Raw genomic sequence first — 243,793 nt, 5'->3', positions numbered from 1 at the left:
AAACAGAGTATAAATATGCCCCCAAGATTGGAGAGGTGAGAGAAGAGATGGGCCTTGTGAGACAGGGCCTTAGAAATGCAGTGGGCCAAATTACAGAGGTGGAGAACCGCGTCTCCCGGACGGAGGATGACCTGGTCGACCTTAGAACCAAGGTGGCCCAACTACAAACTCGGACTGGGGAACTTCATCGCAGGGCTAAAGATGCTGAGAACCGCTCCAGGCGCAATAACCTGCGCTTCGTTGGCGTCCCGAATTTCTGGAGAAATGGATTAAGTCCTGGATGACGGAGAACTCTCTTTCACCATGGTTCGCGATAGAACAAGCGCACAGGGCCCTGGCCCCGCGGCCCCCGCCGGGCGGCCCCAAAACACCCATGATAGCGTGCTTTTTAAATTTTAAGGACCGTGATGCAATCCTCAGAGAAGCCAGGCGCTCCCCAGATCTCCTTTGGGACAATCAGAAAATTTAAATTTTCCCAGACTACACCCGCGAAGTCCAAACCAAGCGTCGATCATATGAACAAGTGAAACAGAAACTGAGAGCGATGCAACTTTCCTACATGCTCCTCTTCCCAGCACGCCTGAAGGTAATCCTCGCCCGCAAGGCACACTTCTTTGAGTCGCCCGAAGAGGCGTGGGATTGGCTGACAGAAGAAGGTATCGGGAACCGAAGGGGTCCAGCTGGTCCGTCTGAGGGATCCCGAGAAGTACGCCCAGACGCACGAGCGGACACGCGGAGAGGTCGGAAACGTACTAGATCGAGACGTGGAAGACTGAGGAGCTCCAATGCCCGAACAGATGAGGACACCCGCCCTGTCCTGGACCCCCCGATGGGGGAGGGACTGGTAGATCACCCCGGGGATCGAGCCTCGGGAGAAGAACAAAGAGACGATCGTCTGAGCCAGTGCCCCGAACTTGGTTGACATTGGCTTTACACGTACTGAACTCCAGTTCGCTGGGACACACCAACTGAACCAGGTGCCGTCCCACACAAATGGAGCAGGGTCACACCCACGACAGCGCTATGCTATGCACCCCAACGACTTTATTAAGGGCAAGGGTTTTTTGCTAGTTAATTGCAATTGATCCGACGCACAATCAATCAATCAATCAATCATAGTATTTATAAAGCGCGCTATGTACCCGTCAGGGTTTCGAGGCGCTGAGGGGGGGGGGGGAGGGGAGCGCTGCTGGTTTATCGGTCGAAGAGCCAGGTCTTGAGGAGCCTTCTGAATGCGAGGAGGTCCTGGGTCTGGCGAAGGGATGTGGGGAGAGAGTTCCAGGTCTTGGCGGCGAGGAAGGAGAAGGATCTGCCGCCAGATGTCTTGCGCTGGATTCGGGGTACGATGGCGACGGCGAGGTTGGCGGATCGGAGTTGACGTGTTGGGGTGTAGAAGTGAAGTCTGGTGTTGAGGTAGGAGGGTCCGGTGTTGTGAAGTGCCTTGTGAGCGTGGGTCAGGAGTTTGAAGGTGATCCTCTTGTCTACCGGGAGCCAGTGGAGTTTCTTTAGGTGAGGGGAGATGTGACTTCGGCGGGGTATGTTGAGGATCAGTCGGGCGGAGGCATTTTGGATACGTTGGAGGCGTTTGATGTCTTTGGTTGGGATGCCTGTGTAGAGTGCGTTGCCGTAGTCAAGTCTGCTGCTGACGAGGGCCTGGGTCACCGTCTTTCTGGTTTCTGTTGGAATCCACTTGAAAATTCTGCGGAGCATTCGGAGGGTGTTGAAACAGGAGGAGGAGACGGCGCTGACCTGTTTGGACATGGTGAGGGCGGAGTCCAGGATGAAGCCGAGGTTTCTTGCGTGGCTGGCAGGGGTGGGTGGGGGTCCGAGGACGGAGGGCCACCATGAGTCGTTCCAGGCCGAGGGAGTGCGTCCGAGGATGAGGACTTCCGTCTTGTCGGAGTTGAGTTTCAGGCGACTGTTGTTCATCCAATCGGCGATAGATTTTAGTCCCTCGTGGAGGTTTGTTTTGGCGGTGAGCGGGTCTTTGGTCAGGGAGAGGACGAGCTGGGTATCGTCGGCGTAGGAGATGATGCTGAGATGATGTTGGCGGGCCAGTTGAGCGAGGGGGGCCATGTAGACGTTGAACAACGTGGGGCTGAGGGAGGATCCTTGGGGGACGCCGCAGATGAGGTTGGTGGCTTTGGAGCGGAAAGGGGAGAGACGGACTCTCTGCGTTCTGTCGGAGAGGAAGGATGAGATCCAGTGGAGGGCTTTATCTTGGATGCCGGCTTCCTGGAGGCGGGTCAGTAGGGTGCGGTGGCAGACGGTGTCAAAAGCGGCTGATAGGTCGAGGAGGATGAGGGCTGAGGTTTCGCCGTTGTCCATTTGATGTCTGATGTCATCTGTGGCGGCGAGGAGGGCGGTCTCAGTGCTGTGGTTTCGTCTGAATCCGGATTGTGAGGGGTCCAGGATGGAATTGTCTTCGAGGAAGTGGGTGAGCTGAGTGTTGACGATCTTCTCGATGACTTTCGCTGGAAAAGGGAGGAGAGAGATCGGACGGAAGTTTTTGAGGTCGTTGGGGTCAGCCTTGGGTTTTTTGAGGAGGGGTTGGATTTCTGCGTGTTTCCAGCTGTCCGGGAAGGTGGCAGAAGTGAAGGAGAGGTTGATGATCTTGCGGAGTTCGGGGGCGATGGTGGCGTTTGCTGAGTTGAAAACATGGTGGGGGCAGGGGTCCGTGGGGGAGCCTGAGTGGATGGTGTTCATGGTTGCTATGGTTACTGCCTCGTCCACGTGGGTCCAGGCGGTGAGGCGGCAGTCGCGGGAGGAGACGTCGGGGGTGGGGTCTGGCGGTGGACCGGTGATGAAGCTGTCGTGGATGGTGGTGATTTTCTGGTGGAAGAAGGTGGAGAGGTCGTCGCAGAGTTTCTGGGAGGGCGGGATGTCGTTGGAGTTGGCTTTCGGATTGGAGAGTTCCTTCACGATGCCGAATAGTTCTTTGCAGTCGTGGGCGTTGTTGTTGATGCGTTCGGTGAAGTGGGCGCGCTTGGCGGTGCGGATCCGTTGGTGGTGTTCGCGGTTGGCGTTTTTGAGGGCGGCGAGGTTGTCGGGTGTGCGTTCTTGGATCCATTTCTTTTTGAGTTTCTGGCAGTTGCTTTTGTAGGTGGTGAGATCGTCTGTGAACCAGGCTGGTTTTCTCTTTCCTTGGGTGGTGGTGGGTTTCTTGAGAGGGGCAAGGGTGTTGGCGCAGTCGAGGATCCATTGATGGAGGTTGATGGCGGCTGTGCTCGGGTCGATTGCGTCGGGTGGAAGGTTGTTGACGAGGGTGTTGGTCAGTTGTTCTTGGGTGATTTTGCCCCAGCGGCGGTGGGGAGGTAGCTGGATGCGGTGTTGCTCTGTGGTTTTCTTATAGGTGAAATGGACACAGTGATGGTCAGTCCAGTGGAGTTCGGAGGTGTGGCTGAAGGAAATGTGGTTGCTAGAGGTGAAGAGGGGGTCAAAGGTGTGTCCGGCGATGTGGGTAGGTGTGTTGACTAGCTGGCGGAGACCGAGGTTGAGGAGGTTGGAGGTCAGTGACGCGGTGTTGACGTCGTTGGCATTTTCCAAGGAGGGGTCCACCACTCCACTCAATGGCAGTCTACACGGCTGTGTTGCCCCTGTTGGGCACTAGGGCGACAGATGCTTCAAGGTTAGAAGTATGGGGTGGGGGGAGGTTGGGGGGTTTAAAACTCACGTTAGGGCTTAGTGAAGTGGTTATGATCAGTTATCATTGCAATACCCACACCTGCCGTATAGATCCTTTTCAGTCAATATGTCCGTCTCTGGGTCCCTGGTCGAGTCCCCGATTTCCCACCGCGCAGTTATGGCACAAGCAGTTCCCTCACTGACACAGATTCTCTCATGGAATGTCAACGGCCTCCTGGATAAAATTAAAAGATCCGCAGTGTTTAACACTTTGCGCAGATATGCCCCTTCGGTGGTCCTCCTGCAGGAGACCCACTTACTCGGAACCAAATGCCCTATCCTAGCATGGGGGGGCTTTGACAAGGTTTTCCACGCAGGCTTCTCAAGGGGCTCCAGGGGGGTGGCCATCTTGTTCCATCGCTCATTACCCATAGTGGTCACCTCCACGCAATCAGACCCACAAGGTAGATTTGTAACGCTGACCGGTACATTACATGTGTCGCCGGTCAATTTCGTATGTGCATACGCTCCCCCAGCCGGCTTTGATGCCTTCTTATTAACTCTCCACCGGACGCTCATAGACCTCCTGCAGGGTCTCACGCTTATTGGTGGAGACTTTAACTCTGTCCTGGACACTAAACTAGATGTATCCGGACCTATTTCCTCCACCCGAACCGGGGGAGCAACCAATTTAAATGGATGGACAGCAGGCTTAGGGCTGTGTGAGGTGTGGAGGACATCGCACCCCAGATCACGCCAGTACACACACACCTCAGCAGCTCACCATTCTCAAGCAAGAATTGACCTTGTGTTCATGCCTGCACTAGACATCTCTAGAGTCACTGGCGCTGAGATATTACCTCGAGGAGCCTCAGACCATTCCCCAGTACGAATCCGACTAGGGGACACAGCCCCGAATCAACGTCATATGTGGCGCATGAATGCATGGTACCTACAGAATAATGATTACACCCTTGAAATAAGGGATCACCTTACCCAATACTTTGATCAAAATCTGGGGTCCGTACAATCCCCGGGCATAGTTTGGGCGGCATGTAAGGCCACACTTAGAGGCTACGCTAAGCACCACGTGCGCTCCCGCGAACGAGCGCGAGACCTGCAGGTGACAGCCCTCGAATCCAAAGTCTTAGCCCTGGAGCAGTCTGAGACCACTGCCACATCGGCATCCGCTTTGAGACGTCTAACGGTGATTAGAGAAGAAATAAAGCAGTTAGTGCTTGAGGCCGCAAAGCATACCTGGAGGGTGTCGGCGGCTCGCGTGTACGGATGGGGTGATAAAAATGGCAAACTCCTGCACTGGTTGGCCTCGCGCCCGCTAGCTGACAGAATTATCCCCGAAGTCGCGGACGAGACGGGCTCGGTCGCAAAGACTCCTAGTGAAATTGCTATGAGCTTTGCATCATACTACGATCAATTATACGCGGTGTGCCCCCGTCCACTAACTGAAAGGGAGTCCCCCCTTCTAGACGACATGGTCCTTCCCAAAATTCCGCAGGTGACCAGGGAGATCCTGGATGAAGCCATAACCCTGGCCGAAATCACAACAGCCATATCCGGACTAGCGTCAGGCAAAATACCTGGACCGGACGGTTTCCTGTCTGAGCTCTACAATAGATGCGGGGACATTTTAAGCCCCCACCTGCTCAACATGTTTGACGAAGCGAAGGGGATCGTCCGTTTCCCCGCCGGAATAGACCAAGCCACAATAGTGGTGATCCCGAAGACCCAACCACCCTTGCGTAACCGCTCGGCTTATAGACCTATCTCCCTGCTGAACGCCGAGATTAAGGTGCTATCAACCTTACTTGCTGCCAGGCTGAAGGTAGTGTTTCCCTCACTGGTACACCCAGATCAGTGCAGCTTCATGCCTTCTCGCAGCACCAGACACTGCATTAGGAGACTGCACGTCGCACTGGCTCAACGCAGCACCTTGACCGGTTCCCCCCTTGCCCTCCTTCTGATAGACTTTGAAAAAGCCTTTGATATTGTGGACTGGTCTTACCTAGAACAAGTTCTAAAAAAGAACGGATTTGGACCCAAATTCCAGGGCCTTGTAAAACTACTTTACTCCAACCCAACCGCTCGTAATCAGGCAAACGGGGTGGCTTCCGATCCATTCCCCATCCGTCGAGGGACCCACCAAGGATGCCCGTTGTCACCGTTGCTCTTTGCCCTCGCGATTGAACCATTGGCCAAACTGTTGAGAGAGGACCCACTTGTAGAAGGCTGGGCATGGCCCGTGGGCCCGGAAGACCGGATAGCACTGTATGCGGATGATGTCCTCCTTTACCTTTCTAACCCAGCAGTGAGTGGCCCTCGGGTCTTAGAACTCCTGGACCTCTTCTCACAGGCCTCGGGACTAACCCTGAACCCCAGTGAGTCCCTGCTGATCCCCCTACACCCCTCTAGAGACTGTGTAAGCTGGCAAAAAAACATCCCAATCCGCCGCAATAGTTTTAAATATCTGTGGGTTCACATAACTCTGCTCCCCGAACTAACATGGGAACTAAACATCACACCTCTCCTTAAGAAGTCCAAAAAAGATCTTCAACGCTGGCGGAATCTAGCACTCAAAACGCTGGGGAGAATAGCACTATACAAAATTATGATACTCCCCAGATTCCTATACCAGCTGCAGAACTTCCCACACCCAATCCCCCGGAAATGGTTAAATGAAATCGAGACGATGGCGCGCCAATTCCTGTGGTACGGTTCCCGCCCCAAATTATCCCTTGTTACATGTTAAAGGGACATTTACGAAGGGGGACTGGGAATGTCTAACATTTACTTTTATTATCTGGCTATGCGCCTACTGGTGATTAACGACTGGCTGTCGGGAGGCTGGACTGACCCCGCGTACAGATTGGAACTTCAGGCGATGGGCTATAGCGGGGTTTTCAATGCTCTATACGGAGGTGCGATCCCGGCTGGTTCTTACGGGATGGCGAGCGGCACAGAGGGTTACGGGGTGGTGGTCTCGTCTAACTCAACAGCCTCCTCTTTGGCAAGGGAAATGGCTGAGGGAAATCTCCACACTGGAGGGCTTCCGGAAATGGGACATTATTGGGCTATCTACACTTGGCGACATCTGGGGCGAATCAAAAATTCAGTCCTTTGAGGAGCTTCAGAAAATACACTCTTTAAATAACACCCAGATTCACAAATACCTACAGCTCAGGCATGCTCTACTAGTACACGTACGGCCAGGGTACAACATCCCAGAGTACAGTCCACTGCAAGCGAAGGTCATGATGGGATACCTAAACAAAGGGGGAACGTCCCAGGTCAACCGCTCTATCCTCGCTAAGACATCCCCCCACTCGAGGAACTTCGCCAGAAATGGGAGGGATGGGTGGGTTCCATAGATGACTTAGATTGGAGAGAAGCATTAATGGCCCCTCGAACACTGGCTATATCCACACAATTTCAGTTGCTACAAACCCTTTACCTACACGCAGCCTACCTTACCCCTAAGAGACTCCATCGGGCTAATCTTCGACCCACAGATGAATGTCCCCGTTGCTCTCAACCGGGAGCCGATTTCTTTCATATGGTCTGGGCCTGCCCAGTTATAGAGTCATATTGGAGGTCAATTATGGGGGAGATCTCTGAGGTACTACAGTCAACGGTAGAGATATCCCCGACACCACTTTTGCTGGGGGCCATGGGTGAGATGAGACTAAATAGAGCGAATCGAACATTCCTGGGAGTGGCCTGCCTGGTGGCAAAAAGAGACATCATGTCAGAATGGAAGGCCGTAAAAGCGCCGACCCTCACCAAATGGAGACGAGGAGTGGATTGGTGTGCAGGGTGCGAAAAACTGGTATACGAGGCGAGAGGGTGCCCAGACAAACACAATTGAGTGTGGGGGAATTGGGAGAGTTTACTGGCCACTTGACCAACCTAAGACAACAGAAAACTCCAAGCAACTCCCTTAAAGCAAAGATTCACCCAGGGGGAAGGGGCACTGCTGCCTGCAATCCTAGCTCTATAATGGTTGAGGGGCCAAACCCGTGCCACACGGGGTGAAGTTTATGCCAATCTCCCTCAGATACCGTAATAACAGGGGTTATTGATCCCGTGCTGTAGAGGTGGGATCAAGCTCTCATAGTTACTCCAGACTTCATGGAGCCCACAGGGACCAACAGGACGAGTAAGACGGAAGTGACAGATGATATATCTCGAAAAAGGTGTTAGGGTATTGGTATTTGTACTTACTGATACAATGTATCTCCATTGTGTTTTATTTTTGTTCTTCTCTAAAATAAATAAAAACTCTTTATAAAGACGCAATGTCGGCGTCTCTGTGTCCGTCTCGTTTCAAAATTATGGAGACGGACGCGATTCTTTATTCATTGGATTACCCTTTCAGGTGAGCCTGGTGGCTACAACTCTGCACCACCCTATTAAAATAAATGTGTATTCTAGCCCACTTTCGGGCTACTTTGTAATATTTCTTTAGTACGGGGCTCAAGTAATTAGATAAATAGGAGCCCCTTTGCCGTACATATTTTTCTTTAGTTACATTTAGTTTCTCTCCAATACAGCTTTTTTGTACTTGAAGGACACACCATTTTTTCATGTACATATACTTTTACTATTAACCCACCTAGGGAGCTACCATTTGACAATCGTATTGTACAGTTACTGTTCATGTTTTCTTTTGCTTTATACCTATAACAAATATCATATGTCGGTTGTATGTATCTCTTGCAGACTATGAAATACCCAATCATGTATATAACAACTGTTTGTCTTAATAGGCCGAATTTTTGAGTAATTTTAATTCGCACATTTTCTTTCACTCTCCCTTCTTTATTATAAATTATTACGCACAGGCACCATTAACCTTGTTCCTTTGACAATTTTTGACTGTTCACTATCTTTATACTCTTTGTTGCTTTTATCACGTCTATTCTTTGACTTTACTCATCTATTTAAATCATCATCATTATTTTAATAGCTCACTTGTAACACAAGCATTGGATCCCTCTTCGTTTTCTATTATTCACTCTTTTTAGCATTTTTCTCATGTTCCATCAATTTTTGGGACTAAGTGAATCTGAGAATCTAATCCTGTGCACGAATCCGGGTTTCCACCTCTCGGTGCTGCCTTCTCCTATTAATTTTTCTCTATATTATTAAATCAGTTTTTCTAGCTGGATGTTTGTTTCCTCTCTTTCAGCCTTGAGAAAGCCCTGGCGTACGCGCCTGTGGGGCGAAACACATGTTGGCTGACTCTTGTGTTCTCTTTCTGGATCTATTCTGATGCATCTCAATTGGGAGTCATTCGCTTTCTCTAAACATAATAAACAAGTCAAACTGGACTAACAACGACGTTCCTTGTAATCTTGTTCATCCGAATTTACTGAACTTATGGTACTTGGATTCTAAATAAAAACTTACTTCAGTAGGACTTTACCACCCTCTTCTTTCAGTTTAATTTTTCCTTGGAGGACTTGGGTCCATGTCCTCTGGTTAAGTTCCCACATCAACCTAATGAACCAGGCATTCTACACAGGAAGATAGTGCCCTTGGACCCTCTCCATCCTTTGGAGTATGTTTTGTAAATTATTCCATCAAGGGAAGAGAGTTCATTGCATTATGTATCCAGATGTTGTTGAAATGCATTTCAAGGCCTCAGAGAGACAAAGGCTGCAGAGCATTAAAAGGTGCCACCAGAATATTATTGTCAAAAATCGCTTGACATAAATATTTTGTCATAAACACCATTAATAAAAATAACACCCCAAGGAAATTAATAACACAACATCTGTGTCAAATGTGACAATATTTTTGTAAATGATATCTAGTACTAATTGAAAATGTCAGGCAATACTTCTGAAATATGTTAGCAATAAATATGGACATCTTTACCTGATCATACATCCTGAGAAAACACAACACTCTTGAAACACGTTTGCTGATTGTAATAAGTGTAAGTGTGTATTAATAAATAAACACCTCTTTATTTGTAGTTGTATGACTCCAAACTTCCTTTTATTCAAGGCAATCTTAATGGCTTTAGTGTCATGTGGTACATGATTTCTTTCATGAACAGTCTCCTATTTCTTTTCTTTTGAACTCCTGACTGTTGCTGATCTCCACACTCTTGTGTGGCTTGGCCTATACATCTGTCTGAAGAATTGTATGTTTGTCTTCCTACTCCTCAAGACAAAAATGTATCTTCCAAAATGCATTGAGGTCCCAAAGGAGGAAGAAATCTGGCTGAGGCAGCTATCACCTTCACCTGGCAGTTTAACAGTTCTCATTTTCATATAATCCACTGCTATTTACTTTACTTTTCCCAAGTACAGAGATGAAAAAGAATGTTGATTTTTAGATGTGTTCAAATAATGGAACACACCAATGCTTCAGTAGTATTTCTTATGGTCTCTTTTAAATGTATATTTTACCAGAATGTACAGGTTTTTATTATTCTGAGTATTGGAACACCTGCAAATCAGATGAAAAGGGTCGTAGAAAGCCTAAGGTGAAAACAAATACGTTTTTATTTTTTTGCTGGGTCTTACTAGTGTGATGCAACATCTAGGATCAGTTTCTTATGTGTTAATACTCAATTTTCATAGTACCAAAATGGGATTTACCAGTTAGGTGATGTCTGGTATTTTTGTCAGGTCTGGTTAGAATGATATAACACTTAGGAAAGAATATGCATCCGAGCAGTCCAGCACTGGAGCACAGGATTGCAAACACCTCCACGGCCACCATGTACTTTCCTCGTGTGCTCAGGTATGCCGGGATGAAGGAGATCCACACACTGACAAACACCAGCATACTGAAGGTGATCAGCTTGGCCTCGTTGAAGCTTCCAGGCAGATTCCTTGAGAGAAAGGCCACTATAAAACTGACTGTGGCCAGGAGGCCCAAGTATCCCAGCATGCAGTAGAAGAAGAAGGTGTCTCCTTCATTGCACTCAAAAATTATCTTCTCATTGTAAGACTTAATGTTCAGTTCTGGAAATGGAGGAGATATTACTAACCAAATTAAACAAACAATCACTTGTGACAGAGAGCAGACAAAAACTACACAATGTAGTGTCCTGGATCCCAGCCATTTCCTGAGAGAACTGTTGGGTTTTGTTGCTTTGAATGCAATGACAACACATAAAGTTTTTGCAAGAATGGAAGAAACACTGATGGAGAACACTACCCCGAAGATAGTCTGTCGCAGCATGCAGGTGAGGATCAGAGGACGTCCGATGAATATGAGGGAGCATAGGAAACAGGACATGAGGGAAATAAGAAGAAGGTAGCTGAGATCACGGTTGTTGGCTTTCACTATAGCAGTGTCTCGATACTTGTTAAAGATGCACAGGACAGAAGCAGTGAGGATTACAGATAGGGTTGCAGAGATGGCGAGTGTTTGACCCAGCGGTTCTTGATATGACAGGTACTCAATCACTTTTGGAATGCATTGATTATGTTTTTCATTGGGCCATTCATGACTTGGACACTTTAGGCATTCAAGAGTATCTAAAGTAAAAGGAAGGATTTACTCACATGATTTGTTACCAGTTACACAACCAGATATATAAAATTGAGCAATATATAATTAAATGTAAATTATTCTATATGATTTATTCAAAGCTTTTTTCTTCAGGCCACCTATCTTAACCAATACACACAGTTAACTCCAAGAATGAACAAAACAGCATCTACTTAAAGTGCAGGCATGAGCAGTATTTTCAATAATTTACTTCATATCTAAACATTTAACCACAATATTTTACTCAATTAATTTTCTGTCAACTATTGACTTTCACTTTGGGTCTCATTAGATTTTGCACAAATATTAATTATGCATGTCTTGTTGTATTTGTATCTTGTTGTTTGCTGAGCCTGGAAATTGGTTGACTGATATTAATGTGATATTAGTGGGTGCAACACAAATGTTAACCAATGCAATCAAATATAATATTTGGGCCAGGTTCATACATAACAGTGCTGCACATTTAAAAAAACAAAAAACAAATGTGTGACTGCATTTTGCTGGCTTACTCTTTAGATTTACTACTCCTGCCTGTGGCCAAGGAGCATGAGTCAGGCTACTACTGCAGCTCATGTGTAAACGTTGTCCAGTAGGCTAAAGCTCCACAATAGAGCAAGGGGAGCTAGATTGGCAGTTCACCCAGGACATCTGGTTAAATTCACCACAGATTACATTTCACAGTATTCACTTAATCACGTTATACTTCAATGGATAGGTATGGTATAGAATGTGGATAGTCATTATCATGATTATGTCCCTCTCTCTCTCCCTCTCTCTCTCTCTCTCTTTCTCTCTCTCCTATTTGCAGGGCCACAGATGATTGTCTGTGCCCAAGGCTCTTTACGACTCTCCACCTTTTCACTGTGGATTAGTTCCCTAGGCTCTGGGTAAAGATCCCTCTGGAGCCCCATGTTCTCTTATAGTTAGGTATTCAAGGGTTCTCAGCCTCTCTGTGCCTGACTGAGACCTGACAGGGTGAGTGCTAGAGAAGCCCCATGTTGGTTCCTCCGGAGTCACTTGTAGTTTACTGTAGGAAATTTCTATTAATGTGTTGATGATTATCAGCTAATTCCACTAAGAAAACCCTTCACAAATACAAGGAATTCTACAGCAAGATAAAAAGCCAGGCAATGTAAGAAACTGAATTAATAATTGGGATGAATGGTGGTCCACCACAAGCAATACCAGCAGGTCCAGACAAAGTTTTCAGTAATTTAAACCTCAATCCCTCAGAGTTATATCACAGTGGAGACATGCTTAACTTAAAAAAGATGTATAAAGCATTTAGAAGTATCAAAATGGTTAAAAAGTAAAAAACACAAAATAATATAAATTCCATTCTAGTTCATAAACATAGGGTCAAAATATAATAAACAAAAGGACACCAATATGACAAAAATCCAGAAAAAAGACCCAAGGATATGAACTTTAAAAAATTTAGAAGAAAAACAAAAGCGCCTTGAAAAAGTAAAGTGCTAATCAGGGGTGACTAGGACCAAGATGTAATTTCATGTCGGCCACCAGGCACCATGAGTCAGATACACTAAGCAGGTTCTTCCCCGTCAGAGGCTTTACTGTGGGACTTAGGGCCTGATTTCGAGTTTGGCAGATGGGTTACTCCTTCACAAATGTGACAGATATACTGTCCACCGTATTACGATTCCTATCGGGTACAATGGCATTGTAATATGGTAGACAGGATATCTATCACATTTGTGATGCAGTAACCCCATCCGCCAAACTCTAAATCAGGCCTTTAGTCTCTGAAATGGAAGTTAGAATCCTTCAGCTGGACAAGGCAGCATGCTGTATCTGATCAAGTCCCTTCTAAATCAGATGGGCTAAGTCTAGCCTGAAGCCATTGGTTTTGGAGTGAATCCTGAAAACTTCCTAGCCAATGAGGAAAGAGTTCCAGGGAGCAACCCTTCCCATTTGAACAGCACATCCTGTTTGCTTTACTGGAAACTGTCCCACAGACAGTAATTTGTCAAGCCGCAGAAAGTTACCTTTTTCGTCTGTCTGTCAGCCGTGACAGACCTTATTTCATTGAACTAGCAGGACTGTGTCCCCAAAACTCAGAATTCACTCAGAGGAGTTACCCTGATCCATCAGTCGGACAACCTGCGGACGAATCAGAGCGGAGTGTCTGAGTGGAGCGGAGCATCTGGACCCCAGTGCCGTCTGTGCCGTCAGTGCCGAGTGGCGCACGGCTGCGGAGCAGGGAATCACTGGGACACACCTGATATGCCACGCATGCCAGGTGAGGGAAGACGAGGAGTGAGGTGAGGTGCGGGAGAGCAAAGCCGGCCGCCCACCTCATGGCCTTTTTCCCGGCTGACTTGGAGCTGTGGGCCGCGAGCCAGGGCCGCAAGCCCGATTTGGCCCGCAGCCCAATGCTCTCGATTTGCCCGGCCAGAGCTGCTTTGGAGCTGCTTCGACTTGAATTGATTTAATTGGTCTGGTGCTACAGGCAACGGTAGGGGGGTTGCCCCCAACACACAGCCGGCACCTAGCCCATTGAGGAAATTTGAGGAGAGTTAATGGTGAGGCAGCTAGGGTTAGGGGGTGGAGAAGCGTGGTGTGTAGGTGCCCAAGCCCCAACTCAACCCCAGTTAGCTGCTGGTTACGTCCAGGCCCCGGCCAGTGGGACAGCAGCGTGGTGTTTGGAACGGGGCATCACGTGGTGCCAGCAGGAGAACAAGAGGGTAGGGAGGCCAACATTGAGACCCCAACTGTTAGGATGTGGCAGAGCTGTGACTGTGGTGCAGAGGCTTGTTTCCAGAGTGCCAGGCATACAGGAACTTCACCAGACCTCCTAGCCAGAAGTGGGTGAATTGAGCGCCATGCATCAAATCGCACCAGCACCAGCACAGCACCAGGCCCAACATGGACCACCCTGTGCAAGCATCAGTGTGCAACCCCAGAAAACCAAACCGTGCAGCCAAGTATATTTATTGAGGGTGCAAGCTACCTCAGGGCTATAGGCCGCAGTCACCTTTCTGCATGGAAGCAATCGGTGCTAGACCGGTGTGGCTTGTGCCCAAGGGGAAGCTGCCAAGGAAAGCTGCCAAGCACCTCATCTCCTCATCGCAGGCACTGGCACAGGCACTCAACCCTAGCCTGGTTGTCTAAACACCCACTACCAGCAAAAGGAGCAGAGGAGCAAGGATGACATTAACTCGGGGGAGGAGAAAAGCGGCAAAGAAGTTAAGGCAAAGTGCCCCGGGACCAACAAACTTAATGGTCCAACCAAATGACTCCACTGAATGGAAACCTTCCACTAACCCAACAGCAGCCAAGAAACCAGTGAACATCACAAGTAAATTAGCTGGACACCTTAAGAAAGAGGGATACAAAATCACTGACTTCCTGTTAACTAAGTCTGCAGACAAGTCCATCCCAGCTCTCAATGGCACACAGTTGGTCACACTGCAAACAGACGTTGTTACTGGGGCAACCTTTGCTGCAACAGAGAGGCCCCCTCTCGATAGGGAAAGCTTCCACAGCAGTACACCAAGCGCCCCAATAGTAATAATTAGGGCAGAAGTACACACCGGTAACCAACAGGACTCCTTCTCCATTTTAAATCTTAGCAATTGGAATAACTGGAGCCAGAACTCCCTTCCACAGTCTCCACAAGTATCGCAAGTACTGCTGTTACAGCAATCACCGCTAGGGGGGAGTATTAGCAATCACATAATGATGCACGATCCACCTCTAATTGATCTCTCTGACACTTGTGCCACTGTCTCTTTAACCAAGCTCGTGGACTGTGAGGGTCTCAAGAATGCGGCCTAATCATCTAACACCTACACTACGCAGGAGGGGAGAACCATATAGAAAATCGAACAGCTACTCTGAAACAGAGTACCACCAGTAGCAGCAGCTCATTGGCGGAAATGGAGGCACACCCCTCCTCCAACACCTGGCGCCCCTGTGCCCTAGTAAAGCAGGATCAGGCAACGGGCACTGTGTTGGGCTGTCTAGAGGAGGTAAAACTCCTGGTGGATCCTTCTTTGGAAGCTAAACTCAAGGAGGACCGGTCAGCTCCCGGGGAGGACAGGGCCACCTGGCAGACCCTCCTATCAACCATGGATGCAATGTCAGCAGCGATTTACTAGCAAGCAGATAAACAGGAAACTCAGGTGGATCTACTCAAAGTCTTACCAGTGCATATTGCAAGTATCGATAAGCTTCAAGGGTTGAACGACCTGATAAGAAGGGCCCAGACTCATTCTTACACTCATCAAGCATTATGTCAATGTGCTTCTACAGGAGACAATTCACCCAAGAACATCAAAATCTTAAACAACATCTTGACTGAGGTCAGGACCAAGGCCACCAGATCTCAGGTTGGGCTTTGTAGGAGGGAAGGGTCGGTGCTCGATAATCACCCTGAAAAGAATGGCACAGACAGTGAAAATATAAATCCACAGGTTATTTGCTCTTTCCAGCAGGAGCAAAACTTGAGTTCATCTGGGTGCTGCAAAAACTCCAGTACTCAACCAGTAAGTCCCGGCGAGGAAAATCTTAAAACACCTCAAAAGCAAACGAGGTCTCTCTTATTAAGAGGGAAAAGAAACGAAAAAGGAAAGCTCGGAAGAAGGCCAAGGTGACGCAGTAAAATAGTATCTGGAAGTCATTCGCAAAGTCCAATAGCACGCAGGGCAAAGACGCTGAGGGGAACGACAAGGGAGACTTAAAGGATAGCAGCACTCACTCCATGCAGCAGTCCACCACGCAAGAGCCTAACCACGATAATCTGATACAAGCTGTATCTGTATGCAGAAGTCACCCATCTCACTGAAACCAGTCACTTAAGGATATCAGATCATCGCCCAGCTGCCGGGGTGGAAACCCAGTTCAGCAGGAGATCACGACTAACAACCCTCCCACACTGGATCTTAACATCGGTCAGATCCCTGCCCAAGGGAGCCGATGGGACAATGCTGGGTGGGAAGCCTTCGTTCGTAGGGAAAACATCCAATCTCCTACAGCAATCGAGCATCATCAGGACTCACAAAAGCTTCCACAGGCAAACACCATGCCGAACACTGGTAAGAAACATTACACAAGGAATTATACCAACCTCAAATCGCTGACACCAATAAGCCTGCCAGGAGGTCAAACCTTACTATAAACTGAGGCTTTGAGTGACCACAAACTCCTCTTTATCCCCTAGTACAATTCAAAAGGGGCCTTTGATATCATCAAGCTCATAAATGAAATTCAACCCCTTGCTCATATCACTACAACTGAGCTGCAGACAGTGGAGTTTGTTCCGCACCCGAATCACAGAGACAAAGAGGCAACATGTACATCTTGGGCCTCTCCACCCATCGCCGCCCAAATCCTGGAATACCGGGAGATACCTTTAGTTCATGGGGCATTACGTTACAAAGCCAAGAACAATGTCGATATCCTAGCCCCATGCTACTAGACATTGTGAGGGGGTCCTCAGTGCTGAAAGGAGCAGTTGGAGCAGAGGCGAGTCCAAGCAGCCAAGAAAATCTAACTATAGTAAGGAATCAAAGCTCTCTTACTCAGGGGAGTAGCCATCAAGTATACATTGGCAGGCCTCCAATTAGGAATCAGGCAGAGCGGCATTCCATTATGGTCCACAGCAGCAATTGGTCCTGACCAAAGATCAAGATGGGAACCTATCATAGAGGATAGCCTCTACATATGCTCTTGGAATTGCCATGGTTTGAAGCAAATGGTATCAGATGCAGAGGCGTTGACGTTCCTACAGAAATTTGATATCATCATGCTTCAGGAAACCTGGTGTACGGAGCCTATCCAAATCTCAGGCTATGTCGGCTGGCATGTTCTCGCAGTCAATATCCAAAAATGTGGGCATCCCAAAGGTGGCCTCACTACATTATGTTCAACCAAAACCAATTGGGCTATCAAACAAATTGATCTCGGTATGGACTGGCTGCTGCCAATTAAGTTGGAGCCTCAGGAGTTAAATGACGTTAATACCCCATTGTTATTAACTAGTGTGTACATTCACCCGAACAAGGAGCAAAATAGAGAAAACATGGAAACACTGTAAAAACATCCTAAAATTGTTGATGAGGCAGTACAAGGAGGCCATCCACATTGTGTCCAGTGACTTTAATGTTGACTTGAGCAAAGGTTATACAAAACAGGGACAAAAACACCACGGCTTGCACCTGAACAACAGATTTGAAAATCTTGGCCTCCGTCGCTTGATGACCCACCAAGGGGGAGACTCTTATTCACCAGTAACATTTCCAAGTGGTTTAATGAAATCAACAATTGACTTCACATTAATAAATGAAGCAGCACTGCCACTTGTTGCCGCCTACAATATCCATGCACGCCTAGAGAGTGATCACTTTCCACAAGCCATACAGTTAAGAGGGGTATGGAAGCGACTTCCAACCTCAAAACTCATCATCGCCGCTCCGATGTCCTACAGCATAAAGCAGTTAAAATGGCAGGGGTGTGGCATTGAGAAAGTGTTGGAAGAAGTGCATCGCTGTGCAGGGTCACTTGAAAAGCTCAAGAGAGAATTTGAGTCTCAGGAACAACTTGCATTGTGTTTATGAGCACGCGTGAAGGCATGGAAACACCTACGACGACTCATTACTGAACAAATTTTCTAATAAAATCCCTATCTCAAGCTCAGTAGTTGCTGCAAACAAAAATCTGAAAGGGGTTACCGAAAAGCATACATGGTACAACAGATCTCTGCATAAATTAGAAAAAATCAAGTCTCACCTGAGGCCAGAAAAGTGGCAAAGGAGGCATGAATGAATAAGATCCATGACAAAACAAAGCTCCTTAAAATGAGGTCACAATATAAGAAAGACTGCTGGATGAAAAAAAAGCAGTACTATGAAGATTTGTGGTCAATGCTCCTGATGTCTCCTTGACCCCAGGGTAGGTCGCTCCCCCTGCCGCTGCAGCTCCTCCAGCTCCTCCAGGTTCCTGAGACCGCCCAGCTACCTCGCAGTAAGTACCCCTCACCTCCCAGCCCCTCGCCCTGCCCCGCGCTACTCACCCTCTCTCCTGCTCCTGCTTCTTTTCTTCCTCTCTGTTTCTTCCTCCTCGCTCCTCTTCTGTAATCTTCTTCTGTACTCTTCTTTTCCCCGTCTTCTCTCTTCATCTGTGTGCTTCTCAGCCTCTCCTGGCGCCTCTCTTCTTCTTCATCTTCTTCTGTGGTCTTCTGCCTTCTGTTCTTCGTCTTCTGTATCTTCTTTTGTGATCTTCTGTTCTTCTGTTCTTCTGTTCTTCTGTTCTTCTGTTCTTCTGTTCTTCTGTCTTCTGTTTTCCTCGTCCTCCGTCTTCTGTTCTTCCCGCGCCTGCCCTCCTGCTCCTGTCTCATCTCTCTCCCTCACTCGCCTCCCCCTATCTATCACCCCTATCTACCCCGTTCGCTATCTGCCTCCCTCACTCCTCCTATCTACCAATCTACCTATTTCTCAATCTCACTGTCTATCTCCCTCACTCACCACCTCCTCCTATCTACCTATTTCACTATCTCTCCACCTATTTCTCTACCTCTCCCCCTCCCGCCTCCCCCTCTGTTACCTATCTTCCTATCCTCTCACTCTACCTCTCACCCACCTCTACAACCCCCCTCCCCTATCTTCCCAACCCTACTCCTATCTCTCTCCCTAATCTCCTAAACTTCCTAACACTCACCCCCCTCCACCCTTAAACCCTCCTCCACCAGCTCTACTCTCTCTACCTGTCCCCCCTCCCTCCCGCTTTCCCGCCGCGACCTCCTGCACGCCCCCGCCCCCCAGCTCCCATTCGCCCCAGCTGACCCCTCCTCCCTCTAATGGCGGCCGCTGCGCGACAGTGGTAGCGACCCTTGACCCAAGGGTAGGTCGCTCCCCCTGCCGCTGCAGCTCCTCCAGCTCCTCCAGGTTCCTGAGACCGCCCAGCTACCTCGCAGTAAGTACCCCCCACCTCCCAGCCCCTCGCTCTGCCCCGCGCTACTCACCCTCTCTCCTGCTTCTTTTCTTCCTCTCTGTTTCTTCCTCCTCGCTCCTCTTCTGTAATCTTCTTCTGTACTCTTCTTTTCCCCGTCTTCTCTCTTCATCTGTGTGCTTCTCAGCCTCTCCTGTCGCCTCTCTTCTTCTTCATCTTCTTCTGTGGTCTTCTGCCTTCTGTTCTTCGTCTTCTGTATCTTCTTCTGTGATCTTCTGTTCTTCTGTTCTTCTGTTCTTCTGTCTTCTGTTTTCTTCGTCCTCCGTCTTCTGTTCTTCCCGCTCCTGCCCTCCTGCTCCTGTCTCATCTCTCTCCCTCACTCGCCTCCCCCTCTCTATCACCCCTATCTACCCCGTTCGCTATCTGCCTCCCTCACTCCTCCTATCTACCAATCTACCCATCTCTCAATCTCACTGTCTATCTCCCTCACTCACCACCTCCTCCTATCTACCTATTTCTCTATCTCTCCACCTATTTCTCTACCTCTCCCCCCCCTCCCGCCACCCCCTCAGTTACCTACCTTCCTATCCTCTCGCTCTACCTCTCACCCACCTCTACAACCCCCCCTCCCCTATCTTCCCAACCCTACTCCTATCTCTCTCCCTAATCTCCTAAACTTCCTAACACTCACCCCCTCCACCCTTAAACCCCCCACCCCCAGCTCTTCTCACTCTACCTGTCCCCCCCCCTCCCTCCCGCTTTCCCGCCACGACCTCCTGCACGCCCCCGCCCCCCAGCTCCCATTCGCCCCCAGCTGACCCCTCCCCCCCCCTCCCTCTTATGGCGGCCGCTGTGCGACCGCGCCGCTGGCGCGCCAGTGGCAAGCCCGTCTGCGCCCGTCCGCGCCTGGCCCGCGCCCATCGCCACGACCCCTGGTCCCCAGCTCTCCCAAACCCCACTGCTCCGCTACGACCCCACCACCCTCCACGCCCTCAACCCAGGGCGCTCCAACACCTGCGTCCAAGCTCACCCCAAACGCACCCATGGGGCCTTCGCCTGCAACTCCTGCAAACGCATCTTCCACCACGCAACTACCACGACCACCAGCCCACGCGCCATCAACCACCTCAAGTGCATCCTGATCAACCCTCGATCTGTCCACAAGCACGCCGTTGAACTCTGGGACCTCCTGGACTCCACAGCACCAGACGTCGCCTTCATCACGGAGACCTGGATGAACGCCTCTTCGGCCCCAGACATTGCCACCGCCATCCCCGAAGGCTACAAGATCTCCAGAAAAGACCGCACCAACCAAGTAGGAGGAGGTATCGCCATCGTCTTCAAAGACTCCATCAGCGTCACCACCTCCACCGAAGACACCCCTCTCGCCGCTGAACATCTGCATTTTCAGATTCGCACCGACCCCAGGACCACCCTCAGAGGATCCCTCGTCTACCGTCCCCCCGGACCACGTGCCCCTTTCAGCGACTCCATCGCCGACTTCGTCTCCCCACACGCCCTCGCCGGACTACATCCTCCTAGGCGACCTCAACTTACATCTGGAACAAAACAACAACCCCAACACCACCGCCCTGCTCGAAAACCTGCCAACCTCGGCCTCAAGCAACTGGTGAACACCGCCCCCCACATCGCCAGACACACGCTTGACCCTATCTTCTCCGCCAGCAAACACGTCTCCTTCAGCCACACCTCCGCTCTACACTGGACCGACCACAGCTGTGTCCATTTCACATTCCGACGCGGGACCCGCCACCTCCGCACTCAACCCATCCCTTGTCGACAGTGGAACAAAATCCCCGAAGAGCAACTCTTCTCTGCACTCGCCGTCAACCAACCTACCCTCACCACCGACCCCAATGACGCAGCCCTGAGCCTCTCGAACTGGATCTCCAACTGCGCAGACAACCTTGCTCCCCTCAGACGCACGCATCAACAGGCCATCACCAAAAAACCTCTCTGGTTCTCTGACACCCTCAAAGAATCGAAGAAAACATATCGCGCCCTCGAGAAGGCCTGGCGCAAGGACCACACCGCCGACAACATGACCGCCCTCAAAAACGCAACCCGCGAACACCACCACCTGATCCGCGCAGCCAAAAGGAACTTTTTCACCGACAGACTGGACAAAAACAGCCACAACAGCAGAGAACTTTTCAGCATCGTCAAAGAGTTCTCCAACCCCAACGCCAACGCCGTCACGCCCTCACAAGACTTGTGCAACTCCCTCGCCACATTCTTCCATCGCAAGATCAGCGACCTCCACGACAGCTTCGGACACCAGACCGTACCAAGCATCACCGAACCCACACCCCCGGCCATCACCCTCAACGCCTGGACCCACACTGAAGAAACCAAAACCACCATGAACTCGATCCACTCCGGCGCCCCATCGGACCCCTGCCCTCACTTCATCTTCAATAAAGCCGACGACATCATCGCCCCGCACCTCCAGGCCGTCATCAACTCTTCATTTTCTTCTGCTACCTTCCCCGAAAGCTGGAAACATGCCGAAGTCAACGCCCTACTAAAGAAACCTACGGCTGACCCTAGCGACCTGAAAAACTTCCGCCCCTTCTCGCTCCTCCCCTTCCCTGGCAAGGTAATAGAGAAGACTGTCAACAAACAGCTTACCACCTTCCTGGAAGACAACAACCTGCTCGACCCTTCACAAACCGGATTCCGAACCAACCACAGCACTGAAACCGCCCTCATCTCAGTCACAGACGACATCAGAACCCTGATGGACAACGGTGAAACAGTTGCCCTCATCCTCCTCGACCTCTCGGCTGCCTTCGACACCGTCTGTCACCGCACCCTAATAACCCGCCTCCGCTCCACCGGGATCCAAGGCCAGGCCCTGGACTGGATTGCCTCCTTCCTCTCAAACCGCTCTCAAAGAGTTTACCTCCCACCGTTTCGCTCAGACCCCACCGAGATCTTCTGCGGCGTACCTCAAGGCTCATCGCTCAGCCCGACACTCTTCAATGTCTACATGAGCCCCCTCGCCGACATCGTACGCAAGCACGACATCATCATCACCTCCTACGCCGACGGCACCCAACTTATACTCTCCCTCACTAAGGACCCCGCCAGCGCCAAGACCAACCTACAAGAGGGCATGAAGGACGTCGCAGATTGGATGAGGCTCAGCCGCCTAAAGCTGAACTCTGACAAAACGGAAGTCCTCTTCCTCAGCAACACCACGTCCGCTTGGGACGACTCCTGGTGGCCCACGGCCCCTGGCACAGCACCGACCCCCTCAGACCACGCCCGCAACCTCGGCTTCATCTTGGACCCTCTTCTCACCATGACCAAGCCAGTCAACGCCGTGTCCTCCGCCTGCTTCCTCACCCTCCGCATGTTCCGCAAGATCTTGCGCTGGATCCCCACCGACACTAGAAAAACCGTGACCCACGCCCTCGTCACGAGCCGCCTGGACTACGGCAACACCCTCTATGCTGGGACCACCGCTAAACTCCAAAAACGCCTGCAACGCATTCAAAACGCCTCGGCCCGCCTCATCCTCGACGTACCCCGCAACAGCCACATCTCCGCACACCTGAGACACCTGCATTGGCTCCCAGTCAGCAAAAGGATCACCTTCCGACTTCTCACCCACGCACACAAAGCCCTCCACGACAAGGGACCGGAATACCTCAACCGTCGCCTCAGCTTCTACGCCCCCACCCGTCTCCTCCGCTCCTCTGGCCTCGCGCTCGCTGCCGTCCCTCGCATCCGCCGCTCCACGGCGGGTGGGAGGTCCTTCTCCTTCCTGGCAGCCACGACCTGGAACACCCTCCCCACCAGCCTCAGGACCACCCAGGACCACTCCGCATTCCGGAGACTCCTCAAAACCTGGCTTTTCGAGCAGCAGTAACCCCCTTTCCCCCTAGCGCCTTGAGACCCGCACGGGTGAGTAGCGCGCTTTATAAATGTTAATGATTGATTGATTGATTGATGTCTAATAAACTGAAGAACAACAAAATATTCTGGTAACTGGTGAATGGGTTGGTACATGGGCAAAAACGTCATTACAATGCAGGTCTTGATGCAGCCTCCTGGGAAGCCCATGTCTTAGCGTTGTATTCATCCTCAGACCAAAAGGCGATGGAAGAGGTCCCTCTGCATTCAATTTGTAGTACCTCAACTTTGGTTTTTGAGTAAATTTGAAAATATACACCTCCCTTCCTGACTCTGATCAAGACAACGCTACCATAGACAATGAGCAGCTAATAGGCATTATAACCGAAGGAGCTGCAGGACAGAGTGGTATCCCTAATGCCCTATTTAAAGCTGATGCAACATTCTGGGCCTACCATCTGGTGCACCTTTTTAACGATCTTTACTACACCAAGCAGCTTCCAGGCGCCTGGAAAGGTAACATCTTCTATAAGACCGGCAACCCTGCCTCTCCACTTAATTACAGGTTAATAGCCTTGATTGATGTCAAAGCAAAGCTTTATGCATCCTGTCTGCTGTTGCAATTATCAGTTTGGGTAGATGAGAGACAACTCCTACCACGAAGTCAGACTGGCTTCAGAGTAGGCATGGGACTTCAACCAACTTAACAGCCTTGGCTTTGCTAGGCATAAAGTCCAGGCACAAGAAAAGCCAACTATTTGCCTGTTTTATTGATCTTAAGTCGGCCTTTGATTGACTCCCAAGAGCTCGCCTATGGGAAAAATTGAAAAGCTGGGGTCTCCACAGTAGCCTGTTGAACGCAACGACGGAACTATACTCTGCTACTTAGGCGCAAGTCAAAATTGGAGAAGGCGGCTAGGTTAATAATAAAATTCCAACTTTATATGGTCTAAAGCAAGGATGTGTCCTAGTCCCTATGCTTTACAATTTATATCTAGCAGACCTAGCCAATGCTCTTTTTCCGGTAAGTAATACTCTGCCCGTTTTGGCCTAGGAAGCAATTGCATGGCTACGGTATGCAGACAATATAGTTTTACTTAGTCAAACTCCAATTGGTATGCAGCACAGCATTGACACACTCTCTGGTTATATAGCCAAGCAAGGTTTGGAACTGAACTTGAACAAAACAAAAGTGGTCAGACTGGTGGCCTAAAAACTTAACTCTTTCTCATGGTTCATCAACGGAACCAAGGTGGAGGTCACTCCTGCTTACAAATACTTTGGTTTCATAGTGGACCAAAATCTGACCTTTTGACCTCAGTTTCTCCCTGCTCAAGCAAAGGCACAATCTTTGACTTATGGGTTTAAGATATTGAAACAAAAAATGAGTTGTCCATAATCTGCTCTCTGCAATGTCAGCACGGCTAATGCCAACAGTTACATATGGGACTGAAACTATGTTGGGCAAAGAAACAGCTGTTTTAAACCAAATACACACGAAGGCCTACAAATCAGTGTTCCAGATTCCAAAATCAGCTTCACCAGCCCAGGTACGCCTAGAATTTGGTTTAAAAAACTACAAATATCAGAGCAAAAACACGTACGTGAAACTCTGCTGGCGACTGCGAGCTGCAGAGACAGGATCTATAAGCAATCTATGTTGGCGTAAAACCGAGGAGCAACAGCGCTGCAAATCTATAGGCTCATGGGGAACCCATCTAAATAGCTCTATAAAGGAACATGGCCTGCAAAACATCTGGGGTCTGAGTCTGAGTAAAGCGGAGTTTTACCGGATGTCAAACACTGCAACTCAGTTACTGTCGCTCACAATGGACAAGAACATGCTCGCCAAAAGAAGACATACCTGGACCGTACTATCATCATATAAAGCACTCCGAGCACAGGAATATTTATCTGCATTTTTCATGCATTTGTTGAAACATCAGTTCATGCTTCTGCGCTTTGGGTCGATTGAAACTAAAGACAATGGCCCCTTCCTGGAACCAGCAGTCCAGGACTCAATCTTGTTGCCTCTGTGGGTACAAACAAGAGTCACTTGTTCATGTTTTTTGTGCATGCACGGCGTTAGCCGAACAAAGGAAACATACTTTAAATATATTTTTATGGCCCTAGGGATTCGCTCATGTAGGCCATCCGTCATTAGCTGGTTAAGTGGCTCTTCAATTCCTCTTGCATGTCGGGGGACCAAGCTTATGGTGCAGACTTTTAAAAAACTGTCAAATATTGCAGAAATGGTCAGCTGATGGCAACACATTAAAGTCGAACTGTAAGGTTAGTATCTACCATGTGTTGTAACCAATATTTTAGGATTGCCAATTAGATTGTACTGTAGTTGGATATACATGGTTAGAAGCGTGGTCTTGTATTTAAGACCCAGCCTTGGACCATTCTTAATGACAAGTTTTAAGCATTGTGATCACTAAGCGAGGCCAATCCACTAGGATAGTGTGTAGTCCAGTTGCGCTTCAACCAAATACTACCGGGGTCTGCTTTTACTGTTTATGTAATCGCCTGTTTTTATTACTAAAGTGTTTGTGGGCGCTTATTAGCCCGACAATGTGATGAGTTTTAAATTGGCGTTGGTTTTAATTAACTATGCTAATAAATGTACTTACTTACTTACTATCCCACATAGCACCATTCTTAGGGAAATCAAAGATGTCATGGGGCGTCTGCCCCAGAAGGGAGTCTGTGTGTAACCAGGGTATGATTAGGAAAATAGGATATATCCCACCCTCCTCAGTACACCGGAGTAGTTCTGGGACCGATTTCTCCCCTCCCTCCAGCAGGCTGCAGAGGACCTAATGAACAATGACTTTTTCTTACTCACGTCTCCCTGTACACTAAACTATTAATGGGCAGGCCTAACCTAAAGTTGTTTTTCCTAAATAATTATAACAAATCTATCTTCGCAATGGAACTGGATTTTTAATGAATATTAAAAATAGTGGTTGTACCAAATCTCTAGCTTGTCTCAAACCTGAGGTACCAAAATATATAGAATAATCTGGGAAAAAGATTTTCTCATAGGGAAAATAGAGCCTTGCACAGTTAAAATAGGATTTGGGAGCTTGTCACTGTAGGTAAATGGTAACATTACATTTCTACATGTCCCACTTTTAAATACTATGCACTGCCCCTTCCCCCGTTGTGGACTACTAGGCCTACTTATGGGTAACAATATTATTTTAAAGAAAAAAAAATTTCTCTGTCAAAATGTTGATGGTTAGACTGCATGTTTACAATGCAGCAGTCAAGCTATTTAGGAAGGTTAGAAAACATGTTTCCCTTGTCATAGTAGATGGCACAATAAGTCCTGCATTCCACAAGTGACATATAACTTAAACATACCATGGATTTTCTGTGTGTAACATATACTATAGCATTACTGGAAAGTTAAGTATGTCAATAAGGGATTAGCCAATTTTTAAATGATTAAGGGGTCATAGTGGATACACTGAGCACTGAACAGCAGCACCCCAGTATAGAGAGTCTAAAAAAATTGTAAGAAAATTCAGCAAAAAAAATTGGGTTTGACAGGGCAAAAAGGGTCACTTTCGCAGGTCCAAAAAAACACACTGAAGAAAAGAGATGTGAAACAATTTGAAGAAGTGAGTCTCACTATCCATAACAGTAAATTCAGATGTCACAGTGCCCTGTCCATATAGATTATCCAGAGAAAGGCATAGCTGCAAAGATGGACTAAAAATAGGGAAACTCTAGGGAAATTAGGATGAGGACTCCTACGAATCAATATTCTATTCCCTTGTTTCCATTTTTCTTTCATTGCTGAGTACTAGTTAGATCATAGTTGTCAGCCAGGTGCAATGGATTTGAAACATTTGCACGGTCTTTCACCACTTGTGCAGTCATTCAGGAGTTCAAACGGTTTTTACTGGTCTTAGAAGACAGATGCACTAAACGGTGTGCTTATTTATTTTTGTTTAGTTGAAGTTATTTTAATTAGTCTTCATTTTAGTTTTAAAGAAAACTAAAATACTTAACATTTTAATCCAAACATGCACATCATATACATCTAAAAAGGTTTAAAAAGCTTATAAACCTTAGAAAAAGCTCTGTAGACTATTAGGTCCACAGAGGTGTGCCTTAGGTGATACCAAAGGAAGACGAAGCTTCCTAAAACTCATTTCGGATTGTAGTGTCCATAGAACTATGAAGGTCACTCAGGGGAAGGTGGGAACAAACAAAGAGAGGGACATTTCCAACCAAAATGCAGAAAAGTAACATCATTACCCAGAGACAGTGTGCGCCACCATCATGGGGAGTTTGCTGAGTAGGTGGAAGAAGCAGAAACTACCAGGCTGTATAATTGACAGTATTAGAAATAAAAATGTGGGACTCAACATTAGTGCTATGTCAAGGAGTAATGATCCTTGACTGCACATTATGGGATGATAGCAGGGCAGGGACATCCAGTAAGGGATAGGGGAAAACAGGCAACAAACTAGGATACTAAGGCCTGATTTATACTTTTTTAGCGCCGCAGTTGCATCATTTTTTTACGCAAAAGCGGCGCAAACTTACAAAACTCAATTATATGTTGTAAGTTTGCGCCGGTTTTGCGTAAAAAAACTGCGCAAATGCAGCGCTAAAAAAGTATAAATCAGGCCCTTTGTTTCCTATGGTCACAATTTCCCAGGAGAAGGCACAAGGCGGAGAATGTATTAAAATTCTGATTTTACAAAATAATCCCAAATTCATTCAAAAGGATTGATAAATAATCCCAAATGCACACACACACATAAGCAAGTGGCAGATGACAGAGCAATCCCTAATTTATGATATATTGAAATAAACTGTTTTTGCAAGAATAAATACAAATACCTTTAGAAAGATTGCAAAAACTATTTGCAAGAAATTAAAAAGTGGTTACTAGGTTCATATCAAGCTACAGCCAGCAGCTTGATTTATTTCCTTAGGTCACAAATCAGTGACTAACTGGGTCACAACAAAACACATTTTTTAGAGCAACCTCAGCTGCAGCTATGTGGTGGCTGCTTGCAGGTATACATTGAAGTTCAAAGCAGGTAAAAAAGTGCTCCTTTTTTTTAATTCAAGACTAGGGAAAACAGGAAGGATCTGATACTAAGGAGTTTTATAGTTGTGAACATCCCGAAATAAAGTTCCAGTTTTTGAAAAATGAATTCAAAATACCTTCAAATGATTTACAAACGGCACCAAATTGGCATGGGACAGAATATACATTAATAGAAACCTGCTTTTGCAGGACTAAATCCAAATGCTCTTGTGAGATGATTCCTTGTGTTGGTAAGTCTCACTGGAGATTGTGATTTTATTTGCCATGCAAGGTGGAAAGCTTGAACCTAGCTTTTTGAAGTTGACCTGAATGAATTAGTCCTTCAATGAAATATATGGCAGCATGGAGGACTCTCTTCAGGGTGGTGGAGGGTTCTCAGATTCTGGGAAGTAGGACCATGCCTTGGTTGAGAAACTGCAAGTATGGCGGTTTCTGAAATATGAATGTGGTAGCAAAGCCTTCATTTTCCACTGTAAGAATAGTTTAGAGCAAAGAGATTTTGTCTTTTTCCAAATATGGATTTTAAAAGTAAAAGTAAAGCCTCCGAAGCCAATGCAGAAACCCATGACATTTGTGTTGTGACCCTGAATTGTGTGGCAAATCATGACAGTGACCCAGCCTTTCATTTGGTCTTGATTCGTATTGTTTGAGATGAGCACACATTGCATCCTCATGGAGTTGAGCAAGGGGTATATTGTTTACCTCCAGGTTGGATTCTGGTGATGTAATCCTTCATACAGCCAGTGTCATTTACACCAGTGCCTTTACTGTAGGATTGTGTATCATTCAAATTTTCTTTGTCAAGGAAGTCTGCAAGGGGCTTCCTGCGGATATTGGATGCTATGTATGACAGCGTGATATAGGGGTAAGTCCACAGTTTATAGTGAAGCACTCATGTCTGGAAGAGTTTATATGTGTTGCCACCATTGACATTGGCCAGAAGAATGTTACCACCACTAAATAGGTTACTTTCTCAGCGTTGTTCTGCAGCCTGTAAGATTGTTGGTATTCTTGCAGTAGGAACGTATTCTTGAACTCATGAGATTCAGTGTCAATTTGCTTCTCACTATCCTACCAAGGTGTGGTAGGTCAGTAATCAGAAGCTAGTTTTTAATGATTGCCAGAGCTAGGGTTGTCTTCTTCACAAGTTTTAGTTTCTGATCTGACCAGGATTGCAGGAACTATGGAACAATTTTTGGAAGAGAGATGCCTTAACTAGTAGGAAGGTGTCTTAGAGCTTTACCAGTGAGGTCAGTAACTGCTGCTACAGGGGTGCATACATTTTAAAATAACCCCTAGTCTTTCCATCACTGATTACATTAAGGCATGCTATAGTATAAACAGAAAGCAATAGGCTGATGAAATGGGAAGAATAACTCTTCTCAAACTTCCTTGAGTAAATAATATCAGGTTTATTGGGTCAGTTGTCTTCTCAAGATTTAGCAGAACTATGTTCAGAAGAACTGCAAACATTTATGCAAAATCAAATGCATCCAATGAGACATTTTACCTGGATAGTCTATTTGATCAACTCTGGTCGGAAGAGATGAACTGATGAGCAACTTTACAATGTCTGCATACCCAATTCTCATTGAAATTGTGTAGTACAATTATAGTCCAATATAATCTACATTTTTGAGTATTTTGCAAACTCTATAGGTTGTGTTTGATGTCCCTGGGGAAAAGACAGTAAGAGTGAATATCCATCTAGAATCTTGGCATTTCTGGCACAAATTATGTGGCAACAACTTCTCCAGGATCTTTAAACAACATTAATAAAATGTGTAATAAGTAAATTCTAATCATAATTAGTTATCATGAAAATAAGGTTTTTCATTGATGGGCAGAGTTAGGGCCTCTTACTATATATGTGGGCAACAGTGAAGAAAAATGCTGGATATTTCCCTTGAATTGGTGTGAGTTGTTTCTTATTTTGGATCTAAGATTTCCACTATCTAGTTTTGCATTTGCCTAACTCATTTTATTTATATTGCTATGATTAAAATTTTCTAAAGTCCAATCTACATCCTTTCCAGAAACAGGAATCTTGAAGGCATCCCAAATTATTTTTCGAAAAGGCGACCCCTCATGAACCTAGAAAGCTAAAAAAAATCAGCAAAGTGTCTGCTTCAGAGTAGATTTTTCTTAAGTAGGGAGAAACTTATCAAACTTTTAAAGGCAATCAAAGGCTTCCCAAACAGGTTACAGAACATACTCATACAAAATATGCAGAGTACCTCTTCTCCAAATCACGTCCTAAATGTTTGGCATCTCATTGGTTTCTATCAGAGGAAAGTGCACATATACTGGGATATTGATAGTCTGGTTAAAGTTGAGTAGGCATTGAATGCAGCATGGCTAGAAGCAAACCCACCTGTTCCATTGCTGATTTCTCCATGTGAACAGAGCACACAATCATAGCAGCACATGGGCTTTCCTTGTCTGGCAGCCTTTCGGTAACCAGGAGGACAGCTGTTGCTGCAGAGAGAGAGCGGTATCTATAATTCAATGTAGGATACAGTGGAAAAAATGAGAAAGACAGTATTAATGAAGTGTGGACAAGTATGAAGGACATAGAATAGGGACATGGTATCTTCTATTTTGAGGAGGCTAGAAGGTGCATTCAGTTGTTCTTCAGTACTTCCATCACTGTGCAATCTCACGTTCTTTCATCAACTTTCATGATGTCAAATGCATTAAAGATTCTAGTCATAAGTATAAAGGGTTGAGACAAATATGTAGATCGATTAGTATTTCCATACATGGATAATTAGGGGACGATTACGGGTTCGGTGAACGGGAAGACCCATCTGCCGAACTTCCGATGGGAAGGTTGACGCATTACTGGTGACCTCCCCACTGGCCCCATTACGACTTTCCTGCTGGACTGAGGGGCAGAAACCAAGGTTTCCACCTGTCAGCCCAGTGGGAAAGTGGCGGCAGCATTGTCACTGACTCGTAATGGACAAGGGCAGTGCAGGAACCCCCCTGTGGACCCTGGGTGAATCCACCATGAAAAGGCTAATGGAGAACCAGGTTGTAATCAGCAGGGCAGTGCTGCATGCAGTGCCACCCTGGCTGATTGCAACCTGCACCCGCCATCAGCCCGACTGGAATATTGTTCCCGGAGGAGACGGCAGTCATTTGGCAGTCCGACCACCAAACTCCTAATTTTAGGGTCAGATCACCAAACTGGCCGACAGGAGTCTGTTGACCGCCAGGCTCGTAATGAGGCCCTTAATCTTGAGGTCTGTTGTCTCTGGTGACCCCTCTGGACAACCCAATGATCTCTGTGATACTTCTTTACTTTTAGACTTTCCATTGATTGTTCAGTGTCTCACCAACAGTTTCCTGGAATATGTGACATGCATGACCTAGCGACAGCTGTTTTCAACTTCCATATTTGAAAGTGCTCCCAATGGAGACTCTAACGTGTTTCAAGCCTTCCTGGCGGGTGTTTTCCAATTGAATTGAATATTGAAATATTTTGGATTTCCACTTTCATACAGAGGTTTTAAAAGTTTATGCCTTTCACAAGCCCAGGCGCTGCTTTTGTAATACTAATTTTTCGAAAGCAAAGTAGCATATTTATACCAAACAAAGCAAGGCACTTCTGTGAGTAAAGTTCTATTTCCATACCATTTTCTCTTAAGTTACTTTCTGTGCCAGACAGCACAGACATCTATGTGAGGTGAAAAGAAAAATATTATTTTTTGACTCTCACTTTATCTCTACCCCGGTACACAGCTACACAAAATTTGACATGCTGAACCCAGCTTTAATACACTTTTTTCTCTGAATGCTTCATGCAGATTGTGATGCTATTAACAAGACAATATACCTTTTCAATTAAAACTTTGAGTTAACCAGAACTACACCTTGAGGGCCTCATTACGTGTCCGGAAGACCTCCAGTTCAGTATTCCGCCCTCTGGCTCTATTATGAGTTTCCCACTGGCCAGCGGGTGGAAACATTATGAGACGGCGGCAATCTTGCGGTGCGTCGGTTGCAACAGCACCCATCGTGCTTTTCACTGCCTGTAAATCAGGCAGTGAAAAGCGCAACAGGGCTGCCCATGGGGGCCCTTGCACTGTCCATTCCAAGTGGAACTGCCATGCAAAAGCTGGCGGACACAGGGGTTGTAATCCTGAGGATTGACCGCCGGCACCGCTGGACCATCGGCCGGCACAAATGTGGCAGTGCCGGCAGTCCAATCGTGGAGCTTTCGCCACAGTCATAATGTTGAGGCTGGACCGCCGCATTTGGCGGTGGTCCGACTGCAACCGCAAGTCTGGCGATCCTAGGACTGCCAGACTCGTAATGAGGGCCTGACTGTTACCAGTGTGTAATTGTGTAATATGGCAGCACTGTAAGGCTTCTTGCTGCAGTGCCCTGCATCAAAGAATTACATACAGTGCATTCCTGTCCTTTCTGCCTGTGCCAGCGCACAAATTGGTGCCTAGTGCCATAGCAGGCACCCTTGCACCATGGTGCAATGGTGTTTGCGTTGTTGCCACAATTGTTTTTGTGCAGAAAGGGACACCTTCCTGCACAAAAACAATCAATAGAGGCGTTTCCATCTTTCTGTGTGAGCTACAGAATGCAGCACACATAGAAAGAGGAAAAATTGAAGAGAAATAAAGGTATTTGTCCTTGTTACGCCTCCTCTGGAGAGGTGCCCAGTTTTGACGCATTCCCAGGTTTACAGATTCTTGTAAATCTGGGAATGTGTTAAAAGTCATGAGTGTTACATGGGAAACCCCAATAACACGTCCATGGAACGCTTCCTTGATGTTGAGTAAGGCAGCTCAGCACTTTGTGCTGCCTTGCCTTACCCCATATCCATGAGGCCATCCAAAGCTTTGGGTTGCCTCAAAGGTATGACTGAGAGGCCTGCGCCACCACAGCATCATAACAAGTGACACTCCGGCAGCACAGGCACCATGGTGCAAGGGTGCCCGCGTTACATGCAGGATTGTTTTGGTGCAGGGAGAGACACCTGCCTGCACAAACATTCCTGGGAGGCATTTCCCTTTTTTCTATGTGTGATGCGGAAGGTGTACGGTTTTGACACATTTCCAGGTTTACAGAGCCTTGTAAATAGGGAAATGCGTCAAAACCCATGGGTATAGCATGGCACAACCCACATCAAAGCCCATGGAATTACCCCCTGACGCAGAGTAAGGCAACGCAGTGACCTCTTTCTCACCTTACTCCATATCTATAAGATCATGAAAAGCGACACAAAAGTAGCTATTACTGGAAAATCAAGCCTGGAATTACAGATTACTTCATAATTGCTCATTGCTAATTGGACACTGAGGAACAAATTTATGAGAGGCTTGCTCTACCGTTGCATCACTTTTAGTGAGGCTCTGGTGGCACACACCTCTAAACCATATCTAAGAAGCGAAGCCACGCAAAGCCACTTTGAATGGCTTTTATAGCCTCATGGATATGGAGTAAGGAAAGACAGCGCAAATTGTTGCGTTGCCTTACTCTGCCCCTGCCAGGAATTCCATGGGCATTGTGATAGATTTTCCCAAGCAACACCCATAGATTTTCCCACATCCACAGGTTTGTGAGAGCTGCACCAAAACCTTACGCCTATCCAGGAGAGGCACAACGAGGAGAAATATCTTCGTGTTTCCTTGTTTTCGCCTCTTTCTGTGTGTTGCATCCTCCGAGGATTATTTTTGTGCAGGAAGGTGCCCCTTCCCGCACAAATAATAACACCGACAATGCAGACACCCTTGCACCATGCTATGCTGCCAAAATGGTGCAGGCACAGTTTTAAGGGACAGGAGGCACCCTATTGCATAGATTTGGTGCATTCTTGCGCATTCTTTTTGATGCAGGGCAGCGCAGCAAGGGGTTTTTCTGCACTGCCCTGTTCCAAAATTTCATAAGTGTGGCCCTAAGAATCCCATTTGTAATCCCTGTTCATTTTATTCCAGATGTACTGGCAATTGCGTTATCAGGGACTCAGAAGGAGTAAAAGCCTAATGGGAGAATTCTGAGGCTTTCTTCCAGAAGCGCGTTGTCACCCGCTGCAATCATCTGAGCCTCACCAGCGATGAGCCGTCACTCCACAAGATGGCGCTCATGTTGAGTACAACCTCTTTGCCGCTCATTGCCCTCGAGTTGATCTTCCCCACTTTCATAAGTTGGAATGTGTTATCCGGTGATATCTGCATGTTCAGGATGTCATAAGACGCGGGGACGTCTCCGTTGGCATCAAACATCACCCTGTTCCCGCTGCCAGTCTGGAACCGCGTGTGTTTCACATAGTGAAGGACCTGGATGTGGGGACACAACAGCAGATAATCACACATGGCTGTCTGGCATTGCAAACCAGCCTAAGACATGGGAATCTATTCCACATGTGTAATCAATCTGTTTAGGTGACAGAAACAACATATCACTTTTATGTGTGAAATCCCTGAAAAATCATTTGGACGTGAAAAATACCTTTTCAGATTAGTAAAACCAAAGAGGAAAAATCTAGATGTTAAAGACATATTATTAGTATTTGTAGAAAATGTTTGTTTTTTATACTCAGCAAATGCCCTTTAAAAATTATACGAAGAAAACTTTACCGAATCACTATTCACTCCACTGGTGCATCCCTTTTTTTATACACTTTGGCGGTGCAGACTGCAGACTCACATCTATGAGACCACGCATAGACTTGTATGGGCTTGTAGAAATGGAGAAAGGCAGGGCAACACAAGTCCCTGCATTGCCTTTCACTGCATCAAGGAGGCGTTCCATGGGTGCTGTGATGGGTTTATCCACATTCCCTGATTTACAAGACTCTATAAACCTGGAGCTGCACCAAAACCATACCCCTACCCAGGGGAGGTGTAACAAGTAGAAATATCTCTATTTCACCTCATTTTCTTTTTCTCCAAGTGTGCCGTAGAATGAAGCACACATAGAAAGAGAAAAACACTTCCTTGTATTATTTTTGGGCAGGAAGGTGTCCCTTACTGCACAAAAACAATCTTGCATGCAACCATGCAGCAAGCAAAAAGGGTGCCTGCGTTGGCACTAGACAGCCAAAAGAGCACTAGCACATGGGGCGAGGACAGAAATGCACCATATTTTGAAAATATGGCCTGTGTTTAATTTGTAAATAAAAACGTGCCATGCCGAGAGCTCTCCTTCGAAACATGTGGCTGCTGCAATTAAATGTGCCAGCACGGAATACTGAGGCAAAGTAATCCTGAAGCCATCTTGGGCCTCTTTAATCCATTTACAGCCACCCCTGCCTCTTCTGCTCACTCTTGCCGCTTTCTGCTTTCTCCCTTTGTGACGGTTTTTCATTTTTCTCTTCCTCCATCTTTCCCATATGTGTCTTTGGCTCACAGTAAATGCTTGAGGCAGAAAAATAAGTGCCGGGCCCTGCACCAGAAAACACCCGCTAAAATTTAGCACTGAGGGGCATATTTATACTTTTTGATGGAAAATTGCACTAACAAAGTTTTGCATCAAAAAGTTTAGCATCAGCTTGCACCATTCCTGAGCGCCAGCCGGGTGCCATATTTATGGAACAGCGCAAGCAGGAGACAATGGCTGGCTATCATAAAAAAAATGACGTTAGCCAGGTGGGGGTGGCGGTATGTTAGAAGGGGGTTTTGCACCAAAAAATGACATTAGGCTGATTAGAGTAAAAGAAATGCCTCTAACCAGCCTAGTGGCACTTTCTGGAAAGGCAGGAGTCATGCCCACCACCCCAATGTGCCATTCAAGGGGCCCCAAGTTGTGCCACCGATGGCACTTTAATTTAAAAAATAATAATACTTACCTATACTTACCCTACTTACCTAGGATGGGGTCCCCCATCCTCCGGTGTCCCTCTGGTGTGGGTGGGGGTGTTCCTGGGGCTTGGGGATTGGGGAGGGCACCTGTGGACCCATTCCATTGTGTTTACCCATGGAAATGGGTCCACAGGTCCCCTAACGCCTGGTCTGACCCAAGCGTTAAATAATGGTGCAAAGCCTCATTCAGCTAGTCACCAACCCCACGTAAATTACAGGACACACTCTCAACCCATCCTCATGGCCAGCAACAGAGTTAAGTACAGCCACACCACTGAGCTCACTGGACAGACCATGCTATCATCCACTTCACCATCACAGCAGTCCCCAACACTGCCATCAGGCAATCCAGCATCTTCCAGTTGGGTATGAGCCAATGTTACCATGTGTACAGGGAGATAGCATATGCACTTTAGCACTGGTTCGCAGTGGTAAAGTGTGCAGAGTCCTAAAATCAGCAAACACAGTGTCAAAAAGTGAAGGGAGGCAGGCAAAAAGTTGGAGGTGACCACCCTAAGGCTGTCAGGTCTAACAGGTCGATAGTTAGATAGATAGATAGATAGATAGATAGATAGATAGATAGATAGATAGATAGATAGATAGATAGATAGATAGATAGATAGATAGATAGATAGATAATGTGTGTGTATATATATATGTTTATATATATATATGTATATATTGGTAGTTATAGTTAGAACCATGTTTCCATAGAAAAAATGCTTTTTGGCTTGCCTATATCTTTGGCACCATTTGACAAACTTCACAACATTTTTTTTTTAAAAAGAGCAATGATGATTCTTTTTGTGCATGGAAAGTTTTGGGGTGATCCATCAAGCAGGGGGTGAGAAAAAGGGAGGATCAAAAAAGTTGTGTTTCCCATGTTAATTCCCGTAGGACCTTTAGACATGACTACATCCTGAACCGCTGGACGGAATTACACCAAATTTGGCAGATAGCTAAGTTTCGGTACGCAGATTCTGCTTTTGCTAGTTTGGTGTAAATTAATTCCGTAGTTTTTGAGAAATGAAAGGGAAAATAAATTTAGATATCTGTGACCATGAACATTTAGCAATGATTGCAGTAAATTTACAAATGCACGCGACACGAGGAATGCTGTGATTGGCTTGCTGCAACCTGAATAGAAAGTTGTGGCTGCCATTTTAGGGAAAAGTTATGAAAAATGGCATTAGGGATCAGGATGGAATGACCCTAACTACAGGGGTGTCCTGTAAGAGTGTTTGTAAGTCATAATAGGAACTTACAGTGTTTTTTTTTACACCGCTAGCGATATTCGTGAATACGTCGTAATGCAGCCCTTGTGTAACATCGCAACTTATTCACGAATATCAGCAACAATAAAAAAGCATTGAGAGGTTTAGTTATACAGTCATTCATTTAGACATGGTAGCACAGAGAAACTCATGCATCAAGTCACAGGTGTAATGATACACTAATGCACTCAGTTGTAGACCCAGTCAGACACTTATGCACCCACTCAGGGATCCAGTCACACCTTCATGCACCTATTCGCAGATCATAGTCACATCCTGATGTTACCCTTTGCAGACCTAGTTATAATGTGATCCACCTATTGAGAGACCTAGTCACATCCTAATGCACCCATTCATAGACCCACTCACACAGTGATGCACAGATGTGCAGAGCCAGTCACAAGCTTACATAACCATTTGGGAATTCTCTCATAGCCTGATGCACTCATTCATAGACTCATTCACATTCTCATGCTCTCATTCACAGTCCCACTCACACACTCATGCACCCATTCACAGATCCAGTTCCCGACTTACACACCCATTCGCATACCCAGTGACAACCTCACGTACCCATTCAGAAACCCACCCCCCTTCCTAATGCATCCATTTGCAGATCCATTCATACCCTGATACACCCATTTACAGATCCAGTCACACTCTGATGCACCCATTCATAGATCCTGTCACACGCTGACAGACCCACTCAGAGTTACTGACACTTTGATGCACCCATTCAGAGAACCAATCACACGCTGACATACCCATTTGCAGAACCAATCATACACTAATGCACCCATTCACATACCCAGTGACGACCTCAGACACCAATTTGTAGACCCACTCCGACTGTAATACATCCATTCACAGACCCACTCTCCCCTGATGCATCCATTCACAGATGCAGTAACGCCCTGATACACCCATTTGCAGATCCACTTGCACCTTGATGCACCCATTCACAGATCCACTCACCTCCTGATGCACCTATTTGGCAGATCCATTGACACCCTGATGTATCCATTCACAGACCCACTCAGCCCCTGATGCACCCATTCGCACATCCACTCATACCCTGATGTACCGATTCACAGATCCAGTCACACCCTGATGCACCCATTTGCATATCCAGTGACAACCTCAGACACCCATTCACAGATATACTCAGACTTTAATGCACCCATTCACAGATCCACTCACCCCCTCATCCACCTATTCCCAGATCCAATCACACGCTGATGCACCCATTCTCAAATCCACTCACCAAATCATGCATCTATTGGCAGATGCACTCACACCCTGATGCACCCATTCACATACTCACTCACACCCTGATGTACCCATTTGCAAACCCATTGACAACCTCATGCACCCATTGATAGATCCAATCACACTCTGATGCACTAATTCACAGACCCACTCACCATCTGATGCACCAGTTCAAAACCCAATCACACTGTGACACACCCATTTACAGATCCACTCAAAACCTGATGTACCGATTTACAGATCCAGTCACAGTCTGATGCACTAATTCACAGACCTACTCAACTCCTGATGCAGACATTTGCAAATCCAATGACACTCTGACGTACCCATTTGAAGATCCAATCATACCCTGATTCACCCATTCGCATACCCAGTGACAACCTCAGACACCCATGTGTAGATCCACTCAGACCGTAATGTACCCGTTCACAGTAATCCACCTATTCCCAGAGTAAGTCACACGCTGATGCAATCATTTGTAGATCCACTCACCCCTAATTTATCTAATTGCATATGCACTTACACCCTGATGCATTCATACACATTCCCACTCAGACCCTGATCCACCCATTTGCATACCCAGTGACAACCTCATGCATACATTGACAGATCCAGTCACACTATAATGAACCCATTCAAAGACCCACTCACCCCCTGATGCACCCATTCACAGACCCAATCATACTGTGATGCACCCATTTTCATGCCCAGTCACAACCGCATGCACCCATTTGGAGATCCACTCATATCCTGATGCACCTATTCAGAGAACCACTCACACTCTGATGCACCCATTCGCAGATCCAGTTGCACGCAGATGCACCCACTCACAGACTCACTGACATCCTGATGTACCTAATCACACCCTGATGCACCCATTTGCAGATCCTGTCACTCCCTTATGCAACAATTCACAGACCAAGACACAACCTCATGCATATATTTGCAGATACAGTCAGACCTTGATACACCCATTCGCAGATCCACTGACACCTTTATGCACCTATTCGCAGATCCACTCACACACTAAGGGCCAGATGTATCAAAGGGTTTTACCCATTCTGTGTCTATGGGAAAATGCTTTGGTACATATGGCCCTAATTCACCCATTTGCAGATCAAGTCACACTCTGACGCACCCATTTGCATACTTAGTTATAACCTCATGCACTAATTTTCAGACCCACTCACACCCTGATGCACCGATTCACATATCCATTAACACCATAACACACCCATTTGGAGACCCGTGGCATAGTCGCGAATATTATGACATGCTTGTGGTTATGTTAAAAAAAAAATTAAGTTTAGAGTAAAAAATTAACAAGAATTCTGGGCTATGGGGTGCTCTTCACAACAACCATTGTGTTAATTGTTAATATGTGATAGTAACATGTAAGGCTGGATGTAGAGCTTCAGGTATGAAAAAAAAACCTTGTTGTCTTTATCAGTAAAGTGCACAGCATCACTTCTATATGTCCCAGTCATATGTATTTTATTGTATACACAGCCCATGTTATGGTCCCTGAGAAATGCAGAAACAGTTTTATGAGCATGTTTCATGACTTTCCCAATCTGTGGGCTGAATTGGGTAGACCACTTCAATGTCTGCCTTTGGCATATGTTAGCGTACACCAAGACAGTGTGAGGGCAAATTCTCATCAGTTGTGCAAAGGTATCTTTCAGGATTTCCACTCCTACCTCAGTCAATGTGCCTAGGCCACCACAGTGCACAATCATGAGGTCAGGAGGTTGGCGATCTCTAATGCTTTCAACCAACCAAAGCAATTGATGGCACTTTAACCCTCTCCGGCCAATCCAATTAATGTCCACATTGGGCAAACCCAAGTACCTATTTATTGAACTCTTTCTAGCAGCCTCCCTAGCCCAAACGACATAGCTGTGCCCAACAATCCACACTCTGGCCATTTTGAAGTGTGGCAGGAGTAGTAGTAAGGAGAAGGCTGGATCTGAACGAGGCAGTGTTGGGAATGGGAGGCAGTTAAAATAGAGGTGTGGCCCTGCTTTAACAAGACATATTTATCACTGAGTACTGTGAATATGCAGGTGAGTGAAATTAGGATAAGTAAGTCGTTCTTTGACTGGGTGTAGTGAAAATAAAATTTGTACTGCTAACTTAGATATGGTGTTTTATCTGTGCTGTAAACCACACCTGCTGCAGCTCCATTTGTAACCAGTATGCCCCTTCTAAAATATGCTCTGAACTTGTGAACGACTGGTTCTAGTGGGTTGCTATGTAGACTGTGCTCAGAGTGTATTTGGGGAAGTCTGTTAAAGGGACAGTACTGTCTTTGTAAAAGTTAAACAGATTTCTAGTCAGCACTGTGTGACGAAAATTTACTTTCCAAGAGAGATATTGCTAATGATGTGTATTATACTGTTGTAATAAACCTATCAAAGAAAATGTGTTTTTGGACACCTGCATTTTTCACGAATTCATCGCAGGAATCACGATTAACCTGCATAACGAATAAAAAGCTTAACATACTGGGTGCGTCAGAAGAGTGCATGAAAGGGTTAATTAAAACTGACCATTCAGATTTGACCTTAAAAAAAGTAAAAAATGAAATGTATGTTTTTATTTGTTTGTATTGCCAATATCACACATTGCAAAGTTGAAAAAGATTCCATTTATGGTTGCTATGTGTGCTCACCCATTCTCATGCTTAGTTTTCACTATTCCTGAGAGTTCTGACTCTGGGGGTCATTCTAACCCTGGCGGTCGGTGATAAAGCAGCGGCCAACCCGCCAACAGGCTGGCGGTCCAAAAAATTGAATTCTGACCCTGGCGGGAACCGCCAACACAGGCCGCCACATTAACACTCCGACCGCCACGGCGGTACAAACAAACAGCGCGGCGGTCACCGCCAACAGGCAGGCGGCAGACAATGTACCGCCCACAGTATCATAACTCACCAATCCGCCACCTTTTCCGGGGCCGGAGCCTCGCCGATAAAAACACGGCGGAAACAGACTACGAAAGGGAAAACGCTCACCTCTACGCACTCCACGAGGAAGGAGGACAGCATGGAACCCGAATTGAACATCCTACCTGCTCTCGTCTACCTGCTCATCTACCACGAGTACGAACGCCGGCGCAGACGACAACGGTGAGTACTGCACCTACGACACACGGGAGGGGGGAGGAGGAAAGGTTACGGCACACACATATGCGACCCCCACCCCCCCCAATATGTACACACCAATGCAGAGCAACAAGTCAGAGTGACACCACCCAAACCCCCGTAAAAAATGCAATGACATAATTAAATTGTGAATAAAAATGTATGTACAAAATAGCCTCTGATTAGTATAGGTCAACTAGCAAAAATATTTATATTATAAAAATTCTATATACATTGCAGTGGATAACCGAGGCAATTAGTCCTGCACATCTTACGAAATTCAAAGTGTCCGTGGGCCAAAGTGCCTCAACACAAGGGCAAAGGGAGACCTGAGTCCTTTGGAGAGAACACTGCAGGGGCATCTGATGACAAAACTACAGGCACCTCAGGGGGAAGGGAAGGGGGGGCACCACAGCCACATGAGTCCACGACGCCTGATCCACGAAGGGGCCACCATGCCTACTGTGCCATCCTGGGGAGTGCAAAGCCACAGTCTCTCAAGTCTCTACAGTGGGTGGCTTGCCCACTCTGCCATCCTGGGGAGTGCAAAGCCACAGTCTCTCAAGTCTCTACAGTGGGTGGCTTGCCCACTGGACCATCCTGGGGAGTGCAAAGCCACAGTCTCTCAAGTCTCTACAGTGGGTGGCTTGCCCACTGGACCATCCTGGGGAGTGCAAAGCCACAGTCCATCAGGTGGATTGCAGTCTCCACTGGTCAAGGAGGAGGCATGGTGGGCACAGTGAACCGTGAACAGTGCTTGAGACGGCGGTGCCCAGCGGAGCGGTGCTTGAGATGAAGGGCCCAGCGGAGCGGTGCTTGAGACGGCGGTGCCCAGCGGAGCGGTGCTTGAGACGGCGGTGCCCAGCGGAGCGGTGCTTGAGATGAAGGGCCCAGCGGAGCGGTGCTTGAGACGGCGGTGCCCAGCGGAGCGGTGCTTGAGATGAAGGGCCCAGCGGAGCGGTGCTTGAGACGGCGGTGCCCAGCGGAGCGGTTCTTGAGATGAAGGGCCCAGCGGAGCGGTGCTTGAGACGGCGGTGCCCAGCGGAGCGGTGCTTGAGATGAAGGGCCCAGCGGAGCGGTGCTTGACAGGAAGGGCCCAGCGGAGCGGTGCTTGCCAGGAAGGGCCCAGCGGAGCGGTGCTTGACAGGAAGGGCCCAGCGGAGCGGTGCTTGAGATGAAGGGCCCAGCGGAGCGGTGCTTGACAGGAAGTGCCCAGCGGAGCGGTGCTTGACAGGAAGGGCCCAGCGGAGCGGTGCTTGACAGGAAGGGCCCAGCGGAGCGGTGCTTGAGATGAAGGGCCCAGCGGAGCGGTGCTTGAGATGAAGGGCCCAGCGGAGCGGTGCTTGAGAGGAAGGGCCCAGCGGAGCGGTGCTTGAGAGGAAGGGCCCAGCGGAGCGGTGCTTGAGACGGCGGTGCCCTGTTCAGCGGTGCTCTTCTGCACGGCGGGGCCCTGTTCAGCGGTGCCTGTCTTCACGGCGGGGCCCTGTTCAGCGGTGCCTGTCTTCACGGCGGGGCCCTGTTCAGCGGTGCCTGTCTTCACGGCGGGGCCCTGTTCAGCGGTGCTCTTCTGCACGGCAGGGCCCTGTTCAGCGGTGCCTGTCTTCACGGCGGGGCCCTGTTCAGCGGTGCCTGTCTTCACGGCGGGGCCCTGTTCAGCAGTGCCTGTCTTCACGGCGGGGCCCTGTTCAGCGGTGCTCTTCTGCACGGCGGGGCCCTGTTCAGCGGTGCTCTTCTGCACGGCGGGGCCCTGTTCAGCGGTGCTCTTCTGCACGGCGGGGCCCTGTTCAGCGGTGCCTGTCTTCACGGCGGGCCCTGTTCAGCAGTGCTCTTCTGCACGGCGGGGCCCTGTTCAGCGGTGCCTGTCTTCACGGCGGGGCCCTGTTCAGCGGTGCTCTTCTGCACGGCGGGGCCCTGTTCAGCGGTGCTCTTCTGCACGGCGGGGCCCTGTTCAGCGGTGCTCTTCTGCACGGCGGGGCCCTGTTCAGCGGTGCTCTTCTGCACGGCGGGGCCCTGTTCAGCAGTGCCTGTCTTCACGGCGGGGCCCTGTTCAGCAGTGCTCTTCTGCACGGCAGGGCCCTGTTCAGCGGTGCCTGTCTTCACGGCGGGGCCCTTTTCAGCGGTGCCTGTCTTCACGGCGGGGCCCTGTTCAGCGGTGCCTGTCTTCACGGTGGGGCCCTGTTCAGCGGTGCTCGTCCAGTAAGTCAAGGGAGCCAGACCTGGCATGGACTCCCTGCTCAGTCACCCTCCGACCGTGTTGTTGCTGGACCCTTCGGTGGCGGAGTCCTGGGCCCTTTGGTGTCCTCCCTTACAGCCGGGATGGGGCTTGTGGGGCCCTCCTGCTCCACGCTCCTGCTGGCTGACTTCTCCGCCCTGCTGCCCTTTCGCTCCTTAGATGGGGCTCTCGGGCCCTTGCCTCCCCTGGATGTTGTGGCAGGTGAAGTGGCCGAACTTTGCTCCTTGGGGGCATCCGTGTCAGTCCTCTCACGGTGGCCCTTTACTTTCCGGGTCCTCTTGCCTGGGGGGGGGGGCTGGCTGTCTCCTTGCTGCTGATTGAAGTGTCACTGCCACCAAAGGGTGGGCTCCAGAACCCATGTACCACAGTGACACTCGAAGCTGGGCTGGTGGTGGCTGAGGTGCTCTTGGAACTCTTAGCAGATGGAGGGGGTGGGTCAGGGGAGGGAAAGAGGTTAAGATTAGAGAGGTAAACTTTTTTAGGACCAAGGTAAAGGGTAGGAGTAGTGGTGATGGGAGTGGAGGAAGAGGATGTGGTTGTAGGAGAGTCAGGTGTGCTGTCCTTGGGTGCAGGTGATTGTGACGTAGGCTGTCGTGAGGTGGATGGCTGTTGTTTGGGTGTCTGCCTGCGTTTGTGTGTCTTGGAAGAGGGGGTGACAGACACAGTGGGAGAGGACACAGGGGACGTGTACATGGCAGTGGGGGTGGTGACTGCACGTGTGCGGACTGTAGTGGAGGGTGTGCTGGTGATGGAAGCACTGGCTGATGGTGGTGTGCATGCAGGTGTGAGTGTAGACGTCACAGGGAGGGAGGAGGGAGACGAGGAGGAGGGGGACACAGAGGTGATTGTGACTGTTGGAATGTCTGCATCTGGGTGTTGCTTGGGTGAGTGTTTGTGGTATCGGTGGTGCTTGTGTCTGGATGAGCTGCCCTTGGGTGTTGAGGTGTGTGCAGGCTGGTCTGATGGTGTGGATGGGATAGGCTGAGGAACAGGAGACAGAGACAGGGTAGAGGCAGTTAGAAGAGGGAGGCTGGAAACATGGATAATGGCTGCCGTCAGTGCTGAGGCCAGAGCATTGAACGATCGTTGATGGGCAGCCTGACCCGAATGAATGCCCTCCAGGTAGGCATTGCTCCGATGCACCTCCCTTTCCACCCCCTGGATGGCATTCAAAAGGGTAGTCTGCCCAACAATGATGGTCTGAAGGAGGTCAATGACCTCCTCACTGAGGGCAGCAGGGGTGACAGGGGCAGGGGCTGAGGTGCCTGGGGCGAAGGAGACGCCCGCCTTCCTGGGCGAGCGGGCACGGAGCGAAGGCTGAGGGGCTGCTGGGAGGGCGGTGCTGGTGCGCTGGGTGGCGGCTGTACCTGTAGAGGCGGGGGGCCCGGATGTTGCCGCCACCGCTAGGGAGCTCCCATCCGAGGACGTGTCGGTGTCGCTGGTGTCACCACCGGTCCCCGTTGTGGTGCTCCCCTCGCCCTCCGGATCACTGGTGCCCTCGGTGTCTGTTCCAGGGCCCACCGGGGCCTTGTGACTTGCAGCTCCCTCGTGCTCCGATGCCAAATCTCCTCCGCCTGATGATGCTAATTCACACATGGAAAAGTAGATAAAGAAAAAGGGTGGGGATAGACAAAAAAACTGGTTGAGTGCATGCATTGTCAACACCGTTGGCGGAGAGGACAGACACAGGAGCCTCATGCACTTAGCCGCGCTATCGGTGTACACTACTCAGTACTTGTGACCAGGCCTACAGATCTAGGGTCAACAAAAGCACACATGGGTGATGCAGGACCATGGATAGCTGTACTTGTCACCCTACAGAGGTGGCGGGCGGGGACACAGGGCCATGGCTAAAGGAGAGGACTACACTACAGAAAGCGCCCTGGCCTAATGTCACCCACAGCCCTCCTCCCCCACCCAGGAACCTCCACTGCGCATAAAAATGGCAGAATTAACTGGTACTCACCCCCTTGTGTCTGCTGTGATGCCCTCACGCGCCCATCCAAATCAGGGTAGGCCACCGCCAGGATCCGGGACATCAGGGGGGTCAGGGTACGACTGGCACCCCTCCTAGGTTGGGAGGCCATCCCCAGCAGTGACTCGGCGGTCTTCCTGGTTCCGCGGCGGATGTCCTCCCACCTCTTGCGGCAGTGGGTGCCCCGTCTGTTGTAGACCCCCACGGTCCGGACTTCCTTGGCGATGGCACGCCAAATATCGACTTTCTGATGGGCGCTGACCTATTTGACATGTACAGGGTGGGAAGGGAAATATCATCAATTTTCTGCTTGTTAGATGTGATTGGCCCCCCCTCCCCAACCTTGCCATGTGGCACATACTCTCATCTGTCATGCCTTGCACTCGTCATTCTCTCCCCCCCCCCAAACTTATATCCACCCCACTCCACACAGGCATAACCCATTCATTGTGCACTCAGTGTACTTACCTGTTGGTCTGGAGGACCGTACAGTAGCGCATACTGGGGGAGGACCCCATCCACGAGTTTCTCCAACTCTTCAGAACTGAAGGCAGGGGCCCTTTCCCCAGTCGCAGCAGCCATTGTCTCTTCCAGACCGAGGTCACAGCAGCACTTGCAGTATAGGTCCTCTCCTGTGGATGATCAGGTCTCGAGTGATTAAGCAGATAGAAAATGGCGGTCACGTCCGCGGCGGTGCGTACCGCGACCGCCGGCGCACATCGTCATTGGCTCATAAAACCCATAGGGATCATTGTTAACCAATGCGGCTTCGCACAGCGGTCTTCGGCCGCCTACCGCCACGGTGTGCCACGCCAGCGCAGTGACCTCACATCCCATTGTCCCACTTCACAGGTCAGGCAGCCGCCATTTCAAGGGCCCACATGGCTTAATTTCAACTGCGTCACACAGGCCTAGGCCTTGCATTGCCACACATACAAGCATTGCAATACATACATTATCGTCTACTGTGCAAGCTGTGGTAAACGTACCTGTGAGTTGATTGACTCTGTGCTCCATATTCTCCTTCCTAGGCACCGTCCGCTGGGACTTGCGATGAGAAGGATGAATCCTCGCGTGTACCGGCCGCTGGTGGACCTGTCGACAATGGAAGAACGCCATATTATACTCCAATACCGACTTGACCGAGCCACTATCCATGAACTGTGTGCCCAGCTGGAGCCAGCCCTGATGTCCCCCATCCGCCAACCCACAGGAATTCCCCCTCTAGTGCAGGTTCTGTCTGTCCTCCATTTTTTGGCAAGTGGCTCATTCCAGACAACAGTGGCCATGTCATCTGGAATGTCTCAGCCTATGTTTTCAAAGATTTTGTCCAGAGTGTTGTCTGCCCTGATGAAACTCATGCGGAGCTACATCATTTTCCCAGAGGAGGGTGATTTGCCTACAGTGAAGGCTGATTTCTATGCCCTTGGACATATCCCCAACATCATTGGTGCCATTGATGGGACCCATGTGGCTTTTGTACCCCCAAATGACGATGAGCAGGTGTACAGAAACAGGACAAATTACCATTCTATGAATGTCCAGGTGGTCTGTTTGGCAGACCAGTACATCTCCCATGTAAATGCCAAGTTCCCTGGGTCAGTGCATGACGCGTATATTATGCGTAATAGCAGCATCACCTATGTGATGGAACAGCTACAGAGACAGCGTGTGTGGCTAATAGGTGACTCTGGTTACCCCAACCTGCCTTGGCTATTGACCCCAGTGAGGAATCCCAGGACCAGGGCAGAGGAACGGTACAATGAGGCCCATGGGCGTACTAGGAGGGTGATCGAGCGGACCTTCGGCCTCCTGAAGGCCAGATTTAGGTGCCTGCATATGACAGGTGGATCCCTCATGTACTCACCAAAGAAGGTGTGCCATATCATCGTGGCCTGCTGTATGCTTCACAACCTGGCTTTGCAACGGCAGGTGCCTTTCCTGCAGGAGGATGGTCCAGATGGTGGTGTTGTAGAAGCCGTGGAGCCTGTGGAGAGTGAAGAGGAGGAAGACGACGGGGAGAACACAGACAACAGGGAAACTGTTATACAGCAGTATTTTCAGTAGCCCACAGGTAAGAATCACCCACGCCATTTCACATTTACTAAGAGCCTCCTGCATCTCTACTTTCTGTATTTCCCCCCAGTTCTTTTTAACTAATTTTTTATTTTCCCTTCTCTTCTCAGTGCTGTATGACTCTGGGCGTGACTTCTGCTTGGTTTGCACATGAACTACAGCGTATGTTGTCATCACTAATTGACCGAACATATATTGAACTGTAATGTGTAATACTTTTGTTAATAATACATCATGACTCCAAACTGATTTCTGTGCAATGAGTGATTTATTTTTAGTGCTAGATATTGGTACATGATAGTAAAACGGTGATGGGTGGGGGTGGAGTAATGTCCATGGCAGAGTCCAGTTCTCAGTCTCACAGGTGCATTGTCCATATGCCTGTGGAAGGATGGACAGGGGCAGTTCAAGGTTGGACAGGGTGGCAATGTGGGACAGTGGGATGACTTCAGGAGGTATCTCATGCTGGCGGGGGTCTTGGCATCCTACTCTGTCTTTTTTTTTTATCTCAGGCTCCTCTTGCGGGGTGGTTGTTCTTCAGCAGGAGGTGGGGTTCTGGTGGCCTGTCGTTGTGTGGGGGCCTCCTGTCCACTAGCGCCGGCGGAGGTGGTAGGCTGTTCCTGGTTCGGGCTAGTGACAGGGGCCCTGTGTGGTGCCACATGGTCCCGCAACGTGTCTTCTATCCGGTTGAGGGCCAGGACGATGGTCCCCATTGCGGTCCCGATGTTCCGTAGTTCGTCTCTGAACCCCATGTAGCGTTCCTCCTGCTGTGCCTGGATCTCCGTGAACCTGGCCAGTACCGTCGCCATCGTCTCTTGGGAGTGGTGGTACGCTCCCATGATGGTGGTGAGGGCCTCTTGGAGAGTGGGTTCCCTGGGCCTCTCCTCCCCCCCCTGTCGCACAGCAGCCCTCCGAGTTGCCCTGTTTCCCCGGGCCTCTGTCCCCTGGACGGTGTGCCCACTACCACTGCCCCCAGGTCCCTGTTGTGGGGTGGTGGGTCAGCCTGGGTGCCCTGTAGTGGCAGACACACCGCTGCTTGACCTGTCTTAGAGACAGAGGCATGGGCCCGCTTGGTGGGAGCTGTGCTGGTGTTCCCAGAGGGGGTTGGGTCTGCTGTGGCCTGTGTCTGTGTGTGGGGAACCCACTGCCCAGAGGTCTCCGATGGTCCGGGCTGGTCATCAGGTTCAAGGTCGACAGAGCTGCTGTCATCACTGGGGGCCTGTTCCGGGGGTGGGATGGACATTTCCGCCGCCAGTCTTCTGCTCCGCGATGTTGTGCCTTGACACCATCGAGCGCACCTTCCCCCGTAGGTCGTTCCAGCGTTTGCGGATGTCCTCCCGATTTCTGGGATGCTGTCCCACCGCGTTGACCCTGTCCACGATCCGCTGCCATAGCTCCGCCTTCCTGGCTATAGTGGTGGGCTGCACCTGTGAGCCGAAGAGCTGGGGTTCTACTCTTATAATTTCCTCCACCATGACCCTGAGTTCTTGGTCCGAAAACCGTGGGTGTCTTTGGGGTGCCATGGGGTGGTGTGGATGAGGTGTGGGGTGGTGTTTGTGGTGATGAGTGTGTTGGTGTGTGGTGCTTTGTGCTTATATGTGGTGTGGGTGATGGTGTAGTGTGCCTCTGTGTGATGTAGCTCTCTATTCTATGGTGTGTCTCTCTCTCCTTCGTCTCGGATCTTTGGTTGTAGGGGTTTGTGGGTGATGTGGGTGTGTGTTTTATAGTTGATTGGATATGTGGGAGTGGTGTGTGTATGTGTTTCAGGTGTGTGTATTTCAAATTGTCCAATGTGGCTGTGTTTTGGTGCTGGGTGTGTATTTTGACCGCGGCGGTGTGTACCGCCAATGGAATACCGCATTTGAAAGACCGCCGCGTGGATTCGTGGGTCGTAATGGCATGGGCGTATTTCTGTTGGCGTGGCGGTGGAGGTTTGGTCATCTCCAGTTTACCACTGCCCGCTGATGTGGCGGACTGCAGTGGAGGTCGGATTTTTGGAGGTTTGGCAGTTGTGGGTCAGAATGACCATGGCGGCTTACCGCGGCCGCGGCGGTCTTCTGACCGGCGGTAAGCGCCTTTTACCGCCGAGGTCAGAATGACCCCCTCTGTCTGATAAAGGCAAAAACAATAATATTTATGCCACATACTCAATTTCCAGGTATGTGAAGTTAATTTAATATTGAGTGAAGAAACTTTAAAATGCATATCTGTATGTCAGTTGAAACAGAGTATGATATACATAGTAATTGATTGAAAGAGGTGAGATTATCTATTAGGAGCAGTCTCAATAGTTTTATATATTTATTAATGGGTAACGTGCACTGTGTGTGAGGTAAACAGTAGCTTTTTTTACAAGTTCTTTCACCATATATTGCCAATGATATGTCAATACTAAATATGATATTTTATTGCATGCAGACAGTGTACGCTAAGGCCCTGATGTAAGAATAATGGTGCTGCACCCATAGCAGCCCAACTTTTCTTGTGTCCCTTAGCGCCCCCCTAACACCACCATGTATGCACCGTATCCAAGAAACGGCGCACCATGGCGGGATTTAGAGGAACTAGCGTCAGCATTTTTTATGTTAGTTTGGAGCTTTGCAGGATTAGCATAAACCATTTGATGCTAATTCAGCAAAGCCCATTGAGACCCATTGAAAACAATTGCCTGCATCCTTTTAATGCCTGCTCTTGGCAGGTGTTAAAAGTGGCGCAATAAATGACGCAAACAAATCTTTTAGATTTCTTTGTGCCATATTTTGGGCTCCCCCCCCCAAGGGGAGAACACCACCTTTACATACATTATACCTGGCGCAGGCATAATGTAGCACACAGAGTTACAAAGTGGCGCAAATGCATGCATTGCGTGACTTTGTAAATTTGGCCCTGCGTTTTTAGCTTTGTTGGGCCACATGAGTGTAAAGAAATGATGCTAATGTGGAGCATGGAGGTGCTAGTGGCTCTTACATCAGCCCCTAAGTGTTAAAGTCAAAATTGACAATATATTACAAGATATGATAGTTGTATAAGTCTATATATGAAATGCTACTTACAAAGAATAAACTGCTTGTAATTCTGGTATTTGTAGTCCTATTTATTCTGTTTGAAAAGAGGACTACAAAAATGAAAATTTAAAGTAAAATAAAAGTTACGACAGGTGCATGTGAAGCGTTGTTGTTCAATGTTCAGATAAATATATTACAATTCTGGTAGGATTAATGTTGGTAAGTTATACAGTATTTTTCTATGTGCTTGGATGGTAATATATATTTTAAATATTTTTTTAAATAACTTCAAAGGCAAATTTAGACACACTCACATAGGCCCTCATTACGACTTCAGCAGTCTAGTGCTGGCATCTTCTGACCGCCATATTACGACTACTGAAGGATTTCCGCCACAATTTGGGTGGCAATCCGTCAGCAGTTGTGCTGGCGGTGCAGAGGCGGTTCCACCACCACGCCAAAAGGACTCCGCCCTTGTGTTACCAGCAGTAATGTGGCGTGGTGGTGTCCTGATGGCGGGGGGCTCTGGGCGGCGGAAGCACTGTGTCCCATTCTTCGGCAGACAACCTCCTTGCCGGACAAGGCAAGTCAATTATCCAACAGAGGTGGGAGGCTGAGGGGTGTTGTGTGTGCGTGTGTGAGCGGGTGTATGTCGGCATGTGTGAATGTAAATGTGTATGCGTGTGTATGCATGTGTGTATGCATGTGTGAATGCGTGTGTGATTGTTGAAGTGAGTGCGTGTAGGTATGTGTAGAAAAGTACCCTCTTTTTGGCATGTTACTCCCAATTTCTGCTGATGTCAGTGTGTTTGACTGTGTCTCTGGGATCCTGCTAACCAGGACCCCAGCTTATGCTCTCTCTCCTCTCAATTTTGTCACTGCATAATGGTAACCCAGTATATCATCCCAAATTGGCATACTGGTCACCCCTTATGAGTCCCAACTATATGATACTTAGATACCCAGGGCATTGGGGCTCCCTATGGGCTGCAGCATTATTTTTGCCACCCATAGGGAACCCATGCAAAGGCTTCTGCAGAACTGCTATTGCAGCCTGCATGAAATGGGGCATGCACCATTTCACTGCCATTTACACTGCACCAGGTCACTTGTAAGTCACCTATAAGTGAGGCCTTCCAACCCTGAAGGCTAGGTGCACAGTACCTGGTTGTGAGGGCACCCCTGCAGTAGCAGAGGTACTCCCACGTCATCCAGGACCATTTTCCCAGACGTCGTGAGTGCGGGGATGCCATTTTACGCGTGCACTGGACATAGGTCAATACATATGTCCAGCTTCATAATGGTAACTCTGAATATGGCCATGTAAGGCGTCTAACATCTTGGAAGTATACCTCAATGCTGATTCTAGCATAGGTTGTATAATTCCATGCCCTCTGGTGGCTCCACAGTGGACCCCCAGTACTGCCATACCAGCAAATTGAGATTTTCCAGGCTGCCCCAGCTGCTGCCACCTCACAGACAGGTTTTGCCCTCCTGTTGCTCAAGCAGCTTGAGCCCAGGAAGGCAGAACAAAGCATTCCCTATGGGAGAGGGGTGTTACACTCTCTCCCTTTGGAAATAGGTGTTACAGGCCTGGGAGGGGTAACCTCTCAGAGCCTCTGGAAATGCTTGAAGGGCACAGATGGTGCCCTCCTTGCATAATCCAGTCTACACCGGTTCAGGGACCCCCAGTCCCTGCTCTGGGGTTAAACTGGACAAAGGAAAGGGGAGTGACCACTCCGCTGTCCATCACCACCCCAGGGGTGGTGCCCAGAGCTCCTCCAGAGTGTCCCTGGGTTTTGCCATCTTGGATTCCAAGGTGGTGGGGCACTCTGGGAGCATCTGAGTGGCCAGTGCCAACAGGTGACGTCAGCGCACTCCCCTGATATGGCTTACCTGTGTGGCTGATCAATCACCCTTTCAGGGCTATTTAGGGTCTCTCCTCTGGGTGTCTCCTCAGATTCAGATTACAAGACTCCAGCAGGAATCCTCTGCATCCTTTACTTCACCTTGTTACTGATGGAATTGCATCTAGACCCTTCAGTAACTCTCCAGAGTGAACTCTACAAACTGCAACAAAGAAGCAAAGACGACTTCTGCAATATTGTATCTTCAGCTCCTGACAGCAACTGACACTGTTTCCAGGTCGTGCATCCTCTGAGGACTGTCTGTCTTCAGCCTGCCCCAGAAAAATAAAGGAATCTCCTTTGAAGTGAAGGAGTCCCTTCCCTGTTTCAGCAGGCACCCCTCTGCCTTGACGACCGGTGGCTTGGGTACCCTTTTCTGAAGAAGTGCATGGATCCAGCAACATGGGGGGTAGACTGAAGTGGTCCCGATGGTCCCAAGGTCCAGCTGTCCAACTTTGGTGGAGGTAACAGTTTGCCTCCTGACGCAAGACATTACCCTCATGCATCGCGTGTTTTGCAGTTGCCAAAGCTTGTTGGCATCCTTCCACAAAATTCTTCATGGACCTTGCAGCTCAAGTCTGCAGCACACCTACCTGCGATGCACAGTATCCTGCATGGTTTTCTGGCGGTATGGGAGTCTTTTGTGTAGTGCTGCATGTGCCTCCTTTTGCACCTTGTTTGTCCCTGTGCTGTGGGACTTCTGTGCAGACTGCAATCATCCGTCCGGCGTGGGACATCATCTGCACCAACCAGGAACCCGCATCCATCTTCTTGGGTGCAGTACTGACTGTTCTTCTTCACCGGTGGTTCTTCTTTTGCACCTTCATCTGGGTTAGCAGGGGCTCCTGTTCTCCCTGGACTCTTCAGTGCTTCTTGGACTTGGTACCCTTCTGCCACAGGTCTTATGGTCCAGGAATCCACCATTGGTGTCTTGCAGTCTCTTCTGGTTCTTGCATAATCTTCTATTGCGTGTTCTTGTGTGTTCTAGGAAACTTGCTGTGATTTACTCCTGCTTTCCTGGGCTCTGGCGTGGGTTCTATTTCTTATCTTTGGTGTTTTCTTACACTCCCAGCACCCCTCTACACACTACACTCGCCTAGGAGGGAAACCAACTTTCGCATTCCACAATTTTAGTACATGGTTTGTGTTCCCCCTAGGCCCATTTCTAACAATTGTGATTTTCACTATTTGCACTGTTTTCAAACTGTTTTTACAGCTATTTCTGCATTCTAGTGTATATACTTTGGGCCATATTTATACTTTTCGACGCACAACTGCGCCAACGCAGTTGTGCGTCAAAAAAGTTAACGCCGGCTAACGCCATTCTGAAGCGCCATGCAGGTGGCGTATTTATTCAATGATGTTAGCCGGCGTTAGCGTAGGGGAAAATGGAGTTTGGGCGTCAAAAAATGGGGCAAGTCAGGCTGAGGCAAAATTATCGCCTCAACCCGATTTGCGCCATTTTTTTGGGGCGCCCAGATGCCATTGACATGACTCCTGTCTTAGCAAAGACAGGAGTCATGCCCCCTTGCCCAATGGCCATGCCCAGGGGACTTATGTCCCCTGGGCATGGTCATTGGGCATAGTGGCATGTAGGGGGGCACAAATCAGGCCCCCCTATGCCACAAAAAAATATTTAAAAAAATACTTCCATGAACTTACCTTAATGTCCCTGGGGTGGGTCCCTCCATCCTTGGGCGTCCTCCTGGGGTGGGCAAGGGTGGCAGGGGGTGTCCCTGGGGGCATGGGACGGCACCTGTGGGCTCATTCCGAGCCCACAGGTCCCTTAACGCCTGCCCTGAGCAGGCGTTAAAAAATGACGCTAACGTGGCTAGACGTCATTTTTTAAGGCCCGCCCACTCCCGTGCACCATTTTTGCACGGGAGTGTAAATACGGCGCACAGGCCTGGGAGTCATTTTTTAGATGGGAACGCCTACCTTGCATCTCATTAACGCAAGGTAGGTGTCCACGCTAAAAAATGACTCAAACTCCATGAACTTTGGCGCTAGACCCGTCTAACGCCAAAGTATAAATATGGAGTTAGATTTGCGTCGAATTTGCGTAAAAAAAAAGGACGCAAATTCGGCGCAAACAGAGTATAAATATGCCCCTTTGTGTTTTACATTCGTCGTAATGGAATAAAGTGTCTATGGTATTTTTGGCATTTGTGTCACCAAAATAAAGTACCTTTATTTTTGTAACACTGAGTATTTTCTTTCATGTGTGTGAGTACTGTGTGACTACAGTGGTTTTGCATGAGCTTTGCATGTCTCTGAGTTAGACCTTGGCTGCCCGCCCACACTACCACTAGACAGCCTGGCTTCTAGACACTGACTACATTTCACTAATAAGGGATAACTGGACCTTGTATAAGGTGTAAGTACCTTTGGTACCCACTACAAACCAGGCCAGCCTCCAACAGTATGTTTATGTGAATGCATGTCTGTTGGTGCGAGTGAATGAGTGTATGTATTTGTGTGATTCTATGCGTGTATGTAAGGGTTGGTGAATGCATGTGTGCGGGATGTGTGTGGGTGTGTGTGCCTGTATACGGGGAGGGTGGTGCTATCATGGAACGGAGCTGGGGGTCATGTCATTGAAAAGAGGGGGTTGGGGAAGTGAACTGACATCGCCAGGAAAGGACTTTTCTGTTGCCGGCCGCATTTCCACCAGGGTTTTCATGGCGGTGCTACCACCATAGAAACCCTGGCGGAAAGGCGATTTGTAATACCGCTGGCGGTCTTCCAACGGACAGCCAGCCCGGAGGTGCTGTCCTCCAGCCTGGCTTTTCTACCGCCCTGGCAGTGCCAGCAGAGATGTGCCGATTTGGCAGAGGCCAAACTGCCACATTTGTAATGTGGCGGTCTTCACTGCCAGCCCATCGGCGGTGAGACCGCCACCATGGCCCTAGTGGTCTTCGGACCACCAGGGTCGTAATGAGGGCCATAGTCCTGTATTCTATAACAAAGGTACTGACATAAATGATTAGCTGTTATTTAGAGACTTACAGACTAATATAAGTCATAAAAAAGGTAGTTACATACTGACAGATGCACAAAAATATTTGATAGCATTGCTAGTGGTAGATACCTGCGTTCACTCAGAAATAAACAGAGGTACTCACATGATCTACTCAGGTATGCCCAGAATTGGTGCTTCAATCATGGATGAGGCCTATTAGTCCAGAGTTTGTCTCTCATTTGTCACTGCTGACTGAAATTAGCTTAAAAACCCCTTTCTGAACCCTCAAACTCACATTTAAGTGCAAATATGTAATTTCTCTCAAATGTTGTAGGTATGCTATTAAGCACAGTGCATTGTGCTTCAGTAATTTACAAACATACTTTTCAGTTTTACAAGGTTAGTTGAACACTTTCAGACCACTAAGCAAGTACTACATATACTATCCTAATGACCAAGGATCAGACATTAATGTTTCCCCAGCACACATGGTATCATTCAGATAGTAAGAGAGAAACAGACACTGAAATACTCAGAAACCCCATGGACAGCCCCATCGTTCTTTTCACTGTATGATTAGCAGACAGTGAAAAACACAAAGGGTGTAGTTGCATCGTTCGCACCGCAACATTGTTGCCGGCTCGATTACAAGCCATCATCAATGTTGTGGGCTGTTTCCCGCTGGGCCAGCAAGTGGAAACTCTGTTTTGGACCGCTGACCCAGCGGGAAACTCATAATAGGGGCCAGAGGAAGGTCACCGCATTGGCAGTGACCTGACCGCAGGACTTCAGTGGACGACCTTTCCATCCGCCAAAGTCAAAATGAGGACCTTTGTCTCTCATTTAACACTGGTGACTGAAAGTGGCTTGTAAAACCTCTTTCTGAACTCTCAAACTCACATTAAAGTGGAAATATCTCACCTCTATCTTATGTTGTAGGTATGCCTTTAAACATAGGGTATTGTGCTTCAGTGATTTAGAAACATGCTTTTCAGGTTTACAAGGTTATTTCAAGACTTTGATACCACTAAACCAAACACAACATACACTATCCGAATGAGCAAAGATCTTGCATACATGTTTCCAAACCATGCATGGTATGACTGAGGCAGTAAAAGACAGAAACAGCTGTGCATTTAGTGTGATACTCAGAAACCATTTTGATATGTTGCAATATAAACCCAGATGGAGACACTCATGTACTCCTGTTTCTCTAACACAGGTACTAACATATATGATTAGCAGTTACGTAGCGATTTATAGAGTCATACTAGTCATAAAAGAGTTATTGAGATACAGGCAGCTGCACTAACATATCTGATAGCTCTAGTAAACCTACATACCTTTATATACTTAGAAATCTAGCTAACTTCTGACATGATCTATTCAGAAATTAAGAGCAATATTGCTTTTATGATGGATAAGGCCTATTAGTCTAGACTTTGTATGTGCTCTGTTACCAGTCACTACAATTGGCCTGTGAAACCCCTTTCTGAACTCTGAAACTCACATTTAAGTAGGAATATGTTACCTCTATGATATGTTGTGTGTATTCCATTAAGTGTGGTGCATTATGGTTTAGTGATATAGTTTTCATTTTAAAAAGTTTACTTAAGTGCTTTCAGGGCACTAAGCTGACCACTAGATTGAGTATGGTAATCAACAGAGAACTAATATTCATGTTTCGGAAGCATGCATGGTGTGTCTCAGCCAGAGAAAGATAAATAAAGACACTTCTGCATTTACTGATAAACCCAAAATGTATTTACTTATATATAATGTATCATGAATGAGGCCTCTTACTGTACAGTTTCTCTGGGCTCTCTCACTACTGAATGAAATTGGCCTGTAAAACAACTTTCTATCCTACCAATGTGCCGTTTAAATAGAAATATGTGTGCTCTCTGACATACTGTAGATATTCTATAAAGCATGGTCTATTGAGGTCCTCTGTAATATATTACTGCATTTCTGAAGTTGCTTTCGAAAACTTAGGGCCAGATTTAAGAGAAAATTATGGTTTGCATCACTGTGCCAAATTTGGCAGCGTCGCGCACCATCATTTTCACAACTCAGGGATGACCCATATTTAATAGTATACAATGCACCCCTGTGCTTCCCACTGCGCCAGAGCTGAATTTGCTGCCATGCGCCAACGCAGCAACCCTTGCACTATAGTGCAAGGATGGTGCATTGAGGGGGAGATTGTTTTTGTGCAGGAAGGAACAGCATCCTGCATACAAACAATCTTAAATGGCAATTTGCTCTTTCTATGTGTGCTGCAGAATGCAGCACACATAGAAAGAACAACAAAAAAGGAGAAATGAAAGCATTTGTCTGTGTTGCGCCATGCTAACGCCACCCCTGGGATGGCGTTAGATTTTGGCGCTGCCTCAGGTTTATGAAAACTCGTAAATCTGGGGCAGCGTAAAAATGCAATGGGTGTTGCTGTGGCACAGCTACAGCAACACCCCTTGCATGCCCCTTCATCGCAAAGTACTGCTTGTGAAGGGGCCGTATTTACAGGGTGACATTAAACCACAAAAAGTGACTTTACATCACCTTGTAAATAAGGTGCAGTGCATAGCGCCACAGGTGCATCACTAAAAGTGACTCTCCGGTGGTGCTAGGGGCTCTTTAATACGCCCCTTAGTTCTCAGGAAAAAGAGATAGAAGTATAAAGTTCATGATTAATAGAATAATGTTAGTCTAGACATATAATTCAAATGTATTTTATTTCTTTATTTTCAGGTATTAATTTCTTCTTAAGTGGACTACTTCACAACTGAGAAACAAAAGGGGCACAGTGGAAAGAAAGTACAGAAAGTAAAACAAGATGCTGCTAGTAAGAGAACAAAGACATTACTGAAAATGCTATGTAGTCAACTAGAGAAACAGCAAAATGAAGTGGAAAAGAAACAAACTTCGACATCAAATAAGAAAGAAGTAAAAGTACATAATGTTAGATGTAAAATAAAAACTACACTGAATTAGAAACTTTAACCAGAAAGCAATGTCAATTCAAGGAAATAAGAGTCAGAATGTTTTGTACGAGAGTAATCAACAATCTAATTAGAAGTATGAAAAAGTATAAAAGAAAAAGAGAATCTGTGAGACAAAAGGAGTATGTTGAGCTATAGATGATAAGGCATTTACTCTGAAAAGGAAGCTATTTATCTTGATTTTGAGTAGAATGGAAACACTTGATAAAATAGTGTTGATTATGAGAAAAAAAACTCAAAAGAAAAGACTTATAAACAGAATCAACTTTTGTAAAGTTTTTAGTGGAGAATGGATACATTCTTCTAGTACTGAGCCTTTCTTCAATGAAGAAAGCTAGTTGCAAGAAACAGACTAGATCAGGCAGCTGATTAATTTGGACACTGTAATGAGATAAAAGATGGTTCTCCTTTTGAGAAAGAGGTAATGGTACCTAGAAATGTAGAACAAGCCATAGCTGATGAGGTTCAGGGAAGGCGTATACAGGGCCAAGTGTATACGTGGAATTGTATTAGTATTTGTACTGTTCAACAGGAATCGATTGAAATACTAAGAAATGAACTATGAAACTTTCCATGCAAAAGTCTTAAACAGAAAATTGTACTGTTGCGAAGACTAGATCTAGGCAAAGTAAGAGAATATGCAAATCTACAGGGACATTCACTAGCATATTTATTGAAGAAAGTGTGAAAAAGCACCTTTCATCATTTTAGAATGTGAGCTGTACACCTCTCACAAATGTGTACTCTAGTTAGGAGGTTTTACCATGTGAAGAGTCCTGCACTATGTTTAGCGGATGTTCTTTTATATGGAACAGTGGCAGAGTTAGAAAAGATTGGTGATGATGTCTAGTTTCCTTACTTTGGACCTCAAGAACAGTGCACAGAAAATGAACAGTTGGAATCTGCAGCTGTAGCAGAACAGGAGATATCAACTACTGTTGATAACGTCCACGAAGAGATCGGAATGTTTACAACACTCTATTCAGAGAAACCAGACTGTCTTTGCATACGCTGTAGATGCACTCACTACAAAACTCAAACTCCTGATGTTATTGTGTCTTCAAAAACTGAAGAAGACAACAGTGATAAATGGCAAGATTTAGCAGCTTATTTATTTGTAGAACACCGATTTGTTTGTTGCAAATGACAAGTTATACTGTATGTCAGTACTCTAGTACTCTAGTCTAGTAGCATTTTAATAATTAAGATGAGAATAAAATGCCAGCTAGAGCAGTGTATAACAACTTAGAACTTGTTTCTATTCCACAAGAACTGCAAGAATTAAATGTTTATGAGTTTATACATATACAATGTGTACATCCATTCCAAGCAATAGTTTGCAAGGAACCAAAAACAGGAAAGTTATCTTGTTATCTCCGACTGAGCTAAAGAAGGCTTTAAAAGGTAGAGTTGTTAATTTCCCATTATATTTTAAGGACATTGGTTAACCTATTGGTCTGGAAAGAGATTTTGAAGAGGGACTTGTGATTCTAGTCAATGGTGTGCCTACTAAGAGTAAAAAGATATGGCTAGAGTTAGTAGAAGCTAGTAAAATGAGGACAACAACACCGCCAGGGTTAATTGTGGCTGTATCACTGCCAACAGGCCGGTGGTGTATACCGCCACATTATGAGATTGGCAGGTTGGCTGCAGCCAACCTGTCACTTCTCCACTCATCCCATCATGGCAGTATGAGCCACCGGGCGCCCGACATAGTACCACCCTTGTCATTATGAGCCGGCCTACCACCATGGTTTTCGTGGCGTTACAGATGACAGGAAATTCCTTCCCTGTCACAGGTAGTTGACTCCTTCACACCCCAAACCTCACCTAATGCCCCCCTCCGATCCACTCACTCACCCCCATACATGCAGACACCACACAACTGACCCTACCCCCCACAGCCACACACATCAACCCCTCACACCACACACCCCTCACCCGCATACACGCACATAGACACCCACATGTATCAGGCATACACCCATTCACTTAGACATACACACATTCATTCACACACTGACATACACGCCTTCATTCATGCATACTTCCAGACATACTCACACACATTCTAACACACAATCACACTGACATGCACTCACTTCACCATTCTTACACGCATTCACTCACACGCACACACCCATGCAAACAACACAACACACACAGACGCATTCACACAAATACTCAGACATTCATGCACACACTCAGACACACACTCACAATACCCGCCACCCAATCCAACCCCCCTCCCCTGTCGGAAGCTGAACTTTCCTTGGTCGAGGAAGTCTTCTGGCAGGGAACTGGAAGGGGTGCTGCTACCGCCAGTAACGCCTCGCCAGCAGAACACCGCCAGGCCATATTACTGGACATTATACGGCTGGCGGCATTCAACTGGTGTGGCGGTGCTGGTGGTAGCAGCGCCAGCTTACTACTGTCCACCACCATGAGAACTGTTGGATTTCCGCCCTTATTGTGGCGGACCTCAGGCAGTGCTCATATAATGGCGGACGGATGGTAGCCACGGTGGTGGTATTTTGACAGCCGTCACCCCGGCGGTAGGCGATAAGTACCGCCTATGTAATAATTAGGGCCTATATCTGGTACAAAATAACATTTACTACAAAAAATGTAATTCTCTTCAAGATATTTCACATATAGATGATGTTACAGAATTATCCAGAGGCCAAATTGAGAAGATTAATCAAACAAGAACAGAATACATTTATGAATAATATATTATTCATCCTCTACGTTCTAAAGAGATTAATGGAGATGCATGGAGCTATTGCAAATGAAAAAAGCAAAAGGTGCTCCATTAGGTGCGTGGGAAGCTTAGAAGATTGTTGTTATCCAAATCTCTTTCCTACTGGAATTGACGGTAGGTATTGTGACCGGACTGTACAAATACCAGCAATTGAGTACAGATCAGACTTTATTCAGAGGACCCCAGATTTTGCGAGAGCATACCTTATATATTTCACCTACTATTTGAGAGCGAACTCTCTCTTATCCTACGCAGTAAATCACATTCTAAAAAAAGGAGCAAACCTCCAGAATCTGACAGCAATGGAGTATGTTGATAAAGTTCATGAAAAAGACAAACACTTTAAATACAACTTAATCAACTTGATGGCATGTCAACGTGGTACTAATTAAAATTGTTATTGATGTCATGATGAATTGAAATGCATGTTAACGAATCTAGGGCCACCTACTTGGTTTGTGTGACTGCGTTGTGCTGAATATGCATGGGATGACCTTCTTTAATTTTTACGTGACACAAACTCAAACATAAAATTTTCCATTTAAAAACAACAGGACAACTCAAGCAATTACGGTTTTCATCTGTAACACAACTAACCTACCTCTTGCTGAAGTCATCGATTTCTTCTGGCGAGAGTACCAAGCTAGAGGTGCTCCACACATTCATGCATGGTATCAAACATAATGCTTGCTTTCATACATTTAAGGAGGCAGCAAGTTTTTAGAACAAACTATGATGTACAATGTGGAGGAAAACATGTAATAGTATTTTGGTGACCTACTCCAACTTACCCCTGCAAAAGGACAACCAATTTTCAAGACTCTTCTCCATAAAGAAACAAGAAATTTTCCAGGAAATATTGGCAACATAAAATTGGTTAAACTTTGAGTACAAAGAATTAGTAAAAAATATGCAACAAGCATCTGATAAGGAATACGGAAACATACTGGAAGACATAAGAGTAGGAGTTCTTACAAAACAGGGGAAGTGTGCTTTGCAAAGTCATCTAATCAAAACTCTCTTCTCATCTACCATAACAGCAGCAAAACAAGTGTTAAATTTCATCGAAGTAGAGAAATCTATAGTTTGTTTATTACAAACTCTTCAAGGGTGCTCAAACTTTAATGAAAAGTTACTTCAACTGGAGAAAGAAGAAATATTGGAAATTACAGATGTTGATAAAATTGAACATCAATGAGTCACAATATTACTGTCAGATAATCTACAGGCAAAGTTTGATTCCTTAGAAAAAATCAGTATCAAAAACAGCAGGACTAGAAAAGCGTTTCTGTATCCATAAAAACTGTTGAGTTATTTTACAACGCAATTTAAATGTTGAAGAAGGCTTAGTAAATGGTGTAATGGGTAAAGTTATTGATTTCATTAATTTTTCACATAGAGATGAGGTAGAACACTTGGTTAAAGATGTGATCAATTAGATGATGTTAGGAAGATTGACCGGTGTGTTGTACGCTTTTTGCTTGTAAAAGATTTGATCCATAAACTGCAAGGTCTAAGTCTAGTTGCAGCTTTGGTTAACATTGCAAGCTCTGTTTTCAAAGAAGAAATGTCATTTGTAGCATTGTCATAGATTAGAAGTTTGTCTGGCTTGTTTTTAATTGACCTTGATGAAAGTAAGGTTAGTGCTGACGTAAACTGTGTGCAAGAGTATAATTGGTTAAGAAATCTTTATACTCCTCATTTTGGGCAGTGCCCTGTTTATGAGCGACTTATACTGTGTCCTCAGCAGATTACAAAACAGTCCACAGACCTTCAAGAAAAGAAAGAACAAAAGGACAAGACAGACCCCACTAAGAAGAGAACATTTGAAAATGATAGTGAAATTGTTGGATACCAATTAGAAAACAGTCCAGGTGTCAACTGCTATGTCAATGTCGTTGTCAAAGTACTATTGTATTTGCCTTTCTGTAAAAGAATGTGTTCTGCTCTATATAGTTCGCTACAACGTCTAATGAATGACAGAACTGTAACACATTCTGTTTCAGGGATCTCGGATCTTTCAGATGTATGTACTGGATCTATAGTATTTACTTTCACCACTCAGCAAGATGCACAAGAATTTATTATGGTGATGCTTGGAGTCTTAGAACAAGGAGAAGTAAATATTGATGATCTTTTTGGACTCAGTTACAAATGGACCCATGGATGTGAAGGCTCCTCTCATACATGTACCTCTGACATTAACTCTGAACAATTTCTTTACTTGACATTACCAGATTGTAAAACTGTGTCATTCGAAAAACTGTGTAGAAAAGCTTACCAAAATATGATATACTAGACTCCAATACAGACTGCAGCTGAGGCCACCAGCACAATCCAGTAATAGTCAACTTAACTGGTCAAACCTTTGCAGGATTTCAGCCATCTGACACATGCAGTCACCTTCTTAGTCTTGGGTGCAAGTAGAAGCAGTCTACCCCTTCTGGTCTACACACAGATCACAGAGAAGAGGTTAAATCCGCTTTTGTTCTTTTGCTGGCCCAGATGTGTTCTCAGGTTCTAAGGTTGTTGTGTAGCCATTTTAGCTATATGCTTTAGCATACCAGGCCTGGCGCTGTGCACTTTAACCTAGAAATATTTTATTCAGCTTCGTTTTTATTATTTTAACAATAGCTACACTTGTGGTCTTGTTTTATTTCTCAATCTAGCTGTTCTTAGCCTAGGTCAGCACTGCGTTCTTAAACAAGACATTTCTTTCACTCTGTGCTTTTCTGAAGGCAGCAGTAAGGTAGGTTGCCGGCAAAAGTGGTACGCTTTGTCTCCAATGTTCACAGAAACATACACACTCGTAAGTGGGGATCCTTTCTTGGAACATCAGCTGTTTTATTATAAAAACTCTACTGTGACCTATGTACGTTAGAGGGAGATTCCAGCCAGATGACCACGACTGTGTGCTGATTGCTGAGTGCTTCGCTGCAGCTGCTTATGTAGACTACAGGCCTCTTGCTCAAGTGTGAGGGATGATGTCTTCCCAGGGGGAACCTGAAGGGCAGAATTAGAGCTTAACATGCTGTGCTCTAACATAGCCTAGGTAGGAATTATCCTTTACAATTGTATTGACACAATGGTAGCGCTATGTTTGTGTTTTACTCTCCTTGTCACAATTTTTATCTTGTTGTGCTTCATCGTCCTAGTTATTGCAATGCATGCTTTATTATCTAAGATGCAGTTACTTCAATAAAACCTTAGTTAACCTTACTCTGCCTCTGATTGTCCTTGCATATGTGAGACTAATATAACTGAGAGAAACGGATGAGATCTGAGTGACCACGATTCCCCTGAGGAGTCACTTATGTCATGCACCCAGTTGCCCAATCATCCCTGCTTTTTGGTGGAGATGAGGCACTGCTAGTTAGCCGGAACAAAACCCGGATTAGGCCGACAGGTGTCACCTAGTGTGGGATCAGACTCAGCTCCCCACAATACAAGTGATTCTGCCGCCCAAATTCATTAGTCTCATTGGGATAATAAGAACCTACGCAACAAGGTGAGGTGTCACTTCAGGAGAATTCACTAGTTAATGGGTGGCAGTGACTTCCTAACAAATGGGCAAAAAGCTCCCAAGAACAAAACTTCCCAGTTTTGCAGCACATGCTGTTTGCCTTACTGCAAGCCATCCCTCAGTGCAACATTCCCTGGGAAAATCAAGATGGCAGAAACATTTGGCTCTGGGCAGAGGCTGGTGGCCCATCCAGATGTGTGTCTAGGGAAATGGGCAGTTCCATACTCCTCAGCCACAGCACACTGGTTTTGGAATGATCTCCCACTGGACTAGAGCTGGGATGGCCTTGAGATCAATGAAGCCCTCTTACCCAGGTCTGAATATACAGATAAACATGACTCAGGAAGTCTCATTCTGGACTCCTTTTGAGTAAACAAACTTACTGAACACTCCCTAGCTTCATTTCCTGAGAGAGGATGAATCATCTAGATCTTCCTGGCAAAAGGCACAAGCCAGAGTCTCTGCTCTGGGTGCCATTTTCACCCCCATCAAGGGGGAAATAGCATCAGTGAGGAAGCTTCATCAAGCTAATGCTAATTAGTCTACTGAAGCTTCAGACAGGAAAAGTGTAACTTTAAAAAAGTTATTTTTCCTGTATATTTATCAGTAATATTTGCCACCCACTTGGCTGCCTGCATGCGGGGGGTAGGATGCCGCCAGGGGTTTGGGCACAGGTCCTGCTACCAATCCCCTGCCATGGAAGGCAGAAGGCTATGCACAGCTGGGGGTTGGCCACCTGCATGGGGTTTTGGGTAGGGATTGGTCACAGGCCAGGCCTACAGCCAACCCCCAAATGCTGTGTGTGACAGGAAGATCACCACCCGGGGAGTGGACAAAAGATGTGCACTGCAAGAATCTGTGATCAGTGTGGGAGTTGGCTGAAAATGATTTTTTTTAAACGGGCCAATGAAAAAAGCTAATGTTAAACTGACTGTAAAAAATAGGAATATTAGTTGAGGAGGGTAACTACCCACCTAGGAAATAATCACAATCCTTGCAGGGTGGACCAAAAAAGTCCTTAAATAAACCTGAGCTCAACCTCCTGGTAGCTATAGAACAGAGATCACAGGCTTAACTTAGAGACAATGCCTAAAGATTTGAAGTTGTATAAAAATAGTAATACAGTCAAAACACAACACATGAAAAATGTTAAGAAACAAAATGACATCAAAATGACAAAAAAATCCATTGAGGGTAACCATAGATAAGATTTTTTCAATTTTAAATTTAAAAAGTGCCATAAAGTATTAAGCGCCAACCATGGTCAGCTGGTCATGGTTGTCAGAAATGAAGATTCTGTACCTGTTGTTTCAGAAATTATGTTTTAAGCCTCATTTGTTATTTTTAGTTAATATAATGTCATTAATGATACTTTTCAGCAGGAGACTAAGGGCCTCATTACAAGTTTGGCAGTCAATGGACCACCATGGCGGTGTTGGCAGTCGAACCACCGGCAGCTTGGCGGTTAGACCACTGTATTATGAGTAATGCGAGCCTATGGAGCAAAGACTGCTGTAGTCCCTCTGGCACTGCAGGCAGCAGAGACTGCCACGGCTGCGAAGCAGCACAAACTGACCAGCGGAGACAGTGTTTCTGCCGGACACATTATGAGAATGTACATCACCAATGTGACCATAGCAGTCCGACCACCACGTCTCAGCAGGCAGGAATGAGCACTCTCAAGGGAGACACTCACCTGCAGACAGCCTTACACATCTGGTGCTGCCATGGAGTCCGTCACACATGGTCTGCCGCTGCTGCTGATCCTCAATGGTGGTCAAAATCCACACCGCCTTGACGCAACAATCCCGTAAGTACACACACTTACCTGTCTCATTATGCTCAAAAATACATCGCCGCACTGTCTGCCACAGCATATGGGGTGTCATAGTATGGGCACCAAGTACACGTCTCATTGTGTCCGAGTTGGAATCAGACACCAAGGACATTCACAGTCACAATACACCCGCTTTGAGCAGGTCACACACACTACACCGCAACACCACACAAAAACACGTCTGACCATCTCAGGTACAGGGATAGTAAAGTGTACACAACATTGTCTCACACAATACGAACAACACACCAACATGACATCTACAAATACAACTCACACACTCACATTCCTCAGAGGCCATCGACTGTCATCACATTCAACACATATATGAATCGATGTCACATGGAACATAAACACCACTCCCAGTAAACAGTCCAGCAATGGACACATATCACCCACATTGCAAATTAATGGAAGGACAATGGGATGCACAATAGACAGAGAGACAAATATACAAAGATCACCATACAACCAATACCTGCACAATAGGGATGAGGCAATCAGAAGTCTCAGGAAAGGAGGCTTCACTGGGACACATATCACTTTGAACATGACCCTAAACAATATTTGTACAGGAACTTGCCCTACATGTATTTCTGGGACAAACACTACTAGGCCCAAATTACATGCCTATCTGCACAATGTGGAAGTGCAAGTCAACAAAGCAAATACAACTCCAACAGCATGGGGCAGACATATACATGACATAGCTGCAAAATGGACACAGCTAAATGGACACAATCACAGTATAATGGAAACAAAGGTAGCACAAATCAACACACTCTAAATAAAGCTCAAGCTGCCACACATTAGATGAACTACAATCCATATCAGGGGCACAGGTCTAAAACCATATAAGCTCACATTGGACAACACAAGATGCAATACTTAACATACCAACCATGCATAATGCCATGACACCACCATTGCATTTACACCCACATATCCATACGGTCAACATACAGTATACCCTTGGCTTGGGGGACACCAGCACTGCCCACAAGGTTGGACACCGCAAACAACAGCAAATGGATCACCAAGCAGGCTGAAACACACACAACTGTAGGCAGGCAGCACAGGTTACTCAGTAACAACATGAAGGTAGAAAAGAAATTGCAGGACAAATGTATACCCAAAAAAAAAAACCTGTTTGGAATGATTAACTTCAAACCTTTTAAAGTCCATGGCCATTGGCTAATCCATTTGATTCTGCACAGACACATCACTTTGCTGACACCTGATCCCTAACTGCCAGGCATCAAGTGGGTAGGCAGGCACCTCAGGGATCATCTTTGGAGGGGCGGATTTGGGAGGGGTGGGTTTGGGGGAGGTGGACTACTTATTTCGAGGGGTGGGCTTCTTCATGGGGGTTGGGGTATGGGTGCTTCCGGGGGGGCAGGTGTGACAGGGAAGGACCTGGAGGTGGAAGGGATGGGCTGGGAGGTGGGTTGGGGCCTCCTGGATCTGGGACAGGAGTGGAGGGAACAGGGGAAAGGTCAAGGTCAAACAAAAAACTTTCTTAGGTACACAGGACTGAGCAGAAGGAGGTGGGGATTTGGAGGTCAAGGAAGTGGTTGTCTGCTCTGCTGGTGTGGATGTCATGTGTGTGTGTGTGTGTGGGAGGTATTCTTGTGTTTGGGTGGTGTCTTTTCTGTGAGTGAGTGTGTGCATTTGTATGTCTTCTGGGTTGGGAGGTGGAGGTGCTAGGGGATGGAGTGGTGGATGTGTGTGTGTCTGACTGGTTGGTGTCTGCCGGTATGGTGGTTTTGGTGGATGTCTGTGTGTCTGTTGGGATGGTGTCAATGTGTGTACTGGGTGTGGTGGGTGTGTCATTGACTGTTGGTGTGGTGCCTGTAGACATGCTTGATGTCGTGTGTTGGGCAGTGGGGGTGGTAGGGCTGTCTGGGGAAGTGGTGACTGATGGTGTGTGTGTGGGTGTCTGTTGTTTGCTTACGTGCCGATGTGTTTTGTGGTACTTGTCTGTGTGTGTGCTGCTCTTGTGTGTTGAGGTGAGTGTGTGCAGATCGTCTGTTTGCCTGGGTAGGCAGGGAACAGGGTTATTTAAAATGGGAAGAGGGAGGTGGAGCACAATGGATGTCTGACCCCTAGAGATACTCTTTGGGCGGTCAATAGCCTCTTCACTGAAGGCAGCAGGGCTAACAGGGGGTGGGCAGAGGTGCCTGTGGAAAAGGAGATGCCCACCCTCTTGGGTGATCGGGCACAGCCAACTGGGTGGGGAGCAACAGGGAGGGTGGTGATAGAATGGGGGTTGCAGACAAAGATGGAACAGGGTTATGCCCCAATGGGTCGGCCACCATAGGGAGTGTCTACTGGAGGAAGAATCCGATAATGAAGATGATTTTTCGGTTTCCCCCCATGGCACTCCCCTCACCCTCTGGGCCACTGGGCGCCTCTGTGTCTGTGGTGTCTAGGCCCTAAGTCCCATGGCCAGATGCACCTCCACTTATCTGTGCCCTGTTTCCTTTGCTTCCCTGGGCTGATGCTGCAAAGACAAAGAGAAATAGGGTCATCACATGTCCATGATCACACTTGAACAACAGCTCTGATTAGCAAACATTACCAAGATGTCAAGTAGGCTCCAGCAAAAAACTCCACCTAAGTGGCCTCTACATGTGCAATACCATATGCATGCATGCCATCTGAACTATCAACAGTTGCCCACAGGAAAATCAGGATCTCAGACAGCTACAATTGCATGGCTGAAGTTGTGCAAACACAGTAAACATTAACTAGTCGGAGACTTCATCACCCTCAGAGATTTTCCCCATGGAGCATACCTCTGTTACTTGTTGTCATACAATAGTAGGTCTGTGCCAACTCCAATCCAACAGATTCCATATACATCTATTTATCACATATATAATGACCTAACAATAGGAAATGATACTCAAAAATCATGCCATGTTGCTCATAAAAGTATGATAGCCTGGAGAAGGTGACATGGAAATATTCATGTCACAATGGAAGCAGTTCCACAATGCACACTTCACCAAGTGATAATTTTCCCAATGGAGTCATGGAGGTAGTACTAATGTTCCTCAGATAGGCCTCACATTTGGAATGGAAATAGACACTGTAGACATCAGGTGCAATATGTCAGTATGTCAATATGAGAGTACCAGAGTCCCCTGGGATTTGCAGTCACGTAACTACCTGTACTACACACACTAAACAAATGTTATTCTCCCAGGTGAATGAACTACAACTCAGAGTTAAGACATGGGGCATTTGGGCAAGAGAACACTGGTCTGGTGTGTGGGGTAACAGAAACAGTGCCTGCTGGGAGTTGTAGTCATGTCAGTCACTGTACTACACACTATACAAATGTCATCTCCCCAGGTGAATACATTTCAATTGGGAGCTGCCCAGGCCTTTGGACAAGTGAACATTGGACAAGTGAACATTGCAAAAGGTGAGCAGACATGGCATTACATTTTGTTGTCATTTTTAGTGTTGTGTCTTACCAGACTCCACTCCCCCAAGTATAGCTGTCAAACCCTCAGCATGCAGGATAGCCAAGACCTTCTCCTCCTAGAAAAAGAGTTGTAATGGGGCACTGGGAGGGCCACAGCCAGTCTTCTTTGCCTGCAGCTGGTGCCCAGAGCACAGGAAACTGACCTTGCCCCTGAGGGCGTTCCACCTCTTCCTGATGTCCTCCCTTGTGTGCAGGGTGATGACTAAAGCATTCACTCAGTCAATTATCCTGTCCCACATTTCCTTTTTCCTACAAAGAGGAGTGTGCTGGACTCATGATCCAAACAATTGTTGCTCTACTCTTATGATTTCATGCACCATGACTCTTAGCTCACCTTCAGAGAAACAGGGATCTTTAGAACATGACATGGTGGAACAGAAAAAACGGGTGACAACAACTTACTATACAGGGGAAGTGCAATAGTGTATGAATGGATAAAATTGTGTGCAGGATGTTCAATGGGATGGTGAACAAAGGGGTGCCTAATCTATGTACTCTACAAAAAAAGGTAGTCTGGCTGCGGTGTTTTGCATTGTAAACGCAATGGATTGTGGGATGTGAAAGGGTGTGTTTTATAGTGTGCTTTACAGGTGTGTCCAGTGTGGCAATGTGTGTCAGCTGTATTGTTTTCAAGTTCACGGAATGTGCTGTTGTGTATTGGTTTGCTGGCCACGGACCACCATGGTTTGGACCGCCATTGGCTGACCACTATAGGTGTCCGCCATGGCGACTCTGTGCTTGTAATAAGGTCAATAGTTGGTCATGGTTGGTCATGGTGCTGTCGACATTGGAGGTTGGACTGCCTAATTCCAGGCCTCCTGCCTTTTTTGGTTGGCAGTCGGAGGTCCTGCCTGTGTAACTCATAATAGGGCATTCTGACAGACTGCCTACATGGTGGTCTTTTTGGGACTGCCCCTAAGGGCCTCATTACAAGTTTGGTGGTTTTGAGACCGCCAAACTCGTGGTGACAGTCGGACCATTGCACTCCTGGCGGACTAACTGCCAGATTATGATCCTGGTGGTGGGACCGCCAGGAGACCGAGGTCACCACCAGGTTCAGGGATCCTGACGGGTTGGCAGCGATCAAAGTCGTGGTCAGCCATGGCTGTGCTGATTATGACTTCCCTTTCCACTAGCCTTTTCATGGCGGGTCTATGCCATGAAAAGGCTGGCAGAAAAGGCAGTGCTGGCAGCCACAGGGGGGCCACTGCACTGCCCACGACCATGTCTGCTATGGCAGAGAGTGAACATTCCGAAGGTGCTGGGGGCACCCTCTGTGCGACGGCATTGGACTTGGCTCCCTAAAGAAGCCAAGGCCAATGCAGCTACACAATTTCCATTGAGCTAACTGGTGGAATCCTCGTAATACGGAGGATTCCACAAGTCAGCCTGGTGCAAACATCGTAATAGGGCGGGGGGAGACCTCCAACTTCACGTCAGTCTCCTACCCGTGGGTTTGGCGAGCCGACTGTTGACCTGCTGAACTCGTAATCAAGCCCCAATCCTCAACTACCCCAACTACAGGAATCGCCTTCAGAGCAGTAGTCACAATTGAATCAAAAGGAATTGTAGCACTGTATTAGTGTTAAGCGCCTTTTCGGGACTGTGGTTTAGTCTTTGTTAGTGCAGTTGGGTGTTACCTTTAAGCCTTTTGGAAATGTGAACAAGCTTCCCAAGTTATCTAGTTATCTAAGATGTTTGTTTCAGTGCAAGCTGCTCTGCTGATGTTTACCTGAAGACATTAAGGAAAATTAATTTCATCTGCTTGACTTGAAGAGGTCTCAAAGTCCAGCCTTACAATTTGAACAGTGTTTATTTAGGTTTTTTTTTGGATTCAGAAACTTTCAGCTGCTTGACTTCAAAACTTCACAAAGGTCACCTGTGAAGATCTGGAACACAGTTTATATATTTTTCCTTTGAATCTATGAGCCTTTAACTGCATGACTTGAAGAGCTCTCAAGTTTAAAGATTTTGAACAGTTAGTTACAGCTGGTAAAGTAAAACAGATAAACAACTTTGAAAGATGTGTTTTCTTATCGGATATAAACCACAACTCAGGAATGTATGCTTTTGTTTAGACACTAGAAATGTATTTTTGTTGGACATAGAAATCATTCTTTCAGGATAAAGGTAAAGGAGGCAGGGGGAAATCTTTACTGTATACTTGCAACATTCTTAGCTTTGTTCTGAAAAAAATTATTTTGTTTTAACATATAGAGTGTTTGTTAGAAAGAATCTATGGGCCTCAATTATTTTTACACTCCGGTGGCGCAGCTGTCCCAGCCCATCTTTACAAGGCCACTCAAAGCCACCTTGTGTGGCTTTTCATGCCCTTGTAAATATGGACCCCTTTCACAAATAACACTGCGTGAAAGGGGCATTCCATGGGTGTTGCTTGTGGTGTTCCCACGCAACACCCTTGGAACCGGAAGGAATCTGACGCATTCCCAGAATTAAAAGTGTGTCCCTTCCTGCACAAAAACAATCATCCTCACAACGCAGGCACGCTTGCACCATGGTACAAGGGTACCTATGCTGGCTCTAGGCAGTAATTTGTGCACCAGTGCACGGGGAGGGGACAGAAATGTGCCTTATCTTGTAGATACAGTGCATTTCTGCTCTTTCTGGTGGCGAAGGGTGGTGCAGCAAGGCACTTGCTCCGCCCCCTGCGCCATGGGCCTTGTAAATGAGGCCCTATATATTGTAACTAAGTGTGGACAACCATGAAAATGTGGATGGCACTAAAGTTAGTGGAGAGCCTTTCTGTGGAAAAATCACATCCAGCACGATATCCGATGGAATCAACGTGTTTTCTGTTTCCTTAGCTATTCAACCATTGTATAGTGCTACAGTGAAGAGCTAGCCGCTGTATCTCTTCCCAAGCCTCATTTCCTCGTGGGCCTCCTTTACTCAAGTTTAGCACTTGGTAGGCATCTCAGAGGGACAAGAAGCAATATATTCTATGACAGTGAATGATGCTCTTGTGTTGGAGTTCAGATAATTATTTGAATTTGGCACAGAGGTAGACCTGGAAGTAACTGTGATTTGAGGCTGACTGCAATAGAGCAGAGGTCAGATACAGAACCAGATTTGACTCGGTCGTACGTTTTGCCTTTGGATTCTGAAATGGAAGTCCAAAATCTTTAGTGGGACAAGGCAGCAGATTGTGGTTTAGGATGGCTTCACAAGGTTGGATATCTATCAGAGAAGGCCCTGGTGAAGCAGCTGACTTTTGGCCGGAAACTTCAGAGCAGGAAAAGTTTGAATTTTGTGCCCAAGGATGGCTCCTGACCAACTGATCAATTGGTACTTAGTCACTCTTTTGGAACTCATATTCTTCCAGCAGGGCTATGATGCATACTGTAGCTGAATAGGGCTCCAGCAACCTGGGTACCTTCTTTGCAAGGTCCCACTTCAGAAAATCTCCAAGATGGAGAAACCTGCATCACTAGCACAGCGGCGACACATCCCTGGTGAATCTGCTTGGCAGGTCCTGTTCCTCTAGAGGTCTATTAGAGACAAAAGGTTTCTAAGTCCCAGTTTTCTCAGTATGTTAGGAGAAATACTCATTGACACAGCCCAGGGATTCAGGGCCTCATGAACAACACTTGGCGGTAAAGACGCACTCCAGCAGAAGCCAGTTGCAGAGTCCAGGACAGGTCCAGTTGGAACTAGTCAGCTAGTCAGTTTCAGGAAAGTTCTCTAGATGGTGGTTGTGTTCCTGTAGCTTAAACAGGAGGTCAGCCTCATGACCCATGCAGTTCACTTCTTTGTCCTGGGTACAAGAGGGAGATTTGTGCAGGCCTTCAGGAATGTTCTCAGGTCTCAGAAAACAGACTCTGCAGAGGGTACTGGGTATGTCACCTTCATGCCTGGCTCTAATTTCTAGGTAAGGGATGACTCCTTGCACTACGTAACCAGTGGGGTAAAAGTTCCCTGCGGTAACACTACTCAATTTTGAAGCACTTCCTGGATGTCCCACACCAAACAATCTCACAGTGCCACTCTCTTCCTAAACCAAGATGACAATGCCCCTATCCTCTTCAGTAGAGGCTGTGTACCCACCCCAGAGCTTTGTTTTTTCAGTTAATTTCTGAAGTTTGTTCAACATAAGCTAAGATCTTATTATCAGACCTAACTATAACATCATTTTAACCTTTGTTTTTCAGTGAATTGTAAATACTCCAAAAAGCAATTCACAAACCTCCATCTGGAGACCACCTGTGCCTCTCCTATGTTTTCTGTACTGTGATTTCTACCCCAGAGAAGGTGAGCTCCATATACACAGAGGATTTAGTAGTAAATGTGGCAGTGATAGGAAAAATGGTGGGGAAATGAGTAATAATTACCTCTAAATCGATGGAGAGAAGTTTATGGAGGGGCCTTCTATTGCAAAATGCAGAGCTGTATAGTAGTCAGACAATTGCATTTAACAAAATATACATTACAACACACATTTAAATGTACTATAGTAAAACTACTCACAAAACAGTATTAAATGTAGTCCAGCCCATTCTTGGAGAGTACGCCAAGCAGCAACATGGCTACACACTGCATCACACTCCGATAAAAATCAATGGAGGCATGCAGTAACACTCCCACATGGGGAAATACAAAGAAAAATCCTACAGAAGAAAATAAATAAATTTTAAATTTGTCAATATTATTCCAATGTGGAAAATAAAATTTTAATAGAAAATTGTAAATAACGTTTTTGAAAAAGTAAATGTGAATTATGAAAAACGTAATACATAACATACACCCAAGATTGTGATACATTCAATGCAAATGAGACTGTAAGAGATGGAGGAGGCAAATTAACATTTAATTTAATTTACCTTAAGAGAAATTAAATACCAATAACATTATTTAATTAGGTTAAACTTTGCTATTATCTTCAGTTTTAGTCCAAGTGTGTTGCCCCTCAATATTGTGGTAGCCCTAAGTGAGTAGGAGAAAAGTTTTTTTATATGTTTTAAATGAAATAAAATCTTTTTTTTTTTTTTTTTTTTTTTATTCTATAGGTAGATGGCCTCCCCATTGGTAGAGCTCTCCCAAAGCATGATGAAATGTACTAATAGTAACTGTATTGCCAGAAGTAACTTCAGTTGTTGGAGTCTCCACCCCTGATTTGACGGGTGGAAAATAATATGTTTACATCTAGGTGTAAAGTCACCCATAGACACAATGAATTTCATCCATGAAGAGATTTATGCTTAAGAATAGTAGTAGATCTACATAGAGGAGATCTAGACGTGTAAACTTACCTTTGCAAATATGGATCTCTGTCTCTTAAGACTCAACTACAAAGAGCATGTTCATTTGGATTTCAGTGTACAACTCTCAACAAAGAACATGGAAAATTTAAAGAACGGTGACAACCATACTGAATGTAGGACACTTAGCAATAAAAAATCACAATAACGATCTAATGGGTTCCTTTTCAGGCCTTTAAAAGGGAAGACCTATATGAAAATCTCCACACCTTGATCAGCAATCGTTTTGTTGTTTCTCCTGTATTAATTTTCTTGATTGGGATGATGTAACCGGACACATAGTTACTGTCTTTTCTTCACTCTTGTGAGAAAAGCTCCTTGTAAGCAGTCCGATTTGTATTACTAAGGCATAATGAAAGCCTTGCAGCCGGATTCAAACACAAGCATTGAAAGTGCAGAATAACCTGGTATGAGTAAGACATGGCCCATGCAAGTAGGAGAATTTCTCTTTGTCCTAGAGAATTTTCTAACACTAGAAAATACCCTGGGTGAAACTGCCACTCAACGCAAGTGAAAAATGTTCTGTGGCCCTTCTTCCACCTACAGTGGTCTCCATCCCAGGTGACCAGAGGCATGAGGGGTGTAAATACCACCTCTAAGGATGCCAGCACATACTGCTCTTTCTAAGGTTATTTCCTATTCATATGGGTGAACGAATGGATGACTAGCTGGACCCGTCATTTATTTGAACTATGGGTAATTATATAATTAGTTAGTTGGCTGAATGTGCAAGTGGTTTGGTTATTTAGTAGTTGATTTGGGGTAGTTGGATGGGTGACCAGGGGATTTAATTGGGTGAACAAGTAGATAGGTGAGTGGGCGGATAGATAAATGGGAGAAGGGGTGAATACGTCTGGTGTAAACAGGTGAATAGATTGGTGGGTTGGTACAAGAGGAGTGGTTAGGCAATCAGATTGATGGATTACTGGATAAAAACGAGGATGGAAGAGTGCGTTGGTGGGTTCTTAGCATACTTATATCAAACAATTAGATGAGTGAGTGCAAATGCGAAAGCATGGGTCAATGAGTAAGCCAATGGGCAACTTAGTGAGTGAATGGATGAATGAGTGAAAGGGTCGTTGGGTGACTATGTGGATAGATGGATGGATGAATGAGTGATTAAGAGATTATATGGGTGAATGATCATATAAGTGAAGGGATGACCAATGCCATCAGTGGTGTAATGGATAGAGAAATTAGTGCATGGTTAGTTAGGGAATGAGTGAGTTGTTGGACAGAGGACTAAGCGGATGTGTGAGCAAAACTAACATGAATGGAAGGATTGGTGATTGAGACAATTGTTTACTGGGTGCATTAATTGATGTGTCAGAGGATGGGTGAGGCAGCCAATGTGCACCTGATGAGTGAGAGGATGAGTGAGTGACGCAAAGTGTCCCTGTTGAACTGAGCACATGAGTGGATATGCGTGAGTCAATAGCTAATGAAGTGGTTACAGTATTGTTTGAATGAGTGTATTAGGTGGGTTAAATAGAAGGGATTAGATCATTGAGTGATTAGATGGTTAGATGATTGACTTTGTGAATGGGTATGTGACTGAGTAGGTGGGATACTGGATGACAGAATTAGTTAGTGAGTGGATGAGTGATTAAGTGAGAGGATAGTGGTGTGACTTAGAGGCTAGCTCAGTGATTTGATGAGTAAGTCGATGGATATGTGAGTCATTCAGTAGATACATGTGTGCCAGTAGTCAATTAGGTAAGGGGTGGTTATGTCAATGGCTCAAAGTATGAGTGAATGTATTGTTGAGTAAATGAGTGTTTGAATTAGTACGGGTCTATATTAATATGTGGAATTCTGAGATGGGGAATGAGTGAATGAATGATTGTATCCAGGATAAGATAGGTGAGCAGCTGATTAAACCAAAAGGTGATCGGGAGGCTGAGGGAGTGAAAAAGTCAATGAGTGAGTGGCTAGATAGAGGATGGAACAAGTGCAGTGTAGGAGGCAGCAAAGTAAACTTCACTTTGTTTCACTTACTAACACAAATCCAGACACACGTACATTCACACATGCACACAGATGCTTGCTGACACTCAATCAGCCTAAAGCAGCAGCAGCTCACAGTTCTGTGAAAGCCAGGAAGGCTGCTGTATGATAAGTTGTTGTGTAAGACTTGCACACAACCAACAGAGCATGGATTTAGTCACAGAGAAAGTCAGACTTCTGAATCCTTCATTGCCATGCTTTTCAGCAGCTGTGAGAGTATGTCTTATTGCACTTTGCTTGTTGTTACCTGCCACGGGTGCATGTGAGTGATGCCAGCACATGTCCCATTTCTAAAAGGACCTTGTCCTGGCTGGCATGATATCAGTGAATGGATTGCATGGGCAAAGGCGTAAAGCGCTAGATAACTGTGGTAGGTGTAGCTCAGGTCACTCAGTTCAAAGGTTGATAAATCCAGTTTATTCAGTGTCTCTTCTCCTGAACAGAGACTGTCTGATGTTCTTTGCTTCACTGTGGCCTCCCTGGCAGTTCCATTGCCCTCAGACCATCTGCAGCCAAATACCTGCTCCCAGAATATATTACTAAGGTTGTCCCCCTGACCTTGTGAAGGGTGCAGGTGCAGAAGATAGGCTTCAAACCCTGGCAGACTCTCACTGTAGGGAGCAAGCCCTATTGTCCCATTGAATATTTTCCAGGTATCCTTTGTATAAAGTCCAGGTGTTATAGCAAAGGAGGCAGAGAACACCCACACTCTGTCAGTCACATTCTCTGCATAAAGAGTTTCCAAAAACACCTTGCTGTGCACCTCAGGGCTGTGAACAATGATCACCTTCACAGACTGGCCCTGGATCATTTTCACAACTTGGAGGATCTTCTCCCTGGAGTACCGAAGGTGGATCCGCTCCATGAAAGCCACACATGCACAATTGTCCTCTATCGCATTTCTTAAGTTATGGCCTCCCTGTAAGCCAACCTCATCATCGGAGACAACCATTCCCACCCATGTCCAACCAAAGTGCCTCATCAACTGTGCAAGGGCAACGTTCTGTAGCGTGTTCCCAGGCACAGTACGTAGAAATGATGGGAACTGGAGTTTATCACTAAGGGTGGAGATAACAGATGAGTGGCTGATCTGTCAAAAAACATATTTAAGTATTAAAAGCAAGTGACATTATATATCATTAGAACATTTATATTACATGAATTATCATTTTAATATTTCTTAGTAGGCACAGCAAAATGTTATCCAACACCCACCTTGAAGCTACCAGTCCCTTTCATAAGATTATAAATAAATCGGTGAGACACTTCATCAATAACAATCCTGTCCACATCATGCTACATGTGTAAAAATGTAAAGATTTTAGTGAAATTGGTGAACAATGTTTACGAACATTGGTCAGTTGGTTATTACTGGAAAAAGTTCCCCTTGAACAAACATTTTCTTATATTAAGAGTAATATACTGGAAAAATATTTTTAAATAACAAGCTGTTACAGGAGAACATTTAAAAGTGACAAATAAAAGATTTTTGGAACTAAAAAGAGCAGTCAGTCACTTGAATATTACAATCTAAGTATATGAGGCTTGCTGCATGTTATATTTTAAGGAAATGTGCAAGAAAAAGCAATGAATGATCCTATCTTTTGTCTAGGAGGGTCTGAACTTCCCAATCTTGGGCCAGTTCTATGAAGCGGTTTTGCCAATTGCAAACGGCCCATTGGACCATTTGTGACTGGTAAAAGGCTTCTGGCCATCTACAATCCATATTTTGCAAATCAGTAACTTATTACCGACTCGCAAAGTAGGGATTGCGAGTCACTATTAGGAAGAGGCATGCCAAGGTTGTCCCTTTCTAAAAGCGAGCAGCAGGGCCATGTATGAATGTTTTGAGACTGTGAATGCGGTTGCAAAACATTCTCAGGTACCACCAACTTCAAGTTGGTAGTAACCCATTCGGCAAACAAGAAAGGGTTCCAGGGGACCCCTCGCACTTTGTGAATGGCAGTGAAAACATCGTTTAAGAGCAGGCAGTGGTCATCAGTGGACATCAATAATAATGGGGTGGATCATCTGAGACCCCATTGGGAATTGCTAAATGTGTCTGAGACCCATTTGTACATTTCTGTTTGCGAGTCGTAATTAGAGACTCACAAATAGAAACGGACATACATCTGGCCCCTTGTCTCTCCACTATGTTCTATTCGTTTATTTCCAAGCCAGGAATACTAGGCACAGCTGGAATTTGGTCAACTGTATAATAGATGCAGGAAGCAAAGACGATTACACTGACACACCTGTTTCCTCTCAACTCACACATATATTTTGCTACCCCAGAAACTGAGATGAACACATTTGAGCTGCTAGTAAAGGGAGAGAGTGCCCTAGTGCTGCAGCAAAGACCACAGACTTCAGTAAGGTGTGAGTCCTAAATGTTGTAGTAACAGTATCAACAGTACTTAATATCATGGACAGAATATCAACAATATCATAATATCAAAGTTATGTAATTGTTAAGGTTATCATTTATTGGCATAGCATAGTAATGTGGCAGTCTAGTATAAAGTAGTTTGGAATATCATAGTTGTTCATATTGTTTTTTTCTATTTTTTTGTTTGTAAGTGTATTGTTTATTTATTTAAAATGTGTACATTGGTTTTTTACTTGAGAAATATTATTTTTGAATTTTTAAAAAATGTTTTAACACTTTGACTTTGGATCATTTGTAGTAATTGATGTTTAAGGTAGGAGGAATTTAAAATATTAAAATTTTAAAGTAAATATCTAAATGCAGGGATATTAAATGAGCATTTGATTGTGGATTTTTAAAAATATCAGTTTATTAAGAAATTTTGAACAAGTTGTTAGGGGAGATAGGAGATTAAGGTAGTGAGTAATTTAAAATGTTATTAATTGAAAGATTTTTTAAAATTACATATATGATGATGAAAAACTAACATGTAGAGCATCAAGATGGCGGTCACATTCTAAGAGTGCTCTGGACCCCTCTGTCATCCACTCAAAATCCACTACCATCGGCCAACAACACAGCTATCCTATGTCTGCTGCCAAAACCTCCATGGCCGCCAGATTTAACAGAGGAGTGACGGAGCTGCCCCATCTACACCCCACTATCCGTGACACCACTGCTCCAAACGTGGCAGCTCATGGCGTCTGGAGGAGGCCACATTTTCATTGGCTTTAGGGATCCAACCCTGAGGAACTTTATCGAGGTGAGGCAGCCACCAGCTGCCTCCCACCCGGTGATGCCTGCCATTGCCTCCCTCTTGCCATCCTGCTACCTCCTTGGAACCTGTCTGTTCCGGCTAGCGGCCCTAAGACCTGCCAGGCTGACAAGGAGGTGGTGAAGGCGTTCTGGAGGCCCAACACCCCCCCACCTTTTAAGTATCACTGTGGCTCTGGGCGGCTCACAGCAACCACAGAACGTTCCCTGCTTTGGTCCCATGCCCCCACTTGGACTCCTGAGGTGGGGCCTCTTGTTGTCACTGCTGTGGCCCCTCTGCCCCTGTGTGATGGACTGAGCACACATAAGATCCCCTGAGAGCCCCTACCAACTGCTGGTGAATGGTACAACAGGTGACCAGCCTGCACTGCTGTTAGGATTGCCTCTTGGACTCATAACCCGGTGAGTGAAGTTTCCCTAGGGTATTGGGGCATGGTGAGGGAGGAGGTGTCCCTGGGTGCTGCTGTGGCCCCAAGCTCTTTCCCGTGGCCTGCACATGGGCATCCAGCCTGTGCTGGGGGAAGGCCTGACCCATGCCTCCAACCCGGAAGACATGGCCCCTGGCATGCAGACCAAGCTGCGTAGCCATTGGCGAGTGTTTGTCTCTGTGGTAATATCTAGACAACTGGCACCCAGTGAGGAGCTGTACAGGTAACTGGGCTGCACTGTGACTTGCCTTCCAGTCTTGAGGATCTAACCTCTCTGTGTCTCTGCCAGGCCTCGGAGACATCATCAGTCATCTGCACACTCCTGATGCTACATAGAGGATTGGTGCCTACGAGGGGTGCAACACCTGGGACCATCTTCTTGTACTGGGGGACCTCCACCTGCCATTATCCACATTGTGTGGCCCAATTCAGCAGACCACTGTTGGCCCTCATCTTCTCTTGCACCAATTTCCTTCCTCAGGCACATAATTTTCCTGGTGGTATTTTACTGGTGCCCCATCAAGATTGATCTACACAGCATAAGGCGTCAGCCCATCCTGGTCTTGAACCCCAGGAGATGCTTCTTGGGGCCTATAGGCCAACAGTTCGTGCTACCACAGGAATGTGGCAAGCAGGTTGTGTCTCCAGCATAAAAAGTGTTGTGCAATGGCCCTGACCAGATGCCAATGGTAAGGGCAAACCCACCGCCCACAGACCTCTCAAAAATGAATAGACCAATGCACCACGGCCACTGACAGAGCAGCCTGGGGGAGGAGGTAACCCCCAGAACCTCAACAAGCTGCTGACTTCCTTAAAGCCTGGATCAAATCATGGATTCTCTCGGACCAGTTGTCTTTGTGGTTCTCAATAGAAAGGGCCCACACGGCTCTAACCTCCAAACCTCTCCCAAGTGTGTCTCCTAGCCCAATGATTGCTCTCATCCTTAACTTTAGAGACAGAGATGCAATACTTAGGGAGGCTTGTTGGCAAGTAGACCTCCGCTGTGGAGGTGCCAAGGTCCTCATCTCCCTTGATTACACCTGAGACGTCCAGCAACAATGTTTCTCATATCTGGAGGTCAAGCAAAAACTTAGAGCGATGAGACTTTTTCTTTCCTGCCAGACTCTGCAAAATACATGGTTTTATGCATATTTCTTTGATACCCCAGAATCTGCTGGGTAGCGGCATACAGATGAACACTCACTCCATGCTCAGCCAGTGACCCCCTCGCGAGAGGCAGCAGCCATGGGACCTGGCTGAAATGCGACGATGCCTAAACTATGGAGGTTTCAAACTCGCTCACGGAAAAGGCACCACAGCAGTTGCTCCAAATACCCCTCCCAATTATCTCAAGCCCAAGGTCACTCTCCTTCCCTACCACACCCCTTCCGGGTCCTGGGAGCGGAGGTGAAATGCTCCAATGTCATATCTCGTAAACTGGGCCTCTTACATGCAAAAATTGCCTCCAGTCTCTGGAGGACACCAGACAGCTATGGTCTACCACGACAGCCAGAGTCTACTGGTGGGGGGGGTGGACAAAAATGGGAATTACTGTGCTGGCTAGCTTCTCGCCATCAGGTGACCAGAATTGTGCCTGAAATTATTGATGAACGTGGAAACACCTTACCTACCCTCCCTGAGATAACATAAGCAAATGCCCACTACTATAATCTCTTTTAAACAGTGGCTCCCAAAAAAGACATGGACTCACCTCCTGATTCCTTCATGAGATATATTGAGCCAAACCCTGCATTCTAGAAGAACCATTCATGGCCAAAGAGGTAAACACATTCGTGTCTACAGTAGCCTCTGGGAAAACTCCAAGACCTGATGGGTTTCCAGCAGACTACTACACTACATTTATATATTAGAAGATGACGGATCTCAAGCAAAACAACAGCCATCTGTTTGAGTTACTTCTTTCTTGGATATTACATTTTCTTGTGACTTGGCTGGCTATTGTTTCTTGTGATCCTTCCTTTCTGTTTGTGTCATTTTGTTCTTGGATATGATATATATATATATATATATATATATATATATATATATATATATATATATATATATATATATATATATTCAAAACAGTTAATAAAAACTGCAATACTGTACTCCAGGAGAAAAATTCTTTTTTCTCTTTTTCCTTTATTGCAGTCAAAAAAAGTCACCATCCATCACATTTGCTGCGTTTCGACCAAACTGGTCTTGATCACAGTAACTTAGGGGGTCATTCTGACCCGGGCGGAAGCCGCCCGCCTGGCGGGAACCGCCAAATGGCCGCTCCGCGGTCAGAAGACCGCGGAGGCCATTCTGACTTTCCCGCTGGGCGGCAGGCGCCCACCAAGGGAGCGCCCGCCGGACCAGCGGGAAAGGCCCTGCAACACAGAAGCCGGGTCCGAATGGAGCCGGCTGTGTTGCAGGGGTGCGACGGGTGCAGTTGCACCCGTCGCGATTTGCACTGTCTGCTATGCAGACAGTGAAAATCATGCTGGGGCCCTGTTAGGGGGCCCCACGACACCCGTTCCCGCCATCCTGTTCCTGGCGGTAAAAACCACCAGAAACAAGCTGGCGGGAAGGGGGTCGGAATCCCCATGGCGGCGCTGCTTGCAGCGCCGCCATGGAGGTTCAGCCCAGCCAGGGGAAATCCGGCAGGAAACCGCCGGATCCCCTTTTCTGACCGCGGCTTTACCGCCGCGGTCAGAATGGGCAATGAAGCACCGCCAGCCTGTTGGCGGTGCTTCCGTTGCCCGCGGCCCTGGTGGTCTAGGACCGCCAGGGTCGGAATGACCCCCTTAGTCTCATTTCAGTGTCCCTTAATTATAGTGTATCTCCTATTATCCCTACTAGTGCATTATGGAACATGTAGTCTCATCAAAAATAAAGTAGATTAATAAAGTTGCAAACTTTAAAAAACACTTAAACAAGATACCCATCCACAAGAGAACTACCAAATCATGCAAAATTAATTTACATTGTGTGTAGGAAATGTTGATCACGTTTGTTTCTAAATCAGTCACATAGGGAATCTTTTTCTTATGCCATAAAATTGTTACTCTCATTTCTATACTCCTACTTCCAAATCAATGAACGTGTATATTTACAGTTCCCTTTCTATAAGTTATCATGTTGTAACATGGATCTCCCTTATTATTCTATAGATTTTTCATTAGTACAGCACTGTAAATATAATAAACATTCACTTAATAATATTACGACAGACATCATTACTTATCACTTTATAGATGATAATGTAATTCTTCATCCCCATTGAGGCCCCTTGGACTTTTTGTTTTAAACTGTATTATAAAACGTGACTCCAACCGACTTGAGTTGTAACTCTCTGTTACCCACTCTTTCATTACTGTCCACACTTGCAATTCCAAAAAATCTCATGTCTGTCCATTTAGCTCCATCATGAGTCATTAGGTGTTTAGCAGTGGCATAGGTATATATATATATGTTTTTTTTCATTGTTGATGCATTGCACATTTCTGTCTGTGATTGTTTAACTGCTTTGATTATTCTTGTATCTACACATTTTATGTCATTTGAGTTAAATGCTTATTTTCATATATATTTGTCTGCTTTTATTTGATATCTGGGAAGTACCTTAATAAATTCATTACTCAGTATAAGAGTGCTACATTTTTTGGCATCATTTCATCTTAGTTCAGGCAAAAGCAATTCAGGGACCAGACAGAATTGCCCTCTGTCCCCACTGCTCTTCGCGCTAGCGATTGAGCTATTGGCATGCCTTATTCTCAGTGATGCCCAGCTACGCAGCTGGAGGTGGGGGTGAAGGTCATGAGGACCCTATAGCCCTATACGTGGACAACGTCTTTCTATATCTATATCTATAACACTTTCCCCAACAAAGCCAAGGTTGGAGTGGAAACAGTTAATCTAAACCCCTCAATGTCCAACACCTAACCTAACTTAGGTAAGATTGGAGTGTTAGTAGTAAATCTAAACCCCTCACTGCCATATACTTTCTCCAGCGTAATTTATATTTAATCTAAACAGCTCAATGTTCAAACCTTTCCCAAACACAGCTTAGGTTGGAGTAGGAATGGTAAATCTAATCCCATCATTGCCTAGCATTTTCCCAACTTTGGTTGCAGCATTGCAGCTGAGACCATCAAGACGGGGGGTAGTCTCACCTGTGTCGTAATATGAGGTTTAAACCAGGCTGACCAGAGGAAACTTTGTATGATGATGTTTTCACTGGTCAGCTCAGATGCAACTAGCACCATCACAATGCTCACTGTCTGCATGGCACTGGCTTTCCACTAGCCTTTACATGGTCGTGCAAAGTGAAGTTGTGATCAGCACGGCGGTACTGCCATGGGTACCGCCGTGTCTTATCACAACTTAGACCATCGCAAACCCGTCGGGATCTGTCATCCTGGCGGTGGCAGCGGTCCAACCTCCAGGATCATAATTTGGCAGTTGGACCTCTAGGAGTATGGGGATCCATTCTCCACCGTTAGTTTGGTGGGCCGTAGACCACAAACATGTAATGAGGCCCTATAATACTGTATAATATTTTTATATGATTAACAGTCCCCTGAAAAGCATTTTGATATTGTTTAAATGTTTATTTATAGTACGTTTGGCTTGTAAACATTTCTGTATTTTTAATATGCAGTTAGATATGGTTTAATATGTGAAGATGTATACGATTCTTTAAGTGAAATACATTTTCAATTGAATATTTTTAAATAATATTTGTAAACACATTTACACACTGTATATTTTTATTTTGTTTTATGAAACTTGTGATATGTTGAACATTTGTATCTTTTTCCACATTGTTCTACAATTGTTACTTTTTTAATAACATATATTTTTGATGTTTGTATTCATTTTTATACACAGCAAATAATCATAAAACCTATTTTACTTTTTTTGTACAACAATTTAGATATGATTCATTTTTATATGATAAAAATCATACCCATTTTCTAATTGTTTTCATTGGATGTGGTTAGTCTTTTATCTATTAACTTGTTATTTTAAACTTTATTGTTACAGTTTGGAGTTTCTAAATGGCTTGAAGTTTAAGTAATAGTACGTTGGCTTTAGGTAATGTTATATAGTATACTGTTTATAATATAATTGGTGATTGGTTTATGGTTATGTTGTAAGTGTATGTAAATTATAATGTTTTACAAGTGTTTTTAGGGTTTAATATATGTTTTAATATTTCATTTTTAATATGTCTATTATTATATTGGGTGCATATTTGTTTATATTTTCTGTGTTTTTTCAATTTTAATAATTGCTTTCTTGTGTTAGTGATGATGCTGTTATTTTTGTTTTGTTACTTTTGCATTTTTGGGGGTTTTCTTATACTGCACTTCTGCAACTGAAATGTAAGTATTTTGCTTTGTGGGTTGGGATGCTTTACATCTGTATCTGTTTGCTTTGAAATGTTATGTTTAAATGTGTTTTAAATAAAAAAAATGTAATGTATGTATTTTTATTTCATTTAATGTAAGGTATTTATTGAACTAAAAATTATTTGGGGAGTGCTTTACTTTTTAAAAGTAGTGTGTATTCTATCCAAGCTAAATACTCTAGGGGTGATAATTCTCTGTATAGGTTTACCTTTTTTATAAAGAATTTCATGCATGTGTTGGATGTGTTTGCTTAGTTTTGGTTTTAGTGCTTCAGGTAGGAATTGTTGGATTATAAAGGTTAGCAACTGTGTTTCTTTAGAGTAGTTCAATTAATTGATATATAATTGGAACTCATTTTAAAGCACATCACAAATCTGCAAAATGTGATGTGCTTTAAAATGAGTTTTGTCATCATCCTGCTCCAATGTTTGTCATAGATTCTTTCTTAAGGGTTCATAAGCATTCTAGTTACCAAATTCCAGTTAATCTGGCACCTGGCTTGATGTCTGTTTCTAGAGATGAGGAGGAAACCAAACCATGGGGCATATTAATGATAACCCTAGCAGCAACGTGCACCACTTTTGCGTCATCTTTTTTACGCAAATGTAGTGTTAAGATGGCATTTCCCACACGCCATATTTACAACGTGGTGCAATGCAAGCATTGTGCCACTTTGTAAACCCTTGCAACACATTAAACCTGCACCAGGCATTGTGTAAAAAGGGGGGGGGGGGGCGTTCAGATGCAGGGAGGGCCGAAAAATGGTGCAGTGAAATTTACTAGATTTCACTGCACACTTTTTAGCGTCATTATTAATGCCTGCCTAATGAAGGCGTTAAGATGATGCTCCCATTGAAAACAATGTGCCTTCCTGTGCTTTGCTGCATAAGCACCATCATTTATGGCGCTAATCCAGCAAAGCACCACATTAGCTCCATAAATATGATTCTATTGTGGACATGACTGCAAAGATGTGCTGCATTCTAAATACGGGGCACACATGGGGTCGTTCGGGGGACACAATGGAGTGCAAGAAAAGTGGTGCATCATGTATGATACGCCACGTTTCCATAAATGTGCCAGCATATGTTGTCAAAATAACCTAAAGGAGCAGATTGTTTATCTTCGCCTTCCTTCTAAAATTAGGATTCCTTTAACAGATTGTAATATTTGTAACTTCTTTTGGGGGCTAAAATGATAATGCGTTTTTTTTAGTTCATATTGGAAAGTGCTGTTTATGGAGTATCTGAGCTTAAAGTCGATTTTTGAGGTGGTATTTTCATGTCTCTGTTATAATCGAAGCGGCACCCTTGTCTTTGTGTGTTTTGGGTAGAGCTAGGATATTGTGAGCATCATAGCAAATTCAAAGACAATGATAATTTTATTTGTTGCATAGTGTGATCATTTCCTTTTCATTATATTAAGGCCCTCATTATGAACACGGCGGTGAAAACTGCTGTGTTCATGCTGGCGGTCTTCTCAGTGACCGGCAGCGGCCCCGGTACCCTGCCGGCCATATAATATACATTCCTCTGGGCCGGCGGGTGGAAACATTGTTGCTGCCCTGTCGGATAATGATGCTGTCCACCGCCAGGCTGCCTGACGGAGGCTTCATTATGTGGCGGTGTGGGCCGCCATGCCAGCTGGTGGGATGTTCATAATGACTGCCTAAATGTTTTGGAGTAGGAGTTTGATTGCTTGTTTGGAATTAAGGCAAATTAATCGTATGTTATTGCCATGCAGTTGTCTAGGAATGGTATACAGTTAGTAGGAAAAAGGTGGGCAGGGTTTAAAAGTGATATCCATTAATCATGTGGTGCATTGTTATTAGGGCTTCTGTTGAAAATATTAAAATCGACTTATCGTTACTTTCATTGTTTTATAGGATCAAATTCTGTTTCATGTATGTGAGGCATAGATTCTCAGGGATATCATCTCAGCAAAGGTGGTAGGGGGTGGGTTTGCAACTATGTCGGCGCATCTCTTTCTAGATATGCTTTTTTTAAAAGTTAGGCACAGTTGATAGTTGTGCTATGCAGTGGATTGAAATTGTATAGGCATATTCTTTGAGTACTGCTCCACTTGAAGCAATGGAGCTTGTGGAAGTTTCTTTGACTTCTTTCACTAAGGGCCTAATTACGAGTTTGGCGGTCTTGAGACCGACAGGTTGGTGGAGGTCGCAGTTGTGGTCAGCTGCTGTGGAGCTGAATCATGACTTCCCTTTCTGCCAGCCTTTTCATGGCAGAGGGGCCACCATGAAAAGGCTGGTAGAAACGCAGTGCTGGGGGCCACAAGGGGGCCCCTGCACTGCCTATGTCTTCGGCAGTGCAGAAGCTGCACATCAGTATGCATTCCAAGGGTGATGTGTGTGACGGCATTAGCCTCCTAAGGGAGCTGAGGCTAATGCTGCAGCACTGTTTCCCCCGGGCTACCCAGCAGTAAACATTTTTATACAATGACAGCCACCTCAATACCACCATATTGGTTGAACTGCCCAACTCCTAATTGGGCCCTATGTGTCTAACCTCTATTAAAGCTGTAATTGGCGGATAGTTCTGTATCAGTGATTTTATTCACTTCACATCATTTATTATGATTACCCTCCAGCAGCAACCTTTAAAATAGTATTTTGTATATTTCCAGTGGCTACATCCTTTGCTGCTATATTCTTTGTTGTAGTTGTATCCTAGGTATGTTAGCATGGGTTTTCTCGTCTGGGTATCGGTGCATTCTACTCCTTGTAGTGTGTGATTTTGGCCTAAACTCTTTAACAGTCCCTAGTTTCATCGTAATGTCATTGTGCTGACATTCCTAATAAGGCGATTCATTGCACCAATCTGCTCATGGCCCAATTACGTCTAAGCAGAAGCAGGTGTCTGTAGCACTCTTAATGCATGTGTAACTTTTCGCTCTGCTTAGTATGCTGTGTTTGACATGTACCCGTCAGTTTTCATTAATAGCAGGGATATGAGCCATTGGACCCTCTTCTGAAGAAGTTCCTGGTGTTTAGAGATGACACTGCAGTAATTCAGGTGTTTCAGAATGTATCTTCAAGGCCTATTGATCTGAAAACCAGTACAGCGGATGGTAAGTACCAACCACTGCGTTCCCCCCTCTTTTTTTTATAAATGATTGGACATAATTGACATGATAATTTGACAATTTCCTGTAGGTATATCTACCACAACGAAGTCCCTATACTAGTAAGGCTGCTCACCATTACGTGTTTTTTTAAATAAGCAGTACACTGGATCAGGTACCATGGACTGACAATCCGTGGCACACTGTCACTTACCTGCCTATTCCATTTGTTTTATTTCTTAGCATGTATCCCTTCCTTGTTGTCCTTAGGAACACCCAGTTCCAAAGAACATATGCGTCAAAAGATTGGCAATTAAATAAATTATGAGCTTAAAGTAGATTGACTGTTATGGGTCAAAAAAGGAGTTGACAAATTGCTTCCTTTTAACTAGCTTTCAACAAAACAGTTTACAGGTTTTTATTGGTGTAATATATATTGTGCATTCTTTTTTTGTGATCTCTCTTTCACAAGCACAGTGTTGATCTCACAGTTGTAGGACACCCATATATAATGTTGTTGTCTTACAATTCTTAAATATAGTGGGGCATATTTAAGAAAAGTTGCACCCCTCAGCACCCCCCTAATGACACCATGTGTGCACTGTATATAAAACAAGGCACACCATGGTGGTAGTTAGGGGACTAGCATCAGAATTTTTTACGCTAATCCAGAGCTTTGCTAGATTAGCATCAAAAATGTTGACGGTAATCCTGCAAAGCTCATTGAGGCCCATGGTAATCAATGGTGTGACTCCTTTTTCGCGTGCTTTGAGCAGACATTAAAAGTGCTGAAAAAAATGATGCATAGAAATCTGTTAGATTACTTTGCACCATTTTTTCGCTCCCCTAACAGGGAACATCCCCTTTGCATAAATTATGCCTGGTGCAGGCATGATGTAGCCCAAAGGTTTACAAAGTGGCACAATGCATGCATTGCGCCACTTTGTAGATATAGTGGGGATTTTGGCCTCATTGGGCTACATTAGCATACAAAAATCACATTAATGTGTAGCAAGGAGGAGTTAGGGGCTCTTAATTATGCCCCAGTGTATTTGGATAAATGGTGCATTGTTGTAGGTCACTACACAATCTCTTAAGGGGGATTCTTATAGATGATGTGTGAAAAACCTTATTTGTTACCTTACCGGAAGAATCGTGCTGAAGTTATATATGTAATAGACCGAGATTCTGAGCGCTAATGGGTCACCCCCAAGTATATTTAAACTTATATTGTGATTGAGCATTCATGGTGTGAGTTTGTAGTGCGGACTAAAAGTGTGTGGTCATTAACTTAATTAAACATTATGGGCAAAATCTGCACCAAACTACAATTCCACTAAATTTAGGCCTGCTGGGTCCAGCAAGGCATGAATGTTAGGGTAAATATTCATCCTGAGTGAAGAACTACAATTACTTTTGTCTTAACTACGTTCCTTGGAGCAGTTTGAGATTTGTCAAATTTTCTGGCTCAACTCATAATCAGATTCAAGGCCTTTGTTATCCTACTAGGCCAAGGTAATTACACTGCTGGCCAGCAGGAGGATCAAAACCCTTCCCACATACTAGAGCAATTAACAGCGCTTTACCCAGTTCCTAAAAAAGGGAGGGGTGGGGATGAAATATACCTCCGCTAGTTAACTCCTTACACTACACCTGAGCTGAAACAAAGGAGGAATGTAAAGCCTCTGGATCACAACAAAGGAATGGCTTCTATTTGAACTTTTTTTTATATTCACAAATTGCAGGAGTAACCTTCCATTTTGGGAATCGTTACCACTTCCTTTTAGATGTTGGTAAAATACTAATTTCTTGGGCCTGGATTGATTCACTCACAACATTTCCCTTCCAAATACTGAATCAGTATCTATTTTTAAACACACTTAGAGATTCAGAAACTCTCCAAAAGCATTTAGGCCCTGATTTATACTTTTTGACCCAAACCTATGTTAGCACAGGTTTGCGTCAAAATGTTTACCGCCAGATAGCACCATTCCTGGACACCAGCCAGGAGTCATATTAAAGGAATGATGCTAGCCGGCGGTAAGGTCCTATTAGCTAACCTGACTAGCGTAATTTTTTGATACACAACCCCCATGGACATGACTCCTGTCTTAGTAAAGACAGGAGTCATGCCCCCCTGCCCAATGGCCATGCCCAGGGGAACTATGTGCCCTGGTCATGGCCATTGGGCACAGTGCCATGTAGGGGGGCCCAAGTTAGGCCCCCCTATGGCACTTCAAAAAATAATAATTAATACTTACTTCTACTTACCTCTACTTACCAAGGATGGGGTCCCCCATCCTCTGCTGTCCCCTGGTGTGGGTGGGAATGTGCCCGGGGGCCTGGGGAGGGCACCTGTGGACTCCTTTCATGGAGTTCCACAATGGAAATGAGCCCACAGGTCCCCTAAAGCGTGTCCTGACCCAGGCTTAGCGCCATTGTTTAGGCCTGCCTCCCTCCTGTCCGTCATTTTTGCACGGGTGATAAATAAGGCGCAGGGCCTTAGAGTCATTTTTTGCCCGGGAACACCTACCTTGCATCTCATTGACGCAAGGTAGGTTTTCACTGTAAAAAAATTAAGCTAACTACATAACTTTGGCACTATACGGGTCTAGCGCCAAAGTATAAATATGGAGTTAGGTTGGCGAAGGATTTGCGTAAAACAAATGAAGCAAACCAGGTGCAAACAGAGTATGAATATGTCCCCTAGTACATAGAAAAAAGGGTTTTAGCATTTCCAATCCCTCCTATTTACTGATTCAGAGGGTTTGCAAATGCCACAACACTTTGAATATCTGGTCCTCAATTTGCCATCCGTGGATTGTGCTAACTTCCGACCATAACATATCAATCTGTATTGGCATGTATTCTAAAGGAAACTTTAGTACAACATCTCTAAGCCCTTCTTGGACCAAAGAACATTCTATCACCCATCCAATAAGGGCTTTGGCACTGATTTAAGAGGGCCTGGTGCCATTCCAACGCCACATTAACGTCATGTTTTTTACGCTAATGTGGCATTGGAAGACTAACAATGCTACGCCATGTTTACAAAGTGGCACAATGCTTTGCACCACTTTGTAACTCCTTGCGCCACATTATGCCTGCACCAAGCATAATGTATAAGATCTAAGACATTTCCTTGCACCATTTGTTTCACCACTTTTAACGCCTGCTCAGAGCAGGAGTTAAAAAGGGGGCATACTATTATTTTTAATGGGCTTCTATGTACTCTACAGGAGTACGTCAATAGCATAAAAAAATGAAGCTATTTCCCCCTACCCTGCACCATGGTGCGCTGTATTTTAAATACGTTGCACACATGGTGGCGGTAGGAGTGCACTAAGGGGTGCAAGGAAAGTGGCGCAGCACTGTGTGCAGCACCACTTTCCTTAAATCTCCCCCTGAGACTTCAACACAGAACTGACACAGCACTGCTTGTGTTCTGAGATCTTACTCAATGAGACAAGGATGAAGGGATGCTTCACTTGAGGCTATGTTTGACCTTTCTGCTGCTTTTGATAGAGTGAACCACTCAATATTATCAAACAATTGACCAAGAGTAACTGTTCATTTCCTCTCAGAGACAAGAGCTGTTAAAATGATATTGCCCAGAGACCTAATCCCTGCTGTTTGTTCCACGCATATTTGTAGCTATAATTTGATATTGCAAATAACCATCAGGTATTGGTACAATGTTACGTGAATGATACATAGATCTACATTACATTCTCACAATATCATCAGCCAAGCCTAGATCTGCATTGTCTCCTAAAAACCATCAAGATTGCATGAGGCCTAAGACCCCACAGCACAAGCAGTCTAAAACTGAGCTGGCTATTTTCATCCACAACGGTCGCTCTTCAATTCAAGAGTAGTGATCACTGACATTGGTAGCTGACAGACATGTCCATTTTATAATGTAAAGGATTTGGGCTTTGATGTGCACTCTGAAAGTCCCCTGGTTCCTCTAGTGATTGTGTCTCGTCCTTACAAATGCATAGGCTCAAATCTATGCTCCTTCATCAATTGAGCACAGGTTATGGCTTCTGTTGTCAGCGCTCTTATAGGTTATTATGATGCTCACATTCCATTGATGAAAAGTGTCACTAACTAATCAAGTGAATCCAAGACGCACCAGACTGAGACATTTATAGAATGCAGAGTTAAGGGTTATGAACAATGGATCAATGGCAGGTTTTTTCATATATATATTTACAATCAATAAAACTAAATGAAAATCAGGAGTGCTTTTCCGCAGTTCTCACTGAAAACACAGCGCTGGGATACTGCAGGAAGTACCTTTGCGCTTAATAAGTCTCATTTCCTTTCATTTCATTTCATTTGTATTCATCCTGAAACAACTGGACCTATGTTGAACACCCACCATCCATATGAACGAAGAGACAAGGAATTGTGCAAACAGCTATTAACCGCATGCCCCAAATTTAGTATGATTTTGCATCAGGGTTGCGTCACTTATGTGGGGCACTTTTGACACAAAGGCCCTCATTACAACCCTGGCGGTCTGTGTTAAAGCGGTGGTAAGACTGCCAACAGGCCGGCGGTAAAAGAAATGGAATCACGACCATGGCAGAAACTGCCAACATAGACAGCCACTTTAACACTCCGACCGCCACGGCGGTACAAACAAATAGCAACGCGGTGACCGCCGACAGGCGGAAGACAATGTACCGCCCACACTATTATGAGAGCCCAATCCGCCACTTTTACTGGGGTGGAACCAACACGAACAAAAACACGGCAGAAACAGGACTTGGAAGGGAAAACACTCACCTCTACACAACCCACTAGGAACCAGGACACCATGGAGCCAGAACTCCAAATCCTCCTCTACCAGGAGCACGAACGACGGCAGCGACGACCACGGTGAGTACTGCACCTACAACACAGGGGAGGGGGGAGGGAAAAGAGAGTGAAACACACACGCAACACCCCCACCCTCACCCACAACAACATACACACAAATACATGCTGCAACATTACATTTACACCCCCAACCCCCCTGGAAGAACGCAATGACAAAAGGAAATGATTGTAACATGTAATCAATAAAAATCAATTTGTCAAAACTTGAAATACAGTATAAACAATTATGTACACCAACTATACAAGCCCGGATAGTGCACCATTCATAGTCCGTGGACCACTGGGCCCAAAATGCATGGGTTAGGCCCACACTCGATACCAGACTCCAAACGGAGAGAACACTGCTGGGGCATCAGATAGAAATGAAACAATCACCTCAGGGGTAAGGGAGGGGGGGGCACCTCAGCCGGATGAGTGCACAACGCCAGCTCCACGAGGGAGCTCCATGCCCATTCATGTATCCTGGGGAGTGCAAAGCCACAGTCTCTCAAGTCTCTCCAGTGGGTGGGTTGCCCACTGCTTTATCTTGGGGAGTGTAAAGCCACAGTCTCTCAAGTCTCTCTAGTGGGTGGTTTGTCCACAGCTGCATCCTGGGGAGTGCAAAGCCACAGTCTCTCAAGTCTCTCCAGTGGGTGGTTTGCCCCCTGCTGCATCCTGCATCACACTGGTTCTGGAGGGGGCTTTGTGCCCAGAGTGCTTCATCCTCCCAAGGACTGAGGTAGTGGATGCATTTCTTTACCGGTTCTGGAGGGGGCTTTGTGCCCAGAGTGCTTCATTCTGCCAAGGACTGAGGTAGTGGATGCCTTTCTCCACTGGTTCTGGAGGGGGGCTTCTGCCTAGAGTGCTTCATCCTGCCAAGGACTGAGGTAGTGGATGTGATTCTCCACTGGTTCTGGAGGGAGCTTTGTGCTCAGAGTGCTTCATCCTGCCGAGGACTGAGGTAGTGGATGCCTTTCTCCTCTGGTTCTGGAGGGGGCTTTGTGCCCAGAGTGTATCATCCTGCAAAGGACCGAGGTAGTGGATGTGATTATCCACTGGTCTGGAGGGGGCTTTGTGCCCAGAGTGCTTCATCCTGCCAAGGACTGAGGTAGTGGATGTGATACTCCACTGGTTCTGGAGGGGGATTTGTGCTCAGAGTGCTTCATCCTGCCAAGGACTGAGGTAGTGGATGCCTTTCTCCACTGGTTCTGGATGGGGCCTTGTGCCCAGAGTGCTTCATCCTGCCAAGGACTGAGGTAGTGGATGTGATTCTCCACTGGCTCTGGAGGGTGCTTTGTGCCCAGAGTGCTTCATCCTGCCAAAGACTGAGGTAGTGGATGTGATTCTCCACTGGTTCTGGAGGGGGCTTTTTGCCCAGAGTGCTTTATCCTGCCAAGGACTGAGGTAGTGGATGTGATACTCCACTGATTCTGGAGGGGGCTTTGTGCCTAGAGTGCTTCATCCTGCCAAGGACTGAGGTAGTGGATGTGACACTCCACTGACGGTGGTGCAACATGCAAGCTGCCCAGGCTCCTGGAACTGACCACCAGGCTCGGACGACTGACCACTGGGGAAAGCAGCCATGTCTGCGGTGGTGCCACTGGTTCAGGATGTCGCGGGGCCGCTGGCGGTGCTGGCAGAGGTATCAGTCACGGTGGTGCTTGTGGCTGCCTCAGTGGCATCGGTGCTGGCGGCTGTGTCAGTAGCGGCAGTGCTTGCAGCAGACTCTGTGGCATCAGTGCTGGCGGCGGGCTCTGTGGCATCAGTGCTGGCGGCGGCCTCTGTGGAATCTGTGCTGGCGGCAGCCTCTGTGGAATCGGTTCTGGCGGCGGTCTTTGTGGCGGCGGTGCTGGTGGCGGCCTTTGTGGTGGCGGGCTCAGTGACTGCGGTGCTGGTGGCGGGCTCAGTGACTGCAGTGCTGGTGGCGGGCTCAGTGACTGTGGCTCTGGTGGCGGCCTCAGTGTCTGCGGTGCTGGTGGCGGTCTCTGTGGCGGCGGTGCAGGTGGCGGTGCTGGTGGCGGTCTAGTCCGCCATGCAGGTTGGTGTCGACGTGGACCAGCCCTTGATTTTCTGGCCCTCCCCCACCTTGGATGGTGGCGCAGCTGTCTTGCCACTTTCCACTTTTGTTTTGCCTGTGCCCTTGCTGGCAGGTGTTTTCGCCTTCTCCCTCCAGGATGTGGGCAACTTTTTGACTTTTGGAGGTGGCAGAATGTCCTTGCCCTCTCTCCGTGGGACACTGGCAGCCCTGTTGCTTGGCTCACTCCAAAATCCCGCTATTGCGGGCACCACTGTGCCCGGTGATGTGGTGGCTGAGGTGCTGTGTTGGGACCTGGAAATGCAGGCCCTAGGGGGCGGACGGGTGGGGGAGGTGTAGGGAAGAGGTCAACATTTGATAGGAAAACCTTTTTAGACACACTGGGACGGGTAGATGGAGGGGGTTTGGGAGTGGAGGAAGAGGTAGTGGATGTAGGAGGTGTACGTTTGCTGACTTTGGGTGAAGGTGCATGGGCTGGAGGCTGTTGTAAGGTGGATGGCTGTTGGGTGGGTGTGTGGTTGCGTTTGTGTACATTGGGAGGAGGGCTCACAGACACACTGGTAGAGGACACTGGGGATGTGTGAATGGTAGTGGGGGTGGTGAGTGCACGTGAGCGGTGTGTGGTGATGGGTGTGCTGGTGATGGAGTTAGTGGCTGAAGATGTAGTGCATGCAGGTGTGAGTGGAGATGAGACAAGGAGGGAGGAGGGAGACGTGGAGGAGGGGGACACAGTGGAGGCAGTGGACATTGGTATGTGTGCATGGGTATGAGGCTTGTGTGAGGGCCTGTGAGGGCCTGTGGGATGTGTGGTGCTTATGTTTGCCTGAGCCACCCTTGTGTGTTGATGTGTGTGCATGCTGGTCTGATGGTGTGCTTGGGATAGGCTGAGGTACGGGGATTGGGTCTGGGTGGAGGAAGTTTGAGGGGGAGGCTGGACACAGGGATAATGGCTGCCATCAGTGCAGAGGCACTGAAATGCTCGCTGTTGGGCTGCCTGGCCAGAATGAATGCTCTCCAGGTGTACATTTGTTTGTTGCAACTGCCTCTCTACACCCTGGATGGCATTCAGAATGGTAGACTGCCCAACAGTGAGGGATCTCAGGAGGTCAATAGCATCTTCACTGAGGGCAGCAGGGCTGACTGGGGCAGGGCCTGAGGTGCCTAAGGCGAAGGAGATGCCCACCCTCCTGGGTGAGCGGCCACGGGACACACGCTGAGAGGCTGCTGGGAGGGCGGTGCTGGTAGTGTGGCTGGCGGCTGTACCTGTTGATGCTGGGGGCACAGAGGGGCCCACCACCGCAAGGGAGCTCCCATCAGAGGAGGAGTCGCTGTTGCAGCTGTCACCTGTCCCTGCCGTGGAGCTCCCCTCACCCTCCGTCCCACTGGCGGCTTCAGACTCCGTTATCTCGCCCTCCAGGGCCATGTGGGAGGCAGCTCCCTCCTGCTCCGGTTGCACTGCTCCTCCGCCGGATGATGCTAATGCACACAAGAACAGGGAGACCACAAAAAGTGAGGGGGGATACAGAAGAAAGACATGTTCAGTGTATGCAATACCGCTACCGGTGGCGGACACCACAGACACAGCAGCCCTCTGCACTACGCCATGCACTTAGAGTTCCTTAATTAATCACAGGGACATGGGATACAAGGCCTATGTCCGATTGCTGCACACATGGAAGTCACAGGAGCCTGACTAGGTGTAGATGGCTCTTACCACTGGTGGGGTTGGGGTGCCCCATAGCCTGCCTCATGAAGGGACCTTGCCTATAAAAATCACCCTGGCCTAGAGGAACCCACAGCCCACCTCCCCCACCCAGACACCTTGTAATGCGCGCAGAGTCAGATGGATGTGAATGTACTTACCCCCTTGTGGCTGCTGTGATGCCCTCAAGCGCCCATCCAACTCTGGATAGGCCACCACCAGGATCCGGAACATCAGGGGGGTCATGGTGCGACAGGCACCCCTCCCACGTTGGGAGGCCATCCCCAGCTGAGCCTCTGCTGTCTTCTTACTCCAGCGACGAATGTCCTCCCATCTTTTCCAGCAGTGGGTGCTCCGACTGTGGTGGATCCCCAGGGTCCGGACGTCCTTGGCGATGGCACGCCAAATATCCTTCTTCTGGTGGGCACTAGAGGAATAGTACAGGAGAAAAGGATCATTTTTAACCCTCCGGACCATCACAGTCATTGACCCACGTTCCCAACCTTGCCCTGACGCACATACACTCACCGTCCGCTCATGCAGGCCTCAGTCCCCCCCGTATCTTCCATCCATCCACACCACTCCAAACAGGCATTGCCCATACAGCATGCTCACAGTGTACTCACCTGTTTGTCTGGAGGACCGTAGAGTAGCGTGTACTAGGGGAGGACCCCATCCACTAACTTCTCCAACTCCTCCGAAGTGAAGACAGGGGCCCTTTCCCAGACACATGAGCCATTGTCGCTTCCAGGCTGAGGTCACAGCAGCACTTGCAGTGTAGGTCCTCTCCTGTCGAAGGTCAGGTATCAAGTGAGTGAACAGAGAGAAAATGGCGGTCACATCAGCAGCGGTGCGTACCGTCACCGCCGGCGTACATCGTCATTGGCTCCTGGGACCCATAGGGTCCAATGTTAACCAATGCAGGATTGCGCCACTGTCTTCGACCGCCTACCGCGACGGTGTACAACGCCAGCGCAGTTATCTCATATCCCCTTGTCCCACATTACAGGTCAGGCAGCCGCCATTTCAGGGGGCCCCATGGCATTAATTTTAAATGCGTCACACCTATCTAGGCCTTGCATACACACAGTGACAGGCACATTGCGGATTGATGAATGTGTGCAATAAATTCTTTTTTTAATACCTCAATGTTGGCTGACTCTGTGCTCGCTGTTCTCGTCCATAGGGCATGTCCGCTGGGGCAGGTGAGGAGATGGCGGCATCCTCCGGTGTACAGACCGCTGGTGGACCTGTCGACAATGGAAGACAGACATATCATTATCACATACAGACTTGATCGTGCCACAATCCAGGAACTGTGTGCCCAGTTGGAGCCAGACCTGATTTCAGCTATCCGCCATCCCACAGGAATCCCCCCCTCTAGTACAGGTCCTGTCAGTACTCCATTCCCTGGCAAGTGGGTCTTTTCAAACAACAGCGGCTATTGCATCAGGGATGTCCCAGCCTATGTTCTCAAACATGTTGTCCAGAGTGTTGTCTGCCCTGCTGAAACACATGCGCAACTACATTGTTTTCCCTCAGGTGGAGGATTTGCCCACAGTGAAAGGTGACTTCTATGCCCTGGGACATATCCCCAACATCATAGGTGCCATTGATGGGACACATGTGGCATTGGTACTCCCCCACAAGAGTGAACAGGTGTACAGAAACAGGAAGAGCTACCATTCGATGAATGTGCAGATGGTGTGTTTGGCGGACCTGTACATCTCCCATGTGAATGCCAAGCTTCAAGGCTCGGTGCATGACGCTTACATTTTGAGGGATAGCAGCATCCCTTATGTGATGGGGCAACTCCAGAGTCACCATGTGTGGCTAATAGGTGAGGACAAGGACCCTATACCGTGTGAATGATTGTCTGGGTCTGGGGTTAGTGTGTGTCTAACAGTTGTCCCTAGACATTTGCAGGTGACTCTGGTTACCCCAACCTGTCATGGCTACTGACCCCAGTGAGAAATCCCAGGACAAGGGCAGAGGAATGCTACAATGAGACATATGGGCGAACTAGGAGAGTGATCGAAAGGACTTTCGGACTCCTGAAGGCCAGATTCCGTTGCCTCCATATGACAGGTGGTTCTCTCTACTATTCACCAAAGAAGGTGTGCCAGATCATCGTGGCCTGCTTTATGCTGCACAACCTGGTTTGGGGGAGACAGGTGCATTTTCTGCAGGAGGATGGTCCAGAAGCAGGTCTTGTGGCAGCTGTGGAGCCTGTGGACAGTGAAGAAGAGGAGGCAGAAGAAGAGGATATCGACAACAGAAATGTTATCCAGCAATACTTCCAGTGAGACACAGGTAAGAAGACATCACTGCCTCCTACATCTCATACAATTGTTAGACCTATCATATGTCAGTCACTTTCATACAGTGTATGGACCCTGACTTGTTACTTTGCATTTCCATTTCACAGATGTGAGTCCCACTGTGTGACCTCTGCTATATTACCTCATGGACTAGAGCTGTGTGAGATAGGTATGTTGACAATACAATGGACATTGCTATTTTCCTTAGTCATAGCAAATACACATTTGTGAAAGCACAGACTGGCTCCAGATTGTTTTGTGATTCAAGGGTGTTTATTTAAGTGCAAAATAGTAGAGGGGGTTGTAAAATGGTCAGGGGTGATGGTGGAGGATTGTCCATGGCAGAGTCCAGTTATTTGTCTCACAGGTGCATTATCCACAGGGGCATAGGAAGTGGAGCTAGGGCAGTTTAAGGATGGACAGGGTGACGAAATGGGACAGAAGGATGACATTCAGGGTGGTCTCATTTCTTGGTGGGGGTCTTAGCACGGTTCTCTGTCTTTGTCCTGGATCTCAGGGACCGTTTGCGGGTGGTTCTCCATCTGCAGGGGGTGGGGTGCTGGTGTCGTGCTCCTATAGCGGTACCTCCTGTCCACTAGCGCCAGCAGAGGTGGTGGGCTGTTCATCATCGAGGCTAGTGTCAGGGGCCCCTTGTTGTGCCACAGTGTCCCTCCTGGTGTTCACAAGGACCTTCAGCACCCCTACAATGGTGACCAGGGTGGTGTTGATGGACTTGAGTTCCTCCCTGATCCCCAAATACTGTTCCTGCTGCAGCCGCTGGGTCTCCTGAAACTTGGCCAGTACCGTTGCCATCGTCTCCTGGGAATGATGGTACGCTCCCATGATGTTGGAGAGGGCCTCGTGGAGAGTGGGTTCCCTGGGCCTGTCCTCCCCCGTCACACAGCAGTCCTCCCAGTTCCCCATTTTTCCTTTTCCTCTGTCCCCTGAACCGTGTGCCCACTGCCACTGCCCCCAGGTCCCTGATGTTCTTGGGTTGGTGGGTTTGCCTGGGTTCCCTGTAGTGGTGGACACACTGCTGCTTGTCTTGTCCTGGGGACAGATGTATAGGCCCGCTGGGTGGGTGCTCTGCTGGTGTTTCCTGAGGGGGAGGCCCTGTGGTGGCATGAGCCAGTGTGTGGGAAACCGACTGTCCCGAGGTCCCAGATGGGCCGGGCTGGTCATCTAGATCCATTTGGACAGAGCTGCTGTCATCACTGTGGGCCTCTTCTGTGGGGGTTGTGGACATGTCTGGAACCTCCTGTCCAGTGAAGTTGGGTAGTGGTCCTGCAGGGGTGTAAAGGCATAATTATTGCATCTGTGTGTGCCATCGTGTGCAATGGGTGGGTGACCCTGTACCCCAGTGCTTACATTCTTGTCTAGGACCTTGTGTGATATTTGGTTTGGGGATCTGTGTGGCTATCTGTAGTGGACATGCTTTGGTGATGGGTGTCCATGCTTTGGTGTTGCTTGCAGGGCTTGGTATTGGGATGTGTGGGTTGTGATAGTGGGACATATGTGAGGTGTTGGAGTGATGCGGGTGAGGGTGAAGGTGGGGTATGTGATAGCATGCAGGTAGGGTGGGGGATGTAATAGTTAAGATTTGACTTACCAGAGTCCATTCCTCCTGCTACTCCTCCGAGGCCTTCAGGATGCAGTATAGCCAAGGCCTGCTCCTCCCATGTTGTTAGTTGTGGGGGAGGAGGTGGGAGTCCGCCACCAGTCCTCTGAACTGCAATCTGGTGTCTTGAGACCACGGAACGCACCTTCCCCCTTAGGTCGTTCCACCTCCTCCTGATGTCATCCCTAGTTCTTGGATGCTGTCCCACTGCGTTGACCCTGTCTACAATTCTGCGCCATAGCTCCATCTCCCTAGCTATGGAGGTGTGCTGCACATGTGATCCAAATAGCTGTGGCTCTACCCGGACGATTTCCTCCACCATGACCCTGAGCTCCTCCTCAGAGAACCTGGGGAGTCTTTGCGGTGCCATGGTGTGGTGTGGGTGATGTGTGAGTTGGTGTGTGTTGTGATGTGTGAGGGGATGTGTTTGTGTGTGTTGTGTGAGGTACGTGGATGTTGTGTGAGTGATGGTGTGGTGTGCCTGTGGATGCTAGTTTGTTGATGATGGTGTCTCTCTCTGTGCTTTTGTCGTAGGGGTTTGTGGGTGATGTGGGTGTGTGTTTTATATTGTATTGGGTGTGTGGGAGTGGTGTGTGTATGTGTATCAGGTGTGTGTATTTCGAATTGTCCAATGTGGTTGTGTTTTGTAAATGTGTGTGTATTTTGAGCGCAGCGGAGCGTACCGCCAATGGAATACCGCGGTTGAAAGACCGCCACCTGGATTCATTTTTTATGACGCTATTGATGTACTCTGCTGGAGTAGTGCCAAAATATTGGCGCTACTCCTGCAGAGTACATAGGGGCCCATTCTAAACAATAGAAGCCCCCTTTTATTGCCTGCTATTGAGTGGGTGTTAAAAGTGCGGCAAAAAAATGACACAAGGAAATCTCATAGATTTCCTTGCATCGTTTTTTCACCCTCCTTCCCCCCAATGGGGGAACGCTCCCTTTGCATACATTGTGCCTGGTGCAGGCATTGCTCCACTCTGTAAATACGTCGTGGGGATTTCGACCTTGTTGAGCCACGTTAACTTCAATATTAATTACGTTAATGTGGTGCAAGCAACAATATTGACATAGTGCTCGTGTAGGGCCAATCTCATTCTTGTGCACATGTTAGATGGAATGGGAAACTTATTACCTTACTGAAGACTTATGAGGAATGTGTCAACGTGTTCCACTCACCTCCGCATCACTGCTGGAGATGGGATTTACAAAAACTGAAATAGGAGGATGAAAAAAGGACCGAGCCCTTACTTAAAAATGAGGCCATGTCAACAATCTAACTTAACACAACTGAGTGAGGCTACTGAGCGCTGTCAGGTGGGGTCCCTTGACAGGCAACTCTAGGGGTCACACAACTTGTAATACAAACTCATTCTGCCACATTATTCACATTTAGATAAGACTACTACTAGTTTTGACAGTTTCTGTGCACAGCAGGGGTTTGGCCACAGGCCAATCATAGTAACATCTTACCGTATGTTAATGAAAAGCAAACAAAATTGCCGAACTTTGAAATTCACTGAAAAGCTAAGTTTAAAGTGGAGTTATACCTAGGTCTTCTAATAATAAAAAAGTGTTCAAAACCTTTGAAAGCCACTGACATTCACCAGTTATACATAAATGACATAACTATAGTTTGCACTGCTGTGATGCAGGGCTCATGACATGCAGATATATGATACTTGTGGCTACAAATTAACATTTTAATTTCTAGCATAAGACAGGCTTTGGAAAATATCTCTTTGAGATGCAGGGCTAAAGCACCACAGTGTGGTGTTACCTGTGGATATTTGAAGACACCCATAATCCTGGCCATTGGGACGGTTAAAGAGGACATTGTTTCCCCAATGACTCCAGCCAATGGTGGGCGCTTCTCACAGCTATATCCAGGAATGGGTCCAGTCTTTCCTGTGAGCAGCTCCAAGACCCCCTGGATGGCTCGGCTCTCAGACATGCAGGAGTCAAAAATGCGGAAGCCCAGGGTGATATTTGGCAATATTTCTGGACTTTCATTGACTTCTTCAATGGCAAAACTCATAGCGAGAGCATCCCGGTAATAGCGTGTGTAGAACCTAGAGAAGAAAGCAGCGCTATCCTTTCAACAATGGCGGATAACTTTAAGAGAACTAACAAAAAGAGAGCACTGTATGAGTTGAGCGATAATGTGTATGTACTTAACATAAGATTTCAGTCACTGATTACATGTTGTAGACATATTGAAATCACCTTGAAATCTCCCCCTTTTATAGAATCAAGACATCTCAGAGTCAAGGGGAAAATATCCATGGGTATAGTGAATATGAGACCTGTCCTTGGAGACATTGGGGAGCAGGTGGTTGGTTACCACTGTGCCAAAATACCAGTTCACTTCAAATTACTGCCCTTAGTCAGTTAACTCTTTCAAGGTAGCAAGAACAAGTAGTCAATAACTACTTCGAACTTTGAAGGGGTTGATAAACTAAGGTCCAGATTTACAAGAAACTGGGGCAGCATGGCGCTGGGCCAAAATTTGCAGTGCAGCACCAGTTTTGAAATGCAGGGATGTACCGTATTTACAAGAATATGGCACATTCCTATGTTTCCTCCTGCACATGTGCTAAATTAAGCAGCCTGCGCCAGCACAGCTATCCTTGCACCATAGTGTGTTGAGGGCTGTTATTGTTTATGTGCAGGAAGGTGTCCCTTCCTGCACATAAACAATCATCCATGGCATTTTACTTCTTCTATGTTTGCTGCAGAATGCAGTACAGATAGAAAAAGCAAAAAAACGAGGAGGAATAAAAGTATTCCTCCTTGTGCCATTCTAACTCTACCCCTGGGGTGGCGTTAGATTTTGGTGCTGCCTCAGATTTATGCCTTCTTCTAAATCTGGGGCAGCGTCAAAAGCAATGGGTGTTGTGGTGGAATGCCCACAGCAACACCCATTGCAGGCCCCTCTGATACAGAAAAATGCTTTGCAGGGGTCCATATTTACAAGGAGGCGTAAAGCCACAAAAAGTGGCATTACACCTCCTTGTAAATATGGAGAAGTTGTTAGCACCACCAAAGTGTTGCAAAAAGCTATGCTCTGGTTGCGCTAGGGCCTTGTAAATCTGGCCCTAAATTTCATGGTTGCTAACTTTAATGTCCAGCTCATACTTTACTTTTTAAAAGAAAGAGGACTGTACTTACAAAGTAAGTACAGAGCTCAGCTTAAAACTACGGGCCGGGTTGTGGCACTGGAAAAAATACAAGGTGGAGATGAAGATAAATTGTTCATTAGTTGGAGCCATTTAAGCAGCTATATTTGCAACTACCACAAAATGCATCAATTGAACATTAAACAGTAATGGAATATGGGACACAGAATACAAGGAATGCATGCAGACACAAAGGCAATTAAGAAGAGAGGCATGTGGCAAACATAAATACGTACTATCACATACCTCTCACCTTTAATAATTCAAACACTAAGAAGAGTCACTGTTCTAGGACAGCATGTACACAACACGAATGACCAAAAATGCAAACGCAGGTGATGAAAAGCAAAAGACTAGATGCTAAAATGAGACGATATCAGAGAATTGACAAGAAAGAGATGAAGGAAAACAACAAAGACGAAAGAACAGACAGAGTGAAATAAACTGAGGGGCTTATTTACAAGCCCCTAGCGCCCACGGAGCGTCCCTTTTGGCGATATTCCGGTGGCGCTGTGCCTATTGCTCGATTTAGAAAGCAGTGCTAAGTGCTTTGCGTGGCTTAAGGCCGCCTTGTAACTATGCCCCTTGCGATGCAGTTTTTGCAGCAGAGAGGCATGCAATGGGTGTTGCTGTGGGCGTTTCCATGAAACACTCATTGCTTTTGACACCGCTCCAGATTCACGAGAAATCATAAACCTGAGGCAGCGCCAAGAATTAATGCCACCCCTGGGGTGGCGTTAGAGTGGCGCAATGGGGAGAAATGCGTTCACTTCTCGTTTTTGCTTGTTCTATGCAAAATGCCATGAGTGATTGGTTATGTGCTGGAAGGGACACCTTCCTGCACATTAACAATCATTCCTTGCAATGCACGCAGGCTTGCACTATGATGCAAGGGTGCCTGCGTTGTCACTGGGCAGCTAATTTCAGTGCCAGCGCTGGGGAGAGGACAGAAATGGGCAGTATCTGGTAGATACAGGGCATTTCTGCCCTTTCCTGGTTGCGGGACAGCAAGACACTTGCTGCGCCCCCCTGCACCACGGGTGCTTGGAAATAAGCCCCTAAGCCCCTTGGTGAGCTTCTAGTGGAGATCCATCTAGAGGGGGCAAAGCAAGTCTCATGGATGTCCCCAGACATCCATCTGAAGGTGGGTGCAGTTACTCACTGAGTAAAGGTAAAAAGGCCTAAATACCTTCATAATCAAGAACAACAACCTGTTGGCAGTGTTGACAAAGTCAGGAGAGAAGACAGTGCTCACCCCCACTGTCTTTGAGCTGAGATACACTCGGATGGACCTCCAGGCCAGCAATGCTTAAAGCTGTGCCATAGAACAAGGGAAAGCAGATTGTAGAACTTCAAATAGCTTTGACATGAAAATCCACTAGAGGGAAACTGCAGGATCAGCCGCACAGTCAGTCTAAAGCAGGATAGCACAGCTGTCTCCACAGTCTGCTCAAACCATGGTCCAAATCCTGATGCCTCAGTGCGAATCCATAATTATTTCCCGGGAAGATGTGGGTCTTGAAGGGTGAGATTGGAGGGGAAATATCTGACCTAGAGGTTCCATCCTCATGCTGTTTTTCCACTTTCCAGTCTATAACTGTCTTGGAAGTCATGGCTCAATGGACAAAAGCTTCCTCCTGTAAGGATCTGGGATTGACCCCATGGACGCAGGCATGGATGCAGGATGGCTACCCCACTCTGGATTTGATGGTTGTGCTAGTTACAATTCCCGTCCTCCCAGCTGCAACCTTACGTGACTGAATTCTGGGAAGATTCCCATGCTGAACACCATCCAACACGACTACTGACAACAGAAAGGACAAGATACCAAAAGGCTGCCTCAGAGTAATCTACACTGCCAGCAACAGCATTAGGAACATCACCTTTAGCTACTGCCAGCTACTTAAATGGACGCTCCCACCAACACCAAAGAAAACTGGCAAAAACTACACATCGTGATCCCCATGTAAGATAACATGACATGATATGAAATAGCCTGAGATGACACAACACAACATGACATGATATGACATAGCGTGAGATGACACAAGTTGACATGACATTACACGGTGTGTAAACTCATAACCCTCAAAGGAAAAAGTCGTTGAATTTGTACATATCTTGGAATAAGCCTCACACATGTGTCATAATCATATGCATACATTGAAGGAATACATGGTTCTTACCCTTCACAGATCACTGCCTGAGGCTTCTCTGTGAATGAGGGTTCATTGAATGTGAACTTTGAGTGAACGACAAACACTCCCCCGATGACAATATCTCCATTGTGTGAGTATCTGTCCTGCTTCCAGCTCTGGATTCTACATGCAGGGTCCACCGAGCCCTTTGTGACAGCGGAGAGAAAGACCAGCATGATGCCCAGTGCCATTGAATCCAGGAGCTGCAACCAGAGCCACAGTACAAACATGGCCCTAACCAAGCACCAGGAGCCCCACTGATGCCCAGTGCTTCTGAGCTACAGATCAAACTTGGCCCCTCATCAAGTACCTTAAGACAGACTGGTGTCTTTAATGTGTTAGGACTTGAGAGTAGAGTATAAGATTCATAACAATGACATTTAGTGAGTAGATGCCTCTAAGTCCAGCCAACCTCTACCTCTGAGAAGAGGGTGATCTTCAAAGTCTTGGATGCAGGTTTGTGGCACAAGCCGCATGGCCAGTCATGGATCACTGGCATTGGACAATGCTCCTTCACAGTGTCAAGGGCCATCTAAGTTAAGGAGATTTATACTGAGTCAATCTCAGGGGAAACCTGTGTTTAGAGGAACCTCTTATCTGACATCCTCATTGTATTATCTCACATCCCTGGAGCTATTTAAGTACCCAGCTGCTGTCTAATGCCTGTTTTTTGTGTAATAACAAGGTTAGGTGATTACAATGTGTAATATAATAACCAGGGCCGGAGCTGTTCGGCCCATCACCTAGGCAGCATTATGCAAGGTACTGCCTCTGGGAGCACTTAAGTATTCTCTTATCATTCTCCGAATCTGCCACTTTACCAGAGCTACAAAGGCAGCATATGTATGTTAAAAATCAGAGAATAATGTTCTCAAGATTTGCCTTTCCCATTGATTCCTATGACAGTTTGTTCAAATTCTTTTTCAAACTTCCTTTGAAATACTTTCTTTTTGAGCAGCTGCTCCAGATATTATGAAAGTTGCTGTCAAGTAGTTTCAACCCTTTAAACACAGAGCACACAATATTCCCCCTCACTGATCATCCATATTAACTCTGGACTGAGTTACCTGTTAAGGGAGGTTAAGGGAGGTTTCAGGTTTTCAGCTACTGAAATGCATATGCTGAGACCTGTGAAGACTTTGTAAGTCCCAGACGATGCATTTTGACCATAAAAGAACTGAAGTCCCAGATGTAATTGTTTTGGCCTTGCATCATGCAAGGAGACGTACTGCACTGAAAGCCCTTGAGTAAGATTTACTACGCCATGCAAAGTCACCTTGTGTGGCTCTCTGGGGCATTGCACATCCAGACTAACCCAAGGTAGCTCAAAATGATGTCTTGCTTTACTCTGCGTTGAGACGGTGTTTGATTGGTGGAGCATGGACATTCCAATGCATCTACCCATTAATTGTCATGCAGTCCAAGATTTATTAAGGTTAGGAAACCTGTAATTGCTTCACAATGGTATCCCTTCCAAATAGAAGGAGTAACAAGGAGAAACATCCTTTATTTCTCCTTGTTACTTTCTCTTTCTATGTGTCCAATTTGCCTCAAAGTATTGTTTTTGTGAAGGAAGGTGCCCTTTCTTGCATAAACTATCCTGCCTGTAACACAGGCCCCCTTGCACCATGGTACAAGGCCGCCTGTCTTTGCATTAGGAAGCACTCAGTGTACCAGCACAGGGAGAGAGCAGGGATTTATCATGTTTTAGAAGATGTGGTGCATTTCTGCCCTCTCTCCGCAATACAGTACAGTACATTGTCCTACAGTGTTGCGTGACTTTTTGATAAATTTGCGCCTGGGTCTCTAACAATGGTAGCCATGGTCGACGATTTACCAAAATGCTCAGGTTAGCAGAAATTACGTTAGACATCCTTTGGCCCTAATGATGCCACAGGAAATTACCTTTGACCCTTAATCTTCTCAGAAAGTGATTTCACATGACCTTAACCCTGATGATATCACAATAAATGACATCACTCAGGTTTCATAATAACTGTCTCATTAATTAAACAGCACAACACAAATGTCAATTTTAGCTATTACTTACATCAAGTAGCTGACATGACCATTGAAAGAGGTTAGATCCAATACTTTTGCAACAGAAAAGGATGATGGACCGAGTGCTGAAACTTTTCAAACACCTACCCCAGTCACAGTAGCCCGAACTACCAGGTCAGGTCCTCCCTGGACAAGAAACAAGCATCCTGGGACCAGTTTCAGGGTATCACTCTTCATCAGCCAAACTAGCTTAAAGTCAGTGGCACAGTGAGCACATGACCCACATCTGCACATACCCTTCCCACTTATGCAACTTTAAAAACACAAAAGGATGAAGAATGGAGTGCTGAATCTCTTCCAACACTCTCCCCCAGTCACAGATCTGGGTTTAATCCATTATTCTTTTGCTTATCATGCCCCCCTGTTTTGTATTCAACCATATGTAAATTAGTTGTGACCCCCTTTCCCATGGGAACAGTCCAGGCAGAACTGGCAGGTTGGGCCCTCCATGAATGGGAAACGAGTATCTTGGGACCAGTCTCAGGATACCATCTTTCATCAATCAAGCTAGTATGAATCCAGTGGCACAGTGAGCACAGGACCCATGTCTGGGCATACCCAACAGGCCGGCGGTCCAAAAAATGCAATTCTGACCCTGGCGGGAACCGCCAAAACAGGCCGCCGCTTTAACACTCCGACCGCCACGGCGGAACAAACAAACAGCGCGGCGGTCACCGCCAACAGGCAGGCGGCAGATAATGCACCGCCCACCCTATCACGACCCACCAATCCGCCACCTTTTCCGGGGCAGGAGCCCTGCCGATAAAAACACGGCGGAAACAGACATTTTCAATGGAAAACGCTCACCTCGAGACACTCCACGCGGAATCCGGACAGCATGGAACCCGAATTGAACATCATACCTGCTCTCGTCTACCTGCTCATCTACCACGAGTACGAACTCCGGCGCAGACGTCAACGGTGAGTACTGCACCTACGACACACAGGAGGGGGGAGGACCAAAGGTTACGGGCATACACATATGCGACCCCCCCACCCCCCCAATATGTACACACCAATGCAGAGCAGCAAGTCACAGTGACACCACACAAACACCCTTTAAAAATACAATGACACAACCAAATTTTGAATAAATATTTATGTACAAAAAAAGCACCTGGAAATAATTGAGCAACCGTGATAAATATTTACAAAAACCAAAAATATATACACATCAGTGTATCACTGAAGTAACAAGTCCTGCACATCCTACGAATCTAACATGTCCGTGGGCCAATGTTCTGCGAAACAAGGGCAAAGCCCACACACGAGACCTGAGTCCTTTGGAGAGAACACTGCAGGGGCATCTGATGTTAAAACTACAGGCACCTCAGGGGGAAGGGAAGGGGGGGCCACCACAGCCACATGAGTCCACGACGCCAGATCCACGAGGAGCCACCATGCCCACTGGACCATCCTGGGGAGTGCAAAGCCACAGTCTCTCAATGTCTCTACAGTGGGTGGGGTGCCCACTGCACCATCCTGGGGAGTGCAAAGCCACAGTCTCTCAATGTCTCTACAGTGGGTGGGGTGCCCACTGCACCATCCTGGGGAGTGCAAAGCCACAGTCTCTCAATGTCTCTACAGTGGGTGGGGTGCCCACTGCACCATCCTGGGGAGTGCAAAGCCACAGTCCATCCGGTGGATGACAGTCTCCACTGGTCAAGGAGGAGGCATGGTGGGCACAGTGAACCATAAACAGTGCCTGAGACGGCGGGACCCAGCGCAGCGGTGCATGACATGGTGATGTCCAGCGGAGCGGTGCTTGAGATGAAGGGCCCAGCGGAGCGGTGCTTGCAGGAAGGGCCCAGCGGAGCGGTGCTTGACAGGAAGGGCCCAGCGGAGCGGTGCTTGAGATGAAGGGCCCAGCGGAGCGGTGCTTGAGATGAAGGGCCCAGCGGAGCGGTGATTGAATGGAAGGGCCCAGCGGAGCGGTGCTTGAGATGAAGGGCCCAGCGGAGCGGTGCTTGAATGGAAGGGCCCAGCGGAGCGGTGCTTGAGATGAAGGGCCCAGCGGAGCAGTGCTTGAGATGAAGGGCCCAGCGGAGCGGTGCTTGAGATGAAGGGCCCAGCGGAGCGGTGCTTGAGAGGAAGGGCCCAGCGGAGCGGTGCTTGACAGGAAGGGCCCAGCGGAGCGGTGCTTGAGATGAAGGGCCCAGCGGAGCGGTGCTTGAGATGAAGGGCCCAGCGGAGCGGTGCTTGAGAGGAAGGGCCCAGCGGAGCGGTGCTTGAATGGAAGGGCCCAGCGGAGCGGTGCTTGAGACGGCGGGGCCCTGTTCAGCGGTGCTCTTCTGCACGGCGGGGCCCTGTTCAGCGGTACCTGTCTTCACGGCGGGGCCCTGTTCAGCGGTGCTCTTCTGCACGGCGGGGCCCTGTTCAGCGGTGCTCTTCTGCACGGCGGGGCCCTGTTCAGCGGTACCTGTCTTCACGGCGGGGCCCTGTTCAGCGGTGCTCTTCTGCACGGCGGGGCCCTGTTCAGCGGTACCTGTCTTCACGGCGGGGCCCTGTTCAGCGGTGCTCTTGCAGTATGTCAAGGGAGTCAGACCTGGCCTGGACACCCTGCTCACTCGCCCTCCGACCGTGCTGTGTCAGGCCCCTTCGGGGACGGAGTCCTGGGCCCTTTGGTGTCGGCCCTTGCAGCCGGGATGGGGCTTGTCGGGCCCTCCTGCTCCGCGTTCCTGGTGGTTGTCCTCTCCGCCCTGCTGTCCTTCCGCTCCTTAGATGGGGCTCTCAGGCCCTTGCCTCCCCTGGATGTTGTGGCAGGTGAAGTGGCCGAACTTTGCTCCTTGGGGGCATCCGTGTCAGTCCTCTCACGGCGGCCCTTTACTTTCCGGGTCCTCTTGCCTGGGGGGGGGGGGCTGGCTGTCTCCTTGCTGCTGATTGAAGTGTCACTGCCACCAAAGGGTGGGCTCCAGAACCCATGCACCACAGTGACACTCGAAGCTGGGCTGGTGGTGGCTGAGGTGCTCTTGGAACTCTTAGCAGATGGAGGGGGTGGGTCAGGGGAGGGAAAGAGGTTAAGATTAGAGAGGTAAACTTTTTTAGGACCAAGGTAAAGGGTAGGAGTAGTGGTGATGGGAGTGGAGGAAGAGGATGTGGTTGTCGGAGAGTCAGGTGTGCTGTCCTTGGGTGCAGGTGATTGTGACGTAGGCTGTCGTGAGGTGGATGGCTGTTGTTTGGGTGTCTGCCTGCGTTTGTGTGTCTTGGAAGAGGGGGTGACAGACACAGTGGGAGAGGACACAGGGGACGTGTACATGGCAGTGGGGGTGGTGTGCGGACTGTAGTGGAGGGTGTGCTGGTGATGGAAGCACTGGCTGATGGTGGTGTGCATGCAGGTGTGAGTGTAGACGTCACAGGGAGGGAGGAGGGAGACGAGGAGGAGGGGGACACAGAGGTGGTAGTGACTGTTGGAATGTCTGCATCTGGGTGTTGCTTGGGTGAGTGTTTGTGGGATCGGTGGTGCTTGTGTCTGGATGAGCTTCCCTTGGGTGTTGAGGTGTGTGCAGGCTGGTCTGATGGTGTGGATGGGATAGGCTGAGGAACAGGAGACAGAGACAGGGTGGAGGCAGGCTGGAAACAGGGATAATGGCTGCCGTCAGTGCTGAGGCCAGAGCATTGAACGATCGTTGATGGGCAGCCTGACCCGAATGAATGCCCTCCAGGTAGGCATTGCTTCGATGCACCTCCCTTTCCACCCCCTGGATGGCATTCAAAAGGGTAGTCTGCCCAACAATGATGGTCTGAAGGAGGTCAATGACCTCCTCACTGAGGGCAGCAGGGGTGACAGAGGCAGGGGCTGAGGTGCCTGGGGTGAAGGAGACGCGCGCCTTCCTGGCCGAGCGGCCACGGAGCGAAGACTGAGGGGCTGCTGGGAGGGCGGTGCTGGTGCGCTGGGTGGCGGCTGTACCTGTTGTTGCGGGGGGCACAGATGGTGCCGCCACCGCTGGGGAGCTCCCAAACGAGGACGTGTCCGTGTCGCTGGTGTCTCCACCGGCCCCCGTTGTGGTGCTCCCCTCGCCCTCCGGTTCACTGGTGCCCTCGGTGTCTGTGTCAGTGCCCACCGGGGCCTGGTGACCTGCAGCTCCCTCCTGCTCCGACGCCAAATCTCCTCCGCCTGATGATGCTAAAACACAAGAAGACAAAGATTTAGGGTGGGGGGAGAAATTAAACAAAGTTGAGTGCATGCCTTATCAATACCCTTGGCGGAGAGGACAGACACAGGTGCCTCGTGCACTAAGTCGCGAACTTGGGGTACACTACTCCGTACTTCTGACTAGGCAAAAAGGTCTAGGGACAACAGACGCGCACATGTGTGATGCTGGAGCATGGGTAGCTGCACTTGTCACCCTACAGAGGTGGGGGGCGGGGGCACAGGGCCATGCCTAAGGGAGAGGACTACACTACAGAGAGCGCCCTGGCCTAATGTCACCCACAGCCCTCCTCCCCCACCCAGACGCCTCCACTGCGCATACAGATAGGAGAATGTGCAGATACTCACCCCCTTGTGTCTGCTGTGCTGTCCTCAAGCGCCCATCCAAATTAGGGTAGGCCACCGCCAGGATCCGGGACATCAGGGGAGTCATGGTGCGACTGGCACCCCTCCTAGGTCGGGAGGCCATCCCCAGCAGTGTTTCAGCGGTCTTCCTCGTTCCGCGGCGGATGTCCTCCCACCTCTTGCGGCAGTGGGTGCCCCGTCTGTTGTAGACCCCCAAGTTCCGGACTTCCTTGGCGATGGCACACCAAATATCGATTTTCTGATGGGCGCTCACCTGTTTGACATGTACAGGGTGGGAAAGTGAAACCGTCACATATCTGCATGTTTGGAGTACATGCCCCCCCCTCCCCAACCTTGCCATGGTTCCCATTCTCTCATCTGTCGTGCGTTGCACTCCTCATTCCCTCCACACCCCACCAACTTACATCCCCCCCACTCCACACAGGCATAACCCATTCAATGTGCACTGAGTGTACTCACCTGTTGGTTTGGAGGACCGTAGAGTAGCGCATACTGGGGGAGGACCCCGTCCACGAGCTTCTCCAACTCTTCTGAACTGAAGGCGGGGGCCCTTTCACCAGTAGCAGCAGCCATTGTCACTTCCAGACCGAGTTCACAGCAGCACTTGCAGTATAGGTCCTCTCCTGTGGATGATCAGGTCTCGAGTGATTGAGCAGATAGAAAATGGCGGTCACGCACATCGTCATTGGCTCCTGAAACCCATAGGCTTCAATGTTAACCAATGCGTCTTCGCACAGCGGTCTTCGACCGCCTACCGCCACGGTGTGCCCCGCCAGCGCAGTGAACACACATCCCATTGTCCCACTTCACAGGTCAGGCATCGGCCATTTCAAGGGCCCACATGGCTTAATTTCTAATGCGTCACACAGGCCTAGGCCTTGCAATGGCACACATACAAACATATCAAACCATACATTTACGTGTACTGTGCAAGCTGTGTTGTACGTACCTGTGAGTGGATTGACTCTGTACTCCATATTCTCCTTCCTAGGCACCGTCCGCTGGGACTAGCGATGAGAAGGAGGAATCCTCGCGTGTACTGGCCGCTGGTGGACCTGTCGACAATGGAAGAACGCCATATAATACTACGATACCGACTTGACCGAGCCACCATCCATGAACTGTGTGCCCAGCTGGAGCCAGCCCTGATGTCCCCCATCCGCCAACCCACAGGAATTCCCCCTCTAGTGCAGGTTCTGTCTGTCCTCCATTTCTTTGCAAGTGGCTCATTCCAGACAACAGTGGCCATGTCATCTGGGATGTCTCAGCCTATGTTTTCCAAGATCTTATCCAGAGTGTTGTCTGCCCTGATGAAACTCATGCGGAGCTACATCATTTTCCCAGAGGAGGGTGATTTGCCTACAGTGAAAGCTAATTTCTATGCCCTTGGACACATCCCCAACATCATTGGTGCAATTGATGGGACCCATGTGGCTTTAGTCCCCCCCAAAGGACGATGAACAGGTGTACAGGAACAGGAAGAATTACCATTCAATGAATATCCAGGTGGTCTGTTTGGCTGACCAGTACATCTCCCATGTAAATGCCAAGTTCCCAGGGTCAGTGCATGACGCGTATGTTATGCGAAATAGCAGCATTCCCTATGTGATGGAACAGCTACAGAGACAGCGTGTGTGGCTAATAGGTGACTCTGGTTACCCCAACCTGCCATGGCTATTGACCCCAGTGAGGAATCCCAGGACCAGGGCAGAGGAACGGTACAATGAGGCCCATGGGCGTACTAGGAGGGTGATTGAGCGAACCTTTGGCCTCCTGAAGGCCAGATTTAGGTGCCTACATATGACTGGTGGATCCCTAATGTACTCACCAAAGAAGGTGTGCCATATCATCGTGGCGTGCTGTATGCTTCACAACCTGGCTTTGCGATGCCAGGTGCCTTTCCTGCAGGAGGATGGTCCAGATGGTGGTGTTGTAGAAGCCGTGGAGCCTGTGGAGAGTGAAGAGGAGGAAGACTCTGAGGACGACACAGACAATAGGGACAGAGTGATACAACAGTATTTCCAGTAACACACAGGTAAGAATCACCCACGCCATTTCACAATTGCTTATAGCCTCCTGCATCTGTACTTTCTGTAGTTCCCCCCAGATGTTTTTCATTAATTTTCGCCTTTCCCTTCCCTTCTCAGTGCTGTCTGACTCAGTACCTGACTTCTGCTTGGTTCGCCCATGAAATACAGCTTATTGACATTGGTATGTTGTCATGACTAATTGACAGAACAGATATTGAACAGTAATATGTAATACATTTGTTAATAATACAGCATGACTCAAAACAGATTTGTGTGCAAAATGTGATTTATTTACAGTGCTAGATATCGGTACATGTGATTCTAAGGGTGATGGGTGGGGGTGGAGGAATATCCATGGCAGAGTCCAGTTCTCAGTCTCACAGGTGCATTGTCCTTTTGCCTGTGGAAGGATGGAGCATAGGCAGTTCATGGTTGGACAGGGTGGCAATGTGGGACAGTGGGAAGACTTGAGGGGGTATGTCCTGCTGGCGGGGGTCTTGACATCCTACTCTGTCTTTCTTTTTGGTCTCAGGCTCCTCTTACGGGGTGGTTGTTCTTCAGCAGGAGGTGGGGTTCTGGGGGGCTGTCGAGGTGTTGGGACCTCCTGTCCACTAGCGCCGGCGGAGGTGGTAGGCTGTTCCTGGTCCGGGCTAGTGACAGGGGCCCTGTGTGGTGCACCATGGTCCCGCAACGCGTCCTCTATCCTGTTGAGGGCCAGGACGATGGTCCCCATTGCGGTCCCGATGATTCTCAGCTCCTCCCTGAACCCCATGTAGCGTTCCTCCTGCTGTGCCTGGATCTCAGTGAACCTGGCCAGTACCGTCGCCATCGTTTCTTGGGAGTGGTGGTAGGCCCCCATGAGGGTGGTGAGGGCCTCTTGGAGAGTGGGTTCCCTGGGCCTCTCCTCCCCCCCCTGTCGCACAGCAGCCCTCCGAGCTGCCCGGTTTCCCCCGGCCTCTGTCCCCTGGCCGGTGTGCCCGCTACCACTGCCCCCAGGTCCCTGTTGTTGTTGGGGTGTTGGGTTAGCCTGGGTGCCCTGTAGTGGCAGACACACCGCTGATTGAGCTGTCCTAGAGACAGAGGCATGGGCCCGCTGGGTGGGAGCTGTGCTGGTGTTGGCAGAGGGGGTCGGGTCTGGTGTGGCCTGTGGCTGCCTGAGGGGAACCGACTGCCCAGAGGTCCCCGATGGTCCGGGCTGGTCATCAGGTTCACTGTCGACAGAGCTGCTATCCTCAGTGTGGGCCTGTTCCGGTGGTGGGATGGACACTTCTGGACCCTCCTGGCTGGTGTGTTGTCGTTCGGGTCCTGCATGGGGTAAGAGAGTTTGGTTATTGTTTCTGTGTGTGCAATAGCGTGCGTGTTATGGGTGCCCTTGTCCCCCAGTGCAGGCATTCCCTTGAGGGAGGTGTTGTGAGGGTAGTTGGTGGGGGGGGGTAGTGCAGTGGTCATGCTTAGGTGATGGGTGTCCATGGTTTGTGTTGGCATGCAGGGTTTGGTGTTGGGATGGGTGGGTTGTGCTGGTGAGACATTGTCAGGGAGGATGTGTGCTGGGGGGTTGGGGGTGAGGGTGGGGGTGTGGGTTGGCATGCTGGTGGGGTGTGGGGGATATAGTAGTTGAGATTGGACTTACCAGAGTCCATTCCTCCGGCTACTCCAGCGAGGCCCTGAGGATGCAGGATGTTCAAGACCTCTTGCTCCCATGATGTAAATTCGGGAGGGGTGGGTGGGGGTCCGCCGCCAGTCTTCTGGACCGCGATGTTGTGCCTGGAGACCATCGATCGGACCTTCCCCCGTAGGTCGTTCCATCTTTTGCGGATGTCCTCCCTATTCCTGGGATGCTGTCCCACCGCGTTGACCCTGTCCACGATCCGCTGCCATAGCTCCGCCTTCCTACCTATACTGGTGTGCTGCACCTGCGAGCCGAAGAGCTGGGGTTCCACTCTTAGGATTTCCTCCACCATGACCCGGAGTTCTTGTTCAGAAAAGCGTGGGTGCCTTTGGGGTGCCATGGGGTGGTGTGGGTGAGGTGTGGGGTGGTGTATGTGATGATAAGTATGTTGGTTAGTGGTGCTTTGTGCTACTATGTGGTGTGTGTGATGGTGTAGTGTGCCTCAGTGTGTCTTGCTATGGGTTGTCTGCTGTGTCTCTCTCTCCTTCTCTCAGTAATTATGGTCGCAGGGGTTTGTGGGTGATGTGGGTGTGTGTTTTATAGTTGGTTGATTGTGTGGGAGTGGTGTGTGTATGTGTATCAGGTGTGTGTATTTCGAATTGTCCAATGTGGCTGTGTTTTGGTGCTGTGTGTGTATTCTGACCGCGGCGGTGTGTAGCGCCAATGGAATACCGCGTTTGAATGACCGCCACGTGGATTCGTGGGTCGTAATGGCATGGGCGTATTTCTGTTGGCGTGACGGTGGAGGTTTGGTCATCTCCAGTTTATCGCTGCCCGCTGATGTGGCGGGCTGCAGTGGAGGTCGGATTTTTGGAGGTTTGGCCGTTGTGGGTCAGAATGACCGTGGCGGTTAACCGCGGCCGCGGCGGTGTTATGGCGGTCTTCTGACCGGCGGTAAGGGCCTTTTACCGCCGAGGTCAGAATGACCCCCCTATGTGCCCAGGGCATGGGGTACTATGAGTAGGCCCCTGAGGGCAGCAGCACTGATTGTGTCCCACTCTAGGGCTATGCATCCAGATGCACCAAGCACTGCCATAGCAGGCTGAGTGTTCTGGGGCAAACCTAAAATACAACTTTGACATCGCACACTGCCAGTGTGCCTGTCCACCATACACTGCATTTATTATAGGTAAGACACCCCTCTGGCAGGCCTTACAGCCCTAAGGCAGGGTGTTCCATATTAAATGTGAGGGCACCGTTGCATGAGCAATATGTCCCACTGTGTCCTTGCTAAGCCTGGGACATAGTGAGTGAACAGAGCAGCTCTTTCAGTACGTGTGCTGGACACTGGTCAACACGAGTTTCCCAGCCACATGATGGCCACTCTGAACCCTGGGTTGTTTGGTATTAAACAACTCAGAGTGATAAATCCAAACTGGTGCCAGTATTGGATTTATCTCCAAATATACCCAGGGGCCACCTTGCAAAAGCTAACTATCCTAGCATGGTTGCTGACTGGTCGTATCCACCTGCCATCTCCAGACAGCCAACATACAAACCTTGGGGGAGAACTCTGCCTCTCCGGTTTGTAAGACAATGCCCTTCCTGGGTGGAGAAGCTAACACCCTCTCCCTCAGGAATGTGCACTGTCCTGGCGGTGAGCTTCAAAGGGCTAACCACCCTTGAAACTCAACCCCCCAACACTTTTCCTCCATCTTGCATGAAGAGAAAATAGCCAATGAGGTTTAGGGAAGTGACCCTTTCCACAGGAAGTTGTCACTATAGTATTTATAGCCACCGAAAGGTAAGTGTCCCATTGGACACTACCAGGTTCCCCCTAAAACGCTCACTACATTCAATAACTAATGGGCACCCCTAGATCAAGATTTTAGTTTTAAAATGACAAAGAAGACCAGCACCAAAGAAGATCCAAAGCACCATGGACCTGCTTCATCAGAAAAAGACGCCAAACCCTGCCTGCTGCACCCAAGACCCGACAATCGTCGCTGCGGAGGAGATGGGCACTGAACAGGCCTCAAGAAATCCAGAGGACCTCCAGGCTTCAATAATCACACAAGATCTCCCTTCTGAGTGGAGTTACCACTCTGCAAACCAACAAAGACCAACAACCCAGTGAGGATCACTTCACTGACTGGCCAAAATCTCCCGATCCGGAAGTTACAGCCAGACCCAACAACCCACAATGACCAACACCTCCGGTGGCCGAGTCGTGCCAATACCCCAGGTACTAGACAGTGGACGTTGGACACCAAGAAAACCAGCTCCCCCAGAGTTTAAAAAGGACCAGGAGGAAGCACCAGTGAAGGGACTTCAGGAACACCCTGGACCTCCCACCAGAGGGCCCCTGTTGTCCTGTAAGACACCCTCCAAATGACTCACCTCCAGCTCCAAGGGACTCTATTGCGCACAGCTCCTGGATTAGCAACTCGCTCTGCACTTGGCTGCCCAATGCCCTACAACGAGGAACCAGCTGTGCCTACAGGGTCTCATACCCCTTGCAACCTCGACACTCCAAGAGGACCCCAAGCCACTACCTTTAAATCTGCAAGAACCACCCTTTTTCAAGTGGTCCCCCTAAGTGGCCCTGTATGTGCTCCAAGTGATTTTCCAATGCTGCTGCCGCCGGAACCGGAAGCCGTCTGAGCCTCTCCAGTTGGCACAGTGTGCCCACGGACGGCCTCAACCAACCTGCAAAAGCGAAACCTGGTAACATAACTGTGCAATTTTATATGTATTTTTAAAAGTGACTGCCTATTGATTCCTATGGTGTGTAATTACGCACAGAAAGACTGCATTTAATAAAACTTCAAAAATTCATATGTTAAAAAGTACTTAACCAATTTTGATAATCTTGGACTTAAAACTTATATAAACATCTGAAATATTTATAACTTGGTCTTGAGCTATTCCTTTGAGGGTGTGAGTCACATGATTGATGCTGTGAATACAGCCAATGCTTTACACTTCTCCAAGAATAGCCTAACTGCTCGACAAAGCTTCCTAAAAAAGTAGAGCATTAGGTGATCTAGTTTTTGCCACTGGAAACCAACTTGTGGTTGCCTGGACCCCCTACACAGTGTTCTTTATTTTGTACACTACATAGAGGGCCAGACCCCTACAAAGGGTCAAGACAGATTTTAATATGGCTGGGTAAAACTGGGGTGACACGGCAAGCAAAATAACAATGGATTAAACCCAGATTTGGGACTGGGGATGAGTGTTTGAAAGGTTTCAACACTGTCCATCATTTCTTTTGTGTTGTGATGTTGCCTTGTGTGCCCTAAGTAGCTCACTCACTGGCATTTAACCCTGCATTCTCCCTCACACTATTGCACTTACTCTCACTCTCACTATCACTCATTCATGATCATTATTACTCTATTACACCTTCTCACTCTTACTCCATCACTCATTCTAAATAATTTGTCAATCAATCTGATTCACTCATTGTCACTCAGTTATATTCACTCACTCTTTCTCACACTGCCTCACTCTCATTCATTCTCACTCACCCATTCTCACTCACTCTTACTGTCACTGACTTACTCAAACTCATACATTCTCACTCATTAACTGAAACTATCACTCACTCACACATGCACACATGGTCATAGAGCTCCCTTACATACAAAATCACTTTCGCCCATAAGCATGTATACAACATGCATTTAATAGCCTTTTTACTAACCTCAGCTGCCAGTGAGGTCCCATTCTAGATCCTGGTTTTAATTTATTATCCAGTATTAAAACAATGAAAATTGGACAAGAGTCAATTGCATAAGCATTTCAATAATAATATGTTTATGCTGTTTGGTTAGTCTCATTTTAATTTGAAATCTGTTAACAGCAATGTTACTGTTACCCAACTCAATGGCCTACAGCATATTGACCTTCGGAGGATGAAAGACTATACTGGCACTTTCTGAAGTGGAGCTCATGACCTTTGACTCATACCATATATTACCAGTGAATATTTATTTAATTCATTGTACGATCTTGCGGGCTCTGCGTATGACTGTAGTATAGGGCCACATACTGCGTCACCTGCTCAATACATTGTTGATTTTGTTAAACCGCAAAATATGTTCCTAGCTCTAATGGATGAAACTGTGGCAAACACAATCTTGGCTGGCCTCCTTTTATTTGTTCATGGCTGTTATCTTGCATTTAAAGAGCTGACACATTGGCTCAGGTGGCCTTCCCACTCCTCTTTTGCTGAAATAATTTTTGTTGGCCTTAGGACTCTGAGCACTTTACCACTGCTGACCAGTGCTAAAGTGCATATGCTCTCTCCCTAAACATGGTACCATTGGTGTAAACACAATTGGCATATATAGTTTACTTGTGAGGCACTTGTAAAGTGGTATACAATATACCCAGGGCCTCCAAATTAAATGCTACTAGTGGGCCTGAAGCACTTACTGTGCCACCCATTTAAGTAGCCTCTTAAACATGTCTCATGCCTGCCACTGCGGAGCCTGTGTGTGCAGTTCTACTTTCACCTCGACTTGGTATTTAAAATCCCTTGCCAAGCCTTAACCTCCCCTTTTATTACATATATGTCACCCCTAAGGTAGGCCCTAGGTATCCCATAGGGCAGGGTATGGTATAAGTAAAAGGTAGGACATGAATTTTTTATTTTTCAATGTCCTGGTAGTGAAAAACACCTGAATTTATTGTTCACTACTGTGAGGCCTACTCCTCTCGTCAATATTAGGAATTCCTTTATACACTTTTAAATTGTAATTCCTGATTAGAAAGGAGTAGCTGTGTCATGTTTCATTTCTCTGGAATGGTAATTATAAATCCTTTTTATTGGTAAGGTCAGATTTAACATCACTATTTTAAAAATGCCACTTGTAGAAAGTTTCAATGTCTCTTCTCTTAAAGCTCTGTGTTCCTGTAGTCTGCCTCAATAAACATTTGGGATGGGTGACAGCTACCCTTTGTGCATTCCCTCAAAACAGCCACAAACACAGGAAAGTTAGGTGTGTCTGAGTGCTCATCTGCATTCATCTGCATTCTGATGGCTCTTCCTGGGCAGGAAGGGTGGGAGAGGATGACACACCTGGATAGGCAGGGCCTGTCCCTACAGATAGACCTGATTAACCCCTACTGATAATCTGGAGCCAGGGCTGAAAAAGAAAGGATGCTTGTGTACTTTAAATACCCTTCTTTGAAGTCACCCCCTCTTCAAAGACACATCTAGGTATAAGTGCTGTCTCTCTGACCCCCACCAAATCTGCCACTTCTGGGCCTAAAATTAGACTCTGTCAGAAGAAATGCTGTATTGCATCAAGGACTGTCACTCTGCTTGACTGCTGACCTGGAAGGACTGCTTTTCTGCTGTGCTGCCCTGCTGACTGCTGCTCTCTGGCCTACCTGAGGGAGAGCCGGACTCTGCCTTGCACCCCAAAGTGATCTCCACGTGCTTGTTGGCTGGCCTCCTGTTGCCAGAGACTCAGGGATACCAGTATCTACCTCTACTCTTGTGTCTGGTTCACTTGAAGTTGACCCAGGCACTTGCATCAGCAAAATCAACTCATTTCCTGCATGCTGGAGGAAGCAAATGACGTTTCAACCCTGTTTAAGGAGCAGAACTGGTGCATCGCATTCAGAACCAGGGCTTTGCAATTGTATTGTTGCTGCATTGGAACCATCACATCACTGCCACTGATGAAGGAAGATTGGCGCATCTCTTCACTGCATGGAGAAGCCCAGCATATCGGCCTCAGAACCAATGCATCAACACCGCATTGGAACCACCTCACTGCCACTCCTGTAAGAAGATCAATGCATCCCTTTACTGCGTGGAGAAACCTGGTGCATTGGCTTCTCAACCTCATCAACAGCTCTTCGTGAACAGACTTGGCACCTTGTGTTTGTGACCAGGATCAAGGTACTCTGTTCCCCATGCCTGCATGGCTGCTGTACCCGGTCCTCGTTCTATTGCAGTCAGCTTGAACTGTTGACTTTGTAATGGTCCAGTACGACCCCTAAACGTAACCCCTAAAGAGCTCTTTGCTTATAAGTGCTAGACCTTTTTTCATTCTTCTAAAATTCATAACTCAACCTCTACTTATTGGATTTTTGTTGTGTTGGCCTTGATTTATTCATAAAATTATTGTCTATTTTTCAAACATGTGTGAAGTCTTTTTGAGGTGTTTTCATTGTGTTGCTGTGTGTGTGTGTGAGTTACATTGCCTGACTGGTCTGTGCCGAGCTACCAGAGGGTGAGCACAGATTTTCTTTTTAGTGTGCATTTCACTTACCCTGACTAGAGTAGTGGTCCCTACCTGAACTGGGTGCATACTCCTGCAAACCTGAAACTAAGGGGCATATATACGGGCCCCTTGCACCACCCTTACTTAACATTTTGTGACACAATGGCAGCACAAACCTCAAAATCATTTTTATGATACTTTGTGTAGCTTGAAATATGCTTGTAGATATGGAGTAAGGCAAGGCAGCCCAAATCACATTAGAAAGGTGTGCCATGGGTTTTTTAGTGGGTGCATACCCAGATTTACAAGACTTTGGAAACCTGGGGATGCTCTGAAACCTTACGCATCCCTAAGTGAGATGCAACGAGCAGAAATATTTGTATTTCTTGTAGTTTTTTCCTTTTTCGATGTATGCTGCAGTCTGCAGCCTACATAGAAAGAGGAAAATGCCTCCCAGGGCTGTTTTTGTGCAGGAAGGTGTTTCTTCCTGCAAAAAAATAATCATGCATGCAACGCAGGTAACTTTGCACCATGGTGCAAGGGTGCCTGCATTGGAGGTAGGCTACCTAAAGGGCACCAGCACAGGACAAAGTACAGAAATGTACTGTAATCCTTTGAAATACTGTACATTCCTGCCCTTTCCCTGTGACTCAGGGCAGTACAGCCAGGTGCTATATGTATGGGCCTGAGTCCCCACTGAACCTTTAGTTTTTGCTCCCAATATTTCTGCTGACTAAACCTAGGAGAGCTAGATTGTTGACACTGCACAGGTATAGTAGTGAATAAATAGCATCACTACTATTTGTGCCAGGTTTCTGGCAAGAAAAAGTAATGGAAACCCAGACAAAAGTCTTTGTAAATCTCAGCCTTAATGTACAACTCCACAAATGGTCTGCAAAACCATTGTTGTGCTATTTCTTGGACAACATGGTACTTGGTGGAAGATTCCACTGATGTGACATGAGCAGGAAACACACAGTGAAGGCTGTGAAACTGTTGTACTAGCAGAAACACCATTTATTAGCCACCTCAGACTTAAAAATTAATCAATCAAACATTCATAGTGTGCGGCAAACCATCCGTGGGGGTTTTGAGACCCTGCTTTCATTTATAGAGAGGGTCTTGAGCAGCAACTCCATTGCATCATAAATGCAGCTACTCAACTTATTTGCTGAACACTGAATTGTTCACATCTTGCACGTTTATGGCTACAGCTTCATTGGCTTCCTGTGGAAGAAGGTCACTGAGCCCTTGGGTAGGACATTTTTATTTTGATTCCTCAGTCAACCCATATTTTTCCTTGTTATGCCTCACCTGACAAGGTGTATCTCTTTGGCACATTCCCCGGTTTGCAGGTTTTATAAACCTGGGAATGCATTAAAATCCATGGATGTTGCATGGGAACACCCACGCAACACCCATGGAAATGCCTGCATCACAATACTCAAGATTTATGAAGCCACGCAGGTCTGACAAGGTGGCCTTGTGCGAGTTCATAAAACTCACTTAAGGTTTGCACGCTTTGTGGGGCAAGAATGACACCAGGTCATGAATATGGCCCCAAAGCTTCAACAGGTCTCCTGACTAGGCCTTTCTGCCCTATATTACAGCCACAGCTGGGGTACAGTTAAAGAGGACTTCAGTGCATGGCAGGATGGGACTGGCAGTTTAAGGAAGCCAACAGGTCAGATTTATTAAAAGTAATCCAAACTGGCACAAAATATTTGGTTGGGATTTACTTTCAGGGGCAATTCTTTACATTGCTTTGCAATGAAATATGGAGTTTGGTGCCCCTGAACTCAAAATTTAAAAATATATTTTTTGGTAAAGTTGGTTTTTAGTTTGTCAGTTTGAAAATGCCACTTTTAGAAAGTGAGCATTTTCTTGCTTAAACCATTCTGTGACTCTGCATGTTTGTGGATTCCCTGTCTGAGTCAGACTGATGGTTGGGCTGTACGTGAATCCCCTGTAGACAGTGCGACAAACGGTGCTGGGGAGCAGCCAGCATATCCTGATGGGCCATCTGTACTAGAGTGGAGGAAGGAGTGGTCACTTACACTTGAATGGGCTGTGCCTGCCCTCTCACAATGCAGTTTCCAACTCCCTGGTGTGTGTCTGGGGCCTTCCGTGGGCAAGGCAGGATCTTGTGTACTACGGAGACTTTCCTTTGAAGTTTACATACCTCAAAGCCAGAAATGGGTATAAGTAGTGGTCCCAAAACCCCATACTTTAGATTTCTTCAAGATCACTCCTGGATTCAAGAGGAACCTCTGCCAAGGAGAAGAGCTGAAGAGAAGTGCTGCCCCTGCCTGTGACTGTGCTTTGTTGGGCTATCCTGCAGTTGCTGCTTCTGCATGTGAAAGGGGACAAAGAATGGACTTTGTAGTGTATTCCTGCTTGTGAAGAATCGCCAAGGGCTTGAACTGAGCTTGCCTCCTGTTTTGAAGTTTCAGGGCCATCAAAGACTTCCTTTGTCAAAAACTGGACTCTCAACTGAGACTCCTGCCCTGCCGAGTGGTGTCCTATTCAGTCACTGGGCCATTGAAAGGTGAAGGTGGTAGAACAAGGATGGAAATCCACACTCAGGGAACCGTGTGGGAAAAATTTCAACGCACCACCTGCAACGCAGCTAAACAAATAAGCGCCACCTGCCTCATGGCTGAGAGAAATGACTCAACACCCACTTGCAGCTTCTGAAAATGATGCAAACCGCATACAGCACAGTTTTCCATCTCCGTGGAACCAGGATTTCTCTTACATCGTCGCTGGGCATCAAAGTCATTGTTAACCTGCGCGTATCCGAGGTGCCCTGTCCGGATTCAATGCATCGCTCTCTAGTAGGGGAAAAAAACAACACATCGCCTACCCAAAGGGAAAAGAAACAATTCGCAGCCTCACTAGTGAGTAAGGAATCCACGCATTGCTTACTTTTACGAAGCACGCTCACCCGCGCAGCTTTCTTTTTTACATAAACCACGTACTTTGTGGAAAATCAATGTTTCCATTGTTTTCTATGGAGTAAGACTCTTTTTACTATGAAAATTAATATCGTGACTTGTGTATGTTCGATTTTTGTTGTTTTGGTCTTGTTTGATTTAGATCAATATTCCCTATTTTTCTAAAATGGTGTGGTGTCCATTTTGTAGTGTTTTCACTATATTACTGTGTGAGCTAGTACAAATACTTTACACATTGCCTTTGAGATAGCCTGACTGCTTGTGCCAAACTATCAAGGAGGTGAGCAGGGATTATCAAAGTCTGTTCCTCCACTACCCTGACTAGAGTGACGGTTCCTGCTTGGACAGAGTGCAAGCTGACTACCAACCTGAGACCCCATTTCTAACATCCACAGATTAATTTTTGGACACTTCTCAGTCTGTTATAATAGAACAATATTTTAATTTTAGCCAAACAACCCATTTGTGTATTTTAGTAAACATTGGTTGATTACTGCAGCTAAGCAAACGGTTATTCTTGATTTAAGACATGCTGGGTTATTGCCTTCTGGGCATTAGCACCATACTAAGAAAGAGTAATAAGCCATTTATCCATGATAGTTGACATTTCTATGAACTACTGATTGTCCAATCCAACATGGAGTTAACATTTGTACAGAACTGGTTAAACAATTAATGCGCTTGATAGATGTCCCTATTTTCCACTGCCAGCTGCAGCAGAGAGCCTATACTCTGAATACCTAACACCTTCTTCTCTGCTGCTTCTAGGAATTTAACCATTCAGGAACTCAGCATTGGATCATTTGGCTTAAGACATGCTATTACTGCTTGTCGACATGTTCATATGCCTGTTAGTTAAAAAGAGATTTTAACGAGAATCTTCTTTCTTGTGCTAGGGCAGGACAAATACATAGGAAGTGTGTAGATTCCTCTTCCATCCTTACATAACCTACAGCTCTCCGTCAAGGTCTCCCTTCTCTTAAGGTCTTACTTGTTTCACCGGCAGCTTTTTCAAGAGGAAATAAAAATAGCCTCTTTTTAAAACTGACGACATCCAGCTTCACAATACACTTGGTATCAGAGGAACTTCTAATCATTCAACATCCCTATGCATGTGATCTTTTTGATAATAATTCTTTATCTTCCTACAAAGAGAGCCTCTTCATACGACTGTTTACTACTCGCCTAAAACTTGCTAAAGATGTAGCACTTTCTCAAATGTCATTCAAATCCAAACCCAAATCATTTATTACCAGCTCCAGGTAAAGGGACGCGGGAGTCCCGCTGCTTCTTTGAAGTTCTTGCCACAGCGCCTGGCACAGTTCGTTCTTCTTACTCATTCTTATTCTGTACCAAGTCTACGCATAGACCCCTTTCCTGGCTATTATCTGGTTGACTTGCCCAAACTTCGATCACATTAGTGCTGAGGATGCATCGTGCCGAAGGCAGAATAGCTGCCTGTACACTTGTATTATTATTGTATTTAAGCATGCTGCATCTTGTCCACGCATCGCTTCACTACCATAAGTTAAGTTGGGTACCAACTTGGCGGATATCACCTTTGAAAATGGTGAAGTGCTAGGGCCAGTAAAAGATCTTTTTAGGGTAGAACAAGTTAAGCCCAATGGCGTGCCTTTTCTTCTAAGCTCTTTCTTGTGTTGCATAAAACATCCACGTTCATCAAACAATACTCCCAAATATCTATAAACTCAAACTTGCTCCACCTGCTCTCCGTTTAAATACCATCCATGGTGTTATTTATACTGCGACTGCACTCCATTACCTTTGTCTTATTTAAATTAATTGTCAGACCAGTTTTTTGTGAATATTCTGATAACTTACCCATAAGTCTTTGTAACCCAATCTTTGTTTGGCTAATAAGAATAACATCATCTCTGTGAAGCAGATTGGAAATATACATGAATCTTAGCCTGGGTGCATGTGCGTTAACTGCATTAAATGAGTGTAAATTTTCCTTGACAATACAGTTCGATCCCTAACTCATATTCTCATCCAGGTATTCGTGTAAACAAGTTGTGTTGCTTTGAGAAGACCACGTGGAATGACCAGTAATGTAAATTTTTCCAGAGCAAAATCAGAGAATCGAAAGACATTTACAAAGACAAGGTCAATATATTAGTCTCAGTTCCAAATCCTTGTATGAAACCTGTTTGATTTAATGGTACCATTTTATTTCCATCTGCCCACCCGCGTAATTCACATAGTCATAAGCTTGCTAAATATTTAGCTTCAATATCGTGAAGAGTAATCAACCAATAGTTTTGCGGTTGGTGTCTATTACCTTTCTTAAATGTAGGATTCATTATTGACTCCCCATGAATCAGGCACAATCTGCTGCTGTGACACACAGGTGTAAACTGAAGTTAACCTGTTTGGACCTGGGGCACATTTTTGCCTGGAACTTTGCAATATTTTCTTTATCTGGTTCTCCGAAAAACTTTCTAGAGCAGAATATCTAGCCATCCCTTTCTGCTATTATAATATATCCAATCTTGTTCTTCCATCCCAGTTGATGATATTTTAAATAGCTCTTTAACATAAGTGACCCATGTCTGTTCTGCTATGTTGGAGCTGACTGCAGAGGCTGGGGTACAGTTTAACTTATTTATAAACTTCCAAAACTGCCTTGAATTATTTTGTTTTGACAAATACAACGACTTGGCTCAAGAAATGTAATTTACTTTCCTTTTTTCTTCCCATGCCGATCTTTGGATGCATCTATTCACTTTAACAAGAGCACAGCATAGGTCTCTATTAGATGGATATTTCTAATCCTCTTTTACAGTTGCTTTCCCTCTTAACGCAAAAGAGGAGATGGTCAGTTTTATTCTACAATTGCACTAGCCTTCCTTGACCGATCTTTAGGGACCTATTTTCTACTTCTTATGCCATTATATTTCTCAGGCATATCGTCCAAGGCTTGACTTGGTTACTAGGTCTGACAGAAAAAACCTTATTTTAAAACATTTTCGGCCATAGCACTGGTTAGCAGTGGTAAAGTGCTCCGAGTTCAAAAGCCAACAGCAACAGGTCCGAATAAATAGGAGGCAGGAGGCAAAAAGTTTGCGGATGACCCTGCATAAGCAAAAAAGTCCAACATCCCCAAACAAGTGGGGCTAATTGGTGATGCTGTACTCGCCCTAAGAGCACAATCCTTTGCTGCCCATGATCACCACTTTTCGTTTTCTAATATTAAAAGATATTACCCGACCCAGGAGTGTAAGCGTAACTGCCGTATAATCTACAATGGAGCATGTGGTAGTCGAGTAATAAGTCCACTCGATTGTGCTATCTGATTGATACCTTCCATTTAATACTCACATACCTAAGGACACCAGGTTGGTCATTACAACCCTGGCGGACGGTGTGAAAGCTGCGGTAATACTGCAAACAGGCCGGCGGACAAAAAAAGGGAATTATGACCCTGGCGGAAACCGCCAACATAGACAGCCACTTTAACACGGCGGTACAGACAAGCAGCGCAGCAGTCACCGCCAACAGACAGGCGGGAGACAATGTACCGCCCACAGTATTACAACAGGCCAATCCACCACCTTTTCCAGGGCGGATTCACCGTGGATAAAAACACGGCGGAAACAGCTTTTGCTATGGGAAAACGCTCATCTCTACACATCCCACGAGGAAGGAGGATACCATGGAGCCGGAATTACAAATACTCCCTTCCCTTGTCTTTCTACTCCTCTACGACCAACAGCTACGTAGGCGCCAAAGACACTGGTGAGTACTGCACCTACGACACGGGGGAGGCAAAAGTTAGGGGGACACCCACCAAACACCCCCACCCTCGCATATCACAACATACACACCAATGCATTCACAAAAATCACAGTAACAACCCACAATCCCCCCGGAAGAATGCAAAGACAAAGCGAAATTCGGTCAAACATTGTAATGTGCCAATATACATGTCATACAGAAATATACTGATATATATTTGAAAATCACTCATAATTATATATACAATACGAGAAGTAGTGCAGATATGTACACAACAATGTCCGTGCACCAACAGTCCAAAAATGCATGGGCGAGGCCCACAAACAATACCTGACCACAATCGGAGAGAACACTGCCGGGGCATCAGATAGAAATACGACATGCACCTCAGGGGGAAGAGAAGGGGGGGCACCTCAGCCGGCTGAATGCAAAGCCAGATCCACGACTGGGCTACATGCCCATTGATGTATCCTGGGGAGTGCAAAGCCACAGTCTCTCAAGTCTCTACAGTGGGTGGTTTGCCCACTGTGCCATCCTGGGGAGTGCAAAGCCACAGTCTCTCAAGTCTCTACAGTGGGTGGCGTGCCCACTGTGCCATCCTGGGGAGTGCAAAGCCACAGTCTCTCAAGTCTCTACAGTGGGTGGCTTGCCCACTGTGCCATCCTGGGGAGTGCAAAGCCACAGTCTCTCAAGTCAATACAGTGGGTGGTTTGCCCACTGTGCCATCCTGGGGAGTGCAAAGCCACAGTCTCTCAAGTCTATACAGTGGGTGGGTTGCCCACTGTACCATCCTGGGGAGTGCAAAGCCACAGTCTCTCAAGTAGAAGTAGCTCTCTACTGGTACTGGGGGGGCTGGTGCCCAGACTGGATGAGTCTCCCCGTGAAAGTTCCAGTCCTGTCACTGTCCCAGCTGCACATGGGATAAGGATGCCTGATGTGGCGGTCTATTCATTCCTACCCGGTGCTTGCCCTGTTCAACGGTCTTCGCCATGGCGGTCTTGGCCCTGTTCAGCGGTCTTCACCATGGAGGTCTTGGCCCTGTTCAGCGGTGCTTTGACATGGCAGTCTTTGCCCTGTTCAGCGGTCTTCACCATGGCGGTCTTGGCCCTGTTCAGCGATGCTTTGACATGGCAGTCTTTGCCCTGTTCAGCAGTCTTCACCATGGCGGTCTTGGCCCTGTTCAGCGGTGCTTTGACATGGCGGTCTTGGCCCTGTTCAGCGGTGCTTTGACATGGCAGTCTTTGCCCTGTTCAGCGGTCTTCACCTTGGCGGTCTTGGCCCTGTACAGCGGTGCTTTGCCATGACGGTCTTGGCCCTGTTCAGTGGTGCTTTGACATGGCGGTCTTTGCCCTGTTCAGTGGTCTTCACCATGGTGGTCTTGGCCCTGTTCAGCGGTGCTTTGACATGGCAGTCTTTGCCCTGTTCAGCGGTCTTCACCATGGTGGTCTTGGCCCTGTTCAGCGGTGCTTTACCATGGCGGTCTTGGCCCTGTTCAGCGGTGCTTTGACATGGCAGTCTTTGCCCTGTTCAGCGGTCTTCACCATGGCGGTCTTGGCCCTGTTCAGCGGTGCTTTGACATGGCAGTCTTTGCCCTGTTCAGCGGTGCTTTGACATGGCAGTCTTTGCCCTGTTCAACGGTCTTCACCATGGCGGTCTTGGCCCTGTTCAGCGGTGCTTTGACATGGCAGTCTTTGCCCTGTTCAGCGGTTTTCACTATGGCGGTCTTGGCCCTGTTCAGCGGTGCTTTGCCATGGCGGTCTTGGCCCTGTTCAGCGGTGCTTTGACATGGCAGTCTGACGTGAAGCTCCCCTCACCCTCCGTCCCACTGGTGCATTCAGAGTCCGTGGCTGTGGCCCTCCATGGCCATGTGGGATGCAGCTCCCTCGTGCTCTGGTGCCACTGTACCTCCGCCTGTTGATGCTGATGTACAAAAGGACAGGGAGAGCAGGAAAAGGGTGAGGGAGACAGAAGAAAGAGAGTTTTAGTGCATGGCATTCCGCTACCGTTGGCGGACAAGACAGACGCAGCAGCCCCCTGCACTACGCCGTGCTTGAAGAACCAGAACCTTATGGGCCTGGCGGCGCAGGGTACGCCTAAAATCTCCTTGGATTCACCTGCCTCAACTAACAGAGACACGGGACACTCTGTCAGGCGTAAAAGATCAGATTTTATTAGCTGCAGCTAGTACAGTTGTCCAAGAAGTACACAAGGTATGTTCTCAGGAGACTGCCACTTTACTTTGTGGCGCACAATCTTATATACCGTATAAAAACATTTATTAACTACATACACTCCCAGAACACATAGAAAGGAGCCAGTAAGAATAATGTAAAGATAGAACAGAGCCAATAGAAATGTCGGAAAACAAGACAGCACCAACAGAAGGAATCGGAAAACAAAGTATCAAGTGACTTAAGGTTGCCTCCCCTCCAGCTGTGTTTGTCACCCCTCCCTTGAACTAATTCATTAACCGATCCACAACGAAGTTGCATGTGGTGCGATAAGTTTGTGTGCGTTTGGAGGACAGTTGTGAAATGAGAGAATACTAGCAAAGGACAGCGAAGGCCAGACGATAAGATAAGATCGGCGGAGAATAGTGTGAGCCTACAGATAGTTGAAACAAGGATTAGAAAACCAGACAGGGATTAGTGTACTCGGTCAGACCTTAATACCAGCCTTGTAAAGATAGAGGCAGAAGGCTGTTTTGAACACCATGTTGCAGAATAAGCAGAAAAGGCAGAATGGACTTCGTTCGCTGTGCTGCCTGAGTGAAGGCAACATAAAATGGCGGCGGGCCACAAAATGGCGGGTCGATACGATCGTATTAAAAATCGAATTTCCTCAGACCCTCCTTTTGCCAGAACTCAGGCAAGATACACAAACTCATGTTAATCTGAGTCGATGTCTATGGCCATGAGGTCATCAAGCTGTTGCTGTACCATCATTTTGATATTCTCTGCTCTTTGTGACTTGGGTTTGGGAATACATGCAGTAGCACATAGGTTACAGATGGCAGGACCGCAGTGCATACAAAGACAACAAGAGAATATAAAAGCTAAAATTACTCCAAAGAATGTCAATACCTTCCAACCCCATTTGGACAGTAATCCCCAAAACCACTCTGAAAAGGACCAATCTCCTTCGTCCTGATGAATCGACTCGGAGATTATGTGTAACTTAGAGATAGCTTGGTATACTGTCGGAGCGTCATTAGGTATGAAAATACAGCAACTTGATCCGATCAATTTGCATACTCCACCACGGTCCGCAAGAACAAAGTCTAAGGCAACACGGTTCTGCAAGGTCATAAGACGATCAGCCTGTAGTTCAGCTGTAATGTTACTTAAAGCTCCTACAGTGATGTCTATGGTGGTTTCTACGACACGAACCAATTGCCTTATATTTCTGCTGTTGGCCATTGGACCCCAGAAGGGAAGAAATCCTTTGAGGAAATCTCCTCCCTCTGGTCCTGCTGTGTCTTTCGAATCCACAATCCCTCTGCCATATCTATTTTTATGATGGTTCACAGGAGCGGTGTATGTAGGGGGAAGAAGAAAGGCTATATAACAAGTACCAGATAAATCAGCTGGCAACCATGTATAAGCCCTATCGTGGCAAACGAAGTATGTACCTTGAGATGGTACTAACGGCAGTGAATTCAGGGCTGAATAAACATATGTATGGGAACATAAACTTTCTCTTTGTCCGGTGTTTGGAGTTCTACCATTTATTTGCAGACAGAAATTTCCTTGTTGGGGTATGACCCGTATCGGAGGAGATTTTCCTTGCTTAACCTTATCATTGAGGCTGGAAATGTAATCAGTTATGTTCCAATTGGTATATGCTTTTCTTTCATCTATGGAAGCTTCACTTTTTTCCATGATTTTAGCCATAGCTACCATTCCCTTTATCAATAAACTATGACTGAAATCTGAACCAACACTATGTGAACTGACAGGTTGTTTAATTTTACTTTGATATGCATTATTGAAAATGACAAAATAAGCCCAAGCGGAACCTTCATAGGAGAATGGAAGAACTAAATATGGCATTCCTTTTTCTACCGTATGTGGTATGAGTCCACACACCCAACAGTCAGTTGTATTGATCACTAACTGATGTTGATGTAACAACTGGACGAAGGAATTGTTAAAGTATTCAGTTCTTCTGATGAGTTCATGCTGGGGAAGAGTGTGAAATAGGTGCGGAGAGATAGTAGAAGAAGATGTAGAGGTAGGAGAAGAGACAACTTTTTGCTGCAGAGTAATAATGATCCAGTTTACAGATGCCAAAAGAATACACGACAATATAATGACGCATAGAGCAATACTACAACGACTATATATTTCTTTACAATTATTCTTTACATTTTTACTTTCTCTTTTATCTAATGTAGCCTCCATCTTTCTAAGTGGATGCTCACGGCAATCTTCCTCAATCACTGTAGTCACGATTATCTACCGTCCTATGACACTGTGAGGTCCTGCAGGCCTATTGCCACTTACTCAGGTCGTAACTAAGACTCCTACCGTGACCCTGCAACCGGGATAGAGTACTACATAGGAGAGAAATTTACAAGTTCTTTGGTCTTGGTCTCAAATTATAGCGTTCCTGTCCAGAGGCAGTCTGGTTTTGAAACAATGTTCCTGGATTTGTCGTGTTCAAGCGACGATGCGATGGTATTGCTTCTTGAAGGATGTCGTCGTCCTCTTTCTCAGAAAGTGTTCCAATTAGACGCGCATCACTGAATGGTACAAATTGCGGAACTTTCTCACTTTCAGAGTCACTGATGCCTCTACGGACCCACTGATCGAAAGGCAAGGGCAAAGGCACTTTCTTGCAGTGCACGGCATGCACCCAGTTTTTCTTTCCTTCGACTTTAACTGCTGTTCTTGTGGTCAAAAGAACCAGGCGTGGCTCTCTCCATCTGGGCTCCAAATTTCTCTGTCGTTGGAAATTTTTTGTGCAGACCCAGTCACCTGGTCGGATGGAATGACCTGGGTCTGTGGAAGCCTCTGGTAGAGCATTCTGAACCTGTTGATGAAGAACACGCAATTTAGTTGTAAGGTCATGCAAGTAGTCAATCAACATCGGGTATGGCAAGTCTGAGTATTTCTTAGGGCGAGGAACTCCCCATACATTAGCTGGGCGACCAAATATCACTTCGTAAGGGCTAAGCCCCAAACGAGAGTGTACTGCTGTTCTGGTGGACAGAAGAGCCAATGGTAAAGCATCAGGCCAATTAAGTCCTGTGCTAGCTTGCACCTTAGCAATTTTAAGCTTCAAGGTTCCATTGTAGCATTCTACTAAACCAGCCGACTGTGGGTGATTCGCCGCGTGGAACTTCTGTTTTATGCCAAGACCTGCACAAACTTTTTGCATGACTTGACCCACAAATTCGCTCCCATTGTCACTCCAGACAATGCGCGGCAAACCAAACCTAGGGAAGAATTCTTTCAAAAGTATTTTGGCAGTTGATAAAGCAGTATTGTCCTTCAGAGGGTAGGCTTCTACCCATCTAGAAAAAGCACATACTACCACCAGAACATATTTGAGGTTGTTGCATCGTTCCATGTGAATATAATCGATCTGCAACACCTCAAATGGATATGTTGGAGGAGCAAAATGACCTGCTGGAGTTGGGGTTCCCTTTCCCGGATTGTACATCAAGCAAACAATGCAATGTTTTACTACATTATTTGCACACTTTGGGATCCCCTCATTTTGCCACACTGGAGCCAGAAGTTTACATATTCCTTTTGCACTTAGGTGAGCTGGACCATGTGCCATAGTAACTACAGGTAGTACATAAGCATCTGGTAACAGCCAACGTTGATGTTCTGATAATTCAACCCAACATCCCATCTCATCTAACATTCCTGTACTTTCCTTCCACTTTCTCAACTCATTCTCCGTAGCCTCTCCTTGAATTGATTTCACACTCTCTACTGTATCTTCACACATTCCCTTTTCTCTTACGCAGTTTGCGGGACCTGCAACATACATTCGACTTGTGTTGTCTCTGGCTGTCTTTTTCGCTACCTCATCTGCAAATGCATTTCCTCGACCAACATCGTCCACAATCTTTTTGTGTGCACTACACTTCACGATCGCTATCTGAGTAGGCATTGTAAGTGACTCAAGAAGTTCAGTCACTAATTGACCATGTTGTATCTTAGTACCATGGGAAGTAAAGAATCCTCTTTCCTTCCATAAACGCCCAAAGTTAAACGCTACACCAAAAGCGTATTGGCTATCAGTGTACACGTTTACTCTTTTTCCTTTGGATAACACACACGCTCTAGTTAAGGCTATCAATTCAGCTGCCTGAGCTGAATTATATCTAATGCGTGCTGTCTCCACAATCGTATGCAAAGTAGTAATAGCGTAGGCTGAAACTGTATCTCCATTCGGGAGCTTGAAACAAGAACCATCTACCCATAGTGTTCCATCTGGATTCACTAATGGCGTGTCTTTTAGGTCAATTCTACCCTTAGTCTCTTCTTCAGTACGGAGAAAACAATCATGCTGTTCAGAGACATCTCTCTCTTCTGGAAGAGGCAACAAAGTAGCTGGATTCAGGGTATTACATCGTTTGATGTGTATGTGACTAGCCAAAAGCGTCAGCTCATATCCGGACAACCGAGCACTCGTAAGATGCTGCGTTTTTGTCCTATTTAGTAAAGTATCCACTGCATGTGGCACCATAACAATGAGAGTATTATCTAGCACTACTCCAGCAGACTGTCGAATAGAAATTGCTGCTGCCGCTGTCGCCTTAAGACAACTAGGCAATGCTTTAGCTACCGGATCTAACGTAGCTGAGAAATATGCGCATGGTCGCTGTTGATCTCCAAAACGCTTTGTTAAGACTGACAATGCACAACCCTCTCTTTCGTGGACATAGAGCGTAAAGGGCTTACTGTAATCAGGAGTACCCAATACAGGAGCAGAACACAAAGCAATACGCAAATCAGTAAAACTCTTCTGACATTCGTCAGTCCACGGAAGAGGCTGAGGCGTATCTTTTAAAGTTAGCGCCAACAGCGGTTTAGCCAATAAAGAGAAACTCGGAATCCACTGTCTACAATAAGAAGTAATGCCCAAAAAGGCACGTACCTCTCTTTGTGTGGATGGCACTGACATTTGTGCAATTGCCTGAATTCGTTCGGGGGTCAATCGTCGTCCCTCCTTTGACAAGAGATGACCCAAATAAGTCACCTCGCGACAGACATATTGTAATTTAGAAGGAGAAACCTTGTGATTTAGATCAAACAAATGACGCAACAGTGCAACGGTCACGTTTTTGCAAATCTCCTCTGAATCAGCGGCAACTAATAAGTCATCCATGTACTGAATGAGAGCGGCACCGGACGGTAAGGAAAAGGCATCAAGATGACATTTTAGAGCTTGACTGTAAATAGAGGGACTTTCACAATAACCTTGAGGTGCGCGTTTAAACCGGAAGCTTCGGCCTCCGAGGGAAAAACCAAAAATATCTCTACTCTCTTCGGCGATGGGAATACTAAAGAAAGCATTCTTTAAATCAATAACTGAAAACCAAGTCGCTGTAGAAGGTATCATCGTCAACAGAGCAGTGATATCTGGGACTACAGGAAACTGCGGTACGACAATCTTGTTTACCTCCCGAAGATCAATTACAAAACGATAAACAGGAGGCTGAGAAGGATCAGTGCGTTTAAGAACCGGAAGAACAGGACTGTTACATGTATTTCCTCTCGTTTCCTCAACCACACCCTTCTGAATCAAATCATGGACAATTTCCAGAAGTGCTTTCTCACCTTCAGTAGAGATTCTGTATTGTGGAATACGTGGCATTTCAGCATTGGGCTTAAGAGTAACAACATAAGGTGGGATCTCAAGACAACCAACGTCATTCGGACCCGTAGCCCAAAGCGTTTCGGGAAGAGAAAGCAATTCAGGTGGGAATTGATCTTTTGATAAGTACATTGGACTAGTCATTTTCTGTCCTAGAGTGAGGTATACACCAGAAGGTGAACAATATATCGTAGCATGCATTCTTTTTAATAGATCTAAACCCAACAGATTTTCACCACAACCATTCGTCAGAAGAAGCGGAGCTTCTAAATCATAAGGGCCTATTGAAACAGGCAAAGGGCAAGAAACTGGATTGCGAACAGGGGCGCCAGAAAATCCTACAGATACATTCGTTAAGCCAGACAAAGGTGCGCCAGGGAGTTTAGAATGAATGATAGAGCTTCTCATGGCACCAGTATCTAAAAGAAATGGCTCTGAAACACCCATTGTAGTGACATTAACATAAGGTCCATTCTGATCCACTGGAATTGACGTAACCCCCTTACTTTGTCCATGGCTGTCCTATTCAAAATGAAGACTTTCATTCCCTCCTTCAATATACTGATCCTCACTGTAATACTGTGTAGACCTAACATTTTGCTGGTCAAAGTAATTTCCGGAATTTGGAGGAACAAAACAACGCTGCTCTTGGGTTAACACACCTCGACCTCTACCTCTATTTGCTGACTGAGGACCACCACGACCTCGTGAAGCAGATGTTGCTCCATTACGCTGCAACAATGCCGGACAATTGTTCTTTAAATGACCTTCCTCCCTACAATAAGCACATTGATTGGGACCTAGCAAAGGTCTTGGAATGAATGGTTCAGGCTTTTGATACAACCTCTGAAACTGCGGAGGCTGTTGAAACTGAGGCTGAACATAACGAGGAGGATAAGCCTGTTGCAAGAGAACTTTAGTTTTTAATTCTTTCGTCTTTTTCTCTTGTTTTTCCCTTTCTTCTTTGTCTCTATTTTCATAATATTGTGCAGTAGCCAATATCTGGGCGGAAGAAGAAACTGCCCATGAACTCTCGGAGTCTTTTAGCTTGTGTGATAGTTCAGGAAGCAAGTTATATACGAACTTATCCACAAATAATCGCTGTCCCCCTTCTGTAGCCATATCTTGACCACTGTGATCAATGAATGTCTCCTCGAATCGGGTAAAGAAATCGGAAACACTTTCATCTTTCTTTTGTTTACATACTGCTAGCTTATCCCAATTAACTCTCAAAGCAGGCATCATTGTTTTCATTAATGTAATAATCCTACCAGGGAGTTCTGAGATCAAAGCGTCGGGCTTTGCACCACCTACTTGACCTCTATCTGCGGCAATAATAGCGTTCCAATCGCCGCCTAATTCTTGAGCGTGATCCTCTCTACGAATTTTAGCCCATATTGTCTGTGGAACTACATTTCCCATCAACATGTCAATATCTGCTAGATTCATAGTACATGCATCAACTGTTTGCGACAACTCTTTATAGTAACCAGCAGGATTTTTGCGTGGATCTGGTAGTGACTGTTTAAGTGCTAAAACTTCAGACCTTTTCCAGGGGACATGTATCCATATGCGCTGAAAATGCGCAGGAATAGCTGGATTAGCACCTGCTGCTGCAACTTCTTCCTTCCATATTGGAGAAACCTCTCTCATGGGATAGTTTTTCAGTGCTGTCCTAACTGAAGGATCAGAATCAGGAAAAGTCTGTGAGAACAATAGGGATCTGAAAGAAATAAGTGTTCTGACAGCGTTTTCAACCTTAGGACCCACAATAAGTCCTTTGTCAAAGTCAGCCTGAACATCTAACAGATCCTGTGGGACCGAACCCAAATTCATATCCTCCCATTCTTTAGCGAGAGTATCGCACATAACTTTAAAAACATATCTCTGCGTAGGTGCATTCCATTGCAGAAAGGTGGACATAATATCAGACGTACTATATTGGGGACCCTTCTTGATCCATCTACAAGCAAGTGAGTCCAATTTTTCTCGCTCTTCGGAGTCTGGGAATTGACTACGAGACTGTCTTCGAGAAAAAGCTGGAGACACGTTTAAAGCTTCAAAGAAAGGTGATAAGAGACCAGAGACAGTATCTGCAAATTGCTTACGCATAGATGGAGAATTTGACATAAGGATAGGGGACAAGGTATTAGGTGAATTAACTAAAGGAGCATTAGGAATTGCCAAAGGAGCAGAAGGCAAAGGAGTTAAAGGCAAAGCTGGCATAGGCAATACTTGAGGAGGCAATTGTGGAAAAGCTGGAGCAGGCGGAAGCACAACTGGCGGCTGAACAGGCTGTAACATCGGGGGTGCATTAGCACCTTGTACATAGGGCGGAGGCAATTTCAATAAGTGGGACATTAAGGAATCTTCCTCAAAATCTTTTCTCTTATCAAGGGAAGAGATAGGCAACGTCGGATAGCATTTATCTATTGCCATTCGATGCTGTCTGTCTGAAATTTCCATTGCATTATCTATTTCATCATCTTTGAATTGCTGAGCAGCCTGTATAATCGTCATTCCCTGTGTTTTCCTATCTCGTTTCGCTTGTTTAATTTCTCTCTGTTTGGCTTCCTTACGCCAAAGGCGAAAAGAGTCAAACATTGCCGGCCGGGCTTTTCTTTTAAATAACGTTGCTTCTAAATTTTTCTAGCACATCAGTTTCGAAACTACCATTTTCTGGCCATTTTAAAACACCATCTTTCTTTGTATATCGGGTCCATGTCTTATTAAAGGCAATAGGACCAACACCATGTTTAGAATAGAGCTCATATGTGGGAGTTCCAACCGAAGGAATCGGACAGGAGTCCTCAAGCTGGGAGTCCCTATTACAACCAAAGCAACAAAGTTTTCCAAACTTAGTCAGACCAGACATCTCACGACTTTTACTGGCTGTTCACAAACATCAAGGGGGTAAAACTTTCAGTTTACACAGCACAAATGCACTTACCCCTCGGCTTTGGCCACTGCAATGGCCAAATCTAAGGACCTAAGGACAAAACAAAGACCAAAATTTGTGGGCGCGACCCACCAAATACTTAACTAAGGATGTCTTCTTACACCAACAGAGGCCCGTCTATCGTCTCGCTTTACCATACATCATCAAAGAAAGGGCCAAGGCAGGGCGGCAGTCAGGGCAGCAGTCGTCAGTAGCCGTCAGGAAGGAGTAACCGCGCTGAAAAAGACCTTCGGACCACTTCGACATACAGGGGTCGCTTGACGTGGCTCGCGATTCCTCCAGAATTTTCTTGCGGGGTTCCTCACGACCTTCAGGCAGAACCGGTACCGCTGAAGCCGCCCCACGTTGGGCGCCAGTTGAAGAACCAGAACCTTATGGGCCTGGCGGCGCAGGGTACGCCTAAAATCTCCTTGGATTCACCTGCCTCAACTAACAGAGACACGGGACACTCTGTCAGGCGTAAAAGATCAGATTTTATTAGCTGCAGCTAGTACAGTTGTCCAAGAAGTACACAAGGTATGTTCTCAGGAGACTGCCACTTTACTTTGTGGCGCACAATCTTATATACCGTATAAAAACATTTATTAACTACATACACTCCCAGAACACATAGAAAGGAGCCAGTAAGAATAATGTAAAGATAGAACAGAGCCAATAGAAATGTCGGAAAACAAGACAGCACCAATAGAAGGAATCGGAAAACAAAGTATCAAGTGACTTAAGGTTGCCTCCCCTCCAGCTGTGTTTGTCACCCCTCCCTTGAACTAATTCATTAACCGATCCACAACGAAGTTGCATGTGGTGCGATAAGTTTGTGTGCGTTTGGAGGACAGTTGTGAAATGAGAGAATACTAGCAAAGGACAGCGAAGGCCAGACGATAAGATAAGATCGGCGGAGAATAGTGTGAGCCTACAGATAGTTGAAACAAGGATTAGAAAACCAGACAGGGATTAGTGTACTCGGTCAGACCTTAATACCAGCCTTGTAAAGATAGAGGCAGAAGGCTGTTTTGAACACCATGTTGCAGAATAAGCAGAAAAGGCAGAATGGACTTCGTTCGCTGTGCTGCCTGAGTGAAGGCAACATAAAATGGCGGCGTGCCACAAAATGGCGGGTCGATACGATCGTATTAAAAATCGAATTTCCTCATGCTCCTGCACTCTGCACACGCAATTTCTGGGATATGGCCTACATGGCAATGGTGGACATCTGCGCACATGGATGCCACAGGGGTTACTATATCTCGACTTGCCACTCTGCAGAGGTGGGGTAGAGTGCCACATGGCCTACATTACAGAGGAGCCTTGCCTACCTAACTCGCCCTGGCCTAGGGACACCCACAGCCCACCTCCCCCACCCAGACCCCTCCACTGCACGCAAAGTCCGCAGAATGAGGTTGTACTCACCCCCTTGTGTCTGCTGTGATGTCCTCAAGCGCCCATCCAACTCCGGGTAGGCCACCGGCAGGATCCGGAACATCAGGGGGGTCATGGTGCGACGGGCACCCCTCCCACGTTGGGAGGCCATCCCCAGCTGAGCCTCTGCTGTCTTCTTGCTGCAGCGGCGAATATCCTCCCATCTCTTCCACCAGTGGGTGCCCCGTCTCTGGTGGGCCCCCAGGGTTCGGACCTCCTTGGCGATGGCATGCCAGATGTCCCTCTTCTGGTGGGCGCTGACCTACATGACATGCACAAGGGAAGAGGAACAGTCATTAACAACTGCACCGTCAATGTGAGTGGCCCCCTCCCTACTCTGGCCATGTGGCCCATTCATTCCCATGCATTAATGTTCTATGAACTCAGCCGTGTTGGGTGTGTGGGAGTGGTGTTTGTATGTGTGTCAGGTGTGTCTATTTTGAATTGTCCAATGTGGCAGTGTTTTGGAGATGTGTGTGCATTTTGAGCGCGGCGGTGTGTACCGCCAATGGTATACCGCGTTGAATGACCGCCGCGTGGATTCGTGGGTCGTAATAGCAAGGGCGTGTTTCTGTTGGCGTGGAGGTGGAGGTGGAGGATTTGTTTCCGCCAGTTTATCTCTGACCTTTGGTGTGGCGGTGTTGTGTGGGTGTCTGAATTTTGGCGGATTCCGAGATGTGTGTCATAATAGCTGTGGCGGTATACCGCCGCAGCGGCAGTGTATTGGCGGTCTTCTGCACGGCGGTAAGCGCCTTTTACCGCCAATGTTGTAATGACCCCCCAGGTCTTTTACTGAAGTGTTTGCGCTTTTTTCAGATGTTCTTCTAAAGAGTCCCTTTTTACATGTGGGGGCCCTGACCACCTATACTCTTGCTGAACAATCTGATCTTCGTGATCAAATGGGTGCATCAAATCCATATTAAAATCCCCTGTTATTAATATATTGGGTAAATGTGGTTCCTGTAATAGTGTCATTATCACATTAAGAAGTTCCTAAACTATTAAGCACTTACATTTTGACTTTGGGGTGTATATAGACATTTATTATACAGTGGTGTGTTAATATTCTTTATCCAACTACTCAGCTTAATTACTAGGCTATTGTTATTTTCTAAATCCACCTGAGCCACTTCGATTGTCAATGCTATTTCAACAAAAATTGCTAGCCCTCCTTTTGGACGCCCATGATTTCTCGTTTTGACTGCTGGTCTAAAATATCCCCCATACCCTGTTAAGCCAAAATCTTCAAGAGCCCATGGGGCAAATTTAAGAAAAGTGGTGCTGCACAGAGTGCCGCACCACTTTTCTTGCACCCCTTAGTATGCCCTTAACGCCACCATGCGTGCGCCATATTTAAAATATAGTGCTCCATGGGGTTAGGAAGGGGACTACCGCCAGGATTTTTTACGCTAGCCTGATGCTTTGCAGGATTAACATCAAAAAGTTTGCTGCTAATCCTGCAAAGCTCATTGTAAGCAATGGAAGCATCCTTTTAACACCTGTTCTGAGCAGGCATTAAAAGTGCAAAAAACATTGCCTCAAGGAAAAGTGCACCATTTTTTGCCCCCCCCCCCAAACCAGGGATGCCCCATTTTCATACATTATACCTGGCGCAGGCATAATGTAGCGCAAAGGGTTACAAAGTGGTGCAATGCATGCATTGCATTGCACCACTTTGTAAATATGGCCTTCTAACGCCACATTTGCGTAAAAAAATGTTGCTAATGTGGGGTTGGAATGGCGCATGGGGTTCTTAAATCTGACCCATGTTTCTTGGAGGCATATTATCGGAATTCCTTCTAACACATGAGCAATATTTTTTTTTTAGATTTCTTTTCTACTCCATTAATATTCCATGAACGAATAGTTAGCAAATCATGCTGCACATTTATGAATTCGCTCCTATTAGGTCATGTCCTATGCTTACCATGTAATGCATCAGTTAGCCATCCTATGTTTACTTGGATGCCCCATTTATTCTCCTGTAAACTTAATGGATGGTAAAACTCAGCTAATTTCTCTATCCTAGCACTTGTGGATCTCAGTATTGAATGTGTCTGACCCACCCACACGTTATATGAGGTCACAGTTGAATTTACTTCTGCCAGTACAAATGGTAAAGGATGCATCCTTTGGGGGTAGGGTTAACTCTATTCCCCAGGCTGCCATGATATCCTTTAATCTCATTCCTAATTGTATCAATAGATTTTTTTGGAATGAAACCAAGGAGGTAGCTTCTTGCGCCCTACCCTACAATGGACGAAGAAACTCAATTGACAAAATATCACTCCAGGTCAATTTTGATAGCGATGGTATTGCATGCAGTAAGTTCAATATATTCCCCTGGTTCGGAATGTCATGTGAGCCTCTCAACTTATATGTGGGGGTAAAAATTATTTTACTTGACTAAGTCAGCGGTTGAGTAACAAAATCTTCCTGCAGTGTCTCGCAGATCTCCATCCTCAGCATAATCCAATGCTTGACATATAACATATTTTTTACTTATGCTATATACCTCTGGAGTACATTTAATTGTATCTGGTGGTTGCACTCTCACTTCCTTAATGTTTCCGGCACAAATCTTCTGCCGATTTTGTGGCATCTCACAACATTTTTCCTCCTTCTGCCGCTCATTGAGAATTTCAAGCCTTGCTAGACTTATTTGTTGCTTATATCTAGCCTTTCACAGTTTTTTTCTGTTTCTGCCATTGCATGATGATCTGGTGAGTGTATTTCAGAGACAAGAGCTTTTTTCTGTACATCCACTCGGGATTCACTTTTACTGTTCCCACTAAATTTCATGTCATCACATATTGTTTCTCAATTAGAATTGTGAAATTCATCTTCTTTCTTATCTTTTTTATACTTACTACATCTGTGGGGTTGTAGACCCTCCTGCATAAGAAAACTATGTTGCTCTGCTTCTCCTTGTGATTTTGAATTTGCCACAACATAGTTCACTTTCAAATCATCTATTATAGAAGTTTGGACCTCCGGCGATAGGGGCACACATACACTCAAAGTTTGATGATGATGCAATTGTTTGTGCACGAATGATCAGACTATTTAAATCAGCAGCTTTTGATCAAAACCTGACTGAGAAGTTGCCATTATATTCAATAAATCTATTTGAACATCCATTTTATTTGATTAGTATGTTAAAGCCTCAGCGATGTTCTAAACATAACTTCCACCATGGTTCCTATATCACATGCTGGCAATAGTTCCTTCTTTTGATCTATCATCTCTCGCTGAGTGTCACGTACGGCATGCATCTCCTGTCCACTTTGTTTTATTCATGAGGTATTTTGGGGCACTTCAGGGTTATTTGTGCTTGTTCAGCACCATCTAATCTCTTTCAATTGTGTCAGTTGAATCTGTTATAGCCAAGGATCTTTATTTTCCCTATCTTGTCTCCAAAATAACTTCTGCTGGCGTTGGAGAACCATTCTTCAATTGAGTGACTATATACTCAATTTTAGTGTTTTGTTGGGGAGGAGACTCAGGCATTACTTGCATGAGATCAATATCACTGACTGGTCCCCACCCTCACATCACACTGTCTTCCTTCTTATCCTTATTTTTCTCTTCCTGATTTTGAAGACTATTTTTAAAACCATATTCCAACAAATCCTCTCCCAACTCTTTCCTTAGATTGTTGGTGTGCACAGGGCTAGATTCTACTGGTGTAATGGGTGCTGCAAGTAGATTTGATTACCTCGGGTAGAGAAAATTATTTCCACCAGATCCTTCAGAAAGTCAAATAATTCTGGTACTTTCAGTGCCTTCTCAAACATTTGTGTCACAGGTGATATTAGAGATACATTTTCCCGTATAGAGTTTGCCTTTGCTGTTTTTACTGTTTGCCCCATCTGCAACCCTCTCCTCTGATATGTTCATGTATGTACTTGTCTTACTCGGCCCAACCTCTTTCTAGGGCTAAGTAGCCACTCACTTGGAGCTGCAAAATTTTTCATCTTTCACTCTACCACCTAAGCTTCTCCTGAACTTCTTCGCCCTTTTTTATCTTTGTCTTTTGTCTTTGTCTGCCTTAAACACCTTGCAGAGCCCACTCTGTGACCTACTGTGTGGCTGGATTCACAGCTGCAGACGCACATGCCCACAAAATGAAACCTCTTCTCTTCACAGTTAAACCGGCATTCCAAAGTTCCAATTTATATTGGTGTATTATTGGCATAAAATTAGACAATTAAACATTATTGTCAGTAGTTCAGGAGTTCCAGAGGTTTTATCACATCAAGCATTTTGAATGGTTATGGGTTGTAGAATGAAAAAACTGGTCGCAACTACAATCGCAGTGCAAGATCCGAGTGGGACGTACTGCTGACACCTGCAAGCTGCACCCAGCTCTAACCTGCCCGCTTCCACTGGGTCCGTAGGGCTCACTCTCTGCAGTAGCCAGCTGTGGCTATTGCGCTCTCACCTTCTTACGCAGTAAAAAAAAAGCCCTTAGAATGCCTTGCCACTGCGGGTAGAACTATGTCTGCTGATGGAAAAACTACTATGCCTCACTGTGCCTTAATTGTAGGAGGCTGGCCTGGTTTGTAGTGGGTACCTAAAGTACTTACACCTTATACCAGGTCCAGTTATCCCTTATTAGCAAAATGTAGTCAGTGTCTACAAGCAAGGCTCTCTAGGGGTAGTGTGAATGAGCAGCCAAGGCCTAACTAGGATACATGCAAAGCTCATGCAATGCCACTGTAGTCACAGAGTACCCACACACATGAAAGAAAAACTCACTGTTTCAAAAATAAAAGTACATTATTTTGGTGACACAAATGCCAAAAATACCATAGAGACTATACCCCCTTAGGAGTATGTAATACACAAATTATATACACTGGTATGCAGAAATAGCTGTAAAAACTGTTAGAAAAGAGAGCAAATAGTGAAAATCACAATAGTTAAAAATGGGTCTGGGGGAACACGACCATATACTAAGAAAGAGGAATGTGAAAGTCAGTTTCCCACCTAGGCGAGTGTTTGTGTGTAGAGGGGCACTGGAGAATTAGAAAATACCAATGGTAAGTTATAGAACCCACCCCAGAGCCCCGGAAAGCAGGAGTAAATCATAGTAACTTTCCTAGAACGCACAAGAACACGAGAAAGAAGATATTGCAAGAACCAGAAGATACTGCAAGACACCAATGATGGATTCCCGGACCTGAAGACCTGTGGAAGAAGGGGACCAAGTCCAAGAAGCACTGATGAGTCCAGGGAGAACAGGGGCCCCTGCTAAACTGGATAAAGGTTCAAAAGAAGAACCACCGGTGAAGAACAACAGTGAGAACTGCACCCAAGAAGACAGATGTGGGTTCCTGGTTGGTGCGGAAGATGTCCTACGCATGATGGATGATTGCAGTCTGGTTTTCGTGGCTAGATTCTGCCAACAAGCCTTGGCACACGCAAATTGTGCTTCCTGGGAAGGGGGACTCAGAGGGGGCTCTCAGCAACCCAGAGAGCCCTCAGAAGACCAGGCAGCAGGCACAGGAGTCCCACAGCATGGGGACAAAGAAGGTGCCAAGGGAGGTCCATGCAGCACTACACAAAGGTATCCCACACCACCGGAGAACCACTCAGGAAACTGTTCATCAGAGGAAGGAGTGCTGGGGGCTGGAGCTGCACAGTGCATGAAGAACTTCTTGGGAGGATGCCAACAAGCCTTGGCAACTGCAAAACACACGGGGCATGGGGTTACTGTCTTGCATGGAAAGGCAAGCTCTTACCTTCACCAAAGTTGGACAGTTGGAAGTCAGGACCATCAAGACCACTTCAGTCCACCACCCGTGTTGCTGGATCCATTCACTTTGTCAGGAGAGGGACATGCGCCACCAGTCGTCGCTGCAGAGGGGTGCCTGATGAAGCAAGGGAGCGACTCCTTCACTCCAAGGGAGATTCCTTTGTTCTTCTGGTGCAGGCTGAAGACAGGCGGCACTCTGAGGATGCATGACCTGGAAACAGTTGCAGTTGCTGGCAGGAGCTGAAGACACAATGTTGCAGAAGTCGTCTTTGCTTCTTTGTTGCAGTTCGTAGAGTTCCTGGAGGGTCCAGTTGCAGTTTCTTCAGTAGGAAGTTGAAGTAAAGGATGCAGAGGATTCCTGCTGGAGTCTTGTAATCCGAGTCTGAAGAACTACCCAAGAGAGAGACCCTAAATATCCCTGAAAAGGGGATTGGTCAGATAAACAGGTGAGCACTTATCAGGAGAGGGCTCTAACATCACGTGCTGGAACTGACCACTCAGATGCTCCCAGAGTGCCCTGCTAACTTAGAATCCAAGATGGCAAAACCCAGGGACCCTCTGGAGGAGCTCTGAGCACCACTTCTGGGTTGGTAATGGACAGGGGAGTGGTCACACCCCTTTCCTTTGTCCAGTTTGCCGCCAGAGCAGGGACTGGGGGTCCCTGAACCCATGTAGACTGGATTATGCAAGGAGGGCACCACCTGTGCCCTTTAAAGCATTTCCAGAGGTTCGGGGAGTAACACCTATTTTGAAAGGGAGACCCCTCTCCCAAAGGAAATCCTTTGTTTTGCCTTCCTAGGCTTGAGCTGCTCAAGCAACAGGAGGGCAGAAACTTGTCTGAGAGGTGGCAGCAGCTGGGGCTGTCTGGAAAACCTCAGAACGCTGCAATGATAATACTGGGGGTCCTCTAAGGAGCCCCCAGAATGCATATAATCATACAACCAATGCTTGAAAAAACATTGGGATATGACTCCAACATGTTTGATACCAAACATGGACATATTGGGAGTTACCATTGTGAGGCTGGACATAGGTAGTGACCTATGTCCAGTACACGTGTAAAATGGCGTCCCTACACTCACAAAGTCAGGGAAAATGGTCCTGGATGTCATGGGGCACCTCTGCTAGTGCCGGGGTGCCCTCACACATGGGTACTCTGCACCTGCCCTCAGGGATGAAGGGTCTGCTATAGGGGTGACATATAAGTGACCTAGTACAGTGTAAATGGCAGTGAAAGGGTGAATGCACCTTTTCACACAGGCTGCAATGGGAGTCCTGTAGAAGCCTATGCATGGGCTCCCTATGGGTGTCAAAAGAAATGCTGCAGCCCATAGGTATCCCCTGGAGCCCCAATGCCCTGTGTACCTAGGTACCATATACTAGGGACTTATAAGGGGGCACCAGTATGGCAATTGTGGATGAAATACTGGGTTACCAATATGCAGTGACAAGATTTAGAGGAGAGAGAGCATAATCACTTGGGTCCAGGATAGCAGGATCCCAGTTAACACAGTCAAACATGCTGACATCAGGTAGAAAATAGGGGTAACCATGTCAAAAAGAGGGTACTTTCCGACATTAATGCACATCAATCTATGCTCTACACTGCCTCCAAAAACCAGACTACCCCAGGCCCTGTCCCTGGCCCCTTCTCACCACCTCACTGCTTTGCAGCTTCCGTGTTGCAGTGATGTGTCCACTAAATGTGTCTTCTAACCAGTGCCTACTGGTAGGTGGAACGTGCTTCAACCCCTAACCCCTCCCCAGCCTCTGGATTCATAGGGCACGCTGGGGCTGGGCTAGGCTTGGCTGGGAAGCCAGGAGTACTGAGGTACTGGAGCGCCAAAGCAACAAGGAGCTAGGGTTACTGGGCTGGGTACTGGGCTGGATTGGGATGAGCTGGTGTGTCTCTAAGCTGGACTAATGCGGAGCTGCCTCAAAACATATTGAAGCAAGTTGAATCATCTTGTGAGGTTCCGCAACTCCATAGCTCCGCATCACCATAGTTCACCAACAGCCTGTTCGTGCACCACTCGTAAGCTCCTCCTCCTCTGCGTCGTGCCAGAGAAGTAACTCCATCACGTGTGGGTAACAAAGCAGATTGGTTAAGGCCTTCTCAGGGGAGGTTAAATGGGCTAATACAATACATTATAGTCCAGTCAGTGCCTTTTCTTTAAAAAAAGGAAGATTACATTCATTATAAACACTCTACTAAATACTATGCATTAAATTATAAATGTTTACATTGAAGTAGATTGGTGTTCCTTTGGTGACACCCCCATATCATATTAAGGGGGTCATTACAACATTGGGGGTAAAAGACGCTTACCGCCGTGCAGAAGACCGCCAACACATCGCCGCGCCCGCGGAAATCCGCCACAGCTATTATGACACACAGCACGGAATCCGCCAAAATTCAGACACCCACACAAGTCCGCCACACCAAGGGTCAGTGATAAACTGGCGATAACAAAATCGACACCGTCACGCCAACAGAAATACGCACACAGTATCACGACACAGGAATCCATGCGGCGGTCTTTCCATTGGCAGTACACACCGCTGCGCACAAAATACACACACACATACAAAACACAGCCACATTGGACAATTCAAAATACACACCTGATACACATACACACACCACTCCCACACACCCAATACAATATAAAACACACACCCACATCACCCACAACCCCCTACGACCACAACAGAGAAAGAAGCACAGAGAGAGACACCACCATCAGCAATACTAGCATCCACAGGCACACAACACCATCACCCACATAACTTCCACGCACCTCACACAACACCCCACTACATATCAGCACACTTATCACCACACACACCACCCCACACATCACCCACACCACCCCATGGCACGGCAAAGACATCCCAGGTTCTCGGAGGATGAGCTCAGGGTCATGGTGGAGGAAATCGTCCGGGTAGAACCACAGCTATTCGGATCACAGGTGCAGCACACCTCCATTGCAAGGAAGATGGAGCTATGGCGAAGAATAGTGGACAGGATCAACGCAGTGGGACAGCACCCAAGAAATCGGGATGACATCAGGAAGAGGTGGAACGACCTACGGGGGAAGGTGCGTTCCGTGGTTTCAAGACACCACCTTGCGGTTCAGCGGACTGGCCGCGGACCCCCACCTCCTCCCCCACAACTAACAACATGGGAGGAGCAGGTCTTGGCGATTCTGCATCCTGAGGGCCTCGCAGGAGTAGATGGCGGAATGGACTCTGGTAAGTCAAATCTTAACTATTACATCCCCCACCCTACCTGCATGCCATCACATACCCCAACCCTCACTCCGATCACTCCAACTCCTCACAAATGTCCCAACATCACAAACCACACATCCCAACACCAAGCCCTGCATGCAACACCAAAGCATGGACACCCATCACCAAAGCATGGCCACTGCACAAACCCATACACCCCCCTAAACCATCAACACAGAAGGTCCCACACAGGAATGCAAGCACTGGGGTACACGGTCACCCACCCATTGCACACCATGGCACACGCAGATGTAATAAACATCCTTTTATATGCCTGCAGGACCCCTACCAAACGTCAGCGGACAGGAGGGTCCACACATGTCCACACCACCAACAGAAGAGGCCCACAGTGATGACAGCAGCTCTGTCCAACTGGATCTAGATGACCAGCCCGGCCCATCGGGGACCTCGGGACAGTCGGTTCCCATCACACAGTCACAGGCCACTACAGAGCTTCACCCCTCTGGAAACACCAGCACAGCACCCACCCAGCGGGCCCATACCTCTGTCCCCAGGACACGTCAAGCAGCAGTGTGTCCACCACTACAGGGAACCCAGGCTAACCCACCACCCCAACAGCAACAGGGACCTGGGAGCAGTGGCAGTGGGCACACGGTCCAGGGGACGGAGGCCCAGGAACACAGGGGAACTGGGAGGGCCGCTGTGCGATGGGGGAGGACAGGCCAAGGGAACCCCCTCTCCACGAGGCCCTCCCCAACATCATGGGAGCCTACTACCACTCCCAGGAGACGATGGCAACGGTACTGGCCAAGTTTCAGGAGACCCAGTGCCTGCCGGAGGAACAGTATTTGGGCTTCAGGGAGGAACTCAGAGCCATCAATTCCACCCTGGGCACCATCGTAGGGGTGCTGACGGAAGTACTCAACACCAGGAGGGACACTGTGGCACTACAAGGGGCCCCTAACACTAGCCTGGACGATGAACTGCCCACCACCTCTGCCGGCGCTAGTGTACAGGAGACACCGCCACAGGACCACCACACCAGCACCCCACCCCCTGCAGAGGGAGAACCACACCGCAAACCGTCCCTGAGATCCAGGACAAGGACAGAGAATGATGCCAAGACCCCCGCCAAGAAATTAGACCACCCTGAATGTCATCCTTCTGTCCCACTTTGTCACCCTGTCCATCCTTAAACTGCCCCAGCTCCACTTCCTATACCCATTTGGGCAATGCTCCTGTGAGACTAACAGACTGGACTCTGCCATGTACATACCTCCACCATCACCCCTCACCATTTTGCAACCCCCTCCAATATTGAGCACTTAAATAAACACCCTTGAAGCACAAAACAATCTGGAGTCAGTCTGTGATTTCGAAATAGTGTATTAGCAATTACTGTGGCAAAAAGCTCTTTCAATTGTGATGTCAACATACCTATGTCACACAGCTCTAGTCCATGAAGAATCAAAGCAGATGTCACACAGTGAGACGCACATCTGTGAAATCGTAATGGAAAGTGACAACTCAGTGACCATACACTGGGTGAAAACGACAGACAGTAGAGAGGTAGTAGTGTTAAAGTACATGTAGTAGGCAGGTTTGTATTCTTACCTGTGTCTCACTGGAAATATTGCAGGATCACCGAGTCCTTGTTGTTGATGTCCTCTTCTTCTGCTTCCTCGTCTTCACTGTCCACAGCCTCCACAGCTGCAACAACACCGCCATCTGGACCATCCTCCTGCAGAAAAGGCACCTGTCGTCGCAAAGTTAAGTTGTGAAGCATACAGCAGGCCACGATGATCTGGCACACCTTCTTTGATGAGTAAAATAGGGATCCATCTGTCATATGGAGGCACCTGAACCTGGCCATCAGGAGGCCGAAGGTCCACTTGATTATCCACCGTGTTCGCCCATGGGCCTCATTGTAGCATTCCTTTGCCCTTGTCCTGGGATTCCTCACTGGGGTCAGTAGCCATGACAGGTTGGGGTAACCAGAGTCACCTGCAAATGGCGAGGGACAACTGTTAGACACACACTAACTTGTAGGGATAAACCCAGACCCACACAACCATTCCCACTGTCTTGCCTCCAGGTGCTCACCTAATAGCCACACACGGTGCCTCTGGAGTTGCCCCATCACACAAGGGATGCTGCTATTCCGCCGGATGTAGGCGTCATGCACTGAGCCAGGGAACTTGGCATAAACATGGGAGATGTACTGGTCTGCCAAACATACCATCTGCACGTTCATTGAATGAAAACTCTTCCGGTTTCTGTACACCTGTTCACTCCTGCGGGGGGGACCAAAGCCACATGTGTCCCATCAATGGCACCTATGATGTTGGGGATATGTCCCAGGGCATAGAAATCACCTTTCACTGTAGGCAAATCCTCCACCTGATGGAAAACGATGAAGCTCCGCATGTGTTTCACCAGGGCAGACAACACTCTGGACAACACGTTGGAAAACATAGGCTGGGACCTCCCTGATGCTATGGCCACTGTTGTTTGAAATGACCCACTTGCTAGGAAATGGAGTACTGACAGCACCTGCACTTGAGGGGGGATTCCTGTGGGATGGCGGATAGCTGACATCAGGTCTGGCTCCAGCTGGGTACACAGTTCCTGGATTGTGGCACGGTCAAGCCTGTATGTTATGATCACATGTCTTTCCTCCATTGTCGACAGGTCCACCAGCGGTCTGTACATCGGAGGATGCCGCCATCTCCTCACATGTCCCAGCGTACGGTGCCTATGAAGGACAACAGCGAGCACAGAGTCAACCAACTCAGAGGTACGTACCCACAGCTTACACGGAACACGAATCATAATCCGAAAAGTGGCCTGTATGTGTGTTGAGTCTAGGCCTAGGTATGTGTGACGCAGTTAAAAATGAAGCCATGTGGGCCCCTGAAATGGCGGCTGCCTGACCTCTTAAGTGGGACAATGGGATGTGAGGTAACTGCGCTGGCATTGTACACCGTCGCAGTAGGCGGTCGAAGACCGCGGCGCAATGCTGCATTGGTTAACATTGGACCCTATGGGTCCCAGGAGCCAATGACGATGTACGCCAGCGGTGACGGTACACACCGCCACGGACGTGACAGCCATTTTCTATCTGTTCAATCACTCGATACCTGATCTTTGATAGGAGAGGACCTAAACTGCAAGTGCTGCTGTGACCTCGATCTGGGAGAGACAATGGCTCAAGTGTCTGGGGAAAGGGCCCCTGCCTTCACATTGGAGGAGTTGGAGAAACTCATGGATGGGGTCCTCCCCCAGTACACGCTACTCTACGGTCCTCCAGACAAACAGGTAAGTACACTGGGAGCATGCTGTATGGGCTATACCTGTGTGGAGTGGGGTGGATGTAAGAAGGGGGGGAGTGCGGAGTGCATGAAACGACGGTAAGTGCATGTGCCACATGGCATGGGTAGGGATGGGGCCAATGATTGTGACGGTGCAGTTGGTAATACGTTTCTCTTCCCCCTGTACAATTCATGTAGGTCAGCGCCCACCAGAAAAAAGATATTTAGCGTGCCATCGCCAAGGACGTCCGGACCTTGGGGGTCTACCACAGATGGAGCACCCACTGCTGGAAAAGATGGGAGGACATTCGCCGCTGGAGCAAGAAGACGGCGGAGGCTCAGCTGGGGATGGCCTCCCAACGTGGGAGGGATGCCCGTCGCACCATGACCACCCTGATGTTCAGGATCCTGGCGGTGGCGTACCCGGAGTTGGATGGGCGCTTGAGGGCATCACAGCAGCCACAAGGGGGTGAGTACACTCTCATCCTGCTGATTTTGCGCGCAGTGGAGGGGTCTGGGTGGGGGAGGTGGGCTGTGGGTTTCCCTAGGCCAGGGCAAGTTTAGTAGGAAAGGTCCCTCCGTAAGGCAGGCCATGTGGCACCCCACCCCACCTCTGTAGAGTGCCAAGTACACCTAGTCATGTCCCTGTGTCATCCATGTGTGCAGATGTCGCCCATAGCCTAGTAGACCATTTCCCAGGGATTCAACAGTGGAGCCCAAGAGTGCTGCGTAGTGCAGGGGGCTTCTGTGTCTGTCGTGTCTGCCAACGGTAGCAGTAATGCATGCACTGAACATGTCTTTCTTCTGTCGTCCCCCCTTTTTGTAGTCTCCCTGTTCTTGTGTGCATTAGCATCATCAGGTGGAGGAGCAGTGGCACCGGAGCACGAGGGAACTGCATCCCACACGTCCATGGAGGGCGAGACTACAGACTCGTAGTTCACCAGTGGGACAGAGGGCGAGGGGAGCTCCACGGCGGGGGCAGAAGCTGACACTAGCGACACAGACTCGTCCTCTGATGCGAGCTCCCTTGTGGTGGCGGCAACATCTGTGCCCCCGCATCTACAGGTACAGCTGCCACCCCCCCACCAGCACCGCCCTCCCAGCAGCCCCTCATCCTTTGCCCCGTGCCACCTCACCCAGGAGGGGGGGCATCACCTTCGCCCAACGCACCTCAGCCCCTGCCCCTGTCACCCTTGCTGCCCTCAGTGAGGAGCCAATTGACCTCCTCAGTTCTCTCACTGTTGGGCAGTCTACCATTTTGAATGTCATCCAGGGTGTCGAAAGGCAGTTGCAACAAACCAATGCATTCCTGGAGGGCATTCATTCTGGTCAGGCGGCCCTTCAGCAAGCTTTTCAGACTCTGGCCTCAGCACTGATGGCAGCCATTGTCCCTGTCTCTAGCCTCCCCCTCTGTGAGAAAACAGGGCTGATTGCAGAGGCCCCATAACTTTTTGCCCCCATTTTCCTCTTTTTGCAGGTGTTTTCCTGACTTTGATGGTGCCCTGGGTACTGCTAACCAGTCCCAGGGCCTGTGCTCTGTGTAAAATGGATATGCAAATTAGGCTAATTATAATTGGCTAAGTTAACCTACCTATAAGTCCCTAGTATATGGTAGGGCATGTAGGTTTAGGGACCACAGCATAGGTGGTGCACACCTAGGTGCACTGCTGAGGTGCCCAGTGTCATTTTAAAAGCAAGCCTGCCTTGCTGGCTGCTTTTAAATTAAAGTTATATGCAAATTCGACTTTGGAATTAAAAGTACTTCCAAAGTCTTAAACTACCTTATTTTTACATATAAGTCACCCCTAAGGTGTGCCCTATGTGCCCCTAGGGCTGGGTGCCATGTAACTATAAGCAGGGACTTTATAAAAATAGATTTATAAGCCCTGGTGAGGTAAACACAGCCAAATTCGTTTTTTCCTCATTGAAGTAAATGGCCTTCATAGGCTAGAATGGGCAGACTTTATTTTAAATTTTAAAGTCTCCTTAAATGTTACATACCAAGAATTTGGTATCAAATTGATTGTTGTAATAAATCCCACAACTTCCAGTTGTTGGATTTAATATAACTTGTCCAGGTAAAAAGTTTAGACTTTACCTAAAAAGTTGCCAATTTCAGCTCTGCATTGTTTTTGCTGCTGTGCTCTGATTGGCCAGCCTGCAGCAGCTTCTGCCAGGCTGCCTTGATTAGGTGTGAAGTGGCCTGGCTTCACACAAAGGAATGTGCTTGGGGGAGAGAATCTCCCCTCAGCAGATGGTGAGGCAGGAAGGGGGAGGTCTGCCAAACTGGTCTTCAAAGGCAGAGAAGGACATTTGCAGCACCCAGCAACACCCCCACATCCTGCAACGCCAGACAATTAGGTGCCCCCTTGATTAGATTAGGAGAGGGCAGGAGACGGGTGTGTTTATGATTTTTAGCCACACCAGTGGGTGGGCTCAGCCAGATGTAACCTCCAAAAATCAGATTCATCCATGTTGGATTTTTAGAGACTGTTGCCTTCTGGGATGGATTTTTGCCACACTTCCCAGGAAATGGTCATCACAGGGGGACGACCCTGTCCCTGATTGGAGAACCAGGGCCCCCCTGCTTTTCACCCAGGAGCAAGGATAAAACTGGCAGACCTGCACCCACGCCTCAGATCCCCTCCAGAATTCAACAAGAAAGGAACTAAAGAAGAAGAAGGACTGCCCTGCTGGACCCCTGGCCTGCACCTGGAACCTGCACTCAGAAGGACTGCACCAGCTGCACACTTGGGCTTCACCACAAGAAGGACTTTGCCTGGCTTCAACTGGTTCAAGGAGGGACTCCCTGTTTGCTACAGGTGAAAAATTGCTAACCAGAGTCCCCTGCACCAACTCCTGAAGAAAGCGACCAGCTGACCACTGTCCAGTGGCCAAAAAGGAGTTTGCGCCAGGTGCATTCTGGGAGTTGAAGTCTGCACCCCCCAAGGACCATCACAGAACTTCTGGACCCTTGGGGTGAGCTGTGGACCCCAAAAGAACCTTAAAAGAACATCTGGGTGAAGCCACAGAAGTTTGGAAAAGATTTGAGAATTTTTGGAAAAAAGCTCCAGAGAGGGACCGACCCGCCGCGGAAATTCTAGCCGGCTTGCCTCAACCGCGACCCGGCCTGACTTCGTGGTTCGTCCCGGTAAAGAAAAACATCCAAAAAAGAGACTAAGTCCGAACGTAAAAAGTTGACCGGGACCTCCCAGCCATCGTATCCGAGAAGGGCTCCATGGACGTCGGATCAAGAACCAGGTTTACCCCGGTCGAAGGATTTTCATCTCGAAAAAACGACTAAGTCCAAAGGTAAAAGTCTCCACCGAGGAAACCCACATCGCGTATCCGGACAAGGGCTCCAGGAGGTCGGATTCAACTGGCAGGTTCGTCCCGGTGAAGAAAAACTTCAAAATAAAGACTAAGTCAGAAGGTAACTTTTTAACCGAGGCCTCCCGCGACCTGTAGCCGAGCAGGGCTCCATCGCGGTCGGCCTGAAAGTTTGACTTTGCCCCGGTCGAGGTGCAACCAGATGACCCGATTGGCGCTTTTTGTTTCTAAGCGCTAGAAAAGTAATAATTCTTTAAAAAATCATATCTCCGGTTCCCCTGAACCGATTTTAATCGTTTTTGTGTCATTTTAAAGATAAAAATATAAACAATTTTATAAATTGGTTTTGGATTTTTAAACTGTTTCCTGTGTTTTATTTAACTACTGTTTTGTGATATTTGAATGCTTTACACTTTGTCTCCTAAGTTAAGCCTTGACGCTCGTTGCCAAGCTACCAAGGGTTGAGCTGGGATTAATTTACTGAGACCTAACTGTACCTATGTGGAGGTTAGTGGCTTGTTGCTAGGTGTAGGTACCTACCTGCCCTACCAATAACCCATTTTCCAACAACTTCCTCCACCCAGACCCAATCCCCTGTACCCCAGCCTATCCCAAGCACACCCTCAGACCAGCATGCACACACCTCAACACACAAGGGAAGCTCTGGCAAACATAAGCACCACACATCCCACAGGCACTCACGCAAGCATCACACACTTGCAGACACACCAACATCCACTACCTCCACTGTGTCCCCCTCCTCCTCGTCTCCCTCCTCCCTCCCAGTCTCATCTACACTCACACCTGCATGCACTACATCTACAGCCACTACTGCCATCACCAGCACACCCACAACCACACCCCGCTCACGTGCAGTCACCACCCCCACTACCATTCACACATCCCCTGTGTCCTCTCCCAGTGTGTCTGTGACACCTTCTCCCAAGATACACAAACGCAGGCACACACCCACCCAACAGCCATCCACCTCACGACAGCCTCCAGCGGATGCACCTTCACCCAAACTCACCAAACGAACACCTCCTACAACCACAACCTCTTCCTCCACTCCCAAACCCCCTCCAACTACCCGTCCCAGTGTTTCCCAAAAACTTTTCCTGTCCAACCTTGTCCTCTTTCCCACACCTCCCCCACCCCGTCCGTCTCCTAGGGCCTGACTCTCCAGGTCCCAACCTAGCACCTCAGCCACAACATCTCCAGGGCCAGTGGTGCCTGTAGTCACCGGAATCTGGAGTGCACCGGCCACCAGGGCAACCAGTGTGGCACGGAGCCACAGCACCGACAGTCCCCCACCTTTCAAGCATCAGAAGTGAGCCAGTTCCCGGCGGGAGAGGGGGAAGACTCCAGCTACCAAAGCCACTCCCAGGGGTCCCGGTGGGAGTGTGGAGTCAGCTACGACACCTTCCAAGGTGGGTAGGGGCCACAAGAAACCAGGAAAGTCTGGGAAGAGCAGCACGGCGGAGGAGACCGTCATCATCCCCGCTGCCCAGAAGGACACCCCCATCATCCCCGCTGCCCAGGAGGCCACCGCATCATCCCCGCTGGGACAGAGAGTACCGCCAGCACAAGCCCCTCTGGGACAGAGAGGACCGCCAGCACAAGCCCCGCTGGGACAGAGAGGACCGCCAGCACAAGCCAAGCTGGGCCAGAGAGGACCGCCAGCAGCTGAGTCACTGCAAAGGAACCCGCCGCCTCAAGCACCGCTTAACAGGGCACCGCCGCTCCAAGCACCGCTGAACAGGGCACCGCCGCTCCAAGCACCGCTGAACAGGGAACCGCCGCTCCAAGCACCGCTGAACAGGGCACCGCCGCTCCAAGCACCGCTGAACAGGGCACCGCCGCTCCAAGCACCGCTGAACAGGGTACCGCCGCTCCAAGCACCGCTGAACAGGGCACCGCCGCTTCAAGCACCGCTGAACAGGGCACCACCCTCCAAGCACCGCTGAACAGGGCACCGCCGCTCAAAGCACCACTGAACAGGGTACCGCCGCTCCAAGCACTGCTGAACAGGGTACCGCCGCTCCAAGCACCGCTGAACAGGGCACCACTGACTCAAGCACCGCTGAACAGGGCACCGCCCCTCCAAGCACCACTGAACAGGGCACCACCGCTCCAAGCACCCCTGAACAGGGCACCACCGCTCCAAGCACCGCTGAACAGGGCACCGCTGCTCCAAGCACCCCTGAACAGGGCACCGCCACTCCAAGCACCGCTGAACAGGGCACCGCCCCCTCAAGCACCGCTGAATAGGGCACCGCCACCTCAAGCACCGCTGAACAGGGCACCGCTGAACAGGGCACTGCCACCTCAAGCACCGCTGAACAGGGCACTGGCGCCTCAAGCACCGCTGAACAGGGCACCGCCACTCCAAGCAATGCTGAACAGGGCACCGCCGCTCCAAGCACCACTGAACAGGGCACCGCCGCTCCAAGCACCGCTGAATAGGGCACCGCCGCCACAAGCACCGCTGGCCCATGAGCACCAAGAGCACTGACGCTACTGAGTCCGTCACTAGCAGGATGAAGCACTCTGGGCCCCATGCCCCCTCCAGAAACAGTGGAGAGATCCATCCACTACCTCTGTCCTTAGCAGGATGAAGCACTCTGGGCACCAGCCCCCCTCCCGAACCAGTGGAGAGATACATCCACTACCTCTGTCCTTAGCAGGATGAAGCACTCTGGGCCCCATGCCCCCTCCAGAACCGGTGGAGAGATACATCAACTACCTCTGTCCTTAGCAGGATGAAGCACTCTGGGCACAAGGCCCCCTCCAGAACCGGTGGAGAGATACATCCACTACCTCTGTCCTTAGCAGGATGAAGCACTCTGGGCACCATGCCCCCTCCAGAACCGGTGGACAGATACATCCACTACCTCTGTCCTTAGCAGGATGAAGCACTCTGGGCACAAGGCCCCCTCCAGAACCGGTGGAGAAAGGCATCCACTTGAGAGACTGTGGCTTTGCACTCCCCAGGATGGTACAGTGGGCAACCCACCCACTGTAGAGACTTGAGAGACTGTGGCTTTGCACTCCCTAGGATGGAACAGTGGGCAACCCACCCACTGTAGAGACTTGAGATACTGTGGCTTTGCACTCCCCAGGATGGAACAGTGGGCAACCCACCCACTGTAGAGACTTGAGAGACTGTGGCTTTGCACTCCCCAGGATGGAACAGTGGGCAACCCACCCACTGTAGAGACTTGAGAGACTGTGGCTTTGCACTCCCCAGGATGGAACAGTGGGCATGTGGCCCCCTCGTGGATTTGGCGTTGTGCACTCAACCGGCTGAGGTGCCCCCCTTTCCCTCCCCCTGAGGTGCCTGTTTTCTTGCTCTCTGATTCCCCTGCAGTGTTCTCTCCGTCATGGTCGGGGATCTTGTGTGGGCCTCGCCCATGCCGTGTGGGCCCAGTGTTCCACGGACTTCATTGGAGCACTACCTGGACTACTAAGCTTGCTGTATATTTTGTTTATGGTGTATATATATATATATATTTGCGTACTTGATTTTAATATATTACAATGGTTACACTCATTTCCTTTTGTCTTTGCATTCTTCCGGGGGGGTTGGGGGGTGTAACTATAATGTATAAATATGTATTAGTGTGTGTGTTGTAGTGGGTGAGGTTGGGGGTGGGGGTGTTTCGTGTGTGTGTCCCTGTTTTTTTCCCTCCCCCTCCCCTGTGTCGTAGGTGCAGTACTCACCGTTGTCTTCGCCGCCGGCGTTCGTGCTCCTGGTAGAGGAGCAAGAAGATGAGGGCTGGCTGGATATGCAGCTCATGTTCCATGACGCCCGGATTCCTCGTGGGGTGTGTAGAGGTGAGCGGTTTCCCTTCGAAGTCCTGTTTCCGCCGTGTTTTTGTCCGCGGTGAATCCGCCCCGGAAAAGGTGGCGGATTGGCAGCTGTTTACAAACCATTGTATCGCTCACAGAATTCTCACATTCACTACCACTAAGAAAGACCTCTTTCATGCCATTGAAACATTTGTACGAGAAAAGAAATTCCCACACTTCACGTATGTAACTATCCCCCAGCCTTTCATATCTGCCCACTGGAATGTGTTTTAAACAGGATGTGAATTGAAGTGTTGAAATGGGCAGATTTATGACCCCATGTATTAGCCATTCAGCAGATGGCATTTCAGCCACAGTAAAAGGCAACTTTTCTAACTTTTCAATATTCAACATGACATATATTGCTTCCTTCTTAGCCATTATTTATTGTTGTCGCGTTAAATTAAATGTGGGAAAAAATCTCCCTTGAGCTTACGTGTTGCCAGGGAACGCAACCTGTTTCAATGTTTGTAGTGTCCAACCTATCTGCACCGTGGATCTTAGCTGACTTTGTCTATGCAAAAATGTTACATCACTCCGTACTATATCTATTGCAGAGGATACCATGTTATTTAAGGTGTATATTCGGTCGGACAGGGTGTTAATCCAATTATCTACAACAGCTAATGCTTTCTGTAAGTTTTCCTGATCTATTTGCCTCAACTGGGCAGCTGCTTCCTGTTGGGAAAGCTTCCATATTTCATTATATGCAGCATATAAGAAGAGTTTTCTGCATGGTGTCCTGGGGCATAACAGGAAATCCTGTAAATCTGTGTTATTGGACAGGAGACTTAGATGTTCTTTGACACCATCTACTGGGGAGACCTTCATCCACTACTGGCATAGTTTCCCTACACTATATGTTGTCACTATACCCAATTGTTCTGAGGACACAAAGCAAGGGTCCAGCCTATTCATTCCCCTGAGGAGGTAACAAAACACGTATGGCACCCATTGCTGAGCAAAAGAGCTTGTTTGGTGTACTGTTTCATTTAAAAATATAGTTTGAACAGGAATCATACATGCTCTAAATAAAGCTGCTCTTCCTCCTATTTGCCAGTTTTGTGTACCCCACACACTTTTTAAGTCAATTGACTTCAACCAGTACTCGTAGCCTTCTATAGCCAATCAGGAAACAAAGGAAACAGAGTAAATCAATTTTGTATCTGTCAATAAAACATGTTGACTTTCTATTTCTGGCAATTTCAAATAATATGACTCAGCTTTCTTGATATTGTGCCCAGACAAATATGCACATTTCTCATTGTATGTTTTTGAACTGCCTACTGGTGGAGTCGGGCAGTGTTCCCATTGTGTATATATAATATTTAACAATAGTCTTTGGTATACTTGCTCTGTGAATGTAATAATGTCTATAATAATTATAATGGAACATGTCTCCATAATTTCCTTTAAAATGGTACACATTTTCAAATACTGTATAATACGTTAAATCAGACATCATAGCATCAACAGTTTTCACATTCCAATCATCAGAAACCTCTCCGGGTGTGATCACATCTGTCATGGAGAGTTTAAATACATATGGTATTTGAATGACCTCAGTAGGCCCATGTATATCGAATAATACTTTGCCCCAAACAATCCCATCAGGATTTGGTATGGCTGTAATGTTCACCAGACACAACTCTCTGCGAATTTTGTGCGATGAAAAATGTGCTTTTAAAACCTCATCCACCAGTACTACTGTAGAGCGTTCAGAAAGAAAATGACCATGCATCAGGTGAAAGAAGACAATGACAAACCCAATCCAAAGGAGAATGGCAAGCACAATCAATATAAGCCATAGATAAATTCATGGACGAATGAAATAGTGCATTTTACCCCAGGGCATCAGCTTACGTGCTCTTGACAGTTCAGTTGAAGCAGAGGCAGATGAGTCTCTGAAAGTGTTGTTAACATCGACAACATACCCAGAATCTGTTCGGGAAAAAACTGGAGCTGTATTTTGAAGAGGAGAACTACTTAAGGGCTCCCTTAGTGGTTCATAGTAAATTACGACAACTGTTTGTGTGGAATTGATAAGAAATTGCTCATTATTTTCACTACCGATTGTAAAAGTAGTTGTAAGTGGAACTAATGAAAGCTCATTTACCACCCTACTGAAGCTTGGAGAGGTATCAACGTTGCTGTTGAAGACTTGTAGGGGAACATCCTGGTCTGTAGAGGGAGGGATCCAGGCAGGCATGACTCAGGAGTCCTCTGGGTCTTCTGTACAGGAACGACCACATGGTGTAGCTTGACATTGTCGATGGAGACAAGGCGATTTTCTTTTCGAGCCAGCCACCGGTGGTAGAATCACAGTTCTGGTACCATGTATTCCCAGGACTGGAACCGGTGCATGATAAAAAGGACCAAAATCCTTTTTCACCGCAATCTTTTCACGCACTAGATCCAACCGGTAGATGTTACTGGTACATCCCTGCTTCCAAAGGAGGCAGCATTGGCAGATGCGTTGTCATCACGGAACTGCTGTAAGTCCTGCAAGACAGTGACACATTCTTTTATGCCAAAGGGTGTTTCCGCCACCTCCACGCCAGGACCATCAAGATCTGGAACATACATTTGAGTTCCAAAAGGCATTCGTATGATGTACACCCACCCAGGGACCTTCTAGGCAGATTGTTATGTGCTCTCTGGACTCCATGTAGGTGCAGGTGTAAGCCAGCTATGACCCATGCCTAATATTCTAGCTGTTAAGGATTGCTTTCAATCTCAGTTTCGTCAGTCCACAACACTATTTCCCTCAGGATGAAATGGAGATGAGTAATGCAGTTGGAATCCTAATTAATCCATGGCACCCCTGTAAGCCCTTGAGGCAAAACACAGGGCTCCAGTCCGAGTGGAAAGAAGCAACAGCATATGTACTGATAAAGACTCGCAAATCTTAAGGCCCATATTTATACTTTTTGACGCAAAACTGCACTAACGCGTCAAAAAAATTAGCGCCGGCTAACGCCATTCTGAAGCGCCATGCGGGCGCCGTATTTAATCAATGAAGTTAGCCAGCGTTAGCCGCCGGCGCTGCCTGGTGTGCGTTGAAAAAAACGACGTACACCAGGCAGCGCCAGCGTAGGGGGATATGGAGCTTGGGCGTGAAAAAATGGGGCAAGTCAGGCTGAGGCAAATTTTTCGCCTCAACCCGATTTGCGCCATTTTTTTCGACTCCCAACTTAGCAAAGACAGGAGTCGTGCCCCCTTGCCCAATGGCCATGCCCAGGGGACCTCTGTCCCCTGGGCATGGCCATTGGGCATAGTGGCATGTAGGGGGGCACAAATCAGGCCACCTTATGCCACAATTTTTTTTTTTTTAAAACACTTACCTGAACTTACCTTAATGTCCCTGGGATGGGTCCCTCCAGCCTTGGGTGTAGTCCTGGGGTGGGCAAAGGTGACAGGGGGTGTCCCTGGGGGCATGGGAGGGCACCTCTGGGCTCCTTCCGAGCCCACAGGTCCCTTAACGCCTGCCTTTTACAGGCGCTAAAAAACGGCGCAAAAGCGGCCGTACGTCATTTTTTTTGACCCGCCCACTCCCGGGCGTGAATTTTGCCCGGGAGTGTAAATACGGCACACATGCCGCGGAGTCAATTTTTTAGACGGGAATGCCTACCTTGCATATAATTAACGCAAAGTAGGTGTCCACGCTAAAAAAATGACGCTAACTCCATGGACTTTGGCGCTAGACGCGTCTAACGCCAAAGTATAAATATGGAGTTAGTTTTGCGTCAGAATTGCGTAAAAAAAAACGACGCAATTCCGGCGCAAACGGAGTATAAATATGCCCCTAAATACCAGTTTGAGCGTCAGCTGATCATTGTGGCCAAACCCACAGAAATCTGGAGCATGAGTCAACAGTGACTAGGATGTATTTGTATGCACTATCTGGTGTCAGGGGACCACAATGGTCCAAGTACACACACTGTAATGGTTTGTTGGAAATTGAGAGCGGTGTCTGTGGTGGGTGTTTCATGGTGGACTCTTTCATTTGCTGGCAGATGTCACAATAAAGGACAAACTGATTGGTCTGTTTGTAAAGACCTAGCCACCAATACCGTGATTGCATTATCGAAATTGTAGCCGCCACACCAGCATGGGCAGAAGCAACTTCCTCATGCACTTCTCTTACTAACTCAGGTCTTAGTTCTTTATTGGGAATTATTCTAATTCCAACTCCTGGTATTGTTACTTGTGCATCAAAAAAGCCTGCCATCTGGTCAGACTATTTAGCAGGATATGCTTTCGGAAAAGGCGTGCCATCAGCCGAAGCAGCCAAAGCTGCCACAGCTGTAAGTGTTTCATCATCCACTTTTAGCTTAGAACGAGTTACTGCAGCAACAGAAGCCATAGCTACTGCTGATTTGGCTGCTTCATCAGCCAAAGTATTGCCTTCAATGTGTATACAAACACGCTGATTTCCTAGTGTATGTACAGCATTGACATTAGGTAGTGTTTCTTTCATCTCTGCTACTTTCCCCCACAGAAGTCTGTGTTTAACCATGTTGCCTTTTGAATCTCAGAAGCCATTTTGGCACCAGTAATGCAGAAATTCATTGAAAGACCGGACACAATAGTACGAATCACAGACAATCAACGTCATCTGTTCAGGATCCGTGTAATCCAGTGCCATCACCAGAGCTTTGAGCTCTGAAAGTTGTGCAGTGCAATCTCCAAGAGTCTGAATGTAAGTATTTTGGGGATGGAACTTGCTAAACTTCATGTAACCATTTTTTTTCCTATCGCTGGTTGGGCTGAACCATCAGTGTACAAAATGTTATCATATTGTTCGATAGGCAAAGTATTTTCTGGAACTGGATACTCAAGTTCATATTGTAAGAATTCTTGGATCTGTAATTTGGAGTCAAAGATATAATCAACATCAGTGGCTGTCAGAGACGTTGCCCATTGGACCCAATGTGGATGTAGTGCTCTAGCGTTTGGAACGTTCGCTTTAGTAACAGCCTCAAGGTCTGGAATCGGGGATATGACAATAATACGCTTCCCCTGGGCAAGAGGTCTCTCTTTAAGGACCGCCATCTGGACAGCAGTGAGAATTTTCTCAGTGGGAGCAAAGCGTTGTTCAGCTGTGGAATATAAGTGTGATTTATATGCGATTGGGATGGTCTCACCTTTATTGAATGTTACATAGGTCAAACCAATGGCATCAGCAATTACTCTGATGACCAGATGTTTTTTTATTGTTCCTTGTATGCAAGTGTTTTGCTTCAAGCATGTCTTTTTGCAAAGCTTTTAGAATGTGTGTGTGTTCAACTGTTAAAAATAAACCAGTAAAATTAGGATGTATTAAGTCGTACAATGGTTTGATGTGCTGTGCATAATCTAGAATGTATGTTCTGCCAAAATGTAAAAAGTCCAATACTGACAAGAGCTTTTATATTGTGTTTGGAGGTTGTAGTTGCACCCATTTTTATAGAAATTGGGGCACCCTGCTCCTGCCTTCATCAGACAATTCATATCTAAAAAACAGGACACTAAGGAAAGCTATTTTCGTTTTTTTAAAGTTGAATTTGTACCCGATTTCGGCAATTCCTAGAACAATGAAGGCTACCCATCTTAAATGTTGCTTGAGGTCGTCGTCTGTAAGATAAATGTCATCCACATATGACCACGCCTCAGGGTCAATGTCATGTAAAATAGACTACACGAGCTGAGAACAGTCCTGGGCTGTTCTACATCTGTGGTAGTCGGCAGAATTTTTTCTGAGAGCGAAGGGCGCTAAAACTTGTTAAGTCCCTACTTTCAGGCGCTATGTTTTGACAGAAAACAAATAGGATATATCCAGGGTCGTCTTGTATTTTCTGCGCACTATATTGTTCATAAGTGCTCTGCTGTGTGCATTTTGTATAGCAGATGTTTTTGTGTGACTATTTAAATGTCTTTAGTCTAAGACTATTCTATATGAATGGTCGGGTTTAGTGACTGGAAATAATGGATTATTCGTGGATGAGTCTGAGGGTTCAATAACACCCTGGTTTTCCAATTGGTTGAGGATTTCCCTCACAGGTGCTCTAGCATCGTATTTTATAGGGTATTGGGGTTAGGGTTGGGTTGGGGATTTTATTGGTATTACATGGTAGGGGGAACCTTTATCCCATCCTACTTGACACAGGTGCCTGTGCCACTGCCCAATCAATGGCATGCATTTCAAGGAGCTTTCTGGGAACAAGGGGTGAGAAGGATTTTTTCAATCACATCCTTCTCATAAGGGAGATTGCAGATGAATCCTGGCGGCCAATCTTTTTCAGTCAGCAAAATTTCATGAAAAGAGATGATGCAGTCCCAAAAGAAAGCATCAATTATGCATTCAAAGTCCCCTCCTAACTGAATAGTTACTCTGTACACCCTATCGGGTGTGGAGACACTCATGCCTGCAGTCTCAGCTCATAAGAAGTCATCAGGTGCTTCTCTTCCATATGCTCTTGAAGATCCTGGCGAACTATTGTGACCTCTGCTGCACTGTCGAGCAGGGCCAGATCCCACTTCCTGTTCTTCAGTAAAGCCCTCCTCTTGAGTGACATGTCAAATTATAACTGCTGCCACCTTTTTCTTTTTAAATTGGGGTTTTTGTTGAGGAAGTTTCTCTTCTTTTTTAACTGAAACTTCAGACGAGCGTTGTGAGTCCTTTCTTGGTTTCACATACTCAGTTCGCTGCTCTGACCACCCACCTCTCTCACCGCGTTTTTCCAGTGAGACCTAAAAGGAACAAGATAGGAGTTGTTTAGTATATTGATATCTGTCAGGTGTTTTTACATTATCCCTATTTCTAAGGTTATACCTATTTTGTGGGGTCTCCACATGTGGAGATTCTCCCCTTTCTTTGTTAGGTGTTTGTTGTTTTTTATCCGAGTGTTTTTTTGAACCTTCGGGAGCTTGCTTGGTAGTATCTTTATTAGATCTGCCTTGAAATTGTGGTTTAATCTGTCTGGCCCCTATCTCAAACAATACTAGAATAGGTCTCTGCGATAATCTTTGGTAGCTCCCGTTCTTGATCCTGTGGAGGAACATCATGGAGCCGCATGAGCACTGCTAGTGCAACTGCTTCCCCTTTAAGATTACTTAATATGATTGAGGATACTGTGGCAAAATTGCCAATTAATTGCATCCCCAAATCCAGAGACGGGGCAGCCCAGTATTCATCTTGAATTTGTTTTAACACCTCCGGAAGATTGGCAAGTGTTGGTGTACCGTGTGCGGTAGTATAGAGCGTGGCAAATACTGTGCCCCATGTATTGCAGTTATCAACTGTGGGAACCATCCCGAATGGCAAGCACATAGGCCTTCATTACAACCCTGGTGGTCATTGATAAAGTGGCGGTAATACCACCAACAAGCTGGCGGTAAAAAAATGGAATTATGACCAAGGCGGAAACCGCCCACACAGATAGCCACTTTAACACACCGACCGCCACGGCAGTAGCAACATGCACCACAGCAGTAACCACCAAAAGCCAGGCAGAAGACAATGTACTGCCCACTGTATTACAAGAGGCCTATCCGCCACCTTTTCCGGGGCGATATCAACGATGGAAACACTGCACAAAAGGCAAAGGACTCACCTCTGAAGACCCAGGGAACAACCATGCCACCGTGAAGCCCAAACTACAGGTGTTCCTCATGCTGGTCTACCTCCTCCTATACCAGGAATACCAAAGCCGGCGGTGACGACCACGGTGAGTACTGCTGCCTAGCACACAGGAAAGAGGGGGAGGAAAAAGGGAGTGACACACACACGCAACACCCAACATCCCCACCCCCATCCCCAACAGCATACACACAAACAGATGCAACAACATTACACATCCACCCCGTACCCCCCAGGAATAATGTAAGGACAAAAGGAAGTGATTGAAGTGAGTGTAATAAGATAAAATACTAGAAATACGTCCTCAAAAATCTAAATGGAGGGACACTGCCCAATCCATAATGTCCGTGGGCAACAGGGCCACATCACATAGGCCAAGGCCCACCTTACTCCTGCATCAACACGGAGAGAACACTGCTGGGGCATCAGGTCAAAAATACACAGGCACCTCAGGGGGGCGGGGAATAGGGGGGCACCTCAGCCGGAAGATGGTACAACACAACTTGTCCCAGAGTGGGCAACATGCCCTGTGCTCGGTCCTGGGGAATGCAAAGCCACAGTCTCTCAAGTGGGTGTTTTGCCCACTGCTTGGTCCTAGGGAATGCAAGGCCACAGTCTCTCAAGTGGGCAGTCTGCCCAATGCTTGGCCCTGGGGAGTGCAAGGCCACAGTCTCTCTAGTGGGTGGTCTGCCCACTGCTTGGCCCTGGGGAGTGCAAAGCCACAGTCTCTCAAGTGGGTGGTTCGCCTACTGCCAGGTCCTGGGGAATGCAAGGCCACAGTCTCTCTAGTGGGTGGTCTGCCCATTGCCTGTTCCTGGGGAGTGCAAAGCCACAGTCTCTCTAGTGGATGGCTTCTCCACTGGTTCTGGAGGGGGCTTTGTGCCCAGTGTGCTTCATCCTGGCAAGGAGAGGGTGAGTGGATGCCTTCTTCCACTGATTCTGGAGGGGCTTTGTGCCCAGTGTGCTTCATCCTGGCAAGGAGGGAGTGAGTGGATGCCTTTTTCCACTGATTCTGGAGGGGGCTTTGTGCCCAGTGCGCTTCATCCTGGCAAGGATGCGGTGAGTGGATGCCTTCTTCCACTGATTCTGGTGGAGGCTTTATGCCCAGTGTGCTTCATCCTGGCGAGGAGTGGGTGAGTGGATGCCTTCTTCCACTGGTTCTGGAGCGGGTTTTGTGCCCTGTGATGCAGATCTTGGGGAGTGCAAATTCACAGTCACTCACCTGGTTGTCAGACCCACACGATATGCAGTGGGCAGTATGCATTACAGTCCATGGAGGCAGTACTACACACTGCCCGCCGGCGGCGACAGCTGCTCAGTGGTGGTAGTGGCAGTGCTGGTGTCGGTGCTGCCAGTGGTGGGGGGAGGCTCCAGCCCTTCCCCTGCAGGCTCGGACGGCTGCCCTCTGGGGGCTGCTGCTGCTGGCAGTGTTGCTGGTGGCTGTGCAGGCACTGGTGGGGGTAGGCTTCAGCCCTTCCCCTGCAGCCTAGGACAGTTAAAGCTCCATGGTTGGTGTTGGGGGCTCAGATTCAGTCCCAGCACCAGGTCTCTTGTCCTTCCTGCCTGCAGGCCCTTTGCCCTTGCCCTTGCCAGCTGGTGGTGCCTCCTTGCCCTTGCCAGCTGGCGGTGCATCCTTGCCCTTGCCCTTGTAAGCTGGTGGCGCCTCCTTGCCCTTGCCAGATGTTGGTACATCCTTGCCCTTCCCCTTGGCATACTGCCAGTGCTGATGGGTGTTTCCTTGGAGCCTCTCACACCTGCAGTAGCTGCCGAAACTACTGTGGCCGTGGACTGGGTGGCTGAGGTGCTAGTCTGGGTTCTGCCCACTCTGGCCCGACGTGAAGGACGAGGGGAGGGGTAGGGAAGAGGTCGATGGCGGAGAGGAAAAGCTTCTTAGGGACACTGGGGTGGGAAGAGGGTGAAAGTTTGGGAGTGGAGGAAGAGGGAGTGGTTGTAGGAGGTGTCTGTCTGCTGTGTTTGGGTGCAGGTGCATGGGCTGGATGCTGTTGTGAGATGGATGGCTGCTGGATGTCTGAGTGCTCGCATTTGTTTACCTTGGGGGGCAGAGACACAGTGGGAGAGGACACAGGGGACGTGTGCATGGATGTGGGGGTGGTGACTGCCAGTGAGGGGCGTGTACTGATAGGCGTGATGGTGATGGAGGCAGGTGATGTGGATGTAGTGCATGCAGGTGTGAGTGGAGACGCTACTGGGAGGGAGGTGAACGAGGAGGAGGAGGGGACACAGTGGAGGCAATGGACGTTGGTATGTCTGCATCTGGATGGTGTTTGTGTGAGTGCCTGTGGGATGATGTGTGGTGTTTGTATTTGCCTGAGCCACTCCTGTGTGTTGTCTTGGGTGCACGCTGGTCTGAATGTGTGCTTGGGATAGGTTGGGGTTCAGGGGAATGGGACTGGGCAGAGGAAGTTGGAGGGGGGAGGCTAGAGACAGGAACAATGGCTGCCATCAGGGAAGAGGCCAGAGCCTGGAATGATCTCTGTTGGGCCCCCATGCCAGAGTGAATGCCCTCCAGGAGTGCATTTGTTTGTTGCAAATGCCCTGCCAGCCCCTGGATGGCATTCACTATGGTTGACTGCCAAACAGAGATGGATCACAGGAGGTCAATATCCTCCTCACTCAGGGCAGCAGGGCTAACTGGGGCAGGGCCTGAGGTGCCTGGGGTGAAGGAGATGCCCACCCTCCTGGGTGAGCGGGCACGGGAAACTCACTGGTGCCTCTGCTCCTCCGCCAGATGATGCTAATGCACATAAGGACAGAGTGACAAAACAAAAAGAGGGGGAAGAGACAGAGAATACACTTGGTCAATGGCAGCAACAACACCACTGTTGGCGTACACAACACACAGGGAACAGCCCTACGCACTAGGCAATGCACTACCAGTCACAATGCTAGTCACCATGCCATGGACAGTAATACCTAACGCCAATTGCAGCATACCTGACACCCAGAGACCCCTGCCCAGTAGTGGATGCCCACTAGCTTGGCTGGAGGTGGAGTTCATCTGCCTTGCCCAACATGGAACCTACCCTGCAATGTCCGGCTAGGCCTAGGGGCACCAAAGGTCCCACATCCCCCACCCAGAGACCAACCCACCAGGCGCAAGTAGTATATTGGGAAACTGTACTCACCCCCTTGTGGCTGCTGTGATGCCCTCAAGCGCCCATCCAGCTCCGGATAGGCCACCTCCAGTATCCGGAACATCAGGGGGGTCAGGGTTCGACGGGCCCACATTCCTCTTTGGAAGGCCATCTCCAGCTGGGCCTCCACCGTCTTCCGTGCCCAGCGTCTCAGGTCCTCCCACCGTTTGCGACAGTGCGTGCTCCGCCTGCCATAGACCCCCAGGGTCCGCACATCCTTGGCAATGGCACGCCATATACCCTTTTTCTGATGGGCGCTGACCTGCAGAGGAAATACACATTGAAAAAGAGTATCAGTCATACCGTCCGGCCTGTTACACTAATGGCCCACCATATCCCTCCCATCCCATTACGCACATACATTGCCCACAGTACATGCAGCACGCTGCCCAGGACCCCTCAACCGCCCACCCCTTACATGAGGCCCTCACATACAGCACTCCATGCATTCATGCCCCATGCATTGTGCTCACAGTTTACTCACCTTTTGGTCTGGAGGCCCATACAGCATTCGGTACTGGGGTAGGACCCCATCCACCAGTCTCTCCAACTCCACAGCGGTGAAGGCAAGGGCCCTTTCCCCAGTGACACGAGCCATGGTAGGTTCCAGACACAGGTCACAGCAGCACTTGCAGTGTAGGTCCTCTCCTGTTGAAGGTCAAGTAGCAAGTGAGTGAACAGATAGAAAATGGCAGTCACGTCCGGAACGGTGCGTACTGTCACAGCCGGCATACATCACCATTGGCTACTGTAACCCATAGGGCCCAATGACAACCAATGAGGAGTTGCACAGCGGTACTCGACCGCCTCCTGCAACAGCACACAACGTCAGAGGCATTACCTCATTTCTACATGTCCATCCACACAGGACAGGCGGGCCCCATTTCAGAGGGGGGACAGGCAATGACACCTAACTTCGTCACAGCACACATAGGCACCATTTCGGCCTATACATCAACATACTGTTTCGGTCCTAACATGCAATGCACTGTAAATTTTGGAAATGTTGAATACAGACCAGATGCTCATCGTTTTGCTCCCTAAACCGCTGCAGATGAATAGAGATGGAGACATCCCCCTGTGTAGAAACCCGTGGTGGACTTGGCAACAATGGAGGACAGGCACATTATCCTCACCTACAGACTTGACAGGGCCACAATCCAAGAGCTGTGTGCACAATTGAAGCCAGACCTGATGTCTGCTATCCGTCAGTCCACTGGGATCCCCCATCTTGTGCAAGTCCTATTTGTGCTCCATTTTTTGGCAACTGGTTCCTTCCAAGTGACAGTGGGCTTGGCAGCAGGAATGTCTCAGCCAATGTTCTCAATAGTGCTGTCCAGAGTGTTGTCTGCCCTGATGAAACACATGCGCAGCTACATTGTTTTCCCCCAGGTGGAGGATTTGGCCACAGTGAAAGCTGACTTCTATGCTATGGGACATATCCCCAACATTTTTGGGGCAATAGATGGTACACATATTGCCTTTGCTCCCCCCCCCCGGAGAAATGAACAGGTGTTTAGAAATCGAAAGAGCTTGCACTCGATGAATGTGCATAGAGTGTGCCTGGCGGACCAGTAAACCTACCATGTGAATGCAAAGTATCCTGGGTCTGTGCATTTTGCCTTTATCCTGATGAATAGCAGCATCCCATATCTGATGGTTCAAATCCAGAGGCACAGGGAGTGGCTAATAGGTGAGACCATGGTTCCCACCCAGTATGGGTTGGTGTAGGGGTATGGGGTTGGCCCTAAGGGTTAGTGTCTGGCTAACAGCTATCCCTCAGTATTTGCAGGTGGCTCTGGTTACCCCAACCTCTCATGGCTACTGACCCCAATGAGGAATCCCAGGACAAGGGCAAGGAACATTACATTGAGGCACATGGGTGAACAAGAAGAATTATAGAACGAACCTTTGGCCTCCTGAAGGCCAGGTTTCGGTGCCTCCATCTAACAGGTGATTCCCTGTGCTACTCACCCAAGAAGATGTCCCACATCATCGTGGCATGTTGCATGTTGCAGAACCTTGCCTTACGTCGCCAGGGTGCCTTTTCTGCAGGAGGATGAGGCTGGGGATGGGCGTGTGGCAGCGGTGGAGCCTGTGGACAGTGACGAAGATGAGGCAGAGGATGAGGATGTGGACAATAGAACAGCAATCGTTCGACAGTGCTTCCAGTGACACACAGGTAAGACACTGTAACTTCACCTTCCATTGCAGTTTTGTATTGTAAGTTTTCACTGGCAGGCTGATATTCCCACTACTATGGCCACTTACTGTACCCTTTGACATGTCTATTTACAGATAACTGTGCCCCACTCTGGCTCCTGGTCTACTGACTGCAGCAAACTATAGGTCATACCTATGTAAACATTACTGTACTGTTGAATTGCAATGTCTACAGATTGTTAAAAGAATACATAGTTCAGTCACTTGACAGACTCAATACTTGTATTTTTTACAAGGATGTTTATTCATGTGCTAATAAGTGGATGGGGTATTACTATAGGCTGCGGTGGTGGTGGAGGAGAGTCCAGGTTAGAGTTCCAGTCTATTTGCATCACAGGTGCATTGTCCAAGGGGGCATAGGAAGTGGAGCAATGGCAGTTCAAGGTGGACGGGGTGACAGAGTGGGACACAAGGGTGACAATCAGGAGAGTCTTATTTCCTGGCAGGGGTCTTGGCAATGTTCTCTGGCTTCTGCCTGCATCGCAGGGACCGTTTGTGCAGTAGTTCTCCTTCTGCATGGGGTGGGGTGCTAGTGGCCTGTTGTTCCTGTGGTGGGGCGTCCTGTCCACTAGCGTTAGCGGAGGTGGATGGCTATTAGTCGGTTTGGCTAGTGTCAGGGACCCATTGATGTGCCAATGCCTCCCTCATAGTGTTGGCAATGTCTGCCAGCACCCTTGCAATGGTGACCAGGGTGGTGTGGATGTCCCTCAGGTCCTCCCTGATCCCCAGGTACTGTCCCTCCTGCAGCCGCTGGATCTCCTGCAACTTGGCCAGTATCTGGCCCATCGTCTTCTTGGAATGGTCGTATGCTCCCAGGATGTTGGCAAGTGCCTCCTGGAGAGGCCTGTCCTCCCCCTGTCGCACAGCAGTCCTTCCAGCTTCCCTGTTGTCCTGTGCCTCTGTCCCCTGAACCGTGTGCCCACTGCCACTGACCCCAGGTCCCTGATCGTCCTGTGTTTGTGGTGTGCCCTGGGGTCCCTGTAGTGGTGGATACACTGTTGATTTACGTGTCCTGGGGACAGAGGTATGGGCCCGTTGGGTGGGTGCTCTGGTGGTGTTTCCTTAGTGGGGAGGCTCTGTGGTGGTATGGGACTGTGCCTGGGTAACAGACTGTCCGGTGGTCCCTGATGGGCCAGGTTGGTCATCCTGGTCCAGGTGAGCAGAGCTGCTGTAATCACTGTGGGCCTCTTCTGGGGGGGGGGGCTGGATGTTGCTGGCACCTCCTCTCTGGTGACCTTGTTTGGGGGACCTGTGGGGATGTAAATGTAGTGTTATTATTTCTGCGTGTGACATCTCATGCATGGGTGTGTTGCCATGTAAGGTTGTAATTGCCCTGGCAGCTTAGGCTTGTGTGAGTGGTGATTTGGTTGGATGGGTGATTTTCTCAAGTGTGCATGCTTTGGTGATGGGTGTCCATGCAGGTTTGTGAGTGGTGTCCATGCATTGGTGTTCCATGCAGGGCTTGGTAGTGGGAGGGGTAGGTTGTGATGATGGGGTAAATGTAAGGTGGAGGAGTGATGGGAGTGAGGGTGAGGGTATGTATTGGCATGAAGGTAGGGGGTGATAGTAATAGTGATTTGACTTACCAGACTCCAGTCCTCCTGCTACTCCTGCCAAGCCCTCAGGATGCAGTATTGCCAAGACTTGCTCCTCCCATGTTGTTAGTTGTGGGGGAAGAAGTGGGGGTCCACTGCCAGTCCTCTGTACTGCTATCTGGTGTCTTGCAACCACAGAATGCATCATCCCCCGTAGGTCGTCTCACCTCTTCCTGATGTCATCCCTTGTTCTGGGGTTCTGTCCCACGGCGTTGACCCTGTCCACGATTCTCCCCCATAGCTCCATCTTCCTAGCGTTGATGTCTGCTGCACCTGTGATCCGAATAGCTGTGGCTCTACCTGGTTGATTTCCTCCACCATGACCCTGAGATCCTCCTCTGAGAACCTGGGGTATCTTTGTGGTGCCATGGGTGTTGTGTGAGTGGTGTGTGTGAGGGTGTGTGGGGTGATGTGTTGGGGTGTGTCTTGTGAGGTGCGTGGATGGTGTATGGGTGATGGTGTTCTGTGGCTCTAGTTGTGTGGGTGCTCTTGTTGTATCTCTCTCTAGTTGGCAATTTTTGTTAGTTGTAAAGGGATGTGGGTATTGTGGGAATGTGTTTTATAGTGGTCTGGGTATGTAGGTGTGGTGTGTGTATGGGTGTCAGGTGTGTGTTATTCAAATTGTCCAATGTGTTGTTGTTTTATATGTGTGTGTGTATTTTGAGTACGGCTGTATGTAGCGCCAATGGTGTATCGCAGTCGAATGTCCGCCGCAGTGATTCGTGGGTCATAATGCTGTGGGTGTAGTTCTATTGGCGGAACGGTGTGGGTTTTGCTACCGCCAGTTTTTTACTGACCTTTGGGCTGGCAGACTTGTGTGTGTGTCTGTATAGTGACGGATTGCTATGTGTGTCATAAAATCGGTAGCAGTAAACCGCCGCGGTGGCGGTAAGTTGTCGGCAGTCAGCATGCCGGCAAGTGGGACTTACCGCCAATGTCATAATGAGGGCCATAGTGAGAATTCTATGTTTATCCTGAGGTCCTATATGAGTAAAAACTGCTTCCAGTGCATTTATTTTTTCAGCTAACCAAAATGGAATTTTCTCCCGCTTGGTGGGTACCTTACCCATGATCGAATGTACAGTCACAGGGTTAATGCCTGGTATGACTGCATGTTGTTGCGCTGGGGCAGCACTTGCTGGATTAGTATTTAATGTTTGCATGATAAACTGTACTAATAATCTGTATAATATTGTTGTGAGCTCTGTATATAGGCGGCAAACCTCAGCTACCGCTAAGGTTGCTGCATCAGGGTGTGGTGTATATGTAGCCAATAAAGGCCAGGTTGGGCCATCATTGCGCGGAGGGACTAACATGTAATATTGTATGTGGTAGTGCGCCATCAAGCCAGTTGTTATGGTCTTGATAAGATAAAGGTATTTCTAAATATGCATAATCTCTGTATTGTGCAGGTATGTTTGCAGGTGTCTAGTGGTGAAATGTATTTGTGTTCCCATCAACTGCTGGAAAGGTGACCCAAGAATAACAAAATCCTGTCCTATATGCTGGATGAGACTCAACAACAAATGTAACTGATACCCCTTGGGCATTTACTGCAATTGCAACCCGTTGTGGGTTCGTCATTTTAATGGTAGATGTATGTTCAGAGATAAGGACACCTATTGGGGATTGGTCCTTTTAAAGTTCAAGTTTGAACAACCTACAGCCCAAGATAGGTACTGCCTATTTAGCTGAAGAGGAAATCCTCAATACCACGGACGTCTCCGTATATAGTATCGAAGTGTCTTTAGCCTTAGATGAGACAGACATACTTAGGAGGATCCGAATATTAGTGCCTGACCAAATGTTGGTGGCACCATGTCACATAGGTTCTCTGCTAATGAGGCTACTGGATTTGGGAGACAGGATCACATGGATTGTGGATATTAAGTATGTTTCCACAACATATGACGCCTGCCGGCCTAATCCGGGTTCTCCGGCTAACTAGCAGCGCCTCATCTCTGGCCGAGATGATTGTGGCGACCAGGCGCATGACAAGAAAGACTCCTTAAGGAAATCGTGGTCAATCAGATCCTATCCCTTTCTTTCAGGTACATAAAAAGCCTCATACAGGCAAAGACAACAGAGGCAGAATATAGTTCAGTAAGTATTTATTGAAGTAACTGGATCTTAGATGAAAAGGCATATATTGCAATAACTAGGATGATAAAACACAATAAAGCAAGCAGGTGACTAACAGAGTAAAACACAAAATACCATACTGTCATAAAGAATGATATATATATTCCTCCTACCTACACTACTTCTGAGCACAGCGTAATAAGCCTAATCTGCCCTTTGGGTTTCCCCCCGGGGAACCTCATACCTGGAAGAAGAAGCCTGTAGTCTAGAGAGACACCGTCCCCATGTGGACCAGGGGTCCGGCCTTCTAAGCAAGTAGCTGCAGCGAAGCAGCCAGCAGTCAGCATGCAGTCATGGTCATCTGGCTGGAATCTCCCTCTAACGGGTCTGGGACAAAAGGGTGTTTTAATAAAACAGCTAACATTCTAAGAAATAGTCCCCAAGTATGAGTGTGTGTTTTCTGTGAATGTTAGAGACACAGCATACCACGTTTGTCTGCAACCCCATCTGACTGTAGCCTTGGGGAAAGCACAAAGTGAAATAAATGTCCTGCTATGAACGTAATGCTTTCCTAGGCGAAAGTACAATGAGATAAAGAAAATAAAACAGCACCACAAATGTTTCTATTGCTAGAAAAATAAAGCAATGCTGAATAAAATGTAACATGGTTAAAGTGCACAGTGGCAGGCCTAGTTAGCTTAAAACAACGTGTCTAAAACATGGCTAAACTAGCCATACACCAGTTTCTGCCGGCCTGACCGGAGCAAACATTGTAACGCAATCAGTCTGCCCAGTGGAAACTTTGTAATACAACAGTTAGTGAGGTGGCCGGGTTGATGGCAGCCTCATTCCCACTGTTATGGCGGTTCAGCAGCCAGACTGCCAAAGTCATAATGAGGCCATTTCCTGGTGCACAACCACCAAAAACATGTCTCCTGTCTTAGGAAAGACAGGAGTCATGCCCTCCACCCCAATGGCCAGCTAAGGGGGCAAGTGTCCCCTGGGCATGGCCATTGCACCCTGTGGGGGGCCCCAAAGGCAAAACAAATATATATATACTTACCCAGACTTACCTTGGATGGGGTCCCCCATCCTCCGGTGTCCCTCTGGTGGGGGTGTACCTGTGGACTCACTCCCTGGTGTTTAACCATGGAAATGGGTCCACAGGTCCCCTAAAGCCTGGTGTGACCAAGCTTTGCACCATTATTTAGCCCCTCCTCCTACCCGTGCATCATTTTAGCATGGGGGGGATAAATATGGGGCTATGGGGTTAGCACCATTTTTTAGATGGGAATGCCTACCTTGCATCTCATTGAGGCGTAGTAGGTGCACACATCCCAAAAATGGTGCAAACTCCTATATTTTGACATTAGACGTGTCTAACATCAAAATATAAATATGGAGTTAGGTTTGCGCTGATGTGTGTTAAAAAAAGACACAAATTTGGCATAAACAGAGTATCTATATATGCCCCTAATTCTTTTGAAAATTCATACCTTGTCTTGTGTGTTGTTTTTTTGTCATTTTGGTCTTGATTGATTTAAATAAATATTACCTATTTTCGAAACTGGTGTGGTGCTCATTGGATAGTGTTTTCACTGTATTACTGTGTGTATTGGTACAAATACTTTACACATTGCTTCTGAAGTTAAGCCTGCATGCTTGTGCCAAGCTACCAAGGCGGTGAGTGGAGGTTAACTGAGTGATTCTCCTTTACCCTGTTTAGAGTGAGGGTCCTTGCTTGGACAGGGGGTTACCTGACTGCCAACTAAAGACCCCATTTCTAACACAGGCACTCCCACCATAGAATAGTGGAACACAAAAGCCCCCAGCGAGGTCAAACCAGGGGTAGTCAGATAGATGCAAGCCTACTGAAATCCCCCAAGTGAAAATACCTTGGAAAGGTGAATCCTGTAGGAGAGGAATCTGTCCACTGGGGGAGAAAACCAAGAAGGAGAGCAGATAGGGAACCAGGTGCACAAAAAGGAAGACAGTCATGGCCCATGCACCACCATCTGCTGAGGCTGCAGAAGATCAGGCCTGACTTCCTGGACACCACTGAGGCCCAGACAATTTTGCTTCAAAAGTGAAGTCCCCCCACAATGTCTCCAAGTCTGTGGCAGGAAGGATGAGTGGGAGTGATCCCAGTCCGAGAGCCAAAACTGCCTCTGCCACCATCAGAGGCAAGGAGCACCACCTAGCAGTGAGGGAATTCACAGTGTCCAACCCTTTTGCGGGGCAAGCAGTAGGGCTCCTAGCCTGGACAACTTTAAATGTGCTCCGCGGCCAACACACAGCGAGTGCAGGGCAGGCCACCGTAGAACTCCCTGAGTCACAGAGAGAGAGCTCCAGCAGTATGGGGAGCGCCAGCAATGCAGCTGACACCAAAGTAAGGCTCACAGGCTGATTTGCATTCTAACTCTTAAAATGGGTTTAGAAATGGACAACAAATTGCTGTTTACAAAGGGCACATTTTAGACATATCTTCCAATCACAATTCATATCCCTATGTAACATGTCTTAGGACTGATATAGCAGTTGTAAACCACTGAAACGTTATTGAGCAATAAGCTAGCGTGGTAACCCATTAGCAAAAGAGAAGAGTTCCATTTGGGACCCCTCCCACTTTGTGGATGTAAAATTATTAAAAAAAGATGACATTAGGGCGGTGGTCCAGGGAACCAATGTCAACTCTAAAAACAATCTTTTAAAAAGTTTACAACATTTTTTTTAAACATAGCCCAGTTTCCTTTAAGAAAGATGGGCTGTATTTTTTGTTGTTGTTGTTTTAATTAAATAGTGATCACAGACATGGTGGCCTTCTGTTGCCAACAGGCACTATCCTAGTGATGGCCACCAATCCTAGTGAGTCACAATTTGCGAGCTACCAAACAAATTTTGATGAGGTGGGTTGGATTGCGACCCACAATGGATCAAACTTTAGAGAATTGCCATACTAGTACATAGGTCAGTTTGCAAAATTCCACAGTGGTTTATAAAATACTAAACGCAAATTGCGACCAGTAGTTTGCGACAAGTGGGCTTGTACATCTGTCTCATAGTTCTTTACTGTGATGTACTGGAAGAGGTATTTTACTACTTAAGACAAGACTACCTGAATGGCAAAAATTGGTAGCCAGCAGCATCCCACCTGACACTTCAGAACTCCATCTCTACCTTCTGTGTTGTTGCTGTAGCAGACTTGGGGCTTTCCTTAGCAGCGTACACAGCTTCATTGAAATTATATGGTTGCTAGGGATGCCAAAGGAGCATTTCTCTCACTCTAACTTTGAGTTTTTACTAGTAGACTGACCATTTGACGTCCTTAACAGACATATCTGAAGGACACACAAATGGGAACATATCCTGTGCATGTACACAAACAGTTGTGATCTCATGAACAAGTTAAAACTTTACAGAGTGTGCAAGTGCTGGCTTCTCACTAGAATAATAGCATAGTGCAACCTTGTCCCTTTTGCCAGTTTAGGGCAGAAGGTGGTTACATGGCTCATCCCTAGGTTGGGCTGCTCTCGCTGAACAACCCCATCAACTTTTAGATTGTGCTTTTGCGGCACAAGAGGCACTATGCAGACCATTTCAGCAAAGGCCACCACATCTCCTTCCATTCTGACCAACAGGAAGCTGCAGAACTCTTAATATGTAAGCAACCCAGTCAACTTAATAAGTGTAGACAATTCATTATATTTTTCTGGTATGAGCTCAGAGAGATGATCACAGGCTGCTGGAATACCAACTACTATATGATCTGGACAAGAATCTTTCCTGCTCATTTAGTATTAATTATCTCAGCAGCCCCTGCTCTTCCATCCTGGGCTGGGCCATAGCTCCAGCCCACCAACAGACCCAGTGTTGTACCACGCACGCTATAGTACTTGAGTGACAGTGGCATAACAAAACTTGTGAGGCCCCCCTGCAAAGTTCATGGAGGGTGCCATACAAACCCCAGACTCAGTCAGGAGCTCTCAGGCCAGGGGTCCCCTGGAGCTCAGAGGACCCCCTGAACTGCAGAGGCTGCGGGGGCTAATGTTACACCACTGCTGTGTATCAATCCTCTAACAAAAATAAATGCTCGATTTCATTGTGGAGAGAAGTTGCACAAACAGACTGAGTGCTACCCATGCAGAAGGCCTAGACCGTGTCCATATACAGTGATCACTTCACTTCTCTTTTACCAGTTTCCTGATTCTGTCACTCCCTTGGTGCCCTTGTTCCACCTGTTGCATTTTGTTATGGCTTATGACATGACCAAAGTTAAGAGCTGTCCCTTCTGACTTGACCACAATGGTGAGATCAGATGAACCCTGTTAGACCTGACAGCCTTAGGGTGGTCTTCCCAAAATGTTTAGCCTCCATTTCTCTGATCTCATTTTTACTGGTTTTAGGACTCTGGGCACTTTACCACTGCTGACTAGTGCTAAAGTGCTTGTACTCTCTCCCCTAAACACGGTAACATTGGCTCATACCCAATTTGCATATTTAATTTACCTATAAGTCCCTAGTAAAGTGCACTAGATATGCCCAGGGCCTGTAACTTAAATGCTATTGGTGGGCCTGCAGCACAGATTTTACCACCCTCGTAATTAGCCTCTTAAACATGTCCCAGGCCTGCCATTGAAAGACCTGTGTGTGCAGTTTTAATGCCACTTCGACTTGGCATTTAAAACTACTGGCCAAGCCTTAAATTCCACTTTTAATACATATATAGGTCACCCCTAAGATAGGCCCTTGGTAACCCATAGTACAAGGTGTAGGTAAAAGGCAGGACATGGACTTATAAGTTTTACATGTCCTGGAACTGGAAAAACTCCCAAAGCCGTTCTTCACTAATGTGAGATCTGCTCCTTTCATAGGCCATCATTGGAAATGCCCTAATATACTTTTAAGTGGTAAATTCTTATCTGAGTGGAGTAGAAGTGTCTTATTTGATATGGTTAGAATGGTAGTAAGAAATCCTACTTCCTGGTGAAGTTGGATTTTACATTACTATTTCAGAAATACCACTTTTGGGAAAAAGCCATTTCCCTGCACTTACTGCAATCGGTGCTATTTGACAGTTCTCACTTCAAAGGCATTTTGAGTATATATACTGGGTCTGTGACCCTCCAAAATCAGACACTTCTACAACTGGACTCTGTCAGAGGGACTGCCTGGCTGCCCAAAGGACACATCTGCTTTGCTGGAAGGCACTGCTGACCTGCTTGATGCCCTGTGGCTACTGGCCAATAACTCTGCTGGAAGGACTCTGACTTCCCCACAAGTGCTCTCCAAAGGGCTTGGATTGAGCTTGCCTCCTGTTCTGCAGTTTTAGGGCCACAAAGACTTCACCAAAGAGTAGAAAATCCCTGTACGTTGGAAAATCTATGCAGTATCTGCAGAAATCGATGCAGCGCTGTAGGAGGCTGGCCTGGCTTATAGTGGGTACCTTGTGGTACTTACACCTTGTGCAAGATCCAGTTATCCCTTATTAGTAGAATAGAGGTGTTTCCAGCAGCTTAGGCTGATAGAAGGTAGCTATGGCAAAGCTTAGGCTGAACTAGGAAACATGCAAAGCTCCTACTATACCACTTATTTCACTTAGCACTATATAATAAGAAAACACAATACTCAGAGTTACTAAAAATAAAGGTAATTTATTTTAGTGACAATATGCCAGAAGTATCTCAGAGGATATACTCCCTTAGGAGGTAAGTAATATACACAAAATATACACACACAGATTAAAATCAGGTAAGTACACAGTTAGAAAAGTAGTGCAAATACTGTAGAACACAATAGAATGCAATAGTAGAAAATAAGCCTAGGGGCAACACAAACCATATACTCCAAAAGTGGAATGAAAACCACAAATGGACCCCAGGTCTAGGGTAGTGTGTAGAGGGTCGCTGGGAGTGTAAGAAAGCCATATTTATACTTTTTGATGCACAACTGCGCCAACGCAGTTGTGAGTAAAAAAGTTTACCGCCGGCTAACGCCATTCCAACGCACCATGCCGGCGCCTTATTTATGGAATGGCGTTAGCCGGCGCTGCGGACTGGTCTGCGTAAAAAAAAATGACTCACACCAGGCCGCACCGGCGTATGGGGAAATGGGGGTTGTGCGTCAAAAAATGGTGCAAGTCAGGTCTGAGGCAAAAATCAGGCCTCCAACCGGACTTGCGCCATTTTTTTTAAGCCCAACCCCCATTGACATGACTCCTGTCTTAGCAAAGACAGGAGTCATGCCCCCTTGCCCAATTGCCATGCCCAGGGGACTTATGTCCCCTGGGCATGGTCATTGGGAATAGTGGCATGTAGGGGGGCCCAAATCAGGTCCCCCTATGCCACTTAAAAAAAACTGAAAAAATACTTACCAGAACTTACCTTTTCTTCCCTGGGATGGGTCCCTCCATCCTTGGGTGTCCTCCTGGGGTGGGCAAGGGTGGGAGGGGGTGTCCCTGGGGGCAGGGGAGGGCAGCTTTGGGCACCTTCCGAGCCCACAGGTCCCTTAATGCCTGCCCTGACCCAGGCATTAAAAAACGGCGTCCATCAGGCTGTGCGCAGTTTTTTAAAGCCCACCCCCTCCTGTGCGTCAAAATGACGCAGAGTATAAATAAGGCGCACAGGCCTTAAAGTCATTTTTTGGAAGGGAACGTCTACCTTGCATATCATTAATGCAAGGCAGGTTCCCCCTTCCAAACAATTACGCACATGGTTCGATTTTGACGTCCGCGGGGTCGTGCGTCAAAGTATAAATATGGGGCAGGGTTTGCGCTGAATGAGCGTCAAATTTTTTGACGCACATTCGGCGCAAGCAGAGTATAAATATGCCCCTAATAGTGTCCAAGATACCCCACCCCAAGACCCTGAAAAGTAGGAGTAAAGTTACCCTACTACCCCAGAAAGACAGTAAAGTCGAGATAGGGGATTCTGCAAGAACAACAACTGACTGCAAAGCACTGAAGACGGATTCCTGGACCTGAGGACCTATAAAGGAAGGGGACCAAGTCCAAGAGTCACGGGGGCAGGAGGCCACTAAACCCCGGATGAAGGTGCAAAAGGGTTGCCTCCAGGTGGAAGAAGCCGAAGATTCTGCAACAACGGAAGGAGCCAGGAACTTCTCCTTTGGTCAGAAGATGTCTCACGGCGTGCTGGAGGATGCAGAGTTGTTTCCAAGCAGAAAGACTTAAAAAAAGCCTTACTAGCTGGAAGAGTTGTGGTTGAAGGTTTTGGGTGCTGCCAGGGCCCAGGAAAGACCAAGAGGTCGCCCCTTGGAGGAGAAGACAAAGGAGACGCTCAGCAATACGGAGAGCCCACGCAGAAGCAGGCAGCACCCGCAGAAGTACCTAAACAGGCATTCGGAAGATCTGAGCACAACAGTCGACTCAGCACAACAAAAGGGAGTCCCACAAAGTCGGAGTCCAACTCAGCGCGTTGGGCAATGCAGGACAGAGTGCTGGGGACCCGGGCTAGGCTGTGCATGAAGGAAGTCTTGAAAAAGTGCACAGAAGCCCTAGCAGCTGCAATTCACGCAGTACACAGGATTACTGTCTGGCGTGGGGAGGCAAGGACTTACCTCCACCAAATTTGGACAGAAGGGCCACTGGACTGTCGGGGACACTTGGACCCAGCTCTTGTGTTCCAGGGATCAAGCTCGTCAGGAGGAGAGGGGACCCAGAGGACCGGTGATGCAGAAGTTTGGTGCCTGCATTGGCAGGGGGAAGATTCCGTTGACCCACGGGAGATTTCTTCTTGGCTTCCAGTGCAGGGTGAAGGCAGACAGCCCTCAGAGCATGCACCACCAGGAAACAGTTGAGAAAGCCGGCAGGATGAGGCACTACAATGTTGCTGGCAGTCTTCTTGCTACTTTGTTGTGGTTTGGCAGGCGTCTTGGAGCAGTCAGCGGTCGATCCTTGGCAGAAGTCGAAGAGGGAAGTACAGAGGAACTCTGATGAGCTCTTGCATTCGTTATCTGGTAAGATACCCACAGGAGACACCCTAAATAGCCCTCAGAGGAGGATTGGCTACAGAGAAAGGTAAGCACCTATCAGGAGGGGTCTCTGACGTCACCTGCTGCCACTGGCCACTCGGAGCTGTCCATTGTGCCCCCACACCTCTGCATCCAAGATGGCAGAGGTCTGGGACACACTGGGGGAGCTCTGGGCACCTCTCCTGGGAGGTGCTGGTCTGGGGAGTGGTCACTCCCCTTTCCTTTGTCCAGTTTCACGCCAGAGAAGGGCTAGGGGATCCCTGAACTAGTGTAGACTGGCTTATGCAAGGAGGGCACCATTTGTGCCCTTCAAAGCATTTCCAGAGGCCAGTAGAGGCTACTCCTCTCAGGCCCTTCACACCTATTTCCAAAGGGAGAGGGTGTAATACCCTCTCTCAGAGGAAATCCTTTCTTCTGCCTTCCTGGGACTGAGCTGCCCATACCCAAGGGGGCAGAAACCTGTCTGAGGGTTGGCAGCAGCGGTAGCTGCAGAGAAAATCCCGAAAAGTTAGTTTGGCAGTACCCGGGCTCTATGCTGGAGACACAGGGATGCATGGAATTGACAATTCCATGATCCTAGACATGTTACATGGCCATGTTCTGAGATACCATGGTGACGCTACATATAGGTATTAACCTATATGTAGTGCAGAGGGCGTGGTCAACATGGCGGACGGAGCGGACGTGTGATCCGAGCTACGCTCGCTGCCCACCATTTATCAGCGAAATTCTGGCGTCCCTGCAGCCACTTAAATACCAGAATCGGCTGCGCGGGGACCTCAGATGATGGTCGTCACCCTGACCGAAGATCGGGACATCCCGAGGGGGCAACACAGCGCTGCGCGCGGATTGCGACGAAGGGGGAAAGGCCTTCACCCTCTGACGAGGCCCAGCGCTGGATCAGGGAGAGGCTGCGTCGGACCGCAAAGAGGCGCCGAGTCGGTGCGGCAGCCCCTCCCCAATTACAGGTACAACCCCTCTCCTGTGGGCCACGAAGCGCTGGAGGCGATCCTCGCGCGCGCGGCAACAGGGGCGTGCGGCAACCGAATCTCTATGCCGCGGCAAAAACACCATAACCGAGAGATGGAAGGAGATTCCCCAACATCTCCCCTCACTAGCAAGTGCGGTCCCCAGGGAAAGAAGAAGGGCAGCGGCGAAGGTGCGAGACAGAGCGATAACCCCTAAAATATTATTTTTTTAAAAAAAGACAAGCACGGTTCCCCCCCTCGGAATAAGTGGGGCGCTGGTGTTGCCTTTAGGTCGAGGATATTGGAAGGGCACCTGAAAGAAGAGACGGCTGTTTTCACAAACCGAGAACAGCACACCGAGGCGCGAAGGCAGAAGAGGGCCCCACCGGCACTTCCCTTCACCGGTGTGCCGGTTCCCGTCAAAGCAGTGAGTGGAGAAGAGGAGAGCACGCAGTGCAGGAAGGAAAGCGGGAGAAGAAAGAGGAAGAAAGGCAAGTGATGAGGGAGAGAAGAGGACGAGCAGGAAAGCAGTGGAAGGGAAAGCAGCGGTGAAAGGAAAGGCGAAAGCAGGAACAAAAAAAAAAAAAAAGTGAGCGAGGTAAGAAAGGAAGAGTAAGAGACAAATTGTTGATCACTCATGACTAAATAACCACACTGGCTCTCCCTAAACACTCAACAGTACCACAGCCCAACACGTAAAGGACATCACCAGTGCAGAGGACGTGTGTGGAACAGGAAGGGAGTGCAAAAGTTAAAAAAAAGGAAGCTGAAAAAAAGATGGGGTGTGATGCCCTGAAACGAATTCAATGATCCGATATGACACTCAAATGAAACGCAGCACACGGCAAGACCCAATAAACAACGTAACAACGACGAGTGCAACCATGGGCAAAACAAAACCTCAGAAGACACACTCAAATACAGAGGCCGAGACCACCTCTCTCGAAGGAGAAACAGGAACCCAAACTGACGCTCTGCAAAAAATGGCTGAAACCCTGGCCGCTCACTCAACACAGTCTGACAAAGTGCTGCAGGCTGTACTGGACACGAAGCCCTCACTAGAGGGAAAAATAGACTCTGTGGTACTGTTAGTTAATCTTCTCCACACAGACCAACGGAAATTGACAGAGAGATTCACCATCACTGAATCGGAACTCGAAACGGCCCTGCCGGCAATAGCACAGTTGAAGGCTCAAATCCAACAAATGGAAAGTGACATAATATTGCTACAACGCAGAGCTGAAGACGCTGAGAGCCGCTCACGCAGAAATAATGTAAGGTTCCTAGGGGTCCCTGAACGAAGAGAACTTCCAAATGCTGAACACTACCTGGAGCGATGGCTCAGTGACACGGTGCTACCTCAAGCCACACTACAAGCGCTAGTAATAGAACAAACACATAGGGTCCCGGGTGGACCGCCCCGACCAGGCGACCCACCCCGCCCACTGATAGCTTGGTTTCTAAACTACAGGGACCGAGACTTAATGTTGCAAAGCTTCCGAAATAAATGCCCTGTCCGCATGGAGAACGCCGAGATAACAGCATATCCTGACTACACGATGGAAGTCCAGCGCAAATGCGCCACTTTCATCAGAGTGAAACAGATACTCTGTGACAAGAATATCGCTTACTCTCTTATGTTCCTGGCTAGACTGAGAGTGATAGATGGCGATAGGACTCTCTTCTTCCCATCCGCAGAAGACACGTGGACATGGCTACATGCCAAAGGCCTGGTAGACCCAGTGACGGAACCTGATGGATATGGCGAGTGGCTGGCACAACGCCCTGGAAGAAGATAAAAAAACAACTCCAGGATCAAAACCCGACCATCAAAATCCCAGGCTGCAGACGCGCAGGCACAGGTCCTCAAGGTGGCAACAAAATTCGCATCAACGCAATCACCGACCAGAACCGAAAACAAAGACTCGGACTCAAACTCTTCGCGGGGTTGCCCAAGCCCCTCCTCTTCGCCGCTCGTGTTCGGCCCCGTTCTGACCCCACGCGCAGCAGATGACATATGAAACCGCGCAGGCAAACTAAGAAAAATAAGGACACTACCTCAATAGTGTCACAATAGAACAACAACGTGAAGCACAACTGGACTATGACTGCTTGGACTAACATGACTCAATATGCATAGGACAGGTTAAATACTGCCGGAAGCGAGAACAGTAGACGATTGCCTGGAATGACAGGCAATAATAGACTGGTTTCAAAGTGTCGGAAGCAAATACAAGACCGGACGACTAAGACGGGCAGGGATGCAGGATCATCCAGGTGGGCCACGGACAGCAGTAAGCCTGGATCTCTCTTGACCACGTCTCCACATCCAGTAGGATCAACGAATGGACTCGAGATTGAGTAATGTAAAGGATGGCACCGGTTGTGCCACACAGTTTATCATGGTTTTGGTTTTTGTTAGTATTAGTTCGCCAATACACACATACTATAAGGGGTCACAGATGATATGCCCAGGGGGAGAGGGGACTCAAGGGGAAGTTGCTAAATCGAAGGGGATCTATAATTACTGCAGTGAAGCCATCGAGGGAAGCAAAACTAACTTTATGGCCACTTATAATATCTTAACCTGGAACGTGCGAGGGATGGCCAACATAAATAAATGCAATAGAATTTATAGCTATCTTAAGCGACATAAAACACATATAGCAATATTGCAGGAGACACACCTCACAGCAGAAGATCTAAGTAAATTAGATAGGAAGTGGTCAGGAAGGCTATACGGCACTGACATATCGACGTACACAAGAGGTGTGCTGATATGGATAGCCCCCAATGTCCCCTACACAGTGAAGCACACACAAATAGACAAAGACGGCAGATATGTTCATTTAAGAGGGGAACTGGACGGGAAACAACTGTGCATCACAGGTATACATGCACCGAATATTAAACAGACAGATTTTCTGCTGTCTACTTATGCAACACTAACATGGGACCCACTGATCCCTAGCATATGGGGGGGAGATTTCAATTGCGTACCTGATGCAAACATGGATAGATCCCACCCCCCACTAGAATGCGAACCAAGTAGAAGATTATCAAAAGCATTACGAAACTGGATGACAGATAGAAGACTACATGACGTATGGCGGAGCTTACACCCCACGGACAGAGAGTATTCCTTCTTCTCCCCTGTACATCAACTACACACCCGTATAGATCTGCAATTATATACAAGTGAGCTCACTCAATCACTAATCAAGGCATTCTATCTAGCTAAAACAATATCAGACCACTGCCCCCTAGTAACTGTAGTGCGTTGGGGCAGAGCACACACGCGCACACCCACCTGGCGCTTACAGCCGTCCTTACTACGCGACCCCCCCTTCCGAGAAGGGCTAGCAGAGGGAATAGACTCATATTTTAAAACTAACACAAACACAGCGTCATCGAGAGCAATGGAATGGGATGGCCACAAGGTCGTGATAAGGGGCCTGTGTATGGCTGCATCAGGCGGAGTCCGCAAGATATTACATAAGGAGTTATGTGACATTGAGAGAGGATTGAGGGAAGCGGAGAGAACAGCGGGACAGAATGGGGAGGGCGAGGGAAATATGATCGAGCTGAAAAAACAATGGGCAGAAACTGATGCGCGCTTACAAAAATATGACTACCGGCACTACACAGCACGAATACACGCTGAAGGCGACCGATCCGGTAGGCTGCTGTCCTGGCTTTTAAGAGGCGAACAGCAACACTCCAATATAAACGCCTTCTGTACAGATGAAGGCAATATAGGTAATACACAGTTGGAAATTAATAATACCTTCAAACAATATTATGCCACCCTATACAAGGCAAACCATCCCCCGTCCGAACAGCAAATAACTGAATTCTTTCAGACACCTCAATTAACCAAGCTGACGGAAAAACAGTATTCAGAACTAGAAAAACCCATTGCACCGGAGGAGATCCAACAGGCGCTGAAAAAATGGCGCATAATAAAGCACCAGGGGGGGATGGATTTCCAGCAGAGTACTATCAGGCGTTTGCTAGGCAAATAACAGCACCATATTTAGAAATGCTACAAGAAGCATTAGAAAAAGGCCACCTCCCAGAATCACAGCGTGAGGCAATTATAGTGGTCCTCCACAAAAAAGGATGCAACCCACTGGATGTCCGTTCCTACCGACCATTGTCCCTTTTGAACTCTGACTGTAAATTGCTAGGGAAAGTGCTGGCAAACCGTCTTCTCCCACTAATGCCAATACTAATTCACCCAGACCAATCCGGTTTCATACCAGGCCGCAGTACACACACAAATATTAGATGCCTCCTATGGCTAATAACCGAAACCCCAAAATTAGATTATACAAGGACGGCGGTTTCACTGGATATAGAAAAGGCATTCGACACACTGGGCTGGCCATACCTGATGAGGTCCCTAACAAGTATGGGCTTCGGCAAAACATTCATAAGATGGATACAAACACTATATGCAGACCCGAAAGCAAGAGTGAAGACGGGAGAAACTATATCGGAAAGATTTGTAATAGGCAGAGGTACCAGACAGGGATGCCCATTGTCACCGCTATTGTTCGCACTAGCAATTGAACCACTTGCAGCACGACTGCAACATGAAGCTCCAAAGTGGGGCATCCCTGACGGCAAAGCACAAAAGGTTGTCTCTCTATACGTAGATGACGCGCTGATATATTTGCGCAATTGTTCAGAATCCCTGACAGACCTTTTACACTTGCTAAATACATTTGGAGACATATCGGGCCTACAGGTAAACTGGGCAAAATCATGTCTATTCCTGATGCAATTAATACCAGACCCCCAAAGAGAAACAATCTCTACACATAAGTTGCAATGGTGCTACACTACTTTCAAATACCTAGGGGTACAAATATACCATCACGAGAAGGACCTCAGAGAAGGTAATTTAGATCGAATGATTAGGTCTATAAGAAGTTCAATGCCCTTTTGGTGCTCACTCCCACTATCACCTATGGGAAGAGTAGCAATAGCTAAAATGATCATACTACCACGAATACTGTACTACTTCTCAGCATTACCACTTAAGCTCCCCAAGAGCTACTTTACGCCCCTGGCTAGCCTGTTGACAGACTTGATCTGGAACACAGGTTGCCGCCGAGTAGCCCTGGCCAAGACCTACCTGCCACTGGAGAGGGGAGGGATGGGAGCACCCCAATTCGAATTATACTATGCAGCGGCACAAATACACTGGGTAATGGACTGGTCATGCAATCCAAATGGTTCGGAGGGGTGAATGGTAGACACCCTGTTGGGACAATCGGATGCGATACACTGGCTCATTGGCCGGGACAAACCAGCGCATAATGGCAACATCTTGCTGGAGGTGGCGGATTGGATATGGCGTCGATATGTGATACCGACAGGGCGCATACCACCATACTTACCCAGAATCCCACTACTAGCTATCCCTGGACTACACAATATAACACGACAATTTAAACTATCAAACTGGGTCGATAAAGGTATTAACACAATTGGCGACATATTCAAAGGGGGACACTTCTCATCATATGAAGCCATGACGGACAGGTTCAACCTAGGCAAGGGCGAATTCCTCGCGTATAGGGCGCTACAACAAGTGGTACGCAAAACATGGGGAAATGGCAGAAATGAACCTAACACCGCACCAGTGCTCCATGACTTGCTGACAGGGGCAGGTACACAAATAGATATATCCTGGATATACCGAACACTAAAGAATCACCCAGAAGAGGTCCAAACACAAGCTAAAAGCAGATGGGAGACAGCACTGCTGGCACCGTTGTCCACCAAAAAATGGAATACGGTACTGACAAACACAAAAGATGTATCGCGAAATGCCCGCTTCCGATACACGCAATTCAATTATTTACACCAGACCTACCTCACTCCAGCTAAAATAAAACGCATGTTCCCACAATCCAACCCGGAATGCCCGAGATGCGGGACTCCGGAGGCAGATGTTTTACACATGACGTGGAGTTGTCCACCGATTCATCGCACATGGCAGGAAGCAACGACACAAACAGCCATCTGGTCGAGACTACCCCTCCTCCCCTCCCCAGAGTCCTGCCTACTAGGGATACGCACGCGAAAAGGGGAAGACAAACAAAAACACAGATGTGCTGATCTCGCGTTCATCTTACTCAAACGCTTAATCGCTACACAGTGGAAATCACCCTGCGCACCTAATATACACCGCTGGACACAAGAGATGCTACACTGGGCTAAAGCAGAAACACAAATACTACATACATTAAGCGACAGTGGGGTGGTAATCAAGGAGGTCAGATATATGGGACTCTATTATAGAACAGCTGGAACAAAAAGATGATGCCCGACCCCCCTGAAACAGATATACATCTCCTCTAAGAGGAGATACACTTGAACGTAATTTCTCTGTGAAACTCAGATAACATGAAAACAGAAGACTCATCTCCACAATTGAACCTGGGCCGCAGGCCCTTCCCTGATACCACCACCTTACCCCCCCCCCCTTCCAGATACGCCCCCTCCCTCCCTCTGGACTAATTCTTTACACATTGCTGGACATAGAACGATACCACATATGAGCAATATAACTTATCCATGGTGTTATTTGTTATTGTTAATTCTTTTTTTCTTTTTTCTTCTTCGTTCTATTTTCTAATTGAATACACACTGAACGATCTGTTGATGCATCATGTAAATTACAGAGACACAACAAATGTAATGATAAACTGATTTAACAATGTGGAGATATGATCAGACAAATGTAAACAACGATAAAAATCAATAAACATTTTTTTTTTTTTAAATATATAATAGTGCACCCGTGTAATGGTGTCCCCGTACTCACAAAGTCCGGGGAAATTGCCCTGAACGATGTGGGGGCACCTTGGCTAATGCCAGGGTGTCCTCACACTAAGTAACTTTGCACCTAACCTTCACTAAGTGAGGGTTAGACATATAGGTGACTTATAAGTTACTTAAGTGCAGTGTAAAAAAGGCTGTGAAATAACATGGACGTTATTTCACTCTTGCTGCAGTGGCAGTTCTGTGTAAGAATTGTCTGAGCTCCCTATGGGTGGCAAAAGAAATGCTGCAGCCCATAGGGATCTCCTGTAACCCCAATACCCTGGGTACCTAGGTACCATATACTAGGGAATTATAAGGGTGTTACAATCAGAATTGGTAAAATTTGTCACTAGCCTGCAGTGACAAATTTAAAAGCAGAGAGAGCATAAACACTGACGTTCTGGTTAGCAGAGTCTCAGTGATACAGTTAGGCACCACAGAGGGAACACATATAGGCCACAAACTTATGAGCACTGGGGTCCTGGCTAGCAGGCTCCCAGTGACAAGTATCAAATATACTGACAACATAGGGTTTTCACTATGAGCACTGGGCCCTGGCTAGCAGGATCCCAGTGAGACAGTAAAAACACCCTGACATATAAACACAAACAGGCCAAAAGTGGGGGTAACAAGGCTAGAAAGAGGCTACCTTCCTACACAACCCCCCCTCCAAACAAAGGACAATAAGGCTAACCTTGGCCAGTTGAGTCTTTATTGTCTAAGTGGTGATAATTGGAGAGTAGCTCTGCAATAGATTGGTTACGCCCTTTACCATCCACTATATGGTTACTTCCCTGTGGGGATGTAAACCACCTTGTTTACTATTAGTATGTTTAAGTTTAGAGCAGTGGGAATTGTCCACTGGACCTATATCAAGTGATGAGAATGCCAGACAGGGATGCTGTCTCAATAAAGCCATAGCTGGGCAAAAACGTTGTCCATATGGCTTTAAGAGAGAACAGGGATGCTGTTTCTCTTTGAGTTGGAGCAGGGCAGGGGTGCTGTCCTATGAGCTCCACACTATGGCAGGGCTGCTGCTCAAAGTGTTGTGAGGCAGTGCAGGGTTGCTGCACTAACGTTTCTCTGGGAGGGTTGGAGAGATGCTCCATGTTAACTAAAATGGTGCACTTTTTCTCACCAATATTAGTTATCCTACAGAGAGGTACTTCTACCTCAGGGAGTACAGCTGTGCTAGCTGATGGTTCCCTTGGTACGGTGCCACCCCAGGAGAGGTTTCTCCCACCACAGGAATGGTATCCTGATTGGCAGTGTGGGTAGGGAATACTTTGATGCCCTTTTATCTGTTGTTGGAGAAGGGTCCTGAGTTTTCAGGACTTTTTCTCTCCTTAGCTTTTTCATTTCAGCTGAAATGAGAGGAAGCAAATTCTCGGAGATACCCAGCATGGCTGCATGGGTATTAAAATCTACCTCAGCCCAACCTGAAGCCTCTAGGTCATTACCTAAGAGACAGTCTACAGGTAAGCTAGGTGATACTACCACCTGCTTAAGGCCAGTAACTCCACCCCAACTAAACTGAATTATAGCTAAGGGAAGGAACTTAGTGGAGTTACGGACATCAATAATCTTGTACTGTTGTCCAATGATGTGTTGTGCAGGATACACTAGGTTTTCAGTCACCAAAATGATACTGGCACCTGTGTCCCTGTAGGACTGGGCCTCAACACCATTTATTGAAACTGTCTGCCTGTACTTATCCATTGTAAGGGGACAAGCAGCCAGTGTGGCAAGGCCAGTGCCACTAGGTGTGACAGAAACTCTCTTGGGACTGACTACCCCAGTTTCTATGATGGACCCATAAGTGAACCCAACTACACCCTTATTTTGACTGTTGCCATCAGTCCCACTACTATTACCACTACTGCTAGGGGCACTAGAGTTTGATGTATTAGTGGTGGTAGGCTCAGGGGGTTTACCTGGGCAGGACTTATCCCCTGGCCTATGACCTTTATTTTTACACACATAGCGCCAAGGCTTTTTGATATGTGTGGGTTGTGAAGAAGAGGAAGAAGTTGATTTATCCCCACCCCCTGAAGAGTGTTTAGGATTTGAAGAAGGATCTTTAGTTTTACCCTAATCCCCATGCTTATCCTGAGGTTTTTCACCATCTTTCTTCTTGCCATCCTTGTCACCTCCTGTATGAACTTTTCTGTTCACTCTTGTTCTGACCCATTTGTCTGCCTTCTTTCCCAATTCTTGGGGAGAGGTCAGACCTGAGTCTACCAAGTACTGATGCAACACATCAGACACACAATTATTTAAAATATGCTCTCTCAGGATTAGATTATACAGGCTTTCATGGTCAGTCAACTTACTCCCATGTAACCAACCCTCCAAGGCCTTCACTGAACAGTCTACAAAGTCTGTCCAGTCTTGAGAGGACTCTTTTCTGGTGTCTCTGAACTTAATCCTGTATTGTTCAGTGGTTAATCTCAATCCATCCAAGAGTGCATCCTTCAAAACTTTGTAGGTATTACCATCACTTTCTCTGACAGTAAGGAGCCTGTCCCTACCCTTACCAGTGAAAGATAGCCACAAGGTAGCAGTCCACTACCTTTGAGAGACCAGCTGTACCATACAGGCCCTCTCAAATGCAGCAAACCACTTTTTAATGTCATCCCCCTCCTTGTAAGGGGGGACTATCTTATGCAGGTTTCTGGAATCTTGCTCTCTGACAGGATTATTATCAAAAACACTGCTGCTGCCACCATGGGGAACTAACCCCAATCTCTGCCTTTCCCTTTCCACATCCAGAGATTCCCTGTCTAAGGCCAGCAGATGCTGTGTAAGCTTCAGCCTGGCCTCTTCCAACCTCAGCTTTCTGAGTTCCCTTTCCATTAAGTTATCCTCAGGGTGGGAGGCTTGGGAATTGTGAGACACAGAAGAAATGTGGGAATTGGCAGAGAGAGACCTGTCCCTAACTGGCTGGACTCTAGTAAACTGGCCTTTAGGAGTGAAACGTGCCCTACTAGTGTCTGACCCCCTCCCACTACTGGTGTCACTAGGTGGCCTGCTAGCTGACAGGTCCTTGGAAGAACCCTCCCCAGCAACCTCAGGGGACTCCTCTGAGTCTCGCTGGGTACCCCCCTCCTCTGACTCCTGATCTTGGGATGGGCCAGACTAGTTCTGGTCACTTTCTAGGAGAAGGCTGAGGAGAAGATCTTTTGTAGGATTCTTTCCAATTGCTAAACCTCTTTCAATGCAGAGACCCCTCAAACTTTTAAAGTTTAAATTCCCATATGTTGCCTGGACAACTGTGGGAGTAAGCTCTACTGCAGACATGACAGAAAAGGTTTAGGACAGAGGGAGAAAAAACTTTTTTGAACTTTTTTTAAAGAACAGAGAAAAACTTTTTCAAACTTTTGAAAACTTTTAAAAGTTTTCAGAAACTTTTCAGAAACGTTTTAGAAAGTTTTAGAGAAGGAAAGTTAAACTGTTTGGGTCAATGTGTATATTCTGAAGTATTTTGTCTATGTTTTTCTTATGAAAAGCACCAATGACAAAGTGGTAAAGCAGTTACAAGTACTTATCCCACCGCTGCACCACCAATGTAGGAGCCTGGCCTGGCTTATAGTGGGTGCCTTGTGGTACTTACACCTTGTGCCAGATCTAGTTATCCCTTATTAGTAGATTAGAGGTGTTCCAGCAGCTTAGGCTGATAGAAGTAGCTATAGCAGAGCAGCTTAGCCTGAACAAGGAGACATGCAAAGCTCCTACTATACCACTTATATCACTTAGCACTATATCATAAGAAAACACAATACTCAGAGTTACTAAAAATAAAAGTACTTTATTTTAGTGACAATATGCCAAAAGTATCTCAGAGGATATACTCCCTTAGCTGGTAAGTAATATACACAAAATATACACACACAAACCAAAATCAGGTAAGTGAACAGTTAGAAAAGTAGTGCAAACACTGTAGAACACAATAGAATGCAATAGGAGAAAATAGGCCTAGGGGCAACACAAACCATATACTCCAAAAGTGGAATGCGAATCACAAATGGACCCCAGGCCTAGTGTAGTGAGTAGAGGGTGTGGGAGTGTAAGAAAACACTAGGTGTGTCCAAGATACCCCACCCCAAGACCCTGAAAAGTAGGAGTAAAGTTACCCTACTACCCCAGAAAGACAGTAAAGTTGAGATAGGGGATTCTGCAAGAACAACAACTGACTGCAAAGCACCAAAGATGGATTCCTGGACCTGAGGACCTGTAAAGGAAGGGGACCAAGTGCAAGAGTCACGCAAGTGTCCGGGGGGGGGGGCAGGAGCCCACTAAACCCCAGATGAAGGTGCAAAAGGGCTGCCTCTGGGTGGAAGAAGCCAAAGATTCTGTAACAACGGAAGGTGCCAGGAACTTCTCCTTTGTTCAGAAGATGTCTCACGGTGTGCTGGAGGATGCAGAGTTATTTCCACACAGAAAGACTGCAAACAAGCCTTGCTAGCTGCAAGAGTTGCGGTTGAAGGTTTTGGATGCTGCCAGGGCCCAGGAAGGACCAGAAGGTTGTTCCTTGGAGGAGGAGACAGACGGAGCACTCAGCAACATGGAGAGCCCATGCAAAGGCAGGCAGCACCCACAGAAGTACCTGAACAGGCGTTCAGAAGATCTGAGCATGAAGGTCGACTCAGCACAACAAAAGGGAGTACCACGAAGTCGGAGTCCAACTCAGCGAGTTGGGCAATGCAGGACGGAGTGCTGGGGACCTGGGCTAGGCTGTGCATGAAGGAAGTCTTGCAAAATTGCATAGAAGCCCTAGCAGCTGCAGTTCACACAGTACACAGGATTACTGTCTGGTGTGGGGATGCAAGGACTTCCCTCCACCAAATTTGGACAGAAGGGCCACTGGACTGTCGGGGACACTTGGACCCAGCTCTTGTGTTCCAGGGACCACGCTCGTCAGGATGAGAGGGGACCCAGAGGACCGGTGATGCAGAAGTTTGGTGCCTGCGTTGGCAGGGATCCTCCTAGCCCTGCTCTGGCGCGAAACTGGACAAAGGAAAGAGGAGTGACCACTCCCCTGACCAGCACCTCCCAGGGGAGGTGCCTAGAGGTGTGAGGGCACAATGGACAGCTCTGAGTGGCCAGTGCCAGCAGGTGATGTCAGAGACCCCTCCTGATAGGTTCTTAGCTTTCTCTGTAGCCAATCCTCCTCTGAGGCCTATTTAGGGTGTCTCCTGTGGGTATCTCACCGGATAACGAATGCAAGAGCTCACCAGAGTTCCTCTGCACTTCTCTCTTTGACTTCTGCCAAGGATCGACCGCTGACTGCTCCAGGACGCCTGCAAAACCGCAAGAAAGTAGCAATACGACTACCAGCAACATTGTAGCGCCTCATCCTGCCGGCTTTCTCGACTGTTTCCTGGTGGTGCATGCTCTGGGGGCTGTCTGCCTTCACCCTGTACTGGAAGCCAAGAAGAAATCTCCCGTGGGTTGACGGAATCTTCCTCCTGCTAACGCAGGCACCAAAAGACTGCATCACCGGTCCTCTGGGTCCCCTCTCATCCTGACGAGCGTGGTCCCTGGAACACAGAAACTCTATCCAAGTGTCTCCCACAGTCCAGTGATCCTTCAGTCCAAGTTTGGTGGAGGTAAGTCCTTGCCTCCCCATGCTAGACTGCAAACCTGTGTACTGCATGATTTGCAGCTGCTCCGGCTTCTGTGCACTTCTCCAAGGATTCCTTTGTGCACAGCCTAGCTTGGGTCCCCAGCACTCCATCCTGCAGTGCTCAACCCATCTGAGTTGGACTCCAACGTCGTGGGACCCTCCTTTGTGACTCTGCGTGGACTCCAGTTCACACATCTTCTAAGTGCCTGCTCTGGTACTTCTGATGGTGCTGCCTGCTTTTGTGGGGGCTCTCTGAGTTGCTGAGCACCCCCTCTGTCTCCTCCTCCACGGGGCGACATCCTGGTCCTTCCTGGTCCCCAGCAGCACCCAAAAACCTCTTCTGCAACCCTTGCAGCTAGCAAGGCTTGTTTGTGGTATTTCCGTGTGGGAACACTTCTGCAACCTTCAGCACGCCGTGGGACATCTCCCATCCAAAGGAGAAGTTCCTAGCTCTCTTCGTTGCGGCAGAATCCTAAGCTTCTCCCATCCAGAGGCAGCTTTCTTGCACCTTCATCTGGGGTTTTCTGGGCTCCTGTCCCCCCCTGGACACTATTGCGACTCTTGGACTTGGTCCCCTTGCCTTGCAGGTCCTCAGGTCCAGGAATCCTTCTTCAGTGCTTTGCTGGTGTTTGTGGTTCTTGCAGAATTCCCCTATCACGACTATTGTGTCCTATTGGGTTAGTAGGTGTACTTTACTCCTACTTTTCAGGGTCTTGGGGTGGGGTATCTTGGACACCCTGGCTGTTTTCTTACAGTCCCAGTGACCCTCTACAAGCTCCCATAAGTCTGGGGTCCATTCGTGATTCGCATTCCACTTTTGGAGTATATGGTTTGTGTTGCCCCTAGACCTATGTTCACCTATTGCATCCTATTGTAATTCTACACTGTTTACATTACTTTTCTTACTATTACTTACCTGTTTTGGGTTTGTGTACATATAACTTGTGTATATTACTTACCTTCTAATTGAGGGTACTCACTGAGATACTTGTGGCATATTGTCATAAAAATGAAGTACCTTTTTATTTTTAGTAACTCTGAGTATTGTGTTTTCTTATGATATTGTGCTATATGATATAAGTGGTATAGTAGGAGCTTTGCATGTCTCCTAGTTCAGCCTAAGCTTTGCCATAGCTACCTCTAACAGCCTAAGCTGCTAGAAACACCTCTATTCTACTAATAAGGGATAACTGGACCTGGCACAGGGTGTAAGTACCACAAGGTACCCACTATAAGCCAGGCCAGCCTCCTACACATACATACAGTAAAAATGGGGATAACATGCCAGGCAAGGTGGTACTTTCCTACAAGGGCCTCTTACAACATTTGCCTGTTGATTCATATAATATTTTTGTGCACATTCCCAAGAGCATGTATTGCTCAACACTTGTGACCTTTTATATCTATTTGTACAGATTGCTTCCTCTGACAGTAATAGATTGAAGAATATCCCACTGATGTTGTGTATTAAAAGTGTGACAAGTTTATATAGGTTTTTTTTCACACAAAGACACAGGCACAATTAAATGCAACTTTGTCTGTAAAAGAAGAAATACTGGAAAATGAAGATTTAAAAATACTTGGGCATCAAGTTTGTTTCTGGTAGTTGGTTTCACTCTGTTGGTTTCTGAGTGTCCTTAATGATTCCTCTGCTTCTCAACAATAGAAAGTGCTTTGTTTCCTGCTGACCAACTCATTGCCCGGAGTTAGACCATGAGTCTTGTTCTTCCTTTGTACATTGACAGAGCAGGTGAAACACTTCTTCATCTGTCTCCAGCTGTTCGCCAGTATTGCTCATGCAAAAGCACATCTTAGGGTTCTTAACATGTGGTCCGAGGATCCCTGGGGGTCCTTGAGGCCTTCTCAGGGGGTCCATGACTGTTTCACAAAATTAAATTATAGTAAAATTAATAATTACACATTACTAAAGTATATAGAAACAAAGAAGCAAAATTGAAAATATGAAAACTGTTTCTTTGTTTGATTATGAATTAAGATATTTCAATATTTGAGAATTTATTTGGTGTATACTTATTTCTATGTTTTTGTGTATTGTTTTGACACTCAAATCATATCATAGAAATTGCTTAGACCAGGGGTCGCTGGCTTTCAATAGTCAGTCAGTGGGGGTCTCGGGTCCTCAGAAGTCAATGGGTTAGGAACTGCTGTTTTCATGGTACAGAGGGCCTTGGAAGATGAAGTGCAACGTGGGTTCTCTTTTGCCACAAGCACAACTGTCCATGGAGCCATATTTAGTTTGCTTGGGAGTTTACCCAGTGCAGTCAGGGGTGGGGGCACAAAGGCTTATCATGGCCGAAAGATAAGGTTGGGTGTATTATATGACATCACACAGCTCAGTTTGGACTCCTCAGGAGAGGTTGCTCTGGGCAGCCTGTTTTCTTTGTTGTTGGAGTAGCCAAATTGCTTTTTGACCAACATATATTTTGCTCATGACAAATACCACTTCCAGGCTTTGGTAGCTAGTTGGTTTCTGAGAGACTCACAGCTTTCCAGACAGTACTTTACTGGTGATAGTCAGCATTTATTTATGTATTTAGAGAGTTTTATATAGTGCAAATGTTAATATTGGATTAATTGATGTTGCTGCACACCACAATACATTTATATACACAGGTCGCATCACTACTATTAGATTCCCTCATCAAGAACTCTCTGTCAATCCTGGTATGTAGGTAGCCGGCAGTCAAACGTACGAACAGGAATATTTAGATCAGATCTCACAGATAAGCACCAGCACCACAATGGTCTCTGGAGATTGGCCCCAATAAGACACACATGGCCAGTGGGACACAAACATACCCAGCACACCATAAAGTTAAATGCCACATCCAGTTAGGAACACGTAGCCAGTCAGGACGCAGCACAATCAGCACACTCAGCGACCACACGTCCCTTAGGCCAAAGATCTAGACACGTACTCACTAGCCTACATTGTGTCCATGTTACTGCTCTCCTGGCCGTAATGTTTAATTAAACAAACAGATCCTGCTTTGCCAGAAGCCTCTTGTTTTTTGTTTTTTTAAGGTAAGTTCTCATTCGAGCAACACCAACAGGACCCAATGGGTGTCAAGGTGATCTATGTAGAAAAACCATGTCCTGTTACAAGGACCATAACGTCTTCATCAACATAGAGCAGTTTCAAATCACAGTTCTCTTTTATTGACTGCTCTTCTGGCTGCGTGGTATGCATGACTGGTGATAATTGCTTATCGCCAATGAGGGCCTTGGGTGTGATGTTGCACTTTAGACTTCCCTGGTCCATATCCATATCTTTGGACTTTGTTTTGTAGGGTCCTTTTGACCTCAGTCTTCAAGGTGCAAGGTTGATGGGTTAGATCAAATCTCCAATGGGAGAGACTTCCAAATCTTCAGGGCAGATTGGTGAAAGTGCTGGTGTAGGTTTTCTTTTTTTTAAATCTTGGATCTAACTATTATGGAGCTGTAGTCAACATCAGATTCCAGTGTGATGGTGGGAAAGCCTGGAGGAGCATGAGAAATGACTTACAGAACTTTGGGTAGATCTTGTCAACACATTGGTCCGGACCTCACAGTTTGCTCCACTGGACTATTTGACTTCCTGCTTTTGCTTTGACAACATTATTGCTAAACTGGGAAATCTGTTTCACTAGTCGGAGGATGGCACTAGATGCAACGTCTGATTTTTCAGTCACCAACCTGATGTCCCACTACATGTTGCTGATAGTGAAGTCTACTATATTTGTCAGATCTTTGAGTATGAACTTTAGGCACCTCAAACTCAGAAAACAGGTGTTTTGAGCACCCCAAATGGAGTGGAGCAAGCAGGCATGCTTGTTTCCCTCAGCGAGGGGTTTGAAACGGTTTGCTGAGCCTTCTTTTTAGTTCAACCTTATGTATGAAGCTGTTCCTGTCTAAGGCATTCTTAAAAGTGAGAGTAGAGCATGCTCAAGCCCTGTGTGCCCCCGCTTGAATCCTAGTAAGCCCTTTGGTACCCGGTCAAAACAAGCTGATGTCAAATCCAAGAATGGCAAGTACAGTGGCTTTTTTGCTGTGCTATATTTATATGTTCATGTTAAAAAAGACCTGAGGCCTGATTCACGAACGTAAACTTAGACCAAAAGTCTAAGTGTAGAACAAAACTCTAACTTTACTCAGAGTAAAGTTAGACTTTAGGTATAAACTTAGACTTTTGGTATAAACTTAGACTTTGTGAATCAGACCCCTGGGCTGCGGGGGAGACTCCTTGTCTGTACCCACCTTAGATTGGAATTTTACATGGCAATCAGGACTAGTTTGGAGTATATTTAGCAATCAATATAGATAAAGCTGATGGTTCTGTAGGATTTAAGTCATTTTTGTGGCCAGTGATGTGGCACAAAATGGTGGAGTATCCTATGTCTCCCAGATATTAAATGACTTGGAGCTGAGTCAGGGCCCTTGAAGGGTTGGAGACCCTCTGATAGATTGGGGCTCTCTATGCTGCAGGAGCTGCAAGGGCCATTGTTATGCTCCTGTCTGGGACCCTTTTGCTATAAAGAAATAATTATGCATAAAGGAGGTTGATTCTGCTGGGCTGAGATTTTGATGATTAGAGGTGCTAGAACTGAAGCCGAGCATTCTGATTGGTTCTGAACACCCCAGGAAGTATGATCCTTGGACCTGGGGCTTTCCCTTAGGTGAGTTCATCGGTTGATGTTGTTTGTCAAAAAATATGATTCAGGAAAGTATGCTGCTAAACTGTGTTAAAAGAGGTCTTTACTTGAGCTGTGACTGAGCTCCCACATCCCTCAAACATATGGACCCTAAAAAGATAAATTAGTTTCACGAGGAAGCCCTGTCCTTACCTGCTCTCCTCAAAGAAAAGCATGTGCAATTATGATAGTGACAAGAAATAAAGAATGTACAATCCCCAAGATGTTATAAAATAGGAATTTAGGGCAGGGCCAGGGGAACAAAAGTATTTTGTTATTACAAACTCTGTAATTCATAAAATCACTGGGTTTGTGACTGCAAATGTCTTTTTCTGTTACACAAAACACATTTTATGAGTTGGATAAGGTTTTCACACTCCTTAAATGGGTTTTGTGACTCCAATACCAAATCACAATTTGGAAAGAGTGTAAAATGAGTGCTCCTCTCAAACTACGATTCAACGTTTAATATATCATGGATTGTGACTGCAAATGAGGAGTTACTAACACCTCAAAAGAAGTGGTAACTGATTTGCAAACGGAAGGGGTCTCTTAGGGTATTATAGTGGCAGCCTCAATGCAGAAAGTAATGGCCAGGGCTCCAGTCCCTTCTCACCGTGATGTTTTCTCAAATGGAAAACATTTTTTTTTTTTAAAGCAACACTGGTTTGTTTGAATGAAGGAAGATGGCTTTTATGTAGTGTACCAATGTAAAGATGCACCATGCAAAAAGTCCATTCGACCACTATTTAGTTTACAGGGCTTACTTTAATAATCCCAAGTGCTCTATTAGTGGTAGTGTGGTTGAGCTGCTTTATCAGATGGGAGTGTTAAGCATTTGTTGCACACACGGAGTCAATAAATGGTACACACACTCAAAAACAAATCCAAGACCAATTTATAAAAATGACACTGATATTTATATACCTTTAGACACCAAGATCATCGATATCAGGTAAGTATTTTTGGCATTATGCATTTTGCAAGAAGCACAAATAATATACAAATAACATTTTTGAGGCGGTATCCTCCAATGTGGTAATGTTATCCTATGGGAGGAAAAGACATATACTGTGCACATATACTTGCAAGTGCTTGTTGAAGGGGCACTTTAGGACTTAAGGTGCTGGGGGGTCCACCAGGAGTTTGGGTTTACCTGTCTTGTTGCGTTTGGATGCAGAGGTTCTGGCCCATTGGTAGTCTTAAGGGTTAAAGCAGTAGAAGTTTAAAGAGAACTGTCAAATCAACAGATGGTTTAAAGGGGACAAGTACAGCAGAACCTCAAGTGGGGTTCAGCTTGTGGGGACTCCAAGGCCAAGGGGACACAGTCAGAGGTTGTGAGCCTGGCTTGTGGGGCTCTGTGCACAGGGGCTAGACTAGCTGGCCACTTGCATGGGAGGGTCTCATAGTTCTTGGGTTGACCTGGAGAAGGAGAGAGAACAAGACAGCAGGGCCACACGCATTGCAGGCCTCATTGGTCCTGAAGTCCTAAAGTCCCTTGTCTGCAGATTGGTTGGGTGGTGGTGTCCGGGCTGGACACTCAAAAAGCCTTGGTTGTAACACATGCTCCAGTACCCAGGGTGTTGGTGCGGGGGTCCTGGAGGGTGTAGTGTCTCAAAACACACTGGAGATATGGGGCTGACCACTTGGAACCACGGTGACCTACTCCTGGTGAGATGCTCCCTTAGTGGACCTGATGCCCAGCAAAATGAAGTACCGGACAAGTGCGGTCGGTGCCTGCAGAAGCAGGGGGTTGGCTCCTCCATCCCAAGGGAGATGCTAAGTGGTTGTCAAAGCACTGGACAGTCCTCCCAGGGTTTCAGAGGCTGCACAGCTTTTGGATAAGTCAAGTTGTTACAATTGTCGGGGTACAAACAGCAAGGCAGGGTTTGGTGCCACGTTCAGTGTAAGTCCTCAGTTCTCATGGTGACTGCTCTTTTTTGTCCTTCTTCTGTTCCCAGGTGGAAAATCTGTTGATCTGGTGTTGAGGGGTCCCCTAAATACTCACTTTAGGGGTGTTAAGGGAAGTGTAGGGTAGTAGACAATGGGCTACTAACCTTTGTGGTTACTACACCCCTTATATGACCGCTTCCTGTAGAAAGAGGACATAACCCTTACCCAGAATTCTCAAGTTTCACTAAAAACAAGATAGTGAAAGCTTTCTTTGATTGTCCACTTAAGGTGGCCCACCTTAGAGGTGATTCTAGCCCTGAAGTGTGACACACCTGCCAACTATCTAATTTCTCACCTATATTGGTGCCAAATAGGTCTCAGGGCCGGGTGTGGCGTTCCCCAGGTCTGGGGGGAAGCCAGGGTCGCATATCAAAGGCGTCAGGGGCTTTGAAGCCTCTGGTCTTGATATAACAAAATACTAGATATCCTCCTGGAGGAGCTGTGATCACCTTCCACCAGAGCAGGCATTGTTTATGAACTCTAAGAGTGCAGGATCTCACCCGCAGGGTGTCAGAAATTAGTCTGGCATAGCAGGCTGCTTGATACCAGCCAGCCAACACAACTAAGGCATTAGTATGTTTTCAGGGGCACCTCTAAGGTGTAAACTGGTGCAACTCATAATAAATCTAATACTGGCATCAGTACAGATGTATTAAGATGAGGTGTTTGATACCAAACACCAGTATTTTCAGTGAAGCAATCATGTAGCTGGTTAACTTGTCATGACAAGTGCCCAGAACATGTCCTCAAAATGACTTCCTGACGACTTGCAATGTCTAGCAATGGAACTAGGCATCACAGGGGTACATCTGCTCATGTAGATGTGACTTTACATGTAATATAATGTACCCTGCCTTAGGGCTGTAGGACGTGCTGTAAGAGGGAATTACATATACTACTTGCTGTGGGTATGGGCATTGCACACATGGTGTGTGCAATATGTGTTTTCATAATGGTTTGCACCATTTTACGCATTCTGTAATGGCAGTCTGCATGTGTTTGAGTGTGGGTCCCTTAGGGTGGCGTAATACATGCTGCAGCCCTTAGGGACCGTCTTTATTACCCATGCCCTGGGTAACAGGGGTACCATTTACTAGGAACTTACAGGGGTGCTAAAGTTCTTGCCAATTGGGTTACAATTGTCACTTACATCGTTATTAGGGGAACAGCACTGGGACTAAAGCCTGGTTCGCAGGGATGCCGTGTACTACCAGTCAACAACACCAGTGATCAAAGAGTTGGGTTGACCATGTTAAAAAGGGGCACTTTCCAACATTCAGGAACAAAGCTGCATTAAAAAAAAGTTTGCCATTTGGAACTGCAAACTCTGGGATGGTGTTCTTCTGTCCCTTGCAGGTCACCATTCCTGTATTTGTCACCAATCACAGGAGGTCACACATTGGGACCTACCTAATTAATATTCATTAAGCAGGTCATTTTTTTTATCCCCCACAGACCTGTGAAGGGTGATTTTGTAACAACCTATTAGTAACTAGGTCAATTTGCAAAAGCAGACTCCATTTGCAAAATGTCATTCTACAATTTGCAACCACTTCTCGCAACACATCTGGACAGCAGAATGAAGAAAGAATGAATGCATGAAATGTGGATGTATAGGGCAGACACTTTACCGAAGTGAGTGAAAAAACACTGTTAGCTTGTAGGATGTGGAAGGCCAGAATATCATGATGAACAGCACACAGTACTTTGGCTGTACTGAGAATTCTGAGAAATTCATATTTTTAGACTACAATTCTTCAGCTGGACAAGGCTGTCCAGACTGTCAGATCTGGCTGCTCAGACACCAGTGCATGGCTGTTCAGACACCAGTGCATGGACTCAGGCTGCTGGAGGGCTCCTCACATCTGCAGAGGGGCTGCCACACAGGAGGTGTTTTCTGTCACTGCAGGTTTCTCTTTCGAATTCCCAAATATTGTTCCTATCATTTCGGGAGGGTGGGGGGGGGGGGCATCAGGACTTCCTGTCTCTGGTCCAGTCCTTGCGTCTATACTGATGGCCAAAGCTTCCTGCAGTAAAAGGGGAACTTGAGTACCTTCCTCAGGAGGTAAATTACCATTCGGAATCAGTGTCAGTTCTTCCTGAAGTATTTCTTTAGTCAGCTGTGAAGCTGCAGTCAAACATTTTGCAGGATTCAATCACTACCAAGTCCCTCTTGCTGTAGGTGCAGTTCAGATCCGTAGAGACCAGGATCCCCAGGTGTGCACATTCTCCCTGGTTCATTCATGACAGAAATCACAGTGTCCACTGGGCTTGTGTATCCAGCGCTGACATCCTCCAGCCAATGAGTTGTTGCTTCTGGGCGCTGCTTGCCTAGATGAAGCTGGACAGTGATGCGGGTGTGGTGGTGCAGTGATGGGAGTGTGCTGGTGCAGTGATGCAGCAGTGACAGAGGTGTGGTGGTGCAGTGATGGAGGTGTGATGGTGCAGTTACAGAGGTGTGGCGGTACAGTGATGCTGCAGTGATGGAGGTGTGGTGGTGCAGTGATGGTGCAGTCATGGGGGTGTGATGGTGCAGTGATGGGGGTGTGGTGGTGCAGTGATGGTGCAGTGATGGGGGTGTGGTGGTGCTGTGATGGAGCAGTGATGAAGGCATCCCACCTCCGTCTGAAGGTCTTGTCAGTAACCTTGCCCTTGACTCCATTCCTTTCTGCAGGCAGGGACACCTTGAGGATTTTGGGGACGCTGGGCCAAACATATTCTGGGGGGCCCTGTTCCGAACAGCTTTGAATTTATGATCCAGTTTCAGGTCTTTCTGTCCTCTTTGGCAGGTCACTGGCAGTGCACACACACTGGGCCGAATTCTGAGGGACTGATTCACAAGGGTAAACTTACTCTTTGTTGTTAGTTTACAATTGTTTTCAATTCACTAAGGAATTTTAAGAGTAGTATTTTCATGACTGTGGAGTCTCTGCAGTCCTGGCGCAGACCCCACATACAAAAAGATAAGCAGCCATAAAGATACTACTCATGAATTTGCTTTGTCAACTGCAAAAAACGCAAACGCACACAAAAGCTTAAATTTACCTTTGTGAATTAGGCCCTGATGGGCATATTTTCAATGTGGCGCAGGGTTTACAGAGGTGCGCGAGGCATGCCTTGTGACACTTTGTAGATATGGCGTGTGGAAAATGCCAGTTTAGCGCAGCCTTAGCGTAAAAAAAGACGCTATGGCGGCGCTATGGTGGCTCTTAAATGTGCCCCTGAATGTTTTTCCAGCCAGGGACCCGTGTTCGGTCCTCAGTATGTAAGGCAGCGGCAGCTCGCTGATATCAGTGCAGGTGAGCTCTGTGACACCCCCATTTCTCACAGTTGAGGTCTTCTTTACATCAAAAAAACTTTTTATGATGTTGCATGAATTATAAATACAACATTTCTCTGCAAAATGTAATAAACTCTCTCACATCACTCACGTAAAAAATATGTTAAAACAAAACGGTATTTGAAAGAATCTGTTGAAGAAGTATTCAGGGCACGACCCTGCAGAACAGAGGTGGCCGTGTCAGGGGCCCCTGAAAGGCTGCGGCCCGGGGCCCACTTTGCCGAGGCCTTTAAACGTGGTGTTCTTCCAGATAACTCTCGACCTAAACCTAGACAACAAAAGGAAAGAGCTGGATAGGAAAGGGGAAACGGCCCACTTTCTGACTACCAGGGCCTTCACACAGCTCTGCACTATCGGGCGCGGAGGACAGAGATGGCCAGACTGAGAGCTGTGCCAAGCCTTGCCTCACCTGTCCCTCCAGGACTGACCTCCATGGTGACCACTCACTGCTGTCCAGGGGCCGGATTAGAGGCATTGAACCTGTGACTGAGCAGCGTTGTACCAGTGAACTGGGCAGTGTTGCATCAGTGACGGAGAAGTGTTGCATCAGTGAATGAGCTGTGTTGGACCAGTAACTGAGCTGTGTTGCACCAGTTAACTAAGCAGTACCTGCGACTGAGCAGTGTTTCACTGCTGACTGATATGTGCTGTCTGCACAGTTGACCGAGCAGTGTTGTACCAATGACCGAGCAGTGTTGCACCAGTGACCGAGCAGTGTGGCACCAGTGGCCAAGCAGTTTTGTAACAGTGCACAAGACCCCGAGCAGTGTTACACTGGTGACCCATCATTTGCAATAACCGACCATTGTAAAATATAGTTTTCCATCGGAGTAATTACCATTTTAGCACCTGTCGCTCATTGCAAATGTCGATGCATTTTGTTTAGTTTCATCCGGTGATGATAGACTGACTACAAGAGACCCCGAGCACCGTGCCGTGTGTTATGTGTGGATTACTGCACATCTGTCCGAGAGCCCCAGGTCTGTCCGCTCTGTGCCTGGGACCCCGAGGAGGGTTCATTCACCTGATCTCCATCCGTAGCCTGTGTTTATAGGCTACCAAAGACCCCGTGCACCGTGCAGTGTGTTATGTGTGGATTACTGCACCCCTGTCCGAGGGCGTGAGGCCAGAGAACCCCAGGTGTTTCCGCCCTGTGCCTGGACCCCCGAGGAGGGTCCATTCACCTGATCTCCTTCCGTAGCCTGTGTTTATAGGCTACCAAAGACCCCGTGCAGTTTGTTATCTGTGTATTACCGTACACCTGTCCGAGAGCCCCAGGTCTGTCCACCCTGTGCCTGGGCCCCCCCGAGAAGGGTTCATTCACCTGGTCTGCTTCCGTAGCCTGGGCTCATGGACTACCAAAGGCCCCGTGCACCGTGCCGTGTGTTATGTGTGGATGACTGCACACCTGTCCGAGGGCGTGAGGCCAGAGAACCCCAGGTGTTTCCGCCCTGTGCCTGGGCCCCCCGAGGAGGGTCCATTCACCAGATCTCCTTCCGTAGCCTGTGTTTATAGGCTACCAAAGGCCCCGTGCACCGTGCCGTGTGTTATGTGTGGATTACTGCACATCTGTCCGAGAGCCCCAGGTGTGTCCGCCCTGTGCCTGGGCCCCCGAGGAGGGTCCATTCACCTGATCTCCTTCCGTAGCCTGTGTTTATAGGCTACCAAAGACCCCGTGCAGTTTGTTATCTGTGTATTACCGTACACCTGTCCGAGAGCCCCAGGTCTGTCCACCCTGTGCCTGGGCCCCCCGAGAAGGGTTCATTCACCTGGTCTGCTTCCGTAGCCTGGGCTCATGGACTACCAAAGGCCCCGTGCACCGTGCCGTGTGTTATGTGTGGATTACTGCACATCTGTCCGAGAGCCCCAGGTCTGTCCACCTGTGCCTGGGCACCCCCGAGGAGGGCTCATTCACCAGATCTCCTTCCGTAGCCTGGGCTCATGGACTACCAAAGGCCCCGTGCACCGTGCCGTGTGTTATGTGTGGATTACTGCACATCTGTCCGAGAGCCCCAGGTCTGTCCACCTGTGCCTGGGCACCCCCGAGGAGGGCTCATTCACCAGATCTCCTTCCGTAGCCTGGGCTCATGGACTACCAAAGGCCCCGTGCACCGTGCTGTGTGTTATGTGTGTATTACTGCACACCTCTCCGAGAGCCCCACATCTGTCCGCTCTGTGCCTGGCCCCCGAGGACGGTTCATTCACCTGATCTCCTTCCGTAGCCTGGGCTCATGGATTACCAAAGGCCCGTGCTGACCTCCATGCCGTGTGTTATGTGCGGATTACTGCACATCTGTCCGAGAGCCCCACATCTGTCCGCCCTGTGCCTGGGCCCCCCGAGGAGGGTTCATTCATCTGATCTCCATCCGTAGCCTGTGTTTATAGGCTACCAAAGGCCCCGTGCACCGTGCCGTGTGTTATGTGTGGATGACTGCACACCTGTCCGAGGGCGTGAGGCCAGAGAACCCCGGGTGTTTCCGCCCTGTGCCTGGACCCCCGAGGAGGGTCCATTCACCAGATCTCCTTCCGTAGCCTGTGTTTATAGACTACCAAAGGCCCCGTGCACCGTGCCGTGTGTTATGTGTGGATGACTGCACACCTGTCCGAGGGCGTGAGGCCAGAGAACCCCGGGTGTTTCCGCCCTGTGCCTGGACCCCCGAGGAGGGTCCATTCACCAGATCTCCTTCCGTAGCCTGTGTTTATAGACTACCAAAGGCCCCGTGCACCGTGCCGTGTGTTATGTGTGGATTACTGCACATCTGTCCGAGAGCCCCAGGTGTGTCCGCCCTGTGCCTGGGCCCCCGAGGAGGGTCCATTCACCTGATCTCCTTCCGTAGCCTGTGTTTATAGACTACCAAAGGCCCCGTGCAGTTTGTTATGTGTGTATTACTGTACACCTGTCCGAGAGCCCCAGGTCTGTCCACCCTGTGCCTGGGCCCCCCCGAGAAGGGTTCATTCACCTGATCTGCTTCCGTAGCCTGGGCTCATGGACTACCAAAGGCCCCGTGCACCGTGCCGTGTGTTATGTGTGGATTACTGCACACCTGTCCGAGAGCCCCACATCTGTCCGCTCTGTGCCTGGGACCCCGAGGAGGGTTCATTCACCTGATCTCCCTCCGTAGCCTGGGCTCATGGACTACCAAAGGCCCCGTGCAGTTTGTTATGTGTGTATTACTGCACACCTGTCCGAGAGCTCGGGGCCCTGTGCCTGGACCCCCGAGGAGGGTTCATTCACCTGCTCTCCCTCCGTGCATCTCACCGCACCCCCAGGCGCCGCCCCTGCCTCTGAAGCTTACATTACAGCCCCTCTGGCGGGCAATCACTCGGTGGTGCAGGTGAGTGAGCACCTGCCGGGGCGGATAATGACTATTCACTGACGCGCTCAGTGCACTGAGACTCATCATAAGTCCCAGCAGAGAGGCCCTCCCGCCCCTCCCCAGGCAGAGGCGCCTCGCAGAGACCGACACGCCCCCTCGGGAGGGGGTGTCACTCTGTAATTACATTAATTGACACTTCCGAAGATGAGCAGTGAGGGCCCCGCCCCCTGCCTCACCTCATCACTTCATGTTTCAATTCCCTTCCCTCTGCCCTTGTTACACACCGTGGGAGCACGCTGTGGAAAATGTGCTTCAGTGTGTGTCAGGACAAGTGACCAGGCACCTGTGTGTCTGTACAAACCCCAGGGCCTGGCCCACACTAGAGTAACACACGTGAGTGACGTGTCTGTACACATCCCAGGGCCTGGTCCACTCTACAATAACACACATGCATGAGGCTTCAGTGTGTCTGTACAAACCCCACGGCCTGGTCCACTCTAGAGTAACACACGTGAGTGACGAGTCTGTACACATCCCAGGGCCTGGTCCACTCTAGAGTAACACACATGCGTGACCTGTCTGTGTGTCTGTATACAGCCCAGGGCCTGGTCCACTCTAGAGTAACACACGTGAGTGACGTGTCTGTACACATCCCGGGGCCTGGTCCACACTAGAGTAACACACGTGAGTGACGTGTCTGTACACATCCCAGGGCCTGGTCCACTCTAGAATAACACACATGCATGAGGCTTCAGTGTGTCTGTACAAACCCCAGGGCCTGGTCCACTCTAGAGTAACACACATGCACAAACCATCTGCATGTTTTTACACACCCCAGGGCCTTGTCTCTTCTAGAATAACACACATGCTTGACACACCTGTGTGGTTACACACACCCCATGTCTCCCTTCTAGAACAACACACACGCATGGCAATTCTTGTGTGAATATACATAACCCAAGGCCTCGTCCCTTCCACAATAACACACATGCACACTCTGGGAGAGATGTGTCTCAAGCACATGGATAATGTATTTATGTTTATTCGTGACATTACTTTATTTGTAAAGAACCTGTGAAACGAGTGAGTTCTTGAAAGCGCTAGTTAGTGTAATCGGATCGAGGAGAGGCGACGCATAGGGTCAATTAACTCATTCGAGTCCCATAGCTTCTCTGGAGAGATGGCTTCACATGTCAGATTAATGTCCTCACCTCCTCAAAGCAGAGGAAACCAGATGCCTTGATCCTGCAGGGGTATGTGTACCTCCTTGGGAACAGTGTGTACCTCCGTGGGAACAATTTATACCTCTGCAGGGGCAGTTTGTACCTCCGTGGGAACAGTTTGTACCTCTGCAGGGACAGTTTGTACCTTTACGGGGACAGTTTGTACCTCTGGGGGAAGAGTTTATACCTCTGCAAGGGCAGTTTGTACCTCCTTGGGAACAGTTTGTACCCTGCAGGGACAGTTTGCACTTCTGCAGGGACAGTTCGTACCTCTGCAGAGGCAGCTCTTACCTCTGTGAGAACAGTTTGTACCTCTGTGAGAACAGTTTGTACCTCTGTGGGAACAGTTTGTATCTCAGCGGGAGCAATTCTTACTTCAGTGACAATACTTTGTACCTCTGCAGGAACAGTTTATGCCTGTGCTAATACAGTTTGTGTGTCTGCAGGAACAGTTTGCACCTCCGCAGAACAGTGTGTATTTGTGCAGGAACAGGTTGTAGCTTTGTGGGAATAGTTTGTACCTCTGTGGGAACAGTTTGTATCTCAGCGGGAGCAGTTCTTACTTCTGTGACAATACTTTGTACCTCTGCAGGAACAGTTTATGCCTGTGCTAATACAGTTTGTGTGTCTGCAGGAACAGTTTGCACCTCTGCAGAACAGTGTGTATTTGTGCAGGAAGAGTTTGTACCTCTGTGGGAACAGTTTACATTTTTGTGGGAACAGTTTATATTTCTATGGCAGTAGCTCCCACCTCTACGTTAACCTTGTGAGAATGTGCTTGGAGGTCGACCGTAGGTACCAGTCGTGCAGTGTAGTGTAGCGGCTGGAAGGTGATCCCGAGCTGTCACGTAGCAGCCTGTGGACCAGGCAGGGAGTTGCCTTTATTCATACAATTACGTTACGTTATGACTGTGCAGCCTCCCTGGGTTCTGATTCAACACTTGCAATGGGTGCATGGCTTGTTAGTGTTCAAGGTTTGGTGATGTGTCTAGAGCTCACAGATCAGCCACTGGCCAGGGGTGACCAGGACAGATCTGTACTGCTCACTGGGTTCGCTAAGAAGAGGTTGAAAAATCTGTTCGGTCAGCTCTGTCCAGTGCCTTGAAGTAGAGAGTGAGGCTGCCCACACAATGCCAGCGCCACAAACAAGCACCACCAAGCACACCTCTGAGAAGCCAAGAACACAACCACCAGGAGAATCATTGGAGCTCAAAACTGGGCCCTTTCTGTTCCGGGGGTGTAACGCAGCCCCAAGAAGGGCCCACCTCTAGCCACAACGGGGGCTGAACTAGCACATGCAGGGCTTCTCGTACTACACACATACTACACACGTTGTGATAGGAATGTCCCCTACATGGCATATGATGACGCAGAAAAAGAAGGTCCGACATATATTCATGTATACTGTGTAATCAATACATATAATGAAGTGTGATTTTAGTAAAGAAATAATGTACGAGGGAAATTGTGCCCTCGGGGTAGTTCGCCATCATTGTAAACGAGCTTTATTAATCATGAAGTATTGAAAATGTAGTAATCCGTCATAATCGCAAATGTATGCCATAATTTCTTGTTTGAAAACTGTTTTGCTTAGCTTAAATTTAGTATAGGCTTTGGCCTAGTTGCCTGGCTTCAAATTCTAACTGCGTGATTCTTTTTTTCCTTGAACTAATGAAACATATATTCTTGCTTGAAGTTGTATTTTTCCAGTAGAAACTGGCTGGTACACTTATCTCCAAGGTTTCGTGCTAGGCCGGTTATATCCCCTTTGATACAAGGTCAGTCTCTGCAGGTGCGGACAATGAAGGTACAGATACCAAAAATAATTGGCAAACCATGATACAATTTGTGTTCCAAGGCTCCAAGGCTAATGTATGCACAAATAAGTTCTAGTAAAAGGCAATTTTTCATTGGACAATTTGAAGCCAACCTATGAACCCTCCAATGGAAGACCCTGCAGAATTTGGAATGTTTCTTACTTAAACCCACCGGACAAAGAGAAGTCAGCCATTTTTTTTGATGCCAGTTTGAAGCCTGATGCCAGACTCCATTTTGGACGACACCCTGATGCCCTTTTCTCTATTCGAGAGAAAGAGACTTTAAGAATTCTCACCCTAGAGACTTTCATTTTGATTTGCCCCCGTCTTGCCCATGCAGTAACTCTACCCTATTCTCCTTGCCGCTGCAAGGAAACTTGCCCTTAACTTTGCCCCTTCGAAACTTGCCCCATGCTGATCAACCGGTACCTGAAGGACGAAGACTTTTCTTGAATGCTGATTGTATTTGGTAAATATGAAAGGATAAATGTATTATGCATTGTGTTTTTCCTTTTAGGTACCAACTGCTATTTTGATAGGGTCCTAGCTAGAAGTTTTCCAAATTTGTGTTGACTAAATTCGTTTCGCATGAAGTCCCACATGCCAATGCTAATTAGAGGTTAGTCGAGGTATTCATTTAATGTATCATGAAGAATTGAAATCTTGTTATGCTGACCGAATGTATGCAATTAGTCAAATAAAGTTAGTCACATTGGTGATTTGCATTGCTATAACAAAGTGTATCATCATCCAGATTTTGCGTAGATTGCGTTTCTTCCACCGTTATGGACAGCTAGTAATGTTCATATACATATATCAATTGGTTTTGAGACATATATATATTGTGCTAGCTTTGTTAATATAGGGAAATAAATTCACTAACTTTTAATAAATTGGTGTGGTTATTCATGACTGAAAGGTCATGGTGCGCCGAAATACCAACTGTTATTGATTTCTGATGTGCTATATTGATCTATCAATCGAGTACTGATTATTGATTACAACGGTTATTGATTTATTGATCTGAGTGACTCGACTATTGAGGATGAGGAGAGCCTGACTCGGTTAAAAGATTCACCGACCTCCAACGTGTCCAGGTACAGGTAATTTTATAAGGGCTGGACGCGTTACCAGTAGATGGTAGCAGAGGACGGTTTAGCCCTTTGGGACCCCATCCGAACAATAGACAGAGTCAGGTTAGAATTTTCTTTGATAAAACAAGTCGGAGAGATGATGATGCCCTAAGTCCCCAATGACTTTCCCGGGATCTCGGAGCTTGCGAATGAGGAATATAGAGGTATGAGAATGGTCTCAGCATTTCTAGTGACGGTATGAGTGAAGTTAGGGTTTCGCGCTTGCACAGCTTATCGCCGCAGATTAATTGAGAAGTTTGTGAGGATTTAAGGGGTTAAAAGATATTAGAGGACGGTTCCTCCAAAGGTGTGAGAGTAGGGAAGTCGTCGAACTTCACGTGTGTGTAGTGCTTTGAGCAGGAAAAAATTTGTCCACGTGGTTGTTGATGTTGAGACGGGCCCTGCGAGGTCAAGAGACTCCGGAGTATGTTGAAAAGTGTATGTGACACTTGTTTGATGTTGTGATCTGGTCGGTTTAATAGGTTGATCGGGCGTGGTCAACAAGTCGGTATGAATGTTGCAGAGTGAAAGAAAATTTCGACTTTGAGATTTGACGAATTCTAAAGTGCACTAGAATAGTTCATTGATCAGTCGAGAGTAAAGTTTGCAGGTCAAATTTTGCTTGCGAAAGTGGGAAACCGAGAAAGATGGAATAACTGCCGAGGCTAGTGAAAAATCCCTAAGGTTTCTGAAGCGATTGTATTACCTTTCCTGTAGTAAACCGACAGATCTGTTTAATTCTTTTGGTTAAGTGCTCGCGTTATATTGCAGAAATTAGTTTATGAGTGAAGCCGAATGAAAAGAGGACAAGCCGCAGGACTTTGTCAGCCGCAGTGTGTGAGTGTGACGTCACTAGGAGCCGCGCTGGGATAGGTCGGTTGGTGAGAAGGGTCGCGTACGGATTGGACGCAGTCCGTGAAGCGCAATTGGAAGGGGAAAGGCAAGCGAAGAGTATTCCGGGAATTAAAGTCACTTATTGATTACATATTTTTTTAGAAAAACAAAAGACGGAAAGATGAAATTTTTCAAAGCATTTAAGAGTGCCATGAGGGGAGATGTTTATATTAAAGCAAATGTAGGAGAAGAAACACCGCCTGAGGGTACACCAGCTTACATTGTCATTGAAGAAAAGGGTGGAGCGCCATGTCTTTGGCTAAAGCAATGGTGCAAATTAACAGAAAAACATGGAAGTGTAGCGTTCCCTATCCACGGGTCGTTTAACCTAAGGGTTTTAGAAAATCTGAGGTTTGCGCTATACGACGTGAAAGTACCCCCAAGGCCAGCACAGTTTGAGGCATTGGCAATTTGGGAGCTAATAGCTAGAAACCAACAACAAAAGAAATTTGAGACAAGAATAAGAAAAGTAGAAAAGACACTAGCGGATGCTAGATGGGACAGCACACAAAAGGTTTGGAGATCAGACGTATTGCAGGGAATTAAATTGTTTCCAGCGATTGCCGAGGAAGCGGAGACGGAAGGAAGGAAAGCCACCTGTAAGACAAACAGGAGTCAGTCCAGAGAGGGAGAGAGCAATAGAAACTCGAAAAGGGGAGACGAGTCAGATGATGAGGAGTTCATTATACAATTGCTGAATGATCGCCCACCGCCATATGTGGAAAGCGAAAAAGGCTCAAGCATTAGTACTGCCCCTCCAGAACTAATACAGGGTAATGTAACGCCAAATTTGAGAAGATCTCAGAGGCCGAGCAGTTCTGACATGCCTTTCTCACCACGAATACCACGGGTTCAGAGGATGTACCCAGACGTGCCAACATTGAAACCTGCTGATAACTATCAGCCACAGGTTCAAAGGCACTGTTGTGATGAGCATAATGTGGAAATGACTTCCGATTCAATGGCGCAGGGAGGACAAAACTATCAGAGACCGACATTGATTCAAGCTGAATCAACACAGTTCTCGATGCCCCAAAAGCAGACACAAGAAGTGCGAGTAGTAGAAAGCCAGTTAGGTATGCCAGCAATGATGAACCACAATGTGGGGATTAACATGCCACAGAATTCGGGGAACAGACAGAATCCAGACGCGATATCCCTACCTATCACTGTAGGTCCACCAGTACCACTGTACATACAGGCAAATTCAAGCACCAGCGACCAAGGGTTAATGATACAGAATGGGACAGGGAGAAGATGCATAGAAACCACTCCAGAGACAACTCCGATAGCGGCACTGCCAAATGGATCTGGGTCCTTGTCGGAATTTAGCCCAATTCCAATTTGTGCTCCGTCAACCGTGGTAAGGTCACATCCACCACTATTAGTACCGTTAACCTCACAGACTGAAACATTACAGAAACCGTCAGTGGCAGTTGATGTAACTGCTACACTGATGGGACTGAACGCGCAACAGCTAACACAATGGTTCAACAGCCTGAACTCCCCACAGAGTGTATCCAGCGGGAAGGGAGAAGAATACCTGAATAAAATAAGGTTGGGTATGGAGGCAGATGAACTGGTTGAGGGAACAATGGGTTTGAACAGATTAGAATCATACACGGAGGAAGAACTAAGATACATGTGCCCTAGGATTACAAGAGAAGTGAGCAGCATACATAAGAAATTTCAAGAAATTGCAGACAGACATGAGATTGATATAGGTAAGACTAAACACCTGAGTAGAAGTTACAGGTTAGATTTCGACACAAAAGACTTTGAACACATGAGATCCGCAGGGATGAAAACACACCTTAAAGAGATACTGCAGAGTGCACAGGTCTGGAGATGTTTAGACAAGTGGGAAAGCAGGTGGGTCAAGAAAAAGGATAAAAAGAAGGAAAATACTTCAGAACGAAGTGAGAAAAAACAACAGAATGACGATCTGATAACCATGTTACCAATGAGAGAGACAGCAGGGGGAAAACTTGTGCATGTACCATGGCACAGGTGCGATATTCAATCCTTTACGGACGACTTTCCCAAATTGAGAGAAAAACCGATCGAGTGGTATCAACAAACAGATAGATTTGTGAAACTCGCGAAGTGTCTCTGGGAAGACCTGAATACCTTATTTGAGATTGTGGTTCCGGCTGATTTGTGGGAAGATTGTAAAAGGGCTGTAGGTTGGCCGACGAGTGAACCAGAGAGAGATAGGGACACAGGTGCGCCATCACCTACGGTAATGAGTTTGTACCACATGGTGATCGAGCACTTGAAAACCAAGGTTGCGTCGAAAAATGTGGATTGGCAAAGGATTGACAGGACCGCCCAAGAGATTAAAGAATCTATACACGCATATTATGAGAGGTTGTTGAAAGCGTTTAGAAATTACTGTGGCACGGAAACGATTGAGCCAAAGGACATGCTTCATTTTGTGTTCAGGTTTGTGGAAGGGCTGAGACCTGAAATTAGCCAGATGATTAAATCGCATTTGATTTGTTGGCAGTCAAAGTCGATCGATGAAGTGTTGAATTATGCAAAATACTGCAGTGATGAGATTGAGACAAAGCAGAAAAGATTGAAGGAAAAGGTGATGGTGATGCAGCTCAGAGCAGCTCAGACAGGTTTATAAGGTTTGCAAGGTTTTCAACAACAGATGCCGCAGCAGCAGCAACAGGGAAATGCTATGTTTCAGCCGCAGATGAGAGGCAGAGGCCGAGGAGGTTTTGTGAATAATGGTCCTGATTTGAATACCGTTATGATTCCAAATGGTATACAGGCAATGAAGAAGGTGATGCCATGTCACACGTGCGGAATTGTCGGGCATTGGAAACGGGAGTGCCCAATGATGGTGCAGGAAGGTGTAGGTCAGCAAAACAATGATGTCAATGCATTTCAAACTATGAGAGGACCGAAACTGAGAGGTCCGAACCCGAATTTTCAAAACAATATGAACCAGATGCAGGGTCTACAACCCATGCAACCGCAGCAGGTGCAAATGCCCCGTGTGCAAATGACACAATTGCAGCCAATGCAACAGCAGTTTCCCATGGTACCTAATCAGCAAATGCAAATACCCTTAGCACCAATGAATCAGCAGCAAGCAATGCTTCCTCAACAGGTCACCGGTCAGGGAATGAGTCAAAATGACACAGTACACCAATTCCCACTACACAGCGAGAATGGAATAAACGATGTATGGGAGAGTGGAAGTTCAGATGAGGAGGGAAATTGTGTGCTTGCAGCATCTTTGGAAGTTGATCAAAAGGGTCCGTATGTGGAGGGAAGAGTTATGGGTCATCGCATTTCATTCTTGGTTGACACAGGAGCTACACGTTCCACTGTTAGGAGCATTGAAGTGCCAAATCTGCCACTTTCAGGGAGAACAGTTCAAGTAGTGGGAGTAGCAAACAGGTACCTGACAAACCCAATCACAGATCCAGTACAAGTCAGAATTGGCAACTATCAAGGGTCACATAATTTTGTGGTATGTGACTCGAGCCCGATATCACTGTTAGGGAGAGACCTATTGTGCAAATTGGGATGTTCGATTATGTGTTCGAATGATGGAATTAGAATTCAGACGAGCAGTGATGGGGAAGAAGGGGACAGTGTAGAAGGGGATGAGATGGAGACTGTCGATGAAGAGTATCCTCTGATTACCCTTTTTCAGATGATCACTGAAGCAGATATTCCAGCTGAGTTACAGGAAACAGTCGGAAAAGAAGTGTGGGATATGACAGGAAAAGAGGTAGGATTGGTGAAAGGAGTGGAACCAGTGAAAGTGACTGTAAAACCCAATGTAACCTTTCCCCAGACCCCACAGTACCATATGGCACAAGACACCCTCATGAAAGTCGCCCAACTCATTGATGAGTTTGTAAAACAGGGAGTACTGAAAGAAGCGTTAAGCAGTCCATGTAATTCGCCAATCATGGGACTAATAAAGCCAAGTGGAAAGGTCCGAATTGTGCAGGACTTGAGGAAAATAAATGACATAATAATAAAATGTTGCCCTGTAGTACCAAATCCAGCTGTGATAATGTTTCAAGTCCCTTGCGATGCCGAGTGGTTCTCAGTCATCGACTTGTCACAAGCATTCTTTTCGGTGCCTCTTCATGAGGACAGCCAATTTCTCTTTTGTTTCAAATTCTTAGACAGAGTTTACAGTTGGTGTCGAATTCCTCAAGGGTTTTCAGAGTCACCGTCAATTTTCAATCAGATTCTAAAGAAAGATTTGGAAGCGTTGGAATTACCATTCGAGTCAACCCTAGTACAGTACATTGATGACTTACTGATTGCATCTAGGACAGAAAGTGACTGCACAGCTGACACCATTGCCCTATTGAACCATTTGGGAAGAAATGGACACAAGGTGTCTCCTTCAAAATTACAATTCTGCCGGAAGAAAGTGAAATATTTGGGTCACCAAATAGAGAAAGGGTCACGGAGAATAATGAAGGAAAGAATAACAAGTGTACTTCAAATGAGTCCCCCAAAGACGAGGAGGGAAGTGAGGAAGTTTTTGGGAATGGTGAGCTACTGTCGCCAATGGATTCCCAACTTCTCAACTCTAGCAAAACCTTTGCTGAAATTAACCCAGAAAGATGCGTTGGATGAGATTGAGCTGAAAGGAGATGAGATGGATGTTTTTATTGAATTAAAGGAATGCATGTGCAGGGCTCCAGCTTTAGGTATGCCTGACTACACAAAACCTTTCACATTGTTTTGTTATGAACGTGATGCATGTTCCTTGTCTGTCTTGACCCAAGCCCATGGTGGCGTAAACAGACCAGTAGCATATTTTTCAGCTACTTTGGATCCGGTCGCAGCAGCACTGCCAGGGTGCTTGCGCGCCGTAGCCGCAGTTGGTATCAGCCTCACTCAGAGTGAAGGAATAGTGATGGGACACCCTTTAACAGTCATGGTCCCTCACTCAGTCGAGATACTTTTGACACGTTCCCGAACACAGCACATGACTGGTGCTAGACTCACAAGGTACGAAACAATAATTCTGGGATCACCTAATGTGCAGCTGAAAAGGTGCACTACGTTGAATCCAGCAACCTTGTTTCCCAGTGAAAATGCTGAAATTGAGAACGCTGAAGACATCGAGCACGACTGTCTTCAGGTGACTGAATTTTGCACCAAACCAAGGCCTGATATCAAAGATACCAGATTAGGAGAAAATGATCAAATCATTTTTGTTGATGGTTCATGTTTAAGAGATGCACTGGGTGTATTGAAAGCAGGGTACGCTGTATGTACTGTAACAGGTGTTCTGGAAGCCTCTTGGCTTCAAGGGGTTTACTCAGCACAGGTAGCAGAATTGGTAGCCCTTACTAGAGCTTGCCAACTTTCTGCATTGATGAAAGTTACTATTTACACTGACAGCCAATACGGGTTTGGAATAGTGCATGATTTTGGACAATTGTGGTCACATAGAGGCTTCATGACCTCTTCAGGATCACCAGTGAAAAATGGTGAAAGAATAAGAGAATTGTTACATGCCATTCAGTTACCAGGGGAAGTAGCAGTGGTGAAATGCAGTGCACACTCGAAGGGACAAGACTATGTTTCCCTGGGAAATGGATATGCGGATCAAGTCGCAAGGTTTTGCGCATTGAACTGTATATTGCTCAGGGATGAATGGAATTTGATAAGCGAACCAGAACTTGAACAAAGCGAAATCTTTGCTCTAAAGGTTATAGATACAGTGGACGAATTGAAATCCTTACAGAATGATGTCAGTGAGGATGAGAAACTCTCGTGGACCAAATCACAATGTGTAAAGAGACTAGATGAATTATGGGTTTCAAGTGAAGGGAAATTCATTCTTCCAAATAGCCTTTTGACACAGATAGCCAGATTTTACCATGGACAAGCTCATCTTGGGGGGGATGCCATGATTAGGTTGTTTAAAACTGATTGGTTTAACCCAAAATTCTGTCAAGTTGCTGAAGCAGTTTGCCACCGTTGCGTCATTTGCCAACAGATGAACGCAGGGAAGGGAACATGTTGGACCTGGCTTTTTGACAGGGACATCCCCAAACTTTTTGCCTCCTTCCTCCTATTTTTTCTGACCTGTTGTTGTTGGCTTTTGACCTCTGAGCACTTTACCACTGCTAACCAGTGCTAAAGTGCCTATGCTCTCTGTGTAAATTGTACTATTGATTGGTTTATCCATGATTGACTATTTAATTTACCTGTAAGTCCCTATTAGAGTGCACTACATGTGCCTAGGGCATGTAGATTAAATGCTACTAGTGGGCCTGCAGCACTGGTTGTGCCACCCACCTCAGTAGCCCCTTAACCTTGTCTCAGGCCTGCCATTGCAAGGCCTGTGTGTGCAGTTTCACTGCCACTTCGACTTGGCATTTAAAAGTACTTGCCAAGCCTAGAACTCCCCTTTTTCTACATATAAGTCATCCCTAATGTGTGCCCTAGGTAACCCCTAGAGCAGGGTGCTGTGTAGGTAAAAGGCAGGACATGTACCTGTGTAGTTATATGTCCTGGTAGTGTAAAACTCCTAAATTCGTTTTTACACTACTGTGAGGCCTGCTCCCTTCATAGGCTAACATTGGGGCTGCCCTCATACACTGTTGAAGTGGCAGCTGCTGATCTGAAAGGAGCAGGAAGGTCATATTTAGTATGGCCAGAATGGTAATCTAAAATCCTGCTGACTGGTGAAGTCGGATTTAATATTACTATTCTAGAAATGCCACTTTTAGAAAGTGAGCATTTCTTTGCACTAAAAACTTGTTGTGCCCTTCAATCCACGTCTGGCTAGGTTTAGTTGACAGCTCCTTGTGCATTCACTCAGACACACCCCAAACACAGGGTACTCAGCCTCACTTGCATACATCTGCATTTTGAATGGGTCTTCCTGGGCTGGGAGGGTGGAGGGCCTGCCCTCACACAAAGGACTGCCACACCCCCTACTGGGACTCTGGCAGACAGGATTGAGCTGAAAGGGAACTTGGTGCATTTCTTAGAGACTCTTTGAAATCACCCCCACTTCAAAGGCACAACTTAGTATAAAACAGGGCCTCTGCCCTACCTCATCAGACACTTGCTGGAGAAGAAACCTGAACCAGAAACTACATCCTGCCAAGAAGAACTGCCTGGCTGCTCAAAGGACTCACCTGTCTGCTTTCTCCAAAGGACTGCTGTCTTGCTGTTGCCCTGCTGCCTTGCTGAACTCTTGTCTGGCTGTGAAAGTGCTCTCCAAGGGCTTGGATAGAGCTTGCCTCCTGTTCCTTGAAGTCTCAGGACCAAAAAGACTTCTGCCTTTCACGTGGACGCTCCGTGCGCCGAAAATTTCGACGCACAGCTTGTTTCGCGGCGAGAAAAACGCCGCACACCGACGCTGATCAACGCGACACCCTCGGGACGATCGAGACTTCGACGCACAACCTCGCAAGGACAAAGCCGCCCGACTTCCAAGGAGAAATCGACGCGACGCCTACCGTGAGTGCGAAACTTTGACGCACGGCCTCGCAAGGACAACGCCGCCCGACTTCCAAGGAGAAATCGACGCGACGCCTGCCGTGAGACCAAAATTTCGACGCACGGCCTCGCAAGGAAAACGACGCCCGACTTCCAAGGAGAAATCGACGCAACGCCTACCGTGAGATCGAAACTTCGACGCGCAGCCCCGCAGAACGACGCGCAGCCGGAAAATAAGCAGGAGAATCCACGCACAGACCCGGGACATCTGGTAATCCCCGCGATCCACAAAAAGAGACTGTCTGCGCGCCGGAAAACGACGCCCGACTTCCCCGCGTGGAAAAGAACGACGCAAGTCTGTGTGTGCTGAGCGGAAAACGACGCACACACCCCTTTTTCCACGCATCTCTTCTCCTGTGGCCCTCTGAGGAGATTTCCCACCAGAAACCAGGTACTCTGTGCTTGAAAGACACTTTATTGCTTTTTAAAGACTTAAAGACTCTTAATATCACTTTTCAGTGATATCTTTACAAATTCGTATTGCAACTTTGATCGTTTTGACCTACAATTATCCAGATAAATATTCTATATTTTTCTAAACACTGTGTGGTGTATTTTTGTGGTGTTATACTATGGTGTTGTATGATTTATTGCACAAATGCTTTACACATTGCCTTCTAAGTTAAGCCTGACTGCTCGTGCCAAGCTACCGGAGGGTGAGCACAGGCTGATTTTGGATTGTGTGTGACTTACCCTGACTAGAGTGAGGGTTCTTGCTTGGACAGAGGGCAACCTAACTGCCAACCAAAAACCCCATTTCTAACATTGGTGATCAGCGGTGAGGATAGGACTTGTATTTGTGCAGTGACATACAGTAGCTAAGTATTTCACTACCTACCCACAGTTGAAGGTCAACTTGATTTTTTATCTTTTTTTGACTTTTGGTCTCTGATGGCCTCCTGGATATACTATTGATATTTTGGACTTTGGATTTTGGTTTTTGCTGGTAAGATCCTATCAGAATGGGATCGCTTACCTACTTCTTTTTGCCTACTGACCACCTCACTAAGGCTGACCTAAGGAAGCTTTGCAGAGAATGTGGCCTTCCTGTAGCAAAGAGATCTACTAAAGCAGAGATGCTACATGCCTACATAGTCTGGGAGGAAGACAGATGGGCAGAGAGAGAGGCAGCAAGAAACCAAATGACTAAGTACCCCTCAGAGGAGGAGGAGGACGACTCAGATGAGGAAAGAGACCCAGTGAAAAAAGAATGGCTCATGGCTCTAGAGCGGTGTTTTGAAGAGCTAGATGAGCAGCTTGAAAGGGCTGAGGCAGCAAGTCTCTTAGCCCTGGAAGAAGAAAAGATTGCAGCTCAAGAGCTGAGCTGTAAAGAGCTGAAACTGGAGGCCGGAAGGGCTGAGTCCAGTTCAGATGGTGGCAGCAAAAATCTTGCATCTAGTACTGCTGAAGAAGGGCACAAGCCCAGAGATGTGGTACCCAACTTGAAGAAGAGAGTTGACACACCCCAGGCGGTTCAAGGGTATGAGGTAGTTCCCGTTATGCACAGGGTCCCTGAGAAGGATTGGGGAACTGGCACAGGGAGTCATATTCCTACTGGGGGGAGGGACACTTTACTGACTCTAGCAGAGAGTGACAGAGAAAAGGGTTCCCCCCTGGTGGACGTCCTGGATATAGAGTGTAGAGACATCCCAGAAGAGTTTGGGTTGAGTGTCAGGGACAGACAGAAACTGTCTCACCAGTCTCAAGAGGGTGATGTAGAGTGCTTTTCCAAGGCTGAGTTACTAGGTGGTTGGGTGAAGGGTACTGTGGTTAATACATGTGAAGGGCAGAGTGATGTAATTGCTGGAGAGCATATGTCTGGTCCTTATTTTCCAGAGCTACGCCAACACCAGGTGGAGTGTGAGTTCTCTGACCCCAGGGAACTTACAGTGGAGGCAGACTTTTGGGTGAGTACCAGAGAGTCTGAAGAGGCATTTGGGGGTGCTCCTGAAGGGAGTGGTCTAGGTGATTCCCGACCAAGTGAGGTGGGAGAGGATTGTAGTGTCCCAGGTAGGTCTCAGAGCCTAACCTGTACCGTAGGGCCACCTTTTGAGGGAAGCCCCGCAGTGTCAGAAGAACTTGGGGGGATGACTGTAGACAGCATCCCAACAGTTCTGGTGTCTGGCAGTACCACTCCTAGTGGGGGGGTGCAGAAGTCCAGACATAGGGTTGAGAGGGGGTGGCAGACCCCAGTGGAGGATCTTGAAAGTCAGGGGTCAGCTCTGAGAGCAGAGCCCCCCAGGAATGACCCAGGTGAGACCGTTTCTGGTTTGGGGGAAACCCAGACTCTGCCGGATGGGCAGAGGTCGGGAGACCTGCGCCAACCAGACTCTTGTGTGGCCCTTGGGGACGGCGTGTCCCTTGTGGGGGGTGAGAGTGCCCCCCAGGAAGTCCTGGCATGCCAGGCAAGGATTCAACCTCAGGGTGGTGACTCTGGGTTGGATAACCGGGTTCAGAGGTTAAACTTTGACCTGGTGGGGGGTAGATGTGCCCCCCAGAAAGTCCTGGAATGCCAGGCAATGGCTCAACCTCAGGGTGGTGACTCTGGGTTGGCTTACCAGGTGAAGAGGTCAAACTCTGACCTGGTGGGGGGTAGGTGTGCCCCCCAGAAAGTCCTGGCGTGCCAGGCAGTTGTCCAACCTCAGGGTGTCGACTCTGGGTTGGATGGCCAGGTTCAGAGGTTAAACTCTGACCTGGTGGGAGGTAGGTGTGCCTCCCAGAAAGTCCTGGGGTGCCAGGCAATTGCCCAACCTCAGGGTGGTGACTCTGGGTTGGCTAACCCGGTTCAGAGGTCAAACTCTGACCTGGTGGGGGGTAGGTGTGCCCCCCAGAAAGTCCTGGTATACCAGGCAATGGTTCAACCTCAGGGTGGTGACCCTGGGTTGGAGAACCAGGCTCAGAGGTTAAACTCTGACCTGGTGGGAGGTAGGTGTGCCTCCCTGAAAGTCCTGGCCTGCCAGGCAATGGTTCAACCTCAGGGTGGTGACTCTGGGTTGGGTATCCAGGTTCAGAGGTTAACCTCTGACCTGGTGGGGGGTAGGTGTGCCCCCCAGAAAGCCCTGGTGTACCAGGCAGTTGTCCAACCTCAGGATGGTGACCCTAGGTTGGAGAACCAGGTTCAGAGGTTAAACTCTGACCTGGTGGAGGGTCAGTGTGCCCTCCAGGAAGTCCTGGCGTGCCAGGCGATTGTTCTACTTCAGGGTGGTAACTCTGAGTTGAATGGCCCAGTTCAGAGGTTAAACTCTGACCTGGTGGAGGGTCAGTGTGCCCTCCAGAAAGTCCTGGCGTGCCAGGCAATTGTTCAACCTCAGAGTGCTGACTCTGGGTTGGATACCCAGGTTCAGAGGTTAAACTCTGACCTGGTGGGAGGTAGGTGTGCCTCCCAAGAAGCCCTGCTGTGCCAGGCAATTGTCCAACCTCAGGGTGTTGACTCTGGGTTGGATGACCAGGTTCAGAGGTTAAACTCTGACCTGGTGGGGGGTAGGTGTGCCCCCCAGAAAGTCCTGGCGTGCCAGGCAATTGCCCAACCTCAGGGTGGTGACCCTGGGTTGGGGAACCAGGCTCAGAGGTTAAACTCTGACCTGGTGGGAGGTAGGTGTGCCTCCCAGAAAGTCCTGGTGCGCCAGGCAACTGTTCAACTTCAGGGTGGTGACTCTGAGTTGAATGGTCAGGTGCAGAGGTTAAACTCTGACCTGGTGGAGGGTCAGTGTGTCCTCCAGAAAGTCCTGGTGTGCCAGGCAATTGTTCAACTTCAGGGTGGTGACTCTGAGTTGAATGGTCAGGTGCAGAGGTTAAACTCTGACCTGGTGGAGGGTCAGTGTGCCCTCCGGGAAGTCCTGGCGTGCCAGGCAATTGTTCAACTTCAGGGTGGTGACTCTGAGTTGAATGGGCAGGTGCAGAGGTTAAACTCTGACCTGGTGGGGGGTAGGCGTGCCCCCCAGGAAGTCCTGGTTTGCCAGGCGGTGATCCAGTCTGAGGGTACAGACCCTGGGCTGGAAGACCAGGTTCAGGGTGTCCCCCTGGACCTGGAGGGAGGGGCTACTGATAACAGTGCCCCTACCATGTTGTCTTCTGAGGAGGCCACTCCTAGTTGGAGGGTGCTGGACCCCAGAAGGGAGGGCAGGGGGAGGGAAGCCTCACCCCGGGCCCTAGTCCCACCTGAAGGTACAGACCCCAGGTTGGAGGGCCAGTGGCAGGTTAACAGCCCTGCACTGGTGGAGGAATGGTACAGGGCGACTTCTGTAAGCCCCCTGGCCATGTTGGACTCTGGGGGTACCGCTCCAGGAAGGAGGGTACAAAGCCCCAGAGGGGAGGACCAGGTTCAGGCTGTCATCCCTGACCTGGTGGAAGGGAGAGTGGTTAAAGGGTGCCCAGCACCTGGGGCTACCGCCCCCCACTCTCCACAGCCACAGTGGTTGGAGAGCTTTGAGAGGCCTGGGGCCTGGCTCTCATCCCTGGCAGCTGTCAGTAATCACTGTGGCTTGCTGTCCGGGTGGACAGAGTTATCCCTGGGGAGGGGACAAGTGTCACACCCCAGGGGTAGAGTGGGCAACACCACTATGTTGGTCATGGGGGTACTATCCTGCTCCTGGGATACCTCTGTGAGCAAAGTAAGGTTAGGTGCTGCACAGATGGGATCCGCAGGAAAGGAGAAAGGTTCCCCATGGATGGGCTTAGTGGGCCCTGAGAGTATGGACAGAGGGATCCAATTGGAGTCAGGAAGGCGAAGAACTGGAGCATGCCCCTGCTGTTGTGGGCCTGGGTCCTTGTTCTGTCGCCTCAAACAGGGAAGTACATCAGGATAGTGATTGTTCTCCCCTGGCTTTAGGCTGGTGGGGGGTCATGTTGGACCTGGCTTTTTGACAGGGACATCCCCAAACTTTTTGCCTCCTTCCTCCTATTTTTTCTGACCTGTTGTTGTTGGCTTTTGACCTCTGAGCACTTTACCACTGCTAACCAGTGCTAAAGTGCCTATGCTCTCTGTGTAAATTGTACTATTGATTGGTTTATCCATGATTGACTATTTAATTTACCTGTAAGTCCCTATTAGAGTGCACTACATGTGCCTAGGGCATGTAGATTAAATGCTACTAGTGGGCCTGCAGCACTGGTTGTGCCACCCACCTCAGTAGCCCCTTAACCTTGTCTCAGGCCTGCCATTGCAAGGCCTGTGTGTGCAGTTTCACTGCCACTTCGACTTGGCATTTAAAAGTACTTGCCAAGCCTAGAACTCCCCTTTTTCTACATATAAGTCATCCCTAATGTGTGCCCTAGGTAACCCCTAGAGCAGGGTGCTGTGTAGGTAAAAGGCAGGACATGTACCTGTGTAGTTATATGTCCTGGTAGTGTAAAACTCCTAAATTCGTTTTTACACTACTGTGAGGCCTGCTCCCTTCATAGGCTAACATTGGGGCTGCCCTCATACACTGTTGAAGTGGCAGCTGCTGATCTGAAAGGAGCAGGAAGGTCATATTTAGTATGGCCAGAATGGTAATCTAAAATCCTGCTGACTGGTGAAGTCGGATTTAATATTACTATTCTAGAAATGCCACTTTTAGAAAGTGAGCATTTCTTTGCACTAAAAACTTGTTGTGCCCTTCAATCCACGTCTGGCTAGGTTTAGTTGACAGCTCCTTGTGCATTCACTCAGACACACCCCAAACACAGGGTACTCAGCCTCACTTGCATACATCTGCATTTTGAATGGGTCTTCCTGGGCTGGGAGGGTGGAGGGCCTGCCCTCACACAAAGGACTGCCACACCCCCTACTGGGACTCTGGCAGACAGGATTGAGCTGAAAGGGAACTTGGTGCATTTCTTAGAGACTCTTTGAAATCACCCCCACTTCAAAGGCACAACTTAGTATAAAACAGGGCCTCTGCCCTACCTCATCAGACACTTGCTGGAGAAGAAACCTGAACCAGAAACTACATCCTGCCAAGAAGAACTGCCTGGCTGCTCAAAGGACTCACCTGTCTGCTTTCTCCAAAGGACTGCTGTCTTGCTGTTGCCCTGCTGCCTTGCTGAACTCTTGTCTGGCTGTGAAAGTGCTCTCCAAGGGCTTGGATAGAGCTTGCCTCCTGTTCCTTGAAGTCTCAGGACCAAAAAGACTTCTGCCTTTCACGTGGACGCTCCGTGCGCCGAAAATTTCGACGCACAGCTTGTTTCGCGGCGAGAAAAACGCCGCACACCGACGCTGATCAACGCGACACCCTCGGGACGATCGAGACTTCGACGCACAACCTCGCAAGGACAAAGCCGCCCGACTTCCAAGGAGAAATCGACGCGACGCCTACCGTGAGTGCGAAACTTTGACGCACGGCCTCGCAAGGACAACGCCGCCCGACTTCCAAGGAGAAATCGACGCGACGCCTGCCGTGAGACCAAAATTTCGACGCACGGCCTCGCAAGGAAAACGACGCCCGACTTCCAAGGAGAAATCGACGCGACGCCTACCGTGAGATCGAAACTTCGACGCGCAGCCCCGCAGAACGACGCGCAGCCGGAAAATAAGCAGGAGAATCCACGCACAGACCCGGGACATCTGGTAATCCCCGCGATCCACAAAAAGAGACTGTCTGCGCGCCGGAAAACGACGCCCGACTTCCCCGCGTGGAAAAGAACGACGCAAGTCTGTGTGTGCTGAGCGGAAAACGACGCACACACCCCTTTTTCCACGCATCTCTTCTCCTGTGGCCCTCTGAGGAGATTTCCCACCAGAAACCAGGTACTCTGTGCTTGAAAGACACTTTATTGCTTTTTAAAGACTTAAAGACTCTTAATATCACTTTTCAGTGATATCTTTACAAATTCGTATTGCAACTTTGATCGTTTTGACCTACAATTATCCAGATAAATATTCTATATTTTTCTAAACACTGTGTGGTGTATTTTTGTGGTGTTATACTATGGTGTTGTATGATTTATTGCACAAATGCTTTACACATTGCCTTCTAAGTTAAGCCTGACTGCTCGTGCCAAGCTACCGGAGGGTGAGCACAGGCTGATTTTGGATTGTGTGTGACTTACCCTGACTAGAGTGAGGGTTCTTGCTTGGACAGAGGGCAACCTAACTGCCAACCAAAAACCCCATTTCTAACAGAACCGTAGTAAATTTGAGCCACATTAGAAGAGCAGGGGGTCCATTCAGCAGGATGCAAATGGATTTCATTGAGATGCCTGTGCATGGAGGCTTGAAGTATGTGTTGGTGGTTGTGTGCATTTTTAGTCACTGGATTGAAGCATACCCTACACGCAGAAATGACAGTCTCACAGTTGCAAAACTACTCTTGAGAGAGTTAATACCACGTTTCGGATTCCCGATCTCTTTAGAATCAGATAGGGGAAGTCACTTCAATAATGAAGTAATAAAATTGCTTTGTGCAGCACTGAACATTGAGCAAAAGCTGCATTGTAGCTACCGCCCTGAAGCATCAGGTTTAGTGGAGCAAATGAATGGCACATTGAAATCAAGAATGGCGAAAATATGTGCATCAACAAACTTGAAATGGCCCGACGCATTGCCTTTGGTGTTAATGTCAATGAGAAACACCCCTGACCGAAAGACTGGACTGTCTCCACACGAGATTCTCATGGGCAGAGCTATGAGACTTCCAGTAGTTCCTGCAAATGCACTTTTGAATATTACAGATGATATGGTGTTAGACTACTGCAAAGGTCTAGCTGATGTGGTTCGCTCTTTCTCTCACCAGGTGGAGGCAACCACCTTGCCACCGTTCCAAGGTCCAGGACACACCCTGAAACCAGGTGACTGGGTTGTGATAAAGAAGCACGTGAGGAAGTCGTGTTTGGAACCCCGTTGGAAAGGACCTTTCCAAGTGATTTTGACGACTACCACCGCTGTGAAGTGTGCGGGAGTTCCCAATTGGATTCACGCCAGTCACACAAAGAGGGTATTGTGTCCCACAGACGAGGAAGTTGAAGCGCTGAAGTTACCAGTACCTGATAACAAAGTGCCAAGCGCTGAGACAGAGCGAAAAAGAACTAAAAGCGAACAGGCAGAAATAGAGGAGGGAGAAATATTCTCTGAGGACGAAGCAACTGATTCACTTGGGGAAGACCAAGGAGGAGCCTCAGAAAGCGACGAAGCAGCTGAAGGTAACAAAGAGCCTGAAGCAGCTGAAAGTGACAAAGAGCCTGAAGAAAGTAACGGTGACAAAGGGCTCGAAACAGGTGAAGAAGCAGGAGAGCCTGATCAGAGGAGGGCTTTCCCAGAAGCAGACGATACAGAAAAAGAAAAGGAAAACCTGATTGACTCCCCAGAAGGAGGGGACAAGGCAGAACTTAACAAACTGCCCAAACTCCTTCAGAAGAGATTGCAGGTCCATCAAGTGGACCCAGTGCGAAAAGAAGACCAAGCATATCGCCAGTAAAATTAAGAACTAGAGAAGCGTTGAACGACAGTGAAGGGCCAAGAGTGAAAGAGAAAAGAAAGGAAGTGTCTGTCGTAGTACCAACACCAAGTGAAGAAAAAGACTTGGCCAAAGAGGAAAGTACGAGTGAGAAAGAATCAAAGAGAGATGCAAAATTGAAAAGAAAAAGGATACCGAGCAGAAGGTATTCCGGTCCGGAGTGGGCATACATAGCCAATAACGATTGGTCAGACGAATTCGTATCCCTCAGTCTCGAGAACGAAGAAGCAGAACTACACTTTGGAAACAAAAGTTTTATGGACTCTGTTGATTGAAGACATTGGTCACCTGATTGACTTTCAACCGGCTAAGACATTGCTAACTTGATTGACTTTGAAACCGATCTTGAGACAACGCTGCTAACCGATAAGAGACTAAGCTGCTAAAGAAAACTGTGTGAACATTGAACTCGTTCAGCTTTGTAAATACCTGCAAAACCGCTTTAATAAGGTGTCCTCAACTCTCTGATTCTATACGGATCATGACTAGTTTCACTACACAGGGGCGTAAAATGAAGTATTGTAAATACATGTGTATAGGCTTGATAACCGCATGCGTACTAATAATTGTAGCAATAATTCTTGGAATGCATGGTAAAAGTGAGAGTGAGACGAATGATGCTACTACTTCTAAACCTACTATTGTTACTGAACTAACCGCTCTGAAAAGACTCGAACAAGACGAGAGACACTTGCATGATAAAAAGGAACTTTCATCTAACATTTTCTATCGCTTACTGAGTGAGTATGTTGAGACCATGGATGCGAAAGATTGTTATGTGTGTACACAAATACCTACCTCAGTAGTGGAAGGGGTAACGTATCACAGCATGCCTCTTACGTATGGAATAACATGTAGTATAGTAGCTTCCAGATTTTATGCTCAAAAGGACATTCATTATTTCTATACTAATTACGATGTTACATTTACATATGTCCCCATAATAGGGCATTTAAGTAAGATAGCTTGAGATTATTATGCCAAGTTAATGAGGGAATTTTTTGAACCAATGTCACCTTTTCACACAGCTCATGCACATAGAGAGAACCTTACATGCTTGCTTTCACCAGTAGAAATAGAATTTTTAGATCACACTGATGATAGGAAGAATGAAATGAAGGAGAAATTAGAGAGGGAATTACACGAAAGGACGTCTGTGGATAATTATGCTTTTGCTGCAATAAAAACACAAGGGAACATAGCTTTAGATACATTGCATGTAGGGAGATTTTGTATACATAGATTTCAATCATACTATGACACAGTTTTTGTGGGAACGAGTGAATGTAAACATACGTATGCATTTCAATCTAAGTGGACGTTCATGCTGAATGGACAAGATCCAGTTATTCCTGGAGTATATTATATTTGTGGACTCAACGCCTATTATCGTCTTCCCAAGGGATGGTATGGGAGGTGTTATTTGGGAATAGTGTTCCCAAAAGTTTACCAACTAGATGACTTAAAGAAATTTCCAAAGCTGTCTGAATCACATCGTGTTCAGAAAAGGGAGACAGCTTCTGGTGTGGTAGGAGACATATTTGGAGCATTGATTCCTTCAGTAGGAGTCATATTGAATTCAATCAAAATACGAAAGTTGTCTACTATTGTGGATAACATGCTGACAAAGTTTTCAGGAGCTATAATCCTGATGGATGCTGAACTTGCTGCAGAAAGAGCTATGACTCTTCAAAATCGGCTTGCCTTAGACATTCTTTTAGCAAAGGATGGCGGCGTTTGCAAAATGCTTGGTACACGTCACTGCTGTACCTATATACCAGACAGTAGTGGAAAAATTAGAACAATGCTTACGAACTTAACCAAAGAAAGCGTGGATTTGAAGGAATTGAAAGAGCCCGGAGTTTGGGAGAAGGTTGGAAAGGGATTTGCTTCTGTGGGAAATTGGCTCAGCAACGTTTGGAACGGATTGTTATTTAAGATAGTAAAGGGAATATTAATAGTATTAATTTGTTTATTAGGTCCTTGGGAAATATGGAAAGTTATTAAAATAATAAAAGCAAGGAACAAAAGAAAGAGAGAGGAGAAAATAGAAAACAAAATGGTGGAAATTTATAGAGAAAAATCAAAAGGGACTAAAAGAAAAAGGGAATTGACTGAAGTGCCAAATTACTATACAGAATTTTAATGGAATAAAATTTGTGGGTAGATTTGATGTGATTACATAATTAGTCATCAGAGGAGGGATTGATGACGCAGAAAAAGAAGGTCCGACATATATTCATGTATACTGTGTAATCAATACATATAATGAAGTGTGATTTTAGTAAAGAAATAATGTACGAGGGAAATTGTGCCCTCGGGGTAGTTCGCCATCATTGTAAACAAGCTTTATTAATCATGAAGTATTGAAAATGTAGTAATCCGTCATAATCGCAAATGTATGCCATAATTTCTTGTTTCAAAAAAACTGTTTTGCTTAGCTTAAATTTAGTATAGGCTTTGGCCTAGTTGCCTGGCTTCAAATTCTAACTGCGTGATTCTTTTTTTCCTTGAACTAATGAAACATATATTCTTGCTTGAAGTTGTATTTTTCCAGTAGAAACTGGCTGGTACACTTATCTCCAAGGTTTCGTGCTAGGCCGGTTATATCCCCTTTGATACAAGGTCAGTCTCTGCAGGTGCGGACAATGAAGGTACAGATACCAAAAATAATTGGCAAACCATGATACAATTTGTGTTCCAAGGCTCCAAGGCTAATGTATGTACAAATAAGTTCTAGTAAAAGGCAATTTTTCATTGACAATTTGAAGCCAACCTATGAACCCTCCAATGGAAGACCCTGCAGAATTTGGAATGTTTCTTACTTAAACCCACTGGACAAAGAGAAGTCAGCCATTTTTTTTGATGCCAGTTTGAAGCCTGATGCCAGACTCCATTTTGGACGACACCCTGATGCCCTTTTCTCTATTCGAGAGAAAGAGACTTTAAGAATTCTCACCCTAGAGACTTTAATTTTGATTTGCCCCCGTCTTGCCCATGCAGTAACTCTACCCTATTCTCCTTGCCGCTGCAAGGAAACTTGCCCTTAACTTTGCCCCTTCGAAACTTGCCCCATGCTGATCAACCGGTACCTGAAGGACGAAGACTTTTCTTGAATGCTGATTGTATTTGGTAAGTATGAAAGGATAAATGTATTATGCATTGTGTTTTTCCTTTTAGGTACCAACTGCTATTTTGATAGGGTCCTAGCTAGAAGTTTTCCAAATTTGTGTTGACTAAATTCGTTTCGCATGAAGTCCCACATGCCAATGCTAATTAGAGGTTAGTCGAGGTATTCATTCAATGTATCATGAAGAATTGAAATCTTGTTATGCTGACCGAATGTATGCAATTAGTCAAATACAGTTAGTCACATTGGTGATTTGCATTGCTATAACAGAGTGTATCATCATCCAGATTTTGCGTAGATTGCGTTTCTTCCACCGTTATGGACAGCTAGTAATGTTCATATACATATATCAATTGGTTTTGAGACATATATATATCGTGCTAGCTTTGTTAATATAGGGAAATAAATTCACTAACTTTTAATAAATTGGTGTGGTTATTCATGACTGAAAGGTCATGGTGCGCCGAAATACCAACTGTTGTTGATTTCTGATGTGCTAGATTGATCTATCAATCGAGTACTGATTATTGATTACAACGGTTATTGATTTATTGATCTGAGTGACTCGACTATTGAGGATGAGGAGAGCCTGACTCGGTTAAAAGATTCACCGACCTCCAACGTGTCCAGGTACAGGTAATTTTATAAGGGCTGGACGCGTTACCACATACCAGCGTGCACCCTTGGCGTGAGTGACCTGAATGCATGTGAGATCTTGTATGTGTGCTGAGGCCTGCGCATGTCCATTGCTGAGCCAAGGATCAGGGCCTGTTCTGAGACCTGCACCGGCGAACCAAGTGCCCTTTTTAATTTCATGGCACTTCTAGACATATCTCGGGGGTCCTGACATGACAGCGAACTGATTCTTGTAGATCTCTTGTGTTCTAGGAGCAAGTGTGGCATACTGGCCCCACTCATCTAAAATTATACCCGGATGGAACACCCAGACCGTCTCACTGAGATTGTGTTTGGGTAAATGTATGTATGTGGATGTGTGGCACATGTATGATAACAAGATTCCATGTGTGGTGAAAGTCTGAATGCAGGGACGGGCGTGATCCATTACGCATCGCACAAGGCGGGGAGTGTATGCAGATCCCCAGTCAGTGGAAGTGTACTGCAGACATTTCTTTGATTGGAGGGTTGAAACCCAGACACTGAAATGAGGGACAATAGAGATAAGGTTGCTTTAGAAATTCTATGAGAACCTTGTGAAAAGGGGTTTCTAATTAGAATTTTACTAAGGAATGCCATTTGGTGGTGAGGCGGGGTAGGTCAGCAGATTCTGTTGTTAAGGGTGATGAAGTTTGCAGACAGGGCCTACCCTTTTCTCTGTCTCTGATTGTTGCTTCTGGAAAGCTGATGATGGTTGAGTGCTGAGACTTCACACTTCATTGTGGCCATGTTTAGGATGGTCATACCTAGAGCAAGCATCCTCACTGCCTACTGCAAGAACCATCACCTGGCCCAACATCTGTGCTTCTACAATAGACAGAAAATTACTTATGAAAAGGGGGCCACCTCAAACTAGTTCTAGAACCTTAGACAGTTGTTTAACATTCCTTACCCGGAAAAATAATATACATGTGGGACCCTTAACTACTTATGTTTTCCAGTTCCATGTTGTTTCACTGACCAAGGGAAGGAGTGCTCTGCAGAGTACCAAAGAGCTACTGTGAGACCAGGGCTGGTGTCTGCATGACAGCTAGCCTTGCAGACGTGAGGGCAGGTGACTTGAAGAAGTTGAGAGTCTGCCAAGTGCCTAGTGGCCTGCCTGCATTTTCAGAGAAGAAAGGAGTGGGCCTGGACCTGCAGAATAATAAAGTGTCCATGAGAAGCCCAGCAGTGTTCTTGGTGTGAGGAGCTCCCAGAAGTAACCGACTGCCATCAGGAGTGCAACTGGTGTAAACGAAGAATTGAAAGATCACACATTCTCCCTGTGCAGTTCATGTGATTAAATGATTTTGTTTTGATTTGATTCCCAATTTTATATAGAGCTCAAAAGTCCTGGAGCGCCTTGGCGCTGCTACTGATCGTATGAAGATGTAAGAGTAGCAGACCAAAAGATATTACTGGCTAAAGATCCATACCCTAAGGAGCCTTCTGAAGGACAGTAAATCCGAGCACATCTCTAAATTCAGAGGAAGCCAATTCCAAAGTTCGGTAGTCCTCAGAAAAAAGCTCCTGCCTCTGCAGGTTGCTTGATTAACCTTGGGTGTAACCAAGTGCTTAGCTGATGACAATCTTAGTGTCCAGGATGGCGTACAGCACACAAGTCTATCCAGGAAATAACCTGGACCAGTATTATGGAGAGACTTGAACTCAATACGCAAAGCCTTAAATTGTAGTCTTTCGGCCACTGGGAGCCAGGGCAGCTTAATCAAAGCCTTAATCAAAAGATGTTTAGGTATACATAGCAGGAGCCGAGCCGCCACATTCTGCAACATCTGGAGTCTGTTTAGAAGTGATTTTTGAAACCGAAATAGAGGGCATTAGAATAATCCAATTTGGATAGGGAAAGAGTGGTAATCACAGTTTTTTGAACATCCAGTGGAATGAAAAGAATAATTGTTTCTGATTATTTTAAATGTAAAAAATAACATAGAGGCTAAAGAGTTAATCTGTTCTTCAAACGTGACCCTAGCCTCAAAAATAACGCCCAGGTATCTCACTTTCTTGACTGGTGCAGGGAGAGACCCTAATTCCTGAGTCCACCACTCAGGAGACCCGAAAGATCCGTCCCTATCCAAAATGCATAAAAAAACATGCAACCCAAACTAGCCAAGTTCTGTCCAGCTTACCTGCTGTGTATCTGGAGGGACTTGTGCTGCTACTGCTTGTTGTGCGACAGACTGAGAAGTTCCTCATCGTTACCATAGCTGACAGTCTGCTCCCACAGCCCGGACATCAGAACTACAAAGGAAGTACACCCATTGATCAGGCCTGCTGCAATGCTCATCTGACCGGCTCCAGCAAGAAGTGAAGAGCTGCCCGCCCATCCCGTGGTCTCATGGCTTGAGTCACTTGAGACAATTCCTCTGGAAGGCAGCCAGCAAGCCACCAACTTGAGCTGCCACAGCTGTGTTCCCTGCAAACAGATAACAGATAGGGGCATGGAAACAACCAACCAATCAATCAATCATAGATTTGTAGAGCGCGGCTAATCACCCATAGGGTCTCAAGGGGCTGTACATGGGTGTGCTGCTCAGTTGAAGAGCCAGGTCTTGGTAATGCGGTCTGCCTGAGCTTGAGAGGTAGTGCGTTCCATGTCCGGGCTGCTCAGTCAAAGAACCAGGTCTTGAGGTCCTTCCTGAACTGCTTCAGTGATGCGATCTGGCTGAGCTTGAGAGGTAGTGCGTTCCATGTCCGGGCTGCTCAGTCAAAGAACCAGGTCTTGAGGTCCTTCCTGAACTGCTTCAGTGATGCGGTCTGCCTGAGCTTGAGAGGTAGTGCGTTCCATGTCCGGGCTGCCAGGTAGGAGAAGGATCTAGCTCCTGCTGTGCTTTTCTGGATCTTGGGACGGCTGCGAGGGTGAGCTGGGAGGAACAGACAGAAGGCTGAGGACCTGATTCACAAAGGTCAACTTAGACTTTAGGTCTAAGTTTACCCTTGTAAATTGGGCCCTGAGACTGGATCTTAAACTGTAAAACCCAGCCTGCCATCACAAATGTATCTTTGCCAGTTTGAACTGTATTTGCTCAAATTTAAAACAATTCTCAAGATAACCTCAGAGTCACTTGCTAGGAAAAGTGACACAAGGTGCGCATTCAGATAACAGTGCTCTCAGCTTGCAGGCAGAAGACAATCTTCTGCACTAGGGAATTCAAAGGTAAGGGATGTATGGGAGTGCAACATACATGTGAGTTACCAGTAGGAGATGGCTTCTTTCTGAGTCACCTGCAAGTTTCATTCAACATGGCAGTGAGCTAATGCCCACCAACTAATCCTTGCAAAAGAAAACTGAGGGAGCCCACAGGACTAGGAAACAAAGGAAACCCCATGAGCAATGGGTAGGCCAACAATCATGAACTATGCAAGAGAGGATTTGCCTACTAATAACTTCATACAACCCTCATTGAGTTTTACCCCTTCATCACAGAAAGTTGAAGTTGACCATTAGAGATAATAATAAAACTCCTTTTTGCCCTGGTCACCCCCACACTTTTTGGACAGGTACTGGTGGTTACTGACTCTTGGCTGTGCCCTGGGTACTGCTTACCAGTCCCAGGGCCAGTGCTCTGTGTGAAGTGGATATGCAAATTAGGCTAATTATAATTGGCTAAGTCAACCTACCTATAAGTCCCTAGTATATGGTAGGGGATGTAGGTTTAGGGACCACAGCATAGGTAGTGCACCCATAGGTGCACTGCTGAGGTGCCCAGTGTCATTTTAAAGGCAGGCCTGCCTTGCTGGCTGCTTTTAAATTAAAGTTATATGCAAATTCGACTTTGGAATTAAAAGTAGTTCCAAAGTCTTAAACTACCTTATTTTTACATATAAGTCACCCCTAAGGTGTGCTCTATGTGCCCCTAGGGCTGGGTGCCATGTAACTATAAGCAGGGACCTTATAAAAATAGTTTTATAAGCCCTGGTGAGGTGAAAACAGCCAAATTCGTTTTTCCCTCATTATAGTGAATGGCCTTCATAGGCTAGAATGGGGAGACTTTATTTTAATTTTAAAAGTCCCCTTAAGTGACAGATACGAAGAGTTTGGTGTCACATTAATTGTTATAATAAATCCCACAACTTCCAGTTGTTGGATTTAATATAACTTGTTTGGGAAAGAGTTTTAAACTTTACCTGAAAAGTTGGCAACTTCAGCCCTGCATTGTTTTTGCTGCTGTGCTCTGATTGGCCAGCCTCTGGCAGCCTGGCCAGGCTGCCTGATGAGATGTGAAGTGGCTTGGCTTCACACAAAGAGATGTGCCTGTGGGAGGAGCTCTCCCCTCAGCCGATGTTGAGGCAGGAAGGGGGAGGGCTGCCAAACTGGTCTTCAAAGGCAGAGAAGGACATTTGGAGCAACCCAGCAACACCCCAACATCCTGCAACCCCAGACGATTAGGTGCCCCCTTGATTAGATTAGGAGAGGGGTGTGTTTATGATTTTAGCCACACCAGTGGGTGGGACCAGCCAGATGTAACCTCCAAAAATCAGTTTCAGCCATGATGGATTTCTGAGGAATGTTGCCTCCTGGGATTGATTTATGCCACACTTCCCAGGAAGTGGTCATCACAGGGGAAAGGACCCTGCACCTGATTGGAGAATCAGGACCCCCCTGTTTTTCACCCAGGAGCAAGGATAAACCTGGCAGACCTGCACCCACACCTCAGATCCCCATCAGATTCCAACAAGGAAGAACTACAGGAGAAGAAGGACTGCCCTGCTGGACCCCTGGCCTGCACCTGGACCCTGCACTCTGAAGGACTGCACCAGCTGCACACTTGGGCTTCACCACAAGAAGGACTTTGCCTGGCTTCAACTGGTTCAAGGAGGGACTCCCTGTTTGCTGCAGGTGAAAAATTGCTAACCAGAGTCCCCTGCACCAACTCCTGAAGAAACCGACCAGCTGACCACTGTCCAGTGGCCAAAAAGGAGTTTGCGCAAGGTGCATTCTGGGAGTTGTAGTCCACACCCCCAAGGATCATCTCAGAGCCTCTGGAACCTTGGGGTGAGCAGTGGACCCCAAAAGAACCTTAAAGGAACATCTGGGAGA

The 243,793-nt window shown here is 47.3% G+C and overlaps 1 protein-coding gene across 1 annotated transcript; it reads right to left on the bottom strand.

The window, feature by feature from the left end:
• Positions 1-10,211: 10,211 nt before the first annotated feature.
• Positions 10,212-128,400, bottom strand: LOC138249290 (extracellular calcium-sensing receptor-like). The gene is made up of 7 exons (XM_069203246.1): positions 128,314-128,400; positions 107,631-107,845; positions 104,046-104,337; positions 77,849-78,691; positions 34,099-34,326; positions 30,402-30,525; positions 10,212-11,141 (listed from the first exon to the last, which is right to left on the bottom strand). Exons 1-7 carry the CDS (start codon positions 128,398-128,400, stop codon positions 10,216-10,218), a joined length of 2,715 nt encoding a protein of 904 aa, XP_069059347.1. The 3' UTR covers positions 10,212-10,215.
• Between the last annotated feature and the right edge of the window lie 115,393 nt (positions 128,401-243,793).

Source organism: Pleurodeles waltl, chromosome 8 (genome assembly GCF_031143425.1).
Source record: "Pleurodeles waltl isolate 20211129_DDA chromosome 8, aPleWal1.hap1.20221129, whole genome shotgun sequence".
NCBI classification, from domain to species: Eukaryota; Metazoa; Chordata; class Amphibia; order Caudata; family Salamandridae; genus Pleurodeles; species Pleurodeles waltl.
This window is presented reverse-complemented; position numbering and strand designations above follow the sequence as displayed.

Coding starts and splice junctions, on each gene's coding strand:
- LOC138249290 (XM_069203246.1), bottom strand. CDS start 128,400: ATGAGTAAGAAGAACGAACTGTGCCAGGCGCTGTGGCAAGAACTTCAA. Junction 107,846..128,313: donor CGTCCCTTTACCTGGAGCTG/GTAATAAATGAT, acceptor CTCTGGTTGCAG/CTCCTGGATTCAATGGCACT. Junction 34,327..77,848: donor CTCACATGCACCCGTGGCAG/GTAACAACAAGC, acceptor CCCCACATCCAG/GTCCTTCACTATGTGAAACA.